Genomic DNA, 288,358 nt, shown 5'->3' with positions numbered 1-288,358 from the left:
AGAAGGATACAAACCGTAAAAGATACTACAAGAAAATGAATATCAGATGTTCTTGAATAGTAAAACAAGGTTTTCTAACTCAATCTCAGTACAATCAGTAGGCATTATAAGAACGTTCTGTCTTCCTATAAGCTTGCTGTTGTAAATAACTGAATCTCTTTTATTCGATTGTGATGAACAGCTATTCGTGTAATGTCTCGGAGGTTCGTGATTTTTTTAATGTCCAAAGTTCTACAGTGTAAGCCTGCTTTCATATGCCAAGAACCGGTTTCTGCGAGTCCCTCTTCCACTCGCCGTCTTAAAACTTTACAGTCTCCTTTATTGTAAATTATAGGGACGGTATTGAATAAAGAATCTCTCAGATTTGATCATAGAAAGATGTTTAGGTATTTTAAAATCTTAAGCAATTTGAGCGCGGTTCTTTGAGGACTGAATCATTTAAACATGTTGGATAAACAGTTGTGCATAAGTCAAATATTTATTTATATAACCAAATTTATTAATTAAAAGAAAAGTTAAATTTTTCTCAAACACGCACTCACTCTCTCTTTTTTATCACTCATAGACACTCTTTCATTACGCTTTCTCTTCATAACAAAAATTCAATCATTCTCTGTCTCTCTACCCCTGTCTAATTTTCTTGTTTTTGGTGCTCATTTCTCTTCTTTTCTCCTCTCCTTCCAATACCCTCTCACTCTTTTCTTTTTTCCTCCTAATTTTTTGTCCTCTCTGTCCTCCACCACTCCTTCCTTCATTCCGCTTCGCTTACTTTTTCTCTCTCACTCTTCAAGTTTGTCTTTCCTCTTTCATTCTCTCCCCCTATTCTTTCTCACTCGTTATATCACCCTTTCCCTATCACTTTTCTCTATCTCTCTTTACTTTTTCAATATCTCGTTTCTTTTTTCTACTTTCGGCTGTATTGTTTCTTCATTTATCTCTCTTTCTGTCTGGCACACATTCTCTCTCTCTCTCTCTTTCTCTTTCACACCTCTCACTCACTCACTCTCCCTATCTATCTATCTATCTATATATTTGTATCTATCTATTTATCTATCTTACTATCAGTTTGCCTCCGACCCAATTTTGTAAATGGTAACAGTCCGCCAATTCTTGCATTATGGAATCTGATGCATGTCTGGGCGTTGTCCTGTTTAGAAGGTGTCAAATTATCAGATTTATTGTTGGTTATTACGCAAATATATACAAGTGTTTGTAACTTGCACGTTAACATCAATTTAATAATGTCTTGGCAATTTATGAGTATTGGTATTTACTATAAAAAATTCATTGCAACGTATTAAGAAACGATTTTTTTTCATATAAGGGTCCGATTTGCCTTTTTATTTTTTTTTTTCTAAAAACGACCCACTCGGGATTTAGGGGCTTCGAAAATAGCCGAGGGCCCTTGAGTAAAGGGTGGCGTATCTATTGTTAGTTTAAGGAACGCTCTATATAGATCTTTGTAATTATAAGGTGTTACTATTGGTTCCTGGGCACATACTTTCGTAGATAAATCTTATAGTAAGTAAGGGGGTCTTTTCTTTAAATACGCTGATAGAATAAAACTGTTATGAGGGTTTCAGTTGAAAATTAATTCTGATTTATGAGAAAACATTTAATTACTTTTACAGGCGGCGGATCAGACCCAATGAGTCNAAACCTCTCTTTTTAAGACATAAGTAAATTGCGAATTAACGTTTGAACAGACGATACGTTCCAAAGTAGTTGAGAAAATTTCTGATCCGAGCTACTCTTCATCAAGTGAAGCAAGAAAATTCATTAGGAAAACATTTACTAATGATGGTAGTTGTTGTAGGATACAAATTAATAAAGCAATTTACCAGAATACATCCTGAGATCACCGAGTAAACGATTATTTGAAGCAGTCGATTTGTTTTGTTTCCTCGATCCCTCTCACTCTACCACTTTGTGTCAAAGCAGGATTGTTATATTGTGAGTTGTGACCCATCGACTTTTCAATAAAGCTCCGCCGTCTCACCCAGGCCTCCATTATTGCCAGGAGCCCCACTTCTTTTCCCAAATGCGATTCGGTCTAATCTACCCGCAGAAGAAATATAGCGGTTTAGCCAGTGTTCGTCGAGAGTAGTTGCATAAAGAAAAACACATCAAATCGACAGTTTAGGCAACTGTATATTGTATACATTCTCTCTCGCTCACTCAATCTCGAAACATAACCGTATTAATTAAAGAAAAAGTTTATGTTACAAGAAAAATAAAACAATAATATTAGAAAATCGCATGATAAAAAAACAAAGGTTTTTTCTCCTCCTTCCTCTTTTAGTATCTATGCATCGTTGTAATTAAATTACTCCCCCTATATCACTCTCACGCTTACTCTCTATCAGTGTGCAAATTTTTTTCTCATTTCTTTTTACCCATTTCCGTTGTCTTTCAGCCCTGTTCTTGCTTATTCTTTTCTCTCGTAACTCTTTCTCGTATATTATTACAATATTTCTCCCTGTGGTTGGTTGAGTGGTCAAATTAAACCGAATTCTGCGACTATTGTTTTTCATTCCCTTTCTCACTCACTCACTCGCTCTCTCTCTCTCTCATGGCAACTTTTTTCTCAATACTTTTCTAATTTACTTCTCTCTCACCCTCCCTCTCCCTCTCATTCTTTTTTTCTCTCTTAGTCACTATCCTCAATATCTATGTATATTTATTACATTATTCCCTAAATAACACTCTATTCAATTACAATTAATTAGGGTTTTTAGTTGAGATAAAAAAAGACTCTAATCAATTCTTTTTCTTGTGCAACCTTTTCTTCAATTTCTTTTTTTAAATTTTCATTTTCTTTTTCGTAATCTTCTAACTCTCTCTCTAAAGAAAATATAATGAGCACAAATTAAAAATCTTTAATACATGTTTCACAATTTTAAAATTCAAGGGAATATCCATAGCATTAATACGAGAAAACCTACTCACTTAATTCATCTATCATATCCCAGAACAAAAACTCTTAGCAATTCGTTTAAAACAAAAGCTTCAAAAATCTTTATCTGAATACCGAAATGTATAGTACAAATAAAAAGCATAAAATCGTTCAAAGTAAAATTTAAGGAATACTTATTAACCAAATACTTTTGAATATAACATTACAAATTAGGATTTACCGTATTTAATATTTACTTAGTTAACTCCCCATTATATACTTTACATTAACTCGTAATCACTTGATTAGTGTTTTATTGCATTTTTAAATCATAAAATTATTACCCAATTCTAGAAGGTTCCTAATCTAGTTTTTAAGAATCTCACGAAAAATCACTATCTAATTTTGTTTATATAATTTGTATTATACTTACTTATTTATCTTTAACAGTAATAAGTTAAATTATGATTTATAAAATTGTTATTCATTATATAAATATACTGTTCAAAACACACATTTATGATAAAACAGTTAATACTGTTTTATGTATGGATTTAACATTAGAACATTAATGTTCTAGAGAGTTATGCTATTTATAAGATCCTATGAAACTTATCAGCACTTCAAACTTTTTTAAATTTTACTTAATTATATTCGTAATTTAAAATATTATCTTATGTTTTATATAGCATTTTATGCATAGAGTATTTGACATACATACAGTTTAGTATATTATTTGTTTACATTAACTCTATCAAATGTTAATTAAACTAAACATGTTTGCAGTATGACTGACACGACCAAAATTTTTATTGTAATTACAGGTTAAATGTAATAAAGGTCCATGAGACTTAACTTGGCGATAAATAAACCGTTCATATTCTCTCTTTCTCTCCCCCTCTCTCTTTCTCCCTCTATCTCTCATTCACATTCTCTTTTCTCACACATACCGTAGTTAATTTCATTTTAACCCTCTCCATGATCTTCCCGTTTCACCTGTTTCCATTTACTTCCATATTGTCGTAACTATTTTAATTTCTTTCAATCCTTTAGCCTTTAAATTAGTAAACACAGGATGAATAGTTCAGCTCAGTAATTTCATACATTACTTAGTTGATATTACATATATTGAATGTCCTTGATTTGCAATAGATGTTTTATAAATGCAACTGTCACAAATGAAAAAAATTAAATTCAAATTGTAAAGTGATTAGCTAGCCGTTGGATCTACTTTTAAAGTGTAGCAATAAATACAAATCTTAACTACCATGGACCAAATTTTATTACAAGGTTTTTTTTCTTTATTTAGAAATCGTGAGATGCGGTCTGGTGTGATGTAGGTTTCAGAAAAACATTTTCTTTATCGTGCAAACGTTTCGATCTTTATTGAGATCATCTTCAGGGCTCAAAGTGTTTGTCTTCTGTGTAATTGTGCCATTCTTGCGTGTCGTGTTGAGAGTGCCCAAGTTTTTTTCTGAAACCTACATCACCGCATCTCACGATTTCTGAATAATTATCGATTAACGGTCACTAATCACCACACACTTAGCAAAAACATTTTTTAAAAAACTAAGACTAAAACTGACAAGGATTTATCTTTTTGTTATATTCTGCCTTTATTGATAAATTTAACAAAGATCCCAACTATAAACCTTTATAGATCAGACTATCTCATATGCCAGAGAGGCCGTGGCAGTGTTGTGGCACTCTCAACACGACACGCAAGAATGGCACAATTACGCGGAAGACAAACACTTTGAGCCCTGAAGATGATCTCAATAAAGATCAAAACGTTGGCACGATAAAGAAAATGTTTTTCTGAAACCTACATCAAACCAGACCGCATCTCACGATTTCTAAATAAATATCGATTAACGGTCACTAATCACTACACATTTATTACAAGGACTACACGTTTTTGTCAATTAAATTTTCAAATAGACAGCTATCTTCCATTCATACCAGAAAGATGTTTTAGTACCGACTTGAGATTTATAATCAAGTTTTTCAATAGGAGAGTAAAAGTCGTCTTACAATAATCGTTTCGAGCTTTGTACGTCTTTCTTATTTTCTTTTTCTGTTAGGAATGAGGGCCACTAAGGGTTCTCGATCAACAAAAGCCCTCTGCGACGCCCTCGAAAACCCTTTTCACGCCCTTTCGTTAACACGAACCAAGGTAAATTTGTCCAAACGGCTGAAAAACGACAAGGGAAAGACTTCTCTTAGAGTCTTCAATTTAAAAAAATTGAAATTTGAATCAAATAATGTAAAATACAATTTGTATGAAATCAAACTAACCAACTAAGCAGTTTTTTATTCTTATCATTCTTTTACTTTATCAATAAAAATATTATGATATCCGACTGTACAATTTACCCAATATTTCACATGAATATATTTTACTTGAAACACGATAACATTCCGGATATTTTCTCGATCGGAAATAGATCTGGATAATTTCAAAAATTCATCAAAGAGTCGTTTAAAATTTGAACTGACATTTGAAAATATGAGTTGGTATTTCAGTTTAGGCCTAAATTTCGTTTTGAAAATATTTGTAGAATTACAAATCTATCAGCTTATTTCGTAAAGAATTTGCAAGTTGAAAACGAAATCCAAGGATATCACTGTTTAGGTTTTGTTCAAGTCCTATTATCGTCTACCCGTCTGCAATAAAACGCTATAAAGCCTTTAAACTTAATTAAATATCAATTATAGCCGTTATACCTCGACTAGTTATATTTATTTATATCTCTGCAGAAACAGTCTTGATATTTTTCTATTATTTTACCTTTATTTTTACAGTTTTAGCATATTTTTAGGCAAAAATCTGTTGTGTTTCTGTTTTGCAAATCATGCGCTATTATGTTAACGATAAAGTCGAAAACAATACAAGTTAAGGATATATTACAAGAATTTTTTTAGGTATAAAACACAGGAACTAAAGATATTTGTGGTTGGTAGAATGGTTGAGAAAAAAACGATAATAATGACGGATTATCGAAATGGTAATTTAATTACTGTTTAATGTTGTTATCACATGTTATATGCCCGTGTGGACAAGATCCGGGATGATTTCGGTAACAAACCGTTTATTATGTTAACTGCAGATGGCCAGATGCACAGGTGTGGTCTAGGAACAGATGTGCGCAACGTATGCATCGGCTATCTCTTTAAGAGCTTAGAACAGGTTTCGTCCCTCATGTTTGCAGGGTGATGCAGGATTGCGCGGGGGTGATTTGAGTTAAAAAGGCAGATGGGCGTGATTCGCGCGGCCAAAAGCATATCTTTTTTTTGTTTTTATTATTACATGTTATTATTCAGCCGGGATCGTAAAAAGCTTTTATCGCCCCATTATTGGATGGAACAGACGGAACTTATACCAAACACCCTTTATCCGGGGAAGTGCGAAATTACAGGACTTGCGTGAGATGACGGGAAAAAGCATTTCAACGCGTCACCAAAAATAAACGCTTCCCTTGCCTGAAGCCCGTCTACTGGTAGCAACGAAAAGGTTCATTACCATTATTTAAAAAAAATTAATGAAAGGGAATTAATTATTGAAATATTTAGAAACAACTACGAAAGCGACACGTTAATAATATACCAAATAGTTTCAAATTCCTATTAAAGTACCTGAGGATAAAANGGCAGACAGACAGAAATGGAATGAACTATAATTGCATTAGCTATAGCTACTGAATTTGGTTTAATTTATCGCCTCTTCAGGGTGAAACAGATATTGAAATAATGAGTGAGAAGGATTGAGGAGAGAAGAAGAAAAAAGAGATAAGAAGTGTGAGATTGATGGATATTAATTGAGGCAACGAAAAATTAGGACTCGTGAGGAACAGCATTTTACTCTTTTATGTCCTAAATTACCAAGAAAAAAATATTTATCTACATATTCTATTAACTCCATCAAATAAATGGTATATCTATTATTTTTTACAGTAAATTTGTTTAAAAATAAATTATTTTCTCTCTTCCTATTCCAATTGTTCGTGTGTTAAAATAATTTTTATTGTCTGCATTTGAAAATAGAATATAGGGAAAAAAGGTCAGTGTTTACAGAAAAACAAAAGGAACCCTCCTCCTGCTTTGTTTAAATCCTTTTAATTTTGACGTGATGCCAGATAACGAAAGCACTCTATCCTGATTACGCCCGGATTGACCTTTTGTAGTACAAAATTGGATCACGAGTCGAAAAGGGGTATACTTAAGTAATTGTTTAATATATAAATCACATAAATCACATTATAATAAAGTGGGGGCTGGGAGTTGTCCTATCAGTCTCATAAGTCACATAAGAATTACAAAACGCGTTTATACAACATTGTCCAGTACCAATTCACGATTTCCTTCAATTTTAGATTTTTGAAAGCGCCACCGGTTTGGCAATAATGAAGATTGTTTGGGGAAATGTCGAAGCAAAAAAAAGGTTTCAATTGATAGCGTATTGACACGCAATTAGAAATCTCACTCTCCCCGGAAAAAGTGAAAGCGAAATTTTCCGCTTTTCCGCACGAGGACAGTAATTTGAACAGCGTATAAACTCCAGTGACGTCGTCCTTAAAAAATCTGTCTCAAAATGAATATCCGAAAACCGAAAGTAATTCCTATTACGCTATATTTAGAGTCTATTTCACTTTTACATCGTATTTTAATAAGAATTCTTTTTTCTTATAAAATATGTTCAATAAATTGTGGCTCTTCTTTTTATTTTTTTCAGTTATTTTTTGGTTCTATGCTTTATATGCCATTTTTTTTTTTAAAGTAGCTAGAATTAAACATTATATCTATTTGAAATAATAATCTCGTATAGACCTAGCCTTGTTCCTGTGATCCCTAAAATACTGGAAAATCTCCCTTTAAAAATTTTAATACTTACCCTAGATTCACATAAAACCATTCCTTCATCATCCCTGATCAAGCAAGGGTTCAGCGCACCTTCAGTTAGGCTACTACCAAATAGTCAAATATTAAGGTGGCCATTCACGATCACTCCGAATGGAACCGCGGCAAGTCAGGACTATAGCTAGTTACTACATGTGGAATCCCCACACAAGACTAGATAGACAGTTGACCAACTACAAAGATTTTTAAGACAGAAATATGTTTTCACCTTCAAAACTCAACAAATTTGATTGAGGGCATTAAACTCAGACAAATTGTCTTGTTACCACTATCCTCACTATATTCAATAGTCTAAAATTATGTTTACGAACGAACAGATCGCGTTCTCGCTTCTATAAGTTCCACCATCAAAACCTCTCGATACACCGTCGGCTCGAGTCTTATGACATGTATCCTCCAAGTGCAGTGATGCAGGGTCTACCGGCTGTCATGCTTAACAACTCTTGCCACATGGTATGACACCGCGGTTTTGAATCTGATAGACATCCTACTCAGCTCGTACTACCTAATCTTGAGATCGGATTTGACTGACCCGTACCTCAGAACCCTACCGCTACAGCGATATTCCTTAACTGTTCTAGCCAAGAACCTGTGATTTACACTATACTGACATTTCTATTATCGCAGCAAATAATACAATCCGCTGTTATGACGATTCAGTTTTTGTTAGTTATGTAGCTTTGTGCAGTTATGAAGCTTTAACCGAATTGAATAACCTCAAACTGAGCCAAAACATGGAGCAAGGTACTCATTAAAGGGGATAGGACTACCCACTGTCAAATAAGCACGTTCCATGCTGACCTGAAATACGCACAGAATACTAAAACGGAATGAACAAAACAGACGAGACTACCTTCTTCACTCGACAGACCAAACTAATACAGCACTAAAAAGGTTTCATAATTTATGGTACTAAGACCCATGAATTATTTTCCAAATGGCATAGTTCTATAAGCATCCATGCTATCTGATAGCCACATGGTGCCCTACATACAAGTGACGAGTGGAAGGTATGACTTGTCATTAAAAATTAATGGATAATCGACTTTACGATAAAAGTAGAAAGGCATTATTACAATTTTAAGAGCATATTTTTATTGCGAACCTTCCAGAAAGCAGTTTAGTAAAGCAGAAGTTTGGCTTTCGTGATACCTTTGATTTTGAGGCACTTAGTTGAGATAACCAAGTTTTAAAATCTTTTCAAGAGGATCCATCCGTGTGGCTAATCTCTTTAAGCACCGCTATAAAAAGTCCCTCTTCGGTTTATATTTCTAGTCTATGAAACTATTAATACAACAGGGACGGGATTGAAACCACGTTTCAGGACGTTGTACAACGTATTTCCGTCCCACTGAGATTTATTCTATCTGTTTTCTGTCAACATGAATCATCGATATCATAAGCATTTTCGAACGATCGGTTAACAAAAGCTATTCTCCGAAACTATTAATTTAAATATTTAAAAATAGATTCGATCGATTGTGATTCAGTTTTATCATTGAGTTTATTTATTGTTCGGATAAACTTGTGTTGGCTCATGTTAACGATCGTCTGTTGCGATAGGAAGAAGAAAGTTTCGATCCGGTCCAGAGGGTTCTCCTCGGAGAGACACGTAAAGTTCTTTTTTTCAGGTAGAACGTACGAGGTGAAATGCGTGACGCAACGGGCGTTGGATCATTTTCTATTATAAACCATATAATGCCGGTCTGAAATAACGGAATAACCTGTAAAACAATGGTGAAAGTCGGTTCATTTTTAACCAGGGACGAATTGATGAGTCGTTCCCTCATTCATTTATTCCCAGACTAGAGATTACAAGGATGCTAATACAAGTAATTTATATCCAATAGGACGAATTTCTAAACAGGCCTGCTTACCAAGTTGGTTTAAGTTTCTCAAAGCACACAAACCGTGGAAGATCAACTAAAAGCAATACACTATCTGGTGTATGCCACCAGCATGGTAATATTCAGTCACCACAATGTAACAATTTTCAGTTATTGTATTTATTTTATTTGTTGTGATGATACTGAGTTGTCGAGGATAAATAAAAATTAAATCAGTTTTATTAACTCGTATTAGCTCAGTATTTACGATGATAATGGTTGTATCAAGTAATAATTAGTAATTTTGTCAGAAAGACTTCAGCAGGCTGGCCAACGTTTTAAGATGGTACAAAGAGGTTTGTTTTTATGACCTTTGTGACTCTCAAATATTAATCCTAATCTTAAGGTATGGTAAAACAGATTAAAAGTTATATGTAATAGTAATTTTAAGCCTTTTGGGTTCAGATCTTGAGAACCAACGATTACAAAGAAATGGTGTTTATAAAAAAGTTGCCGATTTCGCATTTTCTGGATACATCCCAACTCCAGCACTGTGTTTTCTCTGAAATTAATAGTTTACATATTGATGGATGATCCATTTGATTCATGAGGCCGATATTAACTAAGCCAAACTAGTGATTATACCATAATTTAAATATTAAAGGGATTACTTTAACTCAAGGGTATTTATGATCAGAAAAGTCAACAGTCAACCTCTTCACTTTTAAATGGCTTAATTGAATACCCCTACCACAATTGATCCACTTTTGACTATATGCGAAATACAAAAGCAAAAAATATTTTTTTTGGTTTAAGTTTAAACTCAATTGAAGTTGTTCATTTCATCTAAGTTTAATACATTTCATGGTTATTTATCGAGATGAACTCGTTTTGTTCAGTTTAGATTGATAAATCAATAAACATCGGAATATGGCCTTTTGGGATTTTTTTTTTTCTGGCGGTATATCTGGAACGATTCTGTTTCACAGCCAGGGCGCTTTTACCGCCGAGTTTATGGAATAAATCAGTTGAGAATGAATTGTTAAGCCGATCGGGTAAGTTAAACGGTAGAATAATTAATTTGTTGAAAAGTTAATCATATTGTCGTCCCTCCTCCCCCCGAGATGTTCACCACTTTTGAGTTACGGCCTGATCCCAAGATGTATTTGAGCCGAATGATAAATTTATTCTGGTCCAATTTTCAATAAACTCTTGTATACTTTACTCTAGAATTTATTGAAATAATTAGTATCAGAGATTAAATGAAACTTTTGATAATCTAATGAACCCTAAATAATAATAAATAAAACGTTAAAGTATACTAAAATGTTCTTTTTTCTGGGTATGATGCCGGAACAAAAGTTTTTAAGGTTTTATACAATGAATGGATACATATACTACTGTCATTGAAGGTGGTCTGAATATCAAGGACAAACAGTGACAATAGTCGTACACAGAAATGAATGATAATGATCATAAAACCGATACCCAGACCACCCAAACGGGCTCGAACATAAATTATAACCAGCTTTAAAAAAAAACCTGCGTTCTGTTCTGTTTTCCCCGGTGTTTGTTCTACTTACCTGAAACAAAGAAAACAACTTTATTAGTTTAACTGTCCGCTGTGAAACGGAATTAATTACATTGTAACAAACTGAATTAAGAAAACCGTCCGGCTTTAAAGAAAAATGGTTTTCCCGTTAAAACACGTTTGTCCTAACGGAATCCTGAACCAGAAGTTGCTAAAATCACGAACAGTGGTGTGAAAATTTATTTAATAATAATAAACTTGCTGTATTTAATAAAAAAACCTTCTGAAGAATAAAAAATCATAACAATAGCCTTTTGTATAATTTTGGTCTGCCTATCGTCTCAGTGTTCGTCTGACCTCAATGATCGCAAACTAACAAATTGCAAGTTCATTACTCGGCAGATGTCAAGAAGAAATTCCCATTTTGAACGTGATTGTTTGAATTTTGCATAAAAAGTTAACACAAATGAAAAAAAATAGGGGCTGAGATACTGCAAAGACCACCTTGATTATATCAGTTAAATAAAATGTATATAAACTGTAGACTAGATGAAGGTTTTATTAAATTTCTCGTATTTTGATTCCTTTTAATTTCCTGCATTTATCTTTATCTCCAATTTATTTTACTTTTTTGTTGTGAAGCTCTGATATCGTCATTCATAAGCATTTGTTTATAATTTTCTACCTTCATTTACACCCTTTTTATTTACTGGAAACATTTCACCCTACCAGCGTTTTTTCACGGTGTAGACAGTGTTAAAATTTGCATAATGTAATCACAAACTGATAAATACATCCACACATGTCTATTAGCAAGTTTCACGAGAAGAAATGACATTTGGAACAAATTATTCACTTATTAAATACGTAACATCTTTTCGAAACCAAATTAAAAATATTAAATTAATTATATTTATTATGTAATAAATTATATGCTATTTTATATAGTATTATCACATTATTGAAGACAGTTTAAAAATGCTAAGACACAGGTTTACGAAGCAATTGCTTATAAATTATTATAAATCGTTGTCAAATCTCCAATTCCTTGCAGAAAAGCTAATGCTGCTTTTTCTCCTACACCGGGTTCACCAGGAATATTATCTGAAGAATCTCCCATCAAAGCGAGAAAATCAACTTGGCAAAAAAATTGGCCCTAGGCGCCGGGGAAAAGTATAATAATGTTTTAACTTACGGTAAGAGAATAATAAGCAAGCTTGTATACACCTTTTTATACAAATAATACAAATTATTTGTATAAAAAGTTGCAAAAACCATAAGAATATTCGAGTAAAATGTACCAAAAAATATTATTTTCTTACAATTACAATTCGCTTTTAGCCTATCTAAAGTTCCTGAGTAAGGATTTTTATAGCAAACAAAAAATATAATTTGGGGCTGGATTTTATTTATTTTTGCCCGATGGCCGGTAAAAAAACAAAAAATCAAATAAAATTTTATTGACTTTTTCTATGTAAAATGACTTGCTGAGTCGATTGAAAAAGGAATTAGGCTCGTAGGACACGTAGTTTTCGAGAAAAACCCAAAAAAGTCGAAAACATTTTTACTTACTTTTTCGATGTAAATCGACCTGCTGAGTCGAGTAGAAAAGGAAATACACTCGTAGGACACGTAGTTTTCGAGAAAAACGCAAAAAACCCATAAACAACCGAAAAAAAATTTATTGACTTTTTCGATGTAAATCGACCTCCTAAGTCGATTGGAAAAAGAATTAGGCTCGTAAGACACACACTTTTCGAGAAAAACGCAAAACACCAAAGAAAATCGAAAAAATTTTATTGACTTTTTCTATGTAAATCGAATTGCTGAGTCGATTGGAAAAGGAATTAGGCCCGTAGTACACGTAGTTTTCGAGCAAAACGCAAAATAAACAAAAAATCAAATAAAATTTTATTGACTTATTTTGACGTATTTTTACTTACTTTTTCGGTGTAAATCGACCTGCTGAGTCGAGTAGTAAAATTTGGTCAAATATCCACAAAAATTTTATAAAACTAAGGAAAAATCAAAAGTATAAAAAAACGTTTAAAAAGTATCTTTTTTTCGATTTATCCAAATTGAAGCCTCGGTTGAGTCGAGAGTTGCGAGTTAGCGACTTTGGCCTGTTGCTACTTCAAATTGATTTCGTGAATCAATTTTTTTTTTAAATTTGTCAAAATATCCACAAAAACATTATAAAACTAAGGAAATATCAAACGTCTAAAAAAAACACTTGAAAAGTATCTTTTTTTCGATTTATCCAAATTCAAGCCTCCGTTGATTCGAGAGTTGCGAGTTAGCGACTTTGGCCTGTTGCTACTTCAAATTGATTTCGTGTATCAATCTTCTGAAAATTTGGTCAAAATATCCACAAAAACTTTATGAAACTAAGGAAATATCGAAAGTCTAAAAAAACGTTTGAAAAGTATCTTTTTTTTCGATTTATCCAAATTGAAGCCTCCGTTTATTCGAGAATTGTGAGTTAGCGATTTGGGCCTGTTACTACTTCAAATTGATTTCGTGTATCAATCTTCTGAAAATTTGGTCAAAATATCCACAAAAACTTTATGAAACTAAGGAAATATCAAACGTCTAAATAAAACACTTGAAAAGTATCTTTTTATCGATTTATCCAAATTGAAACCTCCGTTTATTCGAGAATTGCGAGTTAGCGATTTGGGCCTGTTACTACTTCAAATTGATTTTGTGTATCAATCTTCTCAAAATTTGGTCAAAATATCCACAAACACTTTATGTAACTAAGGAAATATCAAAAGTCTAAAAAAAACATTTGAAAAGTATCTTTCTTTTCGATTTATCCAAATTGAAGCTTCGGTTGGGTCGAGAGTTGCAAGTTAGCGACTATGGCCTGTTTATGCTTCAAATTGATTTTGATGTAATTTCTGGTTGGTTTTTCAGATCTCGATTCCTCCGATGACCTTTAGTCAAGAGGTCGGTCCAGGTCCCATCTGGCCCGTGGCCATCCTTGGCGTCTTGAGTGTCTGTACAACTTCTCGCCTCCTTCGGCTCGCTAAACAATTTTCTCTTTTTAGGAGATTCCTTGACCTCGTCATCGGTGGTGGTCACTTTGGGAGTGGCGACTTCGTTCGGTCTTATCGGAGGCGGTTGGGCCCGTTGACCCAAAACCGTTCTAATTTTCGGAATGTCCGATATATTTTTTGATCACCAAGCTAAACCGTCCAGAATGGCTATCAACTACATGCCGAAAAACTGGACAACTTCATCGCCAATCCCTTCTATCACTAGATCATTCCGTGTAATTTATAATAGTTTAGGATCTTCTCAAGTTTCGTTTCGATCAATGGGGATTTCAATATAACCACCACTTTCGCGACAAAAAAAGGAATTTTTTCCAAAAATGTTGTATTCAGGGGGATGTAGAAAACGAAAATGAACTATGTTACTTAAAAAAAAAAAAATTCAAAAATATATTTGAACATAACTAGCTACGTCACTCGGTCGTAATGTATGTATTTCTATGCTAAAGTTAGTGGTCAAATATAATTTTGTCGTAATGCCTTTTTTAAGTCATGAAACGAAGTTGATTATGTTTTACCCCAAAAACTCTGATTTAGTATTTTTGGAACAATAAAACAATATTTTTTATTACCCGAGTAAACCCTTCTAAGAAGAATGAAGTCTATTTGTTTTAATCATTATTTAACTTCATACCTCCTGCTTTCTGGTAACCATCTAATTCTGTTCTGTCTCTGTTAGCATATCAAATAAATTTAACTATTTCCCTTCTGCCCAATTCAGCATAGGGCAGAGAAATGACCAAACCACAGCTAAACTTACCAACCAGGTGTGAACAACTCTGAATCATGAAATAGCGTTTATTAATTATCAACTGAATTTATTTCAATCGTTAATTTTCATAATTCGCAATTATTCGGAAATCATGAGATGCAGTCTGGTGTGATGTAGGTTTCAGAAAAACATTTTCTTTATCGTGCCAACGTTTCGATCTTTATAAAGATCATCAGGGCCTGGGATTTATAAACATTGTTTAAATTAAACAAATACATGTAGGATGTGGAAAAAAGTGAATTTATACAATGCAAAAAAAAATATTTTTTATATTCAATCAAAGTATTTCTACTCACTCAAAGTGTTTGTCTTCTGTGTAATTGTGCCATTCTTGCGTGTCGTGTTGAGAGTGCCAGTGAGATATTGCTGTTTTATGTTTATTTACGTTGGATTTTGAAGGGGTGGGGAAGGAAGTCGGTATGGAAAGATATTTTTGTATAAGGAGTCGGCTTCTTTGAGGTGAAAGGAGCCGACGAAGGGAAAAAATGTGTTGGTAATGGTTCGGCTTGATTATCCTTTCAGGATTATATAAACGGGGATAAATAAGAAAAGGAAAGCTAAATTGTTGAAAAATTAGACTATGTAAAAATGTTTGATGTGTGGAATGTGATGAATGTTTTATATGTTATATTATATGTTTTGTGTGATGTGATGATATATGTATGTTATCAATATAGAATTTGATCGATGATATTGGCGTAGCTGTGTCTCAGTTTACATTCACTTTTTTCCACATCCTACATGTATTTGTTAAATTGTAAATTCAAGGCCATGAAGACGATTTCAATAAAGATCAAAACGTTGGCATGATAAAGAAAATGTTTTTTCCGAAACCTCCTAGCTCGACAGAAGTTGGACATATCAAAAACAACAATTTAAAGATTCGATAATACAAATTAGCATTTAAAAAAGAGAGGAAAAGCAAATCTTATGAGTTATGTCCAACGATAGTTCATCTGAACAAACTGTCACAGTATTATTTTAAATATTATACTTTTACCTTAGCCCTTGGGAATGCAGCGTAGGTGGTCTCGAGGAGAAAAACATAGTTTTTTGAAAATAATGCTAATTATCTTCATATGGTGTAATTGATTAGATGAGTCAATGGATTATCGAGTCACCCCATGAAATCAATCAATTATTACATATATTTCGTATGGTTAATTATTTTTAAATTGTTTTTATTTACATTTATGTTCTGTAGTCCTGGTGAAGGAGTATATTCTTCGAAAGGTGGTCGACTAAGGAATTGGATGTTTTTATTGGACTAATCCTTCATCGTAGTTGAACATAAAATTTTAAATGTGTATTAAAGATAAGCAATTCATAAATTTTAAAATACGGAGAAAATCATGTGAGAGGAGTTAACACCCAAGTTGTTGTATATTTTATTTCACGCTTCGACTCTCAAGTCTCTTCTAGCGCTTAATCTTCTCATCTCCCTGTTAAGAGGGCGGCTCCATCCCCTCATTTCTTTGTTTGCCGTGGCTATGGAGTCTGCAATCTGTACAAGTTAACCAACCGGGAATGGTAACATAAATAAGTCCATCATATTAGACCAGGGATCTTTTAACCTTTTTCACCCCCGGTGGCGGGAGTTGAGTGCACCCTAGGCCGAAGGCGTCTCTGAAAAAAAAAAAAAACCGTCTGGTATTTCCTACCTGGCTTTCGGGCAGACCGTGTTGAATGGAGGTCCGTTTTATTCCGCTTCCTCTCTAAATAAACCGGAATGAATGTGTAATAAAAACCCGCTATTGATTGAATATAGTTAGATAAAAAAAATACAAACGGAAGTGTGTGGTGATTAGTGACCGTTAATCGATATTTATTTAGAAATCGTGAGATGCGGTCTGGTGTGATGTAGGTGTCAGAAAAACATTTTCTTTATCGTGTCAACGTTTCGATCTTTATTGAGATCATCTTCAGGGCCTGGGATTTACAAACATTGTTTACATTTAACAAATACATTTAGGATGTGGAAAAGTGAATTTATACAATGCAAAATATATTTTATATGACAATTAATTGGTCAAGCGGACCACGAAATNAATAGTATGGAAATGTATGCTGGTTTGTTTGTATTCGATAGACTTAATGTAGTATTATTGGTAATAGTGAATGGTGTTAGTGTTGAATTGTAATTGTTGATTATTCTGTTAATTATGTGTTTAGGGTAGAGATTGTTTTGGAGGATCTGTTTGTATATCTTTATGTTTTTGTGGTGGAAGGATTCATGGCTTAAAGTAATCATTCCATGAAGTAACCCTTTGGCCGTGTTTATTATTGTATGAAGAGGATGGTGAGACGTAAAATTGAGGTAGCGATCTGTATTTCTTGGTTTTTGATACCAATCTGTGATTAATGTGCCATCTGGTTGTTTTATTACGAGTGTATCTAAAAATGGTATTTTTTTGTTGTTTTCGATTTCATGTGTAAATTGTAGGAGTGGGTGAAAGCTATTAAATGTATCTAATGTAGTTTGAATTTGATATGTGGGAACAGCTGTTTGTAAATCCCAGGCCCTGAAGATGATTTCAATAAAGATCGAAACATTGGCACGATAAAGAAAATGTTTTTCTGAAACCTACATCACACCAGACCGCATCTCACGATTTCTAAATAAACAAACAGGAAGTTTCATCACATAAATAAATTTCTTAAATGAGACGACATTAAAACAGATTATTGCTTCCCTTTATCAATGTGTTAATAGTTCAATGATGATCACTACCAGGTAACAGGATCCTGTTTTACGAAATAATTGATAGTTAGTATTTTATGTAAGTATGAGTTCGGGGTATAATTTATTAGCGTGAAAGCCAGTCACTACAGTTTCTGAATTACTGGAAAAAAATTTCTTGTCTAGGATATAATTTATTATGGACTAAAACCATCTATTAAGATTACCACATTGTTTTGATAGACACTGACTTGATCAGAAAGTATATATGATCTAGGAACTAATTTATTAGCGGGAAACTTGGTTACAATGGCAAAGATGCAATTTCTTGCAAATGTTGCGTCCACGGATAATTAATAATTTGTCTCTATAGGATGAAGTTTGTAACAGTCGTTGCATTTGGTAAGAATATATACCTATTTCGACCCAGGTATTGTGATGGAAATGACTAATGTTCTAAACACCCGAAGGGCGCTGTATTATAAGGCCGACAAAGGAAGAATTCATCAATTACCCGTTATGCAACGATTTGTTATAAACTTTTCGCTGTTTATTCCCAACAAGCTTATTGTCGGATGAACATTTTAAATAATTCAATCCCACCTTGGTCAACGTGATTAGTCTTATGGCACAATACTCCAGGAGACAATGGAACCTCTCGCATAACAGGAGTGGATGAAGTTGCAAGCTTTTTGTTATCCATCTGTGCTACAATGTGCCATTCAAAACATTTATGATGAAGTTTAATACAATTTTTTTATCGAAGACCTAAAAATATTCACTTTCTGATGGATAAATGTATCCTGAAAGCGCTTAATAGTTTATTTTCATTACTTGACTTTTCTTCCTTCTTTATATTTTAAAATTATCCGGGTACAAATTGGTCATTTTCTAGTGCCACACCTGTAGCAGCCAAGCTATAAATCCCACATCATGGTATTGTGGATAAACGAGCGACTGAATCGAGGGGAGGTTCGCCCTTTTCGGTCTAAAACAATAGTTCGAAATTTTTTCCTGGGGGTTTGTTGCCGTTCCGGTGCATACCAATCTATTATTATTTTAAGATAGAATCTACCAAAATCAGAGTTAATTTTTACTCAACATTGCCAGACTTGTCTATATAAAGTCCTTTGCAAAAACTGTATTTACATCAACCTATAGTATTGTACAATTTTTAATATTTTCAATCTGCATTTGTGCAGTGTTTTATTGATTATAAGAAAGAGCAGGCTAAACAGGCTCCGTGATAATGAAACGGAAAAATATTACCCGTAAAGTATAGATAAACTATACGCTACTAGTTATATAGTAATAAGTTATATTTTTTAACGACGATGCAGTACATATTCTTAAAATAAAGTATAAAATAAAACTTTTTATTATCCCCCTAGGCAATGTGAGGGCAAAATTATAAAAAGACCTGAGATTTTGTTATCAGGTAGAAATGAAAGGGTTCATAAAGGAAGGAAATTAGCTGACAAAATATGTGTGAATTTGAGATTAATTCAGCAATATTGTCCAATTTACTTATCGCAGTCGCGCAAAATATTTAAAAGTGGCGAGGAAACTAATGAAAAATTTTATTTTTGAAAAATTTATACCTCCGTCCGGGATCGGCGATCGCTTAATATTTTATGAGATCGAATCCTCACCAATCTCCTCGAGGTTGGTGTAAAATTGGTAGCCAGAAGCCTCATCCCACCGCATTTGTAATGGAATTCCGGCGGATAAATCGATTGTGCGGTTGTAACCCATCCGGTATCACGGCGGTAAGGAGGTATACTTTTATTTTTAAGGTAGAAAAAGTCTTTCCCGATCCATTGCCTACCCGCGGTATTTTGGGGAAAAGAGGGACGCCGGTCGTAACTGCTTCAGGTGGTACTTCTGTATGAAATTTTCAACATCTTTAATGCATGAAAATGTGTACGGTGAGGACATTTTGAGTCTTTATATTAAGAACTCTCTACCAGTGGCTGAAGTTTTTTGAACCCGTTTGAATTTAGTGAACGACCTTCGTAGCCCATCATAAACTCTATACTTAGGTTTCATAAGTTTTATTTTATTGTATTTAAATCTATTTTCTAAACTTAAAAGCAAACGTGCTCAAATGGCTGGCAGACCAAAACAGCGAGTATAAGCGGACCAGGATGATCTGCAACGACCAAACTACAAAATTCCATATGAAGTCGAAGTTCATATCACACAGAAATAAAAGACCCAGATCTTACCTGCGTATAATGATGATCAATCTTTAGAAGTTTGTTTAACGGCCAAACTACAACCAGTAGAAACAAGTGTTACAGTAAACCTACTAGCGTAAAATAAAAGGAAGCTGCTGCATGGGCGAGAATATCATTTTGCCAACCCCTCCCAAGAGAGGTTAGGACCAGGGGTGCATTTCACATTCCCCCTCCTTCCACGTCTCTCAATCATTGATTAACACTCGCAGGTTTTATACAGATTAAACAGACCTTGCACCACGTGCCGTCGTGGTTTAAGTGCCGACTTTATCGCTGCCACTCACACTGACAGATCCCTAAAATTTAATATATTTTTGGTTGAACGTCGACAAGTCATCGTCCCTTGAATTACAGCTTTCCAGATAAGCACCCCGGGCATCCTAAACCGGGGTGAAATATTTTTGCAGCCCATGAAGTGGGAAATACATTGCACTGTTGATGGTGGTAAAGCAAATTTTCTATCAAGAACGTGTCTTTTTAGACAGTCCCTCTCTTGTGAGTTTTCAATCACCCTGAATTCAGAAACGACAACAATAATTTTTTTATTGTTTTCTTCAGACTAAAAGAAAATTAGGAAACATTTACTTGTTTATCTTGTAACGTTTTGTCTCTTGACATTCAAAAATCGGTTAACGGCTGTTATTTTTTATATTATTATTCACACATTGTCAAAACATTTGACAGCCAGTGCCCTTCATCTCACAAGCTTTTATGACCGCGCTGTATGCGTAATGTTTACGCAATAGACATGTTAATGTATGAAAGTATTATACGATTTCGTCCTAATGAAGGGAAAATTATTGGCCCGAGATAATCATTCGAGAGAGAACATAACTTGTGACATACATGCCCAGATAATTAAAAAACAATTGTGTTTAATAACGACTACTTTGATGGTCATAATGCTAATTGAAAAGGCTATTTTTCCTAAAGAATCAGTTATCCATCAAAATGCTGCCACACTTTCGTTCATACGTTTGACAATGGGAATATGAACCTTGTAGGTGTACATAGATTTCTTCCATCGCCTGACGAGGTTCTTCAGGAATGCGTTAACGAGAATCTACATAACTTCTCCTGATTTATCGGTCTTTTTACGGGCTTCTAAAGCAAACGCGTCAACACGACAACGTTTTAAATTTGCAAAGGCTCTCTACAAAGTACAAAAGATGACAGGTTCTGTCAAACACTATAACTGATGTAATGTAAAAAATTAAAGCAGTGTAAGCAATTCCTACGTCAAATGAATTTTTTTTTTGTATATTTTTTTTTCTTTATGATCTTACATATTAGCCATGGTACGAATTCTTGTGTGTTCAAATTGGGGGTTATCGGGAAAAAAGGGCCAGAGGCGACGGTGGGAATCGAACCCACGACCGCGGCGTGAGAATCTCTCATGCTAACCACTCGGCTACCGCGGTCCCCTCAAATGAAGTTCAACAGTAGATTAGCACAAATCAACTTGCGGAAAAAGGTGATGTTTAGTGGAACGCAATTGTTTCTTTTTCTTTACTCTACCGATTTACTTACGATTCTGTCAAACTTGACAGTATTTATGAATTTTTAAGAGCAAAGTGTACAACAGAACCAAGCCAGTCTGCAATACAACATTGTCTCTGGCAATCTTTCATATTACCCTAGCAAAATTGTCAGAAATGCTCACTCTGCATATAAACCAAATATTGTACCCTTTGGTTATGGTATAATTCGGTCGATAGCTTATTTTTTTTTTTTATTTTTTTTTTTTTTAAAGGACGGCACTTTGATATTTATGAGGAACTAAAGATGCAAAGAGGTTTATGCCTTAAAACAAAAAGGGTTCATGGTATCAAGGTCCAATCACTGGCTGAAAAGCGAGTGAATGTAATCGAAAACAACGGACTCTAGTTGCGTTTTGAACAGAAATTGTCCAAGGTAAACACATAGAATCACGCTTGATAAATGCATACTCGTAAATCTAAATACTTTCTTTAAGACCAGGGCAAGTTAGGAATATTTAGGCTATTTTTACTTTAGCAATAATGAAGTCACAGTACATACATTTTATTTTAAGTAATTTTAAGCGACATGACGTTAGTTCAATAAGCGTTTCTGAGCAGTCTGTATTTTACAAGCAAGCACACTAAATATTTACTTCCTACCTTTTATATAAACTCTACGTAATTACTAAAGTTTGGGTTTCACTTAATTATATCTCCCTCATTCAAATTGTTTTTACAAGGAAAATCTCCAAATAACGCCTTGTGCTTGGACAGGTGTGATATGACGAACCATTTGCTCAGGTCGAAGAAAAAAATTGAACGCACATTTTGCCGGAATGTAATTTGACATTTGCTTTAGAATACATGTGGACTATGTATTATTGTAATTTAAACAAAACCAACAAACATTAAAATACTCAGAAGCCAAACAATTTCCAAAATTATAGATATCTTTCGTAGTGAACGGCTAAATTGAGCGCTTTATTCAAGAGGTTTGTGGTTGTTCTACTGATTTTCCTGTTTTGGTTAGAAGTACCACTCAAGATGACGCTGAAACACATCTAACAGACTAAAACAGCGACGGTAGGGAGTCCAAAAATGATCAAAAATAACCAAACTATAAATATTAATTTAAAAATTTGGTTGGCTATTGCAAATAAACAAATTGTATGTTTTAGTTTTAAAAAAGTGAAGTCTTAGTGTTAATTTGTAAATCGTACAGTTTTTAAAAATTGAAATGGAAAAAAATAAAATGTTTCCACTTTCCCCATGCATTGTGATGGTGAATCTTATACAATAAAAAAAAAACTAAATATAACATAAGTTAAATAATACGTTATCCCCCCGTTATTTGCGGGAACGTAAGGTCTACTACGACCGTGAGTATAAATTTGTTTTTCGGTTGATAATCCTCTCATCGATGGAAAACAATTACAAGTACGACAGTGATAAGTTGAGCAATTATCCCTATGATTTCTGTTTTTCGACAAATATTTATTCGGGCTATGAAATGCATTTTGAGAGGTTGAAAAAAGAACACGTTTTTTGTAATATCCAAATGCCATTAAGTCTGGATTGTTTTCTATTTCACTTTCGCTATTGGAATTAGAATCTAAGATCTTAAGTTTAATTTTATGTTGTTTTGAATGAGAGACTTGTTCTCTAATTGCCATTCGTAATTCCAATCGGGATATTTCTCCATATAATTCTGCTAGGGTGTTAAAATTTTCTCTCAACAAACATAAGCATTTTGGATGTATTCTTTGCTTGATTATGTCTATCAAATCATCTTCTGTTATTTCCCCAAAAATCTTTGCATACAATACTTGAGTATCTCTCAACTACAAACTCTCTCAAGTCTTCCTGGGAGCCCTGTGATCGCATCAAATATTTCAATTTTAATGAAAATAAATTTGCCGGATCCGTGTAATTATTAAATAAGGTGTTACGAAATTTGTCAAAGTCGATAGATTTGTCTTCTGCAATTTGACTTATGATATTAGATAATGAACCTGTCATATTGTTTTCTGAAATGTACGAAAGAATTTTGCGAAATAATTTCCTATGTCTTGCTGTTATTTCATACAAGGATTTCAGAAATTTCAGGATATATACAGGATATATAGTTGTACAATTTTAATTTCGGTAAGGAATTCAATTTTTCTCTTAGATGTTTAGGCAATTTTTTTATGGGCAGTATATATTGTTCGAATTTTGATGGGATTTCAGTATCGGAATCTGAAGTTGAATTAAAGGAAGGCGTTAATTTTGGATAATAAGCAGGTGGAACTGCTTTTTTGAAAATCGATTGAGGTAACGAGCGAATTTTTGGTGCCGATACAATTTCATTATCAGATTCATGGTTTCTAACTTGCTGACACTGATTTTCTGACTGAGAATCTTGGGGATTATCCTCGGTTTGTGCAGAATTTACTAAACGTTTGGGTTTGCCCTTGTTGGCCGCTTTTTTTTTGGTTGCTCTTTTAAATTGTTGTTCAAACGCGCTTATCATTGTTTTAACGTGTCGTGATTGAAAATTAGCTTTCTGGGCACTAGACGCAATTATTCCTTCATAAAATTGACAAATTCCTCGTTACCCAACACTTGTTGGCACAGTGTTACTAGATTTGGTTCTTTCATATTATTAATTATTTCTACTTGGGTACCTGGGCTGGCCTTTGATAACTGGGACAAATTTACTATTTCTTGATTTGTAATAACAGTTTCCAAGTCTGTCTCTGCTTCCAGAGAATCAGATTCTGTATTCATTATTATATACAGGGTGAATTGCTACTCGTGCTACAAACTTCTCCAGTAGATTCTTCACCCTAAAATGAACAAAAAAGTTCATATTGTCCATGGTCCNTCTACTGGAGAAGTTTGTAGCACGAGTAGCAATTCACCCTGTATAGTTTTGTATTTATTTATTTATTTTTTTAAATATTTTTTTTAACAATAGGTTACTTCTTAAACCTAACTAATATTATAATTATAATATAAACGCTTTGCTACCAATTTTGTGATGGTGAATCTTATACAATAAAAAAACTAAATATAACATAAGCTAAATAATATATTAAAAAAAAAGGCCTCTTCTTGGCATGAAACGAACGGAAAATTAACAATGTTGGAAAAATTCTTTTTCTAGCACAACAGTAATCTTTTACCAGGCAATGTTCAGAGATAAAACTTTAAACAAAATACAAAATTAACCGAAATGAATCGCAAAGATATAAGTACCTTAAATCTTTCACTATGGCACAAAACTGTAAAATTAAAGCCGTCTTTCAGCCAGCGCACTCCTTTCCGGATAGCCGCTTGTCTACTCTTTTTCCAATGTGTTTGCGATGATCGTCCCCTCTCTTCCACAGTGCAGATTCCTTTCTTCCGAACGATCATCACAGCATATAACATGGAAATTTCTATGATAGGAGTTTTGTCCTTCCTGGCTGCGTATGACATATGCTGTATTATCGTCGGACTGACATGGACGGCTGAGGGTGAAAAAACATCGGAAATCCACTCAGATCCATCCTGCGGTAAATCATCCGGGGGACGGCCTTACACCTTTTACGGGGTTAATCATTTCGTATTACGCCGGCGAACAATTGGTTAATTACTGCTCTATAATACGTATTTATGAAATTGGTGCAAATATAAAGTAATTGTTGTTAATTACGAGCGGGGGGAGGGCAAGGGACGAAAGTTTAAACGGCCAAGGAGCTCAAGGGTGAGTTGAATGAATCGATTTTCTGTCTTGTTGATGTTGGTTTATAATTAAACATCAAAAATTTTATTTATTTTTCAAAAAGAAAAACTAAAAGTTTAAAATTTGCCAATTGTTCTGTAATATTGTTATTATGTTGATGCAATTTTCCACTTGAGGAATCTTTAAATTTTCGTCGTGCTTCGTTAATTGGTCATATAAACCCTCAGGGTGCCGGTGTTTTTGAAAAAAAGCCCATTTGTAAGAATGTTGGGTTCGAATGCAGGGCCGCTGGATTCGAACCCGGGACCTTTACCTTACAGTGATGAGCGTCGTGTCAAAGACTAAACCTTGCGGCCACCGACGCCCCCCATGAATCGCCTATTCTTTGACATTATAATAAACTTTTAATGTTGTAAATTTTAACTTATCTTTAAACATGTTCACAAAAATCCGAGCTGAGCAAACCTTGGAGAAAACTTTAATTATTTTACCGTTTTATTATGCCAATTTAAATTTTTCTTATGATTTAAAAATATAAATAATTTTTTTTTTTAAATTTCATTGGGCTATTATATTTTATATAACATTTTATTATATTTTATATTATTTTGGCACCGATTTTAATTTTGTTGATTTTGCTTTATGATTATAAGTTATATACTTTTTTTTTTAAATAATAAATTGTTGATTGATTTTCAATTTGTTTATTATTTTTACACAGCCTTGCTCTTAGTGAATATTACACGTAAATTCTGGCTTTATCTGGCAGTCAAATTTTTATCACTAGAATCTAAATTTGGTTCAAACATACTGGATAATATTATTTTTTCTGTTTTATTATAAATAGTTTGCTTATTTCGAATGATTTTATTGAATCATTTAGTTTTTCTGTACGTAGAAAACAGTTTTTACAACTTAGAGACTAACCGAAAAACAGAAATAAAAAGCGGGCTTTTGATGAATGACCACCACCGTTAGTTTTTTCAACATGTTTGATGTTTTTGGACTGGATGTGTAAACCGTTTTTGCTTTTATGGCAGAGTCTGCATAGGTTAGAAATAGTTAAGTTAGGTTTGGGTTAGGGTTAAATTTGGTTAGAGTTACTATTAAGGAGGAGGGTAATGTTTTGTACGATTAGGATTTGGATTAGGGTTATAGTTAAGGACGATTTACATTAAGTTTTGTATGATTATAAACGGGATAGGTTAGGTAGGGCTAGGTTGTATATTCACCGTTGCTATTTTTCATGGACTGAAGAAAATGTGCGAATGGGAATAACAGACTTTTTTAAAACTGCTTCCACTTTTTTTGCATCACAATCTTAAATAGGTTTTAAAGGCTACTTTTCGAATAGAATATGATTTTTAATTTTTAGTCTGGCCCCTTAGTCAATGTGGTACGACAGTTCTCCCTGCGCCTCTGCATTTAACATGGCGAAAACATCTGTTCGTTGAAATTTGCTTAAATGTCCTGAAATATCAGGACTCTGATTATTCCTGAATCATTTTTAGTTCGTACAAACTTATTTTAAAGAAATAACTACTTGTTAAACCCAAAATATTCTACGGTAAGAGAGGTGTATATTTTTGTCTTAATTTTACCTTGAAATCATTATTAAATATTTCAGTTTAGCATATAGAATAATTAGTTCGTAAATGATAAATGGTTATAAATAATAACTTTGATGAGTTTGGAGTTTTTGAAAATCGAACCGACACTGCGGTTTTTCCTAGCGATAATACGCCGAGGAGTCGAATATTAAAGGACTTCCGTCCCCCTGGGTGCTGATGAAGCATTTGAAGGAAACACGATTCCCTCCTCGGGCCGACTTCGCCCCCTCGGCATAGCCAACATCCTTCCAGGTCGATGTTCGACTTACGACTTATCCGGGCAACACGACACCTGGCTGGGACGGGCTTCACTCATGTTGGGGTGGATGTCGAAAACACAGTTGTTATATAATTGGCTCTCATCCTGTCAATAGGGCTTCTGAGCGTGAATAGCAATGTCTAAAAAACGATTTTGTCAATACCGGAATAGGAAAAAAGGAGAGCTCACGTTTTATTAACAATAATATCCCTGAAGACAAACGATTTTTGACTTTGAAAATGAAACAACAGTAACCAACTTTTTTCTTGTAATTTTGCGTCCAGGGAATCACAAAATCGTTGCATTTTGCTACTTGTACTATTTTTCTATTAAAATGTAAGTAGAGATTTTTTGTGATGCACAGGACACATTCCGTATTTTATCTAAGTAGTATTCAGCCAATTTTTAGAAACAAACGGTAAAATTAATCATATAACTACTAGCCTGCACTTTTTTAAACCAAGATCAATTAACTTTGATTAATTCATAATAGCAAACAAAGATTCTATAATTAATATTTATTGTTTGGTTATCTTTGATCATTGTGATTTTGGGGGTACACTCGTTTCGGCTTCTCATCATCTCCATCGGTAGGTCGGTAGGTCTGAGCCCTCCCGGTGGTTCATCATCCCGCAGACCCCATGAGGAAATATGACAATATTTTTATAGTTTCAATCAATCGAAATACGTCTTTTCTTATGCAAGTTTTACATTGATGAGAGGGATGGTCATTTCAGACTCAACTAAACCCATGAGAAAATATCACAAGATTTACTCTTTCGATAGATTCTAAAATATCATTGTTTGAACTATTTTTCATTGGATGTCAGTCGTAAAGTTTGATCGTTTCCGACCAATGTAGATTTATTTGGGACAATTGAAGGTTAGGATCAGAAACGACCAAACTACAGGTTCATCATCTCCCAGATACCACGAGAAAATGCGACAATTAGTTGAATTATGATTAAATTGGTAGAATATGACGGATCGTTATAGATTTGGAGGTTGCTGATTTTTATTTGCTAGTTTTACTTAAATTAAACACAATCCACTTACATTAAAAAGAATAACTCACTCATTCCGGCAAAATGTTCCGTCTGAAGCTGGCGAGGGTAGGAAGAAGTTCATCAGGAAACGAGCCAATTTCAAATGTTTTTAAACACCGGTATTAAACTTTTAGAACGTATTCAATCCCAATGATAATTAAATGCACATAAATACTTAGTTATAATACGCCCCAAAAATTCATGTCGCGAATTATGGAGATCTCCACTGTGAGGTAAACTTTTTCAATCTCACACCTGAGCAAGTTCCGAGGGTGAAAGGCTAAATAAAAAGCAAATTTGGCTGGGAAAGGGACCAGATGTTCACAGGACGAAATCTCAGAGGGTTGGTTAAATTTTTTTAATTGTCACAACTCGACCCTGAAGATCCGTTCCCGCCAAACACATCCCCCATTTCTCCAACGAGCCACCCCTGTCCTTTTCACAAGTACCCGGCCACAAGGGGGAGTCGTAACGGTCGTACGAGAGTCTACGTCTTTTTTTAACCAGGACACGCGCTATATGCCAATTAAATACCTTTTCCCAACATTAATTTTAATCAAAAATAACATCCAAATTTAATCTATTTTCAAATAATTAGAGATTTCTTTTATAACTAGAAATGCAGCTGGAGAAGATTTGAAAGGAGATTTGATTATATTTCTATTGTTTACAGCAGTTCGTTATACACAATATATCTACTTCCAGATCTTCCAAAGCTGCTATAAAATTGGGGGCATAATTAAAAAAATAAAATTTAATAAAGCTGTAACGAAAGGGAAAATTGTCTTCTCCATTGATGAACAGTTGCAACAATTATAAATCATGTAACTAGGTTATTTTATTATTTCTTCTGGCTCTCTCACACACTCTCTATCTCTCCCTCTCTTCTCTCTGTAACTACCATCCTCTCTCTCTTTTTCGCTTTCTCTCTCTATCACTTTTACTTTCTCTCTTTCTCTATCTCTCCCTTACTCTCGCTTCTCTCTATCTTTCTCTTTCGCATTTTCTCTTTCTCTTTCACTCTCTATCTCTCTCTCTCTGCGGCATTTCGCCATTTTCAAAGACACTAATTTATAATATTTGATTTTGAAAGATTCGTACATTCAGAATCTCTTTGTTTCGAGTAGAAAAATTAAAGAATTAGTTAATTTATACGTGATTTTTATTAAAATTTGCAGATGAGGCAGATCAATTTAAGATGATCTTCTAGATTGATCGCTTTTTTCAACAATTATTGCTTTCAATATACTCAATACTTCTCGGAAATGGCCGATAAAATGATGAATATTTCTATTCAGCCCAAGTAAGATGTCCATAAGATTTAGCGGTCAAGCCTAGTGCGCCCATTAGAAAAAAAGTGAAAAACACCCAGACTTCGTTCTCAAGTCCTATACTTCGTCGAGTACATCAACCTTGACCCCAGAGGCTCGGTCCTCCTCCTACGCTATCAGGAAGCGTCGACGGTAAATCTCCATAAAATTTTCCGGAGCCGGGACAAATGAAATAAGGCCGGCCGGATGCGGCAATTAAAGGTAGGAAGAGAGAGAGAGAGAGAGAGAGAGAGAGAGAGAGAGAGAGACACCCAGTCACAAAATAAAATTTAAAAAACTGTATCTATTTAAAGATCCTTTCAAACAAGGACAGTGCACATAAAATACAACATTAAGAAGAAAAGTTTTTTCCAGATTTTTCAAGGAAATTTAAACAATACAGTAATACAACTAATCAGCTATTAAATTAGATTAAATAAAATTTATACAGTAACTGAACTATAGTTGTAGATTATGCAAAGTTCAAATTCAAACGGATTGTAATAAAAACAGTCCTAACTCATCTCATTTTAAAATTTGCCACCCAAAAAATATTATTTTATTTGGAGGTTGGTATGGCGGTATTCTTGGTGAGCGTTTTTCCTGAGCTGTCGTCTCCTATCGGTCGCTATTTCTACTTTTCACCATCTGCGGCTAGTTTTTTAACAAAATAAAAAAACGTAATAACTTATATCAGTACAAAAACAGTCTGTATTCATCCTGTATCGGCATTGCTTTTTCTGTTTTCTTTCCAAAAATAATTATCGAACGCATTGAAGCTTAGTTGAAAAGCGACTCAACATGGAATGTAGCGGAAGTTTTGCCTAAGGAAAAGTATCACAAAATGTTAATCGTAATAAAGAGCACAATGGTAATGAAGTTTGTATAATGATGAGAAATGGTGAGAAAAGAACACAAAAAAATTCAATTAAAAGCCCTGATTAACGTAAATACAAAATATTACAAACAGTTCTCTCATATTTTAATGAAATTTTAAGTTTAGGCGTGTTCTAAGCGGCCCGAAGAAAATCTAGACCGTGCTTTGCTTGCTTGCTGCTAAATCGTTAGATCTCTTAAACGGAATAAATATTCAGTTTAAAAGGTGGAAAGATTTACACGTTAATTATTTTATGTGTCAATTAGGTTGGAACGAAGTTTGTCTTAAGCCCTCTTAACCATAAAGCCTTGCCATCAAACGGCTTTACAGGGTGTTGCAATTTTTTTTACGGAACCATGGACTTGACCAATTTGACCATTTTCGTAACCGAAAACGTTCACTTGTCATTAAAATAAAAAATTGATAAATTGAAGAGAAAATAAATTAGTTTATTTTTAAAAATAACTTATAATACTGTTCTCTGATAAAAAGGCTAAAATAAGGAAAAAGAGAGAAACATTTTGACAAAGAAGCTAGAAGAAATTTTCTTTGAGATACTTTGTTTTTTAATTTAGGAAAATTTCACTGGCAGTATAAGTTAATTCCAGAATAAATCATACTTGATCATAGTAGGTGATGATGAATTCCCAGAAGAGATTCTGTCACGATTTGCTGCCACTGAGACCGAAAATGATAACAGGCTTAGGAAAAGACCAACTTGTCTTACCAACCAATATTAATAAAAGTTCCTCCTTAATATCTAGTTAAGTATCTATTTAGAGATTATCTAAGATGAGTAGTTAAAAAAAAGATATCCTGGACACCATGTCGGGTCGAGGACAATCAAATAATTACAGTTTTCCAGGTGGAAACTACCCAAAACCATTCTACGCTTACTAATTTATTGTATTATTTAAATTTTTACAAGGACATTAAAATAATTTGTACAATGTAGCTGATATAAACACAGCGATATCCTACTTTGTTCGGCAATGCCGTTCTTTTACCGTATCGATTTAATGCTGAACGAAATTGGTTGGATGACTTATCTATTTTATAAAACACAATTTAAAGTTATTTCGTTGTTTTTTTCAATGGTGTGAAAAGATAAAAGGTTGAGTTCAACATAGTAATGTTATTTATTAGTTTTGAACGATTTTTTATATAGATAGACCCTTCTGTAAATTTCATTGGCATACGTAATTATCATTTATATCTTCCCTACTGGCCATCGACCATGGAAGAATGATAAAGAATATGCGAACTAGAGAGGGTTGGCGCATTTCGGCGAGACTGCCTGGCCGAACGGCCAAGAATGCCGCCGATCCCCAAAACTAGTTTCTTTAGCCAACCGAAAATACCAAAAGAGACGCTTTTCGCCTCGGAAATCGAATCTGCATTTAATAAAATTGTTTTTATGGCGTTTCTCGCCCACTTCGAGTGGAATTTGGGGATTCCACCACCGGTGCCCCACAGACGGATCACAACTCTTAAGAAGAATTCTCAATTTGGACATATTCCTTAACCCTTTCATGTTGATCCTTCACTGATTAGATTTCATTTTTCACTTGATAGCTTTTATATGACAATAATACTGAGACATTAAACGAATTTCGCAGCCAAATTCAGCATAACCCATCTCAGATGTATATCTAATGATCGAAAATATCTGCATAAAATGAAAAATATTTTAGCTTATTAACTGATGTTGATCAGACCCCCTGTTTTGAACCACTTGAGACGCTTCATACTTCTTAGTATGTTTGTTGTACATTTAAAATTATTTAATCAATTATAAACTGCTCAAAAATGAATAGGGATATTTGTAATTTATTCTTATTCTATTAATTTCAATTAGATTAACTGATATATTCTTATTACCGGGATAAAACAAAGTAGAAAATACAAATTAAAAAAAATGTTAATTCTCATTTTTAATAAAGGATTTACTTAACAATTGTAAACATGAAGTTTACTCATTTTGTAAGCAAACACCTTTTCTCATATTTTCTCCATTTTAATCCAATTGTATTCTCTTTAGCCATGGTAAGACATCATCTTGAACCAGAAGTTCGCAATATTATTGTGAGAAGGAGTCATCGAGGTTACAGGCAAGTGGATAGCGCAGAGGCAGTTGGCGTTTCTCAGAGCGTCGTCTCCCGGAACCCGATTCCGAATGGCTAAGTGTCAATAGGAGGCCTGGTAGTGGAACTCAGCAATTTACGACGCTAAGGGAGGCCAGAAATATTGACATGAATGCAAGACGGAACGCTTTCCTTAGTGATCCGCCAGATCCTCAATGAAGTACAAGATGTTCTGGCAAGGCCTTTATCAACACAAACGATTCGTGCCTCACATTGTATGCCACTTTGAGACGTCCTGAGCAACAGCCCGCCACGAGCAACTCAGGAGAGTTTGACGAAGCTAGCGCCAAGAAGAGAACACCAATTGGAATGCTGTTATGTTTACTGATGAGTCGCGTTTCTGTCAGTATAGTGATAACAGCGTCAAACACAGACACACAAGGTTTCAATTTTGTGTCAGTACAAGTGAAAGTGTGTAGAGATTAGTGACCGTTAATCGATAATTATTCAGATATCGTGAGATGCGGTCTGGTGTGATGTAGGTTTCAGAAAGACATTACTCTACTAAGACAAGACTCAATAAAGATCGAAACGTTGGCACGATAAAGAAAATGTCTTTCTGAAACCTACATCACACCAGACCGCATCTCACGATATCTGAATGATTATCGATTAACGGTCACTAATCTCTACACATTTCTACACGAGAAGAACGAAGAATATGGGATTCTATGAACAAATTTCAACTACATACGGNCCAGACCGCATCTCACGATATCTGAATAATTAAGTGAAAGTAATGAAGAGACAATCAATAAAGACCCCTCAAATGTTTAATATTATTTTTCGTTGCTAATTTATTTATGGAGTTTCTGCCATTTCGAGTACTTTATAAGGTTATAAGCCCCTGTGTCTTAGGATCGAGGGGTTATTCAGATTATCTGATTTTTCTAAAAACTCTCGAAGCATTATTTGGAAAGGCGACAAATTTGAAAAGTATATATTTTTTACTGGCTTGTAAATCTGTAATCAGAGGATTTACGAGTGGCAAAAAACAGTATGTAACAACTCTGCTTTATCGTAAAATAATATTTTTTAACGCACTTCGCTACGTCTCTCAGTCACAATTTATGCATTTTTATTACTTCAAGACCAAATTTTATTACCAAATTCGATTTTTGATATAATGACCGGACAACATAGGTTAAAATTTTCAGTAAGAACCAAAACAAAATGTTGTTATTTTTGCACCCCATAAAGAATACAAATTGTTTGGATAATTAAAATTTTTTCTTGGTTGATTCTGTTTTGTATCTTTCAGGCTATGAATTATACTTCTACAAAATGCACTAAAGAGAAAAATTACCAAACCATGGTAGAAGTTATCCTTAAAGTACGAAATTGTATTATTTATTATCAGCTGCATGGAAACATCAATTTCTAGCAGTCGGTTATTTTCGTAATTATACAAGTTCAAGACATAATTATAGTGTATGGTATATTTAAAATCCTAATAGTTCTTAGGGTTTTACTGTCCAATAAAGTTTCCTGTGAATTAACGGAGTCGTTTCAAAGTTATCAGTTTACTGAAAAATAGTTTTATATAGTTGGCAATTTTTTAATTTGTCAAATTGTAACTGCTAAGTATATTAGCTATTTTTCGCCAGAAAAAAATAAATTGCAAGCACTAAAGAACTAGAAGAGTGGGACTTTAATGTGTGTAATTTAGATACTATAGCTCATGGTTTACAAATAATTTTTCCTAAAGGTTTAAAAGAAGAGATTCATATCAAATAAGAGTTGACCTTTTATCGATGGTATTTCAACCCATTGGGAGGTGAAACAGCATTTGGTATAAAAATTAGATGTTTGCTGTAGGCCTCTTGACTTCAGGCCTTCCATGATAAACAGATGAGATCAACGTTAAAATCGGTGGAAAGTCTTTCGAGTATTTTCACGGTTTAAACATAGCATCTTAAACAATTTTTTTCGACATCATGTCAGCATGCAGAAGCTTTGTAAAAAACAGGACAACAGTACAAGTGTAAGTTTGGAAAAATGTGGTTTTAAAAAATTACTTAATCTTCCCTATAAAATGGCTAAGGCCTTTATTTAGAAACTTGTTGTTGAACCGGCGTGTTTGCAATTCCTGATTCCAGCCAGGACTTTTAGAGAAACCAGACAAAAATACATAAATTATTTTTATACGTCAATTTATATCTGTTGAGTATAATTGATAAATTTTAGCTATAACTACAATATTTATTATAAGCGTATCTTTTTTTTTGGGGGGGGAGGGGCAAAAGGAACGATAAACTATAACTGTTCGTTGTAAAATTTACTGTTGTGAGTACAGGAAAACTTTTTTTTGTTACAAGAAAGAATAGTTATTGTTAAAAGATAAATTGTTGACAAAAAAATGTTCAACATGTAACGCTATTATTAAATAAATTAGGCCGACAGCAATTTCAGTCATAAGTGTATTAATGTTTTATTGCCTGTTTACTCATCGTTTATGCAATGATTTTCACATTCTTTAATGTTGACTAGGTGTAAGTTTTAGAAAGGAGTATGTTGAAGTATAAAAGGAATAGATTTTGAAAAATATTAACCACTTGTGATTTGCAATTGATCAAGATCTTAAGAACTAAATGCTAAAGTTTAAAGCAACTTTACTCAGTAAACTGAATCTTGGGGCCTAAACGAAAGGCCAAAACTTTCATAGAAACGTTTTGAAATTGTGGGTTTATCTAGATCTACTAATTAGCTTTAACCATAGAATTAAGCGGATGTTCCCGCTTATCAGATGAATATTTTCTTTCTTCTAGGTTTTAATACCAATTCCACTTGATAGATTTTAATTTTGAAAAATATTTTTTTGGTGAGCCTTTACTTTTTATTAGTGTATTTTATTTCTCAAAATCTACAATATTTGCTCTACTATTATAAACAAACTTTTATGTTTTATTGTTATTCTTAGTATACCACGAATTCGAAGTATTTGAAAATGGTGAATCTGTAGTTTTTATGAAGAACTAAAATTTAATCAAAATTTTACACTTTTTTTATTTAAAAAATTCAGATTCTAGGTTATTTGTTTAAATATCGCTACGATTGTTATCCTATTATTCCTCTACATTGTGAAAAAATAATCATTTTAATGTTATGAGCATGTTTGAGAAAAACGTACCAAAAAGTGAGAAAATACTATTTTGGAGAAGCGATTATCAGGTCGAGCTCCAATTTTTTGTATAAATATTACAACTCTTGTAGTATGTTGTTGTTAGACAATGTTTTGTTGGAAAGGTTCCTTTTAAACATAGAATATATATAAAAAACGAAAATATTCAAACAGCGTATGGGATAGGGAGATGCAAATCTTCCACCAAAACACTTGATTCGCAATTTACAAAAAATTAGTTGAAGCTAAAGCTCCCAATCTCATGTTCAATCACATGTTTCATTCTATGCAATAAATATTGTATTTTTTTATAAACACATATTGAAAAAATGCATTCTTTGTTCGAAAAAGGACGCTTCCCCCTTTAAAGTGGGTTTTGCAGAGAAAGTCTGGTCTATTTTTGAAACAGAAACACAGTTAATAAAGAAATGTGTGTGTCTAATTTTTCAAACCTGGACGAATAGCATAGCCAGAAGTTACAAGTCATTTAAAGATATCTTGAAGTGACATGATGGAATTACTGGTTGGACAAAAGGGTACTGGCAGATTGTAGATAATCAGGACGGTTCTCCATTTTGCAGGAAGCAGATAAACCTGACAACCGTCTATAGGCTTAACTGGAAAAGAAACCAAAAGGTCGGTCGAGGTGGTATGACGGGTGGACCGGAGCGGACAGCACTGGAGAGACAGTGGAAAGGATATGGATTTATGGAGACAAATTGGACATATGGTCTATGCCCAGTTGTCATATGGTTTCTTTCGCTTTGAAAAACAAATAAACTTTTCAACTAGTTAATCCAATATGTTTATTTTATTATTATTTATTTATAATAATAAAAAAAGATGAAGGGATTCAGATAGGAAATGTGAAAAAAATAATTGTTGAATTTCTCAATTTGTTATTTTTTTTAGTATTAATTTGTAATGATTAATGATATTACGTAGCGATCTTATGTATTTTGAAATATTTACTTTTAACAATAGATGGTTCCTAAGTCAGATCGGTCACACAGGTGTTGCGTGTTTCGTGTCCTGATTCTCTAATCCTTCTGAGTGGGGGCCATTAAGGCAGGCCCTCACCATTGGACACATATGTTCCACCGGGACCGTTTTAATTTCCAGTTCCTTTTTATTCGAAAAGAAAAACAGACGAATGACCGACAGGGTAAGTATCAATTAAGTTATCGAAGAGTCCCGAACACTGGAAGTTCGCCACCCGAGAAATTGGCCAACAACAAATCAGGTCCAACTATATTGTAACTCTTAATTCACGGTTGACAATAAACATAATTGCGCACAATATAATATCTGTTCTATTTTGTAAACGTTTTCTCGTCGTCAGGTTTATGGATGATTTCAATTGCATTAGAAAAAACTGTGTTGTGATGAACACAACGATTGCTTTGATATTTAGTCAACTTTAATTTGAACGATTTACTAATTTGCTAGCATTAAAGTATAATCAATCCATCAATCCTGATAAAAAATTCCACTAAGAATTCATTATACGTGATTACGTCTTTGTTCCTATTGAGATTAGTAAAGAGAACAAAACTGCAGATCTTTTTCTTACTTCATTTATTTGTATCTACAACTGTATACCAACCAGCAGATTGGATTTCAATTTATGATTGTGGCATTACGGGCGTTGTAGAGAAAGTCCTATTGGCACCTGCTCTAGATTATCAAAATGATATTTTTCATTTAAGAGGTCTCATCCATGTTCTTTTCAGACGTTTACGTGTAAATTGTGGGGAATGGAGTAATCGTATTTGTGTGTTAGTGTGATTTTGTAATTTACTATGAAAACGTTTGTCATATATTTTGATGGATGAAAAATCTATTGGCATGTGAAGATCTCTGTGAAGTGTGTTATTGTTTACGTAAAAAGAGGCAGAAACAATTAGTATTAAAATTTTAGATTTGTAATCTTTGACCGATCCAAAAGCTTGGCACCCTTATATCCAAATAGATTTGAGTAGGTATGTGTATGGCGAAAGTTTTGATTTTACTAGTAATTTTGATTGTTGGATGAGTAGGTGACAAAGTTAAATCGTTTGTTGAGTGTCTGTTATTTTTAAGATCGTGTGTGTGGATTCCAAGTTAGTGTTCTACCTTAATGTATGTCTAAATGTAACTTGTTTTTAAAGTTACGTTTGTCGGATTGAGGATCACGTTCATTGTAGAAGGATATGCTAAGACAAGTCTCACGACGGGGTGTAAATGTCATATTTTGTGACTTTAAGGGTAAAACTTTATTTTCCAAAGATTGCTCCATTTTTTAATTGATATGCGGTTTTGTAACATGTGAAGCTTGTGCAGAAGTTGTTAATATGTCTGTGTTATCTGCGTATGTGGCGGTAAGTGCATCTCATTTGTGGACATATCCGAAGTAAAAATGGTATACAACCGACTATTGACCCTTGTGACACTCCTGCAAGCACTTCTATCTCAGAGGTCTCCGTACCCTGGTTTACAGCGAAATATCTCTCCTTAAGGTATGATTGCATAATAAGATAACGGACCTGGGGTAAAAATAATTTTTATTTGTATAATAATCCTTCATGTCATACTTTTTTCAACGGCCTGAGAAACATCTACAAACATATCAGTCGTACTCTTTCTGCTCAAGACATGAAGTAATGAAATCTGTAACTCTGTGAAGATGATGAGTAGTGGAACGATGGTTTCGAAAGACAAATTGATGGTGTAGCAAGATGTTGTTTGAAGTAGCAATAGAGATAATTCTTTTGTAATTAATTTTTTGAAAAATTTAGAAGGAAAGGGCAACTAACTAATAGGAAGATAAGACGATGGGGCGCTTATATTTTTTATAGAGCTATGGAATCATTTTAATGTAAGAAGTTTCCATTATATGGGAAAGTGTATAGTTCTCAAAATTGCGTTAAATAAAGAAGTCAAAAAGACAATGGCATTTAGGAAGTTCTTGAAGAATAGAAATTATAAATGATGGAGTGAGTGGTGTTCAATACTTTTTAAAAGGATAGTTCCTACTCACAGTAAGTTGTTTTGCAACGATCCGGATTTCGAGCCTTTTAGCTCATCATCAGGTTGAAGGACTTCTACAACCACGTCTCTCGACATGAATTGCCAAAGTGAACCGCTGATACCTCCGCCAACGCGACGTTCCAATTATCAGCTGATTTTTTTAATGACGCTCAATTTGAACGTGCGAAACGCGGAAATTATAACACAAATAAATATTAGAATAATAAATACTTAATATTACTATAAAAATAATAACAATTAAACTAATTATTTTAATTGTTATTATTTTTATAGTAATTTATAGTAATACAACTTACTGTGAGTAGGAACTATCCTTTTAAAAAGTATTGTTCTTGAAGAACTTCAGCTGTTATCAAACCTATTTATAGTGATACCTGTTTTAGAATTATTGGTTTAGGTGGTAAATTAGATGGTATAGGTGTCATAAGTGAATCTGATATAAATTTATCGTGTTCAATATCGATTAAGTTATGAGGTTTGAATACCTCTGAGAGATATTTCGAAAATGTTTTGGACTTTTCTTTATCAGAAACGATATGTTTAGTACTACGCCAGACGCTCCCATCCTCTGTTGATAACAGTTTTAAATGTGTTTCGTATGATAGTTGTTTAAATAGTTTTATTTATTTTTTCAGTGTATAGAAAAGTTTGTTGTAAATTTGTTTGTCAATGACTGATTTTTGAGCCAAAGGTTTCTAGTCCTTCTTTTTTCGGATATTAATTACCTTACGTAGAAAGGTTAATTTGTAAGATTTTCTTTTTGAGTGTGAGACAATGAAAATTCCCATGCTACATTTTGTATTGTTTTTGCAAATCAACCGCGTTTTCTAGTTCTCTTGGTGTTTTTAAGCTAATTGGGATGGAAAGTTTTTGATCAAGCAAGGAACGAAATTTTTTCTAATTCATTGGTCCAGGAGTTAGTAAGACGATTATTTTTGATAAGTTTTAATTGATGTGATAAAAAGGCAGGTAGACGGTCATACGATAAGTCGGTGGAGGTGTTTGTTTGAAAAGGAATATTATTTATTCACTTCAAACAAAAAAATCCAGAATATCCGGATATTTTTTGGATGATGTTGGTAGATATTTGGTAGCGCTTGATCTACTGTATTGTAAATGCCAGTTTAACCTTTCGCGTTGTCAAGTGCGACCTCTAGGAGAGCAAAGACGGGATACTATTGGATATGTTTAGCTTGTTGTTCTTGTTCCGTGTTTCTTGTGCGTTTTGCTGTAAGACTTTGAAGGCATTGCACCCGATGCTGATATCTACAATAGGATTTGATGTGCCCGATGCCTTGGCACCTCGTGCATTGCACGATTTATCTATGCTTAAAAGGTTCTTCAATCTTTATTTGTCTGTACAATAGGTCGTGATATCATAGATTTTTATAATTACATATGTTTTCGTCTACGTCTATAAAAAACGTGTTCAATGGTAGCTTAAATCGTAATAGAGTGTTAATGCAATTAACTTCTTTGTATCCTTTGTTGCTTAATTCTTCAACTATTAATCCTGTGGGGATAGAGAAGCATAGAATAAAATTCTGTACTTTTTTCTTCTTCTTGTAGTCGATACGTAAGGAATTCAGTTGGAGTTTTTTCCAAAAATTTTATAAATTGTCTGTAGGTTGTTGGTTTGATTGCGAGTAGTTTTAGAGAATTTTTAGTGTTTTATATGAAGAAGGAATTGACGCCTCCTATGTTTTCTAAAAAAAATTTTAGTGAATGAGTATTCACTACGTTCTTAATGTAAATCGGTAGAACTTTCTTATGTTTTGTTTCTGTATTATTTTTATTTTACGTTTTAGCGTCAGAGATTATTTAAAAATCATTGTTTGTAGGGATTGGAGTACTCACAATAGTTTGGATACGCGACACTTTTCTCTGGTCCCAGTTAGCAATATTTGAAGGCAAAACCTCTTGGGAAGGTTTTGTTTTTCCTTAGAGTTCCGGCATGAGTCAGCATCTCCAGTAATTAATTCTTCTGCTAAATTTGGCAGTGGTTATTCCATCTCTAATATAGAGACCAAATCTACAAATAGATTCCCCTAATGTTTTGTCAAAAGACCATGATTCCTTTCCTATGTAAATCTGTTAGAGTAGGTATTATTGACTGCTCCGCAGCCTGCAGCTAGTCTTCTGGTAAATTGTTTCCATTCTCTCAAAAATAGTATTACCCTGCTTATATATACATAATAAAATGCCAAGAACAGTTTTTCTAACATTTTTTGCAGAGGTGAAGAAATATAAATTTTTCATGGTATTCACACAGTTATTTAAATCCAACTTGTCACAAATACAGATAGAGACAAAAATTGTTTTTTAAAAAACTTTCACATAAAAGGTAAAAAGTGAAACCGACTTGATGAATTAACGATATAACGAAACACTTTCATCGATCTCACATTTTTCTGAACTACAACAAACAACATTTTTCGCCACAACAAACAATGCGTTATCCTTCGGAGCTTAGGTTAGACTGCTTTTATATCACTAATTTTCGAGCGAAGTTGCATTTTTAAAAAAAATCCAGGCCACATCATTGATTGCGAAAGTAAAATCCAAGGCGTTTTTCACAAAAAGTTCTATTGAAAGAGAATTACATCTCCAAAAAAATTGTATTGAATACAAATTTACATCCTATGAAGTATTTAACGAGAGAATTATGCTTCAGCAAAGTCAGTGTTTGAGGATAAGTAAACAGCAGACATCCTGTAGACATTTATAATTAAAAATGTTTTTTTCTATCAGTACTCAAACCATGACCCCCTATTTGGAAATACAAAACGCCACCAGGTAAAAATAGGTCCAAATTAAATTTGTATGAATGCCTCCTGTACCTGCATCTTCTGGGAACTCCGAGGAGCGAAAAAAAGGATAATGCTGATCTTTCCACTACCTGCATGCCAATCGTAATTTATGAAAACAGGCCACTGCCCTCTCATATCCTGGATACTAATAACACATTTATAAGAGATAATTGTCTAAAATGTGTTTGTACTTGTCTTCAATCAAAGCGGCAAACAGTGAAAACCGTACATTGAAGTTAGGTATTTTTTGCCCCATTGCCCTCGACTTTAAAGGAAATTTTATATGGAAACTAATTTTATTTCTACATGTTATTAAAATGAACCTGTTACAAAAATATTACCTTGATATAAACTTACTTGATATACATAAAAACTTGTGTTCTTTCCACGTTGTGTATTAAATTCACTAGTTTTCGTGGTCTCTTTGACCAATTAATATCTTTCAATGAATTAAGGTTTTTAGGTGAGATAAAATAGTCAGTGTCACGAGCGGGATTCGAACCCACGACCTTCGGCTAGATACGCCGCTACTCTACCAGTTGAGCTATCGTGTCTTCGATCCACTCAGACACTAACTTCCCATCTCAACCCCACCTTTTGAATTTTCCCTCCTTTTTGCCATTTTTCAAATGTCGTGTAATCTATTTGATTCTCGGCGACTAATGAAATGGCCACGGAGAGCTTTAGTGAAGATATACTTCATTTCAACTTATTAAGTTCACTAGTTTCGTGGTCCGCTTGACCAAATAAATTCTTTTCAATTAATTAATCTTTAATTAAGGTGTTTGAGATAGGTCAACCCCAGTGCAAAAAAAAATTTTTTTTTCTCTCATTTTCACTTGTAACAATAATTTTATCAACTAACATGTCAAAAGTTACCCGGATAATTCAAACAGAGAAATGTTTTAATTGCCTAATTTATTATGTTGGAAATGTAGTCTGTTCTTGGCTCAGCGAAAAACAACTAGAAGCTTTAACTGACTCTTCCAGATGATCAAATTTATTGTGCCGAAAAAGAGAAGTGGTGGAGACGATTAAATAATTTTCAGCAGGCTAAATGTCAAACTTAGTTAAACTAAAATTGATGCAATCATGATTCATTACATTTGACAACCGATTGCCAAATATCTTTCAGGCGATGGAATTTACTCAAAAAATAGGAAATGTGCAGGCTATAGATGATAAATTTCTGGCAAAACTACAAATTTCATAAAACCTTTATGGTAGAAATATTGTAAAAATATCTTATATAAATATATAAAAAGATAAATCAAATGAGAGAATTGTATTTTCTCAAAATTAGGTAGACGGTAAGGAAGTCTTTTTTGCGTCGCGGCCACCTCTTTCTACTGCCAGACAAGGTGCAAGAGATGAAAATCTTGTGAAGTGTTTACTTACGGACTGTAACTGATTTGGGATCGAAGTTGTCGACGTTGTCCTGAAGAGTCTGTATCCTTTTTTTTATATTGAAAGTCCTCTGGGAGACACGGTGAAGTTCGTTATTGAGGGTGTCGAAAATGTCCTGAGCCACGGAGAGGACAGACGAAAGCTGTCTAAGGGCGTTGCAGAGGGTGAAATTTGTTACGGCCTCCAGTTCGTCATCGCGCACCCGGGGCCGCCCCTGTTCATCGTGGAGGGTAATCCGGCTCAGATGCTTCGGGGCTATGACCCGCTGGACGAACGGCATTTTTCGACGACCTTCCTAGACACATCACATCCTTGCACGCGCGGCCTTTAATGCTTACAATCGACGAAACCAAACGTGCGTCTTCGACGAAGTACAACAGCAACACCGCTTACTCGAAGCAAACCGGGCCGGACCAAGTCACTTACTGGCATGGGATTGTTGGAATCGGTGAGGGTTCTAGGCGGGGGACGCCAGGGAGCAGAGGGGGAAACGAGTTTGGCCAGGGTGCAAACCTCCGGCACAGACATCGTGGTTAAGAATCAACGCTTATTCCCATGGCATTGGAAATAAGTTCCATATAAAAGACAACCCAAAAAACAATAAATAAATGCAAGTAAAAAAAAAACAAAAACAAGTTGTTCTATGCGTTTCACGACTAAATATTTTATATTCAAGCTTCACATTTTGGTTGCTAAGCATTGTTTGTTTCGGCTACAAAAACGAAAAACAGAACAGCGATCTACATTAGCTGGTGGGAGAGAGATATTATTACTGTTGGGAGCAGCATAAGTGACATGTTCACGTTTTTGTATGTTTGTTGTCATTTTCAAGGGTTTGCAGGTTTCTGGTTGGGATGACAGATCTTTAAGAAGGCAAAGGATAGCGGTATTTTACGCATTATCTGTATTATGTGCGGTGTATAATTTAGATGGATCCTTCCTTGTGGTACTCTTGCGTTTGTGACTTCGCTGGAGACAGATGACTTAGTGTCTTTCGGTTAGGGTTTTAGGATCAGGTAGAAGGAAAAAGTTAGGAATCTATTAAGCTTCCGGTAAAGACCTCAGTACCATACACTATCGGAAGCTTACTTCACAGCTAAAAATACAGCAGAGCGGAAAAATGACACAATTAAGTTACTCAATGAACACAAACAATTAATATTTGTAGCAATAGATTATAGTTCAGAGGTTAAAAAGTGAAGCGTTGTCCTTAATGACAAGTTTGATTGGTCAATTCACTCCATAAAAGTTTCAAAAAAATTAACACAATTTTAAATCAATTAAAAAGGATAAACATCTCTACCCAAACAACCACCGTAAAAATTGTTTAAACATTGGTTTTTCCTTCTATTGTGATCGGTAGGTCGAGTGGAAAAAGAATTAAGCTCGTAAACCACATAGTTTTTGAGAAAAACAGAATACCTAAAATAAACCTGTTCCGATGTAAAACGACATACAGGGTCCATTGGGAGAAAAATTAAGCTCGTAAACCATGTATTTTTGGCAAATACAACAAACCCCGAAAAAATAGACAAATTTTTTATCATTTTCCATGTAAAGCCACGTACTGGGTTGATTGGAATTAAAAATTAAGTGTAAGATGTTAGTAAGAATAAAGCCAGTCACTTTTGGTAACAAACTGGAAAAACCAAATGAAGGAAATTTTATTTCAATAGTCTTTTTCAATTACAAAGAATATAGTGGGATGATTTAAAATAGAATTAAGTTAGACAATCCCGTAATTTTTGAAACACACCCCAAAAAAAAAGGAAAAAAGATTCTTCAAAAATTAAAAGTCTCTATTTAAAAAACCTAGTGGGAAGATTTTAAGAATCATTAAGACAGTCAAGCTGTTGACATTGCGAACAAACTCTGTAGGCGCCTTTAAATAGGGCGCGCGCTGGTGTGGTCGCGAAACAATTAATAAAAATAATAAAATTAACTTAAATTAAATAAAAACGCCAATACCTAAGAAGGCGGGTGTGTACTTTTCAATTTTTTTCGATTTTTTATCGTTCTACGAGTCTAATTTATTTTCCAATCGACTCAGCAGGTCGATTTACAAGGAAAGTAACAAAAAAATGTTTCAACTTTTTCAGATTTTTTTTCGTTTTTCTCGAAAACTACGTGTCCCTAGAATAGGAATTAATTCTAGGGACACGTAGTTCCAAACAAAAAATTCGAAAAATTGTTAATTGACTTATTCGATGTAACTAGACCTACTGAGTCGATTGGAAAAGGAATTTGGATCGTAGAACAAGTGGTTTTCGAGAAAAACGCAAAAAACAAACAAAAAATCGAAAAAATTTTCTTTGATTTTTCGATGTAAATCGACTTGCTGAGTCGATTGGAAAAGGAATTAGGCCCGTAGAACACGTAGTTTTCGAGCAAAACGCAAAAAAACGAAAGAATCAAATACAATTTTATTGACTTTTTCTATGTAAAATGACCTGCTGAATCGATTGAAAAAGGCATTAGGCTCGTAAGACACGCAGTTATCGAGAAAAACCCAAAAAAGTCGAAAACATTTTTACTTACTTTTTCTATGCAAATCGACCTGCTGAGTCGAGTACAAAAGGAAATACACTCGTAGGACACGTAGTTTTCGAGAAAAACGCAAAAAAACCATAAACAATCGAAAAAAATTTTATTGACTTTTTCTATGTAAATCGAATTGCTGAGTCAACTGGAAAAAGAATTAGGCCCGTAGTACAAGTAGTTTTCGAGAAAAACTCAAAACCCTAAAAAAGTCGAAAAAATTTTTACTTATTTTTTCGATGTAAATCGACCTGCTGAGTCGAGTAGTAAAATATGGTCAAATATCCACAAAATTTTTATAAAACTAAGGAAAAATAAAAAGTATAAAAACTATTTGAAAAGTATCATTTTTTTTCGATTTATCGAAATTGAAGCCGCGGTTGAGTCGAGAGTTGCGAGATAGCGACTTTGGCACCTCACGTTTTATAAATTTATTTATTTATTTAATTTTTTTTTTTTTAATTAGCTTTTCTCTAGGAAGTCTCGCGATCTTTCTGGTTGCGTTCTGGGACGTTATTTCTACATTTTTAGCCCTCCCACACGTGGTGAAAAGGCTCTGAAACTATCTCATTCACTAACATTCAATCCTAGCCTAGCCTATAGGCGGGCTTCAGAGTACTCGATATTCCTCTGAAGACCCGCCCTCATTCATGCTAATAAATACATCCATAAATTATGTACAATTAAAATTACGATTAATCTTAAATATTAACCTAGGTTTGTGGTTTATGGGGTACTTAATATTCCACCGTAGACCCACCCATGCATACACTACTATCGCACTAATAAATACATTCACTCAAACAGTAACCAATCATTCTGTATTTACAAATAAAAAAAATGCGGAGCCACTGGCGCATTTAATATTACAACAGTGTCTCCGTCCATTCACTCTAAAAGATATTATAGCCCAATACTAACATAAATCAGTGGGTCTGTGGAGTACTCGATATTCCTGCACAACCCACCCATACATATTACTTTCGTGCCAATAAATATTTCAATTATACTCAAAACACACAAAGAGATATCTATCCTAATTTGGTGGGTCTGTGGTGTACTCGATATTCCGACCACTACCCATACACTCAGACATTCTCGCCAATAAATACACTTACTTCAGGAAGGGAAAACGAAACCACATGTGGAGAAGCATTAAAGGCAACCATATGCATTTATTTGCTTCAGATATTTGATTATTTTCTTGCTGTTGTCATTGCTGTGTTGTAAAACCTCTTTCAAACTCGAGAAAAGGCCACACTTTGTACTGTGTGGCGCCAATAGTTCGCATTCGGTTAGTAAATGCTTAACAGTTATTTGTGCACAGCACAATGGGCATCTCCGTGAACCTTTTCTCGCCAAGAGATGACCATGCGTCAGTCTAGTGTGGCCTATTCGCAGTCGGGTCAACATTATTCTCTCTGTTTTCCTCATACTATCCATGGCCCACGGTTTGACCGACTGTTTTTAGTTCTTTTGATTTGTCGGTCATTTTGGCCCAGCGGTTCTGCCAATCTTTCCAACAAAGATTCTTCATATATTTTTTGACGTCCGTTGGGTTCACGGGAGTTTCTGGGTGATGTGGCATTATCGTTTAGCAGCTTGATCGGCATTTTCATTACCTTCTATGCCTACATGGCCCGGTATCCAGGCAATAACCTCTTTTCTTTGTTCGTGTATTTCTCTGATTTTTTCTTGTATTGCCTGGATTAGTGGGTCCATGGTGAAGATATTACGGATGGCTAAGACCGCACTGAGTGAGTCGGTGCATATGACATATTGGTTGCACCCAATGTGTTCAGTTTCACTCAGCACGGATGATATGGCAGTCAAATCTGCGGTAAAGATACTTGCAGCCTTTGGGAGAGGAATTGTTTTAGCGTATTTTTCCCAGCATACTGCGCTGCCAACCCCCTTACTGACCCTCGAACCGTCTGTATTCCTGTAGTTATTACATACTACAAATGTGTGGTATTGAGTGATCGTTAGTTAATGGTTATTTGGAGATCGTGAGACCGCATCTCACGACTCCAAATAATCATATTACAAATGTGGTCACAGCAATAAAGCTTTATTCCACGGCGTGGGCTTGACTAACCTTCACAGACTTGTGATCTGTTGTGGTCTGTTATATTCTGCCCACAAGCCATTCACACGACATGGAAAGGCTCATGTCGTGGCTGAAGCTCATGCTTGGCGAACTTGAGCAGCCACTAGAAACCATTGTGTAAATTTTCTGAATGAATTATACATTTTAATTAATAAATTGTTAAAGTTTTGATTTAAAGATCAACGCTTGTGCAGTGTTCTATTATGATTTGTAGATGTTGAAAAATGAGTTCATTTCAGAAAAAACCATTCAAATTCAACAAAGAACAGCTTGTGGGAATGGGTGCTCGAGCTGTACTGAGGCTTGTCATCCGTCGAGTTTTTGATTCAGAGTATATACTGTAAAGGCCGAGCTACCTTGAGCAGTAATGAATCTTTATGTTCCCATGAGTCTGACAAATTTTAGACCAGACTCACCAAGCCAAACACTGTGGTAACAAGGCTACTAACGCAGCGTCGCACCTAGAAGATATGCCATGAGAAACCAGTCAATGCAGGCACTAAAAACGGCCATTAATTTTATTAATGAAAACTTAAACATGCAATGGACATGCTGCTTGTATCAATAGATGTTCAGGGGGCATTTGGTGCCGCCTGATGGCCTGGTATTCTCGGAGCTCTAAGAGAAAAAAAAATGTCCAAGAAAGCTGTATCTCCTCTCACGAGATTACTTCACAGATAAGAAGGCATGTGATAAAGAAGCACCGGCCACAAAAGAGGCTCAAGGCTCATGCTGTGGACCCTGTGGAATATGCTGGAGTCACTTTTGACCCTTTGAAGCCAGAAACAGGCTGGAGTTAAGTGCGGAAGCAAACTCTGTTTTGCGACTGGTTTAAGAATGGGTGTTAGAACATAAAATTAAATTTAGTAAGGCAAATTCTAAGACCCTACATCTGTCTAGAAGAGTAAACCCTGACTTGGAAAATATCGTAATTTATCTAAACACTGAACGGCTGGAAAAGTTAATATCGTGAAGTTCCACGGTGTAATCTTTGATCAGAGGTTGAAGTGAGCCCAGATGTAGAGCATGTTTGCGAGAAGTATGAGCAATTTGTTAATTTGTTGTCCAGAGCCGTGAAAATTCACTGGTGGATTGGCAGTGAAGCCCAATGTTATATATAAGAGTGCTGTTTTACTAATGATGCTTTATGCAGTGCCGGTTTGGCATTCTGCTCTAAAAATTAACAAAAACATTAGGTAAAACATTTTTCGACCTCAACAGTTAATCTTATGATTCTTCCTTCTTGAAGGTGGGATAATAGGTCATCTCAAAAAACCACAACCAGTTTTTATCCACAACATCCAATTTTTTTTTTTTTTTTACATTTTTATATCAACATGGTTATCATTGTTTCTTCACTACTTACAATGGTTAAAAAAGTGGTCGTCAGTTATTAATATTTTATAACAGTTTATTTTAAAAAAACGTTTGTTTCTAGTCTGAATAAGTACCACATTGGCTCTTTTTTAAAATAAACTGTTATAAAATATTAGTGACTGACGACCACTTTTTTAACCATTGTAAGTAGTGAAGAAACAATGATAACCATGTTGATATAAAAATGTAAAAAAACAAACAAAAATAATATTTGTTCTGTGTACAAGCGTTAACTCACCTGAGGAAGGATTAAAATAAATCCGAAACGTTGTGGATAAAAACTGGTTGTGGTTTTTTGAGATGACCTATTATCCCTTTCAAGAAGGAAGAATCATAAGATAAAACATTTTTATAAATTAAAAAAAAACAAGAAGGTTCGAAGGTTGTTTCTATTGAGGGTTATTAAAGGTACCAGGCAATTTCACACAACACAGAATGTATGATTTTGCAAGCATGAAGCCTATTAGTGGATTGTATTGGACAAGCCTAAAAGATTCGAATCATCAAGCTGCATATTGGTTGTCTTCAGCACGAATGTACAGATTCTTGAACATGTATTCCAGTTGAGTGGCCAATGCTCTAATAACTAGGCTGAGCAACTGGCTAAAGATAAAGCACTAGAATGGGTCGATAACCAGCCTAGAAACGCATAAAAAATAAGAATTGTTACTGATAGTAGAATCATCACTGACTCGCTGCTGAACACCAAAATACATCTCCCCCTAATATAAGATATAAGAAGTCACCTAAAGCAGATTGAGCAGGGTTGCATCCTCATGGGTCGGATGCATTTAGGCCTCTTTCAGACAAGGCAACTAGTTGAACGGACAGGTGTCAATGAGTAGCAAAATGTTTGGGAATCACCTCAACCCCTTCACACGCAGTCAACTCGTCCGCCCAGGCGGGTGCCGCTCACATTCTCATCCCCACTGGTTGACTCAACTCAAACGACACTAGTCGGCATTTGTTCTTCACACCAGTCACCTAGTTGAGTCAACTGAGTTCACCATGGAAAGCGTTGCAATTACAAGATTCAATGCGGAGCAGTTCATTGAAGATATTATGGGACATGAGGTATGAGGACTATAGTGATAAAATTAAAAGAAGTGAAGTTTGGAGGGAAGTAGCAGAACAGTATTTGAGAGAAAGCGCCCGTTTCCCAATTTTATAACAATGGCTATCCCATACTTTTCTTTACTGTGTTTCCTCCTTTTTTCTTTTTCTTTTTGCAGAAGAACAAGCACAAGAAGTGCTCCTGCTCCCTCGGGTTCTAACATGCACTGACATCCCGTTGGGAAGAGAGGTTGATTCCACAAGTTGCCTGGTGTGAAACCAAGTCTTCACACACAGTAAACTAGTTGAGAGTTAACTGGGCAACTTAGTTGGATCAACCAAACCGCCTCGTCCAAAAGAGGCCTTAAGTACTGTTCGGGCGCGTCTACGTCACCGAAGCGCCCGATTTGCGACGTAGATTGTACCCCTCTATCTACAACCCCTATCTTCTAGAAATCCACCAATCGTCATATACTTCCCTCCTTTTTCCTAAAAAACTCATCCCTTCCAGGCCTCTCGGGCTCTCTTCTCCGCCAGCTCTCGGAGCGAGCACACGTCTTTTCCGCCCTATCCCGCTAAAGTGTTGCGCCATAGTAATTTGACTCCGTGTAAGATCGCCGCTTCTTAAAGTCTCTTCGCTACGCGAATCCCCGCCTATCATCGCCATTTAACCTTAATATATCATCTTCTTCCATCTACCATCATTATAATCCCGCGAACGCAACATCCTCCATTATCCCACGAAGACTCCATCATCTCACTGGCTACTACCTGGATTGCATCGTCTCATCCTCACGCTACCGGATTACATCATCCTGCATCATCAACGACGCTGCAGGAGCCAGGTCGGTATACCGGCCTAATCATCGCCAAACAACGCAGGATATCGCATTCAGGAGACCTTCACCACTTCCCGGTCTTCATCGCCTTCACGTCTCCAATACGATCATCTACCACTTTGTAAGCCATAGAAACTTCATTAAACAGTGAGTCTTCAATTATCCTTTCGTTCATTATTTATTCCTTCATTTAACCATTCCTAAACTAACATCCCTCTTAAAATCGGGAATGGTGAAACAACACTTTTATTTTATTTTATTTTATTAATTTCGATTCCTCTCTCCTGGTGGTGTTTGTCGGCGCCATTTAAAACTTGGCTGCTGGCGAACAAGTACAATAGAAAATGGGAGCACTGACCATATGGTTAAGACTGCCTCCCAACATCTCGAGAAGAAAACTATTAAGGAACGATGGACCAAGCAAAAACACTTCTAAAACATTAAATAACAAATTGAAATGTTTTAACTGCAACAGGGATGGTCACCGAATTGCAGGATGCACCCGGCCAAAATGAGAGAATGGAAGCTGCTACAGATGTGGCCGAATGGGGCACCAGATTACAGACTGTAATTAATACTAATCTAATAAATAGCTATTTTGTTAACATTTGTTGCAAGACATTGAGATGAAGTTTTGGGAATTGATGTGGGAAGTGTACCTGGATATTCTCCCATTTCTTTAGCAAAAAGTAATGTTTTTTTGTATAATATTTGTCAAAATTTGATATCAATTAATGTCCAAAATTAAATAAATTTGAATGTTGAATGTTTGAAGTAACAAACTGAAATGTTTTAACTGCAACGGGGAAGGTCACCGAATTGCAGAATGCACCCGGCCAAAACGATAGAAGGGAAGCTGCTACAGATGTGGCCGAATAGGACTCCAGATTGCAGGCTGTAAGTCATTTCCTAAGGATGGTACTCAAGAGAAGGCTCTTCCAAGCAGATCACAGTTATTGAAGAGACAACCAGACCACCCAATTTCACTTCAGTGAGAATCAGCGGATCGCAGAAGGACACAGAAGCTTTCATTGATTCTGGCTCAGGTATATCTTTGATCAATAGGGACCTTGTGAACGTTGACAAAATTTTGTGTGCTGGTACAAATCATTTCAAGGGAATAAATAAATCCAAATTAAATGTTTTGGGAATTTTTCTGACAAAAATCATTATTAAAGAATGCGAATATATAGAGTTCCCGATAAACTTTTATGTGGTAAGTTCTGATTCAATACAAATGCCTTTTAGACAGAGATTTTATTTCTAACCCCCTGATCTCTATCAGCTTTACTGGCAGGGTGAAAATAAAGAAAAATAATTCTGATGAAGAAAAGGAAAATTTTGTTAAACAATTAATGTTAATTGATTGTAAAGAAACTAAAACAATTCCAAAACTTGCTATTAATAAAAATTTATAAACAGAACATAAATACGTAATTGAGAATTTGGTAAAAGATTATGAAGGTAAAGAGAAACCGAAAGAACCGGAACTGAGTAAAGAAGCAGAAGTTAAATTAATACATGATCATAAAGCATTTAATTTTGGACCAAGACAATTAGCCCTTACAGAGATAATTAAAGTAAATATAATAATTGAGGACTTATTAGCTAATGGGGTTATAAAGGAAAATAACTCCCCTTACGCATCACCTATTGTGTTGGTAAAGAAAAAGCCTGGAGATATCAGATTATGTGTAGACTTTAGAACTCTAAATAAAATTACCGTTAAAGATAGATTTCCACTGCCTCTGATTGATGACCAGTTAGACAAGCTTAGGGGAAAGACCTACTTTACAAAGCTCGATCTAAAAAGTGCATTCCATCAGATTAAAGTAGCAGAAAATTCCTCAAAGTATTTTTCTTTTGTTTGCCCCTTAGGTCAGTATGACTACATTAAACTACCTTTCGGTTGGTGTAACAGCCCAGCGGTATTTATGAGGTTTATTAATCGAGTTTTTAAGAAACTTATCTTGTCGTCAAAAGTTTGTGTGTTTCTAGATGACATCCTCATTGTGCCTAATTCTATAGAGGACCATCTAAAGGTTATAAAAGAAGTGCTTCAGTTGTTGGCAAACAACCTACTCGAATTAAGATTAGACTATTCTATTTGTATTTTTTTTAAACCTACTTTTTAGATGTATTTATATGTAACCTACTGATGTTAAATTGTTCTTTTGTTATTACTGATTAATCATGTTATGTTCTACGTATTTCGTTTCAATGTATGTAAGTAATTCTATATGATTGTGACTTAAGAAGTGACTATAGGCAAAATTTGGGATGATGTTGTAATGACGCTCCTTGCGCAAATTATCGAGAATTTATAACCTTACGGGATTACATTATAATACTTAGTCTTGATATTGATATGCTTTTTAATTATGTGATTCCACTTGGAAACGTTTGTGAATTTATTTCAAAAAGAAAGCTAAAAGGTGATTTAGGATGTACTTATTATGCTGCTTGTTATATATTTATGTTATGTACTTATAATTGCTGTGTATTTATGATGTACTAACACCTTGAGCTCCTTATGACTAGTTTTACTATGGTGAGGTCGGGGGCAACCTCGAGGGTCAGAATTGGCCAAATTGTAGGTGAATAAATTTGAATGTTGCGCTTAGGTGACGTATATGTAAGTGTTATGTATGCGGAATAAAGAGCGTGTGCTTAGAAACTAAAAAGTCTTTACGGTTTTTTACCCTCCAATCCTGAAGGGGGCCTACAAAATCAATATCAATCGCAATAAAATCAATTAATGTTACAAAAATAAAAACTATCTCGTTGGGAAAACACATATTTTTGTAACTTATAATTTTTCTAAGTTAACTGGAAATCTGTAATAGGTAAGACTGACAATAGACCTAAAGTTATCTACAAATTTCAACAGGGAGAGGGTTTTCCTGCTCTCGACATCAACAGGGTCGATGTACGCCAAACAGTGGGCTGAGGAACGTACCACACAGTGTGCCTGTGAGGCAGAGTTGAGTGGGCTATGGGCCCTCTTCAATCCACAAAAGTAGATGTACATCCTTTTCGATGAGGAGAATATTATTACTATAGCAACTAGGCATTGAAATGATGTTATGGGAATCGATGTGAGCAGTAATGTTAGATTTTCTCCGTCTTGGGCATGAAATTGATTGTTTTTGTATTTCTAAGTTTGATATTTTTATTAATTAAAAGTTCAACAAAAAATAATAATAAAATAAAACTTTACCTATTTGGGAAAAAATATTTTTGTAACTCCTAATCATTCTAAGGTCATTCTGTAATAGGTAAAGCAGGTAATGTTTTATTTTTGGAACACTACTGGTATTAAAATTTGCAGACAGTATTAAACCGAGGGGATTATATGAGCTGCTGGGACAATAATAAAAATTAATTCTAACATGCTCACTAACCTGACTGCCAGCAGAGAGAGTTGATTTACAATTTGTAAATCCCTCCTGGAAAAATAAAAAATTAAGTTTAAATGAGAGAATAGTAGACAACTTACATAAATAGATGTTATATAAATGCAATTTACCCTTTGAAGGCAACAATCCTTTCCTTGAAACAGCTACAATGAACCAGCTAACTACACACTGTTCAACACTCGCGAAACAAATTAACACACTGTTTAAATAGCACTTTGTGAAAATGTAGGAAAAACAAAAACGGCACAACACCATCTAGAAAAGAAAAACACAAGAAATGTATAAAACTTACAATAAACGAAATATAATGTACAATGACAATCAGATTACACAGAAATTGTATTAAATAATAACTATAACATACAAAAAGGGCAGAATATGATTTCTTGTACTAATACTAAATAGAATCTCCATATAAATAAATTTACAAAATCTTTGTTTTGTTTGAACTTTCAACAGGAATCAACTTTTGGTCAACCAATAAAATTACATTTTTAACAGCATTGTTACAATAGCAAAGGCTTCAAAACACAATATAGTACATGTGGTTATTATTATAAAAAGAACTTATTTCAAAATGAAATAAAATAACTTTGACTTAATATTGTCAAATTCTTTTGTTGAGGTGCAAAAGTTAGTTTAAACAGCTCCAATTATCATTGTTTTTGTTAATAATTAGTAAAATAACAAAATTTTATTTGTTCAAATTCAAAAGATTGAAGAGAACTGAGAATTATTTTTTAAATCAGACTAGTTAAAAGATATGCTATAGTGAAATTGGGGAGGGGAAGATCTGGGGTAAACTTTTTATGCCGGACATAGCAGAGAATCTGTCAACCCTGTTCGGCCTATTCTTAGAAACGTGAGTACGACACCTCTTCACCTATTCAGATCGTCCTAGGGCCGCCTCCCCAGCTAATCGATGCTCTATTTCAATTTAATAATCTTTTAACACATTTTCAGAGTCTGGGGACTGGACTGTAAGGCCAATTCTGAAAATTAGGACCCTGTTTTTCTTCCATTAATTCTAAATTATACTCTGTACTTTGTGATTTCTAAATTTTTATGCCTTCATATGAAATAGAGCATCTGTCTGTCAACCTCCGATGGCCTATTCTTAGTCGAGTGAGAATATTCACTCTTTGCCTGTTTATATCTGACAACTGAGCTGTTGATACATTTGTGCCTCTGTGCCATTCTAGCCCACAAATTTCAATTTAATAATGTTTTTAACACATCGATGGAGGGCCAGATTGTGATGGTCAGTTCTGAAAATTGGGATGTCCCTGCCTTAGCCAGTGAGTAAACACAGTATTAATAAATCAACCAAAAAATTAAAACAGCCATAAATACTAATTTTTTTTAATCTATATATGTTTAGCAGTCATAATTGACTGTTTTGACCCATGATGGCTCAATACGCCGCTACCTAACCATTTGAACTATTGACTCACAAAGTCACAAAAACTCAAGATGTTAGAAACTTGAAACCCTCTCATATCAATAACTTTTCATCTCTACCAAGATCATAGATAAAAGATATAATTTATAAAATAATAATGTGTTGCAAAAATGTACAAAAACTATATATAAGTCAAGAAATAAGTAAAATACGTAAAAAGTTCGAAAAAGTATGTGTTTTCACCAGTTTTTAGATGTTCACCTACCTGGGGAAATGTTAGTTACGAGTTGGAGTAATAATGTATTGAACTATTGCTACTAGGTCTGAGATACCGATAGCTCCAGAAATTATACCCAAAATGTAAAAAAAAAAACTTTTTAAAACTCATGAACCAACCTGCAATACTTAAAGTAAAGTCTGTGTTTTAAACGGATTTTAGATTTTCATGAACTGGAGGAGTTGTTAGTTGCGAGTTTGTGTTTCGGTGTATTCGACTATTGCTACAAGATCACAGATACTAATCTTATGTATCTACATATCGTAATCGTAAATATCTGAAGGTGCCCTTACATTGTCAAATGTTCAACAAAGTGACACACAATGTTGCATTGCATCACCCCTATATTTCATTACATTTTTGTTGAAACTTTAATTGTAAATTGGGAATTGTATGACCACCATGTCCCCAATAGCTATTGCATCAATTATTAAGATTAGATGATGTCAATGTTACAAGAAAACGAAAAAGAAAACTCAGAATTTGAATAAAGGAATGGCAAAAGGGTGACCCTTAGCCATGATAGCCTAATTCAAGAACAACAGTTATCATCCCCCCTGGATTAAAAAATTTATTTGAGGATGGATTCTAATACTTGCGTAGAACTTTGATAACTGATATTTCCACATATGTATAAACAAGACACACAATTAAAAGATTCCATCAAGAATACTAGCCAATAATGGAAAATAATGTGCAATATGCACCTACACGACCCAAACTGTACAAAAGATTTCAAACATTTTTGAAACTAGTCAATCATTTGTGCAATGCATCAAACACTGCCATTCATTGGCAAATTAGATGCACAATTTGTTTGAAAATGACCCTGCCCTTACCTGTGAGTAAACCCAGTATTAATAACTCAATCAATAAATTAGAACTGCCATAAACACTAATTTTATTTTTTAATCCATATATGATTAGCAGTCATAATCGACCGTTATGATCCATAACCTTCAGCTTAATACACCACTGCTCTAACCACTTGAGCTATTGTGACTTCGTAAGTCAATATTTCAAATGGTTAGAGCAGTACTCTTATTGGGCTGAAGGTTGTGTTCTAACCCAACTTGCTCGCGCCACTAACTTTTTCATCTCAACCAAGGCCTTAGATACAACATGTAACTAATTGAAGTAATTATACTTTTTTAGTGTTGTGAGCAGGATTTGAACCAACAACCATCCGCTCAATATGCCATTTCTCTAACCACTTGATCTATCATGACTTCTTGAGTCAATAGCTCAAGAGGTTAAGGCAGTGGCGTATTGAGCCAAAGGATGTGGGTTCGAAAACCACTCATAACACTAACTTTTCCATCTCACCAAGGCCTTACATAAAACACATAATTAATTGAACTTTTTTAGTGTTGCGAGCGAGATTCAAACCAATGACCATTGGTCCGTAAAAAGTATAATTAATTGAAATAATCTCATTATATATGAATTATCATAAAAACGACCTACTCCTCTTGAAAAAATATTGGATTTGTTGCTAATCAAAAATAAAATTTTATCGAAGTTACTAGGCGATCCGGAGTGGCTGAACCGACTTGTTGTGTTGCAATAATACATCCAACAAATCAATATTTAAAACTGGCGATGATTGATAAATTATTTCATTAACGATTTTTCTTTGATTTCAACGAAAAAGCAGCTTTTATTAATGAAAATAATTATAATATTCCGAAATAAAAGCTCACCATGAAAAAACCGAGTCTCGACCGTCAGTTGTAGCCTGAATCGTCCATGGAAATGGCGGGAAACGGCCGGTGATTCAAGGACACTTCCAAGTAAATAAAAAATATTAAATTCTTTAAAATACTTTCTAAAAATAATAACACAAAAACTTACGGAATATTTTAGAATTAATTATTTATTTTTAAACTGAAATAATTATTCAAATTCTAAACGGAGAATCATCGGCCTATCAGATCACTGCCAGCTTGAACAAGTATCTTCTAAAAGTACTAAAGTATGATTAAATTTTTTTTTAAATTGAGCTTAATTTAAAAAAAATTAGTTACAATATTCGGTTGATATTATTTTAAAACATTTTTCAATATTTAAATTAATTTGTGAGAAAATTTTATGAATAATTATCAGTTGGAGATGGGACTGGGAAGTAATATTCCCGCCATTCGCCCTCTTTCTCTCGTGGCGGCCACCGGTTGTACATCACATTTTCATCCACGAAAAAGGTATTTATCATTTTTGAAATTTATTAGTTTAAAAAGTCTAGGTCTTTTTTTTTTAAATGAATTCCATTGCAAATAGTCAATTGACCACTTTTCATTTATTATATAATACGGATATTGATTTATTTTGGATTATGGATCAAAAGCTCAAACTGGCTCTTCGAGTCGGCTCAAACGGTTAAGATATTAAAATTTCATTTAAATCCTCGATAATTGTCTTTTCTCTTTATTTATAAAAAGAAATTTATTAAATTTCATTTGTGTGGTATTTAGTGACCGTTAATTAATGATCATTTAGAGATTGTAAGATGCGCTCTGCACGATAAAGAAAATGTTTTTTACTTACTTTGAGTAGGAACTATCTTTTTTAAAAAGGATTGAACACCGCACTCACTCCATCATTCATCATTTCTATTAAGAAAATGTTTTTCTAAACCTACATCACACCAGACTGCATCTCACTAACTCTAAATAATCATTAGATTTTATTGTTGTAATATTATTTAAGAAGTAGGATGACATTCTATCCACATCAAACGAACGAATACTCAGACCTCATTTAGTTGTATTTAAGATAACCAGAAGATCAAGAGTCCTTTTAGTCATCAATTAATTATTCTAAATAGAATTATTCAAACTGCACATGTAAAAGTTTATAAATCAGTTAAATTGTAAGAGAAGTAAAAATTGCAGTAGTCTTGGAAGTTTTATAATCGTGCATCCAACGTCACATTTCAAGGTTGGCGTGGTGAGTGCTTGGCCGACAAAGCAAAAAAAAATCTGGTTGAAATACTACTGATGGTGTTTCATCTATCACCAGAGTAGGTACGATATAACGGGTGCTCACAATTACCGCATTTCCATATTTTGTAGAAATCTGATCGAATGGTTGAATTTCGCACATGAATCCTACTTTCCATCAGTTGTCCAATGTTGTTTAAACAATTAGCTAATTGAAAAGAGACATTTTGTTTTACTTTCTAGTTGTGGCGATGTTCTAAAAAATTTGGGTGATTTCGATGGCAGCCATCTGCAGAATGAATAAGATACCTAAGATTAGTATCTGAGATCTAGTAGCAATAGCCGAATACATTAATACTCCAACTCATAATTAACATTTCCCCAAGTAGGTGAAAATCTAAAAACTGGTTAAAACACCTACTTTTTCGAACATTTTACAAACGTTACATATTTCTTGAGTTTTATACAGTTTTTGTACATTTTTGCAACACGTATTTATTTTATAAATTATACCTTTTATCTAAGTAGAGATGAAAAAAGTTAGTGATACGAGCGGGGTTTGAACATAAGTCCGTTGGCTCAATACGCCGCTACCTAACCACTCACAAAGTCCAATTTAGAAATCAATCATCTACATCGAAAAAGCCAACAAAATTGTTTTCGATTTTTTTTTGTTTTTTGCGTTTTTCTCGAAAACTACGTGTACTACGAGCCTAATTCCTTTTCCAATCGAATCAGCAAGTCGATCTACATCGAAAAAGTTAATAAAAATTTTTTCGATATTTTTTTTTGGTTTTTTGTGTTTTGCTCGAAAACTACGTGTGCTACGAGCCTAATTCCTTTTCCAATCGAATCAGCTGGTCGATCTACATCGAAAAATTCAATAAATTTTTTAAAAAGATTTTATTGTTTTTTTCGAAACCTACGTGTCCTACGTGGCTAATTCCGTTTCCAATCGACTCAGCAGCCGATTTACTTCGAAAAAGTCAATAAAAACTTTTTCGATTTTTTGCGTTTTTCTCGAAAACTACATGTCCAAAGACCCTAATTCCGTTTTCAATAGAATCAGCAGGTCGATCTACATGGATAAAGTTAATGAAAAAAATTTCGTTTTTTTTTTTTTTTTTGCGTTTTTCTCGAAAACTACGTGTCCTACGAGCCTAATTCCTTTTCCAATCGAATCAGCAGGTCGATCAACGTCGAAAAATTCAATTAAAATTTTTACGTTTAAATTCACTAATTTCGTGGTCCGCTTGACCAATTAATTACGGTTTTTAGTTGAGATAAAAAAGTCAGTGTCACGAGCGGGATTCGAACCCACGATCTTCGGCTTGATACGCCGCTGCTCTACCACTTGAGCTATCGTCACCTCGATCCACTCGGACACCAACTTCCCATCTCACCGCACCTTTTGAATTTTCCCTCCTTTTTGCCATTTTTCAAATGTCGTGTAATCGGGTTGGATTCTCGACCATTGACTTTTTTACTGGTTACAATCCTTAACTCGCACACTCTCGACTCAACCGAGAGTTCAAATTCGTAAAAAAACATGAGGAGTTGCCATTTGCTTATTCAAATCTATCTGCTGTTGATGGCTGAATCAATGTAAGTAACATGGGATGGGAAGAAATATGAAGTAACTATCCAAGGACGACTGACCAGGAATTTTTTTTCCATTGGTCTCATGCTGCTTACAGAAGAGCCACCTGCAAATGGACTACAGCCCTGCCCAAATTCTGACACAACATGGAAAATTGGCGAAATATCCCTTTTGTTTCATTATTAACCCCGACCCCGTTTGTTCTTGTGTTCAGGCATCTCTTCAACCTGTGGATCACCTTCTCCTGGAGTTTGATGGAGTGAATGCTGCCAGTATTGTAAGAAATCGTGAGATGCGGTCTGGTGTGATATGTGTTAATTAACGACATACATAAAGCCACAATACATTTCAAAAGAAACATTTTAAACATAGAAATCACCCATTATTTTATACATACCAGACCGCATCTCACGATTTCTGAATTATCATTGACTAACGGTCACTAAAGAAGGTCCGAAGTATTCATGTGTCGCATCTATTAGTACATTTAAGTTGTTTTCTAAAGTCCAGTACATTAGGCAAAACGAACTTACATAACGGTGGGAATTGAACCTATAACCACGGGGTCTACAAGCCAAGTCTCACGCTAACAACTCGGCTACCATGGCCCCTGTCTTGGCTTGTCAGCATCACTGGTGGGTTTGCATTATTTTTTACCACTCCCCCCTCCAAGAAGTTCATTGCTCGCTCAGTAAAGTGAGTTAATTTTTTGATCCGCTCGCAAGCCCAGCACTACAAGCTTTCTATAAAAACAAAAATCGCACGTACATCACTGAAGATGGCAAGAAGATCAAATCTGACAGTTGCAGTTGATTTACTTCCTAGTATTTTTATTGCATACTTAGCAACAGAAATGACTGATGAATAATTTTTTTTTTTAAATTTTATTGTCAGGGATTAAAGAAAACGACTTAACTTTGGAAAATATTTATTTTTTATGTCCAGTCAAACATCTTAATGCCTAACCCATCACATACCAAGAGAAGATCACAAATACTTAAACATTTTGGAACATATAAACTAGATAAAGATTTTTTTTATACCCAAGTAGTGTGCAATATTGCACATAATTATTTATTTATATATTTATATATATTCCATTTTATTTTAAACACATTCTATTTACAGTAATCTGAAATAAAATGTTATTAAGGGTTATGCTATAATAGATTTTTAATTAACCATACTGTCTTAGTTGAACGTGCAGTAAGGCACAAGGATTTGTTTTTAATGAAATCCCAGTAATAAATAATAAATTTTTCACTTTTTTTTTGTTTACTAAAGATTTTACAACTGTTTTAGGACTAGCTAAATATATGAAGCACCGCTAAGCCAATTAAAATGATAATTTAGCAGCAATTCATTTTATTTTAAATACATACATCTCTTTTGGAGAAATTTTGTTTAAATTTATTAAATTTCATTTGTATACTTAGTAGCAAATAGTTATATATTACAATGTATATTTCATTTAAATTTCTACATAAATTGAATTCTTATTGTACCATAACCAAACTTTTATATTATACATTATAGATAAAATTGTGTTAAAGTTAATCAAATTTATTCAAATAAAAAAGAGAAATCAATCTTAGAGATTCAGTCAGGTACACAACACTATAAATCAACAATAATTGTATAAAACATGTTTTTTTTTCTTTTTCACTTTTTTTTCCTCCCCCGTTTTAGTTAAGATGGAAACCTTTTTCCCTCGTTGCTGTGAGAAGTCTTTCTTTAAGTATTTCTTCGGTCGGGTAGTCGGGCAATTTCAAATAATGGACACAAGTGTTGACAGACGGATAGCTGCCCTCTCCGGCATCGACCTTTCTCACGATCGTGAGCCTGGGCTGTAAATTGCCCAAACCTCCTGGAGGCAGGGACGAACAGCCGGTTGTGAACTGGAGGAAAGCCTTTCTCTCTTCTCCACTCATGCTCAGCAAAACGTTGACAAATCTCAAGAATCCAGCACTGAAAAATAAAAATTTAGTTAAAATATATAAATTATTCTTTTTTTAAGGTCTTGATTGAGGAAAAATCTAGTGTCACGAGCGTGATTTGAACCCATGATCTTTGGCTGGGCTTTTCATCTCAACCAAGACCTAATATAAAAAGAATAATTAATTGAAATAATTAGTCAATTAGACCACTAAACATAAATGGATTAAATAAATAAATTATATTGAAATAATACATAATAAATAAACCTTTCTCTGGTGTAACCAAGTTTAGGCTCGGTGTAATTAAGTAAGTCCTCTCTTGTCCATTGTGGGTTCTGATCACCGCATAACATCAACCGAACTTCTTGCGGCGTAAAAGACCTCAATTTTTCAATTGGGAAGACACGCGAGAAACCATCTTTGAAAGCTTCCATCTGTCTTGCGATACCACGCTCTAAGCAGAATTCTGTAGTGAGTTCAACGTACTCTTCGATGTTTTCCATTGTAACCTGAGCGGAATACGAAAATATTTTTTTATCAATTTACAACTTCCTGATAAGCAGAAACGCCACCAACTTGGGTCGATCGTAAAGTACTGATATAATTTTTGTAAAGCTTACCTCTATGTCTGATCCATTTGGTGTTAGATCGGCAGCGACATAACCGAAAACGTTTGAAGACGGGAGGTATGTGAAAGTGATTGCGAGATCTTCTAAGCGGACCGGCTGTCCAGCAGCCGAACAGGATATATACGAAAGATTTTGTATTTGGTGAGCCTTTGCCTCGGCGCTTAATGTGTTGTCCATGGCGATACGATTCTTCCGGGCTGCTAATTCTCTCATTTCAAACAAGAATCTCCCTTTAACAGGGTCGATTTCACGTAAATCGTCCAACGACAACATTCCACTCAACCTGAAATTCATACGTTGTATATTATTTATTTTTGAATAAAACAAGATGCGTGTTTACCATGGTTTTGGCTTGGGTGGGCTAATCTTTGGCGGATCGAATTCAAGTTCTTTCTCGCTCAAGTCCGAGATTATAGACGAGAGCATAAGGTCGTCGTCGCCGCTTTTGGTTCTCGTCAGGCCGTTCAGTCTTGAATAAGAAATTTTACTGGAGTTTAAATTTGTGTGAAAATGCACTTTTGTGTTTTCAAAACAAATCAAAATGTGAGCGGAAAATGAAAAGATACGTACTTGTCGGCGAGCGAATGCATCCTGTCTCCCTGGCAGAGAAGCTTGAGAAATTGGTGCGAAAGAGGCAGATCTACTAAGCGATTGTCTTGAAGCACTTTCGCCAAAAACACGCCCAGGAACCAAAAGTGTTTCTCAGCCCTCTCACATTGAGGTGAATCCTGAAAGGACACAAACATTATTTTCACAGGGTCGTTATAACACTGATTTATTAAGACTCCAAAGTTGTGGCAAAAATGACGATTGAAAAAAATTTGTGTTACAAAAAATATAAAAACGGTCACATCGAAACACAATTTTCACAGTAACGTCACTAATGCAATATTAAAGATCTGCGACCCCAATTTAAATTTATACGCAGAGTGTTTAGTGTATGGTTTCAGAAGAACAACCATAACAAATGTGTTAATATCAATAATTCATTATGGCACTGATTTGTTAAGATCACCCAGAGATACAGAAAAACTTTTGATTAAAACAAATTTGTAAAATTTTTCCAAAACTTCAAATCGAATAACGAACTTCAAGTAATATTGACAAAGCGATAGAAAGACCTGGGACAGCGATTCAATACAGAAAATATCTCCAACACCCTACAACAATCTTCGAAACGCAGGTTTTCTAGATGTTCATCATCATGAGACACAGAAAACATTTCGATCTCTTTGTCACCATCAAAAAGGTTTTTATCTTCAAAATATTGTAAAAAATTTCGAAATCGTCAAATCGAACAACAGACTTCAAGTAATGTTGACAAAGTGATAGAAAGGACTGCAAAATCTATTTCATTCTGAAAATATCTCTGACACCCTACAACAATCTTCGAAACGCAGGTTTTCAGGGAAGATGTGCTCCATTCTGAAATGATGCCCGAACATGGGGAGGGTTTAGTATGTCATTTCAGAACAACAGCCGTAACAAATGTGGTAAAATTAAACACTTTCGTTATCGCTCTGATTTGTAAAGACTCTCCTGAGACACAGAAACAATTTTGAGTAAAGAAAATGTTTTTTCTTCAAAAATTGTAAAAAATTTCCAAAACATCAAATCGAACAACAGACTTCAAGTAATGTTGACAAAGCAATAGAAAGACCTGGGAGAGCGATTTCATTCCGAAAATACCTCTGACACCCTACAACAAGCTTCGAAAATCAGGTTTTCTGGAAGATGTGCTCCATTCTGAAATTACGCCCGTAAATGAGGAGGGTTTAGCACGTCATTTCAGAACAACACCCATAACAAATGTGATAAAATAAACATTTTTGTTATCGCACTGATTTGTAAAGACTCTCCTGAGACACAGAAAAAAATTTTGTTTAAAAATTAAAAAAAAAAAACTAAATTGAAAAAAGTTGAATATTAACTGGAAAAGTAAAAATTAAAATGGAAAAAGTTGAATAATAAATGGAAAGGTCAAAATTAAAATGGACTAAGTTGAACAATAAATGAAAACGTTTAATATTAGCTGGAAAAGTCAAATTAAAATGAAAAAATTGAATAATAAAATGGAAAAGGCAAAATTAAAATGGAAAAAGTTGGAAAAATCTAAATTAAAATGGATACAGTGGAACAATAATTGGAAAAGGCAAAATTAAAATGCAAAAATTCAATAATAATTGGAAACATCAAAACTAAATTGGAAAAAGTTGAATATTAATTGGAAAAGTAAAAATTAAAATGGAAAAAGTTGAATAATAAATGGGAAAACCAAAATTAAAATGGAAAAAGTTGAATAATAAACAAAAAAGTTTAATATTAACTGGAAAAGTCAAATTAAAATTTAAAAAATTTAATAATAAATGGAAAAGGCAAAATTAAAATGGGAAGTTGGAAAAATCTAAATTAAAAAGGATACAGTGGAACAATAATTGGAAAAGTCAAAATTAAAATTTGAAAAAGTTTAATAATATGAATTTAAAAAAATTTATATTTGCAAAAAGTAAAACTTCTATAGCACTGGTCCTTAAAAAAAAACCCGACCTCCTGGTTTTTGCATGAAAAAATGGTCAACTTAGAAAATGCATATTTTCTCATATTTTAAGTCACAGATCTGCGCTAGGTATAATTTTTTACAAAGTTTTAACTGAATAAGATGGCTTTTTTTAAATGTTTTCCTAGCTTTAGTCATTCATCAGTAAATTTAACAATAGTTATTCAGATATCGTGAGATGCGGTCTGGTGTGATGTAGGTTTCAGAAAAACATTTTCTTTATCGTGCCAACGTTTCGATCTTTGAGATCATCTTCAGGGCCAAATTTAACAATTCCACTTTTAACGAAAATTTCAAATTGGCGCTAGGAAATTGTCCTTGAGCGGCACCCTTTAGCAATCAATAGGAAATTTTAACTATCTCCACTCTGAAATGTCACCTGAACATGGGGAGGGTTTAGTGCATTGTTTCAGAACAAAAGCCGTAACAAATGTGATAATATGAACACTTTTGTTATCACACTGATTTGTAAAGACTCTCCTGAGACACAGAAAAAATTTTGATTTAAAAAATGTTTTTTCTTCAAAAAATTGTAAAATTTGCCAAAAGGTCAAATCTAGCAACGGACTTCAAGTAATGTCGACAAAGCAATAGAAAGACCTGGGACAGCGATTTCATTCTAAAACTTCTCCGACACCCTAAAACAAGCTTCGAAAAGCAGGTTTCTTCAAATGTGATAATATCAACACTTATGTTATCACACTGATTTGTAAAACCTCTCCTGAGACACAGAAAAAATTTTGATTAAAGAAAATGTTTTGTCTTAAAAAAATTGTAACAAATTTCCAAATCTTTAAGTTAGTTAGTTCAAAGTAGTGTTGACATAGTGACTGTTCGGGTTTGAATAAGTTCATTCATTTTATTATTTTTTACGGTCATTTTTAATTATTTAATAAATCATAGTAGTTCGTTTTAATTTAAAAATGTCAAAAGATGGAAAAGCGGCCAGAACGCTATAAGAACGCTGTGTTTATGAACTGTTAATGCTCGGGCTGTAAACATGGGTCCGAACTGTGAATGTGCAAGCGATTGGGCACGGGATTGAGTTAGTTGTGATCCAGCGTCCTTTTAAGATTTACACACGTCCGCTCGCACGCATCTTCTTGATTAATCCGGAAAGACTTTAGAGTTTATTTTGCCTTGTTTTATTTTTTTATTTTTATTTTTATTTATTTATTTTTTGATCAGAAAGTAACTGAAAGAGTTTGTTTTGTTTTATTATAATTTTAACTGAGAAGTAATATTGTTTATTAATTATTTTGTACACAAATCTTTTTTTTTCTTAATACACACTTTATTTGTAAACCAACGCAAACAATTTTTTTTGTTTTTGTAATTCATTAACAAAGGACATTCTGAATCTATAGTTCCAGCAACCGCCGGGGAAAGGTTTACCGCCCAAATTTCTTACAAAAAAATTGGAACCGGTCACCCAAACCCCAACAGTGACACTAAGGCCTGTGACATTTATTTGACGCCAAAAATAACCCCCTTAAACAAGTTTCGAGAATATTATTTGCAAAAAAAATGATAAGAAATGACCAAACTACTTGATCAATTGTTACACTTACTTGAGGTAAAGGTGCGGGGAAAAGTCCATTATGCCTTCTAACATAATATCCAGCTGGTTTTATTCCTTCTCCAATATCAATCTGCAGAGAAGATGTTGGTATTTCATCTTCGCATAACCATATGCCAAGATCTTTCCTCTGCAATTCGGCTGCGACTAAAGCATAGAATTCCAGCGTAGGGCCGAGGCCGGTTCCTTCTTCACCTTGGAACTCGACTTCGAGTATTGACTTCCTCGACGCATGAACCGACAGAACCTGGTGGGCCCAGGCAAGAAGGTTGCCTTCTCTCGGCACCTTGACCCTTTCGTGTTTAAGCCTTCCGACGCGGTATTCATGCGGGTCGTCTCGCCTCGGGCTCAGGCCGGGCGTCCTCTGCCTCTCGATGTTGACATCCCTCTGGCTCTGAAGCCACACGATGGATCTCGAAGGGCCGAAAGCGGTGCACGTGAAATATAAGTGTCGGGTCTCGAAGGGGAACAAGAAAGGAAACTCCTGCGACAGATGTTCACACCAGCAAGGCAAAGCTCCGGCACTCAGAACGAGCGGATCTTGCAACTGCTGTAGAAGTTTATTGGTTAGCTTCTTACTATGCATATCCTCCCTTGTCATGTTCATTGCTCTCTCTTCGTTGTCATCTTAAAATATAATATCATTAATTACAACAAACTTTTCACAAAATATCAAATGAAGTACTTTCTTATGTGTACAAAGAAAAAAGAAAATTGCCACATTGCTCAATTAAAAAACTAGGTTTGAGTACAACCCATGAATACCAAATTGTCATGAATTTCGTCTTCATAACGGTTTACCATAATATATGAGTGTTTCAGGAAAAAACCTACCATGGAAATGAAATTCTTCTTTGTGGTGAGTTAGAACATAAAGATGTTTAAGTAAATCAAGGACTTGATCGACTGTGCAAGATGACGAAGTGTGAGTCGGAGTCGGCGTCGGAGTTGAAGGTGAGCACGGGCTGAGCCAACTCCTCCGTTTTGAAAGAGGTACAACTGGAGTGTTATCACCGCCTTCTTTCTCACTAATATAATCCTCTCTTACTTCACGATAAACAATACTATAACAGAAAATAAAATATAATTTTTGCATATTATGTTTTAAAAAAACCACTTACGTGTAAGTCGGTTCCCAAACTCTTCGCATTTTATCCTGCCTTGTGCCAAGATCAGTTTGCTGAATGAGTGCCTGGACTGCACGGAAAATAGTCCATTCAGGATTAGTCAGCTCAACTTCAACATCTTGTACCTTTAAAAAAAAAGTATTTTTTTAAAATAATAAGATGAAAATGAAAAATTACCAACTTACGCCTGGAATATTCGGTCCTCGAATGAAAAGCTGTATCTTGGGCTGGTGTGTTGTCTCGATTATCGGCGATGATTGGGACTGCTCCGTTCCGGGAGGCGAGATCTCGAGGTCGGTCGTTTGGTTGACGTTCACTCTGCCTGGACGGGGATCAAATGCTGGTATGAGTGCTGAGAAATGACCTTTGAGGACGTATTCATCGTCCCAGGACCTTCTCTTGCTGCTGTTCATCGATATGTTTCTCCCATCGTATCCTTCCTCCTCCTATTGGTAAGACAAAAAGTCAACAACTTTCTTACACTGCTTCAAAACCCAAAACCATTGTTCTGGAATATAGTGTGAATAGTGTTTTTTCCCCATCTAAAAAAAGGAACTTCACATAATGTGAACCATGCAATTTTAAACTTGGCGGTAAAGAAAGATCACTGACTTTTTTATTTATTTACTTACGATATGAAGAATATCATAAATATTATATAATTTCTTGGTGGTGGTCTATTGTAACAATATTCAATTTCAACCTTTTGAAAATATTTAAACCGATTCCAAATTCGTTTAAACTTTAATAGAAAAAGTAAAAAAATAAATGGAAAAGTTGAAATCAAAATGGAAAAAGTCAAAATTAAAATGGAAAAATTGAATAATAATTGGAAACATCAAAAGTAAATTGGAAAAAGTTTAATATTAATTGGAAAAGTAAAAATTAAAATGGAAAAAGTTGAATAATAAATGGAAAGGTCAAAATTAAAATGGACAAAGTTGAACAATAAATGAAAAAGTTTAATATTAGCTAGAAAAGTCAAATTAAAACGAAAAAATTTAATAATACATGGAAAAGGCAACATTAAAATGGAAAAAATTGGAAAAACCTAAATTAAAATGGATACAGTGGAACAATAATTGGAAAAGTCAAAATTAAAATTGGAAAAAGTTTAATAATGAATTGAAAAAAATTTATATTTGCAAAAAGTAAAAATTCTATAGCACTGGTCCATAAAAAAAAGAACTCGTACAGAAGGGGGATGGGGCCCCAACATTTGCCCAAAAATCGAAAACGGTTGAGAAATCGGCCAAAATGGAAGGTGACCAATTGAAAGCTTATTAAAATCTATAGGGTGCCGCTCCACGATGATTTCTTGGTTTCAGAGCTCAATTTTTGTAAAAAGTGCAAATATTAACATGTTCTGAATTTTTGAGTTTCCCGTGACTGAAAGCATTTAAACTAACCACCTTGTTGAGCGTAGCAGATCAGGATGATCAGAAATTTGGCATTTTGGGCAAATCACACTAGATATTTCTATAAAACCCTTTGAAAAGTCAATAATCTTTTTAAAAAAGGAAAGCAAAGCCATCTACCAAATTGTCCCATTAGTGTAATTGCAAAATAAGAGGAAAGGTGTAAGCACTGTGCATAATATGCATGTTTAGATAGCACAAATGTAACAAGGAAGTTCTTTACATATGGCGATTAATATATCAAACGTTATTTTAATTACTTACAAAAATTTCTGGAGCTGATTTAAAAAGTGGTTAACGTGTACTGATTTTTTTGAAAATTTTGGTCTGTAGCAAACGTTCCTTTTTATTTTCAACACCGAATTGGCGTTATCTACCGTTTGGCTAAATAACGCTAATCGTCAAAACACGCTTCAGACCTTAAGTGTTTGAGAGTAAAATGGTGTTACCATGAATGTTAACAAGTTGGTGCTGACCATAACCTCTCCGTAGTCCTCGTCGTCCTCGTTCTCGTCATCGTCGTTCTCCTCCTCATCGGGGATGTCGTCGTCGTCAAGCTCGGCTAACAAAGTCGGAGCCCGGCAGCTTTCCAAGAAGTCCTGGACCAAAAACTGGTGAGTAGATGCTAACGGTAATTTTTCAAAAAATTTTACCTCGAGGCTGACTTGCTCGCTGTCGCTCGATGTAGACGTAAGGCTCATTGTGAGGGCTTGACACTGTGGCCCCCCAGGTCCAGCATTCCCTCCGGTAGTTAACGAAGGATAACTCTGTGCTGTACTTAACAAGCCACCTGGGAAAAATAACACTTATACTTTAGCTATAAATATAAAATAATAACTAGCTTTTACAATTAAACGCTTACTTAAAAAAAATATATATATAAGAAACCAGTAGGTTTTTTTTTGTGTGCTTTTTATGAAAATATATCGTGTTGCTTATGTGTTCTATTAGTACATGCTGACATTTTATGCATGCTTCATGCTAGCATAAAAGCCACACTTTACCGTTTATCTGTTTATTCAATTAATTTCATTTAATTTTAAACGCCCCGCCCACCAAACGGGGAGGAAAAAGGACAAAATAAGCGATTCTACAATAGTAAAAGTAACCCTCGAAAATCACTCGTGTATGTGGACTGTATAGGACACATACATTTTATAACTTTTAGGCATTTTTTACTTACCAGATAATGTAGAAAAAAAATATACAGCACATTATAATAGAAGTATAGACAGTTAATTTAATGAAACTAAATATTTTGAATTAAACAGTGTGGTGAGCAACAATGAGGCCGTCACTTTGAAATTAAATTATCATTATAATAACCAAAGTTAAAATAAGACCTAGAAAATATTACTCAAAACAAAGAAATCTTGAAAAAAATTAATATTAGTTTATTTTTCCTATTGCCCCTCGTGAGCAATTGGACAATTTTTTCTTCAAAAAGAACAGTTTATTTTTATAAAAATGAAACAATAAAATTGAGAAGTATTGCAGTTTTACTTTAAACACAAAGAAGTAGTTTATAAAAAATATAATTTGACCCTCAGCTCATAGGATGTGCGATCAGGGGTTTGATTCCTATCGTCGCCCTGATTTTTTTTTCACCCACCCTTCCTTAAAAAAAACGCTTACTGCATCTTATCACTTCTCCTCGGCCTAATAATAAATTTTTAAAAATCATAATTTAACCTTTTATATCTTTAAAGAATAAAACGCTAACTTTTGATTTGTTGAGATTATAATTGTTCGTGGGCTTACCTGGAAAGTTGGATGACAGGGCCAGACGGACAAGGCTTGAAACAGAGCTAGGCCCCCTTGGAAAAAAGCTGGCAACTGGGTTTGAATTTGAATTAGAGTTAACTGCATTATTTGCCGTCGAGTTGCCAACGTTCGGCTTCCTTCTTGCCATCGAAGTGAACGTTTCGAGCAAACCTGTTCCAAGGCCTGAGAAAGACAAAGAGGATCATCTCGTTCAGTAATCGTTCAACACTCAAAACTACTCTAATCCTATATTAAAATTGTTTTTACACAACTATCATGCTTATTGACGTTTCTTTATACATACAAAAACAATAAGGATAGTAAATTATAAAAAAAACTAAAATTTATAAAGGTCAAACACATTGGTTTAAAGCAAATATAAAACAAGTCAGCTTAAATTATAGTTACCTTGCTCAAGAGGAGCAGAATTTGCTGTACAGGTAAGATTGGGAACAGATATACTCATTGGATTTGCCTTATCTTTGCTTTCACATTTATCTTTCTTACAAGTCACTATAAAATAAACCATAAATTACAAATAAAAGGGAAATGTTTAAGAAAAAAAATCATTTCAAGTTTGGGTTTAAATCAAAACATAAACAAAAAATTTAAAATAAAAAAACAATTTTCATTCTATGTTTTGTATCCTCCGCAACACTCAATAAAAAACAGAGAAACATAAAAAAAATTAAGCAGTGAAATTTCAAAACAAAACCACAATAAAAATCTATAAAATTAAAAAGAATCGTAAATCAGTAAAGGGCTAGAAATGAAAAAATTAAACAATAAAATCTACAATAAACTTGCTCCCCAAACACTTTGAGAAATATGCAAGCGTGAATTGAACTCACTTTCTGAGAATGGCTGTTTGATCTTATAACGAGTGTTTTTATCATCCTTATGTTCCATCAGATCATTGCCACTTGAAACATTTATTTTAACTGATTGCTGCAGAGCATTAGAGACTATTCCTAGAATAAAAGGATTTATTCACACAACTTTCTTGTTAGAAAGCTAGCAAAGATCTACATCAATCTCTACTCGTCTCTCAAAATTTTACCAAACTTCAAACAATGCGTTAGTCAAAATAAAAGAAAAGAGTTATTGGAGGACAAAACATATTGACCAAAATTAAAATGCAAAACCCGTTATTGTCGTAGGCGGAAACAAAAACCTCATGCTTTATGTTTTACAGTTTCTTTTCTTTTCTCTTTTTGGTGGGTGTGTTGTGAAAAGTGATTACACTTTTGGCTTTTGTAACCTACAGGTTTCTATAGTTTTGTTTGGTTTTGTTTTTTATTTTCTTCAGCTTTGATCCTAAAAGAAAACGCGTGATATATTACCTGCGGCTGAAGTGCCGACGAGCAAAGACGCTGGAAGTAAGTCCCCAGAAAGGAAGTTATTGGTGTTATTTCTGAGAATATCCGACCCCTTTTCGGTATTGTCTTCACAGCAACCGGTCAACTGAAATATAAACAAATGTAAACATGAGACCTTTTTTTTTAACGAGGGTGTTTCAACTATGAGGTTATATGAACCCTGGGGTGCCAGTGTTTGAAAAAAAGCCCATTAGTAAAGTTGCAGGTTCAAATGCAGGGCTGCTGACTCGAACCCAGGACCTTTACCTTACAGGGATGAGCACTGTGTCAATGCCTAAAGGCCCGTTTACACGCTTATGCAATTTGCGCCAATTGACTTGTGCAAGCACGACTAAGTTTGGCTTGAATAAAATCTGTCCTTCTAGAAAAATTGCATGAAGTTGGTGCAGTTCTTTCCAGTCTAATGCCTGCACATTGGTGACAGTTGTAATCAAGGAACAGCAGATTTGTTATCAGCTGTTTGTCTATAATAATTATTATAGATTGTGGTTGTTATTGGTTATTTCTGACGCCCTATATATTACGCAGGGTGGGCGACCAAGACCTGAGGGGTTAAATGCCTGGGTAGATTCGTACTCCATCCCTAAAAAGTCTGGGGTCAGCTCATGTGTCCTGCATAAATCTCTTGGACTTGTTCACAAACCCCAAGATTTTGGACCATTTTATCTCAGGGAGTGATTTGGTGATGTCCCCTCCTTCAAAGATTTCAAATCTAGACCTAGCATACCTATCACACTCTGTGAGGTAGTGCCTTGCCATTTCTTCTTTTATTTTGCAAAAATGGCAAAAGGGATCTGGTAGAATACCCATTACGGAGAGGTGTCTTCTCAGTGGGCAATGGCCCGTGTCATTTGGTATCAGCCTCTTAATTCCCTTCCTTGACATAGAGAATAGCCATTTTGATTCTGCTGGTTTGATCACCTTAATGAACTTTCTGACGCCCTGCTTTGTTTTTTTGTTGAAATGGTGGAAAAAGAGAATGAGTTTCTCTGAGAATTTACAGTTATATAAAATTGTAAGGTTGCAAAATTAATTAATGCATAAATTTTGCTTGTTTCGTATACAAACAACCCTGGTGGGGACCGTCTTCCCTGAGGAGTGGTAAGAAAAACGGGGAAAGGTGGCTGGAGACACTGGAGTCAACAACGGTGAGCCTATTCCTTATTTTTGTTAATTCCTAGATCCACGTTCTTTCTGGGAGCCCGCTCCTTGTTCAATTAAGTGTATTTGCAAATAGTATTTGTATTGAGTTGATTTATCTAAGTTGAAATTGTGTTGTTTTTCCGTAGAGGAAATTTTTATTTTTTTTTAACTGACTTTTTTTTGTTTCTTCCACGGCATTTATTGTAAATATAGCTTGTTTTATCTGATTTCATAAGGCCACATTATATTTTGTACTTTACGTGTGTTGTTTGATGTTTCTTTTCCCGGTTCTTGTTTCCTTTTGGAAAATCTCAGAATTGTTTGGTCGAGGACTCAGAGACCTGTAATAATTGTCGACATTTGATGTGTTGTATTTTTCTTGCCACAGATTTCTACAAAACTTTTTCAAAAAGTTTTTCCCGTCATCTTTAGGAATTTTAATGTCAAAGATTGGACCTGATGTTGCAGCCTCCTTTGCAAGTGCATTTCATTTTGCCATAAGCCTGCATGCCCTTTCACCCAACACATTGCCACCATTTTTCCCATGATTTTTGTCTCTAGCATTTTCCTACAGATTTGGGCAAAAATATAGTTTCTGCATTTATATTCTGGGGTAATGTTATTTAACCTTTTTACAATGCTTTGACATTCTGTGAGAATACAAAATTTAGAATCGCCCAATTTTTGTATGTAATCGAGAGCGCTATCTATCGCAATTAGTTCTGCTGTATAAACAGACATTGAAGTTGGAAGCGAATTTTGTTCCTTGTATTGATGTTTAGGGTCAAAAAGGGCATAACCTGTTTTGCCATCTATGGAAGAGTCGTCAGTAAATATGTACAAATATTCTGGATATATCTTGTTAATGCCGGCTAGGAATTCTTTTTGAGCAATATGAGGATCGAGCTGGGAATAATCTTTAAAAAATGTTGTGTCAAAATTGTTAATTAGTACCTTGTACTCCATCTGATACATGGGGTCCAAAGGGCTTTTAAAAAGGGAGGAGATGTAAGGAATCGACTGGAGGAAGGCTGACTCCAGGGTGGGGGATTTCTTTTTTGGTAAAAGGCTGAGGTTAGAACTTTTTCAGTGAGTGCAACTATTTTATTAAATATAGGACTTTCCTGACAAAATGTTTGATAAGGAAGTTGAACGCTATTTTAAGCGTCTCATTTCCAGAGGGGGCTCACAGGCTTCGGCTTCTAACGCAATTATGGGGGTGCTTGGTAGACCTCCAAGAATTTGCCTTATACATGCATTCTGAAGTTCCGAAGTTATCAATTTTCTTTAACAGCGATTGGGAAGCTGCTCCATAAAAAATAGCCCCATAGTCGAATACGGATCTGGCATGGAATCTGATGCCAATGAAGTACTTCATGACTTTTCAACCTTCATTTTTCATTTCGTTTCAACTTTTTAAACTTCTGTTTGAATGTTTGAACAGCCCATTTAGTTGCAAGTTTGCTTGCACAAATCAACTTGTGCAAATTGCATGAGCGTGTAAACGGGCTTTAAACCGTTGCAGCCACCGACACCCCAAAATCATTTAATTGCTATATTTTGTTGAAAAAAAATAAATAAATAAATAAATAAACAGAGAGCAACTTACCTTGTTGATTTTAGCAGGTTGTATGTATCCTTTGCAAAATAAAGGAAGTGAGGATGTGTTATTGTGATGGTGGTTTGTTTTGGCAACACACGGTTCAACATTAAGCCCTGATTTTTCTCCCGCCTTCTTCCCCATATTGTTGCCAGCTTCATTTTCTGCGCATAAATTTAAAATTCACGATTAAATACATCAGAACCAAAATCCCAATGTTATATAACTTTTTACCGTGTATCGGAAGGGACTCGACGATAGTTGCGAGATCGGAAGTGACCAATTCGCCTGTAGCGCCGAGTGCGCTTGCCCTCGCCATCGACATTACGCTCTCGGTCAGAGCAGCAGCAGCTTGCTGAATCGGTACAATAACATTATTGAACGCTGAAAAATCAAATAGAAAAACCAAAACTCACTTTTGCGGCAAGATTATCGGCGGACGTTGCCTGATCAGTACTGGCTACAGACATTTTCCCTTGTGCGTCAGCGTTATCGGCAAGGCTTGGAGTTGAGCTAGATTTACTCAAAACAGCTCCATCCGAGTTCGCTCTAGATTTGTCTATAAATAAATCAAATTTATTATTTTACAACAATTCATTTTTCACTCATATTGTAATAAAAAAAATAAAAAAATACTTTAAAAAAATCATAAATGACAATTGATTTGTTAAATTAATATTTTTATGAAATATTTACTTGAAGGAGAAGTGGGTTTGGTTCCTGAAGTATCTGGTTCGCTTGCAAGCTTTAGGTCAAATTTACCCTCAGCGCCCATCCGATAAGAATTAGAGCCACCGTTGTCCCAAGCAACATCTATCCAACCTACATCAAAATTTATTAATTTTTTTTCTTTTAAAGGGCATTTTTTATAAATAAATTTACCATTGTGAAGTTCCCCTGTGACGGTGCCTTGTCCAGGAGGATTGCCATCCTGATCCCTCCATTTCCAGTCGATCCCGCGGCAAACTCTCGCTCCGATGACCATCTGCTTGAGCACCTGAGTCCTCATGATTCTCCTTTGCTTTCTCAAGCTTGCTTCGGCTTCTTTGGCCACTTTACCTTTTAAAATCAAACAATCAATTCGAGATTTAAAAAAAAAATATTTTATTGATTGTCAAATACTAACCGAGATCGTCGCAGACTCCGACGACGGCGCCATAAATTTCAAAGCCGGACAGTGAGAGATAGTGGGTTTGACCTGAGGCGTTCTTTCCGGCTTGTTGGATCCTGACATGACGGATCGGCTCGTCGTTGTTTCCTTCTAATGGCCAGCTGGCACAGCTTCCAGGATCGTTCAAAGACGTGTCATCAACGTGGGTGTACAAAGTAGTCCAATTTATACCGTCTTTTGAACCCTAAGAGGAGTTTTCATATAACCTTGTTCAACACTAAGTTAATATAAAGTTATTTACCTGGAAAAGCCAGTTTCTTAAAGCGGATCTTCCGTATCCCCTGGCGTGTCTGAGGGTGTAGCAGGAAGGAACAACCCATACACCAAGATCTATGCTAAACCATGCTCTTTTATCATCATTGGTGTGGCAATTAAGAGCAGACATGTCCCTGCTTAGAATATCTTCTAGGCGGCCGTACGGAAGGTTCCTTCCGTCTGAGGAAGTCACAACGACCAATCCATATTGAGCTGGATTGACCCATTCAGCAGTCCTATAAAAACAAAACAAAAAGTCAAACAAATTAAAAAAAAAAAAAAATAAATAAATCATACTTTGCGTTTGTTCCAATCCAGTAAATAATGCCGTTTTCATCAAAGTCGTGTTGGTGTCGGAACATGAGTCGAACGAACGGCTCTTCGAGTGCGCGTACGAAAGCGAAAGTCGACCTGTCATAGTCGTACCATTGTTTCGCAACCATTTTCAGCAGGTAGTTCTCTAACTGGGCTACAGTAGCCAACGGCTCCATTTTTAAGCTTCGGCCTGTTCTGTCTATCAGGCTACTTTCGCCGGTAAATTTTTCTAACCTAAATCTTAATCTTCTAGTTAAAATCTGAAAAGGAAAAAAATAATAGCCAAATGAAAATAGCCCGTCGAAAGTTAAAAATGTTTAAACGATCGTCGGAAAAATTATTATAATAACCTGCAAGCCAAAACAAGTTCCAGGAGATTCGTATTGATAAATGGGCAGTTTTTCTATAGATTCTAATACAGCCACAAGTTTATGAACAAGAATCACAGCCGCTCTTTGGTTTCCTCCATCGTGCCCTTTTTGCTATAAAATACAAAAAAAAATTAAACTTTTATCAATAACATAAATTTTTTAAAAATAAATATTTAAAAAATACCTTGAACAAATTTACAGTGTACTTGTAATTAGTAAATAGTGATAATAGTGCCTGCACTAAACCACTGCTTTGTACTTCATAGGCGGACACCTGCTGTTCCAATACTTCACTTAAATTAGTTATTGCTTCAGCCAGGCTAGCATCTCTGTTTGCTCCAGTTGACCACATCTAAAACAAACCTCGTTATTAATGTGTTTATAAAAATTATTTAAAAAAAACAAACCTGTTTTTCAACAGCTCTCTCCAGTTGAGCAACTATAGCACCAAGTTTAGCTACAACGCTCCTCGGTTGAGCTTGGGCAGCCCTAAAGTATTTATCGTAAATTTCCTGAGATTGTGTTTTCACCTGAAAAGTAATAGTTGATTATTGAATAGCTGTTATATATTAGTTTTTTTGTGGGTTTTTTTTAAAAATGACAATACTTTATGTCTTAACGCTTCCATTTTCGATCTGAGCCGTTTGCCTCGTTTTCCTGTCCACCCTGCTGCAAATTCCGCTCCGAGAACGGTCTCAGCCGTAAATGAATGTTTTGTGCCGCGATTTGACTCAAAAACGAAACCGGCAAGGTCTTCGCGCAAGATCGTAGCTTGCTGAAAATTTAAACGTCGTGTAAAAACTCGATGATTAAACCAAAACCTAATATTTAGCCTAGCTGAGTAATATAAAATTACCTGTTGCCCGTCTGAATTATGAATATGCAGTTCGCACTCCTTACGAGACGATAAAGCCCAATTTCCTACAACGATACGGGTGGACCCTGGGCGTGAAAGGATTGGTGTGCTATGTGCATTAGGTTTCACTTGCGATCTAGCTCGCTGTAGTTTTTCTAGAAACTCCCCTCTATTCTCTGTACATACAGGCATACTCCCTAAATCCCAATGTTAAGCAGCACAAGGAAAAAAATTTTCGTTTCAAAACAAATACAAAATAAACAAATTTAGATTTGTTTTGTTGAAATTTTAAGCATGGGTTAGTCGGTAGTATAGAAAAAAAAGAAAACAGCAATCCACAATTTTCAGGCAATGGGATACGATTTCAATCATCACACACATTGCACACCCATCTAATTAATAAAAATAAAATAATAAAAACCCTTAATGAATAATTTATTCAAAATACTCAAAAAAATTAGTTTTATCAAGTTGAAACAATTAAATCATTATACTAATTATAAAACTTAAATGACAGTTGATACTTAAAGCTATACTGAATAAAATTAAGGTGACGGATAAAAGTGGATTTTGAATCTTTTTAAACTACAACCCAAAATTAGATTAGTAAATAAAAACTTGCTTCATTTTATTTTTATAATATTTTTTTACTAGGCAGGAAAATAAATTTTGGAATAAGTATAAAATTTCTAAATGATTTGTTTACGCCCTGATTTATTACATAAAACAAAGCAAGAGTTTTGAGACCACAATAAAAATTACTTTATACTATTGATATGATTTCCAAATTCATAAATTAAACATTAAATGTTAAAGAGACTTCAATACAAAGTAAAGTACTAAATATATTTTAGTTAATTGTTTTAAATATTATGTCCTTACAATTTTTATAAAAATAGAAGCTCGCAGAAATATATAAAATTAAAGAAAATTTGGCTGAACTAAGTATTAAGGTGAGTCACTGGCCGATTTCAAATTGTCATTTCATGTTGATTTTTTTTATGATTAATGAATACCAACGTGCAAAAGAAGCGATCTCTATTTCACCGTGAAATTCTACGAGGTGATATTAAAAATCACCCATCGACTCCCAAACACAAGTTTGTAAAAATCAGGCAAGAAACACTTCTTAGACAGGTTGGAAAAAGTGAAAAGGGAATGCAGGCAAATTCCATGTGAGTTGGGCTAAAAATTGCTTGAAAATGTGTCTGCTCATACTTAAAAAACACCCATCAATTAAGAACCTGTAGATCGTTCTGACCTTTCTTTTCTCACCCACACTTTTTAAGAAAATTTGATCAGGGCTGGTCAAGGTACTGCAAGCCAATCCAGTTATTAGCGTAAGTAGAAATAGTTAAAATAATTTAAAAATAGTCACGAGGTCATGACAGCTCAAGTGATAGAGCAGCGGCGTATCTAGCCGAAGGTTGTGGGTTCGAATCCTGCTCATGACCCTGACTTTTTTATCTCAACTAAAAACCTTAATTAATTGAAATATATTAATTGGTCAAGCGGACCACGAAACTAGTGAATTTAAAATAGTTGTAAGGAGGATCTAATCTAGAAGTCTAGGAATGCAATAGACGAGTAATCTAGGAAGGTTGTCACGGACATAGTTCATCCAGCTGAGACACTATAAATTTGGGGCCACATGAACCTCATAGGCGAACTTTGCTGGATGTCCATCGACTAACCAGGAGGTTGCGAAACGGAAACTCTTGACATGGTCAAACCTTGCATGAAGGAAGTTGACCACCTGGGCAACAGTTTTTGCTTTTCCTTTCCTCTTCTGCTCTGGTTGTGAAATTGATATAAAAGAGGATGATTTGGAAAGCAAAGTCAGTTAACTCGAGGATGCATTAAAATCAAGTTCCATCCCAGTCCGGTCAAAGACTCAGTTAAAAGCAGTAAGCTGTCACAATCCATCTGACACTCAACAAGAGGACAGCCAACAAGAGCCAAGACAAGTTGAATAGTCGATTGTCGAGGACCCAGGAAGCTACAAGAAGATGCTGGAAGATGCTAAATGGTAAAGAAGCTGGTTTTGGTCAGCGCCATTTAGAGTAAGTGAATAGAGTTATCCTAGAGTTGTGGCTGACTTGCCAAACACAAAAAGTAATTAAGCACAGCAGTAAGGTGCTTAGCAGTAAGTGCATAGAGCATCGGTGCCCATTTAGTAAACGCAAAGCAAAATCATTGTAAAAACAAGATTATGCTCTAAAGCTGGGTTTCCTCTGATGAAAATCACCTGCACAACTATCTCACGAAACTTTGCACTGTGAATAGCCAGCCGGGACTGCGAAATTTTAGGCACGCCAAGCCGATTGGCAATCTGTCCTTTAGTGCGCATCAAATTGTTTTGTGTTGTTTGTTTCTCTCCGTGTAAACGCACTTGCCTCGAGTATGATAATGTACCAAGACTGCATTCGACTTATCCGAATGTATCACAGCTACTGATTTTTGTGGGATGCTAAAGATAAAATTCATCGTAACAAGAATAAGAGAGAGGTGCATGGAAGGAAATGAGCATCAAAATAGTACAACAAAAAGTATCGCCATAATAGAAAACGCTGTTGGCAGGAGTTGATGTACTTATAAACGACATGCTTGTCCCGTGCAAACTGATGGCTCACCTCATGGAAATGGTTAACCCGAGGTGGCATTTCGCGAGTGATTTTTTTTGCACATTGGAAACTTAGCTTTAGGATTTTTTTATAGGAGTTTAAGCCTTAAGGTCAAAACTGAGCTCTATTTAGAACTGGAACTCAAGTCTAACAAAATTTGGGCAAATAAGAGAAAAGTTTTGTTTCAAAAAAAACTTTCTGGGTTCGATGGAATCAAGTTCCATCTCCCCGCCACAATGGTCCTGACCTTGCTCTTCAGACCACCTTTTTTGAGCACTTCCTTTAGGAAATAATATTTTTTACAATAAAATATATAAAATGTCAAGTAGTTTTTAAATTAAAATTTATGAAATGGTGCCTGGAAATTGACTGTTTTTTGCAATTGATTATTGAGTATGATGGGGTTTATTTTTATGATTGAAAGAATGAACTTTTTGAAACACTTTTGCTTTTCCTCACCCAATAAATAATATAAGCACAAATTTCTTGAAAACCTATTAAAAGAACTAAGATAAATTTGTTTAAATAGAAAAATAGATAAAACTAACTTTTTAAAGTACAATGGAAGAAACAAAAATTGGATGGTATTAAATGAAAAAAATGAATAACTAGTAAATGGTAGTTAATGACACGTCTCTTAACATATTATACGGGATAAGCTGTGGCTTACCTTCAGTAGTAAGTGACTCGCTGTTCCTGGTTTTCCCTAACAGGGGCAAACAATGAACATTAGTCACGCAAGTCAATCATGATCAACTACTTGATGAGAATTTAGGACATGCCGGAGGGAGTTTTCATGAAATTAAACGATGGTAGGGGGTGGTTAAGCTAGTTTTAGGGTCAATTTGACAGTAACAAAGAAAAAATGGTAATATTAAACTTGTAATAAAATCAAATTAGTTTCTATTAAATAAATAAAAAATCTATAAAACTGTGAAAAAAAGTCAATACACTTTGTCCTTGTCATTTTTATAAATTTACAGTTAGAAGTAAAAAAGAAAAATGGAAATCAAAACCTGTTATAATGAAGTTAAAGGAAGTAATGCCAAAACAGATTATACATATTAAAAGAAAAAAAAATTGGAAAAAAATGTGTCTCATTAAAACTTTTGTTCAGTAATATTTTATGTTTTTACCGGTAGAATCGGTGCCACCTTCAGGGCTGCCAGACGAATACATGGTGGCCAGCTTTCCGTCCAGGATGAACCTGAACCAACCGTTGGAGCCGTTGGAGAGCTCCAAAGCAGCTGCATCGGACCAAATGTAAAGGCAATCTCTACCCCTACATATACACCAATCCTTCCAGTGGTATGCTTTCCCCGGCAACACCTCTTTAGCATCATCACTACCAGTATTATTATCACTCTCCTGGATAGATCAGCATTTCAAAGCGCACATAAGTGAATTGGACTTTTGCCATCTCTTTTTTGAGGGGTTGATTTTTTTTTTGTTAAATTTATAATAGATAATTGTAAACAGGAAACAACTTACGTTTTCTTGAGGCTTGCTCTGCAGTTCAGGAGTCGACGAGGTAACGGATGCAAGTTGGGCCACTTTGCAGAATACGCCGAGCCTTGCAAAATGATCTAGGAATATATCACGAGCCTTTGTCATCAAATCTTCGATTATTTGCAATACGACTAAATGGCCATCTTCATCATCCTTGGGAGAAAGAAAACAAAAATTGTATAAAAATCTTGATTAACGAACAACAATCAACATCCAAAAAAGGGAGTTAAAATGTTAACAAATTATAAAAGCATGGCATTAGTTGAAAATATCAGTAATAAATGAATTTCATTATCTATCTAGTATAGGGTTCTAACTTGAGAATTCTTACATTTATTTTTTTATTTTGTATTTATTTATTTATTTATTTTTTGTGTACATAGTGCTTTCGAAACTTTGACCAGATTCTTCTTCAGCAACATATTAATACACTAATGAAATATTGAATAACAGCTCAATTCTCTATTATGCTTCAAATTTTCTGCTATGAAAACTTTGAGTAACTGGAAAAAAATCTGGGCTTCTTTATAATAAAATGATTTTTCAGCCTAAAACAACTCCTAACTACATCTACCTATGGATTAAATTAGATCAGTTGTATTTGTTTATACTAAAACTCTGTTTCAATTATATTTTATAAAACTCCCGGACTACTGCCTTCCAAAAATGGTCACACCTTCATCAGTCCTGACATGTGGTTTAAATTTACAAATAATCTGCCCAACGATCTCTAATTCGTTATTTTCTGCACAAAATGTTGAACCGCTTACTCTTTTCAAACATGTATTAGGTAAATTAAAAATAAAATTTTGTACTCCACTCTGAGAAAAGTCAATTTTACTTTCTTGTTTCGTAAGCAATTAGCGCAGTTACAAATTATTTTAGTAATGGATAACTTGCAAGGTTTATTTCTGAGTTAGCAACGCTGCACTTCAAGATTGGGGGTGAACCTCTAGGTAATTCCAGTGTCAGGGATGAACCATACTATCAAAGATAGTTTAAACATTTAAATCTTTAAACCAAAAAGCAGTTTATCGAATTGTTAAATATGATTTTTGAAATTTAATTAGATATGTGTTTTTAGAGACTGGTTGTTTAATAATTTCTTGAAGTTGTGAGGAGTGGCCGAGAGAGAAATATTTTAGAAAAACTTTTTACTAACGTTTTGACCTTTATTTGGGTCATCTTCAGGGCCTGGGTGGATTACAAAACATATGTTGATTGGGAAAAAATATAATATAGGAGTAAATAGATGACCTGAAGGTGTTTTTCTAAAATATTTCATTTTGACCACGCCACATAACTTCAACCAATTTAATTAAGATATGCTTGACAAGCTTGGCACTACTGACAAGAATTAGTGATGGAATTTAATTTTAAAATAATTTTTATTTCTATTTTTTATTAACGCGTGAGAAGCAATATATGCTATATTAACATTATGTTATATTTTATTACATTACATTATGTTATTTCATTATTTACTCAAATTATTATAGAAAGTAGAAATGACTCTTAAGACAAGTACGCACCAAAATTGTTCAAACTTTCCATCCCTGATTTTTGTGGGACGCAACTCTTGCGTCATACAATTTTTTTTTTAAATTATTCTGAACTACAAGAGCTATTTTACGGGATAAATTGGGTACCGTTGTGAGCAACCAAAATGGACAAGCATAGGAAATTAATTAATAAGAGCTTTTTTTTTTTTTTTTTGCAAAATTCTGTAAGTAGAACTATCTTTACAAAAAAATAAATTGCCATAAGAAGAGCTTTCTTATTTGGAGCTGAACATAGCAGGGGTAAATCCTAATCCTTCATAATTTTTAACATAAATATGTTTTTGGTCTGGATACTTTTTTTTTGTATTTATGTGTTCGGTGATGTTAAAAATGGTTATGCTAGGATTCGAGATGAGGTACATCCATGATTTAATGTTGTTCCATGTATTGGATAAAATATAAGCGTGAGTTTTGTCTACAAAAATGCCCATTTAGAATTTATTTATTGATTTTCCATTTTTGTATGATAAAAGTATAAAAGTTGTTCATTTTATTGTGTTTTCTTCTTTAAAAAAAAGTTCATTTTAAAAAGTTATCCAGTTGATTCAATTGTTTTTTGAAAATTACATGCGGATGACAAAATAATGAAAAACCATTTGATAGTGGAGCAGACTGGTTCACTTCCAACATCAGCTTAGGACTTCTGTTCTGACCACATTTTTTAATCATCTGGGAGTGGATTAGACTAGGTTAAGAACAGCCAGGCAAGGATAGAGATGGATTAGGTATATCCATGGTTTAATATTATTCCATGAGGCAGAGAAAATATACGAATATGAAGCACAAGTTTTGCCTACAAAAATTTAGAATTGATTTTCCATTTTTGTATGATAAAAGTTGTATAATTTATTGTTATCTTCTAAAAAAAAAAAAAATGCAAATATGTTCATTTTGAAAAGTTATCCAGTTCAGCTAATCGCCTTTTGAAAATTCCTGACGGAAAATTTCCTGAAGGATGACATAACAATAATCAGTCACCTGGATATTATTCACAAATAAGAAAAACCTTAACAGTGGAGTAGAATGCTTCTCGACTCTTCAAAGGCAGCGAAGAGCTTTTGGACTGGATAAACAATTTATGACCATTTTTGAAGAGAGAGTTTTTATCAATTAAGTTGCCCAATTAATTTTTCCCTTTTGTCTTTATTATGTTTTATATTACAGAAAAAAAATATAGACAAGTTTATTTTCAAAAGTTATCCAGTTGAACGAATCACCTTTTGGAAATTCCTTGTGGATGATGCGACAATCTCCTCGATATTCCATAAATAAGAAAAAAACTTAACAATGGAGCAGAATGCTTCACTTTCGAAGATATCTCAGAGCTTTTGGACTGAATAAACATTTTTTTGTGTGACAATTTTTGTATCGTGATTTTATCTAAAAAAAATGCCCAGTTTATAATGAATTCTTTCCCTTTTGTATTTATTATGTTTTATATTCAAAACAAATATAAACAAGTGTATTTTCAAAAGTTATGCAGTCAAATCCAATTTTGAAAATTCCATGTGGATAACGCGACAATCTCCTGAGTATTCCATAAATAAGAAAAATACTTAAAAATGCAGCAGAAATGCTTCACTTTCAAAAGACAGTTCAGAGCGTTTTGACCGAATAAACAGTTTTTGTGTGACAATTTTTGTATCGTGATTTTATCTAAAAAGTTGCCCAGTTTTTAAATATTTTTTTTTCCTTTTGTATTTATTATGTTTTATATTAAAAACAAATATAAACAAGTTTTCAAAAGTTTCCAGTCGAATCCCATTTTGAAAATTCTGTGTGGATGATGTGACAATCTCCTGGATATTCCATAAATAAGAAAAATACTTAAAAATGGAGAAGAAATGCTTCACTTTCAAAGACAGCTCAGAACTTTTGGACAGGCTAAAATTTTTTGGCTATTTTTTGAACTATTGATGAAGCACAAGTTTTATCTAAAGTTTATAATTAATTTTTTCCTTTCCCTTTATACGTTTTATATTCTAAAAAAATATAAATAAGTTCATTTTCAAAAGTTATCCAGTTGAGCAAATTGCCCTTTGGAAATTCCTTGTGGATGACGTGACAATCTCCTCGATATTCCATAAATAAGAAAAATCCTTAACAATGGAGCAAAAATGCTTTAATTTCAAAGATAGCAGCTCAGAATTTTTGGACAGGTTAAAATTGTTTTTGATTATTTTTTAGACAATCGAAGCACAAGTTTTATCTAAAAAGTTGCCCAGTTTATAATTAATTTTTTCCTTTGTCTTTGTACATTTTATATTCTAAAAAAATATAAATAAGTTCGTTTTCAAAAGTTATCCAGTTGAGCGAATCGCCCTTTAGAAATTCCTTGTGGATGACACGACAATCTCCTGGTTATTTCACGAATAATAAAAAACTTTAACAATTGAGAAGAATGCTTCAATTTCAAGGAAAGCCACCAAAAACGAAACGCCAGTCAAAAAATTAAACAAAACAACAGTATGATTTTTAAAAGTGGCAAAGGGAAAACTAGGTCAGAGCGTCCGACCCTTATTTGCCACGCTGGCAATTATGTGTCCAAATCCCAGCATAATTTGGCAAAACAAAAAAATGAAAAATAGTCCACGATACCCAACAGCTAGTAGGGCATTAAGCTCGCTTATATGACAGGAATTATCTTTTATTTTACTGAAAAATGTCATGAAAAATTAAAAACGCCCTAAAAAAATTAAAATAAAAGACACTTCCTTTTAAAATAGTAAACTGTCTGCAGTTGAATTAGGAAATCAATATTCACTGATGATAGTGCACCTAGAATAAATCCAATTGTTTCTCACAATTTTTTAAATAAATTATCCTTACGTTTAAAACAAAAAAATTAATGATTTTAAAGAAATGGGGGTCATCACTAAAAACTTTCAGTTCATTATAAAGGGAAAATGTTTTGTTAGAATAATACTTTAATAAGATGCAGTTTGGCCATGCAGCTCAGACATGCAATTGTAACTGTTAACTGGTTGAAAAAAATTTTAAAAAAACAAACAAACAAAAATGAAAAATAATATTCTTCTGAAGCATAAAGCGTGCTCTGATCCACGCATATACCTTGTATGTGTATTTCACTGAGGGCTCTAAAGAGGGAAGCGCATGAAATGACAAAACGCTCCACAGCACACTTGTTAATTGCATCACAAATCACACCAAATAAATTAACTGGGAGTTCTTATTTTCATTTCTCATAGCTCCACTTGTTCATAATTGTGTATTTAATGTTTTAATTTAACAGATAAATCAAATTTCTAAACCATCTATTTTTCTATATAGAAAAAAAATCATAAAGTGAAATAGTACTGCTATCTGTTACAGAATGTTTATTTTAATAAACAAAAAAAGAGAATTTTGTAATTGAGATTGTTCAGTAATGTGTAATATTTATGAAAATTTCTATTAAAAAAAAAAAAATTGAACTAAGAACTATTTCAATTTCATTCCACTCTTCTACACAAATACAATATTTACAAACAGTATCTTGCAATTGCATATTAGTACATAGAAATTAGTAAAGAACAAGTGCGATCTATGAGATGATTTTCACTTGATTTTACCGTTGTTCTACGAACAATGTACTTGTCATCATTGTTTGAGTCAGGAGCAACCCCTCCGGTCAGATTACGGCATAACTTTGGCAACCATGAGAACCGCTCAGAAAGAGGCTTTATGATTGGCCAGCTGTAAGAGCTCTGGAAAAGTATTTCACTCTCTAGAGAGCATTGCATTTTTCAGCGAATTTCTGGTTAATTTTTTTTTCTTATTTAACACACTTAAGTGTTTTGGTGAGATTGTTTAATATGAATAAAGAACAGAGCACACTTTATACCCTTTTTCAAATAAATTAATTGTTCAAATTATAAGGTTTGGTTAAGCTTAAAACTTCGGATTACTTTTTTTTGTAATCCGAAATTTTATTTTTGACTTGTCAGCCATAATTTAAGAGGGGGATGGCCATTCTTTATTGTGCTTTTAAAGTTTTTTTTTTTTTATATTAATACATAATTAAAGCTCCTTACTTCATTGTCGAGGACAGTAGCGATAACTTCAACAAGCATGGTGCCAAGGTTGTATGTCGACGATTCTGGGCTGCAAGCTTCGATGAGTAGTGAGGTATGAATGTAGTGGACCATTTTTTTAATTAGGTTAAGACTTGATTTCCTAAAAATAAAATTAAATATTTAAAAATCAGTATGATGTCGTTTGAAAAGGAATTTATTTACCTAACAGATGGTAACATTGTGGCCTGGAATGTGTTGCAAAGAACAGGAAGGAGCCTGCGTAAATAAACAGGCGCCATGTCTGGATCACCTCTCGGTTCATCGTTCTCTCCCCTGTTGTCTACTGCCATCATCCACTCGCCTAAAATACAATATTAAAATTAGTGATTTAAATAAAAAGATGAATAAATAATAAATGTTTTACCTGGTGACTGGAGAATAGCTTGAACCTCTCTGTGTCCGATGTCTACTCGTTCTCTCGCTTTATCCAAAGGTGTTTTTCCATCTTCATCTCTGAGATCAGGGTTGGCCCCGTGTTGTAACAAGACTTTCGCGATTGCAGGACGACCGAAACAAGCTGCGTAGTGAAGTGACGAAGATCTTTGTCCTATAATCGCAAACGATGATACAATCTATTCAAAGATTAAAATATTAAACACATACCTTTGTTAACATCAGCGCCTCTCTCACATAGAAATTCGACCATTTCTTGAGTTCCGAATGCTGAGGCCCAGTTGAGAAGAGTCTGGCCGACATCATCCATGAAATTGACTTCAATACCGCCATTTTCGATAGCGTCTATGAGTGCGTCGGTGTCCTTGCTCCGTATACAATCGATCAGCTGCCTGTGTGATCTTTCTCCTGCAGAATCCATCCTTCTAAGCCTAGGAAGTGAATGGACAGACGCTCCACCCGGACTCAGTGCTTTCCGTCCTTCAAAAAGCAGGACTAGAAGAAGGTCCACAAGACGCATTGTATCTAAACAGCATCTACAGGAAATAAAATAAAAACAATTATATATAAACGAACCAGGATATTTAATCCTCATTAAACAAAGTAAAGAATGAAAATCACCTTTCATCTCCCTTTAATGCTTTTTCTATTGCATCTGGTAACTCTGAACGTAGCAAATCCTAAAAAGCAAAATATATTACAAATTATAGTCACTAACTACAAATATTTATTTTAAATCTTACATGAGTGATGCTGGGTGATCCACGACAAAGGGTTGAAAGAAGGCTTATTATGGTGGAAACACTTGCAGAAGATTTTGTTTCTGGTGTAGCTGAACTCGCAGCTGGCCCTTGATTGCCTGTTAATTAAAAAAATATGCGTATATAAAAAGTTGAATTTATTGAAACATTTATTGATAGTTACCAGATGGTGCGGAGGCCGATGGTGCAGGCCCTGCTGCGTTAGACAGTCGAGTTAAAAGTTCCCGTACAAGCCCATGCTCAGCAAGCGGTGCTGGATCGACGCCTCTCCTTGTGAATCTGTCTGAAAGTGAAGCAAAGCATCGAAGTGCACCGTCTGCAACATGAGGATCGTCGTGTGTCAAAAGTGTGGAAAGGGCTTCTACACATGTGGCCAAGTTTGGATCGGCAGGTTCCATTTTTGTGCACAGCCTTGACACGACTGTCATCGCTGAGTGGAGCGTGTCTTTGTGCACGTGAACCCCGTGCTCGGAGATCAGAGAAAGCACACAGTTTAGACCCCCAGCTTCGAAAACTGCACCGGCTTCACGGGTACAAATCAGCTCCAACACCTGAACGAAAAACAAGACATTGAATACACAACAAAACATTTTTTTGTTAAATTGATGACATACTTTGATGCATTGTTCTGCAAGGTCTTTGCTTGTACGCGATGCCATTTCTGTGACGACAAGCCTGTTGCAAATCGCTTTGACGGCTCCGTCCATCGCCACAATTCGGCGAGTGCATTCGGCGCTGACGTCCAGATAATACGTGATGGCACGTGCAGTAACTTCCAAAACGCTATCCGGGGCGCATTCATCAAGGAATATTCGACAGAGTGCAGGCAGGAATGACCGTGGTGGACAGCTACAAAAAACAAATCGATCCATCAACAAATCTCATTCCAGTCTGTAAAGTTACGCAACTTACTTCTCGAAACACCTGTCAACATTGTCTGACATTAAAAGGAGCATGCAGAGTTGCTCGAGAGCAATGAGCTGCATATCCCGTTCATCTCCCTGGCCCATATTGAGCCATTCAAGAAGTGTTTCTGGGTCTACCTCGGCCATTTTGCCCGACACACCTGAAACAGAAAAATCAACCTTTCAAGAAACCTGATGACGACAAAACAGTGAAAAATATTAAATCTTATTTATTATATACTCAAACTGATAAATAACTTATTTATATATTTATTAGAAATTCTTAAATATTCTTTCTTATCTTGTTATTAATTTTATGAAGTATTTGTTAGATTAATCGTAAAATAAGTCTTATAGTCTTTAAATGTTCGAGCAACTCATACAGCCAATGGTTATGCGGAACCAATATTTTTTCAGAAAGCTAGATTGTAATTTTAAATGCGTAAAAGCTCATACACTATTGATAATCTTACTGGATATAAAAATTATGGCTTTTTTACTATCATTTCATAATTGAAATGGCCAACGGAAAGTGCCATATTTTTTATTTATTTATTTTTAATTTTTTCATTTTTTTAATTTTTTTTTTGTGGGGGGGGGTTTGCTCTCATATTATGCATGTTATGTATGACTTGACAAACTAGCTACCCTGCAGGCAGCAGGACTGGACACAAAAACATATAAACCATTCACATCTAGATATTAGAAGTTCCATATTTAATGGCCCAAATATATCAATAAAAATTAGATTGTATATTTTAAATGTATAAAAGCTCAGACCATCAGTTATTTTATTTAATCTAGTTGGATATAAAAAATTATGACTTTTTTTACTATCTTTTCATAATCAAAAATGCGATGGAAGTTCCTCATTTAATGGCCCAAATATATCAATAAAAATTAGATTGTACATTTTAAATGTATAAAAGCTCAGACCATCAGTTAGTTATTTTATTTAATCTTGTTGGATATAAAAAATTATGACTTTTTTACTATCTTTTCATAATCAAAAATGCGATAGAAGTTCCTTATTTAATGGCCCAAATATATCAATAAATATAAGAACGTATATTTTAGATATGGTAAAAGCTCAGACCATCAGTTATTTAATTTAATCTTGTTGGATATAAAAAATTATGACTTTTTTACTATCTTTTCATAATCAAAAATACGATGGAAGTTCCATAATTAATGGCACAAATATATCAATAAAAATTAGATTTTATTTTTTAAATACGGTAAAACCTCAGACAATCTGTTATTTTATTTAATCTTATTGGATATAAAAAATTATATATTTTTTTACTATCATTTCATAATTGAAACATGTAATGGAAGTTCTTCCATATTTAGTGGCACAATATATATCATTGATTTTTTCCCCCCTTTTAAATATGAATCAATAACGTTTGTGGTTGAATGTAATATGAAAATTGTCAATAAAGAATATATTAGCTTTCCTCAAAGGTAAAGTGTCTAATAAAATTTCCAATTCCCTGGGAAGGAGCATCAGCACATCCCACCCACAGCTTACTGGTCTTACCCCGTTTATGCCAAAGACAATGGTTCAATCAATTTTTCTCGGGTCATGAGGGTGAAACAGCACGATTGTTTCTCTTTACAAAAGACAATTCAACTCGAAAAATATCTATATAGAAAAAGATCAAGGGAAAATATTACTTTATACCTTTAATAATTGAGGACGTAAAAGCGAATCTTTGGAATTGCCCAGGAGCCAGACCGTTTCGTAAATAGTATTGGGGGCCAGGTTTATTTTTCGGATTGTTTACGGAACAGTTTTCTTATAACACGTATACAATATATCAACGCCGTCCGTAATAAACATATAAATGTTTGTAAACATTAATCCGCACAGGTTTGGAGGACGGCCAGTGTGGTCGTTGCATTTCCCGTGTACTACTATTTTTAACGATGGCACGACGGTGCGTAATTAGGCTTTTGAGAAATAAAGTACAATCACAATCGACTAATAAAAATAAAAATAATTAGCAGTAGAAATCAAGCTCGTAGTTGATTAGCAATCTAAGGCGTACTTTAAAAAACCACGACGATAACTTTATACATTATTGAAAACTTCTTGAATGATTAAAGTTGATTTACTTAAGACTGTCCTACTTATGGCCAACTCAAAAACGCCACGGGATAAATAAATCGATCAGAATGACCGAATAAAAAGTTAATGTTTGCAAAAAAATAAATAAAAAGTTTAGTTTTCTACGAGTAACCAGGAGAGCTTACTGCCTGGAGTTCTACTATTATATGATCTATTAATGGGAATAGATACACACTTTGTAAATAAACCATACAAAAACAATTGGCTAGAAAATAAATTGAATAGATTGATCCTAATACAAGAATAAAATGTACACAGGTAGAATTGTTTAAAATCCAGAAATTTTTAATGGGTTGAAGTATCAAACTTACGGAGAAATCGAAAATTACAAGGGAAGAATTGTTTAGAATTATGAATTATTTAGTTGGAAGAATTCCTGTAGAATTGTTTAAAATCCAGAAGTTTTTAATGGGTGGAAGTATCAAACTTACGGAGAAATCGAAAATTACAAGGGAAGAATTGTTTAAAATCATGAATTATTTACTTGGAAGAATTCCTGTAGAATTGTTTAAAATCCAGAAGTTTCTAATGGGTGGAAGTATCAAACTTACGGAGAAATCAAAAATTACAAGGGTAGAATTGTTTAAAATCATGAATTATTTAGTTGGAAGAATTCCGGTAGAATTGTTTAAAATCCAGAAGTTTCTAATGGGTGGAAGTATCAAACTTACGGAGTAATCGAAAATTACAAGGGAAGAATTGTTTAAAATCATGAATTATTTAGTTGGAAGAATTCCGGTGGAATTGTTTAAAATCATGAATTATTCAATTGGTAGAATTCCTGTAGAATTGTTTAAAAATCATGAATCATTCAGTTTTTATGGAGAAAAAATATCAAACTTATGGACAAGTGAGAAAATATTGCAATTGTTTACAAACCAAAAGTATCTAGATGCGAAAATTATCAAACTTCTGTACTATTTGATTAAAATTTTCTAAAATCTAGAAGTTTTTATGGAAAAAAGTATCAAACTTATGGACAAGTGAGAAAATTGCACTTGAATTGTTTAAAAACAAAAAGTATCTAGATTCGAGAATTATCAAACTTATGTACTACTTTATTAAAACAGTTCACAATCCAGAAGAGTTTCTACCGAGAAGTGCCAAAACTATGGACAAACTACACAAATGAAAACTATGGAAAAAATTACACGATCAGAATGCTTTTATTGTCCAAAAGAGCACATGGGGTTAACTTTATCCAACTTATGGATAAGGGATAAAACCAATTTTTTGCAGCCAAGTGCTTGTAGCGTATTTTCATATTTCTGGATTCGCGATTATGAACTTGATACAAGTACGGATGAGAAAAAAATTATATAGTTTTTTATTTTTTAATGAAAACCCTAAGATCTAGTTTGTTATGTATCTGTGGGAGAAAAGGAAATCTACCGGTGACTAAATCAGGGTCGTTTGGTTAACGGTTCCACAATTTTCCTCGAATATTTTCTCCCGTCCTTGTCCACGGCGAGAGCCAAGAATCCTCTTAGAAATAAATGTCATGCTGTACCGCCGAGCAGCCTTCGGGCGATGATTGCCCCCAGATTATAATTTAAAACCATCTCGTACACTCCCGTGGTCAACAAGTTTGCCAAGGGGCCGAGGGCAGAAGCTGGCCCGGGGCCAAAGGGCGTTCCAATTTTACTTACAATTTTCCATGGAATTTCTTCGCGTTTGGAATTTTGAAGAGGGGCCAAACAATTTTGCGGCTCCGAACTCGGAATTTATTTTCGACCCCGGTGTAAGGTAAACTTCCGTATTTATAAGCGCGATAGTCACAACGTTGAACAGAGATTGTATTAAATAAAAACCAACTTGTAAATGAAAAAAAAATTTACAACGAATTTTTTTTTTTTTTTTTTTTTTTTGCAGTTTCAATTCAATTAAAGGGAAAACCACCCCAAGAATATAGTTTTCTTTTGTTCATAAGTTCTATACCCAACCAGAAAAATATCAATTCAGTTTCAAAATTACAACCCCCCCCCCATCAAATAAGGATTTAATCATGAAATACACTCAGGGGGAAAAATCTATAAAAATTTATGATACCAATAAAAACTGATCAATTCACCCTGTATTTTCCTAATAAATAGCCTTCAATTCCTAAAACTCCAATCCTCTGCATGGCATTCCAGATCTCCTTACATAGACAATCGAAAGTAGACGTTCTCAGGGCAAATCATAAACTTCGAGGGCGAAGGCGTAATAAAATCTCCAACGTCGTAATAAGAATAAAAATATTTACAATGCAAAAAAAATCGAGAGTGGGCAGCCACGAAGCCCTGTTCAAAATCAAGGGCAGTGTGCCAATATAAATGAATATTTTATAAATCCAAACAGGCTTATCGTTTAAAAACGATCCTATGGTTTCCAATCAAAAGCCAATAAAACAAAAACAACACAAAATTCGAGAAAAGAATATTTTAAAATTGAAATATATTGTAGTATGGTCTGAACTAAGCACTAAAGTTAGCTACTTATTTTAAATTTCATCATAGATGGTATAATGAATTCTGAACTTTTTTCTTTTAAATTATCCAAAAAAAATATTTAACCTAAATTTTAGCAAATATGCCATTGATTTAACTGATATAGCCTGGAAGCTCAGAATTAATTGTCATCAACAATTTTACAATATATATGCAAGAAGTCAAAAATCAATTATTTACTAATTGGCTTTTTAAAAAAATATAAAGTTGCCGTAGACTTCCATGTTTCTATGTCAAAGCGGAACTGTGCGCACCAAGTAATTGACACTAGGGTGGAGAGAATGGTAAAACCGAAACCGGGTCAAATCAGTTTCCATCTCTCATTGTGTCCGTCCCTTCCTCGATTTTCGACGCCGGGATTTTTTTTCTCTTCTTCTAACGCCCAATTTTCAAATAGATCATCCCACTTTGACCGAGATCAAAGTGGGATAAATATTTCTCCTAGTGTATTCGCGTCTGTTGTCTTTAAACTGTTGGCAGGACGGCGCATTTATATAGAAAACAGTTGAATAGAAATAGAACAGATAGGTCGCTAAAATAGCATAAGACCATTATGCCATAATTGTTTATCCAGCAGTAGCATAAGATTCCTATGACACGAATATTCCTTTCTACAAAGATCATACGAAAGAAAAAAACAGAGCAACACGCCAAAATAATTTAAAAATACATTATTACTTCATTAACGTGGAATTATCACAACTTCTGGATTTTACATTGAGTATAATACCATAAATACCAGTCAGGAGGCTAATATCAATATTAAAACAATAAAAACGTCCAGGTTTGCTAAGAGGATCCAGGAAGCTTACTGCCAGGGATTTCTACGGTTATATAATGAATAACTATTATAATAACCGTAAAAAACAAATCGAATAGATGGTCCCAAATACAAAGTTAATGTTTGGAATTTAAAAAATAAATAAAAAAAGGTTGAGACTTGCCACAACGATCTAGGAAGCTTACTGCCTCGACTTCTGCTGTTATATAATCTATAAATGGGTATAGATTTATATTTAGTAAATAAACCGTAAAAAAACCTGTTGGATAAAAAATAATATAACGTTTGGAATAGTCAATCAAAAAAATTTAGTTTTCTACGAGGATCCAGGAGTTTACTGTCTGGACTTCTATTGTTATATAATATATAAAATGCAATAGATTTGTAAATATACAACAAAAAAACTACTAAATAGAAAATAAATTAACTAGACTGACCGAAATAGAAAGTTAATGTTTAAAGTAAAACAAATAAAAGTTTACTTTGCTTCCAGGATCTAGGAAGCTTACCGAGTGGACTTCTACAGTTAAATGATACGTAAATAGGGATGAATTTGTAAATAAACCATTAAAAAAACATTAAATAGAAAATAAATTGACTAGACTGACCGAAATAGAAAGTTAATGTTTAAAATAAAACAAATAAACGTTTACTTTGCTTCCAGGATCTAGGAAGCTTACTGAGTGGACTTCTACAGTTAAATGATACATAAATAGGGATGAATTTGTAAATAAACCATTAAAAAAACATTAAATAGAAAATAAATTGACTAGACTGACCAAAATACAAAGTTAATGTGTGTAATAAAACCATTAAAAAGACGAATTTACTGCTAGGATCGAGGAAGCTTACTGGCTGGAGTTCTTCTGTTAAATAATATATAAACGGGAATAAATTAGTAAATAACCGTAAAAAAACCTAATGAATAAAGAATAAATGACTAGACTGATCAAAATACAAAATTAATATTTGTAATAAAACTATTAAAAGGTTAAATTTACTGCTAGGCTTGGGAAATCTTAGTGCCTAGATTTCTACTACTGTCACGTATAAATGGAAATAGATGTATATACCTTTAGAAAAAAAACTAAACTAAATAAATTGACAAGAAACCTAAATACAAAGCTAATGTTACAAATAAAACATTAAAAAGTTTAGACTTCTACGAGGATCCAGAAACTTACTACTTGGAATTCTACTGTTGGGTAAAATAGATATACATTTTATAAATAAACCGTTAAAAAACTGTTAATCAACTGTTAAAAAAATGATAATTGAAATAATTAAAATGTTAAATTTTCTGCTAAACTGATAAGGTTTAAGAAGCATGCTGCCTGGACTTCTACTGTTATACAATCTATAAATTGGAATAGATATATACATTTTGTATTTTAAAAAAAGTAAGTAAAATAAAATAAATTAATAAATTGACTATACTGATCCAAATATCAAGTTAATGCTTGTAATTAAACCATAAAGTTAAATTTACTTTTTTTTTTTTTTTAGAAATCGTGAGATGCGGTCTGGTGTGATGTAGGTTTCAGAAAAACATTTTCTTTATAGTGCCAACGTTTCGATCTTTATTGAGATCATCTTCAAGGCTCCAAAGTGTTTGTCTTCTGTATAATTGGTACATTCTTGCGTGTCGTTCGTGTCGACTCCACTCTCGAGCCCTGAAGATGATCTCAATAAAGATCGAAACGTTGGCACTATAAAGAAAATGTTTTTCTGAAACCTACATCACTCCAGACCGCATCTCACGATTTCTAAATAAATGTTGATTAACGGTCACTAATCACCATACGTTAAATTCAAGGATCAAAAAAACTTAACAGTCTGGATTACTGCTGTCACCAGCTGATATGAGAATAGGTATATATTTTGTAAATGAACCGTAGTAAATAATTGACTACAAAAATAAATTGACTAGGTTGACCCAAATACAAAGCTAATATTTTTAATAAACCAATTAAAAAGTTTAGTTTTCTAAGAGGATCCAGGAGTTTACTGCCTGGACTTCTACTGTTATATAATCAATAAATGGGAATATATATATATTGTATTTAAAAAAATAAAATAAAATAAAATAAATAAATTGACTATGCTGATCCAAATATCAAGTTAATGCTTGTAATTAAACCATAAAGTTAAATTCACTGCTAGGATAAAAAAAACCTAACAGTCTGGATTACTGCTATCACCAACTGTTGAGAATAGTTATATATTTTGTAAACGAACGATAGGAAATAATTGACTAGATTGACCCAAATACAAAGCTAATGTTTGTAATAAACCAATTAAAAAGATTTTTAGTTGATATAAAAAAGTCAGTGTCACGACCGGGATTCGAACCCACGATCTTCGGCTAGATACGCCTCTGCTCTACCACTTGAGCTATCACCTCGATCCACGCGGACACTAACTTTCCATCTCAACCCCACCTTTTGAATTTTCCGAGTGGATCGAGGTCACGATAGCTCAAATGGTAGAATATCTAGCCGAAGATCGAGGGTTCGAATCCCGCTCGTGACATTGACTTTTTTATCTCAACTAAAAACATTAATTAATTGAAATATATTAATTGGTCACGAAACTAGTGAATGAAACGTAAAAAGTTTAGTTTTCTAAGAAGATAAAGGAGTTTACTGCCTGGACTTCTTCCGTTAGATAGAGTAGATTATTATACTTTGTAAACCGATATAAATAAAAAATAAATTTAAAAAAACCTATTGAATAGATTGGCCCATATGCAAAAGCTAATGTTATTCAAATAATTAAAATGTTAAATTTAATGCTAAACTGCTAAGGTCCAAGAAGCATACTGCCTGGACTTCCACTGTTATAGGGATGGACGACCGGATGACTGTTATATAATCTATAAATCGGAATAGATATATATTTTGTAAATATACCGTACAAAATAATTGAATAGAAAAATAAATTGATGTTTGATCCAAATACAAAGCTAACATTACAATAAAAAAATTAATGTAGTGGCTCAGGAACTGCCTGGATTCCTACTACTATAGTTCTATAACTGGAGTTATAGTTTGTCAATAAATCCTAGACAAACTAACGTTTTGAAAATTTCACCCTAGGTGAATAAAATGTAACATACAGCATTGCCATCCCTTACATATTATCACTTTTATGATAAATAGCCCGTTGAGGCTAAAATGAAAGGCTACAGATCAAATATTGAGTCTGGACCGTATTGGAATTCCACCTGTCACTTGCTCTTTTGTCGGGAATGATTTTTAACATGGACACTGAACTCTTTCACACGTCAAAGGGGAATACATTGCCAAAGATGACTATTTATAGGTTCCTTCTTATAATAAATGCTTCGCTCCGGCGGGCTTTGACCTTACTGTCAGACGTTTCAGGTGTGCGATAACTGCGTACATACAGCAGATATGCAGATCGCCCCCTCGGGCACCAAGGCTGTCATTCCCCTTCCAACCGGCTCTCGGACGTTCTTGCTTTTCTTCCACTCACGCCTACTCTTTTGGCCTTATTCAAGTTCACGTTGAAGATCGAGAATGATTTATTCTATCCCTCTTTATCTCCGTTAAAAACGAGTTTTTTAATGCGCAAAAATATCGCAGGATCGAGGGACGGGGAGAGAAAAAATCGAGTTTTGACCTCCTGCTAGGCACGTGCAAATTCGATGGAATCGTCTCACACGAACACCCTTACAAATTATAATTACAAATCTCGTGGAAAACGGAAAATTGATCTAAAAATCTCCAAGTCGATTAACACAAAAATTCTTAAAAACCAGCCCAGAACTAATCTTTATTATTTCTATTTACACAATTACTGTTCATAATATGAGAAGTTTATTCATTGAATGATTCGTTTTTTTTTTTTTTTAAGAAGGTTCGCAACAGCAGAGGTTATATCAACCCTCGGGGTGCCGGGGTTTTTAAAAAAAGCCTATTTGCTAGTATGTCGGGTTCGAATGCAGGGCCGCTGGATTCGAACCCGGGACCTTTACCTTGGTGATGAGCGCCGTGTCAACGCCTAAACCGATGCGACCACAGACGCCGTATAAGATATTACATTTCCTTAAGGGAAAAGTTAAGAGACATTAAGTTTCCACTACTGGTAATATTGCTATCGGATCATCATCATAATTATCCAAGGTGTCTTAGCCTACAACAGAAAATTTATTAGATATGAAGTCGGAAGACAAACAGATATAAGCTGGCGTCCTAAAAGGGAGCATTTTCGGCACCATCCGTTTTTATCATTACACTGTTGACCTAAACAATCTAATACCGTCATCACCACCGCGAACGATAACGCAATTTTCCACTACTTCGAATCGTATTAAACTACCTCCAACATCCTGTGCTGATACTGCCAAGAAGAAGAAACAGCGGAACACGGCCTCCGTTGGAAGGACAATATAGGCTGAGATGCTTAATCCCGGGAGAGGCCTGAAGACCTTGATAAGGCTTTGAGGTCTGGCTAAAAGCCTCAAGCTTAACGAGAAGCACTAGATTAAAAAAGTGGAGATGCACAATAGACCTGGACGCGCCAGGTAAAGAGCTTGAGCTTTATCGAAGACTGGTGCAAAAAGTGGAGGACAAGATTGAAGAAAAATGTACGTTCATATTGAAAACACAGTCTTGCCCTCCATTGTACAACAACGACAAAGATATACCGACTTCCATTCAAGTCAAATACTTAGGTACCTAGATAGTAGACTAGCATGGAATCCCAACACTTAAGAGACAACAACCGAACAGAAGACTTGGACAACTACCAAGACTTCTAGGACGAAAATCTACCTTGACCATCAAAACTAAACTAACCTTATACATGCGACCATTTTGGACATACAGAGTGGAACTTGAGGTCCTGCCAAGCCATGCAACATTCAGCGCATCCTTCCAATCAAAAGTTCTCAGATAAATTGTCAAAGCCCCCTACTAAGTCACTCTCTAACCATAATGACCTCAACATTTCGTTTATCAACGAACTGATACGTTCCTGATTCCTAAAGTTTCACACCAACCTCTCGATCCATCCTAACCCACTGTCCAAGCCCTGTCTACACCCTTCCGATTCCCTTCCCTAGAACCCGCCACGTAGCCTTGATTAACGATGGCCTCAAGACCAGCATTGGTTTCTCATGGCATGTGTCCTCCGAGTGCAGCGCTGGCATTAATGTTAGTGTAGTGACCGTGTGAAAAAAAGTTTTGTAATCACATTTGTATATGTACGAAATGTATTACAAATAAAATAATTTAATAAAAATAGATGTGAATAGATTATTTCGAAGAAGAATGAAGCAGAAATCTGCAAAGCGATAAACTCATGAGAATTTTTCTTGAAGTCCTGGGAGTGTGAGCCTGCACCTGGGCATTTTGGTCCGGCCAGCCTCGCTTTTAGGTAACGAAACCAGGCCTAAACGATTAGAAAATGAAAAACAAATGAGATCCTTGATTTATACTTGACATGTAGTGCATTAAAAAAAACTTCGTTTGCTTTAAAGTACAATCGTCTTAGCATCAACGTTCCTGTTAAATATTCCAATTTATTTCTATAGGTTTCAATGGAAATGCGTTTTCGACTAAGAAGCGGTGTCTCGTGCAGGAAATTATCAATTTCATTCTCATAAAGGCCAGACGATGGAGTCAGTCCGGAGTTCCTTGCACCTCGGACAGCCGTCCTTGGGCAATCGTCATGATCGCCTTGCTCTACGTCCTTCGAAAAGAGCATCGCACGCTAAACGTCGAGGAGAAAATAATAATTTATATTGAATCCGAGTTTCGCAGTTTGGAGAGTCGTCGAGTATCAGGTGTGCCGTTTCAATTAGGAATATTAAGAAGGTCTTATCATTAATTATGCCATGAGCGTTGAACCGTTAGCGGTTCGTGTAATGTAAGCTGGATTATGTTTTATCTTTAAATACATAATGAGTAATGACAATTTCACGAACCTTTCTATCAAAAAAATTTGGAAATGATCAACTGACACATTACTGGGTCCGCCTATTCTGGTTCATAAGCTTTGGACATCACGCCACCTGTGTTCGTCAGTTCAACATGTGCTCAACACCGACCGCCAAAAGCCTTTATTCACATAGATAAAATTATCTTACAACGACTAACTTTCACATCATTCATCAAACCTCTCGATATATTTTTCAATAAATAAATTCTATATATGAATGAATTTTATTGCATATAATGTGTGGTGATTAGTGACCGTTAATCGATAATTATTCAGAAATCGTGAGATGCGGTTTGGTGTGGTGTAGGTTTCAAAAAAACATTTTCTTTATCGTGCCAACGTTTCGATTTGTGGGCACTCTCAACACGACACGCAAGAATGGCACAATTACACAGAAGACAAACACTTTGAGCCCTGAAGATGATCTCAATAAAGATCGAAACGTTGGCACGATAAAGAAAATGTTTTTCTGAAACCTACGTCACACCAGACCGCATCTCACGATTTCAGAATAATTATTGCATATATTTTTTGATTTACAGTACCTTTTTCACCTAGTCTGCATTAAAGATAACCATAAAATAGTTTACAGGAAATTTTTTTTTAAACCCCCAGGTCATTACTCGAAACAATAAACTTATTAAACACATCAGATGCAGGTATATGAGTTCAATAAATAGAGTCATAAGAATATTTAGAAGAATTCATTAGATTTCGTGGTCCGATTGACCAAATAACATCTTTCAATCAATTAATCTTTATGAAGTATAAAAAAGTCAGTGTCACGAGCGGGATTCGAACCCACGACCTTCGGCTAAATACACCGCTGCTCTACCACTTAAGCTATCGTGACTTCGATCCACTCGAACACCAACTTCCCATCTCAACCCAACCTTTCGATTTTTTTTTTTTTCAAAAAGGAGGATCCATGCTTTTTTGAATTTAGTAAATAAAATTAAGTTGGGAATCCAGACACATTCCAAGTTATTTAACAGCCTATGGAATTTGCTAGTTATTTATTTTGTATGTTCAACAATGAGTGGTCTGCGTCGAGTATTACCTCAGACTTGTTTCAATTAAGTTTCTCCATTTTTAAAAATATTTAATTACTGATACTTCACCGCAGATGAATCAACCCTGTAGGCTGCTTATACTTGCAAAGGTCTTATATAAAAATGTTAAGTAAGGTTGGTCCAAGAATAGACCCTACGAGACCCCCTTGCCCTTATACTTCTTTAAAGTGACCTTATGACATCAATATCATCAAAGGATTTCCAGTTGGTAGGTAATTACTAATTAAATGTGTTAGGTAGGGTATACACAGAAACCGAGAAACTAGAAAAAAAACATAATAGGTTAGCAATCACACTACCCGACAGTCCTCGATATTGCTCGCGGTAATTGGGGATGAACCACGCCGTTCACGCTAATAAATTACATGCACAAACCACAATTCATTCACACAATCCCAGAATACTCGACACTGCTTACGGTAATTGGGGATAGGCCGTCCATTCACGCTAATAAATTAAGTTCAAACACTTCGTTCACAGTAACGCAGAATCCTCGATATTACTCGCGGTAAATGGGGATATGCCCGTCCATTCACGCTAATACATTAAGTTCAAACACTTCGTTCACAGTAACCCAGAATACTCGATCAGGGATATACCCCGCCGTTCACGCTAATAAATTACCTGCTCAAATCACAATTCATTCTCATAACCCCAGAATACTCGATATTGCTCGCGGTAATTAGGAATATGCCCGTCCATTCACGCTAATAAATTAAGTTCGAACACTTCGTTCACACCAGAGTCCTCGATATTCCTCGTGGCTATTGGGGACCAAAATATTTAAAACACCTGTCTATAGATATAATTAATAATACTAATAACGCCAGATTGGCTGATATTTCCTCTTATTACAATTAACATTCTACACTCCATTTTAGCACAAACTGAACGTAATGCTTTATAAGAAGTTATCACTTTGATTTTTTTTTAAATGTATTTATGCAGATATTGTCCAAATAATTAATGACGTTAAGTCTGAGATGTATTTAAAAGTTTTTGCGTGTTAAATAGTTGATAAAAAGCTATATGCGAATGAGTTGTTTTGCTATTTAATATATACATTTTACGTTTTAAATAAACAAAGCCGTACTGAAAAGCACGTCTTCCTTTTTATTAAATTTATTGAACGTCATATTCTACGTTTTAAACAAACAAGATATCTGAACAATTGATATGTTGTTTTAAAGAGCTTTTTTTAAAAAGGCTTGATGCCTGTTTTTTGCCGTTACGCTTGGAACATTCCGTTATCAATAACACATTAGCCGCGGAGTCACCTGAAACTTTTTAAATAATCGACTTCCGGCCGGAAATACGGATAGCCACATTATGCAAATTATCGATACATCATTCTGAAAGACCAGGGGAAAATATACATTGTGAAATTATCAAGAATCAATTTTTTTATATTCTATTGTTTATTAATTAAAATCGCGTGTAAAGACTAGCTGGATTTTTAACGCCTAAAATTTGAGTGTTAGACCAGTTTTTTAAAAAGATTACACGTTTAGAAATATCGAAACATTTGTAAATTTAAGATTTGACCAGGGAAAAAAACTGCTAGAACGCTTGGATAACAGCGCGTCGAAATGGTACTGCAAAAATATTAATTAATTAAATTTTATGATCAAAAATAAACAAAAGCCAACGTACTGTTAGCGGACTTAAATTAAAATGAACAAACCTCTCGGCCAACTGGCCTTGTGACAAGTTGGCGGATGATCGTCATGAATAAGTATAACATCCATCAAGATATGAGATAAGCAGGATATTTAAAAACATTAAGTGATTGCGTCAAAAGAGGCAATAAAAGTTAAAATAAGTTCAGGTAAAAAGTTCGTTGAGGACTTGGCCAACTGAAAGCACTTTAATGATTTTGTTTACAGTAGTTAAGTTTTAATTTTTTGTAACCGAGAAGAGCATCTTAAGGAAGTTCAACCCTCCATCCACATTTCGGAACAAGTTACCAAATAGGCAAAAACTTATGTTGGGGATGCGTCACTATTCCCGATTGGATAACCTGAATTTCTTAATCCAGGGAACTTTCTTACAGGAGTTTACTAGCCAATCCAGAACCTCCTCTCTCACTGGTTGAAAACGTTTGAGACAGCTGCATTAAATATTCTAGCAGATAGGTCGTCAGTGTATCCGAGCTGTTGCCGCGGAACAAATGGCAGAAGGCCACGCCATCATACACCTTGGGTCGTGGTTTTCCTGAAGACTACGTGCACCTTCTCTTGGAATAGGCTGAGTACAAGATGTGTACTAATGCCGACCTTTTCTACATCCTGTCTGTAATAATCCCGAGGAATATCGAGGACAACGGGTTACTGCGAACGAAGTGTGTAAAGTTAATTTATTAGCGTGAATGGAAGGACTATCCCCAATTACCGCGAGGAATATCGCGTATTGTGGGGTTTTATAATTCATGCATTAATAACCAATTTGTACATCTAAAAATCTGTTTATTTATAATAGAGAAGATATGACGACCAAAACCACAAGCTGTGAACAGTTTACTCTCTCCCCTATGGAATAAGGACTACTTTCCTTTTCCCATTGTATATAGTTCCTTTCCACAGAATGCATCTTTCGTTCCATCCAGTCTTTTCGTATAATTTAAATTTCTAGAAATATAACCTTTTAAATTTGGTGGGCGGAATGTTTACGCCAACAGTAAATTTTAACTTTGAAAATAGTTTTTTCTTTCTTTTTCTCTTATCGCTATCGCTCTCAAGTTACTCCTCCTCTTTTATTCTTAAAGTTATTAATTTCATTTTTAAGTGGTGCGTGCCTTCCCTTAATATTTATTTTAACCCGAAAATTATCAATTCAACTTAGCGAAGCAGTTCTCTGAACACTGACCAACTAGGGCCAGAAGTTTGGTCGACCGATTCAGGACGTTTTAGAAAAGGTTGAGTCTTTCTTGGATTATTATTGGTTGAATTTCGATTAATTTAGTTTACCTACTTTTTTTTAAACGAGGGTTCGCAACAACAGAGGTCATATAAACCCTCAGAGTGACGGTGTTTTCGAAAAAAAGCCCATTTCTAAGTATGTCGGGTTCGAATGCAGGACCGCTGGATTCGAACCCGGGACCTTTACCTTACGGAGATGAGCGCCGTGTCAATGCCTAAACCGATGCGACCACAGACGCCCTTAGGCATCACGTCTTCAAATATACCTTAAACCTTTAAATAATCGGTACTCATGTAGAAAAAAACGGCCTATTTTAGAAAGTGCAGGTAATTTTCACAAATAGGAAAACTGTAGAAGACGAAGAGGAATATCGAGTATTGTGGGTTAGTTTAACGAACTCTAGTGTGTGAATGTAATTTATTAGCGCGAATGGCGACCCTTCACCTAATTAACCCGAAAAATATCTAGTACTCTGGGTGAACCAGACTATCATATTTTATCTTCTTTTTGTTTTTATGAGTATTTGTGTTTGTTATTTATGTCATTTTATTCAAATTGATCCTGGAGTGATGGTGATGATTATGAAACTAGGAAGCGGGGTTTGTGCTCCCAGTTTGGGCTCTAATTTAGTTTACCTACTTTTCTTTAAAACCTCCCCTTGACTTCTCATTTATTTTAAATTCTTTCTTGTGCTTTCTGCAAATATAATTTCGAAGCTTTATCAAACTCAATTATTCTCATGTTCCGTCTAACCTTCCTAATACGTGCTGACATATACAGCGAGAATTGGCGGACCGGGATGATCAGGGACGATTAAACTAAGGTCAACAACTCTAGACGAACGAGGCCCCTCAAACTCCCTTCTCCCAAGAAAACACAATTAAGTATATACAAACTTGTTGTTTGGGCTTAAATTTCAAATGAGGGCATTTCCTCGGTTTAAAAAATTCAAAATGAAGCTGCGCCTACCTACACCGGATGAGAGGGTTTAAACCGTTTGGAAATGAATTATTAACGACGCTGTTGCTATTTCCTTGCTGTCTCTGTTGGCGGATTTTTCTTCGAGGCAATCATAGCGGTACACGAGACGTAGGATGTGGGTTGCTTGTTTGCATGTTGAGTTTAAAACCGTTTTGCCCCCTTTAAAACACTTTTCGACGGATTGATTTTTTCTCGACAATTCTTTCTGTAAGATAAATGTAGACAATGCTAAAAGTCTCAGATCGCCTAATTACTTAACCCTTTGTGGTTGAATAAAGGTAAAATCAATTTCTAGCAGTGTTGCTAAAACGTTCAAGGCTTTTTTTATTAGAAAGGCTCAGGGTTTATCCCGAAAAACAATCAATTCTGGGGGTCGGGGCAAAAGTAATCTAACCTCCGCATCCTAAACAAAATAAAGGCCAAATCATACGAAAATAAATGTTTTAGACACAAACAATAGCCGAAAACAAATCAGCGAAAATTGGAAACCATTTTTTGTTCATAAGCTGAAAGAACCAATCACTCAATCATAGTTTTGACCAAATTAATTTTGCAAAGAAGAAACACAGGAATAAAGGTCATTGTATTCCACCAGTTTGTTTTCCCTATCTAATTTAGAACGTTTACCCAGGAAGAAACAGTCCCACGGAAAATGTGAAAGTCTGAAGGTTCATGGTCTGGTATTATAAGGCGACTGAGAAAAACCCTCCCATGAGAAAATTGTATAAGCTTTTACTTCCGAGGCAGAAATTCTTCATTGTCAGGAATATTCAATAAATGAAATACACAAAAGCGAAGGAATTTTTTTAAAAATTTTATTTGTTGCTATCTGCTATCTAGTGTAATTAGGTGCATGACAGATCGACAGCCCAAGAGGCAGAGGGGACAGAAACAAGCCAGCAACTCTTTTTTTTTGTTTAATTGGGAGGGTTAATGTACATAGGAGGAAAGTATGCCATCGTCGTTTTAAACTACGTAGAAGGATTTGAAGGTTGTTAGATCGAGGGAAGAGTTTGGGCCAGTGGGTTGAGGGATAGTTCATAGTAGATATTTAGATAAAACATACTTGATTCTTATCTATCCTTGCCACAGAAGCAATCTATCATCTGAACTTCATTACCGACTGTTGCACTCGATGGCCGATCAGGATAAATAAAAAGCCAGCAAGTTACGTCAAATCTGTCCACCCGTATACATAAACCAAGTAGTATTACAATCCAACCAAGTCCGCTATATTGGGCTTTACTTAGATGCAGACATGGGATACATACAAGATTAACGGCAACAACTTAAAGAAATACTGCGCAGACCCTACTGGGATCAAAATCAACAATATGCTTATAAAATACGCATCAGACTATACGTTCCCAAATACTTGGTCGTCCTTAAATGGACAATGAGGATCTGTAGCGTCCGTACCTAGCACATGGCCTTACCGGACGTTTTGATTCTCTAGATGAGAGATGACTGGATGGGTGTTACAGCCGCAAGCGTTGAGCAGAAGTGGTCCCAGCCCTGAGGGGCCAAGACAAACCTCACTCCCCGCTTGCCCATTCCGAGTGGTCGGGTCTGCATTGTGCATCAGAACGTATGCCGCGCATAAAGGGCTACCCAAAGTGGCTGAAATGCATCAGCCTGGTCTCCCACGCACTCCCTAGATAGAGAAGGTGACTCAATCTTCCAGAGTATTGGGGCTCCTCCAGCGTAAGAACCTCCCGGGGATCAGCTCCGACCGCGGTTTTGTTTAAAATGGAATTTCTACCCCCCCCTAGATTACTGCTTTTGGTAAAGTAATCCCTTGCAGGCACCACCCACCACTATCTGTTCCATCCACTTTCCCTCACGCATTCGAGGAACTCCGTCAGCGTAATCTAAGCGCCCTCAACACTATATGCTTCGATGGTCCGATCCTTCGTATCCCGTGAGACCGGGGACTGTACGGAATGTCATATGCAAGTCGGAAGTCACAGACAGAAGAACAGCCTCTTCTCTAAGTTCCCGCCAGGAGCATCGCCACTAAGCCATTACGAGTCCATTCCCATGTAGCAGTATGGACTTGGAACATTTTACCCCGTAGTTAAGAAGGTTATGCATCCTCCCCCGTCTATAAAGACAGGATCTTGTACCCTAACCAACGCGTGCCTCTGATGCAACAACCGCCGTCCCATGCCGACCCAAAGACCAACATGAGCTTGTGCTTTAGAGGTTGCCACGCCCTCAAGGCTACATTATTTTGCGCCTGTATTCCTCCCTTGTATCCCAGGATTGGGAGAGGTCTCAAGGAAATATGCCAACTCATCAGACCAATTTGGACTTACGGAGTCGAACTGTTTGGCTTGGCAAAATCCTTCAACGTACAACGAATCCAATCCTTTCAATCCAACTTTCTCAGCCGTATACTCAACTTCTACGTAACCGATCAAATCATCCATAAAGACCTTAAAATCCCATTCGTGAAGTAAAAATAAACATTTTTAAACAGTCGGTTTTCATTTTGAAAACTAGTTTCTCGATACAGTTTAAACCAACTATTAGCATAGTACCTACTGAAATTTGTGGTCTCAAACATAGTTCATGACAAGATAAACAAATCGTCCTTTCTATATGGTCATTGTAACCCTGTATTGAAAATAAAAGGCAAAATAGATTTTTGAATCTGGGAAAAGTCACTGACCCTTGGGAAAATTATTAACAGGGATTTTTCTACCTCCTTGCCTCGTCATTGGTTTTCAAACAGGAAACTGCTATATTTACTACGTATTAAATAAAAGAAATATACAAAAGAATGTGATATCGTCTAAACAAATTTAAACCTTTGGTCATATTTCATGAATCAAAATTCAAAATATCAAATGCAAATACTGCTGGGGGTTTATTTTAAACGGTGATATTAAAAAACCCATTTTCCCTCTACAATTTATTAACTTAAATTCCCAGTTTATTAAAAAAAAACGGCAAAACGTATTTTAAAACGGGTTCTTAGCCTCAGTTCTTTTAAATCTTCCATTATGAATTCCTAACTACAAATTTAACTCTACAATTATTTACAATATTATTTTTAAGCGATTGATAGTAAATTTAATTTTTTCGTCAATGAAAGTGTTTGATTTAAATAATAAGCAAAAATAAAAATGGCTTCATTGATCAAAATAAGCTCCAAATATTATTAAAATTCAGTAAAGGGGGGTGAAAGTCGTCAGGTGAAATAGAGGCGTGGAAGGATATCCATTTTGAGTATGTCCTTATTTGACAATTTAAATTACTTTATGATTAATCCTTTTATGACTGTAATGACCGTCGTGAATAGTCTCATATGGTCCCGCAGGATATACCATCATTGCTAGGTCGACCTACATAGGGAAAACCAACATTAACTCTATTCCAACCTCTAAACCAACAAATATCAACCAACAATCCTTCATATTGGTTGATATTTGATGATTAGATGTTATTAACTCGTTCTGTACAATCTGCAGAAGGCGATGTTTTGTAAGCATAGACAAATTTGAGACGAGGGAAAAGAAAGGTCGATATTTGAAACAAGACATGGCGAGAAACGTGCCATGAAAATTGATTTGGACCTGGGTTCAAAGAATCGGCTCAGACCCATGGAACATAAATCATTCCAGCGCAAAATTGTCTGTTTGGCAAAATTGTCTAAACAAATCGCAGGTCGATCAATCCGAATCAAGCCTGCTTGCATGTCAAGCGTCATTCTTACCCCAGGATTTTCTTTTAATTTCAATATTTTATTACAATCCGCAATTTCTGATTATAAAATGTAATTTGATGCTACATAGATATATTTAATTATTTGCATATTTACAATGAAAGGAGCAAATATGTAATATCGTTCTCCTACTCCTGAGAAAGGAGGTCGCAGGGCATATCTTCTTGAGACGCCTTGGGTTCTGTTGGAGGCTTGGGAGAGACTATGGAATCATGGGTAGATTGTTACATTTTTGGGGAAGTAATTTTTTGATAAATAGGATTTTAAGGTCTTTGTGGGAGGGGGTAGTATTGGAGACATTTATAATTGATCGGAGACTTTTGGACTGAAAGGAATGGAGATATTGGAAGGTTTGGTTCCACACAGTACTTTCAATACGGTATGTCCAAACAGGTTGTAGTAGCGTTTTGTAGATTGTAAATTTGCTTTTTGTCTATAAAATGCACTCAGAGTACTTTTACGCTGAAAAAGTAGTCTTGCCCTCCATTGTCCATCAACAACAAAGCGATACCAGTTTCCACTCAAGTCAAATACCTAGGACTACATCTCGACAGCAGACTAGCGTGGAATCCCCACAGAAGACTTAAAAAAAAACTTAATACAAGATTTGGGCTACTACGAAGACTTCTAAGATCAAAATCGACTTTGACAATTAAGACAAAGCTAACACTGTACATGACTTTACTAAGACCAATATGGACATACCGAATAGAACTGTGGGGTACTGCCAAGTCTTACAATATCCAGCGCACCCAGTCCTTCCAATCGAAAGTCCTTGGACAAATAGTCAAAGCACCTTATTATGTCACTAACCGCACTATCCACAAAGACCTCAACATTCCTTTTGACAACGAAAATCCGGTCCAGATTCCAAACCTTCCACACCAACCTTTCGAACCATCCTAACCATACTGCTCGAGGCCTACTCATTCCCACCCTGACAACCCACCAACCAAGTCGCCTCAGCCGACGATGGCCTCGGGACCTCCTTGACCACTAATCATAAACAGTGAGTGCAAGCAAATGGCTGGCTCCTCAAAGCATGTGTTCTGCCGGTGCAATGCTGGTATTAGTGCTAGTGTTGTGCTGTGATACATTAATCATGTGTACATATTTGCATAGTGTACTATCATGTATAGGTAACAAATAAATTTAAACAAAAGATTTTTGTCTATAGCTTGGATTATCATCCTCTAAGTTTGTAGAAAAGGTATTGTCGTTTATGTCGTCTATGGTGATTGTATTTTATGCGTGAGTCTTGGTTGAACCCAACGTTTCGTCACTTGTTGGATTTGGGGCTAGGAAGGGTCGTAGTACGTTGTGTGAGAGTTGCTTAGGAGCGTAGATGTGACATGGACCCATTTGTTTTCATTTATTCATTTCGTAAAAGTTTAAACTTCTTTCCATTGTCTACACCTATCTGCTATACAAGTAATATGTTTCTGAAGATCTTCCGAAACAACAGAATCGGGGAGAGGATCGTGCAGCTGTGTCATCGGCAGAAGATGCAAGGAGCGCGGTAGCTGTAGTGAGAACATCTGTAATATCCTGCAATTTACCAAACTTCTATATCCTTTAATCCTTTAGAAAATGGGGGATTGGACCGAGAGAAGGACACTTTTTTCTGGAGATATTGTTTTTGGACCTCTGGTTCCAACTTCTCTTATCATAGACGCTCTTTGCTCCTCAAAAAGTCTGCACTGAAAGACAATATGGTCCCATGACTGCGAGGTTGTTGGCTCACAAGGGCAACTTGCATCTGGCAGAATATAAAAACGATGAAGATATGCTCTTGTTTTTCCATGACCTGACAACACTTGAGTCACCTTGTAGCTTATTGCAATGTTACTCTTGACTCTTGCCCTTACAGATTGACAAAATTCCTTCAGTGAGCTGCCTCATTTGCTCTCGATTTGGTAGTTCCCTGTTTTCTGCATAAGTTTTCAGAACAAATTCGAAGGTCTTCCGATGCTTGTTTAGCCAATAAATCAGCTCTTTCGTTACTTACTTCACCTGTGTGAGCCTGGACCATTCTTAATGCTACTGGTCCGAGCACACTGCCATGCTGTACTACGGCCAGAGTCGGAGTAACCTGATCCTTGTCGGACCCGGAAAGAACCGCTTTGTTTGATAAAAGCTGAGAATTAAATAGAGGTTTTTCTGTAAGGACACGCTTTAATTTGTACAATATTCTCTACGCTAAAAGAAGGAATTGTGGGTGCAAAAGCCAAACTAATGACTGAGAGGAGGCTAGAGGAGTTTAAATTTAGGCGACACTTTTAAGGAGAAATTTTGTACTTTTGACTTGATGGGAATAAACTGATTGGGAGATATGATGAGGCTTTTTCAACTGGTTTGCCAGGCCATTAGTAATAGGATGATGTTCGAATATTTCTATAGTAAGGGAAAGTTAAGAATATAATATTGTAGAGGTATATACATGAGGAATACAACAGATTTTTGAAGGAATTGTTGGAGAATCACCAGAATCAGTAGGAAAAATTGTCCTTTTTTTACCCGCTAACCCAGCAGAATTGGCCGAGAAAACATCCGCCGATCCGCCGACATGGCTTTTTCCAATGGGATTTAATTACCCACAACAATCCAAACGCCAACTTAGCAATAATATGGCGGATTACCGTTCTGGGAAAGAGTTTTTGCCTCCACGGCATGTGTACACAGGTGGGACGCAATCTATCGAGCAATCAGAACCAATTAATTTGCAATTATAGAGAAATAATTGCGCATAATTAATTTTGAATTATTATTAGCACGACGTGCAGTTTTTCTCATTTTCACCCAATGGAAAGGCTGGAATCCACTGACTAACAAATAATTCACACTGATTTATAAAGAATCACCTTGTTTTGAATTCATCATTTATCCTCCGGCTTTTCCAAAACATCGAGACATTCCCCATGCATGCAACATACATTGTTCGGCTACTCGTGTTACAAAATTTGGCAGTAGATTATAAATTCAAAATGGAACTAAAAAGTCCTAATTAACTATGGTCCGAATCTCAACAGTTTCGGAGTTATTCCATCTTTTTCTGATTTTTTAAGATTTCACGACCTTGCTTCATTGGTAATGAATAATATAATAAACAATGAATAATATAATAAACAATGATAAATTCAAGAATGAAAGGTTTTGGACAAATCCGTTGAAAAGATTGAAAACTAAGTTAAATTTCCAATAAGATGTGATCAATACCAAATTTTTAAACGTTGGTGAAATAAGTGTTTCAGTAGCCACAACTTAAAAAAAAATTTTTTTTTTTTTCAATGTTGAAAAACTTACTATGGTGATTCGAAACTACTATTTCCAAACCTAGAGACCAGCAAATTTCAGAAACCCTACACCATTTAATATCCTTTTTATGTATTTGTAGCGTAACTGCTTTTTTAATTATTCAAAGATGAAGAAATTGAAGAAGGAAAGGTAAAAATCGTTGTTGCCGGATTGGTAAGGTGGAAAGATTTTAAAAAAATTAAGTTAAAAAAAGGAAATTTTGAATGAATTTATTAAAGGTTTGTTAATTTGGTCGAAACCGAAATAGTGCAAACATTTACTTATTTACCAACACAACTGTAACTTTGATTAAAGGATTATTGTATTATTATTACCCGGAATTTTTAGAGTTTTAAGATTCAAAATGTTTTTAGTTCACTCATTCAAAATTTCCTTAGTTTTTTTATTTTTTATTATTATTAATGTTTCCACCTTACCAATCCGTCAACCAGGGTTTTTTCCTTTCATTCATCAATTTCTTCATCTTTGAAAAAATAATTCAAAAAACATTGCACCACTAAAAAATATATTAAATGGAGTACGTTTTCTGAAATTTGCTTTCTAGGTTTGGAAATAGTACATTAAAATCACCATAGTAAGTTTTTCAACATTGAAAAAAAAATTTTTTTTTCAAAGTTCTGGCTACTAAAACGCTTAATTCACCAACGTTTACAAGTTTAGTACTGATCACATCTTATTCCAAATTTAATATAGTTTTCAACGGTATCAACGGATTTGTCCAAAACCTTTTAGTTTTGTAGTTAACATTGTTTATTTGAAGCAAGGTCGTGAAATCTTAAAAAATCATAAAACGGAGAATAACTCCGTAACTGCTGAGGTTCGGACCATAGTTAATTAAGACTTATTTGTTCTATTTTGAATGTAGAATCTACGGGCAAAGTTTGTAATACCAGTAGCCGAACACCCTGTATAAATTGATAAAATATTGACTTCTTTAAATCGATTTTATAACGTTCTAAGTTATAACGTTTGTAAAGCAAAAAGTTTTATAATGGGTTGCCAGAACTAACGCAATAAATAAAAGTTATCTCTCAAAAGTCATCTCCTTAGTAGTCATGGCGGAAAGTAGAAAAACCCTAATACTCTTCTGGTTAAGCAGAATTAACAGCTATCCTTCCTACGATCATATTTTGCCTTGAAGAAATCCTCTGGTGAAAAAATATCAGATTTTATTTTTTGTAGTTTGGGCCTTACAGAATTTAAAAAACTATCGTTCAACCCTAAGCTAAGGTTTGCATACAATCAACATGCCTCGGCAGAAAGGGAATTTGAATTGTCTTGTGGAGTATTTGAGTAGATAGTGACAAAAACAAAGGAACGTTCCAATTAAAATACAACTTTTTTCTTTTCGATCCTATTAAAAAAATATACTAGAGTAATTCCAATTAATTATTCTTTTTATATAAGTTTTTTTTTCGTTAGATGAAAATTAGTGTCACGAGCGGGATTCGAAGACACGACCTTCGTCAGAGCAGCGGCGTATTGAGCTGAAAGGTCGTGGGTTCGAATCCCGCTCGTGACATTAGTTTTTCATTCAACAAAAAAAAACATAAAAAGAATAATTAATTGGAATAATTAATCTGACACACATGGTATTTTAAGTGTCAAAATGACTACTAAGCAAATATGGATTAGTTTAAAACTAGTTTCAACTTACGCTCCATATTTAACATTAAAAAGTGTATCTATTTAAAATTAAAATTTGCCCTATTAAGTTTGTCCTCGCTTTGGCCTGTACTTTAGTGAAAGTCTAGAGAAGGCAATAATACAGAAAAAAACTGGTCAAACATGATGAAGAGAAATATGAATATTACTAATGTATCACATTTGTGTAATCAATTAGGAAATTATTTTTGTTAATTTAGCTCATAAAACAAACTACGATAGGAGACTATCAGTGCGGGTTAGGGGCAAACCGATTAAAAACGGATCAGCTTTTCAAATACAGCAGTTGATGGAAAATTGCTATGAATATAACATCAGCTGTATGTGGACTTCCGGCAGGACTGATTCTATTATGAGAACGTCGCTTTATACAGGGTGTACCAACTTCTACAGTGAACTTATTTAATTCGGAAGCGATTAACTTTAGGAAAGAATGGTCTTAAACAAACCCCAAGTTAATTTGAGCTAGGAATCGCGTGGTGGAAACATATTTAGCATAACTTTCTCGTCTAGCTGGGAAATGACACTATGTTATTTTAAATGAAAATCCTACATTTTTATTGAACTTTTCGGTTCTAGAGCTTATTTTATGAGACTTTTACTGAAAGGAAAATTTCGATAGGATCGACCATTTCTGAGGTATGCCCAACAGATGCCAGCTAGATGCCCCTCAGGCGTCTTCCGTCGGGCATAACTCAGAAATCCTAGAAATCGATCCTTTTCCTTTCAGTAAAAGTGGCATACAATAAGCTCTAGAATCGGAAGCACAATAAAAGTATGGGATTCTCATTTAAAATAACAAATTTAGTGCCATTTCCCAGCTGGATGAGAAATGTATGTTAAATCTGTTACCACCACGCGATTCCTGGACAAAATTAACTTGGGGTTTGTACAAGACTATTATTTGCTAAAGTGAATCGTTTCCGAATTAAACGGCGGACTGTAAAAGTTGGTACACCCTGTATATCAAAGAACAAACTGGGCATCCCAAGAAAAGTGACATGCGTAGTACGATGACTATGAAACAAACGAGGTGTCGAGTTAAAGTGGAAAAATGGAAATATTGACCATACCTCATTTATGTCAAAAATGTTGATGTATAAATCGAGTGTTAAAGTCGATGTATTGTCCCACAAGTGTGCTAGTTCGGGACTAAGAGCTTGCTAGATAATATCGCCGTTTTTAAGTTTCGACCGCACCATTAACGCTGTGAGTACGTATCACGTGTTAATTGCTCATAATAGAATACCGTACAAAAGAATCTGGAGGAAAAAGAAGATATTTTGTATAAATCTCATCAGAAAGGACTCCAACTTAAAAAAAATTATCCTACGATTTCTAAGGCACTTTTAAACCAATAACAAAGCAATTCTGCCTTTATGCTTATCATAGACGTTAAAAAAAGAAAGAAAGCGGCAAGAACTCTTTGAAAGTTCCCGAACCCGTTAGCACATTTAGCAGGTATGATATCTAGAGAGAATAAAACATTTTTAATTTAGATGGAATCTTAAATTTAAAAAAAATTCTTAAACCAAGATACACAGAACATGTAAAAATACTTTATCTTATAAACCTTCAAAAAGTTCCATACCATGGGATAATGATTTTGGTTGACGTTGCTGTCCTTTTTTTTTTTTATTAATATGAGGTAATATAATTTTATTACATTGTTTACTTGCATTTATTCGAGGCTTTTCGCAGCAATCTCCCCCATGTACTACAAAAACTATAAAACTCCGATAATAAACCGTTTATATATATATATACTTCCAAGCATTTTCATGGATTTATTTTCACTTTTTTCTTCCGGTCCGCATGCATTCGTACTTTTCGACTGCGACCGACCACATCGGTGTTTCGCCGGCGATAACAGTCGAGTGAAAGTCCGCGGTATACCTTGGATAATTGGAAATTAATTACTGGAGAAAATCTTTTTTACGACCCGCGCTGTTCACGGATACTTGAGAAAAGCACACGGCAATAAAAACAAAAAAAATACAATGGGTTCCCCCCGGATTGTACTTTGTCGTACGTGATAAACCAATGACATTTTCCCCCCATTGTAAAGGTCAAACGTCCCGACTTTTTCCCTACAGTTTTGTTCCAACGCGGCCGAATCGACCTTCGGTTCAATGTTACTGCCCTTAAATGGAACTATAAATACATTTAGAAACCCGGCTGATGATGTGGGGAAAAAAAAGGAAGGAAGATCCTTGGGCATCGAGTCAGCTGGCTCGAGCAAAAACCAATACCGTTAGTGAACGTTGCCAGTATACTTTGCTATTTCAAATCGAAAACAAAACAAATTCCTTTTTTTTAATACCAAAATAAAAAACAATAAATATATATTCGAAAAGTTAACTTTGCATTGCGAGAATTCTTTTTGGTGTGAACTAGTTCAGTACAGTTCTATAGCAAAATGGCCGAACAAAATGATCGGGAAAAAACTGTAGGGAAAAATTCTAGAATTATATATTACCTATCGATATTTACTGGATAGTATCAATTTGTTTCAAAGAAGTATGACCGTACTATGATAACTTCTTATTTAATTATAGACTTTTTAGTATATCCAGGAACTTATATCATAATGCTATTATCAGTATCAGTTAAAATATACAAGTACAAATACTTTCTGTTTAATAATGGCAAAGTACAAAAATTCCAAAAGTACAAATGGTACGGTTAGAGGAAAAAAGGAATCACATTTTCTGCTTCAAGCAACCGAGGTTGCTTTAGTTAGTTTATCGAGCAGGTTACTGTGCATGTCACCTACTGTGTGTAACTAGCTACCACATTCCTAGCTACCCAATGTACAGTGTTTGTTTTGCCAAAGCGCTGCTTTCTCGTAGGGTTTTTCTACCAGTGGTCGAGTCGGTACAATGACAACAGGACCCAGCAGACAAAATTGAGCGTTTGAAGAAGATAGGTATAATACAACACGGATCGTGCAGATTCTGCAAAGGGGAAGCACCAACACATCTATAACAAACTGTGGTGCCGCATTTTCCCGTAGAAGGAAGTGTTTTGGGAGTGTACAACGTGCAACTCGATCTCTTAAGAAGACGTTCACTGTCATTGAGAGGTTTTATATCCCAGGTTGTGTCGTCTCTGAACGGCTGCTTCGCATAAAATAATAATATAACTTCTCGCCATTGCATAATGTAGAAATTGGGTCATCCGTGAATACGGCCAAGTTGTGTGGTTGTCTCACATGCCAGTGACCGGTAATGCTATCATTCTTCTGAGTTTGCCAGCATTGAGATATTATTTTATATGTTTAATGCGTCTAGCGCCTCTAAAGTTTATCCACTTCTCCTTTGCCTGTTTGGGTACATTCTGTGATGTACGATTCTGGGTTTGTTTTTGTTTTCCCCCAGAATAATATCAAGGTCTGTGTATGGCGGTGCAGACCCTCAGTTGGTGTTTTCATCTGGGTGGATGTACTGGGACATCTTTGTGCCCTGGCACCTGAGGAATTGCCAGGTTGTAGTGTTTCCCCAGATTTTGGAGAGTTTGATTGAACACACTTACTACTTTAGATGTAACATTTTTACTTTTTGCTCTTATAAGAATTTTTTTACGAACACCCTGGATCAAGGTATGGTCTTATGATCTATACCGATGTCATGTATTTCAAATTGAAAGACCGAGTTTTACTTCCCTAATGTGTTCAATTGCTCATGTTTTGGGTTGTACCATGTGCCATTAGAAAAAATTCAACCTCTGAAACCACACCCACTAAGTTCCTTATGAGTATATATGAGTTCAATTGCTCATGTTTTGGGTTGTACCACGCGACCGTAGAAGAAATTCAACCACTGAAAACGCACCTACTAAGTTCCTTGATGAAATAGAGCTCACCAGTGCACTATAAGAACAGATCGGAGGAGATAAAAGTTCTCAAAGGGCACAATTATTATACCATACACCCCGATCAATACATCGACATCTACTTCTCTACGATGACACTCTGAACCCTTCTTTAAATTCAAAAGCACTTGCAACGTCAAAATTGATCTATTGTGATGCAGGTCATCACTACATTAAAGTAAATCCTCTAGCATTGTGCAAGTGCGAAAGTAATCTAACCTTTGAAAGTTTTTACTAATATTTTGATAATCTGGGATAATCGGGGGATCTAAGACTTGTCGTAAAAGTTTAATTAATGGTAGTAGGTCTGACAATGATAAATCGTCGATGACTCGAGGATAGAAGCGCGCTGGGTAATGATACGAGATAGCGGGTTCGAGTCCCGCTCGTGACACTAATTTTTCAAGTGAACATTTGCATCATAAGTAAAATTAAACTTTACTTAATCTTTAAGTACGGTCTTGGTTGAGATGAAAAAGTCAGTGTCAAGAGCGGGATTCGAACCCACGACCTTCGGCTAAATACGCCGCTGTTTTACCACTTGAGCTATCGTGACTTCGATCCATTCGGACACTAACTTCCCATCTCAACCCCAACTTTCTAATTTTCCCTCCTTTTTACCATTTTTCAAATTTCGTAATCTATTTGATTCTCGGCAACAAATGCAATGGCCAAGGAGAGCTTTAGTGAAGTATCTAAACCAAATGATCGGAAACTACACAAACTTCAGATAAGAAGACTTAGCTCAATAGAGAAGGAAACATCCCATATCAAGAATCTTTTTTTTTTTTTTGTATTTTTGTATTATTTATCTAATTGACATCAACGACCGTAGATAATACTTTTAATCGTGATTGGTTGGATTACCAACAGGGGGGTTCAAATCTTGTCAAACTTCTTAGATAAATTAGATAAAAGTACGGAAGAACAATAATAAACGGTATCGAACGGAAAATCTATGGGAATTAAATTTGGTACAGGGAATTGAAAGCCCACCACAGGTACGTGTCACGAATCAGGGATTTGTGACGATAAGCCGAAACCACGATCTCCACATGACCTGTATCCTACAGATTTAACCTTACAGGAAAAAATCCTAGTAAAACAAATATACAGCTCATATAATAATATTGATTGGGTCTAATAATACTAAAATATAAAACGTCTAATAAAGTTGTTTTCCAACATAAAACCATATAAAGTTCCAAAGCATAAAATAGATATTAAACGAAATCATCCAGTTAACCGCCCACAAAGGATTATATTACGTTATAATCGAAATAATTCCGTAAACCAGTAAAATATGAAGTTTATTATCGTTTTAACACATATTAAGTTTATACATAATTACAAATCGATTTATTATTCAAATATTGCGTCATGAAAATACCCTTTCATAAAATGTAATTAATGTTCGGCGATGATTAAAAAAAATAGACTCAGTATTATGCAAAATACCAAACAACTGTAATAAGATAAAACAAGATGATATAACGAAGTTTTTAAAAATATTAATAAGTGTTATAATTATAATGCTCTGCCTTTGCAATGAAACGAGATCAGATAAAAGCCTTTTCATTAATATTATTTTTTCATTATTATTTTAATTAATGTTATTTTTTCTATTTTTAAAATATACAGAACGGGTAAAAAGCCGAATGAAAACGAATGAATGAATATGAAACGAAGTAGTTAAAAGGACGAGGGAAGAACATACGCAAATTAAACCATCCTGGATGGTAGTCCTTTTAAATTTTATCTTCCTTGCATTACCTTTTCAGGATATGAGTGTTACTTTGAAGAAAATTCTTTTTCAGTTGGGAAAAGTTTGTCATGTAATTTTACCCCCTTTTAAATTTAGAGATGAGAGTTTTCAAAATGGTATTTTGTTATCGACCAATTTTGACACATTCCGGATTTGAGAATTTATTAGGTATGTGGTCCTTGCTCGAAAACCACAAACCCAATAGATTCTCAAATCCAGTGAGTTTTTAAAGACTGAACAAGCTTCAAATACCCAAATTGATGAGTAAAATATAACCTTCCTAATAACTTTCAAGCAAGGTTTAAGGCCAATTTGATATCAATAATGATTATGATGTGTAGTGTTTAGTGACCGTTACTTGATATTATTTGGAGGTCTTGAGATCCGGTCTGGTGACGTAGGTTTTAGAAAGACATTTTCTTTATTGTGCCAACGTTTCGATCTTTATTGAGATCATCTTCAGGGATCAAAGTGTTTGTTTTTCGTGTAGATGTGTCATTCTTGCCTGTCGTGTTGAGAGTGCCCCACAGGGGAACACGGAAAACAAACACTTTGAGCCCTGAAGATGATCTCAATAAAGATCGAAACGTTAGCGCGATAAAGAAAATATTTTTCTTTCCAAAAGGTAGATTGGGGATGAGGCCAGGAAGACAGAAACAACATTTATTTTCTTGTCGAGCTTACGGCAGAATATATCGCCTTCATCAGGACTTCGAAAAAATCGTTATACTATATGAAAAGGTACATGTGTGGATAACGGATAGCCGGTAGAAACCTACCGGCGATATATTCTGCCGAAAGCTCGACAAGAAAATAAATGTTGTTTCTGTCTTCCTATTCTCATCCCCAATCTACCTTTTGGAAAGAAAAATATTGAAAATGGGAGGGCTAATCAATCACCAAAGAAAATATTGATAAAGAAAATGTTTTTCCAAACCTACGTCACACCAGATCGCATCTCTCGACTTCCAAACAATGATTATGATGTTGATAATGAAAGGAAACTAGGAAGTAGGGGTTTTTTGTTCCCCAAGCACTTGAGCCTTCTGGCTTATTGTACTTTCCTAGACCAGGAAGTAGTTCCTTAGTTCAGTCAATCGACTCGATCTCCTAAGAAGAACTAGTTCACTGTCATTGAGATTATCCTTCCCTTGGGTTTTCTTTGTACTCCAGGTTGTGTCGTCACTGAACGGCTGCTTCGCATAAAATAACTTCTCGTCATTGCATAATGCACAAATAGGTCATCAATGAATACCCCATGTTGTGTTGATGTTGTCTCACAAGCCAGTGACCAGTAATGCTATCATTGTTCTGAGTTTGCGAATTGGGAGGGTTCTTTTATATTACAATTAATTGGTCAAGCGGGCCACGAAATTAGTGAATTTAAGTTCTTTTATATGTTTACTGTGTCTAACACCTCTAAAGTTTATCCACTTCTCCTTTGCCCTGTTTGGAAACATTCTGTGATGTACGATTCTGGTTTTGTTTTTGTTATCCCGAGAATAAGACCAGAACTCATGTATGGTGTTACAAATCCTCATCTGGCCAGTTTGTGATTTCACCTAGGACATCTTTGTGCCCTGGCACCTGAGGAATTGTCAGGTTGTAGTGTAGTGTTGTTTCCCAGATTTTGGAGAGTTTTAATGAACACAGTTACAATTTTCGATGTAAAAATTTTTCTCATTGTTCTTATAAGAATTTGTCTTACGAACGCTCTGGATCGTATGGTCTTATGATCTATACCGATGTCATGTATTTCAGATTGAAATACCGAGGTTTACTTCCCTAATGTGTTCGATTGCTCATGTTTTGGGCTTGTACAGCGAACACCTGATCCGGTTTGTTCATGTGTTTCGGACCTATCTGCATACCATTATCATTGTATCTGATCTGAATAATTCTCCTTTGTAGTCTGTTCTGAATTTATAGGATGTTGTAAACAGTGTTTCCGGGATGATAATAATACATTATATAATCATTAATTTTAGGCTCTACATGATTTCTTTTCGTATAAAAAGTAAGTCCATGTAATTTGAAATTAGATGTAATGCTAAAGTTTCCTATGAATTATAATATATAAAAAAACAGAACATAATTAAACATAACTGAACTAAATACTGACTATTAACATACCATCAAGTTTCTGTTTATTATTAGCCGTTCTATTTTTGAAGTGAACTTTTTGCCTTTTAGCTAAAACTGAGGCCAAGGGAAGCTCTTGCGAAATTAAATATTTACCAAAAATCCGTTTGTTTATGTCCGTTGAAAAATTATTAATATCAACACGGTAACAAGCACCTTACACGGTTTCAAAGACGGTTTTTATTTCCGAGATGAAGTTTTCATAAAACGAAAAGTATTTGCAAACATTCAGAATCCCTGGTACACGGGAAGTCGATTGGAGATTTTTGATACATCAAAACAACGTTACGCCCAGTTAAACACCAATAGAAAGTACAACTTTAATAACACTTGCGTAATAAAAATACAATACAAACAGAAACAAGTGAAATTTTCAAGCTTACTTGAACAAACGATATATTCAAAAAGAACAACAAACAAATCGCAATAACAAATATTATATTGATTTTTTTTTTCAAATGTATTTAATGATCTAACCTGATATTGTTTATTTGTTTTCACTTGTCTAAAAGTGATGGATTTTGGAATGGATTTATATAAGTTCAAAACTGCACGTGTATGTACATATATACATAAGTACAGAGTTGAGCCTATCACTTCTCGCAGTCCACAGGCAATTCCAGCTTTTGCATCCACTAGCAACCCACATACAAGAAACAATCACGCTTATAAATACATTCACTATCAACGCGCCAGGTGCATAAAACTATTATTAATACATACAATAAAGCAACCATTTTTCTTCCAAAAATCTTAACAGGGTTGTCATAGTGGGTGGCATTCTTACACGCTCTCTATATAGAACCAAGGAGTTGCACTCTTCAATTAGATGGAAACACATCGACCTTTCTCCACATGCCGGATGGAACTTAAAGGATTTTTTTATGGCACGTAAAGATCATATTTTTGTTTAAAAAAATGTTTTTATCTAAATTATTTTCCTTATTTCTGTCTGTTCATTATTGAAATAATGGTACATAGACATTACATAAACTCCCAGGGTCGCCAACAGAGAAAAGTACTATATAGGATAGATTTGTTTATCTGACGATTCTTAATAATAATATTTCTAAACAATCTTGATCAAAAACATCAGATAGCATTAACCAATAATGGTAGTAAAATTAATTAATTAAGCCTCAACTTTGCGCAACTTATGTGTAGTTATCATATTGTCTTATCGAATCTCGTTTGTAATTTCCTGTTTGAACAACAAATTTATATGTATGATTTCCGAAACACTATTTGTCAATAAAATGTGATAAAGCAGTTGGAAAATATATAAAAAAATCATTTCGATTGTACTTTTAAGTAATTAATCGCGTTAGAAATACAACTACAATATTATACTGTTTTTATATAGAAATATCATTGAAAGGAAATCATTTTCCATCAGAGAAAATAAAGCTACCATTTAAATCTGGAATGGATTTTAATTGAAGCGTGTCATTCGAGATAAGACAAACATAATATTAAATAGAGTCGATTAAAAGTCGAATCATTTTGTGTATCTGTTTTTTTAATTAAATCGTAACATTTTTCATCTTATCGTAGTCTGGAACTACCTCACGTGGAGTCAGCGTGGGCTACGTCCTGTACAAATATTGCCAACTTCTGTGATATTTTTTTCTTCTTTTCCTCGTTATTATAAACCGGGTTTTGGCTAAATTGAAAGAAATCCGTTTCATTCCACTTCCTGCCCCCTCCAGGCAACGTTTTCAGTCCTTAATATTACGTTACACGTGGAAGAAAGTTGTGTTAAGAATAGCGGTTTCACTTTCGGACCTCATAGAGAAGAGAAAACGGAACCTTTTATCCTTCCTAAGATCCAGTTAACATAAATCCTTCGGAGTTTTTTTTTTTCACCCTCTAATTTTCACATTTTACGCCGATTCTTTGCGCATAGTTTTCATGTTTTCAAAACCTCTTCGTGACGCAACGTGCGCAATCGAGATAACAAGAATGCCTCGGACGTTTGAACGAAATTTTAATTGGCAGGATATAAAAGCATACCTCGAGATAAGGATAAAAATCTAATAGGAAAAAACCTAGACACAATTATAATTAGAAGGAAAACGTATGGTAGAGTTACGTAGCTTCTGTAATTTTTTTTAAATATATTTGTTACCTATACATGATACTATACAAATATGTACACATGATTAACTTATCACAAAGCACAACACTAGCACTAATGGCAGCACTGCACCGGTAGAGCACATGCTTTGAGGAGCCAGCAGTTGCTGGCACTCATTGTGTATGGTTAGGGGTCAAGGAGGTCCCGAGGCCATCGTCGGTTGAGGCGACGAGGTGGGTTGTCAGGATGGGAATGAGTGGAGAGGGTTCCAGCAGTATGGTTAGGATGGTTCGAAAGGTTGGTGTGGAAGGTTTGGAATCTGGACCGGATTAGTTCGTCTGTAATATAAGACTGATACGAAAAAAACCGAAGTTGGAACACGGTGAACTCAAATTTTCCAATATTGTTTAGACTAGAGCTAATTTAAGAGCTAAAGATTGCTCGATCTGTCACATTTAGTCGAGGAGTGCGCTCCCTGAGTGGCTTGACCCGTACAGGGAGCGAGTAGGCATGGCACCGGCGTAGCCCTTGGACCCAAGATTTCTGGTCTTGTTAATTTTATTGGAAACGAAGGTATCTCGTTATCCTTATCTCCATATATTATAAATAATTATTGTGTAGCTTCACAATTGTGTCTTCTGACCATTCTCAATCTCAACTTTATCCATACTGCTGTGGACAGGCAAGCATTGATATTAAAATTTTGTAACATTGGCATATCTTCTAAATTAATCCCTATAATTAAGTCCGCTTACGACAATAGCACCTCATCAGTGCGGGGGGAAAACAGGAGCTTCAGACTGGTTTCACGTGGAATCAGGCGTAAGGCAGGGCTGTATCCTTTGGAAGGGCTCCAAGCTAGTCCATCGTTCAAGAACACCTTGAGCTTATCAAAGACTGGTGCAAAAAGTGGATAAGAAAACTGAATGAAGAAAAACATTGTACGTATTGAAAAAACATCTTGCCCTTCATTGTATATCAACAACAAATGGATACCAACTTTGATTTAAGTCAAATACTTAAGATAATACCTACGCAGCAGACTGGCATCCCCACACCAAGACTTAACCAGAAGAAAATTACGAAGACTTCTAGGACCGAATTTTATTTTGACATTTGGTTCCCTTTGGGGGTCGCGTTGTGTTCAGAAAGACAATGATGTTCTCTAACTTCTGATCTAGCACGTGGCCTCATCAGACGTTTAATTTCAAAGTAGGAGCGTCGCACCTCCGCGTAGGAGTCTGTGTTACTCCCGTAAGGTTCGCTGTAGAAGCTACCCTAGTCCCCCATGGACTAAGGTAACTTCTCCCGATTGCCCTTTCTGAGCGGTGGGTTGACATTGTGCTCCCGACCGTTATCACTTGGACAACCAGTCACTAAGGACTGAAATTCTATGTTGGCAGTCAAAACTAAACTTATACAGGACTTCACTACGAGTCCTTTGGGCATACCCGTAAGGTTCGAGGTAGGAGCTACCCTGGTCCCCCATGGACTAAAGTAACTTTTCCCGCTTGCCCCTTCTGAGCTGTGGGTCGACATTGTGCACCTGACCGTTAGCACCGGACAATCAGTCACTAAGGACTGAAATTCTATGTTGGCAGTCAAAACTAAACTTATACAGGACTTCACTGCAAGCTCTTTGGTCATGCCCGTAAGGTTCGCGGTAGAAGCTTCCCCGATCCCCTATGGACTAAGATAACTTCTCCCGCTTACCCCTTCTGAGCGGGTGGGTCGACATTGTGCACCTGACCGTTAGCACCGGACAATCAGTCACTAAGGACTGAAATTCTACGTTGGCAATCAAAACTAAACTTATATAGGACTTCAATGGGAGTCCTCTGGGCATACGAACTGTGCACTCCAGAACTTGAGGGGCTTCTGCCAAGCAATCCAACAACCAGCCCATCCAATCAAAAATCATCATACAGATGGACTATGCTCCTTTCTATCAACAATGACCTCAGCATCCCCATCCCCCGCCACGTCGCCTTTAAATTCAACGATGGCCTTGAGACTTCCTTGCACCTTAATCACTTACACTGTGCAGCGCTAGCATTAGTGTTTGTGTGTGCTGTCTGGAAAAACATTTGTGATATGTATGGGCTACAAATTTGAAAAAAGTATTGAGTAGTAGTGAATTTTCTTTTAGCAAATTAAAGTCCAGTCATCAACAAAATAAATGACCGAGTCGATCTTCTTTATATTACGAGATAGCGAGTTGCTAAATATTTAAAGGATTACAATTAAAAAGTCCAGGTCGATACAGTACTCTTCTTCGATATCCATTTCTCTAAAGTAGATTTTGCATGACTAATTACTCAAAATCGATTAATTAAGGACAATTATTAAGTCCAATTTCTCTCTACATTTATTAACATTAGAAGAATAAATTAATATTGGAAAATTACATGTCTTCTTTGATGTTTTGATTTGTGGTCTAAATTTTCAGCGTGGAAAAACCAATTAGCCAAATTTTCATACACAAAGGTTTTGAAGGTTTCCGAAACCCACAACACAAATTTCTTCTTTTTTCACAGCACTAGCGAGCGTAATAGAATTGAAAATAAATTTTCGACCTAGTTTACAAAACTTGTCGCAGATTAAATCCATTTTTGTTCGTGGTCCGATTGACTGAATAACTTTTTTCAATTAATTAATCTTTATGTAAGGTATTGGTTGAGATAAAAAAGTCAGTGTCACGAGCGGGATTCAAACCCACGACCTTCGGCTTACGCCGCTGTTCTACCACTTGAGCTATCGTGAAAGTCACAAGTGTTAGAGCAGCCGCGTATTTAGCCGAGGGTTGTGGGTTCGAATCCCGCTGGTGACCCTGACTTTTTTATCTCAACCAATACCTTACATAAAGATTGAACTTATAGCTGTTGTCATATTTTAATTGGAAAAGTTTTTTATTTATTATTAACACAAACTCTGCCCCAGCCGTGCAATCTCGTTGGTTATGGCATTAATCATTCGTATGTGAAAGCCAGCGACAATTATACAGCGTCTCAAGAGAAAAGTTAACCCATTTCACTTGAAAATTACCGAATGCACGTTTTTTCTGTTGAATAAATCAATCTATTTAATAGTTAGTTAAAGTAGAAACGCATCTGAAAGTTTTTATGGAAGTGTTTTCATTAACAATAAAGCCAAAACCAAAATATATATTTTTGTGGTGAGAGACTTTTACTATCTACTACTATCTAGGTACTATCTGTATTCGGCCGAACGGAATAAAACGGAGAAAAGAATTTTTTTGGAATTAAACCAACTTCCTTTTCGGATGGTAATAACACTCAGCGCTCTCGGCACTTACAAAGCGTTTTTAAGCGCACTTTTCTTTCAATTTCGTAAATTACCCAGGGGCTGGCTTTTCCCATTTCGCCCTTTCGCAATTTCAGTTTACAACGAGGTAGATTTTTCAAAAGGAAAAGATCCAATATGAAACAACTGGATGTTGTTTTAAAATTAATTACGACTTGTTTTTTTGACCTGAGAACACGCAATATTTCCAGCCTCGAAAAAGTTTCACGAAAACCCAAGGAAACTCGTATGTTTGTATAAAATTAGTATTTCTTTAATTGAATATTGTAAAATAAAAATGGTTTATTTTTGTTAATCACCAAACTAGGTTAATGGTGACTGTACAACTGAATCAATAAGGGAAACCATTTTGAATAGATTATTTCCGACATGCTAGCAAACTTCTTGGAGAAAAATGAAAACTTATGAAATTAATCGTGTTAACTTGTATTATTTCAGAATTTACAATCCACAAAAAGTGAGTTAGTATTTTATTTTAATAATTAATATTGAACCTATAGGTTTAAGTTCAATTTAGAAAATTACTGCCTTGAAAAACTCCATAAAATTGACAAAAATTTAGAACAAAAATCATTTCATCGACAGTACATAATAAAGATTAATTACCTCAAGTTGTCCTGTAGTTATCCGAGACGTCGCATACAAACAACACTGCAACAACAAAAAAATTGTTAAGAAACGTTTTATTAAATTTATTTCATTTATTGCTATATATACAAAAAATATACGTTGTGTATAGTAGGTAGTAGTATAGTTAGTATAGTATATAAAATATTGTAGTTAAAGAACAGAAGAATAGAATAGAAAAGTGTTTATTATTATTTACGTTCCAAAAGATCTTACACAAAAAAAAGTTAAATGGCAAATGCACAATAACTTAAAACACAAATAGCACGGGCTGTAGCCAATTTAATGATTTAGTTTAGGAGCATATTTACATATAAGTTATTATTGAAAACATTGAATCAGACCTTCAAAAAGATATACCAACTGTCAACAATAGTGATAATAAATCCATTAGAGTTCGTGGTACGATTGACCGAAGAACTTTTTTCAATTAATTAATGTTTATGTAAGGTATTGGTTGAAATGAAAAAGTCAGTGTCACGAGCGGGATTCGAACCCACGACCTTCGGCTAAATACGCCGCTGCTCTACCACTTGAGCTATAGTGACATCGATCCACTCGGACACAAACTTCCCTTTATTCACCACCTTCTTTTATTTAAAAACAAATATTTAAAAGATAAGGAAGGTATTGTCCATGGGGGCTCTTTGAATAGTCCAGATAACTGTAAGTTCTGTTGTCTCCAAATTGTGTTATGTGTATTTGATGTATATATAATTCTAACAAAGATTTTATTATAATTACATAGGAATCATGTTTTAGAAATATATTTGATTGATAAATTTTAATTAAGTACAGTAAATAATAAAAATTGCTTCTGGGGCTACTTCAAAGATTCTTTTTTGTAACAATATCAGGAAAAGCACCTCATATCCGGTCCATAATTTTTTTTTTTCATTATTAATCTCTAAATCATTTTGAGAAAATGTTATCCGCGTATCCAGCTGAGATATTGCAGGCGATTTCGTTATTCCTCATCTTTTCATCTTTTGAGTTTCTGCAACAATTTTACTTAATTGATTCGTTTAATAGAAAGCCGGTGGCTTTAAGATTCAGTGCCAGCTTTCTTGGGCTTTATCTTCCTTTGAGAAAATTTGGCAATCTGTTCTGGCACATTGGCTTCCTAACGGGATCGTCAACGAATGCCGTGAAGATTTGGCCTTACTGGTCGACTTGCATCTTTCTCTTGTCGGAAAAATTAAACCTAATTGGCCTGATAAAACTCGAAAAATCACATTTTTGTCCTGTTCTATCCGGTAATCAAGAGAAATCAAACTAATCGTGAAAGGTGCGTGCAGAATAATTTTTCTCTTAGTTTTGATAGCAATTTCTATATTAAAATGTAGGTGGTTTGTGGGCCGACAAACAACTGAGGTCATCGCCGGCCCTATGCGTGTTTTTCTTCTTTTTCTGGTCTTCTACGCTTATTTTGTTTTAGACTGCAGCTATTTGAGTGTCTCGATTTGGTTACACATCACCAGGAACATACAAGTGGTCACATTCTCTAAAGTACCCGATATTCCTCGGGGTTAAAGAGCCCCCTTCCTTTCACGCTAATAAATTACTTCATTCCGATAAATTAACATAAACACAACACCCGATAAAAACATAGAAGAATGGTCGCATTCACTCCCCCCAAAGTCCTCGATATTCCTGGGACGGGGTCGAACCCACTCAATTCCCGCTAATAAATTAACTCATACCAATAAATTAACATAAACACAACACCCGATACAAACACAGAAGCCAGGTCACATTCACTCCCTCAGACTCCTCGATATTCCAGGGACGGGGTCGAACCCTACTCCATTCATGCTAATAACTTCCCAGACGTCGCACACTCACCTCAGTGTGCCCGATGTTCCTCGCGCCGGGATGAAATAACTCCTTCTATTCGCGCTAATAAATTACTTTCATTCCAATAAATTAACATAAACACAACACTCGATACAAACATAGAAGCCAGGTCACATTCACTCCCCCAGAGTCCTCGATATTCCTGGGACGGGGTCGAATCCTTTATAAGTTCGTTTTGCCTAATGTACTGGACTTTAGAGAAAAACTGAAATGTACACCAATAGATGCGACACACAAATACTTCGGACTTTCTTGTGAGGTCGAACCCTACTCCATTCACGCTAATAACTTACTTTTAATCCCCAGATGTCACACACACACACACCTCAGTGTGCCCGATATTCCTCGCGTCGGGGTTAAATAAATCCTTCTATTCGCGCTAATAAATTACTTTCATTCCAATAAATTAACTCAAATACGACACCCGATAAAAACATATAAGTCTGGTCACATTCACTCCCCCAGAGTCCTCAATTCCTCGGGGCGGGGTCGAACCCAACTCCATTCTCGCTAATAAATTACTTTCATTCCAATAAATTAACCTAAATACAACACCAGATATAAACATAGAAGTCTGGTTAAAGACACGAGTACCTACTCCGCTCTCGCTAATAACTTTCTCCTCAGACGTCACACACTCAAGACAACACCCTCGGAGCGGTCGGTAGCAGTATTATGCTTAATTTATTTCTATCATTACAGATCTCGATTTCATCGGTTTGTGAGTAATATTTAGTTAAGTTGAAATTTGAAAATAAAATCAAACCGTGAGACAATAGTTGAGAAACGCTTCGGGCTTAAAATGGGGTTTGGGTTGCGAGCAGTCGGTCACGATAGTTTCGAATATTTATAATTAATGTCACGACACCCTGGAAAGGACAAAACTGAATTTCAGACTCAATTTCACCAGATTTACAGGCCGAAAAGATCATCCACGTTAGCTGAGATTATCTGAACCTTTAATCCTGCCTGGAAAATGAATTAGAGCCATTTCTCTCTCAAGTTCTTTCACTCCTGTTAATTGTTTCATTACAATGGCTACTTCTCAAATTGATACCATTGTTTATACATTCCCACAAAGGGAATTACATAGATTTTTGAAATAAAAGGCAGGTTTATTAAAATAATTAAGAAATCGGATTGTTACCCTATCAAGGATATAGACACAAAAAAAGCCAGTTCTTTCATTCCATCCATTCCCTTCCATCGTTTATATTAGTAATTCAAGCGTAGATAAAAACGAGTATAAAAATATATTATTCAAATATCAATAAATGTTAAAGCAGCCTTTCATGTATTGTGAATAAATAAAAATATACAACAGAGAGAATCAATAATAGATCAACGGACTCGGATACTTGTTATTGAAACCACTCGCCCCAAAACGTCTAACAGAAAAATAGGCTTTATTGATGATGATGTCTTGGTTAGCATATATCTAAAAAACACGTAAGGATGTCCATTTTTAGCCACATTCACAAAAGTGATACATGTTTTTTAGAACAAAATCATCAAGGTTGATATGAACAAAATGATCAAGGTTCAGTATTTTAATAAATTCTAAGTGCAACTTTTTTTTTGTTAATTTTAATATGTCCAAAAGCAAGTAATCAATCCAGCTAATGGGTAAGTGTTGTAAGTTGATTAAATGATCTATAAAGCTTAGAGATAGTTGCTAGGTGGAAAAATTGGCCCAAACAACACAGACCCGGCCGTCGATTTCGACACTATTATTTTTACATTTGACCTTTAAAAACAAGAGGCCTTGAAACACTATTTTATATGGCCCAATAACCTCAAAAATGTCAAAATGCCTTGTTTCCGCATGCATAGAAATAATAATAAGTTCAGCTAAATCTGACCTTTTTTTTCCAATTTCTTGAACAGCAATGTTAGACGAAGGTAGCCAAAAAATTATCCATTGTACAAATTACGTAACTGAGAATTCTGCTTTTATAATTAGCCAAAGGAGACCTGGCAAAGACGTAGAAAAATGACCACATTGGTCCCTTACCAATGTTTTTTATATGTTTTATTTAAATATTTCACTTGATTTTTGGTATATCAAAACCTTTGTAAGTACACGTTCTTTTTTAAAGCCGCTTTCCTTTTTACATTTTGCAACAGATGTACTGTTTATAGAATTAAATTTATAACAAAAACTCAACCTTCGTCTAAGCAGACTAACCTAATACATGAAACGTGTTTATACTCCAACAGCGTCTTGCAGTTTTTCGTAGGGAACACTGATGGCAATAACCGCATACCTGATGGAACGTTCACCATCAATAAGTGCCACAACCACGCGCAACATCCTAAGCACTAAGTGGCATTTTTAAGTTTAAAAATTGAAATTAAGGAAACAAAGATGAAAATATTTTTGTTTCATCGAGAAAATGAAAAATTAGGTGGAATTTTTTGCCTGTCAGTGTAGAACAGATAGTCTAGTTATATACAAATCTGACGGATCAGTCAGACCAAGAGACAGTGCGGAGAGAAATTACTCAGTGCTGGAAGTCTCTTTTATTTAATTGGAATGGTTAAGGTAGAAGGTCACGAGGCCATCGTCGTTTTAAACAGCGTAGAGGATTATTACGTGGGATGAGGAAAGCGTTTGGGCTAGTGGGATCCAGGGATAATTTAGAGTTGAAATTGAAGAAGCTGATCAGATCATTCACGACTTGGGTTTTAAGGTCTTTATGGTTCATTTCATTGGTGACGTAAAAGAATACGGAGGAGAACTTTAGTTAGAAAAGATTGATTTCATTGGGTTTTGGAGGTTTTGGACGCGTCCCGCAGTTCGACTTTGTAAGTCCCGGTTGATGATTAGTGATTAGTCCGTATGTTTTGTTAAGTTCTTGTTGTTAATCTTGTATACAGTACCGTGTAAGTCTGCTATCTAAGTGAAACCCAAAGTAACGGACTTGGTTAATAAGCACTGATGGGCAGGTTTGACATTTGAGCGTAAACGACTTGTTGGTTTTTTGCTCGTTAACGATCCATCGAGTGCACCAGTCGGTAATGATGTTTAGATGTTGGATTCTTCTATGGCTGGTTTAGGATTGGTGTTGTAAATGGTGAAGAAGATTTCACCTAGGATACTCCCTCGTAGAACGTCAACTTTCATTGGCGCGATAGTTGAAAAATCAGTGTCGATTCTCACTTTAGAACACCGATCCGAGAAGAAGGACTTGATGAGTTAGTAGGTGAAAGGGTACGTTTCTAACTTGTAAAGGAGGCAGAGGATGCCACACTGGGTCGAATTCGTCCCTAACGTTCTGAAAAACGGCTGAGCAATATTGTGTTTTCTAGAGCCGAGGATACTCTGATACCGAGGTACTAAATACGGGATAGGAGCCCACTACTCTGAAGCACTGTTATAATGAAGAGATCGGAATCCAAATGGATGGTTAGGAAATTTTCAGAGTCGAGTATGGGAATTAGTCTCGACAGATAATATTGCCGACCTTATACGACTTACCTTATAATTTATTTCAATTAATTAATCTTTGTGTAAGGTATTGGTTGAGATAAAAAAGTCAGCGTCACGAGCGGGATTCGAACCCAAGACCTTCGGCTAAATACGCCGCTGCTCTAACCACTTAAACTATCTTGACTTCGATCCACTCGGACACTAACTTCCACCCTCAACCCACCTTTCAAATTTTTCCTCCTTTTTGCCATTTTTCAAATGTCGTGTAATCGACCAATACCATACATAAAGATTAATTAATTGAAAAAAGTTATTTGGTCAATCGGACCACGAACTCTAATGGATTTATAATTTACATGGGCTATATTATGATTGTTTAATTTCCAATTGTTAATAAATAAAGAAATTGTTCAAAGCATACTTCTTAAGGAAAAACAGCTCTTTTACTTTTCTTGCAAACTTCTTAAAACATTTTAAAACTAAAGTCCAAATATTTCTACGCGATACAAATAATGAACAGATAATGTGCAAAACTTAGTTGGTGAGTTAAAAAAAAAAAAGAAAAACCCATTTTACTTTCGATAACTATGTGAAATGCCCATAACTATGCAGTTCGCTGACAGTTCTCAAGGCTTTCCTTGAAGCTAAATGAAACGATTTGTCCAAATATGGAAACAACAACTTTTTTTGCGCTTATAGCTTTTAAACTGATAATATTTTTATCTGTTGTTATAAATCTTTTGAAGAAAAAAGTTATCTCCCATCAGTACATAAATATTGTAAATGTTTTTAAATCGTCAGTGATCTAGAGCTGACCTCCTGTTTTCTGTATTATGCCCGGCCTTCATGCACATCCAGGCAAAGGTTAATCCTTTGTCATCGTTCCCAGGACCAAGAAGCCTCTTTTCACTTTTCCCAGTGATGATTTCCCAATGGATACAAAAAAATTATATAATTGGACACTTTTGTATTGAAAACCACCGAAAATTTTCCGTCCGGCTGATTTTTACCATCTTCTCATCCTACATTTCCCTTTACCGTCTCACTTTCCCAACGAGAAAGAAAACTAGCACGTGGGTGTAATTGACCTTCGATTCTTTTCGAATTTAGTTCTGTTTCCAGGCTTATTTGAACCATAAAGGGGATCCGATGATTCGGTTCACGGAACTTCCTGTTGTTCACCTCCAGCAGAACACAGGCGGCGGCAAGACATGATGCGAGACTTCAATTAAAAAAAAGAAAAAAAAAGAAGAGAGATAAAAGTACATCACTGTTTTTTATGCAAATGGTCGTAATATACGGTTTTTAATTTAGCCAACATAATAAGTAATTTTTAATTCAAATTACAGAAAATTATAAAACAAAGGTGATGAATAGGACAAGAAGATTGACCGAGGCCATTGGATCCAACTTACAACGAAGAGTGGATGGGAAAGTCCTTGCCCATTCTTATGAAAATCTAAAATATAAAATAATAAATACCTTTTAGTTTTGATAACTGAATTGTAATTCACACTGTTCTGTAATAAAAACAACAACGTCGTGTTAACAAAATGGCGTTTATTTTTTTATTAATTCGCAAAATTAATTTGATAATGCTTTAATAAGCCCCTTCTTCGCGAATTTCCAAGGCCCGAGCCATGTTAGACATCCAAAGAATGTGCTAATAACGTTTCATAACTAGAGTTCTGGCTTCTTAAAATCAAAATAAAAACAATTTTTTCTGCAGATTGGACTGACCAAGACGAAAAATCACGCGTTGTTTGTCCAATTCTATTATAAACATAGCTAACTCAGCTATTGTTTGTTAATAATGTAAAAATAGATGTCCCCCTTTTTACTCTAATTAGTTTTTATTGATTTTTTTTTAATTCCGTTGCCTTCCTGTTTGTCGTTTCCACCTCCGTTAAAAATTAAAAAAACAAGCATTATTTTTACATTTAAGATTATGAACCTCCCGGGGAAAATATGTGCGAATAAAAACCCTCTTCAGGCCCCCGACGGAGGAGAATCTTCCGGAAGATTAAGCCCAGGATCGATACTGCAAGTTTACGAAGGAATTCGTACTCAAACACCATTTGAAATTAAATGGTGACGAAATTTCTTTTAAATTGAGATCATGAGCATTTCTCAGGGACGCCAAAAAAGGGAAATTCCGTATATCTTTTCCATGTCTCACTAACGTGATATGATTAATCTTTACGTGAGTAATCCTACTAACTATAAAATGAGTCCTTTCCATATCGTGCAATATTGCAAATAATACACCTTTATAAAAAAATTAATTCATCAATTACAATTTTCTTTATTTTTATGAAAAGCTATGGACAGTGAAAGTAACCATTTAACCCCTCATGTTTCGAAATCAACCTCCCACGTGCTACATGAGAATAATTTTTAAAGAAAATACATCACTACGAAATAATATAAACCTGTGCTAATCGTGTTAAATATGTTGAGAGGTTTTGTTGAATGAGAAAGGAAGAGTCAAAAAGACTCGAACGATAAAGGATTTAAATAAGAGCATTTATGAAGATTGTAGGTTCTAGTCCCACCCGTGACCGTCTTTTCATCTCCGTTTTTAACTATTTATGATACATGATTGACCTTAAAAAGTAGAAATGAAGATAACTGTAATTATCATTCAAACAACACCGACGGAACATTTCACGTCACCGGAAAGTGGCGCATAGGTTGTTTTAGGTTAGGCTACGATAAATCAGGATATGTAGAGATGTTAGGAATGATTGGGGCATGATGGGTTAGTTTAAGTATGATTAGGGTATGTTGGTTATGTTAAGTATAATTAGGGTATGTTGAGTTGGGGTATATTAGGTATGATTAGAGCATGTTGGGTTAGGTTATGTTACAAAGATTAGGGTATGTTGAGTTAGGTTATATTACGAATGATTAGGGTATGTTGGGTTATTTTACGAATTATTGGGGTATGTAACGGTATGTTATGTTACGTAGGATTAGGGTAGCAGGCTTACGTTAGTTTACAAATGATTAGGGTATGCAGGGTTAGGTTACGAATGAGTTAAAGTATGTAGGGTTAGGTGGTGTTACGCGAATGATTAGGATGAGTTACGTTATGTTAGGAACGATTAGAGCATGGTGAGTTAGGTTATGTTATAAATGATTAGGTAAGTAGGGTTAGGTTAGGTTACGAATGATTAGGGTAGCAGGGTTGGATTGCGAATGATTTAAAGTATGTAGGGTTAGGTGGTGTTACGCGAACACGTTGGTGCGTACAATTACGTTATATTAGGAACGATTAGGGCACATTGAGTTAGGTTATGTTACAAATGATTAGGTATGTAGGGTTATGTTAGGTTACAAATGATTATGGTAGCAGATTTGAGTTACGAATAATTTAAAGTATGTAGGGTTAGGTGCTGTTACGCGAACACGTTAGTGCGTACAGTTAGGTTGTGTTAGGAATGATTAGGGCATGTGGGGTTAGGTTAGAATGTTTAGGGTATGTAGGATTAGTTTATATTAGGAATGATTATAGTGTGTAGGTTTAGGTTTTATTAGGAACGATTAGGGCATGTTGGGTTAGGTTATGTTACGAATAATTAGGTATGTTGGGGTTGGTTATATTAGGAATGATTAGGATATGCAGAGTTAATAGAAATGATGAATGGGCATGAGTGTGGTGTTAAATCTTTTTAAAAAGATTATGCAGAGTTATGTTAGAAACGATTAGGGTATGTAGGGTAAGCTTATGTTACGAATGAATTCGGTGTGTAGGGTTAGGTTAGGTCACGAATGATGATTAGGGTACAAATTCATGTAGCACAATAACACAATACAAATATTTGTGATATGCTTGATATCAAAGGGAACGTCAATGTATTCGATGAAGAAGGTTGTTCTATATTCAGGAAGGAAGTTAACAGACCTCAATTCACTATAATGCAAGCCCGTTCTTCGGCACTAAAAAGAAAGAACCTTTCCAAACAAACTAATTTCAATTCAACCGCCGTTCCAGTTTGCCTGGAGTAAAAAAAAAGATTTATGGCTTCATCAATATTGTCCACGGGCCGATACAATAAAACGGGCCAATGTATGGATTATAAACTGTGACTCAACCACGTCCCATTGTTGTCTCCACCTATACCTTATTGTTGTCGAATTGGCGAGCAGGTCTGAAGTTTAAACGATCAAATTTGTATACTAAAAGGTCGTTGTACCCTTGGATATTCCAAGTTTACAATTTATAACCCTTCCCCATTAATTATCTCAGAAATATTGATTTTAAAGACAAATCACTACAATTACCAAATATTTGACCTCTGTGACTGTTCTGGGATAACCATTTAATAGCGTCAGTCGTGATGAACTGATAATTACTAGTTTTGTTTTCCAATATTTCAAATCCTTTCACCATTTTGCGGATATGTAACTAACAATAACTGTCGGGAATGACTGACACAATACTTACACCAACCGCAAGCACCTTGAACGGGTCCCGTTCACGCATAATTTCAAACCGAGTTAGTCAAGGTTTATACCTTCTCTGAGGCGATGCAGTTTTGAAACGGGTAAAACCTTGATCTTAATTTTTTATTATTTCCACTGGCTAAAAATACCGATTGGGAAAACAATCGTTGTAACAATTAAAGACATTCTCGAGGAATAAAAAGCACCGAAGCGTGGATATTTTCAAATTTCGGCCGGATCCCATAACGAAATGGAAACGTTGCCCATCGACTTAGAGAGCATTCTCGTTCCGAGCGTCCCTGACCATCAAGGTCCGCCTATTTTCGCTCTGTTCCGGCGCATCTCTTTCATCAATTTGTCTATCATTTAACATCGATTCATAAGAAATAGTTTAAATAGTTTTATAGTTGATGTTGATCAACTCTGAGTACGCTAAGCTGACATTTTATACAATTTTTTTAAAATTTTATTTTCCACAGTGAATATGGGTGTGTTTAGGGCCGATGGCGGAATATTTATAAAAGTACCCCATCGGCCCTAATTAGTTTAAATTATTAATATTGGTATAGGTCGATGGCGGAAATGTAACACTCACCTACTAAACGGAATGAGTGCAATGTATATAGGTGTGAATGTATTTATTTGCGAGACTGTATTATATAAGTTCGTCAGTTTTAGGTAAGATTATAGTTTGCATGCAAGGCTGAAATGACCTAGCTGTCGAAATCTCCCGTTGGAGCAGAACCTCGGTTGGGAAGCACCGATCTGGGTGTTTTTTAAGTACTTGTACTTAAGGGAGATAAAGGTATGGCGACTAAGGTGTAGACCCCCTGATTAAATTTTTACTTATTCTTTTTGATGAGACGTTTTGTTTTTGTGATGAGTAAGGTTTGGTTGAGATAAAAAAGTCAGCGTCACGAGCGGGATTCGAACCCACGACCTTCACCTAAATACGCCGCTGCTCTACCTAAAGGGTAGAGCGTATTTAGCCGAAAGTCGTGGGTTCGAATTCCGCTCGTGGCACTGACTTTTTCAACCAAGACCTTACTTAAAAGATTAATTAATTGAAAAGAATTTATTTGGTTAATCGGACCACGAAACCTAATCGCTTTGACTTATTGTTAGGTACAACACTGCTGAAAAGTCAACATTTCCATCAAAGGAAAAATAACATTCAACACGTTCTGACTCATATAACTGGGGATCCGTTCTTCGAGAGAGTAGAAACGCTCAAAGAACAATAGTCAATTTTCAGCAATTCTATACCTTTTTCTCTCTTTCTCTCCGGTGTTTTTTTATTTAAGCCATTTTACGTCACTCGGAACCGTGTGGCGTTGAAACTGAACAGTGTGGAATAACGGACGCTTCTTTCTTTTTATTGCCTCGTGCCATTGCCCTAAACTCAGCCAACCGTGCATCCATCTGCTAAATGGGGCTTCGGCCAAAGGGCACAAGCTACCGAAATTAGTTTCCAGATGGAATTGCAAGTGAACATCACTTGTACAAGCTTTGAAAATAAATTTGTCTACTACGATTGCAAATTTAACACGGTTTTCTCTCTGGCCGTAGATTTACGTATATATCAGTTTAAAATACTGGTTCTACAGGAAAATCACCATCATGGATGACACTGCAGAGCAACTTATTTTTACTTTCGTTATTGTGAATTGTTTAAAAGGGCGTAAAAATTTATTGATGACTCATTTTTTGGACATTTCCCGATGTGACTAACACGTCTATCTAATATTTGCATACGTGTTTGCCTGTAGAGCCGAAATTTAAAAAAAAAAAAGGAAATTTCCCTTGGGATGATGGAAATTAAAGGTTGTTTGGCTAGCTTTCAGCAAAAGCACATTAATGAGCGAACGTGTTAATAGAAAGTGTTTCAATTATTATTTTTAATATTTATACTGCCGGCGAAGAGGAAGTTTGTTAAACGTAATCTGATTTGGATTTTGCTCAATTTCCTCTATGAGGAACAGCTCCTGTGGAACAAACCGTGAACTATGACTAATATGTATTAATAGCAGGAATGCACGATTTTTATTTGTTATTGCCCTAAATGGGAAAAAAAACACGAAATAATTTGAAAAACTCCACAATGAAAATCCCTAGTTAATCCAGAATAACTAAAGAAAATATAATGAATATCATTTTATTTTAATCGTAAAAATTTTAGGTCACGAACGACCTCTTATAATTAAAGAGAGAAAGAGATAGTGAGAGTGCGTTTACGCAGGTGTACGGGGTCGCGCGCGCGCGCGCGCGCGCGCGTGCGTGCGTGTGTGTGTGTGTGTGTGTGTGTGCGTGCGTGCGTGCATGCGTGCGAATATTGGTTTATTGAAAAATTTCGCAAATCTAGGTCGCGAACGACCCTTTTTCAATTGATAATAGATAGATAGATAAACAGANAAGAGAATGAAGAAAAGAGAGAGGACGAGAAGAAAAAAGAGAAGAGAAAGAGGGGGAGTGTAGAAAGGGATGAGAAAGAACAGAAATAAAATAGAAGAAGAAAGACATGAAAACAAAGAGAAAGAAGAAAAGAGAGAAGACGACAAGAGAAGAGAAGAGAGAAAGAGAGAGAGAGAGAGAGGGAGATTATAAAATTTATAAAATATAATATAAAATCAACAATGAAGTAAATGAATAAAATGATAGTAAGTTGAACTTATAAGTTATATTTTTATACAGAGCACATTATTGTTGAGTAACAAAATGAAATAAAATTTTTTCGTAAGATTCTTAAAAACATTAGAACCTTCTGGAATTGGAACATAATTTTACGATCTAAAACGAAATGAAATACTAATAAAATGATTATTAACGTTTTACAAGTTAATATAAAAGTGTATAACAAAAAAGTAATAAATAAAAGTGTATAAGTATATGATGTTAACTACGTAACTATTAAGTACGGTAAGGGCTAATTTGTAGTATTACATTCAACGTACTTTCTTAATTCTTAAAGTTTTACTTCGAATGATTTTATGCTTTTTATTTGAACTATATGTTTCGGTACTGAGTTTTAAGATTTTTGAAGCTTTTATTTTAAATAATTGCTAAGTGTTTTTGTTCGGCGTTTTGTGAGTTGAATTAAGAATTTAGCTGTTCTGGTATTAATGTTATGGATATTATTTTAAAATTATGAAACATGTAGGAAGGGTTTTTATTTTGTAGTATTTTGTGTAAAAAGGTTGCTATGGAATAGATTTGTAGGTCTTTAATTTTTTCAATGAGAGAGAGTGAGAGAGAGAGAGAGAGAGAAAGAGAGAGAGAGAGAGAGAGAGAGAAAGAGAGAGAGAGAGTGAGAGAGAGAAAGAGAGAAAGAGAGAGGGAGAGAGAAAGAGAGAGAGAGAAAGAGAGAGAGAGAGAGAGAGAGAGAGAGAGAGAGAGAGAGAGAGAGAGAATGAATTAATATAATTTTAGTTAATCTCGCAAATTAGGTCGTGAATAATATTTCTTACAATTAACTAGTAAAAATGAGAGAAATATAGAAAATATAGAAATATAAATTATATTGATTCTGGCATTGATGGAGCGAAGCCCTCAAAAAGCAATTTTATTGCTTAACACCTCCTTGAATTAATTTTTGAAATCAAGGAACCGAATCAAGGAGGGACACAATGGCTCGAAACGAACGTTTGTCCGAACTAAATTGGCAGGACAATGCAGAGTGTAATTGTTCAACTATTAGTGAGAAATGTTTCAATAAAGAAGGGAACTCTAACGGAGGAACCGGTGATGTTAAAAAAATTTTCTCTGAATACGTGGGATTTAGATTGAATCGTCCTTCGTACCGTAATAGATCTTAATCGAAGTGTCTTTAACGGCGATAATTTCGTTGGAAAATGGAAGGAAAAACTATGACAATCTTACGGATCGTTGAGACAGCCTGATGACAAAATGCCTCGCTTTAATTACTGTTATAAATTTTTTACAATTTTCATATCAACAATATATGTTTTTTAATGACAGCAATTTCTCGAAATTAGTTTTATTCCTTTTATAAAATTTCCCTTGAAAGTCATATTCCCATACCTATAAATAGAGGAAAATGCAAAAGCTATTGTTGTTTTGTAGTTTTATGGGAGAAAATAGTGAGAAAAATCCTTGAACATAATATAAGGAAGAAATTAAAGTAATAAAATTATATTACTAGATATAAATAAATAGGACAGTAGCTACGTCAACTATTCAAGACCATGGAGTATGGACGTATTTATGAGAAAGTATTAAGTCCATGGTAGTACTGAATTTAAATACAATTTTTTAAGGCATAAAAATAATAAACTAGTATAGATGAAAAATACTAGTTTATTATTTTTTACCTTAAAAAATTATGTTTAAATTCAATTAATTAATCTTTAAGTAAGGTATTGGTTGAGATAAAAAAAGTCAGTGTCACGAGCGGGATTCGAACCCACGACCTTCGGCTGAATACGCCGCTGCTCCACCACTTAATCTATCGTGACTAAAGCTCTGTCACGATAGATTAAGTGGTGGAGCAGCGGCGTATTCAGCCGAAGGTCGTGGGTTCGAATCCCGCTCGTGACACTGACTTTTTTTATCTCAACCAATACCTTACTTAAAGATTAATTAATTGAAAAGAATTTACTTGGTCAATCGGACCACGAAACCTAATCGATTCTATTTAAAATTATTTTTTTTATTTTGGTCATGAAGTTATATGAGGTAAAATAAAAAGCGATGAACCTGATAAATAAACAGGGTAATATTTCAATTTTTGCGGCTTATTAGGGAAAGACTTCAGCCTTGGGAAAAGTCCAATTTTTAACGGAAAATGTAAATGGATGGTAGTAACTTTTCACTCCTGATTTGAGTTCAACTTTTAATAATTCAATTAGAAAAATTATTTTCGGCATTTATTTAAATATGATCCAAGAAACCCTTTGGTAACTGGAAGTCGACCAGTAGTAGATATTTAGATATCTTTAGAATCAACTATCCTAGTAATTGGGCTGCCTTCTAGGCTTTATTTTTATTTGAAGTTTTTCCTTAAAAACATCAGTTTAGACAAGTGGCAAGGTAGACTGGGCCGATGATCAGCCCTGATCAAGCTTGTTAATCATAAAAATTTAATTTTAACACATTCATTTATGAGTTGTGTTTTAATCCTCCTAGTTCCACACAACATGGCCTAATTTTGAAGTCAAGGGCTTATTTTATTTATAACTCGAACAGAGTAAATCTACAAGAGTAGTAAAAAAACACATAATAACAAAAAGAAAACTAGTAACTAAACAATAATAATAAAAACACATGGCAGAAGGATTTCCTGGCATGTATATCTTTTAATTTTATTTTAACTGAATGCAAATAATCTATTTCATTTGAATAATGATTCAGCAATCTCATTATCCTCGGTAGAAGGGAGTTAAGGCCATATTCTGTTCTGCAATGTGGGACAAATATGGATCTTGAGTCTTGTTGGACAAAGAACAATTTTGGTTCCTTAGTGGTCGCTGAGGCACACAGTAAGATAAATATAATTTTTGGATATCAAAGGGCCCCCATTCCACAATTTCCAACTCCGAATGAGATCAGCAGAAATACGAGCTAAGTGACTCCAGACCAAACCAGTTCAACCTTTCCGAGTAATTAAGATATGCAAGACCAAATCTGAAAGCCAGTATCCTCGTTGCTTTCCTTTGTACTTTTTCTAAATCGCTAATCTCACCGACATGGAAACGGGACCACGCGACACTTGCATATTCCAGATGGCTACGCACGAGGGATTGATGTAATATTTTAACTGCCAAGACATAAAATCTCCAGAAAACCTGGTAATAAAACCAAGATTGCGTAGAGCCATTCCTGGAAATATGGTTGATATATGGCCACTGATATCAAGGTGTTTTTTTTTGGCCTTTTCTGTTACAACGACACCAAGATAGTGTCAACCTTTCCAATCTCTGCCCATCAACGAAGTAATCAAAACAATCAAAGTCACGAGGTAGACATTTTTAGTAAATTTAATTACCTCGCATTTGTTACTATTCAATGAAGCAGTTCCCCCTGTAAACTAACACAATCGTGACCTGAAGACACTGAGTTAAAATTTTTCCAATCATCCGCCAATAATGCAAACTTACAATCCGTGAATATTCCACGGACATCGTTGAAATAAACAAGAAATAATATGGAATTGAGATCCCTGTGGTACACCAGAAAATGTTGAAATCTTATCCGATACTCAGACCAAATGAGAACAGAAATAGCGACCAGTTAGAAATGATTCGATGAAGGATAACAAAGGATCACGTCCAAGGATTTTCAACTTAAACAGAAGAATCAATGTCAACTCTATCAAACACTTTAGACAAATCTGTACACTGAACACTATTTTGATTCTCAAGGGAACACTAAAATAATGAAAAAAAATTGGTACTAGTGGATCTACCCTTTAAGAAACCATGATGATTGATGTTAACGTATGATCGAAAAGCCATGGTTAGGGCTTCAGCAAGAATAGAATCCAACATTTTGGCAAAAACAGAAGATTTCCTAACACGTTAATTAACAATCAAGTGGGAATTACCTTTCCTATAAGGAGGTCGTGAGAAAATTTCCATTGATCGGGGAAATATGCCTTCCCTAATACATCTATGTAAAATAATGGTAGGTTCTCTCCAACGTTTAGTACCCAGGATAAATCTATCACCTCGATTTCGTCTTTATTCAATGTCGGTGACAATTTTATTGGGGCAGAAATCCTACAGGCCCACGCTTTTTAAAAAGCGTAGATAATCGCTTGGAAGAACTTACCCGCTTTCCCGGATATTTTCTTGAGAGTGAGTGGTGAGGGAAATTGTCATGGAGAGAAAAACGTGACCAACATTTTTTTTTTAATCGAGTTCAACGATCAGTACAAGGAATTTTTCAAAGAAAATTTCAATAAGGATGCAGGTAAACGTTTTGATGACAGCAATAAAACATAAAGTCAGCGTAGGAAGAAAATCTAAGACGCTTTCTTCTGACATTCTGACCTTTCATCAGGGAGAGACTCACATTACCCATTTGATAATAAAACATAAAAGCTAAAAATAAAATGAAAAAGCGTTAATGTTAAAAATAAAAGAGAGGAAAAATTTCTAATTTCATGTACAAGCTGAAACTTCCTACACTGTGCTGATTTAACGATCGATCCGAAAAAATGATTAGATAAGGACTTTTACTTAATACGCATATACCACAAATAAAAAACTTCTAACAAAAAAATTTCGTTAATTATTTCATTCAGTTTAGATAATAGTGTAAATTAAACAAAACATGTTCATTTGTTATGTCGGGTTTCGTATTTTAACGAAAAGCGATGGCAGGCGGACCCCGGGGGCCATGTTTTACAGTTGTACTTTTATCTAAACTACTTCAGGGAAGAAAAACACTTAAGAAAAGTCACGCAAGTACATAACATTAATGAGTGTAATAGATTACATTACTGTGTTGTGGATGCTTAATTTTATAAAATTTTGAGAAAAGAAATTGTATATTAAATTTGTTACCACGAAATTGTTATCGATTGTGTCGCGAAATTGGTTAAATTCCTGTTTCTCGACTTGGATGAGCCTTTGAAGCTTAAATTGTTTAACAAATGAAGGAAATTATAATTTGGAAAAGACTTTAAAGAAATTTTATACAGAAAATAATTTTCAATTAATTAATCTTTATGCAAAGGTATTGGTTGAGTTAAAAAAGTCAGTGTTACGAGCGGGATTCGAACCCACGACCTTCGGGTAAATACGCCGCTGCTCTACCACATGAGCTATCGTGAAGTGGTAGAGCAGCGGCGTATTTACCCGAAGGTCGTGGGTTCGAATCCCAATCGTGACACTGACTTTTTTTATCTCAACCAATACCTTACATAAAGATTAATTAATTGAAAGATGTTATTTGGTCAATCGGACCAAGAAATCTAATGAAAGAAAATAATACTGCACCTAGACCTTTTTTTTTTTTTAATAAGAACTAGCAATCTATTTGAAAGAAAACATGGTGAGAAAAGCACTTTAATAAGTATTAATGGCTTTATAGGTAGATCGGTTAACATTGACCTTAGAAAAAAATCCCAATTAACCAACATAATCGTAGATACTTTATTATGAAAACGAAGGGGCGGGGGGTCGCTGAATTTATATATCTCAATTACTATAAATGAGGAAAGGCGTTTCCTAAGATTATTTATGACTTTGTAAGTCGTAAAAAGTCAGGATTATAAAGGCTCTTAAGTGATACTTAAAAGGCGTGTCTGAGTATTAAGTAGTGAGAACTTAGCTGACTAATGCCCTGCCAGATCAGTACATCGTTATCTAAGGAGAAGCAAGATCAGCACCATGCTCTATGATAACAAAACAATTATAACTTGGATAGGTTGTATGGACAAGACTGCGATGATTCCTAGGTGTAACTTCGTAAATAAATACCAAATACCAGTAACAATAGTACCGGTCAAAGACTTCAAAGTCTACAAGACTACCAGTCGAATAAATACTCCGGTCAAGATCACCCAACAATCTGGCCTAAGTTAAGATCAAAGTATGTATGGGACTGAGGGCACTGGAAAAAAATAGGATCAGAGAACGAACCCTCCTCTCTTATGAGAATCCGTAAGTAGAACAGAAAGGTAACAAAGATGCATAAGCTAGTCAAAGTAGGGTTCCTCAGCAACACCAGCAGGACACTCCTGTAAAATTTCAAAAGTCCATAACACGGAGTAATTGCCGAAAGGTTAAAGAATCATACATGATAAAAAAACCATGGGCAAAGTCGATCAAAAGACTTCGTCAAGAAAATACTTCTTCAGCACACGAACTTTGATGAAAAGGCTTGCCGTAAACCAGACAAAATTTGGGATTACTGTAGGTATCCACTGGACATAGACGTCTTAATAGGCATATGAAAATATTGGAGGACCTGCAGAAGGTTTATGTAAGTCTATGCAGGATCTGAGTCGGAAGATAAGCGGACTGCGGCACATAGATACTGTGAAGCTCTAAGAAAATCAAGGACAAAGAAAATCTAAATCCAGCTAAAATAACTGGCGAACCAAGGCTAATAAAAACCCTGAATTGCTAGATTTCCTGTTAGGATCTGCAGGGTGATGACCTATAGTTTGTTCTTTCCGACCTTAGTTTTGTCTGTCAGCCACGTTCGGATTGACAGGCCGGAATCCTAGGAGGAGAACAACAAGCTTAGTTAAGGAAGCTGTGCAGAAGGCTGTAAATCTAATCTAGATAAGACGGATTTGATAATATTTATATAATAATGAAACAACTTGGGATTTTCTCATACCGTGATATTCCCAATACCTCAAAGTCAATCAATACAAATTCCTAACTAAAAAGTTCCGTCCGACCTCTGTTTACTTGAAAAGTTTCCCTCCCGAAAAACAAATCTCCCGATTTTACTGGAGATCAATCACATGAGATGGGGGTTCAACGGTTATTGATCGGATTCTTTAAATTACGCAGTGGCGGGACAAATAAAATCAAAACCTGACTTTCGATTCGAAATAAAGTGACTACTTTCGAATTTGTCAATTAAAAGAGCGGTCGAAAGCAGACAACTGTAACATGGACGCAAGGAAGGCGGTAAAATGAACATAAAGCGTGGACAAAATAAAACATTGGCTTTAAGAATTCTAGGCCTCGTCTCCTGACTTGTTCATAATAAAAAGCACGACCGGTGATAAATCGGCTTTAATTATAAAAAAAATAAAGCCAGGAAGGTCTATTCCTCACTATCAGAAAACGGCTGTTTTTCTTCCTTTTCAGCGTTTTTAGCCGTGAGACCTCGCTGTGGACAAACACGGTTGTGAAACAAAATTTTCTTTTTGAATATGTTTGCATTAACGACTTCGGTTTAATTGGTTTCGCATACCATCAACGTTTAGCGGGCCGAAAAAAATCAAATCCTATAATTATTGACGATGTAAAAATTAAAGATGAACGCCCTTTCATAGATGAGTCGTTACTAAGCTCATTTTTCAAATATTACAATAATGGAGTTGTGTCAGCATCATATTGAGCAAGATTTATTCATTACCTGGTCGGGAATTAAACAAAACTATCTGTCTTTTCAATCGTAAAACCGTATTCCCAGGACACATTACGTACGGAGCGAAGGACATGCCATAGAACAGTCCTCAACATTAAAAAAGCGTACGTTACAAACCCTATAAAATTTTCAACGAAGGAAAATATTTTTTTTCTCCAAAACTAATCAATGCGGTCAAGATAACAAAAAGGCTGAATTTATCTGTGGTCAGCGTTTATCTTTTAAACTGTGGAATATAACCTCAAAAGTTTCTCAACATAAAGAAAGTTCTACTTATTAGAAACAATTAGGCAGCTTTAGCCAGGCCCAGATAAGTCATAATTCTGACCAAGCTCACTACAAAAAAGAAAACTAAGAAAAAAAATCAAAATATATCTTGATGTTTTGAGATAAAAATTAGACTGGATAACTTCAGATAGGCCTAGTCAATATACTTTTAAAAAATCAAAAGGTTTTGCCACTTACTGCATAGATTTCAATTATTCCAACTCAATTATAAAATAGACAACATTCTTCTTCAAAACATCTTTTCGGGTCGTTTTGGCATCAAATTTAAACCCAAGATCCTAGTCGAAATACATAAAAACTTTCTTATCCCTCTACAAACCATTCTGACAATTGTTTCAAATGTTCAGTAAAAATCCATATAAAAAAAGAAAAACATTACGTTAAATCCAACAGACAAGTTTGAAACACTTGCACTTTAAAACTTAAAAGAGGACACCTTACAAAGAGGACCCAGATTGGTGTGTCAAGGATTTAGAACGAACTTTTTTGGGTGATTCTACACTCCAAAATATCAGACACGTGCCCGCCACCTCTTATGAATAAGCCCTTATTAAAAAAAAAATTGAAAATTGAAATTTACCTTATTTTAATATTTTTATTTCGCCGTTCTACTTGCTCAAATCAATTATGTGAATATACCATTTTACAGTATTTTTATGTACATTGCAATAAAAATATAGTAAAAGCTATCAAAGTATACCAATAACCAAAGTACAAATTAAAATATGAATAAAAATTATAAGTATAAAGTAAATTTAATTAAATGAGCATAAATCTTTATTTACATACTAAAAAAATTATTTTTGGTATAATAATTTCATTGTTGGGTAACAAGAAAATGTTCTACGGAATTTTATAATTTGGTAAGATTTAAAAACATAAATCAACAAAATCTGCTTTTTTGCATATTTTAACATTTTGTAAGCAAAGTGGGTCAGGAAATGGTCAAAACTTGGATTTGACCTCATTGTCGTGATTCTAGCGTTATAAAACTCTTAGATACCGACTTTCGCGGAAATCGGTGTAAATTAATTTTTTGAGTTATAATTTTTACCTTTCCTGACCACGATGTGACTGACATTCCTAGTGCAAGTTCTACCATTTTTTTCTCAAAACCTAAGAGACCGATTTTCATTGTTGATTATTCGTTTTAAAGAAATTGTCAAGTGCATATTACAACTGTATCAAACATTAAAATGGGACTATTATTTCCATTTAAGAAAACCAGCTTAATTTCTGACAAATAATTTTCCTATTTTGTGTATTTTCTTATAGAAATATTTTATATGTTTTGATGGAGCATATGTCGTTAAAAATCTACGTTTCTCTACTTTCATATATTTGACGTTATAATCCTTTTAGCCATTTTTGAATTTTATCTGTTTCAATCAGATATTCTTATAAGGACTTCTTACAAATCGGAAAAATTTTAAGGATCCAAAAATAGATAAATTTAAATTTTAAAAAAAATTCATATTTAGGGATCTCAAAGAGGTGCTAAAAGGAAATTTCATATTAGTTTTTGAAAAAGTTACAACCTAGTTTACTTGAAAAAATTTGGTTTTTCGAAATTTTTGGTTGTTGATAAATCGATAGCTTTTACTATATTTTTATTGCAATCTACATTTTAAAAAAAATGCTGGAAAATGATATATTCGCATAGTTGATTTGAGCAAGTTTTCAACTTTTAAAATTTTTTGGCGAAACCAGGCCCTATTCACAAGACGTGGTGGATACGTGTCTGATATTTTGGAGTGTTGAATGGCCAAAAAAAGTTGGGTCCAAATCCAAACTCAATTGCATATTAATCTTAAATAAATGGATAGAAATAGATAAATAGAAAATAGTTCTTAAATAAATATTCAAGGTTTATTTTGCCATTAAATCAAGAAGGGTGGTACAAAAGTTAAGCTTAAAATTAATAATTAACCTTATGTACATAAAATCACTTTTATTTTAAGATATTGCAAAAGTTAATACAACTTTGTCAACTCCTGCCAAACCCATATATACAACACATAATATATTTTCATGAAATCTTAGGTTCAAGTAGGAGGATTTAGATAAAATATTTAAATTCCTAGTCAAATTGAAAATAAATCCAACAACTTTCAAACAATTGCTAAGATTTTAGGTGACATGAACGTAAGAGGGTTATTTTACCTGAAAATGTTTGATAAACCAAAAACGACATCCAAATCATACGGAAAAGAAGCCAAGAACCTAATTTCTATACTCAAATATCTACAAAGTTTCTAGCTCAATTAAACAGTGCAGTTGACAACATTTCCAAAAGCTCGTCCACGTAAGCCAAAAATTTTCAAATCCTATGATTTTCTATCTACTATTGCGAACACTTTAGGCACAATAATCCCATTTTGGTGGACTCAGTGGGATAATTTTTGTAGCCATCTCATGATAACTTACTAGAACTTGTTTTAAAAAATATGTTTTTTTTTCTTTTTTTTGGAATACTGGTTGAAAACATTAATTTTCCAGTATTGCTTCTAGTTAAAGAGCAATCTGCAATTGTTGTATACACTATTTTGTAGTCATATACATATAGAAAAATTTGCATGTATTTGTACATAATTGTCATAAATTATCATCTAAATCAAGGACGTCTCAGAAATAATCCATGACGCACTGGAAAACGTAAATAATTCAAACCTTTTATAACGCTATATAGACCATGCAAGTCTAGAAAACTTCTAGAATATTTAATTTTGTTTTAACCTTATTTTTTATAAACGAGGAAAAAAATTATGCATCTGGGAAAAACATAACATGGTTAATTAGTTGAAGGAATCAGGGAAACCTAGGCTTTGTTTTTAAATTTCCTGTTTCCACGAGTTAAAAGCTAGTACTTTTCGAATTTGAGACAAGAGGACGATCATCAGGTGCATTCAGGTCGGGTTTACGGGATAAAAGTTCCTTAAAAGGACAACCCCTTGATTATTTATAGATGGCTCTATAAAAGCTATGCAAGGCGTTAAAACCAGAATATAAATTGTGTTTTAACTTTTTTTTATACACGAGCAGTAAAAGGTTCTGCAAATGGGAAAAACAAAGATAAGGTTGTTAACTAGTCCAATCGTAAATTGTAAATGTAAATGTATGAGCTGAGTATCGTGACGACGAGATGAATCATGAATCATCCATAGCATCGAAATTGTTAAACTTTGACCCTTGGCGAAATCCCAACAAGTTTACAAAACAGCCCAATTCTATCCGAAATGAAAATTTCGTGGAGGGAATCGGCGAAAGTTTTTAAGTTTTAGTTTACCCTAGTCATTCTAGTGCTGGAGAAAAGGGGGGTGATCATCCCATACGTGTGACAGGTGCATTCATGTCGTCGGTTGTAAAAGGACCTTAAAAGTACAACTCTTTTATTATTTATACATAGCTCGATAAATTATTAAAGATCGTGGCAAGAATCAAGATCGTTTATGTGGCGTGATAACTGAAGAACAAAATCGCTTTTCGTTCGTGTTCCACTTTTCTTTCCGCTGAACATTGTTTATCACCCTTTTGTTAAACGAAATTCGTTATTGCTGCTGAATATTCAAGGAGAAAATCGCCGGGTGACAAAAAAAGAATTTAAAAAACGAAAATCTAAATATTCCAGCTTAAAGGCTCGCATATATGGCCACTATTTCCGTCGTAAAGAACAATACGGGAAGTGACATTCGCTATAAGTTCTCACGGGCTGAAAGAGAAAATCAATACCTTCTCCAAAGCAAGGACACAAACTAAAACGCCTTAATCAATCAAACTGGATAAGAGAGATAAAATTAACAAATGTGAAAACTGTTAAAAATTGGGTTATCTCAACTCTAATAAACGATACCGACCTCACTCAGGAGTGTGAGTCGGGTAAATTCTAGGGCATGCAGGGTGTCACAGCATGCTAAAAATCCGATTAAAGAAGAAACTAGATCAATACCAATTTATAATGTTTACGAGTTGACAAGATGATAACCCGATAAACCGTCGTCATGAATAGCTTCAAAAATCGGTTATGCGCTCTCAATCTAAGAAGGACTTTTCCAGAAATCAATAATCATAATTTTAAGCCATCCAAACAAAACAAAAGAAGTGGATAAACTCTAGCGGCGCTAGACCCAGTGAACTTATGATAAAGCAATCCAAGGCAAGATCAATGCTTAAATTGGAGAGGGCTAAACTCAGAGGAGTGGTAGGTATTAAACGGTCACTGGCATCCGAGAAAACATCTACACAACATGGGCATATTCAACGATGATCCCATCTGCAGAGTATGCAATGAGGAGGAGGAAACAGCCACCCATATCATCTCCGAATACGAAGCAACAGCTTAATGGAGATTTAACCTAACATACGAAAAAATCTAGGGAATGAAATACTAGCAGCGACAGTCAATGACCTGATACTTTTAAGAAGGATTGAGTCTATTGCAATGAACTAAGGAACTAGGAAGGTACAATAAGCCAGAAGGGTGAAGTGCCTGGGGAGCCCAAACCCCGCTTCCTAGTATCCTTATTGTCATACCATACCAAGCCAACATAAAACCCAAATACATGATTGAAAGTGGTAGTAGGTATGATTATGATTAAATGAGACTAAGAAGTTGGTGCTACCCAAGCACTGCAGCCATCAGGCTTGTACTTTCCTAGTTCCTCAGTTCAGACTGTCGATTCGATCCATATCGAAGTAAGTAGGTCATGTTAGCTACAATTCCTTTCCCTGAGTTTTCTTTGTATCCCTGGTTCGTCTTGTTTGAATCCGCATTCGAAGATAATGCGAGGGCTATGTTTCTTCCTCCTCTTTGCAAAAATACATATGCCTCGGATTGGATGTACCTATATGAGCAGATGTTTTCTCAGATAACAATGAGCAGTAAAGAGCCCTATTACTCCTCTGAGTTTAGCTCTTTTTAACTATAGCAGTAAATTTGTCAGTTTGGTGAGGATTGTTTGTTCTGTGTTTGTTTTTGTTATCCCAAGAATAAGTTCAAGACTTATATATGGTCTTATAGATCCTCCTCTGGGCAGTTTGTATGAGCTTTCATTACCCAGAACTCCTTTGCATCTTGACACCCAAGGATAGGTGTTTCCTAATTTTGATGTGACCTTTTTGCATGGTATGGCATAGTAATAAGGATACTATGAAGTGGGGTTTGTGCTCCCCAGACACTGCAGCCTTCTGGCTTATTGTACCTTTCCAGTCCCTTATTTCAGTGCAATAGAGACCTTTTTACACAGTAATGCTTTAATAGCTGCTTAACTAAGTAACTTAATTGCTCGTGTAACCTCTTTTAAAATTTTACAAGGCACAAGCATTGATGGCTTGAAAGACCTCCCTTCCCTTATAAGTTCGATTGTTCATGTGGGCTTGTACAATAAATGCCTGATCCTTCATTTGCTTTGGAACCATCTGTATATCATGGCACCTGATATTCTCCTGAATTCTTCTCCTTTGTAGCCGGTTGAGATTTTATAGGATGTAGAAAAGGATTTTGTGGGATCTCGTAGCCATTCCCCAGCGTGTCTGATTTTATTGATTGTTGTTATGTACCCGAAATCCCATTTGATTGTTTCTGGAGCCTAAATGAGCTTTTCCGCGCTTCTCCTTGTATAAATATTTACAAAGGAGGTAGGTTTCGATATTATATACGTTGATGTCATACTAATGTAAGTACTTCATAAGCAATAACTAACAAACCTGAACTCCTTACATAAAAAACTAAACATTCATTTCGGAAATGAACACAACAGTATAAATCATTTTGACATAACTGTAAAAAAACACGACATCAAACAGATATAAAAACTGACCTCAAACCAACCGCAGACACACAATAGCATCTCTCAAATACAAGACGGAAAGAGAACCAGACTAAAACCATTACCCCTCATGAATGAGAAAATTTAAAAAATCAATCGATCGATACTTTAATAGAATTAGTAATTCTCCATTTGATACGAGTACATTACTCGATCATTTTATATGCACTTAAGTTATTTTACACTACAGTTCGGAGTTTCAATGATTTTAAAGTGTCGATACCATTCCGATATTACTGAGTGCTGTATCCATACTTTTTTTCAAAATCAATTCCCCAGCTGAAACAAAGGTACACAGTCAATAATCAGACAAAATGTTCAACAACGCAGTTGATCCACTTACATACATAAGTAAAGAGCAAATCATTTAACATATTTGGCTAAAAACTGCATTGAGACATGGACGAATGGAAAACAACTGCATACAATTGCAATAAAATAGAAACAAAAATGCATCAAGCAGACGAAGAAAAATAAATGACAGATAAAAAAAGAACGAGAGCACACGAAACCTTGAAAACACAAAGGGGGAAATGGGACAACCATACCCCATACAATTTAAACACAAAACAAAAATAAAATATATAAAAATGATCCATCAATAAACCACATAAGCACACCACTTACGATGGGCAAAAGCTGAAACACTTCAGACCAAAATGATCGAAAACGACTGAAGTACATATACATTTGTATGAGTTATATTTTATGTTGTTTTGTAAGTCCGTCAGAATTTTCGAAAATTAATTTCCAATTTTCTGACCTATTAAGTTTCTCAAACATATGTAAACTTGATTACAGGTCGGATAAATAAGAAAAGGGAACATTTCGAATTGTACGGAACCTTTTCTCAAATGGCGCCATCGAATTAAAACCAATCCATATTTTCCACTGAAATTGGCAGATTTAATTGGAACCGTCACGAGATCGAAGGCTATAGGTAAATAATATAACTTGAATGTCCAGGAAGGAAATTGGAAAAATTTTCACGTATCTTCTGAAAAGGGTTTTTCCGACAGGACGAGTGCATTCTCCTTGAACAAAGCCTGTTAAAAACAACTGCTTAAAAATGTAAAATTACCATAAAACGGGCCTGCATGAATAATGGACATTTTTGTACAATCTTGGACAAAATTTCAAATCTGGTAATAAAAAGAAAAAAAACCCGCACTGTTTCATCGTCCGAGATGTCTTTGGAACATTCAACAACCCAGGCTAACAAGGTTTAAAAATTTAAAAATTTCCCTATGGCCAAATCTTTCCGCATGTCCTACTTCTAGACGAGATGTTTTCGACTGTTTAACCCAAACTTTTTATCTCTGGGTGTCTATTTCCATTTTTAACAATAGCAATAACATGATAAAAAGTGAAAAAGATAAACAAAAATTGACTCCTACTGAACTGTCTATTTAAGCTTATTATACTTACTAAATATTAAACCAGAACTACGATTTTTTAACGGTTAATTTTAAAACTGCATTGATTAAATGATAAAATATGTGTCAATATTTGTCATTGATATCGACCTTCTCATTGGGTTGGTTTTATAGAGCGTAACTGCAGATAAGAAAATTATTGAGCCTTTGATGAAGCCAACATCGGTTTGGAAATGTAAGTTATATAATAATTTTTAATGATTTTCTATAAAGAACCGCTGAAATCTTGACAATTCTACATTATGTACTGTCCAGAACAAAAAATTCTTTGCCTTAGGTTAATTTTTTTGGCTCTTGTGAAATAAAACCTTCGAGTTAGATAATATACGGAAGGTCCGAAGGTATTTCAACTAATTAAATAACTTACAAGTCTGATACAACTATTTTCATTTAATTAATCTTTATGAAAGGTATTGGTTGAGATAAAAAAAAGTCAGTGTCCCGAGCGGGATTCGAACACACGAGCTTCCGCTTTACCACTTGAGCTATCGTGACATCGCTCGGACCTAATTTCCAATCTCAACCTCATCTCTCGAATTTTCCCGCCTTTTTGCCATTTTTCAACTTCTTCACTTTTTTATCTCAACCAATACCTTTCATAAAGATTAATTAATTGAAAAAAGTTAATTGGCTTTAACGTTAAATTAAAGCTCTAATCATTTTACCATAGTCTATCAAAATACTTAACAATTAATAATTCTTTTCTGTAAAGTCATGGTTGAGATAAAAAAGTAGTGTCACGAGCGGGATTCGAACCCATGACCTTCGTAAATACGCTCTACCCTTTAGGTAGAGCAGCGGCGTATTTAGCCGGAGGTCATGAGTTCGAATCCCACTCGTGACACTGACTTTTTCTCAACCAAGACCTTACATAAAAAGAATAATTAATTGAAAGAAGTAACTTGGTCAGTTGACCACTAAAACGTAAATGAATTAATACATAAAATATTTACGATTTTCTAGCAAACTGGAAAGATTTTATACTTAAAAGTATTAGATGTATCGACCACGTATTCACCAATAATATGTTTCTGGATGAAGAAACAAATTCAATTGTTACTGCCAAGCTTTCGACCTATTTAAGGTCATCATCAGGGCTAAACAATTTTAAATATGTCTAAACCAAATGTGTCAAAATGTGTAGACATAAGAATGTTTTGCCTTGATTATGAACTTAAAATAGGTCGAAAGCTTGGCAGTAACAATTGAATGTTTCTTCATCCAGGCCATAACCAAGATCGTGATTATTCGTAAGATGTTATACAACCGTGATCAACAACTCTAGTAAAAATCAAAACGATAATTTGAGAGGGCTTTTTCCCTTTTTTTTAGTATGACTAAAACGTACATATTCGTCTTAACTATTGAAACGATGTAAAAATATTCTAGGACATTGAAAAAGCTTTATTCAATTTTGTTCATTATATGGTAATCCAAGTAAAGGCCAAATATGAACACACATTCTTCTTTACAAAAATATCTACATGCAATCATAAACTAGCATAAAATCATAGATTCACTGGTTTGAAACAACTATTATAAATTTTATCAGATTTTGTAAAAATCTTCTGGAGTAAATATTTAAGGCCCTAGTAAAAAGATCATGAACCACCAATAATTCTTTTCAAATGTGTGGTGATTAGTGACCGTAAATCGATAATTATTCAGAAATCGTGAGATGCGGTCTGGTGTGATGTAGGTTTCAGAAAAAGATTTTCACACGACACGCAAGAATGGCACAATTACCCAGAAGACAAACACTTTGAGCCCTGAAGATGATCTCAATAAAGATCGAAACGTTGGCACGATAAAGAAAATGTTTTCTGAAACCTACATCACACCAGACCGCATCTCACGATTTCTGAATAATTATTCTTTTCAAAACTGAACATCTAAGGGTTTTCTTTTACCATAAATGCACCAAAATTACTAAATGTATTAACTTCACGTTATGTGTTAAAAATTAATTGCCATTTACACACAATTTAGGCCATTTATCAAATAAGAATTACTGACATTTGAATGGCAAATTTAACAAACGAAATATGAAAAATTACAAAACAAAAATATATTCTTAAAATAAATATCTGAAGTTATTGGTTATTTAGATATTAGATTTCGTGGTCAAACTATGATTTCCATATTGAATACCAAGGACCAACTGAATATATTAAAAAATCTAGCACTCTTTCACTAATATTAGGAAAACTCAATTATTAAAGAATAATTATTACTAAAAGATTTCCGAAAATTCGTCAAAAAAAACCTAGTCACAGCGCAGTTTGTTAGATAGATTTTCCAATTTTTGTCTGTAAATACCAAAATCTGTTATTTAAAATATGAAAAAAAATTACGTTGACAGTGGCAGTTGATTTTACCATTGTGCCCTGGTTTTTGAATGAAATTTATCCGGCAAAACATAAAATCTTAATCTTGTCTGTTGTACAAGTGAAACCTTGCGATTTACAATCGAATAAAGGGGGGCAGTGGCGTGCTGTGTCAGCCGAACGACGGCTGTTCCCGTTGCGGGGCTTCCTAATATAAAAATATGCACGATATCCGGAAAAGGAGACGGGACCCTGTGATATCCAAAGCCGAACACTGGAGTTGACGTAATGGTGGGTGATACGCAGAAAGCCTATCTCCTAAATTTCCCAACCGGCGTTAAAATTGTTACAAGAGAGGGAGTGCATGACGACCGGGCGTTTATTTGAAAGAAATTTCCACATATGCTACAAAAGATGGAAAAGCGTTAAATATATTTCAACTTACACCTGCCCCACCCAGATTTACGGATTTGAACTCTTGGTTACTACCAAGCGATCTTACCTAAACTAAATCTAAATATTTCAGTACAAAGTCCTTTGCATTATCAATGTACCTTCCTCCTATACTACACATCTTAGTCCTTTCATAAAAGAATTAGTTCCGATTACAAAAGTCCCTCAGCAAGTTCATCCAATCCTAAGCCTCCCCCTAAAACCTTCAAGAAAGTTAATTCGACAAATGCCAAAAGAACTCTTCTAAATAGCATAAAACTAAACAGAGAGCGAAAGAAAAGTGAAATAGTATAAACAGCAAACTGAGAAAGAGAACACGAAAACTGCTAAGCTCCACCCAAGACTGAAAAGAAAGATCGAAATTGTAAAATACAAGGTGGAATAAATATTTATTAAAAACAAATTAAAAATATAACACCTCGATTAATTTGAATAATTCTGTCATATGTAACTTTTCATGTTTTCATATATTTTTAATAATTAATTAACAAAAATATGAACGTATTCTCTCAAAAAATGTTTCATGCAATAATGAATAAATGAAAATAGTTTTATTTAAAAAAAACTCGCAAGAACGACTGTAACGAGGAAGAGAGAAAGAGAAGGAGAGGGAGAGAGAGGGGGGAGAAGAGCCAGAGATGATATTGAAAGTGAGAAGATATAGACATAATATATTAAGAATGAGAAGGAAGTCCGAAGAGAGAGGAGGATAAGTGAGAGGTAAGGGGTAGATACAAAAAAAATTGAAACAGTGGGAGTGAGAGAGGGAAAGAGAGAGTGAGGGAGTGAGTGAGAGTGAGTGAGTGAGTGAGTGAGTGAGTGAGTGAGTGAGTGAGTGAGTGAGTGAGTGAGTGAGTGAGTGAGGAGTGAGTGAGTGAGTGAGTGAGTGAGTGAGTGAGTGAGTGAGTGAGTGAGTGAGAGTGAGAGAGAGAGAGAGACATATAGACAGACAGAGAAAGAAAGAAAGCAAGACAGAAATAAAATAAGAAATAAGAGAGGGTGAGGTAATGTATGTGTGTTTGTATCATATTTTGTAATGAATTAAGTTTACGATATTGTAAAAATGGCGAAAACTCCTGCCAGAATATCAACTTACTTTTCTTTCCTTTTTCCGACAATTTCTATTAACACCATACATTTAAATTATGTACTCCTCCGTGAAAATTTATTGGTAACCAGCTGGTTTTAGAAAATAAGTACGCATAAGCATATAATAAACCAAAAGAATACAAGTTTCTTAATTTATAAGCCTGTAACCTGCGATCTGTAATCTGTAATATATACAATAATAACCCGTTTTATAGGTCAATTTGGGACTGAACGTATATATTTTAGAAGCAAACCGTCGGGTTAACCAACATTTTCGATAATCATATCACAATCATTAAGCCTATACAAACTTTGTTAAATGCATCGTTGCCAAATTATTGGTACTTCAGACTTTTCCGCCGTTTTGACTTGGACGTCAGCAATTTTTATGGCATTTATCATTTTTATATATACTTTAAGATGGTGATATACATTTAAAGGTCAAATTTAACAGTTTCCTTCTGGTCCCTAACTACCTAAAACCTATTATAACGATATGGCGCGATCAATTTTAAAATAAACTAAAATAAAACTTTCCCAGTTTTAAAAAATATAGTCGTACCATTTGCCTCAATATAATTTACAAACTAAAAACCTAGTATGACATCTGTTTACAACTCTAACTAATAGAGCTATAAAGTAATATTTATAATAATTAATCATGTAAAGACAGAATTAAAGCCGATTGGGTTTTCGCCTTAAAGAGAAAGAAAAACATTCCAAGGGAATAAAATGTTTGCACAAGTGTCACGATAATGGTGATCGATTTCAACATCCTTGAAGGCAAAATTGGCCTGAAAGTACATTACATAAAACTTACGAAGGTTTTTTTGTGGGACGGCGCATTTAAAGCATAAAATTTATGTTTTACAATAAAACCTGTAATAAAAAGAGATTCATTGGTAAAAAAAATATTTTAAAAAAGTGAACTATGTAAGTCTGAACGACTCGATCGAACAAGGTCTTTTAATCGACTAAAGATTCCCTTGCCAGGTCATAGTCAAGGCCACCCCAATGGATTCCTTTTGTACTTTTAGCACGAGGTCTAAATCTGCTGGCAGACAAGGTTCCCAAACAACAAGATGCAAATATAAAAATAAAAAATAAATTACGACTAATATTTATCTGTTTACTAAAATTTTTAAAGAGATTGATTTGGTTTTTGTCCTAATTTCGCTCTTTATTACTTTTCCTATTAACAACTGTTTTATATGCATAATTATGAACCGATTTGGTTTCTATGCTTTTAATCTTGTTTTTATGTTTTTTCCTCCTTGTATTCTTAGTTTGGGCGGTAGGGGTAAAAATTATTCAGTGTAGGTTGTTGTTTTTGTAATTTTTTTTATGCGTCATACTCAAAGATTTTCCATTCCTAAATATTACTTGGAAGATTGTTAATATTTTTTAAAACGGTTAGGGTTAGAATTTTTAATCAACAATTGGCTTAACTTTCACCCAACTTGAAACTTTCTCAAATAGCCTACCGTTAGAAATTTTTGACAAATGGCATATTTAAGTCGTTCGAGCCTTTTATTAAACTTAGCTAAGTTTTTCTGTGGGAAATTATTTACAGCGCATAACCGTCTTGATAGAAATTATTTGAGGTCTTGATCCTACGCGTTTGACTTTGCAAAGGCCAAGACAAAAATAGATGTACATGTATAAATAACGCCATAGAAAAATTTCACCTAAGGTCAATGATAATCATAGTCATTTATACAAGTTCATCTATTTTATATAATACTGTTACGAAAAAGCGCGTATACATTTTTCCATTTTAATTTAAATCGTGGATGAATAAGTACAAATAACCTTATACAAAACTTACTAATGTCGCAATAGTCAACGTTCGGAATCGTTTAAAACTGAGAATGATGAATGAAAATAAGTCTAATTTGGTTAAATGATAAGATCATCGTTCCTCAAGGCTAAATCAGGGCATCGTTCCATCTTGCAATTTTAATTTAAAACTTCCTGCCACCTTTCACACGATTTCGTTCACTCCATCCTCCGAGAAGAGTTCGATGGAAAATTACAATTTTTTACCTATTCGGATAGTAGAATTTATTTTTCCTCTGTTTCTAGAGAGAGAAAAAATTGAACTAACCCGACAAATATAACAGGATGTGGTAAGACACGTAGCACAATTTTCGCCAAGTCACTAACGCGAAATGCAAGGCCTTGCGTTGTCATGGGGGACTTGCGATTCTATTTTCATTTCGGTAATGAAAGCCGTTTTTCGATCGAAAGTGGGGAACTTCATCAAAAAAAAAAAAATCAGCTTGTTCGCTGTCGGACAGATTAATAATTATATAATGTATAAAATATTAATATAAATATAAAAATATGAAATATATTTATATAAAATATCTTAGTATCTTTAGCCTCAAAGTTTGTTCAAATGAAAAGCGAGATAGGCCAGAGAGATGTTGAGAAAGAGAAAGAAGACAGAAGAGGATGAAGGACGAGTAACAAATAAGACAATCGAGATGAAAGGTAGATGGAAAGTAATATGAAGGATTGAAAGAAAAAAGAGAAAAAGAGAAAAAGAGAGAGAGCGAGAGAGAGCGAGAGAGAGAGAGAGAGGAGAAAAGAGAGATAGAAGAAAGTGAGTAGAAATAGAGATAAAATATTAAGGAAGAGAAAGAAGACAGAATAGGATGAAAGATGGGTGGCAATACGATGCATGATGAATATTGATTGATTTCCGTTTTTTTTATACATACATCAATCAAGATTTGGTCTCCAGGACCACTCTTACATGTAAAGTGAAATACAATGATAAATTTTCAATGACTCTCCTTGATCCTAACAAAACAATTTATTTTTCATACATCATTAATAAATAAAAAACTATGTATATAAGACTAACTTGACAAAAAATGTTAATTTCTCCCTGTTCAGAGAATTATTTACAAAAAAAGTTTGCAAGTACAATTGGTCAAGCGGACCACGAAAAATAGTGTATTTACAAGACCAGATATCAAAAACTTGTTAACAGAAGAAAAATGGCTAAAAGAGGTATCATATGACAAAGAAAACAAATATTTTGATTTACATACAAGAACAAATTTTATTGATACTTAAAGTAAGATATTTTTAAATTTAAACTATATATGTTTAAATTGATATGAAGAGACATTTTTGTACTTTTACTTTTTTATTTACTGAATTTAATTTACAGCTTTTAAACTTTTTAATATGTCGGTTTTATACAGATCTAGAAAGAAGATATGTTTTTCATAGATTTTTTAAATGACTATATTTTTGCTTTTTTGAATTTCAGTCGAAAAATCTGAGAACACTTTTGCCTCTTTAAATAAAAAGGCCGAGAGAGAGGGAGGGAGAGAGGGAGAGGGATGGAGATGGGAGAGAGAGAGAGAGAGAGAGAGAGAGAGAGAGAGAGAGAGAGAGAGAGAAAGAGAACAGCGAGAAGGAGGTGAAAATGAGAAGATATGAAGTATGGAGAAAACAGAGATAATGGAGGATGAGTAACAAACAGGTAATAGAGATAAGAGGTGGATAGAAAGTAATATGAAGGAGAAATAGTGAAAGTAAAAGAAGAAAGAAACAGTGAGAGATGAGGCAGAGAGAAAGCGAAAGAGAGATAAAAAAGAAGGAAACAAAAAAAAAGAAAGTGTGTATGCCTGTAATATATTTTATAAATATTGTGAATTAAATCCATTATGTTTAGTGGTCTGATTTACCAAATTACTTCTTTCAATTAATTATACTTTGTATGTAAGGTCTTGGTTGAAATGAAAAAGCTAGCGACACGAGGGGGATTCGAATAGCTACTAGCTTTTTCATTTCAACCAAGACCTTACATATACAGAATAATTAATTGTAAAAAATTATGAATTAAGTTTACAAAATGGTAAAAATTAACAAAATGCCTGCCCATCACCTTATTGTTTTTTCCCAATTTTCTATTAACACTATTTTGTATTAACTGTACAGTCCTCCGGTAAAATGTCAATTACCCAAATGGTTTAGTAAAGAATTATGCATGCACGTGTAATAATAATAAATCAAAAGAACACAGCTCTGTTAATTTATGATATGTAGCCTGAAAACATGGTCTAAACTATTTTTTCCAGCTCCCAAAATATAGAATACGTTAATGATAACATGTAGTAAAATAATTCTCAAGCTAGTTAGGGGTTTATTTTTTTCATTTACTCAGAGGGGGGCCTTAGCTGGGGTAACAGATGACAGACTTGCCACCCTGATGGTAGTCGAGGTCCATGAAATTGTACATAATTTTTAATAGCATTAGGGTTGGTTTTTTAATCAATCCTTGTGCGGTGTTATTTAATTGTTGTATTCCTGACATAAATCGAAAAAATTTCTCGTTTGTCTTTAACAAATGGAAACCAAAAGATTAAAAATATACAATAAAATCTCCTAAGGAATATCTAGAAACATAGTTTCAAAAATTGCCGTTATAAAATTTTTTTTTGTGTTTTTTCACTGTTTTGTTTATATTTTCTCTTCAAAAATAATCTTATCTTATTACACCACGTTCAACATTGACCTCTGAGGTAATTACAACGGAAGATTTAATGATTTCATTACGGCAGGTGATAAGAAGTATCACGGGGTCAAACTGCGTTCTAAAACTGAATTTAAAGCAGAAAATAAAAAAAAAATTTTTTGAAAATTTCACTTTCCTCTCCTCTTTGGGAAGTTGAGGTAGTAAAAATTATTTTTTTATCTTTAATTGCCATCCCACTATCTAATCTTCCACAAAGGTTAAAATACTCAAAATAGCCTCCAATTTGATTACAATTCACGTTTTGTTAATATATTAATTTTTACATATTTAAGAATGAGATCGTCTCTTTAGGACAAAAATTTTAATTATATAATTAAACCTGTGTTAACCGATTAAATTTAAGCGATTTGGGTACACAGATCCTTTATAATTTTTAAAAAACTACCATAATAGTTTAGCCCAAAAAGGTTGATTTGATTTTTAAAAACATAAAATTGGAATGACTGTTTTGTTTGGACGTTTTATCCTCGGAACTTAATCCTTGTAAATAGAATGCAGTCTTCAACTCGAACAAATTTAATCACTTTTAATCTATCTAAATACAATTAGAATTTTGATATTCTGTCAATTTAATCTGCCCAATCGGAAATTCAATAAAAGCCAATATTCTATATATAATGTGGGAAGTTTAGGGGTTGACAAACAGCTGAGGTCATATTCGGCCCTCTGCGTGGTTTTACTTTTCTTTCTGGTCTTTCACCTTATTTTTCAACCTGCAGCCATTTAGGTGTCTTGATTTGTTACTGACTTTTTACCTTTTTTTATAGGTATTGTCGATGTACCAAACTGCTAGCCTAACATTTGTACCTCAGCTTGTCAACTACATAAGACACTAGGGTAGGTCCCCATAAGACACATTCACTCCCCCAGAGTACTCGATATTCCTCGACAGGGTAAAAGGACTACTTTCATGAGTTAAATTCATTTCAAAAATTAACAAACGAAATTAGTCTGGTAACACGCAAAGTACTATATTCCTCAGGTGCGGGGTTGAACCCACTCCATTCTCGCTAATAAGTTACTTTTATTCCCCAGGCGTTATACACTCACCCAAGAGTATTCGATATTTCTCACAGCGGGGTTATACAACTCCTCCTATTTACACAAATAAGTTACATTCAGTCCAATAAATTAAAATAAACACAGCATCCGAACAAACATAAGCCAGGTCAAATTCACTCCCCCAGAGTACACGATATTCCTTGGGGCGGGTTTGAGCCCACTTCATTCCCGTTAATAAATTAACATAAGCTCAACACAAGCACAAGCCGATGTTCTAGAAATCTAAACAGTCGGTTATTGCTTGATTAGATTAGCCATTATAGAAAAAATCATGTTTGTTTTTTTATTTTTTACTAAGTCCTTGGGATACACTTTCACCTTAGAGTAACCGAATTTATTTAAAACATTAATTATTTTATTTATAAAACAAACAATCCATTAGAAAAAAAATTATATCAACGGCTCAAACAATAGCTTTTTTCCATAATATTTCATTATCAGCAATACTAAAAGTGTCTATAGTTCAATCAAGTGAAAAGAAAATTTACTGACCCAAAAATTTTTGAATAAAAAATCTGAAAGAATAGAATATTGATATATTCATCTATCACACGTTCTTATGTAGAATATGATAAAACGAAACAAGAAGTCAAACATTTCATTAACACTTAATTTATCATGGAAAATAAAACGAAACAATATCACGTTTCTAATCAATCCATATTTGTCTAGTGGTTATAATTGACCATATTAATTATTCCAATTAATTATTCTTTCTATCTAAGGCTTTTCATCTCAACCAAAAACCTTAGATAAAAATAAATTTCTAATCTATCATAATTCAAAATCACTCAAACTGTTTTCAAAAAAACTCAACACAACCAATTTCTGGGCTTTTATGTAAAAATATTTCCAGTAGTTTAAGCTTAAAAGAAGTTTGATTTTAACCGAGAGATATACTAGTAGTTCATAGGTTCTATTTGTATGATATATTCATTTTTAATTTTTGTCTAAGGCATAATTAAATTTTGCCTGATTTTATGAACCACTAATTTTGTGAGAAATCTTGACCATAATGAAAATTGAATTTGAAATTGAACAATCAAACACAATTAAATAATAAAAATAAAAATGTAAAAGGAGAAGCTCTATCTAGCTGTGTAATTAAATGTCATAGCAAGTTACTCCGCCTGAATAAATACTGATTTAGCAAAGAAATTAAAGCTCTACTGTTCAATCTAACACTTCATAGCGTTGTGCTCTAATAAGTGAATTGAAAATTCGATATTTCAATACAAAAGTTTTATTTAGACAAAAAAAAAGAATAAGGCAAATATGGTAAAAAGACAGACACTAATTATTATACAATATTAGACAATATTAACTGTTTAATGTAAATTCAAACATTTTTAGTTAAACTGCAGCAACTCTAAGCCACCTTGACCATGAGACAACTGTATTCTAATTTTGTTGTAAATTTATCAAATAGTGATGTTAATTCCGACATAATGGTTTAATATATAAGACTAATTGTAAGACAAAAATTTCATCAACATTCAGCCACCTTGATCATGGACATTTTCTATATAAGAGTTCTGACTACAATCTTTATTATTTCGAAAAACTAGATATATTTCAAATATTGACATTATTTCCGATATATTTAAACATCAGTTTTCATTAACGTTATATGTAGTAAAATTTAACCGAAAAGATTTGCTGAGTGATGAACTACAGCAATACTCAGCCACCTTGATCAAGAACATTGTATTAAAGATCATTTTTATTTTGTTGTACATTTATCAAATAGTGACAGTGATTCCTATATAATTCGTGATATGCCTTTAATGTCCAAAAATATTATTGTTTTTGTAAAATTTCAACTAGAAAATCGCCTGGGTGATGAGCTACAGCAACATTCAGCCAACATGACTAATCTCTGAGTAATCACATTATTTTTTAAAAACTTGATAAAATATTTCAAATATTGACATTATTTCCGATATATTTAAACATCAGTTTTCATTAAAATTCTATGTAGTAAAATTAACTGAAAATATTTGCTGAGTAATGAATTACAGCAACACTCAGCCACGTTGATCATGAACAATTTCTATATAACAGTTCTGACTATAGTCTTTATTATTTTGAAAAACTTCATAAAATATTTCAAATACTGACATTATTTCCGATATATTTAAAAATCAGTTTTCAATAATATTATATGTAGTAAAATTTAACAGAAAAGATTTGCTGAGTGATGAACTACAGCAACACTCAAGACACCTTGATCATGAACATTTTCTGCATAAGAGATCTGACTATAATCTTTATTATTTTGAAAAACTTAATAAAATATTTCAAATACTGACATTAATTCGGATATATTTAACCATCAGTTGTAATTAATGTTATATGTAGTAAAATTTAATCTGGGTGATGAACTGAAGCAACACTCAGCCACCTTGATCATGAACATTAAATATCATATTTTATTGTAAGTTTAACAAATAGTGACGTTAAATCCGATTTAATTAGTAATAAGAGTTAAATATATAAAGTAAATTGTTAAAAATTATTGTTTTGTAAAATTTCACTTGAAGGATTTGTTGAGTGATGACCATAGTGCAGACAGCGTTTATATTACACATAAGTCGAAATCTTATGATATTAAATTATCGAAAAAGGTCAAACAAAACGAAATTAAGCGTTATAGCGAGTTTAAAGTTTGATGTGAGTAGTTTAATAGGGGCTTAAAATGTGCATTAATGTATTCTCGAGTGAACTTTGTACATGTTGCAATTTTATCGCAAGTTTCAATTAATGTTCGACTCACCTAAAGACAGTTCGGGCAATCTTACGACCGTAACGCCTGCTATCCGAACACTGTTATGGGCCACCTGCGAACATCAAAAAATATCACTTAAAAATTCGAAAATTTAAAAAGGGAAAAAAGAAAAAAAAAGGACAAGGGGTACTTTTCTTATTTCCACGGCACGTAATTTCCTTCTCTCAAATCTAACGAGTACGTCGACGTCGATTGATTATAAATTTTGTTCGATTTTTTTTTTTATTCTTACGTTTTTTAAAAAGGTGTGAAATTTGAAAACGTGTTCTGAATTGTTTTTTTTCTGTTAACATTCAATTTATTTGGTGTAAATGAGATTAGTCGTGATTTTCGCCGTGTCCGAATAAAACTCGAGAATGAATGTCCCAAAGAGACCTGTGAATTTTTATGATTTTAAAACATACCGAATGCCCTTTTTTTTCTTTGAGAAAAAAATAAAAAAGAAAGCCTTATCAGAAATCGCGAGATCTCTTGTAATAAATATTACATATTACGCGAGGCTAGACCGAACGGGGAATGGGCCCGTCGTCGCCCCTTCGGGATAAAACCGACTCTAAAGGGAAAAACAGTCCCGATATAAAGAGTCGGGGTGAAAAGATAGAAAATAAAATAAATTTTACTTACGGAATTCCATCACATTGCCATCGGGAAAAAAACGATGTATTAGTAAGAGAAAAAAAATTTTTCAGGGCGAGTCGTGAATAATCTAAACCCGGATGCGCACTGACTTCATAACACTGGAAATTTGTCAACTATCACTCGCCTCTAGGCAATTAACAATAAAACGACACTCTAAATCGGAAACGGCTCGCTTAAACAGCAACGTTGGAATAACTGATCTCCAGACTGGGAAAATGGGAACAGATGAGAAAAGGAATATGGCGGAGGGAGGAAGGGAGAGGGCCGACCGAGAAAGATCGAGGCGAGACGGATCCCAGTTCGCAGGCCCGACGGACGGTCGTAGAACTACGCAACGGACCGGCACATTCGAATTCGAAAATTGACACTACCGACAAAAATGTTTTGCCACTCGGATCCCCTTCACTCCCCAAGCCCGACTAAAACATTCAATTTTTCATTTTTTCACTCATTCGATTTGTTTGAAAACGCTGACATTCTAATTCGGAGTAAAACAGCTGACATCAAACAACAATCAGTAACAGATCTCTATGCAGACCATCCAGCAAGCAGCACACAACCATTTCAATTATTACTTAAATAATATTGTATTAATATTCTTCCTTCTTAACAATTTAAGCAGACGTTAATTTTACAAATTATAATGCTTTCAATACCATATCACACTTAAGAATTTGCTTAATTTAAAGAAAAATTTACATTGAAGCAGACCACAGATTTGATCTTCCAAATCAATTGATTGATTTTCCAAAAGAACTATCTTCAAAATTAATGACTGTATTAGTTTTCTTGCTTGTTTTTCTGTTAAAAAGTGGTTGGTTTAACAGATTATACTGCTTTTTAGTCAACAGACAATGAAATGAAATTTTGATTATTCTAAAAAATTTTTGCATTGTCATAAAACACGGATGTTATAGTTGCAAATGAAAAATTATCAAAAATAATGATCGTATTAGTTTTCTTGCTTGTTTTTCTATTAAAAAGTGGCTGGTATTAACAAATTATACTGCTTTTTAGTCAACCGACAAAGAACAGAAATTTTGGTTCTTCTAAAAAATTTTTGCATTGTCATGGAACATGGATTTTATAGTTGCAAATGAAAAATTATCAAAAATAATGATCGTATTAGTTTTCTTGCTTGTTTTTATATTAAAAAGTGGCTGGTTTTAACAAATTATACTGCTTTTTAATCAACCGACAAAGAACAGAAATTTTGGTTCTTCTAAAAAATTTCTGCATTGTCATAAAACACGGATTTTATAGTTGCAAATGAAAAATTATCAAAAATAATGATGGTATTACTTTTCTTGCTTGTTTTTCTATTGAAAAGTGGTTGGTTTTAACAAATTATACTGCTTTTTAATCAACAGACAAAGAACAGAAATTTTGGTTCTTCTAAAAATTTCTGCATTGTCATAAAACACGGATTTTATAGTTGCAAATGAAAAATTATCAAAAATAATGACCATATTAGTTTTCTACCTTGTTTGATCCTTAAAAATAGGTTGATTTGACATAATAAAAATTGTACTTTCAATACAATATCAATCGGCCAGATTGAAGCAGCCCACAGATTTGTTTTTGCCAAAAAATTATTTTTAAAAGTAATGACTGTATTTGTTTTCTTGCTTGTTTCTCTATTAAATAGTGGTTGGTTTAACAGATTATGCTGCTTTTCAGTCAACAGACAAAACTGAACATTTTGATTCTTTTAAAAAAATTCTACATTGTAATGAAAAATTATCAAAAATAATGATCGTATTAGTTTTCTACCTTGTTTCATTCTTAAAAATAGTTTGATTTAACAGATTAAAAATTGTACTTTCATTACAATATCAATCTGGCTGAATACGTTAATTTAAAGCAACTCTATTTTGATGCGGAACACATATTTGGCTTATCCAACAGAACTATTTTCAAAAATAATGATCGTATTATTGCTCTTGCTTGTTTCTCTCTTATAAAAGGTTGATTTGACAGTTATAAATGTACTTAGAAAATTACATTTGTAATTTACTTTTTATTGTACCAATGCACAAAGTTGGTTCCAGCAGAAGCATCGTTAAAATTTGACAAATTTCTTCCTAGTATGCACATTGATGATGCTGTAATTTGGTCATTTCCGGTTATTTTGGCCAGTCTATCCTCACTGGGTTGATCAGTCAAACATGTTTTGGCACTTCATCCTATTCAATGAAAAGCCATAAGGGTTATAAGCAGGGTGAGGCACACAAACGTCCAGGAATGCTATCAGGTTGCCTTTAAAATTATATAATTGATGTCTGCCTTTAATGTTATATTTTTCTATTAAAAAATCAGAGATCAGGACAGTTCTAAAGATTTTGACTTTGAATTTATTATATTACTTTGCAATTTTAAAAAATGAAGCAAACGTTTGTATAAAGCGTCAAAACAATCAGTAATGACCAAATTTCTGTTAAAACTGTCCCTTAAACCAATGATGGCTAAATTAAAATGTCATCAATTTGACAAATGGATTATTCGAAAATATTTTACATGGAAGCAAATGTGCTGAACAGTTGGATTCATTTAAGAAAATTTTACTGTGAATATAATTTTGAGTGTTCTTGCCTGTCTCTTCTAAATTTTTTCAAACATTTATTTTTTAAATTATGATTATTTTGAAAGGAGAGTAAAAAATTCAAAAGTTGTATAAACAAGATTAAAGCATATGAGATATTCTGGTCTACAGTGGGAAATGCTTAAGGCATAAAATTAAAAATTTACTTTAAATTTTCTTTAGATGAATAATATTACATGACAAAAAATCATATCTGGAGTTAAATGCATGAGGGCAGCTGATTTTTTTCTTCTTTATTTAAAATAATTGAAGTGAAACATTAACAGAAAAATTTTTAAAAATGGATCTTGAATATTTCCATTCGACTGTTGATATGTTCGCGATGAGTGGGCACACGCTCAATCTAGAAAAATTCAGTCTGCTGCACGCATCGTTAACACTGCTCCAGAATGACAACCACTTCAAAAAAGTATATTTTTGGGGCAAAGTATTGGGATTGGATTGTGACTATTATATAGCATTCGGCTACACTAAAGATATCCTTAAAGGAATCGTCTTTTACTACAGGTAAAATATTATTTCTTTGTTCTATCCAAAAGTTAGAAAAAAAAAATTACAGCAAGAATGCCATCGATTGGGTTTTGCTTCCAAAAACAAGAGACATGGAGAACTATCTATCACTGATTATAACGTCTAGATTTCAAGGAGATCAATCGTTACAAGTAGATGTTATGGATGATAAACCGATCCCTGGTGATGAATACGAAGCCGGGAGTGACACCGTCGCGTCAAAGGTCGATTTCATACACTCAATTTGTTTTTTCTAAACTGACAAACAATTATATTTCAGAAATTAAAAAGATGGTTCAAAATACCGGTTTACGTCTTGAAAGAAGAAGACAGGCTGGCTTCAGTTGTCGCTAGCGCAACTGCCGAAGGAGCTGTTGTGCCCAGAGGGGCTCTCTATAAGCATCCGAACGGGGACGTCGTGCCCAATGAGACTTTCTGTGGGCTTAAAATGGACGAAGCGCTGGTGCTGAATAATTATTGCCATTTCAGGAGGCCTTTGGGCAAATGGGATGCTAATTTGCTGAAGCGAGCCGATTACAATTATTCAATCGATTTCTTAGACACTATTGACAGCGATATACCGATTAATTGTACGTCATTATTTTTTTTTTAAATGCATTGTGTGAAAAATTTCTACATTTCCAAACTTAATCAATTCTATGAGGTGATGTAGCTTGCAAACATCTCTGATCGTCCTGGCAATTTCTGGTTTTGTCTGCCAGAATTTTGGTAATTATTCACAGATGAGCCACTGAAGATGGCAAAATATCAGACAATTCCAGTTAAGACTCAGCAGACCAAGATCGTTGATGTTCAGGATACATAACTTTCTAAATTAATGTTTGTTTTTTTTCCCCATCCCTAATCAAACTTGTTTAACTTAACTTTTACCTTAAATGAAAGCTCTGATCTTTTTTTTTCTTTTCAAATTTCTTCATCCAAATGTTATATAATTTTTTTAAAAAATTAATTCCCTGTAAACTTGCTCCTTAAGAAAAATTATCAACTAGTTTTCTGGTCTTCTTATTAAACGGACAAATGTTCTATTTATATTTATTACACATTTAAACAAAAAAATTATTTGTATTTATAAAAATAAATTTTACAGGTTCGTGGAGTATGCAGTTGATAAACTACAACAGAACCGTAATGGTCAGGAGCTTGTACTGGCCTGGAATGACAAGCTTTCATAATCTTGAGTCTAGGATTTACGGTTTTGTGTTCTTTGGTCTGGGGAAAAGAAATTTAGACATCCCTTTCATGGTGGGATAAAAAAAAAATTAAAAAAAACACTGCCTCGGTTAAAAACAAAACCTGGCTTTATTATATTTGTTCTCTTGGAATGGAAAACGTTTATAATTTTTTACTGTCAGAATATCCGGATGTACCAGTTTCACAGCAGGAAGAAGAAACAATCGTTCAAAAAGAAAACTGGCTTTATTTGTTTTTCTATTACAATGGGAAATGTTTATAACTTTTTTTTAATACTATTTCATTAAACGGTTACAATAAGTAATAAATAAACAATTTCAAGTTTTATGCCTCTTATCGTAATGACAAAATTAAGAAATTTACATCGACAATCAACACCAATATATTTTTCTTTTAAGTAGAAAAAAAAATTCTTAACACATGTAAGGCGGAGTTCCGATCCGCCGCTTCTTCCTTTGTTGCATGTAATCGAAAAACGCGTGAATGTCCTCTTCCTTAACAACACGTTTGCGCTGTACAAAATCCGCGAGGTAAGTATGCAACTGAGACTTCAGATCATTATAATCTGTAAATTAAGAAGAAAATTGATAAAATTTTGTAAAAACATGACGATAAAAGGATAATTACTGTGAATAGCCTCGACTTGTCTAAATCGATCCAATTTCTGAAGGGCTTTCATCCCTTGAGCATAACTCGAATTCTCCCCTGAATTCTCTCCTTCTGTTTTACCTTTTTCTTGATAGGCATGTGCTGTATCCTGCTCATCTGCAATCCAAGGAACTTTGTACTTTTTGTACTCCTCCTAATAGAAAAAAAATAAAATAAAATAAAAGAAAGAAAAAACTATTAGAACAGAAAAAAAAGAGATGAATTTTCTTACCAAGCATTCAGAGCAACTGCAAAGAATAGAACGGAATGTCGATGGCCACAACGTCGCACCTTTGCTGATCTTTCTCAACAAAGGGTGCGTTTTTCGGTAACAATCTAAGCAAAATATTAAAAATTAAATAACAAAATTGAAAAAAGTTTGGTTATAAAATAAGTTCATAGCATTTTTCAACAATTCAATTTTTATCCCTTTTTTGTTTTGAATTTATTTACTTAATATGATTCACTTTGAAAATTAAGATCGTTCATTCAAAATCTTGAATTTTTACAAGGTGTTTTGCTAATTTAAATATGGAGGAAAAATAGTTCAGTTTTGTCATTTATTATTTTTTTTTATTACCACAACGGGCAAACACAACTCAGATTGTTTANTTTTGAGCCTAGTACAGTTTTTGAAACTTTTATTTAATATCTCATACTATAAAATATAAATAATTTGGAGGATTTTACATATAATTATTTGCTTTTATTCGTCAGTTTTGTTCAAATCTTGTGTTTTACAAGGTGTTTTCTAATTTAAATTACAAGGTGTTTTCTAATTTAAATAATGGAGGAAAAAATAGTGCATTTTCACCATTTGGTTTTTTTTTTAATTTTAAATTACAACAACAGGGAAACCACAGCCCTGATTGCTAGGAAAATTTGGGTTATGTACAGTGATGATTAGGGACCGGATTTATATCTATTCACATATTTTTTCTGAGCCTCGTACACCGTTTGTGAAACTTTTATTTTCATTCCATGAAACTTTTATTTCATACTAATAAATTTCTGAATAATTTATTTAATTTTTGTCTTCTTCCCAATGGTTTTGGCATCTGTTTTTCCCTTTATAAATGACAAGGACTACTGAAAAATCCCAGTATACCTGATTTGAACAATTGCATTACAATGATAAAATATATTTTTTTTAAACAAGCTTAAAATTTTTTTTTTGGAAGTATCAGTAATAAATAATTTCAAATATGGAGTTTGTGTTTTGTTTCAAAGGCTATTTTAAGTTTCTGCAGCGGGGGAAGAATTAAACTCCCTTCGTGATGTTGACGATACCCACAATCTCCATAGTGTTATTGGTTTTTTTACTTTTCTTATTTATTTAAGAGAAATTTAAAACTTTTCTTCTAATAGTCCATGTTTGAAGAACATGAGGACAAGGACGCTATCGTTGTTGATATCCCAATATTCCAAAAGAGCAATCATTCCCTCGACCTCCATAGATTCTCCTGTAAAGAACTGAAGGTCCTTGAACCTTCTGAGGAGTTCCTTCATTCATATTCGTTTTGAAATTGGGGTTGTTCTCCTCGAGGTTGGCGATCATGTAGTCCTTGAGGTAGGTGGACATAGCCTGTGGTTGAGTATAACATCGACTCCAGATTCCACTGCCTCATACATGCCCTTGTCGGCTTCTTCTGCAGAAGGGTTGAAACCATCGATGCTTACAACTCCCTGCTTTCTGGTTACTAATTTTCCATAAACTTCGTACATGACATCATCAACTAGTTTCATTGTAGTTGTCAGAGAACATCTCATCACCTTTGAAAATATCCTTGTAAATCCTGATGTCGTGTGGTAGAGTGAAACATTCCTGATTTTAAAATCAAAAAACCAAAGAGACAGGAGAACGTCCATGGGAAGAGAGATCACAAGAGCAATATCTCATACTATTTAAAAGCAAATAATTTGGAGGACTTTTTTCTATAATTTATATATATCTTATAATTTTGACCCGTATTTAATAAAATAAACGACATAATTATTCAAAATAGAAAAAACATGAGGTTTTTCAGAGAACTAATGATTTTAGACGCAAACAAAAAATTTTGAGAAAAAGGGAACAGAAATATCTTCTATCGTATATTAATTCGCATAACATGTCTCACCCACACTTAATACAGAATTGCTGAGCTTAATATAAAATTGAATTTTCAGTGGATTCTTTGTTATATGAAGAAACTTTTCAAAAATTAATTACGCCTAGGCAAAACGTCTAGCCCTAGAAAAGGCTAAATAAATGGTGGAAATATATACATTCGGGCAAAATTTAGTTTTAATTGCATCCTACTTTTTACTTTGATTTGTAAAAATTGCAAAAAAACAATTTCAATGTAAGGTAAAGGTCCTGGGTTCGAATCCACCGGCTGATATGACCTCTGCTGTTGTGAATTCCCGTTATTTTTATTTTTTTTAAATTAAAAATAAATAAAAATAAAATAAAATGCAAAAATTCCTCTCGCTCCAAATGAAATTGCAGCCTTCAATTGGGCCATTCTATCCATAGATGTTGAACATTATTCTAGATGGTACACAAATATTTTAGGCCAGATCGATGTAATTTTACTTTTGAAATTTTAAAAATGTACATGAATTTTTTTTAAGATTGTTAAACTTTCATTTTATAACTTTTTCACATTTTTTAAATAGCCTTATGAACTTTGCATATTAGCCAAGGAGATATGTAGAATGAATTTTATAATTTCAGGGGACTGCGGTAGCCTTAGGTTATAAAATTCATTCATTAATTGCTTTTTATTTTGCATATTTTTCTTTTTTACTTGCATTTTTGTTAAAAAAATAAATGCGTATACATATACATATTTTTTTCACATATAAATCTGTTCCACTAGTAATTTAGGATAAATCACCGTCTATACATGGCAAGGTTCAGAAGTGGAAATTTTGATTTTAAGACACATCATCTTTGAACCATTGATGATGATGACCAAATACACATTTTTGTCACAAATAAACCACACTCAACAACACAAGACACTCAACTCTCATACAAGCGTTTCAATACGTCTGCGAGCTGGATGTTTCTTGGAGAAGAATTTATTGAATTGCATCTCCGTTTGTGATTCCCTCATAAAATGCAATGTAAACGACCCATTTTTAAAAATTAATCAATAAAAACTTATAATTGGCAAAGTGAAAAGTGTGACCTTTCTTTTGTTCTGAGAATAAAATCCTGGGGAAAAGACAGCGACGGAAAGTAATGTTGTCCATTCGATGGAATCTAAAGGAATGAATTATGAGCTTATTCCAAATTGTTAATTTTAAGTTCTTAACAACCCGTTTTGGCCAATTCCTGAAAGATTGTTTTCCATCAAGGTAATGCTGTAACTGGCGTCGTATTCGCCTGAAAACTTTACTTCACTTGAGGATAGCAGAAAAACACAAAAGTTCTTCGCTTAAATAAGGGTAAGTTCTGGGTGGATGGAATTACAAAATTTCATGGAAGATGGCTAGGATGAACAAAATGGTTCATATTACTGTTAATTTAATTTTTTTTTTACAACAACATGAAATTTTAATCAAATTTACTATGAATGAATAAATAAATAAAAAGCTATTTTACAACTATATGTCGTAATTACCTTTATTCTTTTCTAAACTTGTATCTTCAACATCTACTTTAGTTTCCTCTTTGGCAACATTCTGAGAAAGCAAAAACAATTTAAAGAATATGAACAATTATAAAGTATGAAAATTAAAGACTTACAGGTACATCACCCTTTGTTTCTTCATTAGATGAAACATCTTTCCCTTCAAACTTAGTATTAACTGAAAAACAAACAAAAATGTATATAAAAATTATATTTAAAAAAATAAATAATTTATAAAGTACCTGATTTATCTAAATAGTAATTAAGGAACGGTAATTTTTCAGTACAGCCTTCACAAATCAATTCGGAAAAAGAAGAATCCTGACAATCCGGAGGTGTTTCGTTATTTAAATGCTGAAAATTTTCCGCATGTTACAAAATTTCCATTTTTCCCCCTGTAAATAATAAGAGCTTGTAACTAACCGAAGAATGATACCAATCTTCACAGACGATGCATTGCAGCATCACATCTGAATCGTCTTCGGCTTCAGGATCTGGATAGGGTCTGCTACAAGTGCAATAAAGACCCTTAAAATTTTGATTGTAGTTATTATTGTCATTGACGTCATCTTTCTCCTTAAAAAAATAAATAAATAACTTTATTTTCCTGATAAATAGCAATAAAAAATTAACTTACTGGCGTTAAATTACATTTTTTCCCACCAAACTTACTATTGCCACAGTCACAGCGAAAAAACCTACAAAATAATTTGTATAATTAGAATTAGTCATGATTCGAATGTACAACTTGTATGTACTTTTACCTTTTGGTATAAAGCTCAATTAAATTATGCCCTTCGTGACAGTGATAGCTGCAAGCGAGGCATATCCCTGCATACTTAAAATCTGGGCTTTCTGGAGAATTACATGTTAAACAAGCATAAAGTGCTTGCCTTCCCATATAACCCTAAAAAAAATTCAATTTAGAAAGTTAGAACTATTTTAAATAAAGTTAATTCAAATTTGCATTTTTTAAAATTAATTGGTATTTTTAGTTATAAATCGTATTAACTTTTTATAACTCAAATAATACAGGGTGTTCGGTCACTCGTGTTACAAACTTTGCCCATAGATTCTACATTCGTAATGGAACCAAAAAGTCCTAATTAACTACGGTCTAAATATCAGCAGTTTTGCAATTATTTCACTTTTTCTGACTTTTTAAGATTTCATGACCCTGCTTTAAATAAACAATGATAACTCCAAAACTAAAAGGTTTGAAAAAATCCGTTGATACCATTGAAAACTAAGTTAAATTTCCAATAAGATGTGATCAATACTAAACTTGTAAACCTCGTGAAATAAGCATTTTAGTAGCGAGAACTTTGAATTTTTTTTTAAGTTGAAAAACTTACTATGGTAATTCTAAACTACTATTTCCAAGCCTAGAGACCAGCATATTTCAGAAAACGTACTCCATTTAATATCATTTTCAGTGGTGCAATTGCTTTTTTAATTACTTTTTTCAAAGATGAAGAAATTCATGAAGGAAAAGAAAAAACCGTGGTTTACGGATTGGTACGGTGGAAAGATTAATAAAAATAAAAAACTTAAGGACATTTTGAATGAATTTATTTGAAAAAAATTAATTTTGATTCAAAATGCTCTCCACCCTTCCTAATGTATTTTCCACGCACTGCCGCTGCATTATATGTATAACAGCGTATTCTTCGTTAGAAAAAGTAGCCATAGTGTTAACAAGATATCACATAGATAACTAAAAACATTTCAAATCTTAAAAGTCTTTTATTCCGGAGAATACAATAATTCTTTAATCAAATTTTCAGCCATGTTGGTAAATAAGTAAACCTTTGCACTATTTCAGCTTTGAACCGAAAAAAAAGTTCAACAAATTCATTCAAAATTTCTTTAAGTTTTTTTCCACCTTACCAATCCATCAATTTCTTAATCTTTGAAAAAAGCAATTAAAAAAGAAATTACACCACTAAAAAGGATATTAATTTGAGTACGTTTTCTGAAATTTGCTAGCCTCTAGGTTTGGAAATAGTAGTTTAGAATCACCATAGTAGGTTTTTCAACTTAAAAAAAAAAAAAATTCAAAGTTCTCGCTACTAAAACGCTTATTTCACAAACATTTACAAGTTTAGTATTGATCACATCTTATTGGAAATTTTAAGTAATTTTCAATGGTATTAACGGATTTGTCCAAAACCTTTTAGTTTAAGTTATCATTGTTTATTTGAAGCAAATCTGAAATCTTAAATCCGAAAAGGTGGAGTAACTGTTGAGATTAGGACCATAGTTAATTAGGACTTTTTGGTTCCATTTTGAATGTAGAATCTATGGGCAAAGTTTGTAATATAAGTAGCCGAACACCCTGAATATTAGTCGGGTGATATTCATCCTGCGTTTTTAAATTTTTTATATGCAAATCATATGGCATATTTAAGGGATTTTAGTGCATATTATAATGCATATTTGAGTTTTTTAGTTCATGTAGCTTATTTGAGGGTTTTTATTATATATCAATCTGGGCTCTACTCATGATATTGTTGATTGCGCAATGTCCTGTGTAAGTATGGCAACAAGATTAAGTTTAAAAAAACACTAAAAATCCTGTTTTCAAAATGGAGTTATTGACTATGTTTTATATTGGTTTAAATTCAAAATTTTTAATTTTGCAATACTGTCCACTCGTTCAACAATCATCACTGGTGACAAAAAAAAAAAAATACAGTAAATTACTTTATATATGATATATTGTATTTATAATAATCTTCCCTTCCTACAAATTTGTTTCACGATTCAATTTTCCTTTTTGAACCTAGAGTTATTTAAGAAAAACAAAAACAAAAAAAACCTGTAGGTCTTGTGCAAATATGGCACAACAAGGTTAAGTTTAAAAAAATCCTGTTTTTATATTGGTTTAAATTCAATATTTTTAATTTTGACAATGTCATTGGCTGTCCACCCATTCAACAATCATCACGGGTGACAAGAAAAATACCGTGAAGTAGCCGAACACCCTGAATATTAGTCGGGTGATATTCATCCTGCGTTTTTTAATCTTTTTATGCAAATCATATGGCATATTTAAGGGATTTTAGTGCATATTATATTGCACATTTGAGTTTTTTTAGTTCATATTTGAGGGTTTTTATTATATATCAATTTGGGCTGATTGTGCAATCAACAGGAAGGGAAATATCATGAGTAGAGCCCAGATTGATACATAATAAAAACCCTCAAATATGCCATATGAACTAAAAAAACTCAAATATGCAATATAATATGCACTAAAATCCCTTAAATATGGCATATGATTTGCATAAAAAGATTAAAAAACGCAGGATGAATATCACCCGACTAATAATTAGCCATTATCCCCTAAAACTGCTGAGAGGGGGTGTCAATCTTCCTCCTCCAAACCGTGTCCTTTTGCATCGATGCATTTTAAAAGTTGACAAGTGTCGATTATTATTTTTACACCACTTAGTGTTATTAAAAACACTATGAATGTTTCTGGGTCTTGTGCAAGTATGGCACCGGGGTTAATTTAGAAAAAATCCTGTTTTTCAATAATATTGTTATTGACTATGCTTTATATTGATTTAAATTCAATATTTTTTTACTATATCATTGGCTGTCCACCCATTCGATAATCATCTGTTGGTCCACGAGTCGGTGAACTCATGCTGAGCTGACACTGGGTCACTTTGCTCCGTCTTCACTTGTGGGTTTATCAAACTACTCAAACCTGTAAAGTAACCCAGTGCCTGTTCATCTATCATCAACTGGGTGACAAGTAAACTACAGTGAATTACTTTGTATAAGGTAAATGGTATTTATAATCATCTTTTCATTCTAAAAATTTGTTTAAATAGGTTTCAAGTTTTCCTTTTTGAATTGTTTTTTTAAATAATGCCACATGATTGATGCATATTAACCAAGGAGATGATTATTATGGGGAAGGGTATCGTGAAAAAAAAGGCCAGAGGTGAGGGAATCAAACCCATGACCTCGGGGTCTACGAGTCAATACTTTGTACAAGTTCACTAGTTTTCGTGTCCGCTTGACCAATTAATATCTTTCAATTAATTAAAGTTTTTAGTTGAGTGTGTAGAGATTAGTGACCGTTAATCGATAGTTATTCAGATATCGTGAGATGCGGTCGGGTGTGATGTAGGTTTCAGAAAAACATTTTCTTTATCGTGCCAACGTTTCGATCTTTTATTGAGATCATCTTCAGTTTTTAGTTGAGATAAAAAAAGTCAGTGTTACGAGCGGGATTCGAACCCACGATTTTCAGCTAGATATGCCGCAGCTTTACCAGTGGAGCTATATTGTGACTTCGATCCACTCGGACACCAACTTCCCATCTTAACCCCACCTTTTGAATTTTCCCTCCTTTTTGCCATTTTTCAAATGTCGTGTAATCTATTTGATTCTCGGCACAAATGAAATGGCCACAGAGAGTTTGAAAAATGGCAAAAAGGAGGGAAAATTCAAAAGGTGGGTTTGGGATGGGAAGTTAGTGTCCGAGTGGATAGAAGTCATGATAGCTCCAGTGGTAAAGCTGCGGTGTATCTAGCCAAAGACCGTGGGTTCGAATCACGCTCGTGACATTGACTTTTTTACCTCAACTAAAAACCTTAATTAATTTTGTACAAGGTAAAATGTATTTATTTATAATAATCTACCTATCCTAAAAATTGGTTTCAAACATTTTTTTATGATTCAAATTTTCATTTAAGAACCTAGTTATTAAAACAAAACTGTGAATGTTTCTGAGTCCTGTGTAAGTATGGCAACAAGGTTAAGTTAAAAAAAAAAACACTAAAAATCCTGTTTTCAAAATGGAATATTGTTATTGACTATGTTTTATATTGGTTTAAATTCAATATTTTTAATTTTTACAATACTGTCCACACGTTCGACAAACATCACTGGTGACAAAAAAAATACAGTTAATTTGTGTATGGTATATTATATTTATAATAATCTTCCCTTCCTAAAAATTTGTTTCATGATTAAATTTTCCTTTTTGAACCATTATTTTAAAAAAAATTAATTAAAAAAAATGTTGTTAGGTCTTGTGCAAATATGGCAACAAGGTTACGTTTTAAAAAATCCTGTTTTTATATTGGTTTAAATTCAATATTTTTGAATTTTTACAATGTCATTGGCTGTCCACCTGTTCAACAATCATCATGGGTGACATGAAAAATACAGTGAATTACTTTGTATAAGGCATATTGTATTTATAATCATCTTTTCATTCTAAAATATGGTTAGAATAGGCTGTACTTTTTGAACTGTAGTTTTTCTTTTTGAACTTTTTTTTGTAAATAATGGCCTTATGATCGATGCATATTAGCCAAAGAGACAATTGTTATGTGTATGCATATGGGGGAAGGGTATCAAGAAAAAAAGGCCAGAGGTGACATTTGGAATCGAATCCACGTAGGCGGGGTCTACGAGCCAAAAGACTCTCACACCAACCACTTGGCTACTGCAGTCCCCCTTTGTTTTAGTCTTTTAACTTAGAGTTATTAAAAAAAACTGTGAATGTTTCTGGGTTTTGTGCGTTGTTTTTAAAAAATTCTGTTTTTCAAAGTGGAATATTGTTACTGACTATGACTTATATTGGTTTAAATTCAATATTTTTTGTTTTTTCAATGTCATGGGTTGTAAATGTTAACTCGTAGCCGACACTGGGTCACTTGGGTCCGTCTTCACTCGCAGGTTTGTAAAAGTACACAAACCCAAAAAACAACCCAATAAGTGACCCAGCGCTTATACATCAATCGTCACCTGGATGACAAGAAAAATACAGTGAATTACTTTGTATAAGTGTGGTGTTTCATGACCATTAGTCAACGATTATTTGTAGATCATGAGATGCAGTCTGAAGATGATCTCAATAAAGATCTAAATATTGGCACGATACAGAAAATGTATTTCTAAAACCTACGTCCACCAGACCGCATCTCACGATCTACAAATAATCATTAACATTGAATAAGGTAAATTGTATTTATAATAATCTCCCATTCCTAAAAATTTGTTTACGATTAAGTTTTCCTTTTTGAACCTAGAGTACTTAAAAAAACTGAATGTTTCTGGTTCTTGTGCAAGTATGGCAACAAAGTTAAATTTAAAAAAAATTAAAAATCCTGTTTTTCAACTTGGAATATTGTTATTGGCACTGTTTTATATTGGTTTAAATTCGATATTTTTTATAAATGAGGATGAAAGGTCATGGGAATTCAATATGTGACAGTGTTCTGAACTAATGTTGAAACTTGTCATTACAGTTTATCTATAAAATCGCTACATCATACAGAATAAATTGTTAGAATAATTTAAAAAACAAAATATTTCTTGATGTGAAATTATGGTCAATTGGATTTCCAGGTTCAGGTTTGGATTTTATGTGACGTGAGACGTCTCATGGGTTGAATCCTGGCAGAATATCTAACCAGGGGTTGAAAACGTGAAATGTTAAAGGGAAACTGGTTGTTTACCAAGTTGTAAGTGCAGTTTTTGTCATCGGAAGGTCCTAGGACATCTTGGACCGTAAGTTCGATTTCGTTTTCCTCTTCGAGAAAGTCGACCAGGGTCAGGGTCTCTTCTTCCTTCTCCTCGGACATGTCTGCAGGCGGCCCAGGGACCAGTCTGCTTAAAGAAGGTTGCCTGGAAGTAAATCGGTTCCACTTAACCTGATAACAGATCGGGATTCGACGGGCGACGCGACGGCAAGAGGACGGCGAGGTGAGCGCGGCCGTGGAAGGGGTGGCCGTTTGGCGGGAGGCGAGCCGGCCCCTTTTCACAATTTTCAAACGACGAGAGGATTTTGGATGTACTTTTAATTTGGTATTTTCCTTTTTCTAATTTAACCATCTTTATTAATTCATTATCGGCACCGGTTGGCAAAAAATCCACGTTCATTATCGATTGAGAAGGTCGATTTATGTGACCCAAAAAAACATTAATATTTCAAGTTAGTAATATCCCAATGATTCCCGAATAAAAAAAACAAACAAAAAATGAGGAACATTTTATTATTTTGGCGACCAATTTTCAATGTTGGATAGAGAATTTTGTTAAGAATCATCAATAGATTCCATATCACAGGTGCAAAATTAATATGTGGGGAAACAAAGAGGGAAAATCATTTATGAAGAGTTTAAACAAAAAAGGATCAAGTTCTTAGTTGAAATGAAAAATCAAGTGTCATGAATGGGATTCGAACACAGGACCTTCAGCTGCTCTAACCACGAGCTATTGTAACTTCAATCTGCTCAGACTGCAACTCCTCATCTAGCTGAAGGTCATGAGTACGAATCCCACTTGTGACACTTGCTTTTTCATCTCAACCAATATGTTAGACTAAAAGTAAAATTAATTAAAATAATACAGAGAAATGTCATAAAATAATCAATAACCACATTTAAAAGTTGTGTTAAGTTTACTTTTTTTTATGATGAACATTTTTATATTCTGGCAACCAATTTTCAAAGGTGGATAGGGAATTGTGTAAAATATCATCAATAGATTCTATAGAAAAGAGTGCAAAATTATCATGTGGGGGAACAAGAGGAAAAATCATTTATGAAGAGTTTAAATAAAACAGGGCCAAGAAGTGAGCCTTGAGGAATCCTATATATGTATTTAGTAATCATAACTGACCTTATTAATTATACTTGTAATCTAAGGTCTTGGTTGAGATGTAAAAGCAAGTGTCATGAGCAGAATTTTAAGCCACGACCTTCCACTGAATCGTACCTTCGATTTGCTTGGACACCAACTCCTCATCTAGCTGAAGGTCATGGGTACGAATCCCGCTCGTGACATTTGCTTGTTCATCTCAACCAATATGTTAGACTAAAAGTAAAATTAATTAAAATAATATAGAGAAATGTCATAAAGTATTCAATAACCAAATTTAAAAGTTGTGTTGACTTTCATCAACTCATCTAGCTGAAGGTCATGGGTACGAATCCCGCTTGTGACATTTGCTTTCTCATCTCAACCAATATGTTAGACTAAAAGTAAAATTAATTAAAATTATAGAGAAATGTCATAAAATAATCAATAACCAAATTTAAAAGTTGTGCTGTTTACTTTTTTTTTATTATGAACATTTCTATATTTTGGCAACCAATAAGTTGAATAGGGAATTGTGTAAAGAATAATACTAATGTCAATAAATTATACAGCAAATAGTGTGAAATTAACATGTGGAAACAAGAGGAAAAATCATTTGTGAAGAGTTTAAAATAAAAAAGGATCCTTTCACCTCAAAGAAGCCGACGCTTTATACAAAAATGTCTTTTCTATACCGACATCCTTCCCCACCCCTTCAAAATCCATATATATAACGTATATATTTTGCATTGTATAAATTCACTTTTCCACATCAAAAATGTAATTGTAATATGTAAACAATGTTTGTAAATCCCAGGCCCTGAAGATGATCTCAATAAAGATCGAAACGTTGGCACGATAAAGAAAATGTTTTTCTGAAACCTACATCACACCAGACCGCATCTCACGATTTCTAAATAAATAAAAAAGGACTTGAAATCTAAGGTCTTGGTTGATATGAAAAAGCAGGTGTCAAAGCGGGATTCTAACCCACAACCCAAGAAGTGTCATAAAATAATCAATAACCAAATCTAAACGTTATACTGAGTTTATATTTTATTATTTTGGCAGCCAATTGTCAAGGTTGGGTAGAAATTTTATAAACCCAGGGGGAATGAAAATCAATGAAAATTCTACTTCTTAGGAATCAAGTCGGTTACATTGTTTATAAGGAACTAGGAAGTACAATAAGCCTCGTAAGGCTGCTTGGGGCACAAACCCTCCCCATATCCATCACTATCATCATGTAAAAATTAAATGCAAGCAAGGCTTTATTCATGAGGGCTGTGTCTAACCATTGGGGGCGTTTTCGACCCTAACCTTTACCGTAGCTCAAGCCTTAACCTCAACTACGATCTCAACCTAAGCCCAGCCCCTTTCTTCATCTCTAAGTTCACTGGAGATGTGGCGTCGACATGGTGCTACCACTGTAAGGTAAAGGTGTCAGGTTTGAATGCAAGGCTGCTGGATGCGGGATGTACTCACAAAAAAAATTGATACTACTTCAATTGTTTATTTGACTTTTTGATTCTTCTTTTTTGGAACTATAAAGTTTTTGTACCCAAGCCCTGAAAAAAAGGGGAAATGTGGAAAAAATAAAGTTAATAAATACCACTCAATTTCTAAGACTTTTTGAATAACGTGTATTAAAATTATTCAATCCTATTTGTCACATAACAGACTCGTTACAAAAAAATTACTCTATTTCAGAAAAAAACCATTAAAAAATTGAAAACTAATCCAACTAATAAACTGAGCAATGAATGCCATTAAATTATATTTATTAGATATGTACAAAAACACGAACATAAATATTTTAAAGAACAAAATACAGTCGTCTATTATACCAACAGAAATGGTATTTAATTATTGATCTTTGCAGGAAGGGATCAGTAGTATATTATGTACACATTAGGTTTAAATTATACATATTATTCTTCCTGTAAAGTTTATTTTTAATTTAATTTCATTGAAATCTTAACATCGTAAAAAGAAATTAAAATCAAAGTGGAAAAAAGGGGACTGTGGTTTGCAACGTAAACAATTATTGCAACTAATAAAGCTAAAACAAATCGATTGTCTCTTATAATAATAATTATTATTCAGCCAATAATAAATCCAAGTCCTAAGCGGAACTGGTTCTTCTGGTGATTCAACATCCCACTCAGGGTTAGCGCAAATGGCATAGGGAACAATTTCTTATCTAGCGTTGCTCCAACATTCCAATTGGAATCTACCATTCCTATGGAAAAAAAAGTCAAAAATTATATTCATTCCTTAATAAAATATATATTTACCTTTAAATACTAAATCAGCCTTAGGAATGTCTATTTGATAACCGACGGAAGTTACCGCCTCTTGAACTCTAAAATTTGTTTCAAACTCAACGCCAAGCTGTAGTTGATTGCTTGCTTTTTGATAGTAACATAAATGTAAACCAGTTAAGCCAACAGTGCCAGAAAGAGTAAAATCACCACCTGAAATTTTTTCCAAATAAAAAATCATATCCATTTTGTCAGAGGATTTTTATTTTTTTATTCTTTAACAGAAATATCTTACCGGTGTATCTTCCAGCAAGTGAGGTAACAGCGATTTGATTTCCAGGGATTTGTTGACTTCTTTGATAAGCGATTTCAGCCCCCAAGTCGATGTTTTTATAAACATTTTGTAAATAATGACCAACAAAAACGCCTTAATAAATAACAAAACGTTAACTTCTTTAAGCGAAAAAATAAACCTAGTTAAATTACCTGTACAAGCGACAGGGTCAGGATTACAAACAGTAAGAGAAGTGGTATAACTCTTTCCTTTATAATCGACTATAAACTGTGATGCAAAATTACTACTTTGTACCTAGAAATGAAATTATCCAAATAAAGTTTAAAAAAAAAATTCATTAAATTAAATAAAAAACTTACTTGTGCTTGAAACCTTGTAATTAGGCTTTCAGTAAATTTATGGTAAATATTGGCATTGAGATTTCCTACTGGGTCGATATCTCCGACTAGAACAGGGTAAGCTTCCCCTGGGCCGAATTGTTGAGTTCCAACGTACGTCGCTCCAAACCGATAGCCTGACGGAGTTATTGAACTCATATTTAGAGAGTGAGATATCTGAAAATGGTTGCTCAGGCCCTTTTGCACCGCTATCTTGGCCCCTTCAAAGTTGACTGGGAAAATCTCTGGAAAAAAAAAAAGATACAACAGTTGAGTTTACACTGACTTAGGGCATAACAACACAGAACCCAATCTAAACGCCAGAAACAAACAACTACGTAACAACATTAGGCTCTTGAAGAATATTTTAGAAGGGTGGTTTTAAGAATTAGATGGATGAAAAAATTATGTAATTTTAGTGTGAAGAACTAATTTTGTTGTGAATTATTTTCACACAAACGTTTTGAATAAACTATTACAAAATTCTACATTCAAGAGAATTTTTTAGTATATTCTATTAATAGTAATACTAGATTTCAGCGCATTAGAATATAAAATTCATTTTTTTTTTTTTTTTTTTCAGTTGCCAAATTCGTTACGTACACAATTTCGCACTCTGGCGTTTTAGCGGTCTGGGGTCAGATCATCGTCTCACGGATGAAGATAAGCTTGAAAGTAAAAAATATTCAATTTTCACGATGTATCAATAATAATCAGATTATATGTTTTATTTGGTCACATTAACCAAAGTTTTAACTATTAACTTTAATTAATTTATTATTTTTTATGAAAAGTACGGTTGAGTAGAAAAATTAGTATCATGAGCAGAACTCAATTGAATTTACAGGGGGATTTAAAAGAAGTAAGAGGCAGCTTTGCGGATTGGCAAAGAAAGATTTGCGGCTCGAGATAAGAAGGACCTCGCAAATGTGGACTTACCATGACGAGGAAAATATAAGTCATTGGTCCATCGAGTGTTAAGAGAGTGGACAGAGGATTTAAACTGAAGTAGCTTGAAAATAGAGTGAGGTTGATGAGAGTTTAAGGATTGGTGAAGGAAGGTGCTTAGGAAATATTCTCTAAAGGAGGGATTAAGCCAGGATAGATCTTAATACAGATGACTGTAGACACTGTAACGCGTTATGGACCAGATTTACTTTTAACTTTGCACTTGAACTATTATGTAAAGATAGCTCAGACATGCAGGATTCGCCAAAAGCTGAGCAATTGTTGCCATGCTCGGCTAATTTCGGTTGCCTTGTCTGCTTCAAAGTGCATATTTTTTAAGTGGCCGAACTCAAAGCATCCACACATTCGGTAATCAACTGTACTGTACGGATATCAACTGTAATCAATCAACACTGCTGTTAAGTTTTAATAATAAACTACTCCTATCTAGTATAGATGTAGACTACGCAGTTTGATGATGACAGGACCATTTTCAACTACACCTACCCTAGCACTTGAAATCATAACCAATACCACACATCTGCACATAGAGGCTAAGGTCAGAGCACTAATTAGCTGCTACAGATTAATTAGTGAAGGCAGCTGGAATCATAAGTGCAATAACATAGGTCACTCGAAAATCCTACAACTATTGAGTAAGGTTAACGGCCAATTATTAAGCGTTAGCGATAAAAAGGTTAAAACCCCTCCGGGGAAAAAGTACTTTCAAGTAGTCACTCCTTGTGAATATAACTATAGTGTGGACGATGACCATCATAACATAGACTGCTATACAGATGGTTACTTATCAAAGGTAAAGGAAGTGGTGCTGGAATCCATGTACTAAATTAAGTATCAGCATCTCCTCCCTTCTTAGCAATAACACCTCTGTTTTTCAGGCAGAAATTTGGGCCATTAATGTGTGTTGTAGAACACTTATGGAAAATAAAATCAAGGGAAAAGGTATTAGAATTTTTTCTGACAGTCAGGCTAGTCTTAGGTCATTACAAAAAGATTTGTCAATATCTAGACTGGTGGAGGAAACTGTAGATCTTATAAATAGAATCTCTTCAAGGTTTGAGAACAAGGTAACCCTTATTTGGATACCAGCACATAAAGGACACTATGGCAATGAAGAGGCGGATAGCCTGGCCAGGTTGAAGAAGGTTCTAATACTGCGTTTGTTGGGCCACAACCGGTATTACCTCACTCTATGAGCATAGCGAAAGAGTATTAAAAACTGGGGTATGAAACAATTCCTTAAGGAATGGAATCTATCCCCAGGACACGGGCAATCAAAGGAGTTTGTTAAGGAGATCAAACCAGCAGAATCGAAATGGCTATTCTCTAATTCAAGGAAGGGAATTAGGAGGCTGATAGGTATCCTGAAGGGCCACTGCCTACTGAGAAGACACCTCTCTGTAATGGGTATTCTACCAGATCCCTTTTCCCGTTTTTGCAAAATAAAAGAAGAAACAGCAAGGCACTACCTCATTGAGTGTGATAGGTACACTAGAACTAGATTTGAAACTTTTGAAGGAGAGAAATCACCAAATCACTCCCTGAGATTAAATGGTCTAAAATCTTGAGGTTTGTGAAAAAAGTCCAAGAGGTTTATGATACGAGAGCTGACCAAGCCCAGACCTTTTAGGGATAGGGTACGAGTCTACCCAGGCATTTAACCCCTCGAGTCATCCACCCTGCATAATATATATAGTATAGATGTATTAATGAAAGAACATAGCTTTAGTTCTGTCAGTTAGGAATGGATTGGCCCAACATAAGTCTTGGAGTTCCTCGATCTCTACCAAGCTGAACCAATAATTTGGAACGCTTCTCTTCGGAATCACAAAAATCGGAAGAAGGTTTTCAATGCGTGGAAACTGATCGAAAGTAAGATGGAGCAAATCTGCGACAGATTTGTGACTTGTAGCCACGACAAAAAACAGCAGCTACAGCAATGGAAGTTTCACTGTTGTCCGTAATGATTGGTTAGTATGTTGAAGAATTGGCAAATACGTGGTTGCTGTTACCTCACAAACTGGCTGGTTGTACAAACCCTGCATGGTGTACTCGTGCCAAGACGAGCATCTTGAGAAGTGTTTGGCAGCAACGGCATTCAGCGAATACCGCATGTCTCGAGCTACCTTAAGACTGTACTACTTGGGAATTTTCCCATAATGTAATTAAGAATAAAGGATCAAGTAGTACAGCGCCTGGAAACTGATCAGGATGTGTATCCTGCTCGTGACACTAAATAAATTATATAAAGATAAACCAAGTATAATCAGTTAATAAATTTCATTATTATGATTATTTTTTTAATGCAAAGTATGGATAAGTTGGATGGTTGGTTATTACTGATAATTTTATGTAATTGAAATCATGTGATTTGCACTAGTGACCTTTAAATCAGACTATCTGAGAACTTTTTTTTAACAAATAGTACGTACTGAAAATATTAATTATTAGACGATTTTTTAAAATAAAATTAAAATTCTTCTTTTTGGAATTGTTTTTATTAAAGCTGAATTTTTTTTCATAAAGCAATTTTGTTAAAAAAAAAAAAATCAAAAAAAAATCGTGACCATGTGACTTCGGAATTTTGGATCCGGCGATAGATTGCATTTTGCCGGGGAGCTGAGCTTTGCCGTATAAATCGAGCTTAATTTATTTAGAAACATATACTTTCAAAAAAGAAACCTTTGCAGACTCACCTTTGCACTTTTTGTGCAGTTCTTCCATCGAGCCGGGGTTTTCGACATGTTCGCCTTTTTCCGAATCGGTATAAAGGTCTTGCTGCATGACCGTATACGACGGATCCGCCGGTTTTTTGGCACTGCTCGCGTAAACATTGCCCATTTTTTTTTCCTCTTGGCTCGATTTTTATCGGTTTAACGGGAAATAATTAAAAAAACACAACCAAACACGAAAATCAATACATTACAATTTTACGAGAAGACATTTAACGCACGTTTTCCCGAAGCGGCCATTGGCAAAGGCGAGGCTTACTTGATTCGATTCGAACGTTAAACTGATAACACAAATGAAAAATAACTAACCAGAACTATTTTACCAATTTCCTGGAATTTTTTAAAATGTTTTTGAGTTTTTGATTTGAGGAGCTTTTAAATTGAATTTGTTAAATATTAAACATACCAGATTCTTATTTAAAAAAAGGTTTCCTCGACAGATTTAACTTTTGCTAATAACATCTGGTGTTCTCGTTTTTTTTTTATTAAAAAAAAAAAAAAAACAATTTCATCCAACATTAGAACACAGAATGGATTTTTCTTCTTTAAATAATAAAATTGACTTGCTGACTCATAATAGGCTTACTTTGTTAAAATTATTACAGTTCTGATAAGGCTATCATTATCTCAAGTTCACCCGCGCCATTTAAATTGAAATCGGACGTTGAACTATTACAAAACTACTCCAAAGTTTTAAAATTATATGCCACTCCCAATTTTTTTCGATAATCATATTTCTAGAAATCAAGACTTCAGAGGTCAAAAGGTCGGAAAAAAATGAAAAAGGTATTTTTTCTAAACTACCTCATTCTTGACCGGTCCTCACGACTTCAACAAATTATGAAACAACAGATCACTAAGAAACACATATTTTTACCCGAAAGAAACAAAATAATTTGTTGGATTCATGAGTACTGGTTATAACAATATCAACGAGAATTATCACAAAGATCGTAATAAATATTGTTAGCAAGCAATACTTTCACACGTGCAAATAAAAAGTTCATATTATTGAATATTTTGTAATTTAATTATTTATTTACAAATTTAAGATATTTTTTTGTTAGACGGTTAAAATATTATATTATATTATATTCATTCTCTAAAATTCCATTTATTATTTTTTGTTAGGAAGTTAAAATTTTACTTTGCATTATATTCATATTTTAAAATTTCCATTTATTATTGTTTTATATATAGTTTAAGTAAATTACTATGGGTAAAAATAAAAAGAAATTATCTCACAATTATAAAAGTTGCACAAAACATGAACTTCAAGAAGCTATTAGGCAGAGTACAGTAACAACTTTATTAAATGCTATCACGCAAGAGGCTGAAAAATTTTGTGCAGAGGATAATAAAACAGAGTTTTGTGAGGCTATAAGGAATATTGCTCAATAAAAATTTCCTACTTCTTTGGAGGGATTTCAGACTTCGGAACCATCCTCTTGAAGCAAATCTATGTTGCCTTCCTCTCCGGACATTCATGAAAAAATTATAGAAGACATTAATGCTACTAACTTAAAAATAGCCTTAAACGAATCCTCTTTACAACCAACAGAAATTTCAAAGATCATTCAGAAATATGAACATTTACAAACACCAAAAAAACATAAATTCAACCTTTTTAGCTAACCCAGATGTTCAGGATTTCCCCGATTTCAGTGCTCTTCAAGCAACTCATGACGGTTCCACTAGCGAATCGAGTTTTTGCACTTAACCGTGCAAAAAATAACAAAAAAAGATAAAAATAAAACCTTTTTATCACACACTTTAGAAAATAAGTTACGTTCTTTGCCATTTTTCAAATCATTTCACCCCCATTCTATCATAAATTTTCTACAAAAATTATTTCCAATAGCGCAAAGAAATTGTAATAAATTTAAATTAATATTATCTATTTTGGCGGAAAGAGAATCTGTCCCTATGGCTTCCAACTTTTTATATAATACAATTAATTAAGGTTTTCAGTTGAGATAAAAAAGTCAATGGCACAAGCAGGATTCGAACCCACGATCTTCGGCAGTGGTAGAGCAGCGGCGTATCAAGCCGAAGATCGTGGGTTCGAATCCCGCTCATGCCATTGACTTTTTTATCTCAACTGAAAACCTTAATTAATTGAAAGATATTAACTGGACAAGCGGACCACGAAACTAGTGAATTTTTATATAATGCTCTTGCTCATCATAACACTACCTTTGACATCTTTTCCGAATCATTGAAGAGGAACGGAACGTCGGATAAACAATATATACAATTAAAATCCCAGCTTGTCTTTTCCCCACAAGAAGAATACACTCCACTAAGAAATTATTACATAGATTCACAAATTATACTCTTGAAATTATTCAGATCTTTGGGCGAAGTGTCAGTCAAACAAGTGAAAATAAGATTAAACAAGCTAGAAAATGGGACTCAAATGTTCCAAATTTCAATAAACCTATTTATTCGGAAGTCCTTAGAAACAATTAAAAAAATGTTGATTTGCATAATGATCAATTCAATAGCAATATCGTACCTATTATAGATCTTATAAACCACCTTACATAATCGATAATTATACTCATTATCCACCACAAAACAGGAGAAATTTTAATTATTATAGCGCAAGACGTCAAAACAGAGCAAATGTTATAACCGTGACTGCTTTTATTACCGTAATGACTACAGTCGGCCATTTGATAAAAATTATAACAAACAAAATTATTAAAGATACAATAGACATAGATATTCATATCCCAACACTCGTCCACAATACAAGGGTCATAATGAAAATAACCAGCGAAACCAAAATACTGGTAATCGCACAGACCAAAACAAAAATTTTGGCAATCCAGGTAGACAGCATCAATATAAAAAAAACGCATATTATCCAAATACTAAAAACAAACCCGTTAAGCGGGAAGACCACACCTTTGTCTCCAAAAACGTTGAACAAATATTGCAACTTCAGAAACTATTCACTGAAATAAATAATCAACAACAACTACAACAGCGTATAACACTCCCTAATTTAAATTCAAACTTCAAAAAACTAAAATAAATAATATTAAAAAAAATTAAAGATAGAAAAGTTTTGAAAATGAATATAGAATAAAATTCCATAACCGATACTGTAGTGGAGACATTATCTTACAAATCCTGAAAATCAAAACAGTTTCGAGACCTTATTTACTATTCGCATTCCACATCTGTGTAAAGAGATCAGATAAGGCATCTTTATCTTTTATAATATTTTGTTTTAAATTGTAAAACTTTAATAGCAATCAATTGTTAATAAATATACAATAGTTTTTAGTTTAAAAAAATGAATAGTATTATCTTGTTTGTGGTCAATTAAAAATATATGACAATTAAATGCGACTAGGTTTTATATTGTAAGTGTTCATTCCTGTATTTTGCAAAATTTTATAGTATTATTACAGCTTTTACCGTTTTTAATAATACACAAGGTAAATAAATATTTAAAAAAAATTAAATAAATAGAGAGGTGCCATAAAACAAACAATTAATTTCAATAATACACAATGTAAATAAATATTTAAAAAAAATTAAATAAATAGAAAAGTACCACAAAACAAACAATTAATTTCAATAATACACATCCAAGGACTACCTGCTTCTTGTTCAAAGCCACTTCAAAGCTACCACGATAACTCAAGTGGTAGAGAAGCGGCGCATCAAGCCGAAAGTCGTGGGTTCGAATCCTGCTCGTGACACTGACTTCTTTATCTCAACTAAAAACATTAATTAATTGAATGATATTAATTGCTCAAGTGGACCACGAAAAATAGTGAATTGTAAACTGTTTTAAATTATTTCATTAAGCTATTCCTTGTCATATTTCAAACATTTGAATATATAGGAATAACAATTGTCTTTGTTTTTAGTGTTTTTTTTTTTGGGGGGGGGAATTTTTTATAGCATATCAACGAGAATTATTGCAAAGATCGTAATATGGTCATTAATAAGGTGGTTTAGAAAAAACACCTTTTTCATTTTTTTTTCTGACGTTTCGACCTTTATTCGGGTCATCTTTAGGGCCTTAAATTACAAAATATGTTGATTGGAAAAAATACGAACTACGAACGCACTTTTCTAGTAATGGTTTACATTAACAGAGACACACGCAGCATTACATAACAAATACGTGCAAACTCAGCCGTACCTACGCCATCATAAAGTGCAAACAATGCAGCGCCCTCAACATAGCCAAGACCATGGATAATATGACGGCTTAGATTACCACGGTACCTGTTAGGTTCCGTCCGAACCTTTCTCTATCATTTCACTCCCGTCATTTTAAATTAAAATAAAATTAAACTGAAAATAGCTGTCTTAAAGCTAACACATCGGATTTTATGCGCGGAAGAAAAAACTAAGTTCCTCTCGGCGGAGTCACGTCACGACAGGAACAAACTGCAAGGGAAGAAGTCCCTTTTGGCTCGTTTAGGGATTACGGCGCAAAGGATTGTGGGTAGAATTTTAACGGAAAAATGAACCTTTGCGCCAATTAATTTGGCGGAATCTCAGCTATATGTATCAATGCTGTATCATAAATCTATATTTTATTGGCTGGCAAACAATCCATTGCCATTATTTAAAAATGAAATTTACATAAATTTTCCTGAATTATTTATGCAGTGATTATAAATCATATTTTTCTCTTTTTGTAAGTTAGATGTATTAGTGAGCACAATAGATCTATACAGTTCGCGGTGAAGAAGGCCTTGTTGGCCGCCTTTTTTATCCCCTAGAAGTATTAGTTAGTATATTATAACGCGCCATTCGAGACCTGTTGCATCTTTTCGTAAGTTACTTACTTTAATACAATTTTTTTGTCGTATATGATGTATAACTATTGAATTTATTTTGATTTAGGGGGTGTTGAGCCATTTTTACATCTTTTCGTACATTCTCACAAAGTTGAACAGTGCGTTAAGTCGTTCCGCAAGCATTGATCAGTGTGCGCAGTTAGCTGGATCATCGTAGCTGTTTTAAGGCGAGGATTGTTGCCTTCAGAGGGTAAATTTTATTTATATAACATCTACTTTTTATATCTTGTCTACCAACCTCTGATTTTAAGTTAATTTTTTCCCCCCCCCCAGGAGAGATTTACAAAGGGTAATTCGACTCTCTCTGATCGCAGACAGGTTAGTGAGCATGTTAAATCTTACATTATTTCCACAGCAGCAAATATAATCATATTGGTTCAATACTGTCTTCCTGTAATAAGAAATACAAATTTTCTGTCTTACTTATTATTTATACAGATTTAGGAACAGTTCACACCAGAATGGTAAGATACATCTTTTGGTCGTAAGCGATACAGAATAATTGTCTTCTAAGATACGCAATGCTCAGGACTACAAAAAACGTTTAGGACGACAAAATAAGTTCACGCCTGTACATTTGCGATAAGTGTCATAAGAATCTTTTTAAAAAGATAGTACCTACTCAGAGTTTTGTTGTTTTCAATGATCTGGAATTCAAGCTTATAGGTCATCATCAGGTTGAAAAGGTTTAACCTGATGATTTATTTATTTATTGTAGTTAACGGGTACAACCCATAAGTTAGACGAAAGGACAATTATGTTTTCACCATACAAATATCTAAGAACAATTTCTCGATTTGGTGTATACTGGATCAGAACCAATCAATATTGGTTTTTTGTAGAATTATTACTAAGATTAGGAACATAGAAAATAGACTTAATTCTATAATCAAATCTAGAAACTTTAAAATTTACGCTAGAAAATAAATGAGGGCAATCTAAACAGTTATTTAATAATTTATAAAAAAATAAAAGATCTAACATATTTCGCCATTGTTCTAGTGTTAGATTCATACATAACAAAATTGGTGTATGGCAATGATGATCCCTAAAATGTGAAATTTAAAGCTTACAAATCTTTTGCACTTACTCTAATTTTTTCATATCTTGAGCATCTAGAGGAGAACAAAGAGTGGAACAATATTCTACAATTGGTCTCACAAAGGTATAGAACAGAGTTTTCACAGCCGATGAATTATCAAAATCTTTACACAATCCAAGAATGAATCCTGACATTTTAAAAGTGTTATTCCTTAAAATAGTAATATTTTGATCAAATGTGAATGTAACATTTAAATTTCAGAAAAACATTTTCTTTATCGTGCCAACATTTTGATCTTTATTGAGATCATCTTCAGGGTCTGGGATTTACAAACATTTTTTAAATTTAACAAATCCATGTAGGATGTGGAAAAAAGGGAATTTATACAATGCAAAAAATATTTTTTATATTAAATCAAAGTATTTCTGCTCACTCAAAGTGTTTATTTTCTGCGTAAATACTTTGATTGAATATAAAAAATATTTTTTGCATTGTATAAATTCACTTTTTTTCACATCCTACATGTATTTGTTAAATTTAAACAATGTTTGTAAATCCCAGGTCCTGAAGATGATCTCAATAAAGATCAAAACATTGGCACGATAAAGAAAATGTTTTTCTAAACCTACATCTCACGATTTCTGAATAATCATCGACAGATGGTCATTAATCACCACACATTTAGCATTTAAAGAAATGCCTAAATCATTCATAACATAGACTCTACTTAATTCACAGTTGTTGACCAGATATTTGTACATTAAAGAACTAGATTTATGGAGAAATGTAATTAATTTACATTTGTCAGCATTTAGTGACATTTTATTTTCTTGGCACCAATGCTCAAGTGCCAAAAGATTGAGCTGTAGCATCTTACAATAATTTAAATTTTTGCTTTTTTTAAATACAATTTGGCGTCATCTGCAAATAGTGATATTTTCTATATTTTACTTCAAAGGCTAGATCGTTTTTAACAATTTTAAATAATAAAGGAGAGATATGCCCTCCTTGAGAGGCTCCAGAGGTTACTTCTATTTCGCTGGAAAAGTAGTTAAATTACAGTAGTAGTAAATTTTACAATTTGCTTTCTGTTTTTCATACAGATATAATATAATATTGCAAAGGGTGAAGATGGAAAATTCAAAGAGTGTGAATATTGGCTTTGTAATTGGCTGGCTGATCATGTCTTATAGTTTCGGTATGAAACTTAGGATAAAAATTGTGTATGTAATGTTTCTGCAATAAATATTTTACCAAATCTATGTGTATCGGTATGCATGCAATGCTTCTGTAATGTTGAGACAAGCTAGTAATTGTACATTTTGTAGTTTGGTCTGTGTCTCCTTATTTAGTGACTTTGGCCACCGTGCTAGAGCTCCATATGTGACCAAGGGTCATTCAGTTGTGGTGTATAAGATTATATAGAAGCTGCACTATTTACAACCTGAGCACTGCGACTAGTATTGGTATATTGTGCATCTCCATTTTTTTTTTATCTACAGCTCCTCATTAAGCTTAAGGCTTTTTCCCTGACCCCAAAGCTTTTTCAAGGGCTCCTATGTGTATCCTTCATACCTTGGCTTTTCCTCTCCGAGGATTAGGAATCACAGCCTAATATGCCTTCACAACAAAGGACATGTTCCACTGTTTCTTCTTCTTCTTGGCAACATATGCACAGACTTGTTTCTGTCTCTTTGAGTCTATTCATATGCCTCCAGAGTCTGCAGTGTCCATTCAGTAGCCAACTATTATTCCAGTCCTAGCACGTCCTGCTGTTAGTTTCTGTGATGGTCCTTTGATAAACTTTTTTGCATGCCTCTGCCCTGGACATTCCCATTGAACAGAGGACTTATTTTTAATCCATTGTCTATGGATGGCATTTTTGATTGTTTGGTAAGCTACAAAAGGGTTCAGGGCCAATAGGTGTCCTTGTGGAACTTTCCTTGGCCAATTTGTCAGCTTCTTCATTACCCCTCTGCTCTGGTGCCCTGACAAGGGTAATTTTGTTATTTTCCCCAATGTCTGACAGGGCTCTAATGCACTATGCAAATAACTTTGGACTTTACCGCTGATGTGGTAATTGCCTTCAGGGTCGCTTGGCTGTTCGGCTATTCCTCTATTGACTATACCAAGCCTTTTAATCTCCTTGACACTGTTTTCACTAACCATAATTTCCACTTGAAAGATGGTGGCATGTCCAAGCCTTATATGAATTCTTATCCTTGGTAGCTAAGTTTTTCAAGAAATCCCATCAATTGGTCTGGGCAAGGTTGGTCTAAAATCTTGTTTTCGGATGAGTCAAGTTTTGTTTGAGGTCTTTGACAGACAAAAGAGAGTTTGGAGAGGAACAGGATCCCTAACTATCCACGCGACATTCCCCCTACATCACATGGTAGAAAGGACAGCACAGAAAACCATAATCAACTTTATCAGAGAGAAACCTCCAACAGGAATAAAACTGAAATGGAGAGACAGAAACAAACTGTGGAAAAACCATCCATCACTCATGGCTCCAAGAGATGACATGAACAGGAGGTTTGAATTTAACCAAAAATTCCGAATACATCTGGGCACCAAAAAGGAATGGGAAAGAAAGGGAAATAACTCCTTCAAAAATGGCACCATCCTTTGGTACACAGATGGATCTAGAACACAAGAAGGTACGGGGGCAGGAGTATTTGGACCCGGAACCAAATACTCAGAACCCATGGGAAAACACACCAGTATCTTCCAAGCTGAGATTCACGCAATTGAAAGATGTATCCAATTCAATCTAAATAGAGGATACAAAAACAAGAATATAGCTATCATGTCAGATAGCCAAGCAGCCATCAAAGCACTAAGCTCAAATACCATTAGTTCAAGGATGGTGCTGAACTGCAAAACCAAACTAAATATATTAGGTATGCAGAATAAAGTCAGCCTCTGCTGGGTCCCAGGACACATGGGAGTAGAAGGCAACGAGAAAGCGGACACCCTTGCAAGGAAAGGGGCTGCCACACCGCTGATAGGACCCGAACCCTTCTGTGGCATAGGAATCCACACTATTAACGAATATCTCAGACAGAAGGACAAAAAGAAAATGAGCGAACTTTGGAATTCACTTATTGGACATAGACAATCCAAGAATCTTCTAACCAATTTTGGCAAGAAAGAAATCACAGAATGTGTCAAAGGAAGCAGGAATAGACTGCGAATCCTAACAGGATTCCTGACAGGACACTGTAGATTAAATGGACATCTAAAGAAAATTGGAATAATCCAAGATGGCACATGTAGATTCTGCAAGGAAGCAGAAGAGACACCAACACACTTACTAACAAACTGCGGAGCTACATTAGCCCGCAGGAGGAAGTGTTTTGGGATGTACAATGTGACCATAGAAGAGCTACAACCACTGAAACCAGGCCTATTAATCTAGTTTCTTGATGAAATAGGACTCACCGATGTGCTTTAGGCAGAGCACGGGGGATACAATAGCTCTTAAAGGGCGCAGTATACCATACCCTGAGAAAATTACATCTATCTATCTATCTACCCACGCGACATTTACACTCCAGAGAAGCTATGGAGATGGTGGTATTATGATTTGGACAGGCATTTGTATAGAAGGTCACACAAACTTGATGTTCATCAAGGGTTTCTTAACAACTGTTGATACATTGAAGATGTATTTATCAGAAGTTGTTTGTTATATGCACTAATTGGCGACGGTTTTATTTTTATGCATGACAATGCAAGGTCCCACAAATCTAGGATCATTGACTACTTGGAACAGGCTTCAATTCAATGTTTAGAGTGGCCAGCATGTAGTCCTTAAACCTTATTGAACACCTTTGGAATGAGTTGTCAAAGAGTGTTAAATGTCCAGTGGTGCCAGAAAATTTGCAGGAATTAATGTGTCTAGTTGCCCAAAATGTCTAGTTTCCATCTAGTTTGATTATTTCTGGAGCCTAAATGAGCTTTTCCTTGTACAATTATTTCCAATGGAGATAGGTTTAGCAGTGTTTCTTGTGAATTGAGAGGGATGTTTGCATTGCCTCAGTGATAGGTTTGCCAATTTTTTTATGCTTTTTATTGCTTGGGTAGCTTGTTTTTGGTGAGCTTTGGTGCATCAGAGGGTTTCTGTTCCACCAAGCACTGCAGCAAAGGCTTATTGTATGTTCCTAGTTTCTTGGTTCAGTGAAATCTACTCAATACTTCTCCTAAGAAGTATTAGGTCATTGACTGTCGTTTCTACAATTCCTTTCCCTGGGTATTCTTCCTATCCCAGATTATGTCTCCATTGAGCAGTTGCTTCGTATTTGAAGATGATATGGGTGACTGTTTCTTCATCCTCATTGCATAACGTACAAATGGGGGAGTCATCATATGCCATATATGTTATCTCAGATGGCAGTGACCAGTAAATAGTCCTATCACTCCTCCTTTCTAACTGGAATTTGCCAGTCGAGGGTTGGTTTAGCATAAGCTTACTGTCTTGCAGATCCTCCAGTGGTTATAGTCACTGGAATGTACATTTGACAGGATTTCCCTTGTTATCTATCAGCTTTATTTGGTTCTGCTTAATCTTTATTAGTCATAAAAATTCTATAATATATGAAACAGTCATAAAACGATTTATTACATTTTAATTGGAATGGTAAACTTAAATAACAAGAAATGAAGGCTATAAGCTAATCAACCTTTCATAAATATTAATTAGCCCTAATTTATTATCATTTTAAAGCAACAATGGGTACATCAAGGCCTAGAAAATTTAAATACAAATTGGTGTCTCACTGAAATTATTATCATTGACGATTCTCATTGGTAAACCTCTTTGAAGATTAAAAAAGTCAGTGCAAAAAATAGGCATTTAAGTGGAATGACGAAGCGTTATTGTTTGGACGTTTGACACCAGGCAAAATCCTTTTTAGTAGTATAAGCAAACCGAGGATTTCTCTTTCCTCCGTCCCGCTGGTCCTTGAATCCTTTGATAGTTTGATATTTTACATTGTATCAAAATTAAGAAAGGTTTCATCAACCGTCACGTCAAAACACGAAAACAAAACTCATGGGATCAACTGTGGTGGAAGAAGTTGAAATATCAGTTCCTTGGGGCCATATTTCGGGTATGCTGTTTATATTTGATGTCTTTACTTTCATAAAAACAGAGAAAAATCGCCGGATAACAAAGTGATAAAAGGTTTATCTGGATTTAATGCATGATAGCTATACTATCAGTACATCAGATTGTTTTTAGGTAAAGCATGGAAAAACAAAGGACTTCCTGGCATAGCGCTTCATGGGTTACAAGACAATGCGGGCACTTTTGACAGGCTGATGCCCCTTTTGAGCCCGATGATTTCATGGGTCTGCATCGATTTCCCAGGCCACGGGAAATCGTCTCATATGCCGATGGGGCAGCCGCTTGAGTTCATGCACCTGGTCTATTCCGTCAAGAGAGTCGTTGATCATTTTAACTGGGATAGGTTTTACTTAATGGGCCACAGCCTTGGCGCCCAAGTGGCACTGTTTTTCTCATCGATTTTTCCAGAACGTATGATCGAGGTGGTTTTAATTGATGGAGCCATACCTGTGGTTGTGGAGGAAAGTATGTCTGCGAACCACTTGAGGAACACTTATGAACGTTTGGAAGGAATGGAACGCTCTCTAAAGAATAAGACACCTCCTTCTTATACTTATGAAGCTGCTGTAGATAGATTAATGTCTAACAGGCCGTCAAAGTTGACCAGAGAATCTGCAGAAGCTTTGATCAAAAGATCCCTCAAACCTTCTGGCGATGGGTTCATGTTTTCTTCGGATCAAAGGCTTAAACTGTTTTTAAGGCCTCTTATTTCTTTAAAACAAATGTTGAACATTGTCGGAAGGGTTAAGTGCCGTATTTTGTTAATTATTGCAATGGACTCTTATGCAAATGTAAAATCCTCTGCTAACAAACTCCTACACCATACCAACATCATCAAACTTCTAAGCACTGCAACAGATTTCAACTTTGTATTTGTAGAGGGAAATCATGACATCCATTTAAACAATGCTCCACTTATTGCTGAGCATGTTAATAACTTTTATAATATAAAAAGTTTATTATAGTTTTTAATTCACCAACTGCAAGTTTTTGTTATAGCACTTTGTTTTGTAAAATTTTTTCTCTCACATTGTCTGTGATACTTTATAGAAACTCTTACAAGGCCATGGGTATGATATGAGTTTCAAGCAGTGGGCAGCAAGCATTGGAGTTGTAGAGTGAAAGTGCGGTCTCAGACACCACGTTGATGTCCATTGAATGAACACTATTTTTTTTGGGGGGGGGCCTTAAAACTACAAAAATACTTAGTAATCATAATTGACTGTAATAATGTTCAGTATGCTTTTTAATCTATGGTCTTGGTTGAGATGAAAGAGCTAGTGTCATGAGTGGGATTCGAACCAATGATGGAGTTCTTACTTCCGTAACAACTTCCTTTAGCCACTTAATAAATCATCTTAGAACTTAATAAAATTAAAATTAATTAATGTAATTTTATTGTTAGGAGTTAGAAAAACAATTTTTTTCAAAGTCGTGCCTCTAACGTGTTGGGACCTTTACGACTAAGTGATAGTGACGGAAATCATCCAGTGTTGTTTTGAACACCAGGATCGTGAGCTGAGGTGGCAAAGGCTGTGACACAGTGACAAACTGTTGGGGGTGGACAGGCTCAGGCACAATGAACGAGAGGAGAGAGACAATAGAGAAGAAATGAAAAAACAAGGTTTATCTTTTTTTCTGTATGGAAAACTGACATTTCCCATCCCGGAATGTAGATCCACATATGAGTATGAGCTCAGAGGATGGACGATGAGGCAAGGCTCTCTGTCGAGGTCCAGTTGTTGGAAACTGGTCATTTTTTTGTTTTCTTTCATCATTGACTTTGAGAATTTGTAAACTTCTAAGCAATAGAAAGTTTGCTTGCAAGGCCTCTGCGTAATATTTTGTTTTATAAATTAAATAATAATAAGCATTTTGTTTTGGTTCAATTTATATTGTTTTGTATTGTGATTCTGAATTTTGGGAATGTAAGTTCATGGTGTTTATAAAGAGTTAAATATGGTAAACAGTCAAACTTGTAACAAGGCATTTCTTAAACTTAGGGGAACTGTCTTCGATTTTGGGCTAGAAAGTTTGTTGTTCGAGCATGTGTTCACTCACCATGCTGCTTTTTATTTTTTTTTATTGTATTTTTGTTTTGTCTCTGCTTCTCTGAAGGGGTTCACTATTTTCTCCTGATAAAATAGTGTAGCACCCGATTAACGTGTTCATTTCCTTGGAATCCCCCCTTCACCGCTGATCATCAGGAAGGAATTGTTTACCAGAAATGTCGAGGTCCATCAGTTTTTTCTTCCCCATTATTTCCAAGAGCTTTAGCGAAGTATTCTAGCAGGGGCAGAAAAGAGGAAGTTTAAGTTGTTGGTAACTTGTTTTGTTTTTTACTTCAATGCTTGACTCTCGTATTGTACCTGTGGCCTTAGTTAATTATCACTTAATTATTAATTCATTAATTGCAATGTTTGCTTTAATCGGGTATTTTAATAGGGAATAGAGGTGCATGGAATATGATAGCCCTTTTAATCTTTCTATTTTATTGAATCATACATAAATAAATACATTTTATTACTCAGTGAAGCAACAAATATGTTTAAAATATCAACATAATCATAAATACACTTTTTAATGAATAAATAAATTTTATTTTGAAAAACAGATTTATAAATAAATATTTATAAATGATTTGATAAAACTTAAAAATTAATATAAAATGTAAAAAAAAATTGTAATTTTTTGGAGCAAAAGTATGTTTATCATGCCTTATTACCTAGGACCAGCAGTTGTTTCATTTCTGTTTAGTTTATTTATTTTTATATCAAGCATTAATCAGCACTAAATTTATGTAAACATTGAAAACAAATATTTTCCCCCTACTATTTTATTCTTTTCACATGTAATTGTATATACAAAGGGATATTTACAATAGAGCATTAATGAGAAATCTAATGATCTTGGAGACAAAATATCAAAATAATAAAAAATAAATTGTTAATTTTGATATTTTTCGTTTAGAACGTTCATAAGATTAAAAAGCACTACTGGTACATGTTATCAGAGTAGCTTAGTGATGTTTTTTTGCTTTTTTTAGCCCATGTTAGACAAATGAGTTCTCATCAAATTAAGGTCTTTTCTGAAATACAAAAACTTTAATTATAAATGAATTGGTCAAAAGGTTGAGGAAAATTTAAGTAACTTACATAATTTCATTTGGTAAGCAAGATGTTGTCAGTTTATTCTTTGTGACATACAGCATGCACAATGTTCTCAATGATGGCTCTAAAAAAAAATATATTACTTAAAACGCTTATTAACTTTATAAATAGTAACTTACTTAAATCAAGAACATGCAAATCATCATGATCAATTAGCTCTGGATACTGTCCCATGAGATCGTGTTGCCTAGAAACTATATTGAGTGAAGATGGGCTAAAAGAATAATTAATGTGGTGTTTAGTAACCTTTAGTTAATGATTATTTGCAGAATATGAGATACGGTCTGGTGTGACGTAGGTTTTAGAAAAACATTTAAACATTCCATTCCTTTACAGCAAAACAGATTTTCCAACAGCTAAATTAGTTATTGAAGTAGACTATGCAATCCAAAAGTCAACAAAAAACAGAAGAAGAAAAAGACAACATGATCAAAATGCGTTAATACAAAAACAAATTACTTACAACACTACAAATCAACACAACATATCTCAACAAACATACACCAAAACAAAAAAAATCCTAAAAAATAATCTAGACATACTCATTCTTTCTGCATATAAAACAAAACCAACAGTAGCATCAGCAAAAAAGAGTAGAAGGAAAAAATTAACAAAATTATCAGCGACACAAACACATACAGCGTAATCAAATCAGACCCTACCCCTCTCTCATCAAACAGACAAACAAAATCCTTCAAGAAACACTTAAAAAGAAATTGCCCTATACACCTACAGATCACTCCAAAACAATTCTCCAATGACCCCGAAACTATACGGATCTATCAAAACACATAAGCCTGAACACCCTCTAAGGCCAATAATTTCATTTGTAAATTCCCCTACATACAACATGACCAAATACCTATTCAATATACTTAACAACATCACAGATAAACATATAACATAAAAGATTCATTTCATTTCATTAACAAAGTTAATAATATTCACATCCCCTCACACTACTCTCTCATATCCGTAGATCACTTCCCCAAACACACAATAAACAGAATAATCAAAAACTAGAACTCAACATCAACATCACTATTACAAATAATACTACATCAAATCTATCAAATTCAGACAAACCAACATACATATCCATGCCATTCATTCCATGGCCTATCACATAAATTAAACTCATTTCTCTCTCCTGATAACTTTAAAACAACTTTCAAAAACTATAAAACAATTCATACTTTTTTCCAAAATTAAAGATCCATCTCCAGTAACAAACAAATCTGATGAAATTTACAATATCAATTGTTTAAATTGTCCGGCAACTTACATCAGTATTACATCCCAATATATGGACAAGAGAGTAAAGCGATAAATCTATGATTGCAAAAAATCCAAACAAAATCCTACAGCACTGGCTACCCACACCATTTTGAACAACAACACAATTTCGACTTCAACAATCCAAAAATATTACACACAGAACAAAACAAATATTAAACATAACTTTTTAGAAATGGTTTACATCAACAGGGATAAACACAGCATCAATTACAGAACAGACACAACTTAACTCAGTCGCAGCTACACTAATATCAAATTCAATATCGATACCATACATATATCATGTCATCACACAAAACATATAAAACAATCATTACATTCCACACATCAAACATTTCTACACAGTCTAATTCTTCAACTGTTTGGCTTTCCTTTCCCTAATTATCCCCGTCTGAATAATCCTGAAAGGATAATCAGGCCGAACCATTACCCATTTTTTTCTCATTGTCGGCTCCTTTCATCTCAAAGAAGCCAACTCCTCATATAAAAATGTCTTTCTATCCCGACTTCCTTCCCCAACCCTTCAAAATCCAACATATATTGACATAAAACATAAAAAACAACAACTGTAAACTTTTTTCCCCACATCCTATATGTATTTGTATAATTTAAGCAATGTTTATAAATCCCAGGCCCTGAAGATGATCTCAATAAAGATCAAAACATTGGCACAATAAAGAAAAAGTTTTTCTAAAACCTATGTCACACTAGACCGCATCTCACAATCTGCAAGTAAGAATAATTAATTATGAATCTCATGAGTAATAACATTTTTTTTATTTATTTAATAAATACCTCGTCCCTCCGAATAGATACATCTTGTTTTCTATGACAATGCACACCTGACGCCTTCTTTTATTTGGACAGTATCCAATTGTTGGGACTATACTCCATGTGTTCGTCTTCGGGCAGAAACAGTGGAAATCGTTGTAATGTTCTTTAAGTACACTATTATAACCTCCGAAAATGTAAAGCTTCCCGTTGTGTAAAACTATTAACAAACTTATATAGTACCAGGAGAATATTAAGATCAATAAATCTTAAGGTACCAGCTGAATGGCTTCTCCTGCCGACTGGAATATCTCCTTTGACCTCTGGTTTGTGCCAACGGTTTGTCTCAGTGTCCAAATAAACTATATCATTTGGGTAAAAGTTATCTCCACCTGAATTGAGCACTCCTCTATCTGACCTGCCTCCGAATATGTACATCCTCGTACCGATTGCGGTACCACTGTTGAAGTCTCGATATATAGGAGGCGGACCCTGGAAAAAAACCCAAAAAACTTTATAGTTGACTGCAGGCTGTTGAAAAATACTTACATTACCTCTGTAATGATGTAAGTCCAGTGCATTGTTTTTAAATCCAATGCATAAACATCCTGCGAATACCTTTCAAATTCTTCTTCATAACCACCAAAAATGTACATGCTATTGTTGATAATACATGCTGAATGGCCATCTCTCGAACACGGTATCGTGCCCGTTACAGTAGGCGTAGACCATTTCAATGTTTCTACAGTAATACATTTATTGCAATTGATTTTTTTTTTTTTTAAATTTACATACCAGTATTGAAGCAGAAGAGCCTGTTACAAGCTGATTCTTCATTTCGCCCACCCCACAGATAAATGTTTTTACCGAAAGCGACGGCCGTGTGACCGTACCTCTGGTATGGTGTTTTTGCATACTGTTCTGTATTGGGTAGCGGCTTTGGAAGCTCTTGCCAGCACAGTTGGTCTAAAAAAAACCCCTTATTGGTGTAAAACACTCTTAACATAAACAGTCATAAATAAAATTGCTGAAACACATAAAAAATAAATAGTATTTACAAATCGATACACATCAAATTTTGGCAACAAACAATAGTAAACTAGAGAATGCACATGATGAAAAAGAAGAAGTATAATAGAAAAGAAAAATAACAAATATTCTACTTTTATTTCCTTTTGTTGTTGGATGTTTGTCATGGGATTTGAATGCTTTGACAGTTGGAAAAGCTTAATGAAGCATTTAAATCCATAATTACATTACTTTTAAACTTGTTCGAGCAATATTTCATGGTGCCAATTTTTTAAAATTCTGTGGAAAATTGAGTTGATCTAAATAGAAAATTTGTATAATTATGGTAGTTTGTGATTTTGGTGTCAAGCTCATTCAAGAAATTTCTGATATACTGTTTTGCCCATGGATTCGATAATCCCACAAGCATTCTTGTTTTTCTTTTTAATTATGTTTAATTGCATCAGATGTCAAATGATCATCTGAAGGAGGATTGCCATGAACTCTGACCCTTATCGTTTAAGTGCGTTGTGCGATTGACGTACATATATTAAGGACATGTATGTCGATGGGGCCTTCGACAGTGTAGACCTCTTCGCCCGTGCTGTATCCTCCGAAGGTGAATATTGTCTTTCCGACAGCAGCCGCTGCATGGTTCACCCTCTTCGGGCCAGTCTTCAAGTGTGCGGTCCAATGCATTTCCCTGAAAAAGCATCAAAAATCGAAAGGTTTCGTTAGACTGTCAACTGTCTTGAAAGGCAAACTCAAGGGTTAAATTTTTGTTTGTTTACTTTTGTGACATTTGTGCATACCTTTGAAATCAGGTGATGATCGCAGGACGGATATATTTACAAAAACACCATCCCGGTCATTGTACCTTTGACGGGGAAAATGTCAAAGCGGTACAAATCACTTGTTACTTACAATTTACTCGGGCTTTTTTTGAAGTTGAAGTAAACGTAAATAAAGCACGGGAGAAAATGTTATAAATAGATAAGTCTAGTCTAGCTTGATTCACTCAATCAAGGGCACTCCTGTGGGAGTTGATAGAACCGAATGTGTCGTCATTGAATTTGTTGGATGTCATTACTTTTTTAAATATTTTTTTAAACCTTAATATTAAAATTAACAAATTAACAGAGTTCTTTGTAGACTTTTTTGCAAGAAAGAAACAATTATCCATCATACCAATAATTTTTCTCAATTCTACATTTGGTAAACTATGATTAACAGACTAGATTGACTTAGTTCCAGGAGCATCCAAACATTTCCAGCTTCCAAACCCAGTTGTATCAATCTTTTCATTCTCTGCCATTTGAAAAATTCAGATTAATACAAATAAAATGTTCAATAAAATAAATCAGTATAATAATAATTTACACTGCTTTTTGAGGATGGCAAAAAGCAGAGGGTGAAAAAACAACACGCTGGATAAATTAACTATTGATTAATTTTTAAGCCCTTAAATGGAAAACGACAAAATTCAACTCCTAGCCAATCTGAAAGGGATTTCACACTTTTAACACAAAATGAAGAAGAAATAGTTGCCAAAGAAACGACTTGTTCAAAAGAATAAAAAAACAAAATACATGTCTTCACCTGAAAAATAATAAATGTCCTTCCAACGATATCCCTTATTTTTGGAGTCCTAATTCGAGGCAAAATTGAAAGTTATATCGGACTAAACAGGCTTACTTCCACAGCTGTGTACGCCAAATTATGAAAGGATGTTAGTAAAGAATAAAGAATTCCTTCTGGTGTTTATAGACCTAGAAAAGGCATAATACTCGGTACCCCGAACAAAGATTTGGGACTCTTCCAGACGCCCTGGCATTATAAAACTAAATAAAAATATGTACACCGAAAATCGCTATAAGAGAAGGACGAAAGTTGTCCTGTGAAAGCATTGCGGTGACAAGAAGGTAGTGACAAGGCTGCTGCCTATCACAGACTTGATTCAAAATATACCACGATGAAGTGTTAGAGAGATGACCATGTTCATCGACTTCTGTTTGCAAATGTCCGGATTATCATTGATCGAGATAGGGAATAAAATTCATGCCAGAAATACTAAAAATGGCTTAAAAAAAGATATGCTTTCAATAAACTTTGATAAAACTGAATTTCTAGCATTTGATGGTATAAGTTAGGACATTATATTAGGAAATAAAATAATACATCAAAAGGAATACTTTAAATATCTCGGGTCGCTTATAGACAAAACAGAAAAGTGTGAAGTCGACACCTTATGGTTCATTTAAAATCCATAAATACAAACTTCTAAAAAAAATTAATTCAAACGTCGAATTGAAGAATAGAGAATTTAATTTAATTTTACGGTTTTGTTGGCAGGAAAACTTACACGAACGTTTAAACCAAAAATAAAATTACGTACCTCACAGGTAAATGAAACAAATGGACGTGTTGTATTTATTTATTTGTACCAGTTTATCCAATATGTTAAACCAAGCAGCAATATTTTTAAATTTGCAAAAAGGCATGAATGTATTTAAAAATAATAATTAAACATCCAGTTTGCCCCCTCACTCTCACTCTCTCTCTCTCTCTCTCTCTCTCTCTCTCTCACTCACTCTCACTCTCACTCTCACTCTCACTCTCACTCTCACTCTCTCTCTCTCACTCTCTCTCTCTCACTCTCTCTCTCTCTCTCACACCCTCACTCTCCTTCTCTCTCTCTTTCTCTCTCTCTCTCTTTCTCTTTCTCTCTATCCCCCCTATCGATCTATATCTGTCTATTTATCTTTCTTACTCTATCTCCCAAACACCCACTTTCTCTCTCTCTCTCTCTCTACCTTTCTATCTGTCTATCTTATACTCTCTCTCTCTCTTTCTCTCTTCCTCCCTCTCTATCTATCTGTCTGTCTATCTCACATGCTCTTTCTCTTTCTCTATCTGTCTGATTGTAAATATCTCATACTTTCTCTCTCTCTCTCTCTCTCTCTCTCTCTCTCTCTCTCTCTATCTATCTATCTGTCTGTCTGTCTCTATCTACCTATCTGTCTATCTCACATACTCTCTCTCTCTCTCACTCTATCTGTCTGTCACTCTATTTCTCTCTCTCACTCTCACTCTATCTATCTGTCACTCTATTTCTCTCTCTCACTCTCACTCTATCTATCTGTCACTCTATTTCTCTCTCTCTTTTTTTCCCTTCCTTTAGTTTGATGATTCTTAAAGATACTTAAAGATACCCCTTGATGATGGGAGGTAAAAAAATTCTAAATTATATTATATGGTTAGCCATTTTAGACTTCGTTTCATTTCCAGTGTAAGCAGCCGGTTTTAAACTTGGTCTTGTTTTCCAGAATCATGTATAAAAAGGGCAAAGTTGGTAGATTTTCTCTATTCACGCTTTCAGTCGGATAAATTAATCGTTTCTAGGAGTGTTCTGGCTAGATTAAAATTCAGCTTTTATTTCATTTTGTAAATTTATGTATCCTCACATTATAGAGAATTTTTTTTTTCATGATGTGCGAGTTGTGATAAGTAAAAGCTGTTCGGGTGTGTACTCGTAAGTTTGGCTTCAGTTTTAACATAACTCCAACATTAATAACTATTATGTTAGCGATATGCCCTTGTCATGTCGATAATTTTGTGTATTTGGCCCCGAAATAAGTCATTCAAATATAACGAAGACAGACCAGAAGAGAAGTCAAGTACAACCAACAACCATCATGATATAAATAATGATTACTGTGATTTTGTAATGTAAATGTAAGGCTTTATGCAAGATTTATAAATTATTGTTCGCTAAGCTTGCTGCTGCAACAAAATGGACGTATTTCACTTAACAAGAATAAAAGATGATATACTGAACTCCTACAACTGTTCCGTCCTGGGAATTTTATAGGTTTAGAGTTCGTAACAATTTGTAACCTGAGATAAACCGCTATAGATTAAGTTTCCAGCTAATAGTAGTTAATGGTCTTCGGTCCTTAACGGGTTGAGCATCCTACTCCTTTTCTCATGGGGCGAAGTTTTTTCCACTCCATTTGCTTCTTCTTCAGATGAAGTACAATTAAAGCCAACTTTAATAATTTTTGTATAGGGGATAATAATCTAAGCGTATCTATATAAGCACTGGCCATGATGTAAATTTGGTACTTAATGAGTTTGGAATAAAATTCATAATTTCTGGTCCGTTTATTCTCGCTGGTAGGACAGAAACGTCATATGAGACCATCCACTGACTAATAAACCTAGGTCAATTGCGAACAAACCCGGATAATTGAAATCAGAGTAAAAAACATTGATAAAAAACGCAATATTAAGTAGTTTGGACGTTGTCATTTTCTACCTATACCCGAAGGTTGAGTATGTCAGACGCGCATCTTCAAGGGTTAGTGCCCGCCTCTTCCTGTTTATAGTCTGAAGGTAGGATATTGAAACGCTTCTGATGGTCTAAGCCCGCGAGGATAAACAGGCCAAATAAATATACCCTCGTTAAATCATTAAAAAAGTCGTCCTTGTTGTTTAAAAAATGAACTGTTTAGTCTTTTTAAAGGAAAAAGGACTCGGGGTGACCATCTGTGGATACATATGAAAAAAGCTGGTAAACGATAGATAACTCACGTACTTATCAAAAGCTGTGCAATGTCAAAAGACACCGTTAGTCGCCATCTTTATAAAATTTATAACGGAAATTTATAACCGATAACATCAAAGTTACTTGAATTCATTTTACCAGTAGTTGGAAATATACAGCATTCCCAGCTTTGAGTTGAAGGTGAAAAACTAAAACCTTCGGAATTGCTTAGCTCTCTGAGAATACCTGTCCATATTTTAATTCCATTTTAAAGATTTTTGTGCACAGAGTTCCATTGCATGGATATCAGCTTAGGACATTCATGGTATACGGCCTAGAAATTTTGCTAGGTTAAAATTTTCGCCTTTGAGTCCTGCCCGCACTCTACATTTCATTTTTATTTATAGAATAAAACCCTTTTATTAGTTTCAGGGTTTTAATCGTGTCTAACAGTAGCAATGTGTTTGCCAGTTTTAGCGATGGTTCTTTAATAATGTGTTTACTCTGTTTGGAGTTCGTCAATTTCTCCTTTTGTTTTTTGTGGACCCATTCTGAGAAGGAGGATTTGCTATCCCAAGTTCTGGGACTATAGATTGTCTTGCAAATCTTCCTTTGGTGAGTTTGTCTGCTTATTCATTCCCAGACCTCTTTTGTGAACTGGCACCCAATACTGCTGGTGTTGGTTTGATGAACATCGATGGACTCATGGGTCCGTCTTCACTCGCGTTTCGGTATCTGAAGACCATAGACATAACATGTTGTCAGGTTTTGTTTTCGAAGGTGTTCTCAGGTTCTCAGGATAGCCTTTCCTTTTGATAGACACCAAGCTATGCTCGACAGACGGCTGAAAAGCTGCGCTCCCCATCCAAATGGGTGCAGGCAATGCCAGCGACGAGCTCAAGGATGTAAATGATATCGAGGTTCCTAAGCGTATTTTTCGTACTCTCAGGTATGCTTCCAATTCCCACTACTACATTGGCCGCCAAAAAGTTACTTTTCCGGTGCTGCTCCGTGAGAGCATCCCTCAGCATCCAGCTCTTTTGTGCCTTGAGGTCTGCCACGGCGTCGCACCCGCAGTCTGACACACAACCGCGAGGTGTAGGCTAATTGGTCCATTCTCGTCGGTTGCAGTATAGTCCCTTTTTCTACAAATAGGTATCTGATTTTATTTACTGTTGAATGCCAGACACATTTCTCCCAATTTGCTTGTTTCTTGGGTCTGTATGAGCTTTTCGTTAGTTCTCCTTAGTCTAGTTCCTGCTTTCAATGAAGTTAGGTTTAGCAGTGTTTTTAAGGCACCTAGCTGAAGGTTGTTATTATTGCTTCTCTGAGGCCCACTGCCAAAATTCCTACATGACATATATTATAACAATTCGAACAGCTTATGTTACTTATGATTCTCGATTATAGTTTACCTTAAATCAAGACCAACTAACTACATAAGAACTAACTAATTTAAAATTTAAAATAAAATAAATGCAAACTATCATACAGGGTTCAAGTATGCCATAGATCATTGTTCAGTTTTGACGAATTTTTCTGAAGAAAATTATGAGAATTCATATTAGAATCCATACAATAGGTCGAATATTTGTTAAATTAGTTATTTTATTGAGTTGAAGATTTCATTTAGCTGAAGATTACACGCCCATATTGAAGATTGGACCGAAAGGCAACTGGCTCAAGGCTTCTTTATTTTAAATAATTTGTTTTCCATCAATTTTATTTATTTTATACAGTAGACAAACAGATGACTATATACATCGAGATGTAAATAGATAAAAACATGTTTAAACCAAAAATTAAATTATAAACTACAATTTTATTATATCAACTACAATGGGATATTTATTGATCCTATAGGTACCCAAGAGGGCTTCCTATTTTAGGAATATGTTTTATTAAAGTTTTATTAAAGAATGAACGTAAAACAAGACTTGGGGAATAGAGCTTAGTTAAATTAAGTGTAGAGTTGGCCCTAATTGAATTAATCGATATGAGATTTTTGTTGCTTGAAGAGCCATTGTTTAATTTGTTTTGAATTTTTCTTAAAATTAAAGCTCTGTTTTACACCCTCTTGAAGTTTATGAGCTCATTTAGGGCCTGCATACAAGAAATGTTTTAGCACTAGAGAGGTTTTAGGTTGAGTCAATCATTGGGTTCCTCGATTTAGAATTTAAAATTTTATATTTATCTATTTTATTTCTCTCTTTGTTAAAAACCTTTCTTAACACTCTGTGTACATAAAGGTTATGTAGTGGTAAAATATTGTATTTTTTGAACATTGGAATCGAATGTTCAATTCTCCCCTTGCGAGACAAAGCTCTAATAATTCTTTTTGTGTGTTTTGAATATTTGATCTTTCATACTGGCATATGCACCTCCCAGCAGACCAGTCCGTACTGGATATATACGATTGAACTATGGCATATTAGACCTTTAAGTTTAACTTTCACATTTGTTCCGCAAAAATTAAATTTGCCTCAGTTTAAACTGATATTTTTCCAAACCTTATCAATATGGGCATGCCATGTTAATCTTTTGTCGATAGTTAGTCCCAAGTATTTTATTATGACTTATTTGTTCGATGTTAAACCAATTGGTGCAACCTTGATTTCAAATCGCCTCTGAAACAATCAAATCTAACAATCAGTCGGGGATTAGACTGGGCTGAAGCAAATAAATTTTGATTTCAGTCACAATGACAATTATGCGCGAACCATTCACTAACTAGACTTATGTCTGCTTGTATTTGAATCTCAATGTCTGCCCATCTACTACCCGAACAGAAATGTCATCAGCAAACGCTGTCCTTGTGCTTTAAATCTAACGTCCTCCATGAGGTCGTTTATATAAATCAAAAATAAAACTGGTAGATCCCGAGGAACACCATACTGAATAGAGTTGAAATCTCTCAATGCATCTGCGATTCGGACGCATTCGATAGATCAGATAAATATGATTTGAACTATTAATGCATATTTCCTCCCATGGTGTACAACTTATCAAGGAGGTCATCATGATCCAATGCTTTAACTATGTCAAGGAAAAACCCAACTACCTTATCAACTTTATTTAAATTAAGATAAACCAGAGTCAAAAAATGGATAAGTGCATCTTTAGTACTTTAAGATTTTTGAACCCCAAATTGCTTTGTGCTTATTTATTTTGAATGAGGAATGACAACAATCTTTTTTAATTATTTTTTCAAAATCCATTGAACACGAGGATAATAGAGACAGGCCTATAATTCGTCCTATCTTATACACCGCATAACGTATGACAACCGCAACTTTTTAAAACGCAGTGTAATTATTATAATTTTATATTCAAAGTTTTCAAATTAACCTTTTTAATTAAATCAAATCTTAATAATTTTCCGTGGGAAGCCATGTAGATAGAGTGACATCATTGGGAAGGAGTTACCGATTATTGGAATATCCCCCCCGCAAGTCTAGATTTTTTAAAAATCCGAATTTTATTCGACGGGTGTGAAATAAATATCAAGGGAGAACAAATTGTGTGCTGTTATTGACGAAAATGAACTGAATAACGTTTGCGGTTTGTATAACAAAGGGCTGATCGCGGCGGGGGAGTTTGTCAGGGGTCGGTGGTCTTATCGATTATGTTTAATTGGTCTAGTTTATCCTTTGGGAAGCCAAGCCGAAGCCTTAGAATCAACAGCGGGCCTGATTACAGAGTTAGCTCTGACTTGATAATTAAATCCAACCACAAAGGAGTTACCTTCAAACTAATTATTGGTTTTAATCCACTTTGCCAAACTCGCTTACCTTTTACCTTGTAAAACGACACACGCCTGTTTTTTTATTAACAACTGCACGGTCAAATGTTGAGACTAATTAAAATTAATTTGTCAAAGTTGGAAATACAAGAAAAACTGCTACTTGATATTTATCGCACGAATATGTCAATTTACAACAAACTGCAACACCTACTCGAGTTGATCTAGGACATTTTTCAAGCAGTCTCTATACTGGGTTGTTTGTACGTTTTTCCTATGCTACTTTCTGCAGCCTACAATTATCTAGCCTTTTTCTAGATTGGCTGTTTCATTTTGTTCTGCGTATATTTTCTGACTTTGGCCTGTAAGACGAAGATGGCGGGAAGTCGATATATGTATGACAGGCCAAAAACAACAAAGAAAGGTAGATTGTCGTTATGTATTTTTTCTCGTGTTGCAGTCTGGATTAGATAGCTAATTATATTTTTGTAATTTTGGTTCACCTATCCTCGTTATTTTGTCCTCTCAGATTTTCTTTCTCATTTGACCAAAACAGACCAAACTGATCAGAGAACTCAGGTAAGTTCATCCTTCAACACCTCCCAGATATAACGGAGAAATCACACAATTTGTATTTTTGTGCTTGTGCATAGTTTAACAAACTTGAGTCGATTTAGCCAATTTTACACAGGTTGTTTCTTTTTAGCAACAGTTAACAAGCAGTATCTATTCCGGTTATTTGTACATTGTGCCGATGTTGCATTCTGCAGCATAAGTTGTATTGTAAATTCACCTAGCAGGCATCAAGAAGAAACACACAGTTTGTATTTTTGTGCTCTGGCTTAGTTTAACAAACTTGAGTTTATTCAGCCAATTTGACACAGGTTGTTTCTTTTTTAGCAAAGAACAGTTAACACGCAATCTTTGTACTAGGTTTGCAGCATATAGTTAAATTGTAATTTTGTAGATTGGTTGTTTCTGGTTTTTTTGGTCTTCCTATGTTAACTTTTTTTGGTCTGTAAGACGAAGATGGCGAGAATCCGAAAAATGTACGACAGGCAAAAAACAACAAAGAAAGGCATAAGGTGGTTATATACTTTTTCTGCTGTTGAAGTCTGGAATAGATAGCTAATTTTATTTTTGTAGTTTTGGTCCATATATCCACGTTATTCAGATGTGCTTGCTTATTTGACCAACCCAACAAGGCAGGAGGGCCAAAATGGTCAGATCTCGTTAAATTATTGTACGTTCATCACCTTGCAGTCATCAAGGAAAAACACAATTTTTATTTTTGTGCTCGGGCTTCGTTTAACAAAATTGAGTTGATTTAGCAAGTTTTATACAGGTTGTTTATTCTTTAACAACAGTTAACAAGCAGTCTCGATTCTGGGGTGTTTGTTCTTTTTTCCGATGTTGCATTCTGCAGGATATCGCATTTTTATAGATAGATTGTTTCCACCATTTTGGTGTTTCTAAATAGGCTGTTTTGGTTTGTAAGACAAAGGTGGCGAGAAGCCGAAGTATGTATGAGGTCTTTATTTTGGGTGATATGTAATTTTTCCGAGTTGCAGTCAGGAGGAGACAGCTAATTTGCATTTTTGTAGTTTTGGTCCGCCCACTTAAGGCATTTTGATCTCTGAGCTTCCTTATTTGATCAAAACAGCAAAGGAAGACCAAAATGATCAGAACTCATCAAACTAGTGTACATTCATCACCTCGCATACCTCAAGGAGAAAACACACAGTTTGTATTTTTGGACTCGGTCTTAGTTCGTACATTTTTTCCCGATGTTACAACCTGCAGCATAGTTTTCTTGGCCTTTTGTAGATTGGTGTTGGCATTTTCGTCTTCCTATATTTGTTGTTTTTAGTCTGTAAGACGGAGAAGGCGAGAAGCCGAAATATGTATGGCATATAGTTTTTTTTTGTCGTTATGATCATAATGGTTCGCATGTCCTCTATATTTTGGGCTGCAAGATTTTTAATATAGCAAGGAACCGAAATACGACTGACAGGTCAAAAATAGCGAGGATAGGCAGACCAAAATGATCGAAAATGCAAGTTCAAAATCCCAAAGATCTCAAGGAAATTGTCTCTTTGTATGAGACTGAGCTGACAAAGTCATATGCAAATTCCTAAGTAAGTTCCTTAAGATTGCGAAATACTTCGTCCAATCAAGTAAAGACCAGGAAAGTATTTTACCTAATAAGAGACAACGTTTCACCTCTGGCTCCAGCCTTATGCATTTCTATTTATAATTATCGCATTGATTTGTCAAACTGTGACAAATTGCAAAACCTACTTGAGAAAATTTAGCTAATTTTAGACAGATTGGTTAATCCTTGATTGAACAAGGAACAATCTCACACTCTCTCTCCTCTCTCTCTCGTTTTCTTTCTCTTTTCGAAGTCCTGTTTTGTCTAATAAGTTAATATACGAATTTATCAATTACATGAAAAACGAGAACTTGAAAATATTTTAACATGTTACAACGAAGACATAAACTTAAGACTTTTGGGCATAGAAACCCTTTCAGTGTTCATGTCAATAAATTAACACTCATTCATTAAACACATTTCTTAATCAATGGCGAGCAATTCGATTTCGTTTTTTATATTAAATCGATAAATTGAAGCTTTATAATAAACGTCTGCTTTGTACAATGTTAATTGTGCCTTTACGATTTACGATATTGTCAAAGCTAACTGGATAAGGGAATGGGAAATTTTCTAAACGGAATTGGTTGTTGCGTGAAAATTATCGAGTAATTGGGTGATAAGCTAAAGATTTTTTAAGTTTCATCTTGAGGTCTGCGGGGTGTTGAACCTGGAGCGTTACCGGTCATCCTGGTCTGCTATCCTACATTTGGTCTGACATTTCGCTACTTTCAGTGGTTAGCCTGTCTATTATTTTGTAAAATATAAAAAGGGAATAACCAATCTTCAGATTTGACCCCTTTTAGATAGATTTACAGTCAAAATCGGTACTCCACTCTTACCATCGAAAAATATCCGTCTTTCCTCAAGGAAACGTGTTGGGTCCTTTCCTTTATTCCATGAAACATATCTTTATTAAATCGATACTGTGCTGTACCGGGACTCCGAGCTGGCGCAAACATCTATAATAATTGATCATAAATCTGAACATAATAAGCAAGGTTAGCTGCAGGAGTGGATAAAGTTTCGAGCTTTAGATGAACCTCGAGATTGGTAAAGCTTATATTGCATAAAAGAATTATCAGACCAGTCGTAATTCATGGAAGTGAGAAAAAACCCAAAATTATACATAATATTTGTTAAAAAAAGATCCTGAGAAAGGTGGTGCATCTAAAATGGCAAAACGTAATTGCAATGAGGTCCGTTTTTAGTCTGTCTGTCATGTATTTGACTACACAACACAGGCATATTCAATGATGATCCCATTTGTAGATTATACAATGAGGAGAAAGAAACAGCCACCTATCGAATACGAAGCAACAGCACAAGTAGACATAGCTTGGAATACAAAGAAAACCCGGGGAAAAGAATTCTAGCGACGGTCAATGACCTAGTACTCTTTAAAAGAAGGATTGAATCATGAATCGACAGACTGAACCAAGAAACTACAAATAAGCCAGAAGGATGCAGAGCTTGGGGAACATGAACCCTCACGTCCTAGTTTACTTTCATCATCATCACCATCTTCATTATTTGTCTGCTACCATTTGGGAACTATTGAGGTTATTTGTAACTGAATTTTAAAGCTTTTTTTAATATAACCTTTGACCTTTGCCTGTATTTATTGACTATAGGTACTAGTATCAATATGGAATTACGAGATACCATTACCAGTGAAGTATCGATGATTTTCATAATTTTAATGACTTTTAGTTCGTTCGCTTCTGACAAAAATTATAAAAATCTGTTGAATCTGGGTCGTCGGACCTCCTTGACTTTTCCCTACCTTCAATAATCAAAACAGGCCCTATAAATAACAAGGGGCAATAAAGGGCTCTGTAAATTGGTTTCCCGCTCGTTAAGAGGGTTTGACTTTTGTTGTTGGCGTCTAGTCAAAGATTCTTCTAATTGGGTTTCAATAAAACGGCAGCCCTAAGAGGAGTAGAATGAAATAAGCAGATCGTTTTATATGATAATTAACTTAGTGCATTGTCGGCCCGTAGTCCTGCTCATGACACTACTCCACCGATTGCCATTGTCCTAAACTGCTCAATCGCACCCTCCGCCCACAATCACAACACCATTTAACTCGCCCCCTTTCGGACGCCTAGCATCAAACAAGCAATGGGCATTTTCCGTCTCTATTCTCAATCGCTCAATGGCATTAATAAAAAAAAGCTTTTCAGTCTATAGATTCTATCTCGTCGATTGTAACAGGCTCGTGTCGATTTAAAAATAACCAATGCTATCTTAATTGTCATAAATAAAAATTTTCAGTTTTCAATAGGCACGTGTAATATACTACACCCTTTGAGCGCTAGTATCCCTCTTTCTATATCTATAGGACATCGTTGAGTCCTAGTTCATCAAGAAATTTGATTAGTAGGCACGATTTCAGTGGTTGAATTTCTTGTACAAACACTTCCTCCTGCGGACATGTAGCGCCACAGTTGTTAGTAAGTGTATTGGTGTCTCCTCTGCTTCTTTGCAGATTTTGGATTATACCATACTTCTTCAAATGCCCATTTAATCTGTAGGGTCCTGCTAAGAAGCCAGTTAGGATCGAAGTTTTTACTCCTTCCTTTAATGCATTTCGCTTCTTTTCTTCCAAAACTTGCTTGCAAATCCTCTTCTGGTCAGCTCGTCTTGTTCATTACCCTTACTTTGTGCCCTGGCACCCAAGATATTGTCGGGTTGTTTTATTTTTCCAGGATAAATTTTTACGAACTAATACTTTCAGTGCTATTGGCTGTCTGATCTTATAAGGTTTTTTTTAAACTTATTTTCAAGCATTTATCAATAAAGCTAGTGTTTAAGCTTTTCTGAGTTTATTTACTAACGGATTGCTTAGAATATACTTAGTAAGGTTTCTTCGTTGGTTTTGAAACTATCTGTGTATCATATATTTGTATTTAATTGCTAATTTATACTTATGTTGAGGTGAGCGGCCCCAGAAGAAAAGTCCCACTGCTTTCAACAACATCAACATTTTCCCAATGTTTTGAACGAAGCATTGGGACTTTTCTTCTGGGGCCGCTCACCTCAACATAAGTTTAAAACTAGCAATTGATTATCCAACGGCCGACTAAAACAAGGACATATTTGTATTTAATTTCTCCTGATCTTCTTTTTCTTTATAGGCTTTTAAAAGTTTACATCATGTTACCAAAGGATGTTTCCTTTGGTTTTTATGTATTATTGTTTCGCTAGAAATGTTTAGTCCTCATCCAATTTGTTTGTTTCTTCGGGTCTGAATGACCTTTTCCTTGTTCGTTCTTTTATATGATCACTGGAGCTCTATTTCAACCAATGCTTCTAGTTTTTCCTCCTCCTAACTGGCTTTCTGTTAGCAGAATACCGTCCTGGGCAGATTTATCCTCCAGGGCTTGTAGCCTTTTTTCTTAAGTTGTTCATATCATAAGCCATGTAGATCTTAAACTACCGGGTGACCCTTAATCCCACAGCTTTCCTTCTGTTTTACCGCAATGTAGCTGCTTCATTTCCAATGGTGAGTAGTCTTTACAAGTATTTATCTCCTTAAGGGATCGGGGTATTTGATTGGTTCGTCAGAAGCTCTATCTGGAAAAAATCTACTTATTACAATTTAGGCCTAATTGTATAAAGACCTCTTTGTAAGGAACAGTTTTGCCTACCTTTTCTGTAATGATCTGCAACCCAAAGGTACCGCCACCTCACAGCCGCCAGCTCCAATGACATCAATTGTGGAGCCATGTGTACAGTCACTCTTTTGCTGGGTACAGTAAAGCAAGGGAATCCAGTGTTATTGATTTCAGTTCTTCAGGTGAAGTATTTTCCTTAGACAATAGCTACACCAGACGGCAAATTACCCCTGTTAGAATGAGCTATTCCAACCCTGAGGGAAAAGTCAGAAATAGTCAGGTCCACGATATTTGTGCTGTTTTCTAGTTCTACCTTGAATCGTATTTTTTGTGTATAAGGACGGTTGTGTATAAGCAGTAGTATATGTTGTTGTTGGAAACGATCAAATTACGAGAAATCTCACAATATTGAACTTGTGTACATAGATTTTTTCTTCTTAAGGTTTTAAAACGTTTTAGCATTTCGATGGAAAGCACCAGTTTTGGTCCGTCTAATCTCGCTGTTGCTTAAAGCCCGGTTTAGCCATATTAAATATAAATAATGTTCGTAAAGGGCTGTTTGACGAGAAATTTTTTAAATTACTTGGTTTTTTAAGATATATTTTTTAAATGTTTATAATTTATTTAGCCGTGAAAATGAAAGGGAATGGCTACATAATAGAGACCGTTAACACACGAAAAAATATTACTACCGCAATGTAGTATAATATAAAAACAGAAATTATCTCCTTCTGTCTATCTAGACTCTAGATAAACTATGAGGTCAGTTTTTAAAATATAAAATATATGCAAACATATTTATTAATAGTTAAATGGATAACGTGACGTTTATTATAGTCTGAAAATATTCAATGATAAAACAATTTTTCAGACGAAAAGTAGTCGAATATCGAGAAAGATTTAGTTTGAAATCAGATAAGTTTGTCCAGTGGTTTTCAGGAGATTCGGCTGACCTCAGGTCACACAGGCAGTGCACCCGATTGGACAAATCTCGAGGACAGTTGATCAAACAAAGCCCGATGTATTTGCACAGACGCAACGCTAGAATTTACCTGAAAAAGAAAGAAAAAAGTAAAAATTGAGATTCGCTGAAATTGTACTACAGATACGATTACAAATAGTAAATCCTAACCGAATATAAATGGAATTTCAAGAAATAACTAGTTGCAAACAACAGCAAATAACTTGAAGGCTTTCGAAAAAATCCTACAAAAATAATAAGAAAAACGGATTATTCTGTTTAACAGTTTTAAGCTAATTAAAGTAATTGGGAAATACATAATGTAATTTTATGCTACATATTTACAATAACATTGACATAGTATGGCGGGGGGGGGTCCTGAGGCCATCTGAGCATTTAGTCGTCTGGCGGGATTGTAGGGATGGGTTATGTTATGGATATGGATTGGCCTAATGGTTTAGGTTAGTGAAAAGTTTATTGTGGAACTTTGAAAATTTGGCAAGAATTAATTTTTTTACTTACAAAGGGTATTTTGATTTTGTTGTGGAAGTGTAAAAAATTTGAATGTGTAGGAATATTTAAGATTGTTTTGCCCTGATGATGACCTCAAAATAGGTCGAAAGCTTAGCAACTGGATTTACTTTTTTCTTCAAGACCCTACCTTGATCCAGAGTGTTCGTCAGTGAAAAAGTGTCGATATTTCTAACATTTCATCAAGGATATAAGCAGTTGGAGTCAGGAGCACAAACCAAGCGCTGAAAATGGCGAAAAGCAGAAACACGCCTGACAGACCAACTTAGGGCGAGGACAGGCCGATAAATTGATCGAAACCGAAAAAGTACAGGTCCCATCATCATCAAGGTATGGTCTTGAAGAAAAAAACCTAAGTCAGTTGCTGCTGTCAAGCTTTCGACCTATTTTAAGGTCATCATCAGAACAAAACAATCTTAAATATACTACAGATTTAAATTTTTTAAAGGCAATGTAAAATTTTCTTGAAGATCCAATCACAGTCTTTGGCAATGTTAGGGCAGAGTTAGTGTTCAAAAATTTTAGATCGCCTGTAAAAAAAACTTGAATCTGTAGGCATATTTAAGATTGTTTTGCCCTGATGACGACCACAAAATAGATCAAAAGCTTGGCAATAACAACTGAATTTACTTTTTTCTTCAAGACCATACCATGATCAAGAGTGTTCTTGAGTGCAAAAGTGGTCGATATTTCTAACATTGAAAACTTAACTGGTTTGTTCTCTAAGACACTTTTCTTCAAGGATATAAGCAGTTAGAGTCAGGGGCACAAACCAACCGCTGGAAATGGCGAAAAGCAGGAACACGTCTGATAGACCAGAACAGGCGAAGACAGGCCGACTAGGATGATCGAAACCGACCAAACTACTGGTCCATCCTAATCCATGAAACATGAAATTTCACACTATTGAGAAGAAGAATAAACGGTCCAGCATAAAATTACGCCGTAGGACTAATAATAGAAAAATAGGTCTGGTGGTGAGTTAAAATGGAAATATTGGATAAGGGAGGTTGTGAGAGTTTAAGGGCGTCTAGGGGCGGCTCTCCCCCGGGACCCTCCTAATCCTCCCTCCTTTCTCAAACACTCAACACCTCGCGATAAGTCTCACAGGCCAAGATTAAGCGGAAGCTTTTTCCGAAAGTCTTTTAAGAGATGGACTAATGGAGTCCAAACTGCTAAGCCCCCGGGGATCCACCACCCCTCCGGAGTCGTAAACTTTTTTAAAAACCGCAAAGTTGAAAATAAGAATTAGCATGTCCCCGTTTTCATTTTCTTCCCCAGTCTTAAACTTTTAATCTTACGCTGGTGAATCGGAACGTTCGAGATCTTGGAGTTAGGCCCCGTTGCGTCATTCGCGCCCACCCGATCCGCTCTCATTAAATTCAATATACCTTTAACTTTATTAAGAGTAATTAGATCGATTCGACGAATGAATGGGAAGTTTCTAGGCCCGGAGTCACAACATTCCCGCCTACCTTTTTTTCGTAGTGGAATTTTCCACGGCATGGAAACCCTTTCGTTTCCGCACCACCTCGCTCCTTTTCCCTCAAAGAAAACAACCTTAATTAACTCAATTTTCATTATTTTTGTTTTGAAACCCTAAAACATTTGGCACTTTCTGTACTAAAGAATTTAAACAGTGTTTTGCCATTTACATATTTTTTATTTATAAATTTTACATCTCCTAAAGTGTACACAGCGATACAAACAATAACAGCCGATTTTAAATTTAAATTTGACATTAAATTTATTTACGTTCTCCTTTATTAATAAAAAAAGAAGGGATTGGATAAATATTAGCCAAAACTATCACAAGTTCAAATATTGCAATTGCACATTTTCTAAATATTGTCTTTTCCCTTTGCGAAAACAATCTCATTTCTCTCAGAATTATATCTATCTGCCATTATATCTATATATCTATGTGCAATAAAAAACAACATTCTTTCTNCTTATATATAGCGGTAGATAAAATAGTATTTATTTATTTATTGTATTTGTTTAATAATAGAGCTATAGAGGCAGTTAAAAGGTAAAAGGAAGTAGAAAGATGTAAAGGTAGAGAGAGGAGGAGGAGAAGAGAGAGATAGATAGGTGTTTGGCTACTCATGTTGCAAACTTTGCCAGTAGATTCTTCATTCAAAATGGAACCAATGAGTCTTAATTAACTATGGTTCGAAGTTAGTCCAGATTTTCTGATTTTTTAAGAATTCACGATCTTGCTTCAAATAAACAGTGATAACTCCAAAACTAAAAGGTTTTGGACAAATCTGTTGATACCATTGAAAACAGCGTTCAATTTCCAATAAGATATGGTCAAATCCTAAACTTGTAAACGTTGGTGAAATAAGCGTTTCAGTAGCCAGAACTTTGAAAAATCATTTGTTTTCCAATGTTGAAAAACTTATTACTAAACTACTATTTCCAAACCTAGAGACCAGCAAATTTCAGAAAACGTACTCCATTTAATTTCTTTAACTCCGAAACTAGTTACTAAACTACATAGTTAATTAGGACTTTTCAAAAATCATACATTAACATTAGTGTAGTAACTAGTTTCGGAGTTAAAGAAATTAAATGGAGTACGTTTTCTGAAATTTGCTGTTCCTTTTTGAATGTAGATTCTACTGGCAAAGGATAGAGATAAAGGTAGATAGAGTAGAGTTATATATTCTACATAGAATTATGTATTTGCTTAATAATAAGATAGATAGATAAAGAGAGGTAGGAAGACATAAAAATAGAGAGGAGGAGGAGAGAAAGAAAAAATGTAGATAGATATATCGATGGATAGAGATAGATCAATACAAAGAGAGAGAGAGAGAGAGAGAGAGAAAGAAAGAGAGAGAGAGAGAGAGAGAGAGAGGGAGGGAGAGAGAGAGTGAGAGAGAGAAGGAGGGAAAGAGAGAGAGAGAGAGAAAGAGAGAGTTAGAGAGAGAAGGAGGGAGAGAGAGTGAGAGAGAGAGAAGGAGGGAAAGAGAGAGAGAGAGAAAGAGAGAGTTAGAGAGAGAGAAGGAGGGAAAGAGAGAGAGAGAGAAATTTTTTAGTTGAACTGTTTTAAGTAGGGGATGACAATTTTTTATCTATCTAATTTCGTTCCAAAACTGCCATCAACGGCTCTAAAAAATATCTTTATATAGCACAATTGAACTTTCTATCTTCAAATACTCTTAGAGGGTCACTCAAATTATAAATTCGATTATCAAGTTTATTCCATGGTCTAAGTTCAGTTTTATATTCTTAAAATGAAGTTATAAATTTAACCGAGTAACAAGGAAATCCAACGTTGATTTATCCAATCGGCTGTAATAATACGGTATGTTTATCATCCCCGTTTAAACAATCAATGCCAATTTAACATTATCCTCTGCGATTGGTTTCATTTACAGCGTTCTTTTTTTTATCAAGGTTTAATTTTCCCAATATTTTCAGAGTTTTAATCATATAATTGGGAAATATTTATAGCCTAACGGTTTAATTTACAAACACCCACTGTATTCCCATATTGATAAGGAAAAATTAAGAGAAGTGTAGAAAGGCCAGGAACAAAGGAAACTCCACAAATATCAACAGTTTCCGTTAAGACATTTTTAAAGGCATTATGATCCTTCAAGATCATGATATATATTCATAGAAATATTGTTTGAATGTTTGAAATTTTCAGAAATATTATTTCAGTTGTGCGGTTGTGACCAACAAGAACAACAAAAAATACTTTGGTTTCCCAATATTCAATGTTTTGATCTGTCAGTCATGCTTCCGTTCCTCGTCTCCTTATTTGATGGTTGGTGTGTGTGTGTGTTATTCTGTTATGTTCTTTTTATTGGTTTAGAAAATGGGCGTGTTTAGTCCTTTCCATTCTAAAAACCAAGCAATGATGAAGGAAGATGGACGTTGGTTTTGGCATTTCGGTCCGTTTTCTCTTATTGTTTTGGTCTGTCACACTCGTTTTGGCCTTTTTCTACCTTCAATGTATCGAACTACAAACCGTTTTAGGTCTGCATTTAGTTAATTATATAAAAAGGACTAATGAATGATGATGATCTTTCATTAAAGAATGAAGAACGAATACAACTTGTGTACTTGAAAGGAAAAGTGATTTTTGTAAAGTACTTTGAATTTCCAAAAATGGATCGCAGTAATGAATTATTTTAACAGTTTTAGCAACATTGCATTGAAATACTTTTTTCTTAAATCCAAAGCTGTCTGGGTGTTTTCTTTTTTGAAAAAAGTATAAATGCAGGAACGATACGTTGAAAATAATTGCTTTGTCGTTGAAAAGTGAATAGTGTGATAATCTATGATAATCTAGACCAGCTTATTGGTGTAAACCAGTTCAATCCCATGTATGATTTCGAAAAGGCTATGTTAATTCGATATATTCTAAATTTTGTGGTTTTGTCGCATGAACAAAGAGTACATTGAAAGAGGAAATAATAGTGTTGTCGTTTCGTTGCTTCGCCCAGTTTACATCCCTGACTAAATGTTGTCGTCATAAAGGTCAAGGAATTCAGAGGATCTAAGAACAAAAATAACCAGAAACGATGAAATTACTACTGTGTTTTATGTATTCCACATTCTTTTCTCTATCTTTACCGTTAGATATTTTGCCAATGAAAAAAAGGACACGCGTGCCAAAAAAGCACACAGACCAATCACTGAAGGGCAGGCGGACGAAAAATTAGCAAAAACGACCAAACTACTATTTTTTAATACATTTTACGCTTTTTTCTATATCTTTACGGTTAGCTATTTTGTCAATGGAAAGAAAACAAGGACATGCATGCCAAGAAAAAAGTACATAGACTAACCACTGAAGGTCAGGCGGACCAAAATCATCAAAAACTCCCAAACTACTATTGTTTCCTTCATACATTTTACACTCTTTTCTAATAAATTTTTTAATAAATTTTATACAATTTTTCTATATCTTTGCTGTTAGCTATTTTGTCAATGGAAAAAAAGGACATGCATGTCAAGAAAAAAGCACACAGACCAATCCTGAAGGACAGACTAACCAAAATTATAAAAAATGACCGAACTACTATTGTTTTTCATATATTTTACACTCTTTCTACATCTTTAATGTTAGCTGTTTTGTCAATGGTAAAAAGGACATGCATGCCAAAAAAAGCACACAGACCAACCACTGAAATGCCAAAATGTCACGTGAAAACGGCGAGTACAGGAGGACCAGAATGGTCAGGAAGACTATTGTATTGCTTATTTATTTTAGATTTTAAACATTATTTGAGATATTTTCCTGTTCCGAGTTGTGCAAATTTGTGATTTTGTCCTTGCCTTGATTGTGTATGTGTCTGATTACTTTTATAAAATCTGCTGTTCAGTTTATAGTGTGGTTGTTTCGGAGAATTTGTCAATCCCACAGTTAAGAGTTTTTATTTGCGAAGGACAAAAAAATAAATGGTCGTTTGGGTTTTTAGAAATTATTTCCTTTCTGTAATTTAATACGATTATGCATTTGTGAAATGGGAGCGAGGAAATATGAGTCTGAGGTCAATTTGTTGTCGGGCCTAGTGACACTGGACAAACAAAGGCAGGTGCCCGCTGGCAAAAAGTGATCCCCTGAACAAATAGGTAAGAGGGCAAATATTGTCTCCTCATAAAAGGCAAATTAGTGCTGTCGGTGCAGAGGGGGCGGCAATTAGAGCAAGATGTTAGCCGGTAATGCTGGGAAGGGGCTCGGGACAGGGCGGACCCGCCCTTGCCACGCCTCTCACCCCCAGGATCGCCAATCCGGCGTCAGTCCTCCTACTCGCCCCTTCCCGCAGACCGAGTCCTCCGGCACACGTGGGGTGGCAGCGAGGAGAACAGTCCCCAAGCTCCCGAGGGTAGAAAAGCACGTCGTCGAAGCGGACGAGAGATATACAGGACGGCGTCTCTAAGGTTCAGGAGGGCTGACGGCCCGGGCAGCGAAGAAGAGGAGATGGGCGTCTATCCGCCTACCGGGAAGCCGAGAGGCCTCTTCACCATAGACTCGATACTTAACAGGCCTAGTCAACAACAGCAGCCGCAGCTGAGGCAGAACCCGATACATTTCGGGCACCTGGCAGCAGCAGCCGCCGCCGCTGCCAACGTTTTCCCACCTACTCCTGATTTCCTAGGTAAACCTTTCACCTATCAACTAATTAGGTATATTAATAAAATTGCCATCCGACATCCTCCCACGTGGACATCATCTATCACAATTTATACAAAAAAAACCTTTATTTCTCGTATTCCGTACATGGTATTCCAAATGTACATCTTTTTTGAAGCTATTATAGAACGGCTTTCTTTGGTTTCTATTTTTTTAAACTTCGGAAAGCCAAATTGATCATAGCGTTCCACTTTTTTGTCTATATGCCCTCAGGAACCATCCCTGACAATTTGTACACAACTAAATTTGATTTCTCATATTCCGTACTCGCTAGTCCATATGTACATACTTTTTTGAAGCTATTAGAGAAAAGTTTTATTTCTATTTTTTTTAAACACCTGAAAGTCCAGATTGATCATAGAGTCTCACTTTTTTTCAATATGCCCTCAGGGTCCATCCCTGACAATTTATACACAAAAAAATTTGATATCTCGTATTCTGTACACGGTAGTCCAAACGTATAGATTTTTTGGAAGCTATCAGAGAAAGGTTTTACTTGGATTTGTATTTTTTACACTCCAGAATGCCCAATTTGATCATAGGTCTCCATTTTTGAAGAGCTTAATAGTGTGGCCAGCCTTACAGAGGTATTTGAGTCGGAGCGTTTGGTGTTAATTGCTGTATGTTTGTTTATATTTCTTTGTTTGTTGTAGAGTTGTTAGTACTCAAAACTGAAAAAGGTTTAGGTTTTTGGTAGTTAACTTTCTTTCAATTTTCGTTTTTTATCTGTTTATTCTTATTTTCCTGTAATTTCATTTTATAAGCTTTTTTGTTATTTCCATTGACCATATCGCAAATTCTCCCTCTTCAAGCAGTATATTTACACTTTATCAAAACCTAATTACTTTTAGTATTTTAATCTTCATTCCGTGTCTTTTTTATTCGAGAGATTTCTCAATAAACTCTCTGACGAACTGTATTTAACTAATAATAAGGAAATATCCCTTAGGTTTTCCAACTGATAGTAAATACTTGTTCAATTTTATTACTGAAAAATCGCAAATATTCAGTGAACTTTAAAAAATTAAACTTTACATGATCATCCCGAGGAAAAGGTAAAAACAGTTACATGTTGATGATAGTCTCATTGATTTGACATGATTGAACATTGATCAACTATGTTTCTACTTTTTATTTATCTTCAATTATATAATTTTTATTATTAATTGTAATATTCCTATAACGTGTAATAGTTTTATTAATAATTCATGAAATAACGGAATATTTTGGTTTTTTCTTAAACAACGCATACTTTTGTATTTTAAAACTTTTCTTTCGCATAAGAAAAAATATATCTTTTCATAAAAAACCCGTTTATCAATTTAATTAATTTAATTGCATTGTTTTGACAACTGCCCCTTGCTGCTGTACCCCTGATCTGTTTTATGATAATAGTCGAAAATTTGACTGAATATATCAATGTTATTACCACGGTGTTTTTTTTGTTTTTGATAAAAAGCGATTACACATAATAATATCCTTGCAAATATTAAAAAAATATGTATATTTAAATTTTTTGACCCCCGTGTTGAAATTGGCTTTGAACTAAAACCCGAATGCTGTATTAAAATTACGTTTTAATCATATCACCATAATCAGACATTCAAAACCTTAATTATAGAATTAATCATTTTACAAACAAATTGTGGGAATGAAGATTTGTAAATTATGTAAAAACAAATATGATCATTTTTTCTTTATTTAGTAAAAATTAAATGGATTTACAGCTGAAAATTGACAAAATATTCGGCCAATTTAGCTTGGTGATAAAAACAGGAAAATTATTAATGTTTATTAAATAAAATATTACATTTGAAAGGCAGTCATGCTGCCCGGCCAATTTGACTTACTTGAATCCCGGCATAGCCCATGGAATTTTAATTGAGAATACAGTGAAGTCAAATGCTATTTCTGGCCAGTTGTGGCTTTGTTTAGTGATGAATCCCTACTTTAACCATTAAATTGTAAGTTCTGCGAGGTGATATGCAGGATATATCGGTCCTTCGGTCTTTCCCTTTTTAGCTTGTGGTCATCTTCAATGCTGAATTTTACTATGCTTGCCAAAATTATTATTACAAACTGGAGATGGATTGAAATGATCAGAAATGTCTTAACTAATAGCAAAGATAGTATACCATTTTTTTTAGAAATACAGTGTTTTAAAGAAATAACTAAGAAATAAATTATAAAGGGTACAATTGAAACATAAACAGTCTAAAAGGATTACGATAAATAAAATAATAGAAAAATATAATAATATGTACATTAAAAAAAAACCGACCGTTCATTAAAATCTTTCAGCTAGAAAAACAAAAATAGTCGGTCGTATGGGCATCAGCCTGCTTATAACCCTGATCAAACACTGTCGGAGAGGATTGGATACAAAAATAATCAGAACAGTCAACCTATTATAACTTTTTATATATTTCTTATTGTTTCTTCATCTTTACTGTGAGCTATTTTGACAATAAAACAATCAAAAAACGAACACGTATGCCACAAACGTACATATACCAACCAATAAAAACCCTAAACGCGTCTGAAAAGTCAAAAAACCAAGTATAGGTGGACCAAAAAGATCGGAAACAGGAAAATTACTATTATTTAAAAAAATATATATTTCACTTTTTTTCTTCGTCTTTACTGAGATCTATTTTGTCGATAAAAAGTAAACACACATGCCGAATAGGTACACAGACCGACCACCGAAATTCCGAAACGCATCTAACAGGTCAAAACAGCAACGAATAACGGACAAAACAAATAATCGAAAACACCTATATTGCTATTTTGTTGAAAATATAATCCTTATTATTATCATCTTCATTTTTACTGTGAGCTATTTTGTCAATAAATAAATGAATTCACATGCCAAAGAAAGCACTCAGACCAACTGAAATATCGAAACGAGTCTGTCAGGCCAAAATAGCGAGGACAGACGGACCAACATGATCTGAAGACCAAACATAATCTAAAATAGGGCAAGATTAGTTATTAGCCTTTTGACAACTATTTATCTAATTTGGACAATTGCTTCTATCATTTATATTGAAAAAAGAATTAACATTTGCTCCTTAGACAAGCTTGTCCAGCTTTTTCATGACTTCCAGCTTATTTTTCAAATTACTCGTGAGTCTACCACCCGATCCTTAAATAATTCCTTAATAAACCAAACCGGTTTTACTGGTTGTTTCTGAATTATTGCACTTATTCGGCTAATCTGAAAAGAGCTCGGTCACGGTTTGAAAAAAAAAATTATTGTAAAGTGTTCCCCTCGTCTGTGACACTACTACGATTTGGACGTTACATCCAGCAGTTTGGATCTTTATTTTGTGAATAGATTTTTTAGTTACTCTCTTCCTAAAATAAATTGTAAATAGGAAAATTTATCGGATAAATTTATGCTAGGACAAGTCTCATGGAGGACTGTAAATGTGATGTATGCCACTGACGAGGTGTTCAACTTTATTTTCCGTAGACAGTACAATTTTTTAGTTGTTGACATGTCTTTTGGCAACATAAGGGAAGCTAGTGTACTTATTAATATAGCGTTTTCATCCTTATAAGTGGCGTTAAGTGCATTCTCATCTTAGGTAAAAACATGTCAACAACAGTGGTGCGAGTAATGACCCTTGTGAAACCGGTTTACAGTGAAAAACCTATTCAAAAAAATCTTGAAATGATAAGATGTCCTGGGGTAAAAATAATTTTAATTTGTATAAAGTCCTTCATGCTTTGTCCAAGACATGAGAAACATTAATTTATTCTATAACACTTTGAGGATGATGAATGGTAGAATAGTGAACAAAAGCTTAATTGATTGGTAGGAAGTAGGAAGTAGCATTATAGATAAATCTTATGTGAGTTAATTTCTGGAATAGTTTAGAAAGATTTCTACTAAATTTTACTTTAAAAAAATTTGTGCAGTTAATATTAGTTGTTTTAAATGAGTTTCATTGTTATTTAAATCTGTTTGTCGTTTTAGAAAAAAAAGTTTTGCAATACTTTTCTCGTTTATTAAGTTATTTTATTGAGGTTAAACTTCGAAACAGATTGAAAATAGGCTTTTACTCTAATTTCTTTATTTGTTGGGGGTTTTGTTGGCATTAACGCATTATTAATAAACTTGGTGGCCCTGTCGAATAACAAACAAACAAGAGCGGTTTGACACTGTTGATTTAATGCATTTCAGACCAGGGCCGGCGAGCAATGAGCGGGACAAACTTGATTTGTATTATTAAGCCTCTGCGCGCACCACGCGATTTACGGAAAGTTGCCCCCGCTGGGAATTATTTATCAAATAGAATAGAAAAATATGAAACAATAATTTTTTTTTACAAATTTGAAGTCTCAACGTACTAAATTATAAAGAGAAATTAGAAAATTCAGCCCTACATTATTTGAACAAGTATAGTGTATATAAAAAATGACATTTTTTAATCCAAAAATCAATATTTCCATTTTTTTAAATTTAAATTAAATAATATGAATATTCAAAATTTAAGGCATTGTGAGCCCCTGCCATTGACCATGATTCATTCAGGTCGATCTTCTACAATTTTTTGTAAATTGTTTCTTAATTCGATTTAAGCTAAATTTTATATTTTTCCCTCATGAAGAAATCGAACATACGAAGAGGAAATAATTATGTGTTGTCGTACAACTGCCTCGACTTGATTATATCCCTGACCAACTACTATCGTCAAAGAGGGCAAAGGATTCACAGGATTGGAGACAAAAATGGTATGAAACGATGAAACTACTATTGTGTTTTATGTATTCCGCATTCTTTTCTTAATCTTTACCGTGAGATATTTTGCCAATGAAAAAAGGACACGCATGCCAAAAAAGCACACAGACCAATCACTGAAGGACAGGCGGACGAAGAATGATCAAAAACGACCAATCTAGTATTGTTTTTTTATACATTTCACACTCTTTTTCTACATCTTTGCTGTTAGCTATTAAAAAAAAACAAAAAAAACACGCTTGCCAAGGAAAAACCACACAGACTAAAAGGTCAGACGGACCAAAATAATCAAAAACTACCAAACTACTATTGTTTTTTTCATACTTTTTATACCATTTTTCTATATATTTAGTGCTAGCTATTTTGTCAGTAGAAACAAAAGGTCACGCATGCCAAGAAAAAAGCACATAGACCAACCACTAAAATGCAGAAACGCGTCTGACAGGTCAAAACAGCGAGGCCATGCTGACCATAAAGATAGGAAACTACCCAACAACTATTGTTTGTCATTCAACATTCTTTTCTTCACCTTTAATATGAGATATTTTGTCAATCAAAAATATGAACACACATGCCTAAACAGTACACAGACCAACCACTGAAATGCCGAAACGAATCTGAAAGGTCAAAACAGCGAGGCCGTACGTACCAAAACAGCCCATATTGTTTTAAAGTGTTTTTTTATATATTCCACATTCTTTTCATCATATTTACAATAAGGCATTTTATTAATAAAAAAATGGACACACATGACAAAAATGCACACAGAGCAACCACTAAAATTCCGAATATCTCTGGCGGGTCAAAACAGCGAGGATAGGCGGGTCAAAATCAACAGAAATGCCAAATGCTTTTTATTTTATTGTATTTTTTTAAATGTATATTATAAATTATTTTCGTCAGCTTTATTGTGAGCTATTTTATCAATTAAAAAAAAAATGGCCACGCAAGCCAAAAAAAACCATCTAGATCATTTACGAAAATTCCGCGTCTGACATATATATATGTCTTTATATTTATATAAATATATATATAAAGANTGTATATATATATATATATGTCTTTGCTGTGATGTATTTTGTCAATGAAAAAATGGACACGCATTCCAAAAAAGTACTCGGAACAACCATTGAAATGCCAAAACGCGTATGACAGGTCAAAAGAGCGAGGCTAGGCGGATCAAAATTATCAAAAACGACCAAACTATTTATTGTCATTTTACACATTTCACACTCTTTTCCTATATCTTCGCTGTTAGCTATTTTGTCAATGAAAAGAAAGCATACACAAGTCGAAACATGTTTTACGTTTTGTTGGGGTCATGAAGTTATGAACCTCTAGTTTGGTGGTTTACGATCATCCTGATCCGTCTATACTAGCTGGTTTCATCTAGGGAAGAAGTCTCAGCACTTCAGTGATTGTTCTGTTATATTCCCGATTTTGCCCTTTTTTATTTAAATGATATATTCTACAAAAAAAAAAACAGGAATTGTTTTTCGAATAACGCACGGACCATTAAGAATAACAGTCAGGATCACTAGGATGATCGGAGACAGACTCAGAAACGGTAACAGAATTTTCCATAATCTAATGCATATCAATGCATGACGTGCAGTTTAGTCATTTACTAACTGCGTTTCTTCATTTTGCCATTTTTTTTGAGGGTGGGAGGTTACTTACTTTAACCCATTGTACTCATTGTAAATAAAATAATTAAATACGACTCGAAAGCTACAATACAAAAAGATACACATGTCGAACTAGCACGCTCCTATACTACTCCTATCCGGTGCATGTGCTTTCATAAGTGGCAGTGCTCTCTCAGGAGTCCAGCCGGAATCCTGGTTCGGTTGCGGTTGCCGTCCAGTAATTCCGTTGTAAGTTTTACGGATGGCCCTTCTATGAATCTCTTCGCTGGCTGAGGTTTTGACCTCATTATGGATCCATTTTAAGATCCTCTTTTGTGATAGGCTGCTACTCTTCGCCTTCACCTCGCATGAGGGTAGAGCCTTTAGTGCTGCCTGACTGTCAAAGAAGATGGCTGTCGTCCGGGAATGTATTCCCTGGCGCAGTGTTCAATCGTTATAATTTCAGATTGGAAAACTGTAGCCTATTTACCTAGGTTTACCGCCAGTTCGGTCTTTGGATTTATCCCGATGACACCAGATCCTGTACCCTTGTCGGTTTTGGAGCCGCCAGTGTACCGGTAGGAGTTTGCCTTTAGCGGTTTTCCTTTGGTCCATTCTGGTATCAGTACCTTGTACCTTTTAGTAAAATTGTATTTTAGAGTAGTGGAATCGATCGGCATGCCTAATATGGCTTCTGCCTGTATCTACTCCCTCAGTTTTCATTGTTTATTTACTTGGCCTATCCTGGATGGTTGTCCATTTATGAACCTGGGCTGCTCTAGCTTCTCCTTCGATTAAAATATGAAGTGGTGGGAGGTTGAACACCTCCTAGGTCGCAGTTGGCGTTGTGCCCATGGCAGAGACACTGAGACAAGGTTGTCTTTGGGTGCCACTTAATAACCTTATTGCTTTGGCCGGCAGACTTTTGGTCCACCACACCACCGTCAACCATATGTCAATATTGATCTCAAGACGCAGGTAAGGGGTTAATCCCCAGTTTTTCGCGCAGAGCCTTCTGCACCTTCCCATTCAATTTTGGTTCTCTGGGTGGTTTTAATTAAATGCAGAACCCCTAGATTGGCAAATATGTTAGAGTCGATCTAATCACTCGGCCCCTTCGGTTCAATGATTTTTATTTATTAGATCTATTTTTTATGTAATTTATTTCTGTTATATAACATTTGAAGTTTAAAAAACTAATAACTGATTTTTTATTTGAAAATATACAAAATCGCCGCATAAGCTGGATGATGTTTTTCTTCCAAAAAAAAAGAAAAAAAAAGTTCATATAAATTAAAGAAATCTGGGGTGGTTTTATTCGCCTGGGAAAGCAAATAACACAAAGCGGAGTTTGTAAGTTGCACGTTTTGTTTTCGTATTCGGAGAATATGCCCATTTTGTGCAAGCAATAGGAATTGAATTGGGTTTTGAATATTTTATCGTCCCCTTGCCGGCTCCGGCCATCTCTCTTTCTCTCAAAACTAACATGATTGTCGGAGGGCAGATTATACTTAATCAACTTTATTTACCTAATCACAGGCCGGCATCAATTTTGCATCGGGATAAGGGTTTAGAAAAGGCGGATGGCAAACTAGGGTGAAACTTAATTATGTCCTTACCTACTTAACAATTCAAATATTACATCTACAAATCTCTGTTTACTCGTTCATAACCTACTTGATTGGAATAATAGACGATAATGAATGTATTAACTCCAGTAAGTGCATTATAACTCTCTGTGATTAATGGGATTCAATTCCCGGATAACCCGTGGCTTTGACTCAAAACAATCAATCTGTTTGCACGGGAGCCTTATTGGTCTGAGCTCATAGATAAATTTTAACCCTACCCAGATATGAATTTAAAACTTTTACACATTAGTACGAACATTAAATGTCTCTTTGAGGATGCAGGGTGCTAAGCCGTAATTTGGTCGTTTCCGATCCTTTTGGTCCGCCCATCACCGCCGTTTTCGCTCTTCTTCAGCCGGAAGCTTGCAAATATATCCGCTGAAAATGGCGAAAAGATGACAAAAATACAAAAAACCTACATCTAATAGATTTCAATACTATTGTACAACATAATTGTGACTAAATAAATAATCTCTAAAGCGTAAACTTGTAATTTCTGAAACAGTGAAAATATTGAACCTTTAAATTAATTAATAGCTAATAATAAATTAATTATATATTGTAAATCAGTCAGTTTGTTAAAAAAAAATCTTTATATGTGAAAAAATTAAATGAGCACAAACGTATAAAACTAGATTGCTCTTGAACGTGTAGTTTGTTTGTTTCCAATCAACCTGGTCCGCCTATCCTCGCTGTTTTGGTTGTCTGCAGCTGAGGGCTTGCAAATAAGTACGCTGTAGATAACGAAAAGATGGCCAGATTTCATAAGCTTATAGTTTCCAAATTGTAACTAAACGTAGAATCCCAAAAGCGTAAACTTTGGATTTCTGAAACAGTGAAAATGTTGAGACTTTAAGTCGTTAGTAACTAAATTAATTATATATAGACAATCAGTCATTTTGTGGTAAATAATATCTCTACGTAACAAAATTAAATTAGTACGAACATAATAAACTAGATTGCTGTTGAATCCGAAGTTCGTTCGTTTCCCATCATCCTGGTCCGCCTATCCTCGCTATTTTCGGTCTTCTACAGCTATGAGCTTGGAAATATCTACGCTGAAGATAGGGAAAAGACGATCAAATCTCATAAGCTTATAGTTTCCAGATTTTAACCCAAAGAGATTTGATTGTAACAAAATATAGAATCCCCAAATCGGAAACTTTTTATTTCTGAAACAATTAATACTTTGAGAGTTTAAGCTACATTCAATTAATTAATTGTATATTGAAAATCAGTAATTTTGTTGAAAACAAACTTTCTATGAGTCAAAATTAAATTAACATAAACATGTTAAACTAAGTAGATGACTGTTGAACCTGTAAGTTGTACGTTTCCGATTATCCAGGTCCGCATATCCTCGCTGCTTTTTGTTTACCAGAGACCTTTTGAGATTTCAGTAGTGGCTGGTTTGAGAGCTATTTTATCATGGGTTATATAATGGTTTGTCATGAAATATATGAAAATATATTGGATGACGTGTAGAGTGATAGTTTGCTATGCTCGCTGCTTTCATATTTTAGACAATATTCGTTATTAATTACGTAATAAACATTCAAAACATCTAGACATATTCTATAAAACATGGGCTCGCTTCTACTGATTGAGGCAAGGCCATTAAGGATAGCAGTTAGGATCGGAGACGACCAAACTCAGAAACGGTAACATAGAATTTTCCAAAATCTAGTGTCTTTTCAAACCTTCAGATTGGCAATTTACTGTGTTACTCCATTTTAGCATCTTTTGTTTTGGAAGGAGTTGGTTAGTTAATTATTTTAGACCATCTTTGTACTCATTGTAAATGAAATAATTAAATAAGTATCGACAGCATAGCACAAAACTCATCATTGAAAATGGCAAGAAGCCGAAACGCGTGTGTCAGACCATACCTTGCAAAAAATAGATCGTAATGACCAAATTCATGAACGATCACATAGTCCCATAGAACGTTCCGAAATCTAGCGTCGTTCTATCAATACTGGATGGTTTGACCGTATTCTAACATCCTGCCCTATCTTATCCGTTTTGGTCAGGACTGTCCTCATTTCTCTATCGTTATTTAGGGGCGGGGGGGGGTTGACTTCTTGTAAAATAATTTAATATACATTAAGATCGACATCAGAGCACAAAATGCATTACCGAAGATGACGAGAAGCCAAAATACGTCTATCAGACCATTCCTTGCAAAAAAATAGTTGATCGTGGTGATCAGAAATGACCAAGATCCATGCTGGATACTTTGACATTAATAAGTAACAAAAAAATTGTTTACTATCATCCTGTTCTGTCTATCCTAGCTTTTATGATCATTCAGACGCCTTTCTGCGTATCACTATCGTTATTGAGGTTGGTTAACCCATATTTGGCATGTAAATAAAATAAATAAACATTAATGAATCGACAACATATACCAAGTCCATTACTGAAGATGGCGACAAGCCAAAGCACTCCTGTCAGACTATACTTGGAAAAAAATAGGAAGACTTCAGCAAAATGATCGGAGAGGACGGTTCATCACTTTAAAAATCATTAAAAAACCTCCCTCCAGGACTAGGTTAGTGTGTTTCTGATGATGATCTATATACCTGTCCACCAGTAGGCAGATCAGGAATTTTGGAAACGACCAAACTATAAAAACGTATTGTTATTACACTTATTATAGTTTAATATAGATTTAATTGAAAGATAAACCGCTTAGTTATTATATAGCACGTGTTCCTCCTTGGTTCAAGTGATTGAACGGATTTGGTAAAACCGCTCAAGAGGTCGATCACAATGAAGTTGCAATTTTCAATCACAGTTTTTGCATTATTAAGAGGCTCAACCGGTTCAATTAGGCTTTGTTGAAATACAATTATTATTTGTTAGAGCGGGGCGATGCGAAAAGGGGAGAAATCTGCGGCTGCGGAATCACATGGGGGGACGCCTTCCGGTTCGCCCCGGGCAGGGTTTACGCCCCTCTCGCTTTCACAATTAAGACCCGCCATTAAATGGAAAACTGGATTCATACTAATTGTCCTCACGTAGCTGAAAAACTTAGAGAAAAAGAGGGGAAAACGCGAATGTTGAAAAGTACAAAAAAAAAGGTTGTTGTGCAATTTAGGTTTGTGGGGAAGAAGATCCCCTGAGAGAAGGGTGGAGTAGTTAAGTAGCCGACAAAGCCGTCGAGAAAGAACATGTTCGAATGTAAATCTCCTTGTGAAGTGAACCGAAGGAGCCTTAAGCCCCACGCCAGCCGCCTTACAACACCTTCCACCTATACCGACTCAACAATAAGAGATTTTTCAATAAAGATATCCTCACTTTTCTCTTAATTTGGTTTTTTCCTACTCACAAGAGACGTATTGGTAGGATTTGTCAAAGAAGTTTTGTTTCTTATACTTCCTAAGTTCCAAATTAACTCTAGACATGACGATCTTTTGTTTTTTTAAGTCCGCTCATTCTGGTTTATTTCACTTGGGTTAAAAAGAACTTTTAGTTTTAACTAAAAGAGAAACTGCAACACAATGACTGACAGCAGGGTCGCATTAGACTTGACGAAAAATTTCGGCAATAAAGAATGTCTAGTTGTGGAAGTGACTTATTCCTATATTTACAATAATATATAGGAATATTTGTTGGGTGAAAGCACACAAAAGGTTGGACTGAAATGAAGAAGCGGATAGGCTTAAAAAGAAAGTAACAATTAATCAATCAATCATGAACAACTTGAAATATCCTTCGACAAAATTCCAAGTGGTGTGACGAACCATCTAATTGATAAGGCCTTTAGTCATGGGGGTCAGACTTGGCAGCAAATTTGTCAAAGAAGTTTTGTTTCTTATCCTTCCTAAGTTCCAAATTAACTCTAGACATGACGATTTTTTGTTTTTTTAAGTCCGCTCATTCTGGTTTATTTCACTTGGGTTAAAAAGAACTGTTAGTTTTAACTAAAAGAGAAACTGCAACACAATGGCTGACAGCAGGGTCGCATTAGACTCGACGAAAAATTTCGGCAATAAAGAATGTCTAGTTGTGGTAGCGACATAATTGGTATATTAAAAAAATACGGAATATTTTTAGGTTGAAAGCGCACAAAGGGTTGGACGAAAATGAAGAAGCGGATAGGCCTAAAAAACTATCAATCATGAACAACTTGAAATATCCTTCAACAGAATTCCAAGAAGTTGTGTGAAGAACCATCTAATTGATAAGAGGCCAGATTTGGCAGCAAATTTGTCAAAGAGGTTTTATTTCTTACTCCTTCCCAAGTTCCAAATTAACTCAAGACGTGACGATTTTCCTCTTTTTGAAGTCCGCTCATTCTGGTTTATTTCACTTGGGTTAAAAGAACTGTTAGTTTTCTAACAAGAGAAACTGCAACATAATGAAGGCAATAACAAGGAACGCATCGTAAACTAAAAAGTTTTTTCCAACTGTTCTCTAACGAAGAATAAATGACTTACCGTTGGGCTTAAATTTAAATTAATTTACACCGCAAGGAATGTAAGAAAAAGTGAAATCGCAGCCGGATTCAGGTTTATCAAAACGTGTTGAAGGTTTAGCATAATTTTATGTCATTTCACGTCCAACTATGCTGGACAACGCTTTTAAATTGTGACAACCGTCACGATGAACGAGAACGGAAACTTTAATTTTCAAAGAAATAACGGTTTTCTCAGATTTTATTTTCAACGAATATAACTTTCATTAAAGTGACATTTCTATTATGCAAGCCTCGGTGGACGCAAAACCAAAAGTAGAAATTTTTATCTGGTGATATTAAGGTTTGCCAGCATGTTGTCCGTCTTGTCTCTGTGTTTTCCATCAGATTTATTTTTCCCAATGTACAATGACTACATATTAAGATAAGTTGAGTAACGTTTAGAAGAATTTTAACAGAAGAAGGACTATGTAACATAGGTCATCCATAAACCGTTCAAATTGCAGGCTTATATCCCGGACTTTATCCCGGATACATGGGTGCGGTGGCGATGGCGGTGGGCCAGCAAGCACCCCCGCCGAAGAGGAAGAGGAGGCACAGGACGATATTCACCGAGGAGCAGTTGGAACAGCTCGAGGCCACATTCGACAAAACACACTATCCTGACGTTGTCCTCAGGGAGCAGCTGGCTCTCAAAGTCGATCTCAAAGAGGAACGAGTAGAGGTGAGTCTCAAAACCTTAGTAATTTAGAACCACGGATCATTTTTATACCATTTTGTGCGTAGGATTTAAAATACAATTTGAAAGCTTTAAACTATGTAAACTTTGCTTTGTCATTTTTCACCAAACCAATTGAAATGGTTTCTTTCTCTTGGGTCTTTTTGCTAACTATGCCATGCAGCTGGACAAATGGCATATGCAATCCTCACACGCTTAACATATATGCCATTCTCATGCAGTCCTTGTTACAATTCTGCATTGACGTTATTTAGCTCAGAGTAGGCTTTCTCTGGTTGGATTAGGGCAAAGCCCATCAGATATAGGATTGTTTGGGTATTTAATCTTTATTCTATGTTGTCAACTTTTATGCCTACCTGCAAATCGAACGCCAGTCGTCAAGGAAGATTATAAAGCAGACTTTCTTTTACTCTACTGACTTCTCATATTATTGCTGTGAGCGTGATTTGTATGACCCCATCCAAGTAAAACATAATTTTCTTTGAAATTCTATTGTTCATGCTAATTGCCGATTGATCAAAAACCACCAGCCGCTGTTAAACGTTAAAGATGATATCACTTCTGACCCGTTCGACGATAAGCCGGATCTTCCCTCGGCTACCTGCCATCTTGATTTAGGACCGGTCCTCCGGGGCTTAGATTAAACAATAGTTAATTGTCGTACAGGTAGCCGAGATGATGCTCAAGACGGTAGGAATCCGATAATAGAAGAGTTGTTGAGTGTTTGCTCTGCCGTTTGTTTGCCGGCTCCTTACTTAGGCTGAACAAACAGCGGTCACCGACACACACCACCCACAACTTTTTCGAATCTGACCCTGTCATCCGGGCCCGAACCTCTTCCCCTACGCAATAGGGCAATGACAAAAAGTCCTCGAGCCTTTAAGAAAGGTCTCGGGTTACCGCTGGAGAAACTTTGAAATATGAATTTTGCTCAAGTATCACTAAAACCCCTGAATAAATAAAATTCTTCTTTTTAAAACCTTAATTGTATAAATCATATTCAACCATCACTATTATTGTAAGATGTTCGCAAGTATGACTCATATCCATTCAATAATGATCATACAAAAACATACAGTGAGAATAGGTGGACTTCATAAGCATCACATTTTGCTTATATATTGTTGAACCATTTTTAACCATGAAAATACCGTTGAGTAAACAACTTCCTCAAGACCGGTCAAAAGTAAAAAAGTAACAAATTCACTGATAACAATGTTAAACATGTCTGTCAATAGCGGAACTTCAAGGGTTTGAAGGCATCCACTGAAAAAGTATCAAAAAATTTTGGTGCATGATAAACAGGAACCAGTTTGGCCATGAGCCGTTGATGAACCTCCAATATCGTTCATTCTGGCTTAACTACCCCGTGTATTTACCACCGAAAATCACGAGGTTACTGTAACCAAAAATTAAATTAACAATTCCCATAAGCCAAGCGGCCCTAAAAGCTTTAGGCCAAATATATCACTTCCAAAATAGTTGATAAATACATCCAAACCGAAACAAAACACAACCCGACAATATCACGGGTACCAGACCATAAAGCCTGGGTAATGAATAAGAAAACCAGCTGACCAGAGTAGGATCTGCAAGACAAACTCCAGATCATATATGCCTTCTTCTATCTCAAAATAGGTACGTATAAAGCAATGCACGACATCCCAGACACAGTAAACTGTTGTTAAAGAACCATCGAAAAAACTAGCATACTGTGCTGGGTATTGACTAGCAGTTTGTGGGCTGTTTTTTTACGAGACACTCGAATCTCTAGCCATTCCAACATAACATGCCAACTATGTTATCTTCGACTGCGACTCTAAATATAAGGTTCCATTGGATTGAACCAAGAAACTAGGAAAAGAATAACATGCACAAAGGCTGCAGATTTGGAAAATGTGAGCTTCCTAGTATCCTCATCATCAATTTTGGTCATTTACCATCATCCTGGACCGTCTTTACTGGCTGGTTTCATCTCTCTGCATTTCAATGATTGATCAGTTTGTTATATTGCCAACCTTATCATTTAAAAATAAAGAACAACCCAGACAAAAAAATCGCAAAGTATGGACGAGTTTGACAAAATGTAACTCAGATCAACCACTGTAGATTGAGATAAAACCGTTAATATAGTAATCAGGATCGCAAAGATGGTCAGAGATCAAACTCAGAAACGGTCACCCGGAATTTTCCAAAATCTAGCGCAAATCTATTCAACACTGGATGATCTGAAGTATGTCCGTTTATCCTGGTCCGTCATTCGTGGTTTCATCTGATGGACAAGTATCAGCATTTCAGTAATTGGACTGTGCGTTATGTTGTCAATCGTATCCTTAAATAATTGAGAAAACCTAGACAAATTCCACAAAAAATGGACAAGTTTGGCGAAATATCACACAGGCCAACCAACGTATATTGAGACAAAATCGTTAACATAGTAATCAGGATCGCAAAGTTCGTCGGACTAAACTAAGAAACTTCACACAGAATTTTCCGAAATCTACGCAAATCTATTCAATACTGGATGGTCTGCAGTATAGTCATTTACCATCTTCCTGGTCCGTCTTTACTCGCTGCTATCACCTCTCAGCATTTCAGTGATTGGTCAGTGTGTTATATTGCAACCTTATCCTTTAATAATTGACAAAACCCAGACAAAAAATCTACAAAAAATGAAAAAGTTTGACGAAACACCACTCAGATCAACTACTGTAGATTGAGACAAAACCGTTAACAATGGTACACAGGATCGCAAAGATGGTCGGAGACGATCAAACTCAGAAACGGTCACACATAATTTTCCGATATCTTGAACAAAGATATTCACTACTGGATGTCCTGCAGTAAGGCCGTTTACCATCATCCAGAACCGTACATCCTAGATGTTTTGGTCTTTTTGTTATTTCTTCTTCTCTGTATGTGTTCTTTGTCAGTTGCGGTCTTGTTTAAACTATTATACTCCTCTTTGGCCTAGAGTAAAAGTCTTTGGTGAAAAGGTTAGTTATGGAGAATTCAGATAGGCACCAAATAAATCAGTGTTGCCAATACACAGGCAGAAAAAGAGCAGGAACAACACAACGCCCGCTCTAAAATCACGGGATTTCCTACTATCCTGAAACAAAATTGCTGAAGTTTACATTGCTCTGAAGAAACTTTGAAAAATAATGGCCAATTTCTAGGTATGACTGTCTTCAGTGGTTGGTCTATATGCTATTTTTTTAAGTGTGTTTGTAATAGTCTTTATAGTGTGGTGGAAAAAAAATAACGTAAGAAATTCACAAGTCAAGAAATATTAAAAGAGTAGGTAGATTGAATGATCGGAAACGACCAAGCTATACAAATTATATATTCTCCAAACATTTGATGATTTTGATATACAAGTAGTTTTTAATTTCTTTCTGGTTTAGTTGTAAGAATTGATTGTCAGATTGAAGAGGGATGATCTGATGATTGTGAAAAGTGAGGGATGATTCAATAAGCCTTCCATTATGCGACAGGAAAGAGGAATGGAGCTGTAAATAACACCTCCCATAAATGGCGGCTTATGCTTCTTTCGGAAGGGCCAATTTCCCTTATTAGCAATTAACCTTTTGATCTGAGTCCTATTCGATTCTTGCCCTCTTTCATACCGTGAAAGGGAGCGTGAAGTGAGGATGGATTGAACGAGATCGGTAATTTAATGACGAATCTATCCCGGCGTAATTAATTACCTCAGATTCCAAACGGGGTTGAAATGGATTCGGGGGTGGACTCGTATTGATTTTAAACGCCGTCGCAGCTACCTGCGGAGTCTTCGGGGCTGCAGTCAGGGTATCTGGACGATCGAAAAATGAAAAAAGAAATCATTACGCCGTCTATGAATTTAATCGGCTTATACGAAGGCGAGGCCATAAATGAAATATCGACGAGATATAAGCCTTTCGAAGAAATAATTAAAAGCGAACGCCTTATTGGATAACTTAAATATTTAAATCCGTCTTATATGGTTTACAAGCTCCTTTATTTCCACTATCGGCCAGATCTACTCGATTTCGATTAATATTTCGTCCGTTCAAAATAAGATTAAACCGTTTGACGGGATTTTTAATATTGACGTGAAAAAAACGGGCCTCACCGTTTTATTAAAGGCGAGCGTTTCTTCTTAGATATAACAGATTTGTAACTTTTTTGTCGCTTAAATTGTCTTGTTTTTTGATAAAGCTTTGAGATTAAACAAGAAACCCTTTCTCGGAGGCCACTAAATCACGTTCTGTACGTATAATCGCTTAGCTTTGAGGTGTATCACTTAAAAGCACTTCTTTAAATTGAACAATTGACAAAAACACAACAATTTTTGACTTAAAAGTCAACTACCTTAATAGCTTTCTTAAGAATATAAATCTACTTCTAATGTCGAACAAACTCATTCACTTCGGTATTGTGTTCAAATCTCCAATTGACTTTTTTTTCCACAAAAATAACCTGAAATTATCATTGAAACCTTTAATTATTTGATATTTTGGCTGTGGGTGACGTTGGTCGGTTTGCTCCTTCATATATAGAAAATCTCATCTTAAGTTTAAACAAAAAGATTTTTGTTTCTTAACAAATATAAATTTTCAATAATAAATATAGCGTGGTTTATCAATTATAACGGTAAATTGTTATTAAAATATATACTTACAAGATTTATGACTGTTGGCCCGCTTCGTTTCACTGTATTTAGTTTTTTGTTAAAAAAACTGCAAATTTCCAATAATAGAAATTGCACCATTTCATGAATTAACACGTGAAATTATTTTTAAAATCTATACTTATTAGATTATTGGACTGAGTCCGCTTCGTTTCACTGTTCATTTTGATCCTTCAGATAAAGAAAATCACATCTTACAGATCTTTAAAGAAAATGTATTTTGTCAACAATTGAAATTGCACTATTCCATGAATTAACACGTGGAATTATGTTTGAAATCTGTACTTATTAGATTATTATATTACTTATCAGATTAGACTCTGGGTCCGCTTCGTTTCACTGGTTGCTTTACTTCTCTAAATATAGAAAATAACATCTTACAATCACACACACACACACACACACACACGCACACGCACACGCACACGCACACGCGCGCACGCGCACACACACACACACACACACACACACACACACACACACACACACACACACACACACACGCACACAAGGTTAGTTTTGTCGCTTAACAACAATTTCAATAATAGGAATTGAAAGGTTCCTGAACTATGAAGTCAAATTATGATTAAAATCTTTATTTATTAGATATTTGGACTGTGGTCCGCTTCGTTTCACTGGTCGCTTTACCCCTCTATATATAGAAAATCGCATCTTATCATTTAAAAATATATTTAGTTAGTTTTATAATGTAACAATAATTTTCAATAATAGAAATTGAAAGGTTTATGAATTATCCAGCGAAATTCTGATTAAAATCTATATTTATGTATTAGATATTTGGCCTGTGGTCCGCTTCGTTTCAATGGTCGTTTTACTCCTCCAAATGTAGATAATCTAATCTTAAGTTTTTTTAAACTCATTTTGTTTTATATTATAAATTTTCAATAATACAATTTCACGATTCTTGATTTATGAAGTGAAATTATGATTTAAATCTACATTTATTAAAATTTTTGCTGTTGGTTTAGCTTCGTTTAGCTGGTCATTTAAGCTGTGTTAAAAATACCATTTTAGAAGTATTTTTAAGTCTTTATCCTTCATTTCGTAGATGTAGACCTTACAACGCGACGCTTTTCACATTTCAAAGCAATGATTTGAGTGAGTAAAAATACTTTGGTTGAGCCTAAAATTTCTATCATTGTGTAAAATAATTTTTTCACATCTTACAGGTATTTGTATAATTTGAACAATGTTTATAAATCCCAGGCTCTGAAGATGATCTCATAAAAGATGTAAACGTTGGGACGATAAAGAAAATGTTTTTCTAAAACTACGTTACACCAGACCGCATCTCACTATCTCCAAATAATCATTAATTAACGCTCACTAAACACTACACACATAAAACTATTTAACGCATAGCTGGAAGCACAATTTAAATAAACATCTACAGGAATGTATGTCCACTAGGACCTTTTTTAATAATTCAAAGAAATTCTAGATGTCCGTTTAATAATAAACCGGCCCAACTAATGACCAAACAGATATATTGATTTTGGGAATGGATATTTAACACAAGTGCGTTATTTATTATTAACACCCGTTGGAATGACTGAAATAATGCAATGATGTCAAAATTGATTATACATAATCCAGAAAGTTTTCCTTTCGATGAGATTGTCCATTGAGGATTCCGATTAAAATCGTTTTAAATAAACCAAGAACATTAAGCCAGTCCGTTTTTAAAGTTAGTTTGTTTCTTCTGATTTGTAAAATATAAAATATACCATTAAAAACATTAATTTCACAAGCGAAGCATTTAATTTAAAACATGACCTTTTAGATAGTTGGATGTCAGGGAATAAGCAGGGGGAGGTAAGAAGATGACTGCGTCGATTATTGTTTTTCTTCTTTTTTTAACTATGTTGATAAAATCTGATCTGTTGATAAATTTCTGGAATTTTGAACTGCATGTACTCTACAGCATTTGGTTTGCGTACCAATCCTTACTTATTCCCTTGATGTTACCCAGTCTCCTTAGTTGTAAAAGTAGTTTTTGTTTATTAAATTAATTTAACAATTCACTTCCTTAAAGATATTTTCAATCCACTTAATCACATTTTTCTCACTCAGGTTCCCCAAACACACAACAAATTCATTGCGAGTATAGATCGAACGGCGTCAGGGAATAAGCAGGAAGAGGGAAGATGTTGTCTCATTGAATTCTTTTTTTTTTCATAACCACATTTATAAAATTTTCACATCATCTTCTGCGGTATATATATATATATTTATCTTATGTATAAACAAAATATACAAATTCGTATACTCTACTGTTGTTGGAGAGCCTTGATATTAGTTTTAGAAGTTGTCATGCCTATTAAATTATTTTAATCGACTTAGACCTCATAGATATTTACTATGAATATTATTTTCTCCACATTATTTTTTACTCGGTCTCAAAAAACACAAAAGAATTTCTTGCGAGTTTAGATGGAACGACGAAGCAGGGAGAGGCGAGAAGCTGACTTCCACCATTATTGTTTTCTTTCATTTTCCTTATCCATGTTGATAAAATGTACTCTTTTAGAATTTTGGAACACCACAGCGGGTGGCCGGTTGTGCCTACCTCTCCCTACTTAAATCCTTGATGTCATTATTCAGCCACTTTAGTTGTAGAAGTAGTCTTCACTCAATAAATTATTTTCGCATTGACTTAGACCTTACAAATAATTTTTATCCATTTCGTCACTATGTTCTATATCTCTCTCTCTCCAAACACAGAACAAATCTGCGAATTTAAATGGAGCGACGTCTTGGTAATAAGAAGGGAGAGGCAAAATTATGACTCCTTTCACTGTAGTTTTCCTTTTTTTCTTTACTATATTGATAAAATGTACACAATCATGTATTCTACTGATTGTAGAGATGTCAATACCCCTGCCGCTTTAGTTTTAGAAGTAATCTTAGCTCATTAAATTATTTTCGTATTGACGTAGACCTTACAGATAATTTTTATCCACTTCGTCACTATGTTCTATCTCTCTTTCCAAACACACAACAAATCTACGTGTTTAGATGGGGCGACGTCTGGGAAATAAGCAGGAAGAGGCAAGATTATGACTCCTTTCACTGTAGTTTTCTTTTTCTTTTCTTAACTATGTTGATAAAATCTACACAACCATGTATTCTAATGAGGTTTTAGAGGTGTCAATAACCCTACCGCTTCAGTTTTAGAAATAGTCTTTACTTATAAAATTAATTTTCATGTTGATTTAAACCTTATAGATATTTTCTATGGAGTTTCATCAACTTCCTCAGAGTATTCTTTGTCTTTGTCTCAAAATTAACAGCAAATCTGCGAATTGTGGCACTTTCCTATAGCTCTGCAGAACCTGCAGATCGTAGACGCTGTACTATCTTAGATGACCATCGAGTCTTCTGTGAATCTTCAAGAAACCCTTTGAATTGAAGTCTTTTCCTGCTTCTTTTGATCCGTTCTGTAATTTCTTCTTCCAGATTTTTTTTACGAGGGTTCGCAACAGCAGAGGTCATAACCCAACCATATATGGTCATATCAACCAGAAAATTCTTGGATTGCTACTATCAAATGAGAGATTTCCAAAGATTCATTTTTAGAACTTAAAAAATAAATCCATTTCATAGAGTTTGGTTGAACATAAAACGAATATAATAAATCAGTAGTATTTGTGAGATTTTTAAAGTTTGAGTAGTGAACTTGTTAAAACATCAAGGGGCTTTCATTGCAATCGTTTTGATGTAAATGTTTATTATGAAATAATAATAGGTCGTTGTAAACATTCGTTTTTACCTTAATTACATGGTCAACGAAATGAAGTGAATAAAACATGTTGATACTGTTGGATTGCGCAAGGTAACAGGATTACCGCGGTGTAGCGTAAAGGTAGGGTAGCGATTGGGCGAGGACTAACACCGGTCCCTTTGATATGATAATCGTTGTCATGGCAGCAAACTGTAACTCTGTATAATGAGAGAACCTTTTCTTCTCGGCGAACACCAAATCCAGAAATATTCCAGCTCGCTACTCTTTGTTTTGTGTATATTCCGCCTGCCCCCCTGTGTTTTTTCTCTCCCTTCTTTCCCAATCCGGCGCTTTTATTATTTCCTTTTGCCAGGTCGGCCCTTAGCCCAAGACTCTAATTGAGTAGCGCTATCATTATTCGAGTCACAGATTACTTTGATCTCCGAACAGTCGACGATCGGAGTCCATGCAAAGTGAAATTGGATTGAAGCCTTAGAGAATATCTAGAGAGAGAGAGAAAGCCAGGGTGAGAGTGAGGGAGAGAGAGAGTGAAATAACAAGGAACGAGATTGTTGCTTTGTGCTCAATACTGTTAAACTCATTTCTGAACGTAGTATAATCCATTTTACCCGCTCCAATTTTGTACAAAAATAATTCTTTACATTTTTTTCCAAGTATCCAAAGCATAACATGGAAGCTGGTCACAAATAACGAGTACTATAAAATGATTTCAAAATAATCAAAAACAGGACAAATCAAATAATACACACAGTATTAGTGACCGTTAGTCGATAATTATTCCGAAATCGTGAGATGCGGTCTGGTATGATGTAGGTTTCAGAAAAACATTTTCTTTATCGTGCCAACGTTTCGATCTTTATTGAGATCATCTTCAGGGCGTGGGATTTACGAACATTGTTTACATTTAACAAATACATTGTATAAAATCACTTTTTTCCACATCCCATATGTATTTGTTAAATGTAAAAACGCTGATTATTCTGTTGATTATGAGTTTAGGGTAGCGATTGTGATGGAGGATATGTTTGTGTATTTTTATGTTCTTGTGGTGAAATGATTCATGGCTTAGGGTAATAATTCTGTGAAGTAGCCCTTTGGCCGTGTTTATTATTGTATGAAGAGGATGGTATGATGTAAAGTTGAGGTAGCGATTCTTTCACGTCCTACATGTATTTGTAAAATTTAAACAACGTTTATAAATCCCAGGTTCTGAAGGTGATCTCAATAAAGATCGAAACGTTGCCACGACAAAGACAATGTTTTTCTAAAACCTACCTCACACCAGACCGCATTTCACGACCTGTAAATAAATATTTCAAATATAGCGCATTATGATTAACTGATGCATTTGCCATCTTTCAGGCAGTTGGATCCGAACCTTGTACCATTTTTGTGATGGCTGTCATATTTCTATTTATGCTATATTGGGCAGTTTTGTTTCTTGAACAAAGAAGAAATAATCGTGTGTTCGCCCATTGATCAACAGAAACGAGAGGAATGATGGGAAACAGCCAAGCTACGATTTTTTATGTATTCCACATTCTTTTCTTTATATTTTCTGTGAGATATTTTGTCAATCGTTAATCAAAACATGGACATGCATGTTAAAATAGCGCACAGGCAAAACTCTGAATGCCGAAACAGGTTCGACATGCCAAGACAGCGTGGAAAGGCGGACCAAAACGATCGGAAACGACCAAAATAAAAGCTCAGATTCATTATTGGTACTTTGACAACTAGTTAACTAATGCGTGCAGTTGCTACTTTCATTTCTTTAAAAAAAAGCAGGACATAGTTGTTTTAATATTGTTCTAAAAGTAATTCTTAACATACAAGATGACCTATGGTCTAACTTACCTATTGACTGACGACGGGTTAAAACACTTAGAAATACTTTTTCCAAATTAATTTAAAATAAAATTACAAAGGCTATACTGGGTTCGAACCGAGATCCGGGAGAGAAAACAAGTCGGTATTGCTAATCACTCGTCCTCACCTTATAAATAATTTGCAGCATATTTCATATCTATTTTGTAAAAATATATTTTATTACGAATGAACAGTTGAGCAAAAATATACAAACAAGAAAACAAAGTTTAAAGAACCCGAAATTCTATCTGTCTCTCTCCATCACTCTCTCTCTTTCTCCCTCTTTATCCATCTCTTTCTCTCTCTTCATCTCTTTCTCTATCTTTTTCTATCTCTCTTTACCTACTATCTATCTATTATCTATCTACCTATTTAACTCTATCTCTCTCCTTCTCCTTCTCCTCTCACTACCTTTACATCTTCCTACTTGTCTTTACTTATTTATCTCTACATCTCTATTATTAAGCAATCACAATCAATAAATAAATAAATACTTTTTTAACTGCTTATAATTCTGTCTCTCTCTCTCTCTCTCTCTGTCTCTCTCTGGCTCTCTCTCTTATCTCTCTCTCTCTCTCTCTCTCGCTCACAATCTCTCTCTTTCTCTTTATCCCTTTCTCTCTCTTTACCTCTCTCTCTCTCTCTCTCTCTCTCTTTTCCCTTACTCTCTCTTGTTCTCTATCTCTCTTTTTCTCTTTTCTCTCTCTCTTTCCTTAACTATCTCTCTTCTATCGCTCTCTCTGTCTTCATCTGAAAATCTTACTCTTTCTCTCTCTCTATCTTTCTCTACCTGTCTGTCTGCCGGTCTCTACCTCCCCTTCAACACTCTTTCTTCTTCTGTTTTTCTTTCCCCCCTCTCACTCTTTCTATCTCTTTTCTGTCCCTCTCTTACTTTTTCTTCATCTCTCTCTCTCTATCTATCTCTTTCTTCTTCTGTTCTCTCTCTTTTTTTCACTTCTCTTTTCTTTCCCTCCGAATACTGAAGGAAATCTAGTAATATATGTTCGAACTCGTTTTGCGATCTAAATAATTCAAAAGTTTATACACAGTTTTAGTACAAATAACCTTTTAAGTTTTAGTTTTTTGTCTTATAATGTATGGAATAAAAATGGTATACAATTGGTATCTTTTATTGGAATGAAAAATTAAAGGGCGTTATATACGTTAACAAATTAAAATAGCTTCAGCACCAGAAAAAAAACCTGTTTTATTATTTCTGCGTTATTTCAAATTCTATTTATCAAATTTAATATACAAAAAAAATTAACAATTAATGAAATTTTGAACAACGGGGTCGAAATAAAGTGAACAGTTTAATGAAACAAACAATCCACTTGAACACCCTGAGAGTCGGGTGTGGACGGGAGAACTGATATTTTTATAATTGCCGTCCGAGGCTCAGCCCTGGGCCGTTTGATTGGAAAATGATTTAAAAATAAATGCCGTCCGGCTTTAATAAAGCCAACCAATTAGAACGTTACAATTTCGTTTGTTTTTTTGAGTGAATGCATCTGCGGCGGCCTCTTTGTGCGACACTGGGCCCAGTTCGCTTTGGACATTGCTTAATTAGCGTAGCGGTGTAACTGGAGGATTAATTATTAGCGAATCGAAATATCACTTCTTTCTCACTTACCGGCTGAAAACAATTTTTCATTACTTTCCATTATTTATCTGTATATATGAAGGAAGATGGAATGGATGTAAAAGGATGAAACAAGTGGCAAATTAATATACATAATATAGAAAGGCTAAACGTGAATTTCATTTCTCCCCCTTGCTCATGCTTATGGCAATATTCATATTGAGAGATTGGATGTTATCAAATTTATCAACCTGATATAGACAACTTCAAGTTTTATCCCTCGCCCACTTTCGCCTTATTCCCCCTTTTTTCATATTTACCTTGTTTTCAAATTGCCAGATATTGTCTCACAAATTTCACACTTCACATGTACATTCCCCCAGAACGCAGAAGTAATATCGGCACCGGCGTATGGATATGAAAATTTCAATCCTCAATTTTGTCTCCCATTCCCTCGCCGATTCTTTTATAATAAAAATATATATATCATTCCATTTGTTTACACAAAGAAGACGTTTTTATCTTAAATTTTCCAAAGCGAGTTGATCGACACTGTTCTTACTTTGTTCATTTTCTTGGAAGAAAACCGTCCTTCTACATGTCCAACGGATTTATGTTATACCCAACGTACACCTTTACTTGGAAATATCTAGGTTGATTAAAAAATTCATCTTTATTGAACATTTTCCCATAAAAAATCTATCGGATATGTTCTATAATTATAGTACACCATTGAGCTCTAAATCATCTAGGATGCCGCAAAACAATCTCTCTAGGTAATAAGTGTAGCACTACCTGTCCCCGCTTATAATCTTGATGTCAATACTCAAGCGGCTTTAGTTGTAGAAGTAGTCTACTTATTAAATTATTTTGACATAGATTTAGCCCTAAAAGATATTTTCAACTCACTTCGGCACAATGTTCTCTCTCTAGGCCTCAAAGTACACAACAAATCTCGTGCGAGTTTAGATAGAGCGACGTCTGGATAATAAGATAGGAGAGGCAGAAGTTGACTTCTTATATTAATATTTTCTTATCTGTTGATAAAATCTTCCCTTAAAGAATTTTTAAAGTCCATGTATTCTACAATAATTAGCCTGTGGTACTTGCTTCTCCTTATATACTTGATGTCAGTACCCCAGCCTCTTTAGTTATGGAAGGTAGTATTTACTTATAGAATTATTTTCACATTGACTTAAACCTTCTAGATATTTTTAATTCGCTTCTTCACAGTGTTCTCTCTCTATATCTCAAAACATGCAACGAATCTCCTGTGAATTTAGATTGAGCGACGTCAGGGAATAAGCAGGGAGAGGCAAAACGTTAACTCCTTTCATTGTTGCTTTCTTTCTTTTTTCTTGTCCTTCCTTTCCTACCCTTTATTAAAATCTACATATCCATATACAATTCTGTGGTTTGAGAGCTTTGATGTAAATACCCCACCCGCTTTAGTTTTACAAGTAGCCTCGTGAATAAGCAGGGACAAGCAAGAAGCTGACTCCTTCCATTAATATTTTTTCTTTTATCCATGTTGATAAAATCTTCGCTTCGGGATTTTCAAACTCTTCACTGTACAGTAGTTAGCCTATGGCACCTGCTTGTCCCTACTTATATCCTTGATGTCAATACCCCAGCAGACTTAGTTGTAGAAGACTTTGCTTATTAAATTCTTTTCATATCGACCCTCGGGAATAACTTAGATTTTAGGATATTTTCTATGTCGAAGATTATTGCATAAAATTTTCTCTCTCGCTCTCAAATCGCGCAAAAAATTTCTTTCGAGTTTAGATGGGACGTCAGGGTAATCAGTAGGGAGAGATAAGATGCTGACCCCCAACCAGTATTGCTTTCTTTGTTCTTATGCGAATTGATAAATTTCCAATGTTTAAATTTTCGGAGTTAAGAAAAAAAGATAAAAAAATTATTAACATTTGTTTCCTGGCTTGGTTCTTCAAAGCTATCAGCATTAAACTTCGTGGTCCGATTGACCAAATAACTTCTTTCAATTAATTAATCTTTATGTAAGGTGTTGGTTGAAATGAAAAAGTTAGTGTCACACCCACGACCTTCGGCTCAATACGCCGCTGCTCTACCACTTTTGCCACGATAGCTCAAATGGTAGAGCAGTGGCGTATTGAGCCGAAGGTCGTGGGTTCGAATCCCGCTCGTGACGCTAACTTTCATTTCAACCAATACCTTACATAAAGATTAATTAGTTATCAAAATGGTTGCACTTCATTCTTGGCGTTTAGATAATCTTTATTAAGGGAAATGCTACTTTTAAAAGGGGGATGCTTTTTAAGGGAAATAGTACTTTATGAACAACTAAAAATTAGTTTTAGCCATCTTCAGTGTTTGGTCTGATTGCATGCCTCATCCTGCTTATATTCTTGATGTCACTACACAGCCTCCTTAGTTTAAGAAACGTTCTTCGTTTATTAAACAGTGAATCGATACAGAGAACTACTTTGTTCGAAATGAAAAGTTATATGGACATTTCGGAGATTATTTCAGTTTGTCACATTTTTTTAAATCGTATTAAAGTATTCAAAGTACAGAAGTGTATTTTATACAGTAACTTTTTAAAGGTACAATTGTTTTTATGATTAGATTGTGATTCGCGGGTGGACAGAATGGCGGATCACCTTGGTGACGGGATCAACTCAGATTTACTGAAGGCGATTTATTTCCTCTTGTAAGCCCCGCTTCAGCAGTAATATTGGGGGTCCCTTCGCTCTTTCCCGACCCTCGATATACAATATTGCATTAACTGAATATGACTGCAACCCTAAACGTTCGAATTCTGGAACGTTTATTTCAAAAGAACGATCAACTATGAAGTTGTGTGTTAGCTTTCTATTTTTGTTGTTTCCGTTTATGATAATCCTGGTCCGCCCGTTCTCGCTGTTTAGACAAGTTGGCGAATCTGAAGTAATATATACTGAATTAGAGTATACATGATTTTTGCCATTCTTAAGTGGATCATTTCGCCTGCCTCTTCCTGCTTATATCCTTAATGTCAGTCTTAACTTGGTGAAATGCTAAAATCGAAAAAATAGCAAAACCAAAAAAAACTGGATTTTTATTTATGTTTAGCCAATTTTATTTTATATTATACAATTATAGACACAATATATGTTTTTGTCTCAAGACATTTTCACGGCAGGATAATAAATGTAAGTTTGTGGTCGTTGCTGATAATCCTGGTTCGCCCGGTCCCGCTGTTTAGACAAGTTGGCGAATCTGAAGTAATATATACTGAATTAGAGTAGCACATGATTTTTGCCATTCTTAAGTGGATCATTTCGCCTGCCTCTTTCTGCTTATATCCTTAATGTCAGTCTTAACTTGGTGAAATGCTAAAATCGAAAAAATAGCAAAACTAAAAGAAACTGGATTTTTATTTATGTTTAGCCAATTTTAGTTTATATTATACAATTATCGACAATATTATGTTTTTGTCTCAAGACATTTTCACGGCAGGATAATAAATGTAAGTTTGTGGTCGTTGCTGATAATCCTGGTCCGCCAGTTCCCGATGTTTAGACAGGTTGGCGAGTTTCAAGTAATTATACTGAATTAGAGTATACATGATTTTTGCCATACTTAAGTGGATGATTTCGCCTGCCTCATCCTGCTTTTATCCTTAATGTCACTGTTAACTTGGTGAAATGCTAAAATCGAAAAGATAGTGAAAAAAGAGATGGAAACGACCTAACAATTTTTATTATTTTGGAAAAACATTCTATTTATATTTATAAGTGATTTTATCATAATTTTATATAGACTTAGACGTTGTAAGGCATTAAAAATACAATGATGCATTTTAAATCATTAAATATAGTTTGTTCGGTATCAAAATCGTTATTTTATAAGACAAATTAGCCGTATTTTCTACTTGAAATTCAACTTTTTTGTCTTCGGAATCTGTTGTTATGCGAATTATATTCCACATGGATGAATCGCCGAGGGTTTTGCCATTTTTCAAACTGGGTCAAAGGTTTTTGTTCTAAGACTCGGGATTTAGGATCGGGTTAAGTGGACTGATTGTCCTAAGCTATTCATAGGGCGGCTAAAGAGAGCGCTGGGAAAGCGCACGGTTGGTTCAGCTGCCCTTCAGCTCTGTTTTTCTTCTCTGATTAAAATTAGGGTTCAGTTGCCCCCGACGGGACACTAAAAGAGAGGGAGATCGATTAGAATTAGCTTGTCACGAGACAGGAAACACTTTGGAATAATTATCTTTTATCAATTTTCCCCCGGGAAATTGAACCGGGTCGGAAAGTTTCTCCCGGCTATGTTTGACACCCTCGGGCATGATAAAGGGGGAAACGATCTGAAAAATCTTCTTTATACAATCTTACAGTTTATTAAACGTTTTTCATAACTAAACTGTACTGATTTAACAGAAAAAGAATCATTTTTTTAAATTAATCTTTGGAATCTAATATTTTGATAATCTTGGTTCGCTTTTCCTCGTTGGTTCGGTCCATCTGATTTTATTAATTCACCTGGGTGCAATTTTGTCAATAATATTTTTTTATAAGTTGGTAAAAAACACACAGACCAACCATTGATGTCAGGGAAAAACTGGCGGAAATAGCCATACAGGGATGATCAAAGACGAAAAATATTAAGTACATCAACTCACATACTTAATAAAATATTAAAATGATGTACGAAGGAGAAGCATGAGTACAGACCCTAGTAGATTAAAAAGAAACATAAAGGCTAGAAACAGCGTAAAACAGTTTAGCTTCAATTCTACAAAAAAATCGCTTGTCTCATGTATTTTCAACTTTTAGTTAATATAATGACAAGAAATTTATTTTCTTATTTAAGTTTATGTTGAGCTTAGCCTTTCCAAAAGACGACCAAACTACGGATTGTGAGGTCATTATGAGGTCTGATTCAATCATTTTGGTCTATCCAAACATGTACATAAACCCAGCGATGAAGATGGCGATAAGTCGAGGGAAGGAGGACAACTTAACACTTAGATTAATAATATATTTGTGAATATTTTATATATATATCTTCATAGACATCTTCAGTCGCTTTAGGGGTATAAGTAGGGAGTGTCTGTCTTGACCCAGTACAGAAGATGTCCAACCATGGACGGAAAATTTCAAACTATAAATCCACATCAATTCGAATATTCAGATAAAGTCAGTAATGAAGATGGCGAGAAGATGAAATGAGATTGACAGCTTAACGCTTAGACTAATAAAAAGTACTACAAAATAATAATAAACCAAATTCGGAGAAATTTCTGGCTCCCTTGAAGATATATGTAAACGGTAATACTGCATCTCATTATCTAATGTATTATAATTGTACAGATGGTAATCTGTAGTTTGATCATTCTGGTTTTCTTACCTGCTTTGTCAACATCATAGACCGCTTAAGAAAATATTGTCATCAGTTGTTTATATTTTCTTAAAATCGATGGTATATGAAAAAAGGTATAAACGAAGGTATAAAACCACTGTAGATATTTTGTGTATTAACCGTTTGTCGTCGTTTATATTTGATTAACGCTGAAATGCGTTCGATGGAGACAGCTTTGGCGAAACTACAAGTAATTAAACTGGTTAATTTATGATATAATGAACCAAAAATGAAGGGATAATTGTCTATCCCTTTAATACTGATTTTCCCCGGTGAAATTAAAAGATAAAAAATTAATCGCTGTAGTATCCAATTAGCGTTGCCATTTTCGAATTCAATTATTTGTTAAGCCGAATCAGGAATGCGTCCCTCGCCGACTCAATTGCTTGCTTTTCCATTAATGTACAAATTCAACAAATGGAGTTAAAACCGGGTACGCTTGCGAATTGCGGCCAACACAAGCGGAGGAATTACAATTTAATTCATAGCCGAGTTGGGAGAATTAAAAAACAAACAAAGCGAGCGATCGCCGGATTTATCCACTCTTTTCACTTGAAATTAAATGAAAACCGGCATAAAACGGAAGTGGCGGAAACGGCGGGGCCTTCGGCGCGCCTGTAATTAAATAAAGGCTCGGTAGAATAATAAAGAAGTAAGTCTAGCGGGCGTGCAAACTCTTTACAAGCCGTTGGCTAATTGTAAAACTAATTACACGGTAGCTCGAGGGCCAATCCGGTTTTCGTTATTAATAATAATAAGGGACCGGCCTCCAGATTTGCCTCGATATCCCCTCGATATCCACGGCTCCTTTCAGTTAATATTGCAAGCCCAGCCCTGGGCGAATCGACGATAGACATTTTTACTTTCTTCCCCCCTGGCGAGGTGAGAAAATTCACCCTCGACAAATTGAGTTAAACATTTGTTGAGCATTAATGATAAAATCTCGACTAATAATAAAATCCCAGATTTACATTGGCCATTTGAATTGTTAGGAAATAAATGGTCTTTTCCACAGTAGTTCGTCAGACTCGTTTCGGTCTAATATAGACCATCATCAGTGACTTCATTTTAAATTAAAGAAGTTTGACGGTTTTTTACATAGTTATAAGGTCAAAAGTGGATCAAAAGTCTGGACGACTATGGGCATGGCGAGTAGTCCCTCATTTGAATTCGGAAACTAGAAAGTAAAATGTTTAACATGGTCACTTTTTTTTTCAATTCAAAGGTGAAATCAGCGAAACAATTCAAAAATATCAATTATATATATCTCAGGCGTGATGATCGACCAATTGGGTAATACTGATCAATTTTGACGCTTTGTATTGAATCAAATTATTTTAAATTTGACAACGAATATTACTCTATGAAAGGACTACCAATTGGATCTTCATTAACCCCACTATATGCTAAAATATTCATGGATCAGTTTGAAAATAACCTCCTATTTTTCAAATAATACAAACTTAAGCAATAAAGTTATAAAAGATTTAGATATGTCGATGTTTTTTATTAGGCTGATGCAAAATAAATGCAGGTTTTCCTTTTTGCTTCACTTTTAATACCAATTGTGTAATCAAAACTATTCCATTATGCTAAGGGATACGCATCATTTTAAAGCCTCTTGCAATCCTTTTAGTAAAAACATTTAATTCAGTCCTTTTTAAAAAGATAGTTTCTACTCACAGTAAGCTGTTTTCAACGATACGGATTTAGAGCTTATAGCTCATCATCAGGTTGAAGGAGTTCTACAACCTGATGATGAGCTATAAGCTCGAAATCCTGGACGTAGGAACTATCTTTTTTAAAAGGGTTGAACACTGCAGTCACTCCACCATTTATAATTTCTTTTAATTCAATCTGTTCTGTGCCTTTAAACAAAGTGATGTCTAAGAGCGAATTTCCGAAAAATTATTTCTAAGAGCTTGGGAGAAGAGAAGCGCAAACCGCTCGAAACATTAATGAAATTTATGTGCAAGGAACCATAAATGAATCCACAGGGTAGCGTTGGTTTCGGAAATTCCATAATGGACATTTCGACCTACGAGCAAAGAAAGTGATGGCCGTCCTTTTGCTGTTAACAACGATCAGTTAAAGGCTATAGTTGAAGCTGACCCCACAAAAACTACTCGGGAATTGGTGGAAGAAATTGGTTTTGGACGATCCACAGTCGTTCGTCATTAGGAAGCTACATTACATTACAGCTTCCTCAATCCGGATGAAACCATCACTTCTGAAAAGTCCTGTAATGAAATTAATGAGATAGACCGACAAGCGCGACATTAATCAATCGGAAGGACAACGGACTTTGGTACGACTACATGAGTTGGATTACGGGGCTTAACCATACTCACCAGATCTTTCTCTTACATATTATCACTTTTTAAACATCTCAACATTTTTTGAGAGAAATTGAGAGAAGCCAGTATGACATCGAAAATGCATTTCGGGAGTTCGTCGATTCCAGAGACCCTAGTTTCTATTCTTTTGGGATTAATGAATTGGTTGCGCGATGGCAAAAAATTTATAGCTAATAATGGAAATCATTTCGATTAAATATATTTTGTTGAAGTTAAATTGTAGCTTATTTTTTACTGAACACCAAAAACCTGCATTATTTGTGCATCAACCCAATACATTTGGTCGGGAGGTGAGGAGGAACTTAGCTGTTTGTAACTTACATAAACTCTCTTCATAGAAACATCTCTTTCACCCTAGAAATAGAGAAAGATCATAATTTAAATTTTCTAATCTTTTAATATTTTTAGAAAACACACTACACGTAATGATCCACCATACATTTCCACACAAAATGGCAAGCTTCATTTGGCTAATTGACAGACTAATAAGAACAACATTGAACGCATAAAACCACAATAAAGAAGTAAATATAATTAAAACCCTAGCAGTCAATAACGGTTGCAAAGACAGTTAATGGACAATTAATCAAATATAGAAACTGAAAAACAACAAAATTTAAAATTTAAAATATGGAAGAAAAAATAAGGATCAAGGACTTTACAAAATTTTACTTTTTGAGCTTCATTAAAAAAAATACATGAAATTTCTTCAAGGGTTTTGCGTAGTGATGAACCTGCCATTTGGTCGTATTTTGATCTCAAGTGGCAGAGCAGCGGCGTATCTAGCCAAGATCGTGCCATTGACTTTTTTATCTCAACTAAAAAACCTTAATTAATTGTAATGTATTAATTGGTCAAGCGGACCACGAAATTAGTGAATTTAATATAATTAATATTAATGATGTAATATTTAATTTTCTAATTAAATGTGCTTAAATTTTACCATTAAATAAGTCTTAACAAGAATAGGGCAGAGAAAAATAATCGACCAAATTATTAGAAGGTGTGAAGTTTTGTCGTTTCCTATCTCCATTGGCTTTAGGGTTATAAGTAGGTCACTACCTCCTTCAAGGGTGGACCGAATCAGCAAGGCAGACCAAGATGATCCGAAGTGGCCAAATTAAGGGTTCATCGCCGAAGAGACAATTTTTAACTATTTTTAATTATTTCGACGGAACAAAATGTAACAACTTTTAATTTGCCCGCATGTAAATGGTAAAAAGTAATCAATGATGTTTAACACAATAATGGAGGAAAACGATAAATCTATTGTTTTTGAACCGGTTGTATTAAAATTATGAATATTGATTTGTGTGTTAATTTTTAACTATATTGTAAAGTAATGTAAAGCATTTCATGTTCAATATATAATATTCACAATTAAAAAACCAAAAACACGGGGATTCGAACCCATGACGCCCTAGCCACTCGGCCACCGTGGCTGTATTGGTCTTTTGCTGAACCGGCATAGGGTTGGGTCCAACTTCACTCGCGAGTCGTTTTTTACTTTTGTGCACTTTTTTAATGATTGGCTGTATTATAGTTGATGATGGGTGTTGGTCTGGGAGTGATGACCCTATGTCGTTCAGCATGAGTTCAACTCACAGACCACCTCCTACCATAAACTATGTATTGGACTTTCGTGTTTTGAAATTATCGGTTGAGTGATTGATCAAAATTAAAAAAATCTGTAATTCATGCATTTGAACTGTTTCATTTTTAATGATACAGTTAGCAAATTATTTTTCATATTGTATTTTGTAAGAATCATTAAAAACACAATCGAGTTCTTCTAATTCGAGTTATTGTTTCGAAATTTATTTCGCCCTTCAAGTTCAATTAGTCTAAATGAAAAGTGTTGCCGAAAGTTTTAAATTATTCACTTTCCGCCTCAACAAATTTAATTATAGAATTTTTTTTTAACCCAGGGAATAACATATTTCGCTGTTTCCGATAAACAATAAAAGAAAACGGTTTTAATTTTATTTTTTTCACCTGGAACAAAAAAAAAAGTTGAGTTTGTTTTCATCATCGGTATATCTTTTACCCACGGACAATATTTTCAAACGGGAAGTTATAGCTTCCCCGCCCCTCTTTTGGAATAAAAACCGGGGTTATTAATTAATTCTGGCAAAAGAAAAACTTTTATATAAAGGAAGAGGAGGGGCTTTGTGTCGTCAAATACCCTAATTATAATTGCAAAGGGAGGTTAATGAAAGTTAAATTAAAACTGAAACCTGTTTCTTATAATCTATGCTGGGGAAATTTAATATGAGAACAGATTACATTAAATATCCCTCACCCCCTTTGTAACAAGCCTTTTTTACACGAGTTTTAACGTCATGCTTTCTGCTTTGTACGATTATAAAAATTTCAAACAATATAAGGACAAGGTTTAAAAAGGTTAAATAAAAAATCTCTCGGTATGTAGCAGTTTGCTTAAAGTTAACGATTATAATTATTTAAATGTTAGAAAGTGAATTGTGAGATTTTTTCGTGCGGTCTGCGGTTCAAGTTCTTCTCTTAATCTCCAAATAAAGACAGACAAATAGAGTCAAATATCTACTGACGCGACTTAAAAGGCACAATTGAACTGCACTTACAAGAAAACTAAAAATACTGCTAGACATACATTCAAGGTTCTGTTCACATACACAACACACACAAAAACCAAAAAATTTGAACAGATCTTTACGTATTAGATAAATGTAATAGCAAGGTCCCTGGCCTGCGGAGGCTGGGTCTAGAGGTTGCGCTAGGTCCTACCAAGGTAACCTAATTATGGCGTATTACGGTAGAACACATAATAAAACACTGCAAAGAAAGAAATACGACATCCCGAATTAGATGCTCATTTGCCAAACAAAGTTTTTCATATTCAGTTTATCACAATAGTAGAAACAGGGAGTGAAATTGGAAGGATCAAAATTCAAAAAAGCCACAAAACGAAAAAAGAGAGGACTGGCGATGATCAATGGAGTTTTTCGTTCCATAAGAGAAACACGATAATTATCAAAATCTTCTTGAAAATTATAGAAAACGAAGAAGAACATCGAATATTGTTGGATAGTGTGCACGAAGTCTGTGAATGTATTTATTAGCTCGAATGAAGCGACCCATCCTCAATTACCTGGAGGAATATCGAGTACTCTGTTGGAATTTTTTTTTAAATTCTTTTTAAAATTTTAACTCTTACTTCCCCAAAATTTCAACAGGGCAAAGCGAAATTTAGAAAATTTGGTAAGGCGTTAATCTTCCATATCCATACAACATAACTGTTAATAAAACTCGGTTGAAAATTTATGCATTCTTGAAAATCGGGAGAGAGAGTGATCGGTTTTTTTTTCCATGAACACGTAAAAACCAGGCCAAAAACTCCGAAAACGGTTGAGAAATCAGGCTAAGTGGGTGTTGGCCAATTGAAAAATTATTAAAATTTACTATCGATTGCTATAGGGCGCAGTTCCAAGACGATATCCTGGCTCCACAGCTCAATTTAAAGTTAGAAAGTAAAAAGTGCAAAAATTAACATTGAAAAACTTTAAAAAAAAAATTTTGTCAACGTACATTTAAAAAAAAAAAGATACCTAGCGCAGGTCTGTAACTTAAATGGCTAAAAATATGCATTTACAAAGTTGGCCATTTTTCATTCAAAAACCGGGTGGTCGGTTTTTTATTTTTATTTTTTTTGAACCTATGGTTTTGGTTTAAAGCATGATCCTGCTATTAATTGTTTACTGCTTATACTTTCAATATCTTATTTAATTCCGTTCTTTACAAATTGTTTGGTTTTACCAATACATGATTTATTGCATGAGCACATAATTCTGTGTACTACATTGTGTTGTAAACCCTTTTCTATTTTATTTTTTATTCCTGAAAGAACTTTTTAACATTTTATACCCATATAGCAATAATATGTATTGGTTTTAAGCACATATGTTTATTATTTTTGTTATGCTTTCGGCATGGCACATTTACATCAAAATAACTACTACCATCCTCTCTTTCCTTACCTCTAATGTCCTTTATATTGTACAAAATAGTATTTTGTTTTCTAATGATATTTTCCAAATTATTTATATATAATAAGTTACATAACTTCCCGAGATTTATTTTATGAGGCATAATATCATTTAATTTAACGTTTAATGTTTAATGTATTAACAAATCATTTGGTTTGCAACTATTATGTTCACATTCCTACAGACTCAGCAACGATCGAAAAAAATTAAGCATTAAATTAACGAGATAATTAAATAATTGATGTCGAACAAAGAGGTTTTTTTCATTTATTTGTCTTGACGGAAAGTAAATAGCGTATGAATGTTGAAGGTGCATAGAAATTGGCGAGTGGGTAGGAGGGAATAGAAGGTAAGGGATGGTTCATCATCTAAGTGCACCCTGGGGGCTCTTCTTTTATTTAAACAATCCTCCCTCAAACTGGATTACATCTTTCGAGGAAATCATACTCCAAGGCTTTCCCTCTAAATATATAAGTCTGCCCCCGAATGGAAAGACAATAGTATAATTCTCTCACAATCAGGAAAGAGACGGTTCTCTCATGTTTTCTTTTGCCCCGCCATTTTCCGAGTGCTCCTCTTCTCTTCGGGTTTTTTTCCCCACTACCCTTCCACTTCCAAAAACAACTTGGCCCGGCGTTCCTTTCATCGGATAAACCATGTAGAAAATTTCGCGAAAAAATGCTGAGGTTTTTTTTTCCCAACCCCCTCGATGAAAGAATATAACCTTTGGATAGGCGGGGTTGTTGTTTTAATATTTTAATATTAAAGCAAACACATCCATCCTCTCTTATCGGCGAAAATCCTGTTTTTCTCCTCTTCATTTCGGTTTTATATTATAATTCTTCCATTTATAGGCTCAAATATTTTTGAACAATATAAATAGGGCGTTTAAACATTTTTCACCGCAATTTAAAAAATATGCTCAAAATTATAAATAATTCTTAAATCTTCTTCTCTTTAAAGAATTTTTCTTTTCATTCTTTACTTTACCATGTCTCAGCAGAAACGTGCAGATTCTCACGCTAATCAATCTACACTTGGCCAAAATTGCCAGATGGTTTTAAACGATTCTACAATGCCTTGTTGATTTAAAAACAAAAAGGATCGTTCCAGCAGCCCCGGCTGCGGCTGTTTATTCAGAAAACAGCATCTCATGGCAAATGTCCAGTTATGCTGTAATGCTACTTGAGAGAGGGGAAACCGAGTGGGTCTTAGGCGAGATTAGAGGTTTGCAGAAGGCCAAACAGGACGGTCCATTAGCTCCTCACTATCTCCCATGTTTAGAATCATAATAGAGTCCTTCCTGATTTAAATGCATAATGGATAAACTATGTAGCCTCGGATTGCCGATATCACAACAGAGAGCCGAACCCCTTACACGATGCTAATACAACCCTCTTCTCCAATCCCCTTCTCCATTTTAAAACCTCCAACAATAACAAGTCTGTTGATTATACCCCTAATAGTATTTACACTGCTGATAGTTAAACATCTTTCTGTTAAATATTAATTCCGCTTCCTTGTTTCCATATTTTTTCTAACTTCAATAAGTGTTGGCTTTGAGAGGGGCTCTTAAGTGGTACGATTACCACCCATTCCCTTATTGCCTCTAGGTTATTTTCATTAAATTAACCGCTTTTATGATAGTCCGATACATCGATTTGCGAGAGTGTTCAATTCCCAGCATATGCCTTGAAATGTCTATTCAATTACCAATCCAAATGAACCAGAGTGATCATTGATCGAACACGGGTTGACCTTTTCTAGACCCACTCAGACATCTTTAGCGTATGGTATGTCTTATAAAATCATATTCTTTGTATATTTTTAATCTAAGGACTCGGTTGAGATGAAAAAGATAGTGATACAGGATTTGAACCCATGATACCCGGCTTTCATGGCGAGCCGAAGGTCGTGGGTTCGAATCCCGCTCGGTTCACTATCTTTTTAATCTCAACCAAGACCTTAGATCAAAAGTATAATTAATTAAAATAATTAATACGGTCAATTATGACAACAGTATTTTGTGTCTTCTACCCAATGATGGTGATGCGAGTAATGAGGCGAATTATACCGTCTGAACATATTTGATCAACCCGATGTTAAAAGTTTATCAATTTTTTTCTCTCTTTAGATTGCTTAATTTGTTTATTAAGGTCTTTAGAAAGACAACCACTGAACTGGCTTAACATGGCGAGAAAGGACGGACCGGAGTGATAAACTTTATAATAACTCTTATTAACTATGATTATGATTTGTGCTAGACGATGGGCCTGTAGCTTGATGATTCCAGAACTACTCTCAGTAGTTCGATCTGTTTTAGTAATGTTTATTTAGGAGATTTACCATGAAAAACAAGGTCTTTGATTAGTTTGTGATGCCTTAATGCAAATTTCCAGTGAGGATGATTTCTGGCAATAAACCAGCAGAATCGAGACGGGTCATTCGATCGAACTGTCGTCAAAAGTTATCGACTTTCAGCGTGATTTCACCAGTTCGATAATAAAAGCCGGCCTTCTGAAAATCTAGCGTCGATAACCTAAAGGGGCAAATTGGTATCCAACGAATCCCCTCAACGAACCCCCGGTTAATCGGGTGGATTGCATTTTAGGGGGAGTCTCCCCTCATCCGGATCCTGGATAAATTAACTCGAAAAGGCGAAATCGTCCTGGGACAGGACTAGCCATGAACTCGGTAGTGGGATGGGGAGGTGTGGTCTCGGTAATGGAGTGTACATGTGCGAGTCTGCGACACAATGGGATGCTGTCGGCCCCTCTCCTGTCTCGATTTCACCCCTTATTTAGCCCTCCCCCTGGCATTGTTGTCTTAGGAAATACTCTAGTCGATTGCCTCCCCATCTCAGCCTGCAAGGGTGGGAAAACTGAATGTGTTTGCCGATGTAATGTTATCGCTCTTTACACCCATTCTCCGTCTAATGACCACTTTCGTTACTCTGTCATCGAATTTTCTCGACCCAATTCGGCCATAAGATCGGACCAATCTAAAAAAGAACAACTTTTGGTATGGGTAACAATGATTAAAACAAACCCATACCCAACAATCAAGATATTTCCTTCAATAAAGACGCTTTGTTGGGTTTACCAATTTGATAACATGAGGTTGAACTAGGCTGGCACACCTATCGAACAAACTAAAGAAATACAACGAATTCTGTGCAGAGGGTAGATGATTTATCTTCTGTCGGCCCATCGCAGAAACAAACAATTAAAAGTTAAATTTTTACTGTCCAATTTTATTTTAAAGCCTTCGGGTTTCGGCACTATGCCAACTGAAGTACGTGGCGTCAAGGTTATAAGCAGGGGGAGGCAGGCACACGACTTAGTGCAGTCTTATTGTTAGTATGAAAGATGTCGTCTGTGGATGAATTTTTCTTTTCCCATTCTCCTCATTGCTATTTGTAAAAATTCTAAAAATTAAACTTTAAAATAAACATTGTTTTGTAGTTCATCAAGGGTAGATTCTTGTATGTTGTATCCAATGCCGGTATTTACTTTATTTCTGATCTTCTGATGTTGGCTTCGCTCCGATTTTCGGCTTTTCTTAGTTTCGTTTTGAGACTGGAGAAAGGGAAATTAGGTGAGAGGCGGTTTCATTGTCCTGAGGTGGATTAAGAGAGCTCAGGGATCCGTGTAACGTGCTTAGCGAGGGTGGTCCGGCTACCACCCACGGTTAATACAATAACCGCCCTCGACATCACCCAAACACCTAAAGGAGCCGGTACGGAAAAAGGGCTAGGGCCTCTCGAGTGCCGCCCTATTTGACAATTTCATTGAAATTATTGGATTAACTCGGCCCTGAATGGGACCACAGGGTGAGCCGGCCACTTAAACCCCTTAAGACCCTCTCGCCCTTGCTTTTCGTTCAAAACTGACTTGGCTTTTATTTTGCTGTAAACATGTTACAAATTAAAAAAAAAACCNTATATATATCTTATTTATTATTATTTTATTCTTTCCACCACTACTGACCATTGAAGTTTGTTGCTATAAAGTCAAAAAATGTAGACGTTGGCTTTAAACGTTAAAATCATTCTTTTATTAAATGATATAAACCAATATTCCTCTTAAGGGCAATTTCAATAAAAAACATTAAGTTTTAAACTTTAGGAGTACACTCTATCTCTTCCTCGCACGACCTGAAACAGTATTGCTCGGGTGCTTTCTTTGATGCGGCTCAATCATGTGATTTGTGGAAGCACAAGAGCATCCTTCCCTTCTTCTTCTTTCAGATTCTTCCAGGTCAGTCAGGGAACATCTTGCTCCGACTACTAATCTGTTATGGCCGGAGTCCAAGGGAAACCTAGGTCCGATCCTTTATACTGCTGACCTCCATCCTGACACATCACACTTTTGCGATGATACTGCTCTCCTCCAATAGACAGGCTTACCTAATCAAACTAGAACCTTGGCTAAAATAATTATTCGGAAATCGTGAGATGCGGTCTGGTGTGATGTAGGTTTCAGAAAAACATTTTTTTAATCTTGATCTTTATTGAGATCATCTTCAGGGCTCAAAGTGTTTGTCTTCTGTTTAATTATGCCTTTCTTGCGTGTCATGTTGAGAGTGCCAACACTTGAACTTGGCTAAAATATTGTCGTATACACATAAATGTAGATAAAAGCCAACGTATAACCTTCACCCTCCGATGTGGAATAATGCCACCACTATACCTACATATTATACCCCTTCCTATAGTTAACTACGTCCATTACATTATAAAGCAGGTTCCTACATGTACATCACACAAAAGACTAACCTGGAATCCCCATACAAGGCTAAAAAACCGGAACCTACGCTGCAAAACATTCTCATAGACAAACTATCAAAACTGACGCTTAATAACAAACGACTGATATACAAGACAATTATTACACCCATTTGGACATACGGAACTGTGGGGTTCAACCAAACATTCTATCATCGCATCCCAATCCAAAATCCTCCGAAAAATAGTAAACGCTCCCTTCTAAGTATCAAATTGACAATGACCTTAAAATTTCTTTTGTCAAAGATGCCATAAAATCCCGATACTTAAAATTCCACAACTCCCTTTCATTATACCCAAACGTTGTGGATTGAAAGAAAAACTGGTTGTTGTTTTTTTGAGATGGCCTATTATCCCACCTTCGATAAGGAAAAATCATAAGTTATACCCCAATCCTTAGTTTCGAACCTGACATCCAGAACTATCCCCATTAACCACCCAAGGCGATTGAAGCGGCAGTTGGCACCTGTTGGGCAGCGAGTCATAGAACGCATACCCTACTAGTAGTGTCGTCACCTCGGGGGGTTTGGTTTTGGGCAAATCACTAGAAAGTTCAATGGGCTTGGGAAAAAAACGCAATGGCTTCGGGCAAACGCTTCTAAACAAAAGTAGCAAAAGTATCTGACATGTATAGCCACTTTATAGTTGTGTTATAGTAAGTAATTACTCGTCTTGTTACATGTAACATTTGCATGTGTCATTCATCGTGCTCTTCAAGTCCGGGGCTTTATCACTGGCTTACGTTTTCGAGGTATTTCAAAATACCTTTATCTGATAGGTAAATCGTCCATATCTCATCCAGTCTTTCGAGCATGTCTCTACTGTTCTTTCTCAACGGATTTACGGCTCCTGGAATTAAACTAAATTAGACTGGTGGATCTACAGACCAGGCAAATTCTAGACACTTGGAAAAGATATTACCTTTTTCACGCTGGATTTCTTCATGTCAGTCTCTACTTGAGTTTCCTTCAATACCTCAAACACGACGTGGATGTTTGGGTGCGAGGTATAAAATTGACGATTGAAGTCGTTGTGGAACGTCACAGCACCGTTCGTTTTCCTCAGGAAGTTGTCTGGGGTGAAGAAGCCCAGAGTCGATGTGGGAAACAACATCCCATCACGCTTTCGGCTACCTTTCACTTTCGATTTGCCAATCTCACGACGCCCTGTCACCACTGGGTGATTCTTCACACCCTAGTGCCAAATAGATCCAAATTTTATCTAATTTTTTTCGATTTGTATATGTCAACTATTTTACTTGCAAAAATAAATATTGTTGTAAAAAGCGCAAAAAAGATTAGACAATTTATCTAGATCTCATCTTGAGTGACGGGGAGTGACAAGTGAATGCTTAGGTTTGCTTGTTGAGTGTCGCTACGGAGTGACATCTCCGGTCAAGATAGTTTATTGTATTTACTTGTTGTAGTTAATTGTACAGTGTTGATTTCAAATTTTAAAAAAAAGTTTGTATGCTGCAGTTGATGATTGTGAAAAAGATAAAATGGGCGTCCCAGTATCACAAGAGGAACGTTCACCATTTTGGGCATACGCCAATGGAATGGTTTTTTCCCGCTTTATCCTACGGGATAAGCTTGGTCAGCTTTGAAAAATGAGTATTTTTTAATTGGAGTCGCATCGTAGGGGGCATTGTGGACGGCTTTAATATCGGATAAAGGATCGAGTTTTATGGTTGGATTAGCGGGGCGACGAGGTGGGGTTTTTTGTCGGCCATGTTGGCTTTGAGCCGGCGCAGGGCGACACTTAGGGAACAATGCACTTAGATCACATCTTTTATTCATCCGGGGCGGCTCTCGAAGAGAAGTAATTAAATCGTTTTAACTCCCGGTTCGGCCATAAAAGCCGAGTATTGTCTGAAAGTTCGGCCCTTAATTATTAACGTCTGGGAGGCCCTCGCGAATAATTTGTGTGTTTGTCGGCGGGGGGCCCGGGAGAAACGGGATTATTCTATTACACCGTATCAACAGAGGCTGTTTGGTTAGAAAACACAAGGGTATTGTTCCTGACCGAGGATCAAAAATTCAACCGGTCGCAGTGAACCTCTGCCCCGGACTTGGCAGATTTGCAATTAGTCCCTGTCATAAAGGATCGACTAGGACGACGATCAGATACGAAACCTAGCTGGTCGACTTAAAGGAAACACATTCATCCAATATTTAGCAACTTGCTTTATAATATATAAAAAACTGTCTGAGAATATTTTTTTTTTTTTTTTTTGACTTCATTTATTTATATCTACAACTGTACATGCATGATATACAACCAGCAGATTGGATTTCAGACTGTGTGTTTGGCATTATGGGCGTTATAGAGAAAGCTACCCATTGGCAGCCGCTCTGGATTAATGAAATTATATTAATCATTTAAGAGGTCTCTTATCCATATTCTTTTCAGACGTTTACGTGGTAATTGTGGGGAATGGAGTAATTGTATTTGTGTGTTGGTGTGATTTTGTAATTTACTATGAAAACGTCTGTAATATGTTTTGATGGATGAAAAAACTGTTGGGATTTGAAGATCTCTGTGAAGTGTATTATTGTTTACATAAAATGGGGCAGAAACAATTAGTCTTAAAATTTTGGATTGAAAACTTTGTAATCTTTGAATATTGGAATACTTGGCCGATCCATATACTTGGCACCCATACATCCAAATTGGTTTGAGTAGGTATGTGTATGTCGAAAGTTTTGATTTTAATGGTAATTTTGATTGTCTGTTGAGTAGGTAATAAAGAATTTTAAATCTGAGAATATTAAATAATTTATAATTTACAAATCAATACATTCATATGAACCCTCCATACCACAAGTGTCATATTTCATTAACAATATTATCTACGAGTTAGACGAATTCGTTAACCCTTTATGGCCGAAAGATGTCTTAGGGCTAGACGAACTTTAGAACTTTTATTAAAAGGTTAGCTGGAAATCCTATGAGTTTAGCGATAGAGTTTATATTGGCGCCAAATAAATCAGTGTTGCCAATGTACGCGTTTTCCTCCTAACCTTAAGCAAAATTGCTAATAGTATATTCTATGTGATCGACCAGCTTTTACATAATAGAGATCTAGATTGTGTCTTCCTTAGGGTAGGTACGTAGTCATCACCCATGTGATATATATATATGCATCTGTTATATGTATTTTTAGTATTTTATTATTAAAGTTAATATATATAGTTAAAATAGTAAAGAAGATAAAGGTTTTGTAATTTAACACGAGTAAATGTTTTTAAATTTTGATTATGTAGCTACCCTGAAGGAGAAGCACGGCGTTGGTACAAAAGCACTATTTGTTTATATGACAACAGCCCTAATTCACGAGACTATTATAAAATTGTTTATGTTGGCATTGCTTTGAAACAACATTGAGCAAGAAAAAAAATTATAAACTGGATATGAAAATTTTTATGTTTGGCAAATATTAAAATTTATACAAGATGACGTATTGGGGTGAAAAGCTATGTTGGATATAGAAGATTAGCGCATTAGCTAATTTTCTAAATTTGGTATTGCCCTGTTTCAAAGTTGGGAAAGAAAGGGTTAAGATAAAACATAAGAATTTTAAAAAAACATTCACACAGAGTACTCGATTTTCTCTGGGTGAGATGGGTCTCTTCATTCTCGCTAATAAATTACATTCACAGACTTCGTTCACACTGTCCAACAGTAGTCGACATTCCCTTTCATTTTCTATAATTTTCAAGAAGATTTTGATCATTTATTGTGTTTATGTTTTATGGGACGGAAAACTACATTGATCATCGCCAGTTCTCTCTTTTTTTCGATTTGAGGCTTTTTCCATTTTAATCTTTCTAATTTCATTTCTTGTCTCTCTAGTCAAGTAAAACTATAACGATGATGACGGCGACCTACTCACTCTTTTTTTAAATTCTATTTCTTTTTCAATTCTATTTCTAACCTTTCTCTACATCAGGTGCAGTGCCTGGGGAGCATGAACCCCGCTTCCTAGTATCCTCATAGTATCCTCACCAACACCCCAGGGTCAATATGGATAAAATGAGACAAAAACAAACACAAATACACATAAAAACAGAAAGAAGATAAAATATGATAGTCTGGTTCATACAGAGTACTAGATACTCCTCAGGTTTATTAGGTGAAGGGTCTCGCCATTCGCGCTAATAAATTACATTCACATACCAGACTTCGTTACACTATCTCAAAATTCTCGATATTCCTCTTCGTCTTCTAGTTTTACTATTTGTGGAAAATACCTGTACTTTCTATAGGCCGTTTTTTCTACAGTACCGATTATTTAAAACTTAAAGGTATATTTTAAGACCTGATGCCTGGGGGCGTAGGTGGCCGCAACGGTTCATTACTGTAAGGCAACGTCCCGGGTTCGAATCCAGCGGCCCGGCATTCGAACCCGAGTTACTTACAAATGACTTTTTTTTTCAAAAACACCGGCACCTTGAGGGGCTGATATGACCTCTGCTGTTGCGAACCCTCGAAATAAAAACGCCTAATGCCATGAAGACTCTTAGATCTTGCACAATCCGTGCTAATTTATAGAATTATGTGTGTCTTGGAGGGATGGTGGTAGTGTATCGAGCCGACTTACATCGTGTTCATAGTAATACTTTATAGTATATTGTTAGTTTGGCAACTACTTCATACATTCTTGATATATATTTTTCTACTTCTTGGCAATGTGCTTGACTTATAGAATCTTGACTACGCCCATTACCAGATTCATTTTGTTTTATAGCAATTAATTGTATACATTTTAATGTATAGAGAGCTATGCTGGAGGGTTATCGGTATGGTTAATACTGATTCGTACTGTTTTGGTAGTTGATTCTTGTAACGGAATGTGACAAAGGACAGTATCCATCAAAAAATTAGTTGGGTTTTAACATAATGAACCTGACCAGTTTCGTTTTGCCGTTGATCACTTCATGGGATCAGGGATAAAACCAACCCCTCGTCGTAATCCCCCTCTAACATTAGACATTAGCTATTCATTAGGGCGATAAGGCTTTTGTCGACTGACAATCCACTTACCTTCGGCAGTATACCGGCTACACGCCTCTGTAATTAATTTGCCTATCGCGTCAGCTCTTTGTGAGCTTAGAATTTACAAATCGCCCTTTGATTAAATGGGCGTGATTTGACACCAGATGGGTTGTTTTTCTCGGGCCTGTTTACCTGGTCGGGGTTTCAAACTACTGACTATCAAGTCTCAGTGAACTGATTTTGACTAAAATGTGGTCCGCATGTTACCGCTGTGTTTTGATCTGTGAGGTCAAAGACAATTTAAAAGGAAGCATTTACAAATCAAAATAAAACAGAAAAAGAAAGATAATCGGATCAATTTTTGCATAACCAAAGTTATTCTGACGGACCATCAGATCTGGCCAGGCTGAACTATTTCCCACTTGGTATTAGTCAGCCATGAATATTTTTGGCAAGAAATTAATTTCTCTTGAGAATACTACAATCAATAAAAACTAATAAACAGACAAAACACCCACAAAACTGATACATACCACTACATGGACTACTTTCACATACCTAGGTAATATTATATAGGTACAAATTAATATATTTTAAAAAAGTCGGCTTAAAAATGTTATTTATTTATTTATTTATTTTTTTTAAGAGATAATTCTTCAGGAGGCTCAATGCAAAATTTCAAAAGAATTAAGATTAATTCCATTATATTTAGTGGTCTGATTGACCAAATTATTTCTTTCAATTAATTAATCTTTTTATGTAAGGCCTTGGTTGAAATGAAAAAGTTAGCGTCACGAAGCCGAAGGTCGTGGGTTTGAATCTCGCTCGTGGCACTAACTTTTTCTTTTCAGCCAAGACCTTACATAAAAAATTATTCAGAAATCGTGAGATGCGGCCTGGTGTGATGTAATTTCTGAATAATTATCAACTAACGGTCACTAATCACCACACATTTCTTACATAAAAAGCTAATTAATTTAATTAAGATTAATGTTGAATTATAGAGAGGTTGTCTCAGATCGTTCTGTTTTTCTTCTCGCCGGTTTTTCCAGGCAGTTTTTCAAAGGATTTCAATATGCAACGGTTCGCCAGTGTGTTTTTCTATTTATGTCCTTTTCACCTGTATGTAAAAAAAGCTATGTTTTTTTTAAATTAGCTTTACTATGTCGTCAATTTTGATCAACAACACTTTTTTTATTCACGGATTGTCGATCGATGGTATCATAAGTCATGACATTTAAATCTGGATTGCAGAATTTTAATAAATTGTGAGATTTCACGTTGAGTCCTGAGTGGTGAACTTGTAGCTTAGTCGTTTCCGATCCTCCTGGGCTATAACATCTCCCGCTCTTCTTCTGTGGGAAGTCAGAGTTCCTACCTCTCCCTGCTTATTTCCTTGATGCCATGCACATAAGATAAAGCATAAAGCGTGACTTTTTCAATCCAACCTTTTACCCTATTCAAGATAACTTCGGTTTTGGTCAATTGTTTTATATGATTTTTCGGTTCTTCCAGGTTTGGTTCAAAAACAGAAGAGCGAAGTGGCGGAAACAGAAGAGGGAGGAGCAAGAACGGCTGAGGAAGCTGCAGGAGGACGCGGTCGGCCTCGCGAGGAGCCTGCCCGTCGACGTCTCCCAGAGGCTCCACCAGTCCGATTCCGACGAAGATCTCGAAGTAGCCTAAGATCCCAAAATTAAATATGTATGAAAATTATTACGAATTATATTGTAAATAATAAGTATTTATTGGGGAAGAGAATCCACTGGATGAGAAAGAGGAATAAAGCGAGAGAGGAGAATCTCTAAATATTAAATTCCGGTTTTAGTCGATTTTGTATAGTACATTATTATTCAATTTCTGGTCAATGAAATTTTTGCCCGTGGACGGTTTTGTTCAATGGTCAATACAATTTTCTCAACTCCTAAGTAGAAATTTGTGCAATATTATTGTTATAGTCTTTTTAGTGAGTACGATTTAATTAAACATCTATGTAATTATTCAACCTGTATATATTTTTTGATTTATAGAAGTAAATAATCTTTTTATTACTGTTTATTACCCTCTAACATTCTTCGTAAAAATGTTGCGTAATAAAAAAAATTGTAAATAAAGATTTAAGGAGGTTAACGGTATTTCTCATTTTCAGCTAACCATTTTCTCCTAACTACTAGTTACTACTACTATTTACTAGTATTATTTATAGTAGATGATGGGGTTTGGTCTGCGAGTTGGCGAACTCATGTTGAACCGGCACACGGGCACTACTGGGTCTGTCATCTACTGCGGGCTTTTTGTTTGAATTATTCATTTACGTAAAAAAAGCTAACCGATAAACTAAAAAGGGCTGTTTTTATCTATATTGTTTAAATATGCATTGATTGATTGATATTTTGCATGAAATGTACATCGATATCTTGTATTTTTGCCAAATATGAGTTTTTTACAAACTTTTAGAAAGAATTTTGGATAAAGAATGTTTTGTTTTTGAAACCCATAGGTCGGGCATATCCAAAATATTCGGAAAGTGCACTAAAAAAAAAGAAAAAAGTTGTAAATAAATATTTAAAAGCGTTAATGGCATTTCTCATTTTCAACTAACATTTTCCTCCTAACTATTAGTTACTACTACTATTTATTTCAATTAATTGGTCAAGCGGACCACGAAACTAGAGAATTTAACTATTTACTATTTTTTATTTTTTAAAACCGATGGATATTTTGCATTTTTGTAATAGTGGTCTTATAAACTGAAAATAAAATTAACACCAACTTACCTTTATTTATGCTAGTTGTCTTCAAATGTGATTCTGCTTGGATTCCTCTCAACAATTAAATGACGAGACGCATGTTGGGATGGGGGGGATAAAATTGTTTATTAAAATCGGTATGAAAGGATTCGGCTCCATTTGTTGTACGCAGTGACGAGTCAGGTGGGCCACAGCCCACATCGAAGGTGGAAGAGTGCATTCATCTTCAACATAGTTATGAATGTAGTAGGAAAAATCCATTGCCTCCAATGGTGCGTGCTACATAAAATGGTAAATAATTTGTACACTTCATCAGGTTGAAGCTCAAAAATTTTTTTAACCATACCCCGATCTCATCTTTTTTCAGATAATGTTTGCGTGTGTGTTTGTTTCTTTGAATTCGACGAAACCTCGCTTGATGAAGATGAAATATACACCCACAGATGGTAGCATGTGAAACATTCAACTAGTGCACTGTGGGCTGCCTTCTCGAAATCTACGTGAAAACTGAACAGTGAAAATTGGTTTTCACCAGAGACAAAATTAAATTATTTACGTCCATCCAGAACTTTATGTATGTTTCCTTTTCTTTCGTCAGCAAAAAAGCGTAAATCGCAAGGACATGAAACCCCCTAATAGCCACATGTAATGTATACATTTGTTGGAAATGTTGAGGAGCATAATGGCATGCTATGACGTGCTCACAAGCAGCCAGTAATGCGAGATTGGAACGATTCGTGAAAATAGGTATGCCGTCATGCATAATGTAACATTTTGGTTCTTCCTCGGATTCTGACAAATCTCGCAGTTGGATAAAGGATGATTTTCAAACCCATAGGTCGGCCATATCCAAAATAGTCGGAGAATGCACTCAAAAAATAAAGATTTAAAGAAGCTAATGGCATTTCTAATTTTCTACTAACCTTTTTCTCCTAACTACTACTATTTACTATTACTATTTTTTAAAATCGATGGATATTTGCTTTTATTGACAAACATGAGGAGTTGGATATAAACTTTAAAAAAGAATGTGTGGTGATTAGTAACCGTTAATCGATAATTATTCAGAAATCGTGAGATGCGGTCTGGTGTGATGTAGGTTTCAGAAAAACATTTCCTTTATCGTGCCAACGTTTCGATCTTTATTGAGATCATCTTCAGGGCCTAGGATTTACAAACATTGTTTACATTTAACAATACATATAGGATGTGGAAAAGTGAATTTATACAATGCAAAATATTTTTTTATATTCAATCAAAGTATTTCTACTCACTCAAAGTGTTTGTCTTCTGTGTAATTGTGCCATTCTTGCGTGTTGTTCAATGTCAGGTACGGTAAACTCATAATTAAATAAACCTCACCAAAACGCGCAGTCACATTGCTACAGAGTGGATAGGATACACAGGGGTGGATAGGACTATATACTAGTCACTGGCATCTGAGAATACACGCAACATGGCACAACATAGCCAATGATGACCCCATTTGCAGGTTATGCAATAAGGAGGAAGAAACTGCCACCCATATCATCTTCGAATGCGAAGCTCAATGGAGACTTAAACTAGGCTATCAAGAAGACGCTTGAAAAATAATTGCAGAGATGACGACAGTCAATAACCTAGTACTTCTTAAGAGAAGGGTCAAGTCAATTGAACTAAACCAAGAAAGAAGGAAAGGTAATAAGCGAGAAGGCGCTTGGAGAGTACAAAACACCCGCTTCCTAGTGTCCTATCATCATCATCATCATATAGATTTAGAAATCATCAGAAAAGACTATGTGGCTGCAGAAACTTTCTTGCTTGATCTTAAGGGTAGAAACCGAAAAGAAGGGGTTCAGGACCTGGCGAACATTAGGTTTCATTTTGTTTTCCCATGACCGCCTGCTTTTGCCCAGTCAGGTATGACAAACCAATTTAGTAGCGAACGCCATTAAGCTTAAGGCCTTTTACCGAAGCACAGAGTTTTAAGTTCTTCTAAGTACCTAAGTAAATAAAAAGGGAACATTATATTTAGATGTACGAAGTAAATAAAATAGGATATCTGAAATATATAAAATTAAAAATGTAATAATGAAAAAATGTTTTTAAATTTTAGTGAAACTAGGTAAATATTAATAATTTTAAAATAAGTATTTATGTATGTACGTAAAATATTTTTTAGCAGTACTTTTTACTAATGTAAGATCATCAGTGACCGAACGACTGATAGTTGGGCTCAGTTTGGTTTTAATAAGTATAAAACTCCTCATAAAATGTAATATTGTAAATAACTTTTTCGTTGTTTGTGTGTGGTGTTTAGTGACCGATAGTCAATGATTATTCAGATATCGTGAGATGAAGTCCGGTGTGACGTAGGTTTTAGAAAAACTTTTTCTTTATCGAGCCAACGTTTCGATCTTTATTGAGATCGTCTTCAGGGCCTGGGATTTATAAACATTGTTTGAATTTTACAAATAAAAGCAGATTGAAAAAAAAATGAATTTATACAATGGTAGAAATTTTAGATTAAAAAATATTTTTCGTTGTTTATATATTTAATAAAATGTATGAAATTATAATCAATAATAATAATACAATTGAATATTTGTCTGCTAGTGTTTGAATGAGAGTTGTGCGTACAAGATTTCTTTATTTTTTCAGGAATTTTTGAAACTTCCGTTAGTGGAAAAATGAAATAGAAGAAAATTAAAATTGCGGGGTAATAAACTACAATGCCCAACATTGCAATTTAAATAAGAAAAATAGCTCCCTCCAAAAAAACGAGGATAAAAAAAAGAAGTGTTGTTGTATTTTTGTTTCTTATTATTAGTTATTCATCATATTTGAATGGAAGAATAACAGGGTAATGATAAGACTATACTTATGCTGTGACTGTTGCTAGTCTGACTCCATTATTATTATTATTGGCCATATAAACCTATGGGAAATGTTTAAATTATCTAACAAAAATTCGAAATTCTAATTAAAGAACAGGAATAAATTTTATAATTTAAAATGGGATTTGGCCTTCCAAATTAAGGGTTTCAAAAGGATAAATTAAAGCTTTGGATGGCAATAGGATAGATTAGTTTATGAGTGAATGTTTGTAGTCAGAGAAATCTGTATCAGAAGGGATAGCTAACCTAAGATAGAAGGTTTATATGTTAAGGCATGAAATGACCTTAGCTGTTAAAACGTCCTTAAAAATTAATAATAATAATAATAATAATAAGAGGAATGGGGGAATGTTTCAGCATGAAATGGCCTGTTGACGTGGAAAGGGAAAACCTTTATTTTGAAAAGAACTCTCTAAATAAAGCGTCCAAAAATGAAAATAATAGACAATTTAACCCTTATGTAGAGAAAGGTTACTCGATGTGTCCCACATACTGGAAACATGTCATGCCTTGGCTCCCTACAGAGAGCGTGTAGGCAAGCCAATCTGACAATGGTACTCGAGCACTGCAGCGGGTTTCTGGGTCCCCTATTCCGCTTTTTAGGGGAAATTGGGTTTTTTTATTGTATATAATATGTCTTAGGTGTTGCGTGTATATATGTTTAGTCTGAGTATTTGTATTTATTAGCGAGAATGGCGAGGGGTGAGGGTGAAATATAACGTCATCATCGCCCCTCGAACGTTGAGAGCGTATGAGGGTGTGTTCGGGATCGATGTCGAAATATTTATAAAAGTACTCCCTCGACCTCAATCTAGATTAGTTTAAGTATAGGTCGGTGGAGGAATATCAAGTACTCCGCCGACCAAAGGGAATGAGGGTACTGTATGGATGTATTTATATGTATGAATGTAGTGTTTGAAAGTGTAAATAGAATATAGACTTAGTGGGAGGTTGAAATGACCTAGATGTCGGAAGCCCCAGTCAAAAAAAAAAAAAAAAAATAATAATAATAATAATAATCAGGGGAATGGGGGAATGGGTGCTTGTTTCAGCATGAAAACGGCCTGTTGACGTGAGAGGGAAAACCCTTTATTTTGAAAAGAACTCTCTAAATAAAGCGCCCAAAAATGAAAATAATTGACAATTTAGGTATTTTTGTTTGTACGTTTTCAGGTCTAGGGAATATTTTTTAATTTTTATTTATTTATTTTTTTTTTGTTCGAAGAGTCAGACTACATCCTAGGTTTTGTTGTCAACAAATCTCTGAGATAATAATAAAATAAAGACAAATGCATAACAAACAAGATCTGGAGCCACTGGTGATACTGTGAAATCGCTTATTACATAAAATACTTAGATGGACTTTACTTAATTGGACAAATTCGCTCATTGAAGTTTTAAGCAACTCACATTTGCCCTTGGCTTTCTCGGCTAAATCTCACACAAATCGACAAATTTTGGGATTTTTCCTTGAGATCTTTCGGATTATGAACTTTCAGTTTGGTCAATTCCGATCATTTTTGTCTGACTATCCTCGCTGTTTTTGACCTGTCAGTCATACTCGGCTCCTTACATTACAAATGTATCTGACAGACCAAAATAGCGAGGACATGCGAACTATTATGATCTAACACGACAAAAATAACTATATGCCAAGCGTATTTCGGCTTCACGCTATCTTCGTCTTACAGACCAAAAGCAATAAATATAGTACGACGAAAATGATGACAAAAACCTATCTACAAAAAGTCAATGCTATGCGGCAGTCGGCAACATGTGGAAAAGTGCAAACAACCAAAAATAATCACTGCTTTTTAATTGTTCTTTGTTTAAGAACAAAAAACCTATAAAAATACAAATTGTGTGATTCCTTCTTTTTTTCCTTCGATGTGATGAACTTACAATAATTTGATGAGTTGCGATAATTTTGGTTTTTCTGTCTTTTTCCTATTTTGTCGAAGCACATCTGAGAGACCAAAATAACTTTGATAGGCGGACGAAAAGTACAAAAATCCAAGTTAGCTGTCTCGTCCTGACTCCACCTCGGTAAAAGTACACATCATGCAAAATAAAGACCTCTTTTAACGTTTCGGATCGCTTCTTGCTATCTTCGTCTTACATACCAAAAACAGTTAACATAGGAAGACCAAAAAAACCAGAAACATCCAATATACCAAATTACAATTCAGCTTTAAGCTGCAGAATGGAACATCGGCACAACGTACAAATAACCAGATACTACTTGTTATCTGTTGCTAAAAATAAGCAATCTGTGTAAAATTGGTTAAAGCGACTCAAGATTGTTAAACTATGCCCGAGCACAAAACTACAAATTGTGTGATTTCTCCTTGATTTCTTCGAAGTGACAATAATTTGATGAGTTCCGATCTTTTTGGTCTTCCTGCCTTTGCTATTTTTGCCTATGTGATGTCGAAGCCCATCTGAAAGAACAAAATAATTTTGATAGGTGGGCCAAGACTTCAAAAATACATTTAGCTATCTACTCCTGACTGCAACATCGGAAACACTTCTTAACCCAAATGAAGACAATTTTACGCAATTTTTTGTTCTTATTCTGAGTATGCCTGCTGTTCTTTGCCCACCAAACATATTTTGCCTTCTCGCCATCTTCGTCTGACATGCCAAAAGTCAAGATAATTAAGCTGCAGAGTTTAACATGTGACAAAGTAAAACAACCCAAAATAATCACTGCTTTTTAACTTGTCTTCGTTTAAGAATAAAAAACCCTGTAAAATTAGCCCAATTAACTCAAGTTTGTTAAACAGCCCAAAGACAAAAATACAAATTGTGTGATATCTCCTTGATTTCTTCGAAGTGACGAATGTACAATAATTTGATGAGTTCCGATCTTTTTGGTCTTCCTGCCTTTGCTATTTTTGGCGATGTGATGTCAAAGCACATCTGAGAGACCAAAATAACTTAGATAGTTGGACGAAAACTACAAAAATCTAAGTTTTCTACTCATGACTGCAACTTCGGAAAAAACTCCATAGTAACCCAAAATGAAGACAATTTGTATGTAGTTTTTTGGTTTTCTTCTGCGTATTTCTTGCTATTTTTTTTGTTTTGCTTGGCAAATATATTTCTGCATCTCACCATCTTCGTTTTACAGGCTAAAAACTAAAAATGTAGGAACATCATAATGATCGGGGGGGGGGAGGAACAATGATGTATTTATATGCTGCAGAATCGAGGTAAGGAATGAAAAAACAACTCACCACTCTCAACACGACACGCAAGAATGGCACATTACGCAGAAAATTGATCTCAATAAAGATCGAAACGTTGGCACGATAAAGAAAATGTTTTTCTGAAATGTACATCACACCAGACTGCATCTCACGATTTCCGAATAAACAAACAACCCAGAATAAAAACTGCTTCTTAACTTGTCTTTGTTTAAGAACAAAAAGACCGTGTAAAATTATTTAAATAAATTCACGTTTGTTCAGCTAAGAAGAAGAAAATAAACTTGCTGAGCCTGGGAGTGAAAATAGTACAAAAAAGGGGTTACATAAAAATGGAGAAGACCTCAGCTCTGGTGTAAAACTGCAAAATAAAGTTTAGTGGCGTGGTTTCCAGGAGTGATAAGGCCTATTACAGTTATCTTTAGAAGTAGATAAAATTACTATAATTATCTATTAATTGGTAAAATCTGAATAGTCATATCAGAGATGAAACGGACTACCGCAGTGTTAAGGAACGATCTGCAAACACAAACCTTAGTTTCATGTTCATAAAGAGACCCTAACCACCAGTGTATTTAGAGAAAAAAAGTAATTTATGCAGAGCATGAATGGTTCTTGAACAGTTCAAACGCATTTCCCATCAGATTGAAATTTTGTTACCTTCGGGTAATTACATTTTGCCTTATTAGCAACAATAGGTCGGAATTAATATGCTAATTAAATTTGCGCGCTTTTTTCCTTACAGGCGGGACAAATTGCTACCCTTTGTAATTCGGACGGTCCAATTGGTTGCCACATAAAGCCAATTGAATTGACAGCGACTGGTTTACATGCGGGTGTAAATGAAAATTAATTAGAAATGGGTTGCGTTTCATCTGGGATGACGGCATTTTGTGATATTGACTTTCATTATCGAAAGCCGCTCTGGCGGTGTCCACTATTTTACAATTGGAATTCATGTTGAAACACTTTCGCAAAATTAAACAAGAACGGAAAAGTAGAAGGAAAACCGTCAAAATTATCCCTTTCCTCGCCTAGTGTTTTTTTAATTGAAAAATATACTTTAGTGCGCTTAAAATTAAAATCTCGTGTAACTTTGTTTCTAAGACGTTGGAGCATTCTGTTTTAAAATAATCAAGTCAGCAAACATGACGGATATAACAATTACACATAGAACGAACAAACTAACCCATTTATTACGAAAATAATTACGCTTAAGTGCAAATGCAGACGGTCCATTATGTTAACAACAGCGGAAATGGGGTAAGTTTGTCTTTCTAGAGTGCATACTTATTTAATTATTCGTAAAATTAAAAAAAAATGAAAAGAAGAATAAAACGTCTAAAGTTATAGAAGAAATCTTCAATTTCACTCTATTTACTATGAAAGGTTAGTTTGGTGGTTTAATAAAATATGAGTTTCCATTAAAGAAAATCTCCGTAATGAACATAAATACAGTGAAAAATGAGCTGAGATATGCAGAACTAACTGCTAAGAAAATCTAACATCGAGGCAACATAAAAGACCTAAAAGGAAACACATTGGAAACTACGAACACAGAAATCGCTCAGTCAATTAAAAAAGAAGAGTAATTTTTATACGCTATAAAGTACAGCAGACCAATTTTCCAAAGACCAATGACTGTTTTCCATCAAAAGCGATCCATGCAACACTGTGTTCTGGTCAATTCTGGTCCTCTTACGAGGCGAAAAGCATCCATAATGATTTAATCTTCTTCGAGCAGTGAG

At 34.7% G+C, this 288,358-nt stretch overlaps 8 protein-coding genes and 2 pseudogenes across 24 annotated transcripts in view; 3 read left to right on the top strand and 7 right to left on the bottom strand.

The window, feature by feature from the left end:
• The window catches only part of LOC106665525, a 145,489-nt gene extending 102,192 nt beyond the window's left edge, over nucleotides 1–43,297 (bottom strand). The window contains exon 1 of the mRNA XM_014391991.2: nucleotides 42,717–43,297. Within this exon, the coding sequence (XP_014247477.1) occupies nucleotides 42,717–43,005 (289 nt within the window). The 5' untranslated portion in view covers nucleotides 43,006–43,297. The remainder of the gene's footprint in view (nucleotides 1–42,716) is intronic.
• Nucleotides 43,298–61,190: 17,893 nt separating this feature from the next.
• LOC106665466 (E3 ubiquitin-protein ligase HECTD1) lies at nucleotides 61,191–169,823 on the bottom strand. Of its 16 annotated transcripts, none has more exons than XM_014391880.2 (43): nucleotides 169,336–169,823; nucleotides 168,700–168,763; nucleotides 129,052–129,096; nucleotides 90,218–90,371; nucleotides 89,920–90,154; nucleotides 89,469–89,856; nucleotides 89,288–89,403; nucleotides 89,166–89,224; nucleotides 88,755–89,080; nucleotides 88,516–88,698; nucleotides 88,314–88,452; nucleotides 88,110–88,251; nucleotides 82,496–82,666; nucleotides 82,141–82,372; nucleotides 81,675–81,710; nucleotides 78,381–78,577; nucleotides 78,132–78,299; nucleotides 77,932–78,054; nucleotides 77,709–77,876; nucleotides 77,504–77,635; nucleotides 77,136–77,413; nucleotides 76,825–77,074; nucleotides 76,539–76,767; nucleotides 76,295–76,471; nucleotides 76,109–76,234; nucleotides 75,829–75,971; nucleotides 75,647–75,767; nucleotides 75,422–75,576; nucleotides 72,634–72,754; nucleotides 72,142–72,261; nucleotides 71,699–71,803; nucleotides 71,288–71,473; nucleotides 70,180–70,316; nucleotides 69,976–70,137; nucleotides 68,294–68,554; nucleotides 68,103–68,233; nucleotides 67,816–68,045; nucleotides 66,974–67,608; nucleotides 63,416–63,573; nucleotides 63,186–63,332; nucleotides 62,837–63,128; nucleotides 62,484–62,725; nucleotides 61,191–62,247 (listed from the first exon to the last, which is right to left on the bottom strand). In XM_014391880.2, exons 4-43 carry the CDS (start codon nucleotides 90,355–90,357, stop codon nucleotides 61,965–61,967), a joined length of 7,644 nt encoding a protein of 2,547 aa, XP_014247366.1. In that variant the 5' UTR covers nucleotides 90,358–90,371; nucleotides 129,052–129,096; nucleotides 168,700–168,763; nucleotides 169,336–169,823; the 3' UTR covers nucleotides 61,191–61,964. The 16 variants fall into 16 exon arrangements, with proteins under 16 accessions (XP_014247366.1, XP_014247372.1, XP_014247374.1 ...); XM_014391886.2 differs by having other exon boundaries at nucleotides 70,003–70,137; XM_014391888.2 differs by having other exon boundaries at nucleotides 70,003–70,125.
• Nucleotides 169,824–172,002: 2,179 nt separating this feature from the next.
• Nucleotides 172,003–173,743, top strand: LOC106665471 (radial spoke head protein 9 homolog). The gene is made up of 4 exons (XM_014391903.2): nucleotides 172,003–172,459; nucleotides 172,512–172,686; nucleotides 172,743–173,052; nucleotides 173,571–173,743. Exons 1-4 carry the CDS (start codon nucleotides 172,233–172,235, stop codon nucleotides 173,732–173,734), a joined length of 876 nt encoding a protein of 291 aa, XP_014247389.1. The 5' UTR covers nucleotides 172,003–172,232; the 3' UTR covers nucleotides 173,735–173,743.
• Nucleotides 173,744–173,999: 256 nt separating this feature from the next.
• Nucleotides 174,000–184,836, bottom strand: LOC106665472 (putative E3 ubiquitin-protein ligase UBR7). The gene is made up of 10 exons (XM_024229555.1): nucleotides 184,434–184,836; nucleotides 178,710–178,852; nucleotides 178,583–178,643; nucleotides 178,369–178,521; nucleotides 178,188–178,299; nucleotides 178,062–178,123; nucleotides 177,937–177,997; nucleotides 174,555–174,658; nucleotides 174,302–174,476; nucleotides 174,000–174,239 (listed from the first exon to the last, which is right to left on the bottom strand). Exons 1-10 carry the CDS (start codon nucleotides 184,557–184,559, stop codon nucleotides 174,088–174,090), a joined length of 1,149 nt encoding a protein of 382 aa, XP_024085323.1. The 5' UTR covers nucleotides 184,560–184,836; the 3' UTR covers nucleotides 174,000–174,087.
• Nucleotides 175,637–177,258, bottom strand: LOC106665451 (annotated as a pseudogene).
• A 2,480-nt stretch (nucleotides 184,837–187,316) lies between the features above and the next one.
• LOC106665469 (mitochondrial import receptor subunit TOM40 homolog 1-like) lies at nucleotides 187,317–192,655 on the bottom strand. Its single transcript, XM_014391902.1, has 6 exons — nucleotides 192,158–192,655; nucleotides 188,475–188,737; nucleotides 188,307–188,409; nucleotides 188,116–188,247; nucleotides 187,854–188,033; nucleotides 187,317–187,798 (listed from the first exon to the last, which is right to left on the bottom strand). The coding sequence occupies exons 1-6, from the start codon at nucleotides 192,300–192,302 to the stop codon at nucleotides 187,659–187,661; spliced, it is 963 nt and encodes a 320-aa protein (XP_014247388.1). The 5' UTR covers nucleotides 192,303–192,655; the 3' UTR covers nucleotides 187,317–187,658.
• A 10,089-nt stretch (nucleotides 192,656–202,744) lies between these two features.
• Nucleotides 202,745–206,223, top strand: LOC106665468 (serine hydrolase-like protein). Of its 2 annotated transcripts, none has more exons than XM_014391900.2 (2): nucleotides 202,745–203,248; nucleotides 203,305–206,223. In XM_014391900.2, exons 1-2 carry the CDS (start codon nucleotides 203,127–203,129, stop codon nucleotides 204,164–204,166), a joined length of 984 nt encoding a protein of 327 aa, XP_014247386.1. In that variant the 5' UTR covers nucleotides 202,745–203,126; the 3' UTR covers nucleotides 204,167–206,223. The 2 variants fall into 2 exon arrangements, with proteins under 2 accessions (XP_014247386.1, XP_014247387.1); XM_014391901.2 differs by having other exon boundaries at nucleotides 202,759–203,184; nucleotides 203,316–206,223.
• Nucleotides 206,151–210,482, bottom strand: LOC106665467 (kelch domain-containing protein 3). The gene is made up of 9 exons (XM_014391899.2): nucleotides 210,262–210,482; nucleotides 209,995–210,152; nucleotides 209,237–209,407; nucleotides 208,996–209,183; nucleotides 208,720–208,933; nucleotides 208,466–208,661; nucleotides 206,491–206,585; nucleotides 206,357–206,435; nucleotides 206,151–206,289 (listed from the first exon to the last, which is right to left on the bottom strand). Exons 2-9 carry the CDS (start codon nucleotides 210,146–210,148, stop codon nucleotides 206,244–206,246), a joined length of 1,143 nt encoding a protein of 380 aa, XP_014247385.1. The 5' UTR covers nucleotides 210,149–210,152; nucleotides 210,262–210,482; the 3' UTR covers nucleotides 206,151–206,243.
• Nucleotides 210,483–230,733: 20,251 nt separating this feature from the next.
• On the top strand, nucleotides 230,734–279,770 carry LOC106665473 (homeobox protein goosecoid-like). Its single transcript, XM_014391905.2, has 3 exons — nucleotides 230,734–231,129; nucleotides 244,103–244,320; nucleotides 279,294–279,770. Exons 1-3 carry the CDS (start codon nucleotides 230,952–230,954, stop codon nucleotides 279,459–279,461), a joined length of 564 nt encoding a protein of 187 aa, XP_014247391.1. The 5' UTR covers nucleotides 230,734–230,951; the 3' UTR covers nucleotides 279,462–279,770.
• On the bottom strand, nucleotides 279,376–281,567 carry LOC112127948 (annotated as a pseudogene).
• Between the last annotated feature and the right edge of the window lie 6,791 nt (nucleotides 281,568–288,358).

This window comes from Cimex lectularius, unplaced genomic scaffold (genome assembly GCF_000648675.2).
Source record: "Cimex lectularius strain Harlan isolate CLEC.00 unplaced genomic scaffold, Clec_2.1 scaffold286, whole genome shotgun sequence".
NCBI classification, from domain to species: domain Eukaryota; kingdom Metazoa; phylum Arthropoda; class Insecta; order Hemiptera; family Cimicidae; genus Cimex; species Cimex lectularius.
The sequence above is the reverse complement of the archived record's forward strand: the minus strand, read 5'-3'. Positions and strand labels throughout refer to the sequence as shown.

Bases quoted from the DNA above. Each gene is read 5' to 3' on its own strand.
- LOC106665467 (XM_014391899.2), bottom strand. From the start codon at position 210,148: ATGCATTGGACCGCACACTTGAAGACTGGCCCGAAGAGGGTGAACCAT. The intron at 209,408-209,994 runs GTACGTCAATCG...GGTTTTTTTTAG, and splicing joins CATACATGTCCTTAATATAT to ACCAACTGTGCTGGCAAGAG. The intron at 208,934-208,995 runs GTAATGTAAGTA...GTTTTTTTCCAG, and splicing joins GGACTTACATCATTACAGAG to GGTCCGCCTCCTATATATCG.
- LOC106665472 (XM_024229555.1), bottom strand. From the start codon at position 184,559: ATGTCCGAGGAGAAGGAAGAAGAGACCCTGACCCTGGTCGACTTTCTC. The intron at 178,300-178,368 runs GTTAGTTACAAG...GAAAATTTTCAG, and splicing joins AAGATTGGTATCATTCTTCG to CATTTAAATAACGAAACACC. The intron at 177,998-178,061 runs GTAAGTCTTTAA...TTGCTTTCTCAG, and splicing joins AAACAAAGGGTGATGTACCT to AATGTTGCCAAAGAGGAAAC.
- LOC106665466 (XM_014391880.2), bottom strand. From the start codon at position 90,357: ATGGCCGAGGTAGACCCAGAAACACTTCTTGAATGGCTCAATATGGGC. The intron at 77,414-77,503 runs GTTATTATAATA...TTTCCTTTTCAG, and splicing joins GAACTTGTTTTGGCTTGCAG to ATTTTAACTAGAAGATTAAG. The intron at 63,333-63,415 runs GTACGTATCTTT...TTTAAACTCCAG, and splicing joins ATGCATTCGCTCGCCGACAA to TAAAATTTCTTATTCAAGAC.
- LOC106665473 (XM_014391905.2), top strand. From the start codon at position 230,952: ATGGGCGTCTATCCGCCTACCGGGAAGCCGAGAGGCCTCTTCACCATA. The intron at 231,130-244,102 runs GTAAACCTTTCA...TTCAAATTGCAG, and splicing joins ACCTACTCCTGATTTCCTAG to GCTTATATCCCGGACTTTAT. The intron at 244,321-279,293 runs GTGAGTCTCAAA...CGGTTCTTCCAG, and splicing joins TCAAAGAGGAACGAGTAGAG to GTTTGGTTCAAAAACAGAAG.
- LOC106665469 (XM_014391902.1), bottom strand. From the start codon at position 192,302: ATGGGCAATGTTTACGCGAGCAGTGCCAAAAAACCGGCGGATCCGTCG. The intron at 188,738-192,157 runs GTGAGTCTGCAA...TTTTTTTTCCAG, and splicing joins ACTGCACAAAAAGTGCAAAG to AGATTTTCCCAGTCAACTTT. The intron at 188,248-188,306 runs GTAATTTAACTA...TTATTTATTAAG, and splicing joins TGACCCTGTCGCTTGTACAG to GCGTTTTTGTTGGTCATTAT.
- LOC106665468 (XM_014391900.2), top strand. From the start codon at position 203,127: ATGGGATCAACTGTGGTGGAAGAAGTTGAAATATCAGTTCCTTGGGGC. The intron at 203,249-203,304 runs GTGATAAAAGGT...TCAGTACATCAG, and splicing joins AAAAATCGCCGGATAACAAA to ATTGTTTTTAGGTAAAGCAT.
- LOC106665471 (XM_014391903.2), top strand. From the start codon at position 172,233: ATGGATCTTGAATATTTCCATTCGACTGTTGATATGTTCGCGATGAGT. The intron at 172,687-172,742 runs GTCGATTTCATA...ATTATATTTCAG, and splicing joins GTGACACCGTCGCGTCAAAG to AAATTAAAAAGATGGTTCAA. The intron at 173,053-173,570 runs GTACGTCATTAT...TAAATTTTACAG, and splicing joins CAGCGATATACCGATTAATT to GTTCGTGGAGTATGCAGTTG.